Source organism: Stenella coeruleoalba (genome assembly GCF_951394435.1).
Source record: "Stenella coeruleoalba genome assembly, chromosome: 3".
Taxonomy (NCBI): Eukaryota; Metazoa; Chordata; class Mammalia; order Artiodactyla; family Delphinidae; genus Stenella; species Stenella coeruleoalba.
In genome coordinates this window covers 55,381,464-55,669,821 of record NC_137148.1, presented here as the reverse complement: position 1 = coordinate 55,669,821, position 288,358 = coordinate 55,381,464, and the positions used below count along the sequence as shown (strand labels likewise).

General features: G+C 38.5%; 6 protein-coding genes across 26 annotated transcripts; 2 read left to right on the top strand and 4 right to left on the bottom strand.

Moving 5' to 3' along the window:
* Positions 1–1,269: 1,269 nt before the first annotated feature.
* BDP1 (BDP1 general transcription factor IIIB subunit) lies at positions 1,270–89,965 on the bottom strand. 3 transcript variants are annotated; one of them, XM_079917637.1, is made up of 39 exons: positions 89,434–89,965; positions 86,695–86,971; positions 84,926–85,035; positions 83,627–83,686; positions 81,789–81,917; positions 79,935–80,068; positions 78,852–78,946; positions 70,137–70,191; positions 67,334–67,477; positions 64,652–64,933; positions 63,403–63,550; positions 59,605–59,763; positions 56,051–56,210; positions 54,281–54,372; positions 52,069–52,264; positions 51,012–51,145; positions 47,642–48,686; positions 46,752–46,939; positions 46,077–46,299; positions 43,678–43,856; positions 42,754–42,958; positions 41,299–41,435; positions 39,258–39,459; positions 38,785–38,975; positions 37,566–37,953; positions 33,016–33,141; positions 28,373–28,409; positions 27,797–27,889; positions 26,282–26,504; positions 25,778–25,929; positions 20,172–20,322; positions 19,783–19,963; positions 17,575–17,629; positions 17,007–17,184; positions 16,052–16,256; positions 11,306–11,345; positions 9,574–9,838; positions 7,583–7,829; positions 1,270–3,962 (listed from the first exon to the last, which is right to left on the bottom strand). In XM_079917637.1, exons 1-39 carry the CDS (start codon positions 89,643–89,645, stop codon positions 3,831–3,833), a joined length of 7,230 nt encoding a protein of 2,409 aa, XP_079773763.1. In that variant the 5' UTR covers positions 89,646–89,965; the 3' UTR covers positions 1,270–3,830. The 3 variants fall into 3 exon arrangements, with proteins under 3 accessions (XP_079773763.1, XP_079773764.1, XP_079773765.1); XM_079917638.1 differs by lacking the exon at positions 59,605–59,763; XM_079917639.1 differs by lacking the exons at positions 1,270–3,962; positions 7,583–7,829; positions 9,574–9,838; positions 11,306–11,345; positions 16,052–16,256 and having other exon boundaries at positions 17,052–17,184; positions 17,575–17,624.
* Positions 89,966–94,114: 4,149 nt separating this feature from the next.
* SERF1B (small EDRK-rich factor 1B) lies at positions 94,115–97,745 on the top strand. The gene is made up of 3 exons (XM_079918278.1): positions 94,115–94,326; positions 95,124–95,232; positions 97,479–97,745. Exons 1-3 carry the CDS (start codon positions 94,320–94,322, stop codon positions 97,549–97,551), a joined length of 189 nt encoding a protein of 62 aa, XP_079774404.1. The 5' UTR covers positions 94,115–94,319; the 3' UTR covers positions 97,552–97,745.
* Positions 97,746–110,930: 13,185 nt separating this feature from the next.
* On the bottom strand, positions 110,931–111,356 carry LOC307184649 (high mobility group protein B2; the record flags this gene model as incomplete). Its single annotated transcript, XM_079918277.1, has 1 exon — positions 110,931–111,356. The coding sequence occupies one exon, from the start codon at positions 111,354–111,356 to the stop codon at positions 110,931–110,933; it is 426 nt and encodes a 141-aa protein (XP_079774403.1).
* A 6,530-nt stretch (positions 111,357–117,886) lies between these two features.
* LOC307183163 (survival motor neuron protein-like) lies at positions 117,887–163,637 on the top strand. 5 transcript variants are annotated; one of them, XM_079915282.1, is made up of 10 exons: positions 117,887–118,006; positions 132,044–132,115; positions 133,816–133,935; positions 134,790–134,990; positions 135,140–135,295; positions 136,782–136,862; positions 137,947–138,057; positions 149,844–149,894; positions 157,680–157,705; positions 163,303–163,637. In XM_079915282.1, exons 1-8 carry the CDS (start codon positions 117,920–117,922, stop codon positions 149,889–149,891), a joined length of 876 nt encoding a protein of 291 aa, XP_079771408.1. In that variant the 5' UTR covers positions 117,887–117,919; the 3' UTR covers positions 149,892–149,894; positions 157,680–157,705; positions 163,303–163,637. The 5 variants fall into 5 exon arrangements, with proteins under 5 accessions (XP_079771408.1, XP_079771409.1, XP_079771410.1 ...); XM_079915283.1 differs by having other exon boundaries at positions 163,297–163,637; XM_079915284.1 differs by having other exon boundaries at positions 163,281–163,637.
* Positions 163,638–166,851: 3,214 nt separating this feature from the next.
* On the bottom strand, positions 166,852–233,586 carry LOC307185133 (general transcription factor IIH subunit 2). 11 transcript variants are annotated; one of them, XM_079918942.1, is made up of 29 exons: positions 233,079–233,586; positions 230,389–230,476; positions 229,677–229,754; positions 229,317–229,353; positions 229,005–229,091; positions 227,922–227,972; positions 227,550–227,604; positions 223,831–223,936; positions 222,506–222,596; positions 222,253–222,340; positions 221,641–221,748; positions 219,800–219,863; positions 217,997–218,100; positions 217,327–217,429; positions 215,101–215,140; positions 200,176–200,749; positions 198,359–198,458; positions 193,925–194,006; positions 192,772–192,823; positions 190,879–190,998; positions 188,931–189,030; positions 182,720–182,801; positions 181,479–181,533; positions 179,261–181,369; positions 174,874–175,041; positions 173,575–173,727; positions 173,072–173,158; positions 171,424–171,588; positions 166,852–169,445 (listed from the first exon to the last, which is right to left on the bottom strand). In XM_079918942.1, the coding sequence occupies exons 2-29, from the start codon at positions 230,442–230,444 to the stop codon at positions 169,081–169,083; spliced, it is 5,280 nt and encodes a 1,759-aa protein (XP_079775068.1). In that variant the 5' UTR covers positions 230,445–230,476; positions 233,079–233,586; the 3' UTR covers positions 166,852–169,080. The 11 variants fall into 11 exon arrangements, 10 of the variants coding, with proteins under 10 accessions (XP_079775068.1, XP_079775071.1, XP_079775073.1 ...); XM_079918945.1 differs by having other exon boundaries at positions 222,253–222,331; XM_079918947.1 differs by lacking the exons at positions 227,550–227,604; positions 227,922–227,972; positions 229,005–229,091; ... (2 more) ...; positions 230,389–230,476; positions 233,079–233,586 and adding an exon at positions 226,418–226,472.
* A 2,856-nt stretch (positions 233,587–236,442) lies between these two features.
* Positions 236,443–284,881, bottom strand: OCLN (occludin). 5 transcript variants are annotated; one of them, XM_079916911.1, is made up of 9 exons: positions 284,772–284,881; positions 276,815–276,931; positions 271,783–272,461; positions 266,904–267,065; positions 250,103–250,248; positions 244,739–244,954; positions 242,454–242,625; positions 239,825–239,866; positions 236,443–238,206 (listed from the first exon to the last, which is right to left on the bottom strand). In XM_079916911.1, exons 2-9 carry the CDS (start codon positions 276,862–276,864, stop codon positions 238,105–238,107), a joined length of 1,569 nt encoding a protein of 522 aa, XP_079773037.1. In that variant the 5' UTR covers positions 276,865–276,931; positions 284,772–284,881; the 3' UTR covers positions 236,443–238,104. The 5 variants fall into 5 exon arrangements, with proteins under 5 accessions (XP_079773037.1, XP_079773036.1, XP_079773035.1 ...); XM_079916910.1 differs by lacking the exon at positions 284,772–284,881 and adding an exon at positions 284,571–284,624; XM_079916909.1 differs by lacking the exon at positions 284,772–284,881 and adding an exon at positions 284,511–284,606.
* Positions 284,882–288,358: the final 3,477 nt, after the last annotated feature.

Here is a 288,358-nt window from a genome sequence, read left to right as displayed (position 1 = left end):
GTGGGTGCACATTACTGAGCAGAATACCAGGGTCAAAGAATATGTAAATAGGCCACATTCGAAGGATAGAGAATCAGAATGGCAAAAGATTTTTAAACACTGAAAACCAGAATATAACCAGAGCATGACTTTGAAATGAAGTGGAAATTATTTTCAAATTATTCAAGAATTCTATTCAGAGCCCAACTAAGTGAGAGAGTAGAATAAAGAACTCTCAGACATGTAAAGTCTCAAGTTATGTTATCATCCATGCACCTTTTGCAGTAAACAGTGGAAGATGTGCTTCTCCTCAAGAAAGACAATGACACTGGCTCCAGAATAGGGAATCCAAACCAGAAAAGATGGGTAGGGAATTCAGAGAAGTCCCAGCATGGCAGCTGCACTGCACATGGAGACCTGTGAAGCCTCAGTCCAGATTAAAGCAGGAAGGAAGAGCTCCATAAAGTTTTCCAGGAAAAAAGGAGAAGGAAACAGTTTATCTGACAGCTTGACCACGTGAAAAGTATAAACAGAGCATTTATAACTAAGTATAAACAGACTTGCCAGAGGATGTTGAAAGTTAAGCCACAGGTTCAAAAACAAACCCAAAGCAAATGAAAAAGTGAAACACTTCTTAATTCCAAGAAAAACAAAAAGTTGTACCAGAAAGGAAATGCCATCTTAGTTCATTAGGTGGTACAGCAGTGAAAAATTACAATTAAAACAGTACAAATACTGAATATGGATTAACCCCAAATTGTGATTAACATTGGGAGAAAGCAGGAAAAGAGTGAGGAGGAGAATTGTAAGAAAGTAAAATCCTTATATACCATAATAAAAGGTCAACTGACCATATAAAAAGTCCAGGTTTATAGTATATCCATAACTAAAGTTTCCCATTTGTCTTTCTCTACAGAGAAAAAAAAGTGGGAAGAAAAAAAAGAGTAAAAGAGATTGAGTTCTTTTAGCCAAAAATTCATTGCATAAGGAGCAAATAAACAAAAAAGTAAGCGACTCTTCTTATGTCCCAAATGTGGGGGAAAGTCTATTTTTATTCTTGCAAAATCAAAGTAATATCCTTCAGAGCATGCACGTAAGAAAAAAATTAATTCTCCCAAATATACTATACTCTCATGGAAGGAGGGAAGGAAGGAAGGGTAAGCTGTACTTAAAAAACTATTTTTTGCTCACTAACACATTAATATCTTTATTAAGTCAATTTGAAAAAAAAGGACACAACAGAAATAATATAAAATAACTTTTATTTACATAATTTACATCTATAGAATATAACTGCTTTCTTTAGAACAAGAAAATTTACAATGACAGATATTGCTTTTTGTCAAAGACTTCTTCAAGCAAGATAGTATACATGGTCACTTCTATTTCAAAAAACATGGTGGTAAACAGTGGATATTCATATTTTTATGTGCCTCAATCATTTACCAACAATTAGGCTTTGAAGCCATCATGTTGATCACTTGCTAAGACGTAAGTGTTCAGGAGGAAAAGTCAAGAAAAAAATAAAGACCTTTAATCATATCTCTTTTAAGATTTATAAAATACAAATTCTTCATAACATCATCTTTACATGAGTCAGATTAAACACAGGTGTGAACAAGTCTTTCCACCTTGTAAGGTAAATACACTGATTAAGTTTCTTTTTCCAAGAGTAGTTTTAAGGACGTAATAGTAGGATAATTTAGTTGTCTGACTTGATTCTCTAACACAATGAATGCCCAAAGACAAAATTATCCTTCATACAATAAGAAGTTACATCTTCCATAAAATTAGCTCATTGTAGATGAACAAGAGACAGATGTTAACAAAGTTAAAAAGTAATATTAAACAAGGGATAAAATAATAGTTTAGCTATGACAACCAAACACCCAAACTAACATGAACTAAATGAAAGAAGCCTTTTCAGAATATGAGATTTTTAAAATTTATAAAAACAGGGCATTAAAATAGCTATGTGATTTGCTACTATGATTTCTGTGACATATTAACCCCATGAAATAAATAAATGCATATCTATAGAGAATTTCCTTATAGATCCTCCTTTATGACAAAAAAGTTTAAACTGCAAATTTCACTATAAGGCAATGAATAAGAAATGCTCTAATATCAATTGTTTTCATAAATTAGGATTACTGTTATACTCGCCAAGCCAAATCCAATTTTACTAATGAACTTGAAAACTGGCCACCATTTTTTTCAAATTACAAACAGAATTAGACATTAAAATATCTTCCCAACTGAAATACTGATTTCATAATGCAATCAAGGGTTTAAGTGTTAGGCACAACTCACAACTCCAGTGACAAATATCTCATAGGTAATGACATGGGCACCTTAAGGTAAGAAAACTACTGTCTAATGTATGGGTCAAACTAAAAACCCAACCCATCCATGTCCATCATTTAAGTATTGCCTGTAGCTGTTTTCATACTGAAGTGGCAGAGTTAAGTAGTTACCACAGAGGGCATCTGGCCCACAAACTCGAAAATATTTTCCAGAAAATGTTTCTGACTCCTGATCTAACCAACCCAGAAGGCTTTTCAAATAAAAGAGTAAATCTGTTCTTTCAGAAGTTTAATTTGAACCACCAAAGATTTGCTTGGGTGGGTAACAGAATTACCTATGTAAATCACAAAATCTCAAAATTAAAACCAACCCTTAAATTCATATTGATGATAATCACTGACTTAATAAAGTCTTATTATTTTATTTTCTGTTTTTAACATCACAATTATGTTCTGTGCATAAAGGTCTAAGTACTTAGTTCCTCATGGAGAATTTAATGGGGGGGAAAAAAAACTACCAAGAAATTGTTTTTTAAAAAAGGAATGTGTGTATGTGAGCATATGTGTGTGTAATGGAGATGGAGTTTTGTATGGAAATTTGCCTCATAAATAAATTTAAGGATTTTTTTCCCATACAAATCCTGAGATTATCCAAGAAATAAGAAAAACAAAAAATTCACAGTACAAAGTCAATATACTAAACTATGAGAAAAAAATGTATTCAAAAAGTATATACTATCCAAACAATTTAGTTTTATCACTTTAAATACCTTTAAAATTAAAGAGGGGAAGGAGGCAAACATAAATTTGTTAATGCTTTCTTTACCCATAATCTCAGGGGTAGAAATAATTAAAACTGAATATTCTTTTAAATAAAAAATTTAAAAATAAATAAGCTTTTTGATGTTTTATCTTTATAAATAGTAAGTTTAAATACTAGTTCTTCAATTAGGACTAATGTTACATCAACATGAATTAGAAAAATACACATTTTTCAGTCAAATAGCTGATAATAGAAAAGTTTTTAACATTTACCATACTAAAGTGGAGTTTCACAATTTCCTTTCACACACTTAGAGGCAACTGAAAAGGCCTTCACCATCCAAAAAAACAAAAAACAAAACCAAAAAACACTAAACAAACAGAAAAAAACCTTCACAAAAGGTTTGCTAAATGTTAACTACAATCCATCTCCAAATACGTCGGCACTGTGATTTATACAGAGACATTTATCCACAACATTCCAAGATGTCCATGTGTATTCAACACAGGAAGAGTCAAAATGTAAACAAGAGCTGTTACTTCTGTCTGAGAAAGCAGTCTTAATTGCTTGGTATTTCCAAAATGCTGAATCAATCAGAAGGAAAGGAACCTCAGCAATGTTTTTCACTGATTACAAAAGCTTCAAATCAAGCCTATTAAATATTCAAAATCAACCTAAAGAAAAATTGCCAGTGAGGCTTTTTGCCAGATACTGCTTTGTTGATATAACTGACTGTGGAAATCCTAGCCTTAGAAAAAATAAAAGAAAAAAAGAGAAGACTTTTATTCTGTTTCATCCACTTCAATAAAGATATCACTAAAGAAATATTCAGAGACTGTCATTGGCTCCTCTTCCGGTAGCCGGTTTTGGACATCTTTACATTCTCCTTTCGGTAAGGGATGATTACAAGAAACCTAAAAAGATAATAAAAATAAGTATGCAGTATAACATTTATATATTGATAGTGGTATTCTAAATCGATATCTGTTTGAAAAGCAATATAGCAATAAATATTAAGAGTTTTAAATGTTTATACTCACTGACCCAATAATTTCATTTCTATGCTGTTATATTAAGGAAATAATCCTAAACATAGTAAGAGATAAAATTGTAGCATTCGTTATAATAAAATTAAAATCAACAAATATACAACACAAAACATGATTAGGTTGACTGTAGTGTACACATGATTACTTCACCCTAATTTCTGTGAAAAAAAATAAATACTGAAAAACATAACATTATTAAATCGATAATGAAAACATTTTAATGACCAGAATAGAAGGACCCATGAAACAGAACAGTACGTAAGGAAATAACAGAAATTAAAGCAATCCTATCAAAAATTAGCATACTGGGCTTCCTTGGTGGCGCAGTGGTTGAGAGTCCGCCTGCCGATGCACGGGACGCGGGTTCATGCCCCGGTCCGGGAAGATCCCACATGCCGCGGTGCGGCTGGGCCCGTGAGCCATGGCCGCTGAGCCTGCGCGTCTGGAGCCTGTGCTCCGCAACGGGAGAGGCCACAACAGTGAGAGGCCCACGTACCGCAAAAAAAAAAAAAAATTAGCATACTTATAAATCTAGAAAAAATGAAGACAGCATGGTATTGGCAAAGGAACAGACATACATATCAATGAAATAGAAGACTAGAAATATCCCTAACACATATGGATGGAAATTTAGTATCTGATAAAAGTGATATTTCCAAAAAAATTTGAGAAAAGTTGGATGATCCAATAAATTATGTTGGACAACTGTATAACTATCTCACATAAAGGAAAAGTCAGACCTATACTTCACCAATATATAATAAATTCTAGATGAATCAATAAACTTAAATGTAAAAACATTTTTTAAAAATCTACTATAAAATACCATGGGAAAATGTTTTTATAATCCTAGAGTTGGGGAGAGAGAGTGTGAAGCAATGACATGAAAGCCAGAAGCCATAAAAGATTGATAAATTCACATACGTAAAAATAAAAAATGTCTGCATGGCACAAACCACCATACACAAAATCAAAAGATAAATGCCATAGAGGGAAAAAAATTTACAACCTGTATCACAGACATTATGTGTTCATTAAGTCTATGAAGAATGTCAAAAATGAACACTGATAATACGCTAATGTAAGGAAAAAGGCCCTCTCATATACTGCTGATAAGAATAGAAACTTATATAATCCCTACGCAGGACAATCAGGCAGTGTCTGGCAAAAGAATAATCATTCCTTTAGAACAGCAATTCTATTTCCAGGAATTTAACCTATAAATGTGAAAAATCGTCCATTTATAAGTTAGCTGTTACCACATTATTTGTAGTAAGTAGGAATAACCTAAATGCCTACCAGTGGGAGGCCAGTATCACTCTATGGTACATCCAAACAATGGAATATTATGTAGTCATTAAAAATAATGAGGGCACTTAGTCCTGAAAATAGGAAAATTTATGTCCACGCAAAATGCTGTATACAAAAGTTCACAGCTTTATTCATAAAAGCAAGCACTAGATGTCCTTTGGTGGGTAAATGAATAAACAAAACTGGTACATCCATACTATGGAATACTATTCAGAAATAAAAAGAAACAAACTATTTGATACATAAAATCATCTGGATGACTGTCTAGGGAACTACCGTTGAGTGAAAAGACGCCAATCCCAAATATATGATTCCATTCATATAACATTCTTGCAATGACGAATTTAATGGCAACCAGCTTGCCAGAAGATAGAGAGAGAGTGGGGAGCGGGAGGGAAGTAGGTGTGTCTATAAAAGGGCAACACAAAGGATCTCTGTGGTGATGGAACTGTTCTGTATGTTGACTGCAGCAATGCAATATAGTGGTTGTGATATTATAGGAGAGTTTTGTAAGATGTTACCACTGGGGAAAACTGGGTAAAGGGTAGATGGGATCTCTCTGTATAGTTGTTTACAACTGCATGTGAATCTACAGTTATCTCAAAATAAGAAGTTAATAATTTAAATTTTTTAAAGAGAGCAAGAGAGAGGAGGAAGCCCTTTATCTACTGTTTTGCAAGGTCTCCAAGACATACTATTAGGTGAAAAAAGCAAAGCAGAGACTGATACACTATTATTTATGTAAAAAAGAAGAAAAATGTTTATATTTGTGTATATTAAAATGTCTCTGGAAAAGTAAACCAAAATCTGATAATACCATATACCTGTGGAAAGGAGGAACTAGGAAGCTAAGGGACAGATGTGGGAAACTTTTTCCTATAAACTCTCTTTTGTAGGTTATGAATTTTAAGACATGTGGAATATATTGCTTACTCAAAAAACTGAAGAAGCAATTTGAGGGTAACATTTAGTTTAAATTCTTCCCTCACACTACATACCAAAGTCAATAACCATGAACAGAGTTAAAGTTTTAAAATTTTATACCTCTGGAGAAAAACTTTTCATCATAAAAGCAATTTAACAAATTGCAAAGAAACAAGTAATGGATTTGACTAAACATTTAAAAGTTATGTATAACAAAAATTCCCCCAAATTTAAAAAAGTAAATAAACTTGGAAAAAATACTTGCAGTAAAGAGCTAAAAGGTACGTGGCTTATTTACATACATAAGGATCTCATACAAATTGGTAAGAAAACTACTAAGATCCCCAAACCTATAAATCAGCAGAAGATGGGAACAAAAAAGAAAAAAAATCAGAAAATCTAGTAAATATATGGGAAAGAACACAACTCACCAATAACTGAAGAAATGCAAATTTTAAAAATGAAATGACATTTCCAACACCCCACCACCATTATATTAAATAAGAAAAACAAATGTATTTTAAAGAGTAATATCTCAGACTGGCAAGAATGTGATTAAACCGCACTGTTACACTGCTGGTAATTACAACTATTCTCCAAAGTAATTTGGCAAATAATAATAAAGACTCATAAAATCCTGGTCTCAGAATATAGTTGTAGGAAATAATTTAAAATATTTTTAAAACGTTAAAAATGTTCTTTACAAAAGGACTCCTTCCTTTGAGGCTCATGCTATCCAATAGATGGTCACCAGCCTTTTCCTTGTTGAGATCTGAAGTCACCCCAATGTTCTTCCAAAGTCTTTGATACAAGTTCACAAAATTTTCTGCCCCAGTACCTGCTATTACAGCTTCAGAGTGCACAGAAATGAAACATGCAAACGAATTCTAATTTTACTGTTCCTTGAATTTTTGTAGGTGTCATGACATTTGTCCCAAAGGAAATAAAATGCAAGCACTGCTTTGTTTTGCTTCCACAGGTCAGAAGGGTCTCTGCAGTAAAGGAATGGCAATTAAGTGTCCATTTATGGTTAGTTCAATGGCTCTATATTAAACTAGCTGTAACTTTCTAATTCAACACCTTATCTTCTTCCAGTACAGTGGGGTAGGATAGGGAGGAGATGGAGTGGAGTTGCTCTGCAATAATTTCTGATATTCAGATGAAAATACAATTGCCATGTTTTTCCAAGTTGAGTCTGATATCCAACCCATTCTACACAAATAAACAAACAAAGAGTAGTTATCACATACCTGAGTTGCTGAACTATCAATATTTTTAGGTTGAGTATTAACAACAACACTTGGAGATGGAAGATCAGAGGACTCTTGAGTTTTTTTCTGGCTTGTATTGAGCGGATTAGATCTTTTCAGATTCTGTCTTGATACAGGTATAAGAGGTTTCAGGCGTTTCTTGCTACGAACCTGAGTAGGTTCATCAGACTCCAAACTATTCTTTGAACATATTAAAGACAAAAATCCCAGGGGTCTTCTGCCAGGTCTAGAAATGCAAATGTAAAGATATTCAACAATATCCAGAAAGACACATTCTTTTTTTTTTTAATATTTATTCACTAAATTTTTCATAGGCAGGATATTGCAGCAAAGAAGCTGAAAGCAGGAATGTGCCAAGTTCTATAGGACATCTATATCTGTATAAACTTTTTTTTTTTTTTTTTTTGGCCACGCCGCCCAGCATGTGGGATCTTAGTTCCCCGACCAGGGATCAAACCCATGCCCCGTGCATTGGAAGCACACAGTCTTAACCACTGGGCCACCAGGGAAGTCCCAGGAAGACACATTCTTAATGCCAACTTCTTTCCATGAATGCTAAAATGGCAGGTATGATACCACAGGAGTGGCACACCTACTAAATACTGATACACTAAGTACTGATATCACTCTGCCATGATGTATATTTGTGACAAAGGTCAAAGCTTACTCTAGAGCAGTACTTCTCAAGCCTGAAAGGCATACAAATCACGTGGGGATCTTATCAAAATGAAGATTCTGACTGAGTTGGTGGGGAAGTGGGGCCTAAGTCCTGTATTTCTATTGAGTTCTCAAATGATGTCCCTGCTGCTGGTGCCAGGACCACACTTTGAGTAGAAGGGCTCTAGAGCAGGGGTCAGCAAGCTATGATCCACAGGCCAAGTGAAGTCCACCACCTGATTCTATAAATAAGTTTACTGGAACACAGCATGCTCATCTGTTTACATATATGGTTACATATTACATATGTGGTATATTATATATATACACACCACATATGTAATATGTAACCATATATGTAAAAAGATGTGACTACATATCTGTTGAGTAGCTGAGTAGTTGCAACAGAGATATATGGCCCACAAAGCCTAAAATATATACTACATGATCTTTTGCCCCCAAAATTTGCTGACCCTTGTTCTAGAATACTGCTTCTCAACTGTTTTAACCCAAACCCCCATGATGCTACCCTCATTCTATTTTCAGCACATCTCTACGCCAGAAAAGATGTAGTTTATATAACAAAAACACAGGTTCGTTAAATATGCCTTTTCAAGTTATACATGTCATTTCCCCCACTTTCCTTTAGTGGAGACTAGTACATGTCCTCCCTCTCCAACTCACCAACTCCACGTTAATGATTTGAATGCTGCCAACAAGCCAATAGTTATCCATAACCCAGAAGACTCACTTCTAGAGTATGAGGAAATAATGTGGGAGAGGCTGGCTTTGGGCTTAAATTCCACACTTAGTGTTATAGGGAGAAAGCCAGGGTTTACCTCTCTGGTATGCCACAAGAGAGAAAAACGCACACAGTATTTGGGACTTCAATAAAACAACCTCCAGAGCTACTTCTGATGTTAGCCCTATGTCTCAGACCATCTACGTCTGCACTGGCAGCTACTGTATGGTAGAATAAATAATTATTAAAATAATAACCACGAACAATCTGGAAAAGAAAGGGTGCAATACTAAATTCTAAAGATTTTCTATCTAAAATCAAAGTTTCAGCACTTAAAGTTAAGCTCTAGTCATACGCAATGTCCTCCAAAAGTGTCTGACCTTACTGTATTTCCTTTGGTGACACCCCTTCCCTTTACATTTCTGACAGAGGGGTATGATTACAAAACACCATCCTTAGTACTGGACTTAGTCGTTATACATGTTACACCTATTCCATATAGGTTATATTTATATACTGAGAGAGAAAAATGGAGAGAGAGAAACATTTATTAAAGATTTTCTCATGATACCTGGATAGTGGGGTTTTTGAAGACGATGTGATGCTATCCATTTGTTCAGACTTAGAAGCAGCACAAGTTCTTTTTTCCTTATCAGACACCCCTATCTCATCCTGAGGTAACTGAGATGTATTCTTTTCTTGTGTATCTGTTATTTTATCAAGAGGTTTAGATCTGATACTCTGAAAAGTTGGTTCAAGTTGCTCTTTCTGAGGTTCTGGAATTGTATGTGTGTTTCCTGAGGTAGGGAAGATACCTTGTCCCTTGTAAGACTCTCCTTCAAAAAAGAAAATAAATGGTAAGCACACATATGGAAATTAATACATCCAATTAAATTGCAATATTTGAAGAAGAAAACCCATGATATTCTATCATGAACCTACCCTAATAAGAGTAAGCTAAATTAAAAATTAGTGGACTATTAGGAATATTATAATGGATAAAAGCTATGGTAACAGCTTCTACCTTCAGATGTAAAATAGCTGTATCAATATATTTTGACTTAGAAAAGCTTTCTCCATAAATATTTCTTGAACTAGCAAAATGAAAAAGTGATCACTTTCTAATTAAGGGTAAAGCTAAGGTCAGAATGGCCATCATCACAAAATCTACAGTCAATAAAAGCTGGAGAGGGTGTGGAGAAAAGGGAACCCTCCTGCACTGTTGGTGGGAATATAAATTGGCACAGCCACTATGGAGAACGGTATGGAGGTTCCTTAAAAAAACTAAAAACAGAGCTACCATATGATCCAGCAATACCACTCCTGGGCACATAACTGGAGAAAACAATAATTCGAAAAGATACATGTACCCGAATGTTCATTGCAGCACTATTTACAGTAGCCGTGACACGGAAGCAACCTCAATATCCATCAACGGAGGAATGGATAAAGAAGATGTGGTACATATATACAATGAAATATTACTCAGCCATAAGAAAGAACGAAAAACGCCATTTGCAGCAACATGGATGGACCTAGAGATTGTCATACTGAGTGAAGTTAAGTCAGACAAAGAAAGACAAATATCACATGATATCGTTTATATGTGGAATCTAAAAAAATGGTGCAAATGAACCTATTTACAAAACAGAAATAGAGTCACAGATATAGAAAACAAACTTATGGTTACCAAGGGGGAAAGGGCAGGGGGTAGGGAGAGGGATAAATTGGGAGATTGGGATTGACATATACACACTACTATATATAAAATAGATAACTAATAAGAACCTACTGCACAGCACAGGGAGCTCTACTCAATACTCTGTAATGACCTATATGGGAATAAAATCTTAAAAAGAGTGGAGTTATACATATACATATGTATCAGTTATACATATATATAACTGATTCACTTTGCCGTACAGCAGAAACTAACACAACATTGTAAATCAACTATACTCCAATAAAAATTAATTAAAAACAAAAAAGGATAACACTAAGGACCTATAAAAACTCCTTAATACCCAGCTTTCTAATTCCTTAAATGTAGTTGTTGAGCTTTTACAGGAAATCCTGGAGCTATATGATTTTCTATTAAATACAGGATGAAAGTAGCTTTCCATGGCCACCAAAGTGCCAAATCTAAGATCTCAGAAGGGAAGAAAAACCTCTAATAATAAAGGCGTGATTCTTAGAGAAAAATGAGCAAGACTCTGCTTCAATCCCAAATTTAAACAAGATATATCAAAAATAATCAGGGGTACTTAGCAAAATGCAACCACATTAAAATTTATTTTACTCACCTGTTTTCTCCAAAACATTTAGTAATTCCTTTGAACACACCTGTTTTAAGAAAATTTACAAAAAAAAATTAGAAATCTATTTGTCAAATAAAATTAATTTTATTTCCTTCTTTCTTTCTTAATTTTATTTCCTTCTTTCTTTTTTAAGTAAAGAAAACCTGTATTTCCCAGAAAGCTAGGGTCAGACATGTTTTATGGGAATTCTACCAAACATTTATGAAAAAGACACTGCAACTATTATTTAAATTATTCCACAGCATAGCAGAAGAGGGAAAGCTTCCAAATGCCTTTTATAAATCAAGCATCATATTGACACCAACTAACCAGTCTCAAATCAGTGCAAAAATATCAAATGAAATATGACAAGCATAATTTAGCAGCACATCGAAAGACTAAAACATCACAATCAAATAGAGTTTGTCTGGGAATTCCCTGGCGGTCCAGTGGTTAGGACTCCACGCTTTCACTGTTGAGGGCACGGGTTCAATCCCTGGTCAGGGAACTAAGACCCACAAGCTTGGAGGCACAGCCAAAAAAAAAAAAAAAAGTTTGTTTCAGGAATACAAAGATGATTTAATATTAGAAAACATATTAATAAAAATCAACAGATTTGAGGAGAAAAATAATACCATCTCTCTATTTGCAGGAAAAGTGTCCAATAATATCATTCTTAAAAAAAACCCGTAAAATTGGACAGGCATTTTCTTAACACCGTAAAATACAACTATTGCAATCCGAAAGGCAGCATCCCACTTCATAAACACTGGAAGTATTCCCATTAAAGTCAGGAATAAGAAAAAGTTGTCCACTATCAGGACTATTTTCTGATTTTTTAAAGTTATATTACCCAATATAATTAGAAAAGAAAGAAATTAAAGGTGTAAAAAGTAGAAGAGAATAATTAAAATTATATTTGCAGATGATATGACTGTTTACTAAGAAAACTCAAGAGAACCAACTGAAAAATTACTACACATAATGAGGGTAATTCAGTAAAGCTCTCTAGATTAAAAAGAACTCAATGATAATAGCAACAAAAAAGATAAAATTCTTAGATATAATCCAATAAGAAATGTACCAGATTTATATGAAGAAGAACTTAAAATACCCCTGAGAGACAGACACAAAAGAAGTCTTAAACAATTGGAAAGACACACTGTGTTTCTGGACAGGAAGATTCAACATCACATTTATGATGTCAATTTTCTCTATGTTCATCTGTCAACTTAGTATGATCCTAACACAAGTACCAATAGGGTTTTTTTTTTTAAGCTCTGAATAAGCTAATTCTGAAATTAATATAAACTTTAAAACATATAAGCAGACTTCCCTGGTGGCACAGTGGTTAAGAATCCACCTGCCAATGCAGGGGACACAGGTTCTAGCCCTGGTCCAGGAAGATCCCACATGCTGCTGAGCAACTAAGCCCATGTGCCACAACTACTGAGCCTGCGCTCTAGAGTCTGCGAGCCACAGTTACTGAAGCCTGCACGCCTAGAGCCCGTGCTCCGCAACAAGAGAAGCCACTGTAATGAGAAGCCCGTGCATCACAATGAAGAGTAGCCCCCGCTCGATGCAACTAGAGAAAGTCTGCGCGCAGCAACGAAGACCCAACACAGCCAAGAAAAAAGAAAAAACGTAAGCGACTAGGAAAAACTTGGAAAAAGAAGAAAATTGTATTGGGGGTTGGGGAGAGGGACAGACTATCCCTTTTTTTTTTTTAATTAATTTACTTTTGGAAGCATTGGGTCTTCATTGCTGCGCGCGGGCTTTCTCTATTTGTGGAGAGTGGGGGCTACTCTTCTTGCGGAGCATGGGCTCTAGGCATGAGGGCTTCAGTAGTTGTGGCTCGCGGGCTCTAGAACGCAGGCTCAGTAGTTGTGGTGCACAGGCTCAGTTGCTCCGCGGCATGTGGGATCTTCCTGGACCAGGGCTCGAACCCGTGTCCCCTGCATTGGCAGGCAGATTCTTAACCACTTCGCCACCAGGGAAACCCCCAGACTATCCCTTTTTAAGATAGTAAAGCACTTAAAAGCTACAATAATTAAAACAGTGTGATACTGGCCCCAGAACAAATAGGTAAATCAATGAAGAAGAAAGGAAAGTTCAGGAATATGCCCAAATATGTATGGGAATTTAATATCTGACAAAAGTGGAATTTCATTTTTTTTTTTTAAAAATACACCTTTATTTTATTTTTTGGCCACACCATGCAGCATGCAGGATCTTAGTTCCCTGACCAGGGACTGAACCCTTGCCCCCTGTGGTGGAAGCTCTGAGCCTTAACCACTGGACCACCAGGGAAGTCCCCAAAAGTAGAATTTTAAATCAGCGGACAAAAGATGAATTATTCAATAAATGGTGCTGGGACAAACGAATAGGCATCTGGTGAAAATTAAGTTGGTTCCACTGTTCTTAAAACCAAAATAAATTCTATACAAATCAATAATATTAATTAAAAGAATTTATATTAAATTCAAGGTAGACCTTCAATGTATAACACACTCCATAAGCTATACATAAAAAGACTAATAGGGACTTCTCTGGTGGCGCAGTGGTTAAGAATCCGCCTGCCAATGCAGGGGACACGGGTTCGAGCCCTGGTCCAGGAAGATCCCACATGCCGCGGAGCAACTAAGCCCGTGTGCCACAACTACTGAGCCCACGTGCCACAACTGCTGAAGCCCGTGTGCCTAGAGCCCGTGCTCCGCAGCAGGAGAGGCCACCGCAATGAGAGGCCCGTGCACCACAAGGAGGAGTAGCCCCCGCTCACTGCAACTAGAAAAAGCCCACGCGCAGCAATGAAGACCCAACGCAGCCAAAAATAAATTAATTTTTAAAAAAAGGCTAATAAAAAAAAATTTTCTTTTTTGGCCATGCTGCACGGCTTGCGAGATCTTAGTTCCCCTACCAGGGATCGAACCCAGGTCCCAGCAGTGAGAGCACCCGAGTCCTAACCACTGGAATGCCAGGGAATTCCCCAAAAGACTGATATATCTGATTACAGAAAAAAAGTATTTGCATGTCTGAGTACAGTGTATATACATTCTAGAATTTAAAATTATAACTTCGGCTATTTATAAGCAATTTTTTATCGTTAAAATGCTGAAAACAGTTTAGAAAATAAAAGCCACAAACAGGCCCAAGAGACACTATACATACTTTTCTTATATATTCAGTCACACCAATGTATATCTATCATTTTTTAAATGGCCTATTTTAAACTGGTGACCTAGTTTTGCATATAATGATGTACTCTGATCTTTTTTCCATGTCATTAAATATACTTTTAAAATAAAATGAAACAGTGTCTGCATGGAATGCTGACAAAATGTTGAAACAGGATGACTGATACATAGGGATACATTATACGTGCCAGTCTACCTTTTTAAATGTTTGAAAACTTTCACATTAAAAAGTTTAGCAAAAAAAGTCTGTATGAGAAAATCACAAAAAGTAGAATTAAAAGACAACAATCTGAGAAAAAAAAATTTGCAACTCATATCACAGACATACAAAACAGAGAGTTCCTCCAAATCTACAAGACAAAGATCAACAAACCCAATTGAAAAATGGGTAAAGAGTATAGAGTCACGTCAAAGGAAATACAACTGGTTCTTAAGCGTATGAAAAGATGTTCAACCTTACTCATAATAAGAGAAATTAAAAACTATTCCAGGATACCACTTTTTAACCTATCAGATATGGCAGAATACACCGCCTCTGTTGTCTACTATCATCTAAGGACTATTGGTCTTCAACTGTCCCTTTGAGAATATAGATTCTAATTTTTCCATAGTGTTGTTCTATAGTGTAGTAACTTATGATTACCAGAAACAAAAACAAGAGGGTGCTTAAGAAACTTACAACACAGTGGCTGGTAACTGAATCTGCACTGTATTGTCAGGCGTCCCTGAGGTAGTGATGAATGAGCTAAAGAAGTATGTGTTTTGCAAGGGAATGTTTCATAAATGAAGAGACAGCAAAAGAAAAGCCTGGGACATGAGAAGTACGGTGCATTTGAGAAACTGAAAGATGGTCAATATGGCTAGCGGGGCAGAGACCAGCACAAGATGAGATTAGACACAGAAAACAGCCAAACAAAAACAGTGCCTTAGAGGTTCTGGTTTTATTCCTAAGAGCAATGGGAAACTTTAAGCATTATGATAATGGTAGTGATGATATCACTATTACCATTTTACACAGCAGGGAACTCATTCAGAGAAGTGAAGAATCTTGCCTAAGATCCCACAGCTGTTAAGTGGTACAGCCAAGATCCACATCTGTATGATGCTTTCAGCTTAATTTTTAGCCAATGACACCGAGCTGGGAATGGATTTTCTGATTAATATCCATCAATTTTCACCTAGAACTGGTTGAAAGTAAAAATCCAAAACTGGTTTTATCTGGATTATTTATGGTAAAACGTATTAGAGCCATCTTTTTTTTTTTTTTTTTTTTGCGGTTCGCGGGCCTCTCACTGTTGTGGCCTCTCCCGTTGTGGAGCACAGGCTCTGGACGCGCAGGCTCAGCGGCCATGGCTCACGGGCCCAGCTGCTCCGCGGCATGTGGGATCTTCCCGGATCGGGGCACGAACCCGTGTCCCCTGCATCGGCAGATGGACTCTCAACCACTACGCCACCAGGGAAGCCCCTAGAGCTATCTTTATATAAAGAGTCTAAAGGAAAAAGAAAAATAGATCCGTTGCAATATGGCCGTCTTACTTGCTTAATGATTCCATCTTACCTCAGAGGTATATTTTTGACAATCATCTCTTAAAGTGAGTGAACTTTTTTTGGCAGGAGGAACATGGTCACTTTCGTCAAGCCTACAATGAAATCTCTTCCTAGATACAAGATCCAAATTAGCAGGAGGCTTTTCAGAATCATCTCTTCCAGAATTAGATAAACACATGTCATCCTGACCAGCTGAAGTTACTGGAAAACTGATACTGCATAGAAAATACACACACATTAAATTAGTTATTTTATGAGGTTAAAGCCTGAGCTATTCCAATGAAAACTGCCAAAAAACTTCAAAGTAACTAATATATACGTGGCCATGGCCACAAAAATGTTAGTTTTGAGCTCCATTCATACTTACAAACTCACAACCTAAGTTCCATAATATTGAATTAAATCTGAGGCATAAAAATAATGTTTTCTTTGTCAGTAAAGCTAAATTTTAGTCTAAAATGTCTCTTCCTAATATAAAAGGCTTCAATTTCTAATGTTACTTCATAGACAATAAAGCATCTTAACCAATGACTATTAAAATACAACTTAAGAATTCTACAGCAAAGAATTAAAATAAATATCAAAAATATTTTAAAATGTATCCTTTGTACTATTTTTGCAACTTTCTGTGAATGTATATTTATTTCAGAATTTTAAAAATATATAAATGTATACAAAGTAACCTTTAACAGATGCTATTTTATGATTCAGACTGCTAAATTTTTTTAGCTTTCAAAATACTTAAAATACCAAAAGTTTCATACAAAAGTATTATATTATACATTTAAATGGCATCTTTATCAGATATAAAATCAGTAATTTCTTCTCTAATTTACCACATAATTACTAAATAAGATCTCCATGACAATTACAAATAATGTTGGTGAATGGCTTGTTCAATCAATACTATTCAATTCATAAAGCACCCCTTCCCCGTAGCAAAAACAGTTTAGTTGATTCATTACCTCATGTCCCCCCTTTCCTCTGTATTCACTGATTTGACCAATATGGGGGCTGGCAGTAAAGGGTTTGGCATTAACTGCATAGTGGTATCAGCAAATTCTTCTACTGCATTGGTTGGGATTTCCACCAGAGTTAAAATGAATGCTTGTTCATCCTCACCTTCTTGATGTACATTAGCAACTAGATTCATTATCAAAGTTTAAAAGTTAGTAATGAAAAGCTGAACCATGAAATGACAGAAAATCATTAATTTATTTCACTTCTAAAAAGTCTCATGACAACTTATCCCGAAGAATAAAAAACTAAATTATACCCCTCAAGAAACAAATAAATAAAAATTTTGTAAAGGATAAAGATGATTCACTATGGAGAAAATTTATAATTCCTTTTTTTTTAAGATTTATAATTCTGAATAACAAAACTTATATACAAAATACTTCAAGTTTTTTTGTTTTTTTAAATTTAAGGCCATCATAGACCAACAAAAACTGCTTTGTTTTTCCATAGTCAAATGGGCAATAAAAAACATAATATTAGGTTCTAAGACTCTACTGAAGCAGATTATCATACCTGTTAGGTCTTGAGGATTGTTTATATTCTCTTGTTGGACTTCTGGAATACTACACTGCCATAAAAAATTAAAATGAAAGAGTGAGGTTGACCAAATCTCAGTTTTAAAAAGTTTTCCTGACAATGTGATACTATGAACAGTTATTGTTTCAAAAATCAACAACTTATCTAACCTATATACAGAATTTTTCAAGTGTTTTGAAACTTTTAGCTGTACCAATAGAATTTTGATTCCTTTAAATAAACACATATATATACACAAGGGAATTATGACTAAATTGTTAAATACGTGTAGGCTATGAAATGATTTTTGAAGTAACAGAAAAGGGAGATCCAAACACTTCAACCTTCTCTCTATCGCCATCACAGCAGCCACTGTACCATTAGTAGGTGACATGTATATGGAAGCGAACTGGTCTCCTTGCCCCCAGCATGGCTCCCTCCAATCTGTTTTCCACAAAACTGTAAACATTGTTTTCTGTAAAATGCAATTCCAATTGTAATTCTCTACTACTTAAGATCTTAAAACTTTCACTTTGCAACCAATAATGTCAGTAATTGACTCAGGCAAGAATCATCAATGCGTACTAAATTACTTACTAAGTGGAAAAGATGCAATTATAATGGAGAAAACTGGTAGGTACCATTCTACCCAAGTGATCAGTCAGCAATACCAATAATGGGACAAACCAACATTATGTGTCCCCTGATATGATGCAAAAGAAGAGCAAAACATCACCTATGTAGTACTCTTGCAAAAAAACGTTTAACCTGAATCTAATAAGGAGGAAGCAGTAAAAGAAATCCAGATTATAGACTAACTTGGACTCTTCTAAAATGTCAAGTACAGAAAAGAGGAAAAAGGGCAAGAGGACTACTCAAGATTAAAAAAGTAAGAAGAAATGACAGCTAAATGCACTGTAAGAGGTTTGATTGCAGCTGTATATTACACATTATTATCAAATCAATGCTAGGTAGTATGGTAATACTGAGTGTGGTAATAGTATTGTCATTTTTCTGTAAGAGAACGTCCTTGGTCTTAGATACAAGCTGGAGTATTTGTGGGTGAAGACTCATGTCTACAACTTACTTTCAGATGGTTTAGTTGTTTTAAAGTACCTACCAAGATGGAGAGCAACACAGAGAGAAAATAATGTTTAGAGCTAGGTATGCACGCAAATGAGGCAAAATGTTAACAGATTTCTATGTAAGATTCTTGCAACTTTTCTCTAAATTTGAAATTATTTCAAAATAAAAAGTAAAAATTAAAAAGTTGGGTGGTAGGGGAAAATCCTATAACTTTGGATGTAACCCAAACTCCTTAGCAAGCCATAAAAATTCATTTTATGATCTGTCCCCAGGCTACCTAACTTCATCTCTAAGCACTTTCTTCATTTATATTCCACTCATAGCTACTTATACATAGCTACTGAGCATGTCATACTGTTTCACACTTGTTCTTTGTACATGTTCCTCTCCCTGTAACTGGCTAATTCATACTTGTTCTTCCAGATCAAGGATTTGCTCAGTGCTGGATGCACATTAGAATAAGCTGAGGAACTTTAAAAAAAAAAAAAAAAAAAAAGCTAATGCCTAGGCTCCGCCCACTGCCCCCACCAGATTAGTTTCGCTGGAGTGGGTTGAGGGCCACTCCAACTGAGTCTCACACAACTCTCTTTCATAACACCTATCAGACTGAGTTTAACCATTCATTTACTCACCTGTTCCTCACAAGGTTGTGTTCCAAGTATCTCACATAGTATTGCACACACAACATCTCAATAAACACTTGCTCTGAGAATGAACTTCTCAGATCCAGGGGCTAAGAAGCAAGAGTTCTCTCTGTACAAAACACTTCCTTTTTCAAAGCTTTTACAGCAAAGCTAGGTATTGGTTATTTTATCTCTATGTTCCAGAGAATAAAAACATATTCAATACATTCTTGCAAAGGCAAAATTATAGGGAAAGAAAAAAGATCAACGGTTGTCAGGGGTGGGGGGTGGAGAGAAGGAGTAACTAAAAAGGACCCTGGAAAAGTTGGGGAGTGATGGAATTGTTCATGTATTGGTTATATGATTATAAATGTTTATGAAAATCTGTAGAACTGAACACTAAAAAGGATAAAGTTTATTGTGTGTAAATTAGAACTTAATGTTTTAAATAAGGAATAAACAGCTGGCCACCCCGTTATATTTTACATTCTTTTACCTCCGGCACATGAAGTATAAGCACACTGTCTCCGTTAGAGTCCTTTCCCAGGGGCTCTTCGACAGAACTCTCACCAAGACCCACACCCAAATCAAGTGTGTGGGGCCTTGACTCAGAGGAAACAACAGGAGCAACTGAAGACAGCTGAACCTCTGCAGACCTCCCTTCTTCATCTTCATCTCTGAAAGACAGATTAGTATGTATCTGAAATCACGGAGACAACCACAGAACTATGTTTAGAGCTAGGTATGTCAAAGTTCATCTAATTTAATGGTTTTCAAACTTTTAAGATAGATTTAATGCAACCGAACAAATTCTTACAGCTACTGCTTATGCCTATAGTTGACAAAGAATATAAATCAAATCCCAGAATATCTTTGCTCTTTTACCTTCCAGTTAGGCGTGCTTCTTGTGAAATACTGGTTTCTTCAATACCGTGTACAGATGCCAATTTGCTCTGCTCCTTACTCTCTGCTGTTGTAACTGATTCAAGGTTTTTATCTTCTAATTCTCTCCCTTTAGAAGCATTTTTCTCAGTTTCTTAAATAAAAAATACATTTAAAATATAGCCCAAAATAGTAAAGTCAAAATCTCCATATTAGAAACATATGCTGTTTTCAAAGATCACTACATAGTGGCTCTTCCAAACTTCCCTTAATCCAAAAAGCAAGCTTATTCACATGGCAAAAAGGTGGTCTGGGTCAATTACACTTTTTAACATAAATGAGATAATTAACGAGTCTGCACTGCACATATTTCACTCCTGGCAGCCACAGCTATTGTATCTCTACTTCACTGTAATAGCAGTATAATCAGAAACCCATATACAGAAGAGGTTTAGAGGTGGGTACACATGAGGCCTGGCTGGTTCCACCTTGGGGGAAGTGTTGGGGAGGGAGCTGTTCTGTAATGAATAATGTCAAAAAGCGGAAGAAAATGACGTCTGTATAAAAGAGGTAACTGGGGTCTGCACACTGAGAGACCTTCCGGGTACCGATCAAGCCAAAGTAATGAATTAACTAATTGAACCACAGGAATTGTTGGCTAAAAGAAAATCCCAGAGATCAAGAACCCCAAAACAGGGAAAAGACGATGCTAACCATCCAGATCTTCTACATATGGGGTTGAATATAATCTAGGCAGCCTACCACTTACACTGCTTTTCCTGCTCCCACTAGTACCCTTGGGACCTTGGCAGGGAGGGGACATGGAAAATATAGTGAGGCTATTGAAAAAATGAAGAGCACTATGCAATCATATGGAAAGATTTTTTTTCAATATAGTAATCTTTAAAAACAGCACTAACATATAAAGAACTCAATAATAAAAAGACAAATAACTCAATTCTAAAATGAGCATAGGGACTTCCCTTGCGGTTCAGTGGTTAAGACTCTGCCTTCTAACACAGGGAGTGGGGGTTTGATCCCTGGTCGGGGAGCTAAGATCCCACATGCCTCACAGCCAAAAAAAAAAAACCAAAACAGAAGCAATACTGTAACAAATTCAATAAAGACTTTTTTTTTTTTTTTTTTTTTTTTTTGCGGTACGCAGGCCTCTCACTGTTGTGGCCTCTCCCGTTGCGGAGCACAGGCTCTGTACACGCAGGCTCAGCGGCCATGGCTCACGGGCCCAGCCGCTCTGTGGCATGCGGGATCCTCCCGGACCGGGGCGAACCCGCGTCCCCTGCATCGGCAGGCGGACTCTCAACCACTGCGCCACCAGGAAAGCCCTCAATAAAGACTTTAAAAATGATTCACATCAAAAAAAAAAAATCTTAAAAAATAAAATAAAATGAGCATAGATCTTGAGAGTCATTTCTCTAAAGAAGATATGCAAATAAGCACATAAAAAGATACTCAACATCATTAGTGAACAGGGAAATGCAAATCAAAACCACAATGAGACACGGCAGAAATACAAAGGATCATAAGAGACTACTACAAACAACTATATGCCAATAAAATGGACAACTTGGAAGAAATGGACAAATTCTTAGAAAGGTACAACCTTCCAAGACTGAACCAGGAAGAAACAGAAAATATAAATAGACCAATCACAAGTAATGAAATTGAAACTTCAATTAAAAATCTTCCAACAAACAAAAGTCCAGGACCACATGGCTTCACAGGCAAATTCTATCAAACATTTGGAGAAGAGCTAACACCCATCCTTCTCAAACTCTTCCAAAAAATTGCAGAGGAAGGAACACTCCCAAGCTCATTCTACAAAGCCACCATCACCCTGATACCAAAACCAGACAAAGATATCACAAAAAAAGAAAATTACAGGCCAGTATCACTGATGAACATAGACGCAAAAATCCTCAACAAAATACTAGCAGACAGAATCCAACAACACATTAAAAGGATCATCCACCATGATCAGGTGGGATTTATCCCAGGGATGCAAGGATTCTTCAATATATACAAATAAATCAATGTGATACACCGTATTAACAAACTGAAGAATAAAAACCATATGATCATCTCATGAGATACAGAAAAAGCTTTTGACAAAATTCAACACCCATTTATGATAAAAACTCTCCAGAAAGTGGGCATAGAGGGAACCTACCTCAACATAATAAAGGCCATATATGACAAACCCACAGCAAACATCATTCTCAATGAAAAACTGAAAGCATTTCCTCTAAGATCAGGACCAAGACAAGGATGTCCACTCTCACCACTACTATTCAACATAGTTTTGGAAGTCCTAGCCATGGCAATCAGAGAAGAAAAAGAAAGAGAAGGAATTCAAATTGGAAAAGAAGAAGTAAAACTGTCACTGTTTGCAGATGACATGATACTATACATAGAGCATCCTAAAGATGCCACCAGAAAACTACTAGAGCTAATCAATGAATGTGGTAAAGCTGCAGGATACAAAATTAATGCACAGAAATCTCTTGCATTCCTATACACTAACAACAAAAGATCAGAAAGAGAACTTAAGGAAACAATCCCATTTACCACTGCAACGAAAAGAATAAAATACCTAGGAATAAGCCTACCTAAGGAGGTAAAGACCTGTACTCAGAAAACTATTAAGACACTGATGAAAGAAATCAAAAATGACACAAACAGAGAGATATACCATGTTCTTGGATTGGAAGAATAAATATTGTCAAAATAACTATACTACCCAAAGCAATCTACAGATTCAATGCAATCCCTAGCAAATTACCAATGGCATTTTTCAGAGAATTAGAACAAAACATTTTACAATTTATATGGTAACACAAAAGACCCTGAATAGTCAAAGCAATCTTCAAAAAGAAAAACGGAGCTGGAAGAAACAGGCTCCCTGACTTCCGACTATACTACAAAGCTACAATAATCAAGACAGTATGGTACTGGCACAAAAACAGAAATATAGATCAATGGTACAGGATAGAAAGCCCAGAGATGAACCAACACACCTATGGTTACCTAATCTATGACAAAGTAGGCGAGACTATACAATGGAGAAAAGACAGTCTCCTCAATAAGTGGTGCTGGGAAAACTGGACAGATACATGTAAAAGAATGAAATTAGAATACTCCCTAACACCATATACAAAAATAAACTCAAAATGGATTAAAGTCCTAAATGTAAAACCAGACACTATAAAACTCTTAGAGGAAAACACAGGAAGAACACTCTTTGACATAAATCACAGCAAGATCTTTTTTGACCCACCTCCTAGAGTAATGACTATAAAAACAAAAATGAACAAATGGGACCTAATTAAACTTAAAGGCTTTTGCACAGCAAAGGAAACCATAAACGAGACAGAAAGACAACCCTCTGAAAGGAAGAAAATATTTGCAAACGAAGCAACTGACAAGGGATTAATCTCCAAAATATACTAACAGCTCATAAAGCTCAGTATCAAAAAAAAACAAACAACCCGATCAAAAAATGGGCGGAAGACCTAAATAGGCATTTCTCCAAAGAAGACATACAATGGCCAAGAGGCACATAAAAAGATGCTCAACATCACTAATTATTAGAGAAATGCAGATCAAAACTACAATGGGGTATCACCTCACACCGGTCAGAATGGCCATTATCAAAAAATCTACAAACAGTAAATGCTGGAGAGGGTGTGGAGAAAAGGGAACTCTCTTGCTCTGTTGGTGGGAATGTAAATTGATACAGCCACTATGAAGAACAGTATGGAGGTTCCCTAAAAAACTAAAAATAGAACTACAGTACAACCCAACAATCCCACTACTGGACATATACCCTGAGAAAACCATAATCCAAAAAGACACATGCACCCCAATGTTCATTGCAGCACTATTTACAATAGACAGGGCATGGAAGTAACATAAATGCCCATGAACAGATGCATGGATAAAGAAGATGTGGTACATATATACAGTGGTATATTACTCAGCCATAAAAAGGAACGAAATTGGGTCATTTGTAGAGATGTGGGTGGACCCAGAATCTGTCATACAGAGTGAAGTAAGTCAGAAAGGGAAAAATATTGTATAATTTAATACATATACATGGAATCTAGAAAAATGGTACTGATGAACCTATTTGCAGGGCAGGAATGGAGACACAGATGTAGAGAATGGACGGACGTGTGGACATGGACGGGGGGGCAAGGGGGAGTAGGATGAATTGGGAGATTGGGACTGACATATATACACTACCATGCGTAAAACAGATAGCTAGTGGGAACCTGCTATATAGTGCAGGGAGCTCAGCTCGGTGCTCTGTGGTGACCTAGATGGGTGGGATGGGGGTGGGTGGGTGGGAGGGAGGTCCAAGAGGAAGGGGATATATGTATACATATAGCTGATTCACTTCGTTGTACAACAAAAACTAACACAACATTATAAAGCAATTATACCCCAATTAAAACACACACACACACACACACACACACACACACACACACACACACACACACAATGAGATAGCACTTCACACCCACTAGGATAGCTATACTCAAAGAGACAAATAATAACAAGTGTCTGGGAGGATGCAGAGAAACTGAAACCCTCACCGATTGTTGGTGAAAATATAAAATGGTGCAGCCACTTTTGTAACAGTTTGGCAGTTCCTCAAAAGGTTAAACACAGAATTACCACATGACCCAACAATTCTACTTGTAGGTATAAACTCAAGAGAAATAAAAATATATGTCCAAACAAAAACTTATAATGACTGTTCTTAGCAGCATTATTTATAATACTCAAAAGTTGAATATACTAACCATTGAATTGTACACTTTTTTTTTCCTTTTTTTTTGGCCACTCAGTACAGTTTATGGGATCTTAGTTCCCTGACCAGGGATCGCACCCGTTTCCCTGCAGTGGAAGCGCAGAGTCCTAACCACCAGACCACCAGGGAAATCCTGATTTGTACACTTTAAATGGGTGAATTCTATGGTATGTGAATTATCTCAATAAAAATTGATATTTTTAAGAAGTGCTGAATAGTATATATGATATAGTATACATATATTTTTGTTCTTGCTGAAAGGAATATACATGTGTATACATATATATGTATGTGTGTATGTATATATATGGGTGCTTGTGTGTATATACACACACCCTTATTTAGATGCATATGTGTATAAAACATTTTTAGAAGTCTACAATAAAAACTGATACTGGAAATGGGATTAGGGGCTGGGAACCAAGGAAGAGGGAGGTTTTAAAATTTTTGACTTTTGGGTACTGTCTTATTTTTTGCCACATGCAATGTATGCCTAAGAGATGTTTGCTTGAGTATTCATGTATAAACACATACAGAAAAAAATATATATGAAGAGAAAGTTTGATCAAGTAAATATAGTGAAAGGGTAATAATTAGTGAAACTAGTTGGCGGGTTTATGGGTATTTATTTTATAGCTCATTCTACTTTCTGTATGTTTTAACTTTTTAATAGTTAAAATAATTGTAACAACTGAATATTCCATTTGAAATGCTAATGAAATTTCTTGGGTCAAAGGAATTTTGTAACTTTCAGGGGAACAATAAAGTTTACCTCTTTGAATTTCCACTTCTTTAGTTACAAACAAACTGGGAACTTCCCGATGAGCACCAAACCTGCTGGTCCCTAAAATTTTCTTAAGATTTGGCTTAGGCTTGGCAAATCTACTTCTCATTCTCAAATTATTGGTCACTTCTGAAGTTGTCCTAGAAAGAGATGGGAAGAAAGAGAAATTAATCAACTGTGTAAGAATTCTCTCAGGATTCTGTGTAAGAATCTGGACCATGTCTGTAAAACTGGGACTATATTTACATAAAACTGTTTCAATAATGCTTAAAACACCCATTGTGGTAATTTTAATATGCAAACCATTAAACTAAAATCAAAATCTGCTAAACCTTACTTTAAAGGGTGAAAAATCAGCACTGCCCACCTTACATTTATTTGTTACTCAAAGCTATTGGTCAAATTGATGGTTGGTTTATATATTTATTAATTGAACACTAATTTATTTTGTAAAACTCAAAAAAAATAATAGTTTAATAAAGCAAAATAAACCTGGATGATATAGAGTTTTCCTTTACTTCTTCCATTAAACCAATTTCTTCTTTAGTACTTTGTTCATCCAATATAATCTTGTTTTCTTCTACTGATGGAGATGCACTACGGATAGGTGAAGAAGGTTCCTGACATTCATGAACAATTTTGAGATTTGTATTATCTGGGCAAAAAGGAATATGGCTTTTATCGCTTGAATGAACATCAGGAAGTACACATACTCCTATTGCAGAAAAAAACAGAAAATTAAAATTGACCAAATACAAACAGATGTCCAAATAAATCCTTCAACATGCAGCAACGGTAAAATTCTATGTTATTTTTATTTCTGGCCGCACCACGTGGCATGCAGGATTTTAGTTCCCCAACCAGGGATTGAACCCGTGCCCTCTTCAGTGGAAGCAGGGAGTCTTAACCACTGGACCGCCAGGGAATTCCCTAATTTTTTTTTTTTTTTTGAGTAAACAATGTGTTAAAGATTTATTCAATTCATTAGGAGAGGACTAGCAGAATGATAAAATGGGTAAAACACATTTGAGAAACTATGTTATTTTTAAAGTCTGCTCTTTTTGGCTCCAAGTTTAAATTTATGACCTCATATTTCATGCCAGAGATTTGACATGTGCTAAGTTTAATAATTCTTATAGACTGAAACTTTTCTGTTATTATAATTAAAAATAAATCTTTTTGTTACTTTCAGTAACTATATAACCTCAGATGAATTTCCAGATAGGATTATCTTCATTTATAATTTTTTAAAACCTGTATTTTACATTCTAGATATTTGTGACAGGCTACAATGCGATACTCTGCCATTGAAAAAGGAGCCCTATAGGGAACGCAAATCAGAGACTTTCCTGATAAATATATAGTTATGGGCCAAGAAATCTGACACTTAAAACAAATGGCAGGTCACTCATCAGCAGTTAAAATGATTAACAGGATTATAAGTAACATGATTATCCATTTAATGTAAAGTAGAAGGTACTTTGATAGTAAAGGCCATAGCCGAAAATAAAATACTAAGAGTGTGGGTTGACATATTTTTTGGCTCAGTCCAAACTAACAGAATAGTCTAAACTAAATTATCTCAATAACTAATCTTGCCCCTTCATACTGTATTTGACTGTCATGTAATTGTGAAGACTATCTAAAGCAGTGGCTCCTTCACTAAAGAAACATGTGTGAAGAGATCAGTGGTCAAGGAGTTCAGTTAGCCAATGATGTTTACGATGATAAAGGTAGCGGATTCACTAGATTAACTATTCTACAAATACAAATTATCCTTAATAAACCCAGTGCACTATATGGAAATGGAGGCCATTAGAGGGCTAAGTAAGTAGTAAGTAGGATGGATCAATGCATACATATTACCTTTTCCGGAAAAATAACACAGTGATGCCAACTTCAAATGTAAAAGGCAGATATTCACTTAATATTCAAATATGGGTATATTTCTTAAAAGTTGGATTTTAAAGGTTTCTTTTTTTGGTAGGACTTATCTTTTATTCTTACCATCACTCTGTTCTGTACTGATCTCTGACTGCAACACCAGACCTCCCATTGTAAGTAAAGTTATGGCAGCTTCAGTGCTTCCATCGCTGGTACCTTGTGAAAAACCAGATCAACATTAAAATAGAAAAATGAATTGGGAAATTTATGTTTGGTTGCTTAGAAAAGAATTTTAATTTAGGTGTTTATCCTCTAGTAACAAGTTTCAAAACCCTCCATACCACTAATCCCTTACTAGGGTAGTGTTTCATTCAGCTTACATACTATAAATAGAGCATCAACTGCTGACTTTTACTCACTGAAAATGCCTCCTTCTCGTTAAATAACTTAATACCTTCAAAGGAAAGACATCTGTGCAAATCAGAGAAAATAAATACTTCTTTATTAAACATTTAATCACTCTCTAAAGTAGCATTCCAAGAACCCAAATTTCTCCTAGAGATAATATATTCAAACTGCTGGATCTTTTCATTCAATTCTCCAGCAAACTGACTCATTTACTAATTACCACCACTATTAAATCACTCTGTTCGTTGGTGTTAACCAAGTATTTTTAGCTATTTCCTTATTAACAGTTACCTGTTTCAGCTTGGGAATGTTCACCTGTGGTCATTTCCTAAAAGAGGAAAAGAAAAGTAATAGCTTAGGTATTTTCCCAAACACATGTTCCATATCTCAAAGCACTACATTTTACAGGTCGTTCTATGCTTTTGGTTACAGTGGAGTGGAAATTTATAATTATTCATAAAATTTCATAAACAAGAACAGAAATCATTTAAAAGCCAAATATTTTCATCTCTTGCTCCTTCTTTTACCTTTTGCTTGTATTATATGCAAATTTTAATTCTAATCATATGCAACAAGCATCTGCCTTTCTTACCTCTTCAATTTCATAATCCTTCAACTTTAGTCACATCTGCTGCTAGTTTTGACTCAATGGAAACCAAGGTCTGAACAATATCACAAATTTTTTACACTACTAGGTGGCTTAAAAATTAAATGAATTTTAATAAATTAAGAAGTTATAGGATCTATGTCCAGCATGACAGCATGAGGAGCTCTGCTGACCCTCTCCCCAATGAAACTGGTAAAATTTATTAAAGAACCACCATTTAAAGCCTCTGGAAATGGTCCTAAGGGCGTAAGATGCACATATATTCGATAAAATTGTTGAAAATTCAGTAACAAAGGTGAAAGTCTGTGGTATTTGAGCTAAGACTGCTCTCTCCCTCCTTCCAGCTCAGTGAGGTAGACTCCACCTCAGACTGCTGCGGCCAGGAAAACAGGGTCCCTTCTCCCTGAAGGCCCCATTTGGAGGGCTTTCAGCTCCTAATACCACAAGAACCTGGTGTCAGATTCATCAAAGATAATAGGCCTGTATCTATTATGAATATGGACAAAAGAATCCTCAATAAAATACTAGCAGACTGAATCCAACAACATATAAAAATTATATGCCATGGGGACTTCCCTGGTGGTCCAGTGGTAAAGAATCCACCTTCCAATGCAGGGGACGGGGGTTCGATCCCTGGCCGGGGAACTAAGATCCCACATTTCGCGGGGCAACTAAGACCGCATGCCACAACTACTGGGCTCACGTGCCTCAACAAGAGAGTCCCCGTGCCACAAACTATGGAGCCCACGCACCTTGGAGCCCATGTGCCACAACGAAGACCTGACACAGCCAAAAAAATAAAGAAAATAAATAAATACCCAAAAAAAAAATTATATGACATGACTAAGTAGAATTTATCCCAGGAATGCAACTTTTGGTTTAACATCCAAAATTCAATCAATGTAATACATCATATCAATACAATAAAAGACAATTACATGATCATCTCAAGAGATGCAGAAAAAGCATATGACAAATTCCAACACTCTTTCATGATTAAACCCTCACACAAACTAGGAACAGAATGGAACTTTTTCAATTTGAAAAAGGGCATCTATGAAAAAAACCACATCTAACATCAAACTTAATGATGAAAGACTGGATGCTTTCCCCTACTTTTATTCAACATTGTACTGGAGTTCTAGACAGGGTAATTAGGCAAGAAAAGAAATAAAAGACATCCAGACTGGAATGTGTTATAAACTGAATTATGTCTTTCAGAAAGATATGTTGAAGTCTTAACCCCCAGTACTGTGAAGGTGACCTTATTTGGAAATAGGGTCTTCCTAGGTGTCATCAAGTGAAGATGAGGTTATAGTGGATTAGAGTTAGCCTTACTCCAATAAGACTGGTGTCCTTATAAGAAAAGAAACACAGACACACATACAGGGACAACACCATGTGGCAATGGAGGCAAAGGTTGACCTTGTGTTGCCACAAGCCAACGAATGACAAGGAATGCCAGCAAGTGCCAGAAGGTAAGAGAAAGGCCCAAGATGATTTCTACCTCAGAGCCACCAGAAGCACCCATCACCAGGGGCATCTTGATTTTGGAATTCTAGCCTCTAGAACTATGACAGAATAAATTTCTGTGGTTTTAAGCCACCCAGTTCGTGGTACTTTGTTACAGCAGCCCTACAAAAGTAATACAGAAAGGCAGAAGTAAAACTATCTCTATTCACATAGGCCATGAGCTTATATGTAGAAAATCCTAAGGAATCCACTAAACTATTAGAACTAATAAATGAGTCCAGCAAAGTTGCAGGACACAAGACCAATATACAAAAATCAAACGTATTCCTATAAACTTGCAATAAACAAACCAAAAATGAAATTAAGGAAACAATTCCATTCACAATAGCATCAAAAACAACAATATACTTGAAAATGAAGTTAAGGAAATGCAAAGCTCATACTGTGAAAACTACAAAACACTGTTGAAAGAAATCAAAGAAAAGCTAAGTAAATGGGAAAATATCCCATGTTCATTGACTGAAAGACTCAAACATTGTTAAGAGGGCAACACCTGCTCCCCCAACTGATCTACAGATTCAATGCAATCCCAACCAGAATCTCAGCTGATGTCTTTGTAGAAACTGACAAGTTGATTTCAAAATTCATATGGAATTGCAAGGGACCTATGATAGCCAAAACAATCCTAAAAACAGAATAAAATAGGATGACTTACACTTATTAATTCCAAAACTTATTACAAAGCAACAAATCAATAGAGCCTCACCAGCATAAAGACAGACAAATAAATCAATGGAATAGAATTGAGAGTCCACATATCTGCAGCCAACGAAGTTTTGACAAAAATAAAAGACAATTCAATAGGGAAAGAACAGTTTTTTCAAAGAAATGGTGCAACAACTAGATAGTCATATGCAAAAGAATGAAGTGGGACTCTAATCTCACACCATATAAATAATTAACTCAAAATGGGGAGAATTCCCTGGCAGTCCAATAGTTGGCGCTTGGTGCTTCCACTGCTGGGGGCCCGGGTTCAGTCCCTGGTCGGAGAACTAAGATCCCGCAAGCTGTGTGGCGTGGCCAAAAAAAAAAAAAAAAATTAACTCAAAATGGATTAAAGACTTAAATGTAAAACAGGAGTAAATCTTCAGGACCTTGGCTTTGGGAAAGGATTCTTAGATATGACAACAAAAGCATGAGCAACAAAAGAAAAAAATAGATAAATGAAGTCCAAGTACTCTAAAGCAGTGGTCCGCAACCTTCATGGCATCAGGGACCGGTTTCGTGGAAGACAATTTTTCCATGGATGGGGGAGGAGGGCGGATGGTTCAGGTGGTAATGAAAGTGATGGGGAGCGATGGGGAGCGGCAGGTGAAGCTTCACTCGCTCACCTCCTGCTGTGCGGCCCGGTTCCTAACAGGCCGCGGACCTGTACCAGTCCGCGGACCTGTACCAGTCCGCGGACCTGTACCAGTCCACGGCCCAGGGGTTGGGGACCCCTGCTCTAAAGGAAACCATCAAGAAAATGAAAAGACAACCCACAGAATGTGAGAATATCTGAAAATCACATATACGATTAGGAGCTTGTATCCAGAATATAAAAAAATTCTTACAACTCAATAAAAAAAAGACAAATAGACCAAAAAAATTTTTAAATGGGCAAAGACTCAAAATAGACGTTTCTCCAAAGAAGACATAAAAATGGCCAATAAAAGCACGTGAAAAGATGTTCAACATCATTAATCAATAGGGAATGCAAATCAAAACCATAATGAGGTACCATTTCACACCTACTAGGATGGTTAGATCCAAAAAATCAAATAAATATTGTCAGGATGTGAAGAAATTGGAACCCTCATACGCTGCTGGTGGAAATATAAAACGGTGCAGCAGCTTTGGAAAGCAGTTTGCTAGTTCCTCAAAGGATTAAACAAAGTTACCATATGACACAGCAATTACACTCCTAGAAATGTACCCAAGAGAAATGAAAACACATGTCCATACAGAAACTTGTACACAAATGTTTATAGCAGCATTACTTATAATGGCCAAAAGATGGAAACAACCTATATGTCCATGAACAGATGAATGAATAAAGGAAATGTAGTATATTCATATGGAATATGATTTGACCACAAAGAGGAATGAAGTACTGATACATGCTACAACATGAATGAACCTTGAAAACACTAGACTAAGGGAAAGAAACCAGGCACAAAGGACCATACTGTGTGTATATCTCCAGAATAGAGAAATCTATAGAGACAAAAAGTAGATCATTGGTTGCCTAGGCCTGGGGAAGGCTGGAAGCAAAAAGGGGAACAACTGCCACTGGGCATAAGACTTCTTTCTGAGGTGATGGAAATGTTCTAAAATTGTGCATATAGCTGTAAATACACTAAAAGCCATTGAATCATATACTTTAAATGAATTAACTGTATAGTGTATGAACTGTATCTTAATAAAACTGTTTTTGAAAAAGTTGTAACTCTTCATTTACAAAAACAAGATAAATACCAACTAAATAAGGAAGAGTGCCAAGCAAAAGGCAACTAAATATGTTTTAAATAATTTACATTTAGTATATATTTAATGCATCAGAATTTTAACATAAGTCTATGAAGATATTGAGCTACGCCCACACACAGGAATCTATGCTTTTCAAGTCAAATATAAAAATCTATGAATTATTCACTAGTTTCTACCATTCATACTTACAGCTCCTAGAAATAATAGAATAATTTCTATCATACTAGTTAAGAACCATCTGTAAACCTAAAGCTTTCAAAATAAACTTAGTCTTTTAAAAGTAAACAAAGAATTAAAGACAAAACATATTAAAATGGATGCTTACAACTGATAATGCATTCAGATTTTCTTCTTGTTTCATTTCCTCAGTAGTCAAATCTATGTTTGATGAGAGCTGATGTTCAACAACAGCTATGCATCCTACATCTGGGATATTCATGGGTATTTCAAGCTGTCAAAATGAAAAGTTTCATTATTTCATTTTGGCATACCATCACAGAAAAACAAAATGAATCATAAAATAAAATATTAAACTGAAGACAGAATTCACATTTATACATGATTTAAAAAACCGAAATATAGTAATTCTTAAACTGATTGACATCAACTTGGCAAAAGTGAAACATTTAATGTTTTTGAGGCGTCTGTGATTCTTACAAACAATAAGCAAAACTTCCAGAGCTAATCTACTTAGTACCTAGCATTGCATTTTCCATTATCCCCAGTTTGTCCCAAATTTCCCACAGTTTCTCTCATCAGTCTGTCAACATTTATGAAACGCTTCCTAAAAACTAAAGGGCTACAGGTACAAGAATACAAAGCTCAATAAGACAAGTCAGTCCCTGCCTGCAAGGAACTCACGATCTAAGAAACACAGACATGTAACCAACCATACACTGCTCCAAGTGCTATCATAGAGATGAGTTGAAAGCACTTAAAAAGATTTATCGTACACATGACCCACCAAGGCAATTACTCTCTCCCACAACCCCAAAACCTGTATGATTCTTCATAGCAATGAATGGCCATGTAAAATAACGAGTCCACTCACATTTACTCTTCATTTAGCAGGCTTATTTCAAAGATCCCTACAGTCTGGGGGTTAAAAACACTAACATTTATCTCCTAGACTATAAACAAGGGAGTCTGGCTTCTATTCCCTTATTAACAGAGAGATGAGTATAAAAGACTGTGATTCAGTAGGAACTGAGCAGTCAAGTTTGAAAATCTTCCTTTGAGACGTTTATTATAGTAACACCTATGTGTTCTGTGTCTGTCTGCTCAGATGCAATCAGAGAAAAATCTTTGCTAACATCCTATAGGCCTGGGATGAATTTTAAAAGTTCGAGTGATTTGAAAAGACAAAATATTTTCTGAAAAGCTGGGATTGGGGGGATAATGGGAATATTCTAGGTAACTGAAAGTTGGTTCTGTAAGCACTACACAGTTTCAAAGCTTTATGTTTTTAACAGCTTTATCTAGATATAATTTACATTCCATACAATTCACCCATTTAAATTGTATAATTCAATGTTTTTTGGTGATGGAAGCACAGATACGTGCAACCATCAACATAGTTACTTTTAGAACATTTTCATCACTTCAAAAAAGAAACCCTATACCTACTCCTTTAACTCCTCATCTCCAAATCCCTAAGCAACCATTGATCTACTTTCTGTCTCTACAGATTTTCCTATTTTGGACATTTCATATTAATGGAATCATATAATATGCGATTTTTTTGTTAACTGGTTTCTTTCACTTAGCATAATGTTTTCAAGGTTCATGTTGAAGTATATATCAATATTTTAGATCCCTTTATGATTTAATAATATGCCATTGCATTTCAACGCTTTTTAAAGGGGACATATTCTAACATATAAACAAATTTCCCTGCCTTAGTAAACTGGCCATTAAGAATACAATTTAAGCTTTCCTTGCTCAATTATTATAATCAATGCTATTTAAGAAGGCATTCTGTGGGGCTTCCCTGGTGGCGTAGTAGCTAAGAATCCGCTTGCCAATGCAGGGGACACGGGTTCAAGCCCTGGTCCGGGAAGATCCCATATGCCGCAGAGCCACTAAGCCCATGTGCCACAACTACTGAGCCTGTGCTCTAGGGTCCATGTGCCACAACTACTGAGGCCACGTGCCACAGCTACTGAAGCCCGTGTGCCTAGAGCCCGTGCTCCACAGCAAGAGAAGCCACTGCAATGAGAAGCCCACACACCGCAACAAAGAGTAGCTCCCGCTCTCCGCCAACTAGAGAAATCCTGCGCACAGCAACGAAGACCCAACACAGCCTAAATAAATAAAATAAATTTTTAAAAAAAGGAAGGCATTCTGTATTAATTCAGGGATATATCCTAGAACCTGATTTTCAGAAGTTAATTTCTAGTATTAGTTTTCACGAGGAATTTGCCTTTCACCCAAAGAAACTGTAAAATACAAAACATATAGCTAAATGAATTTTCATGCAGTGGTAACCAGCCGTGCTTGCACAAAATTAACTTTCCTTTTACCTTTTCTTGGTTTCAACCAAAATTTAAATTCATTATCTTTACTTTGAACTTTAATTACAAGAAACCACTTCACACCATTTTTATTTAGCTTCAACCATTCCAACTAACTTTATAACATTTAGCATGGTATTATTAACAATGAATAAAAAAAGGTGAGTTTGGAATTCTATTTGTAATTCAAATGGCTTTTGAATCTACCATGAATACAAAACCGATTCAGATATGATGCTCTATAACCAAAATAAGTTACTGAAAATTGAGGCAGAACAGAAAACTTTGAAGTTACAAAGTTAGACCAAGAGGCAAAAGAGTAAGGAGCTTTCATAATAAAGTAAGTTGACAGGCTTCCCTGGTGGCGCAGTGGTTGAGAGTCCGCCTGCCGATGCAGGGCACACGGGTTCGTGCCCCGGTCCGGGAAGATCCCACATGCCGCAGAGAGGCTGGGCCCGTGAGCCATGGCCGCTGAGCCCGTGCGTCCGGAGCCTGTGCTCCGCAACGGGAGAGGCCACAACAGTGAGAGGCCCACGTACCGCAAAAAAAAAGTAAGTTGAAGTAATATGTTCCTCTACCTCAAACCCATTAGGATGACTACTATCAAAAAAAAAAAAAAAAACAGAAAAAACAAGTGTTGGTAAGGATGTGGAGACATTAGAACCCTCGTACACTATTGATAAGATGGTAGAATAAGGCAGCTGCTATGGAAAACAGTATGGGGGTTGCTCAAAAAATTAAACATTGATTTACAATTTACTGTATTATCCAGCATTTCCACTTGCAGAATTGACAGCAGGGATTAGAAGAGATATTTGTATACCCATGTACATAGCAGTGTTCTTCATAATAGCCAAAAGTTGGAAGCAACCCAACTGTCCACTGACAGAAGAATAAACAAAATGTGGTACTGTATATACTGAATGGAATATTATTTAGCCCTTAAAAAGGACATCCTGGACTTCCCTGGTGGCACAGTGGTTAAGAATCTGCCTGCTAATGCAGGGGACACAGGTTCAATCCCTGGTCTGGGAAGATTCCACATGCCTCAGAGCAACTAAGCCTGTGCACCACAATTACTGAGCCTGCGCTCTACAGCCCACGAGCCACAACTACTGAGCCCGTGCACTACAACTACTGAAGCCCACGCACCCTAGAGCCCACGCACCACAACTGAGCACACGTGCTGCAACTATTGAAGCCTGCGTGCCTAGAGCCCATGCTCCACAAGAGAAGTCACCGCAATGAGAAGCCCGCACACTGCCACAAGAGTAGCCCCTGCTCACCGCAACTAGAGAAAGCCCGTGTGCAGCCAAAAGAAGACTCAATGCAGCCAGGAAAAAAAAAAAAAAAGAGACATCCTGACATATGCTACAGTGTAGATGAACCTTGAAAGCATTATGCTAAGTGAAATAAGCCAGTCACAAAAAGGACAAACGCTGTATGATTCCACTTACATGAGGGACCTAGAGTAAGTGGTTGCCACAGGCTAGAGAGGAGGGAATAATCAGAATTATTGTTTAATAGGTACAGAGTTGTAGTTTTTCAAGATGAAAAAAAGTTCTGTGGATGGACGCACTTAATGCCACTGAACTGTAGGCTCTAAAACGGCTAAGAGGTAAATTTTATGTTACCTGTAATTTACCACAATTAAAAAAAGAGAGAGGAAAAAAAAAAAAAAAAGAGAGAGGGCTTCCCCGGTGGCTCAGTGGTTAAGAATCCACCTGCCAATGCAGGGGACGCAGGTTCAAGACCTGATCTGGGAAGATCCCACATGCCAAGGAGCAACTGGGCCTGTGCGCAACAACTACTGAGCCTGCGCTCTAGAGCCCGCGCACCTAGAGCCCGTGCTCCACAAGAGAAGCCACCGCAATGAGAAGCTCATGCACTGCAATGAAGACCCAACGCAGCCAAAAATAAAGTAAACAAAATAAATAAATTTATTTTAAAAAAAAGAGACAGAGAGAAAGAGAAAGAAATATGTCCCTTCTACCTTCTCTACCAACCAGAGCTTAACTTGAGCTTACCACAAAGAGTTAATAGAAAACATCTGCCAAGTTTTTTGTTTTTTTAAAAAATTAACCAGAAAGGAAATTAAGTAGCCCCCAGATACAAGTGAAATTAGATTTCTCTCAGTATTGTTATACTGATTACCTTGTGCTGGGCCTGGGTTGCAGGGGCTGAGTAAACAGAGGAGATCACACAAGCCTATTTCTACTGATTTCCTAGGCTATGCAGCAGGCCCCAAACAAATTACTCTAATAATCTTCAAATCCTAATAATCACTAAGAGAAGAGATAATGATCCATTGAAAGCAAAAAACAAGTAAGATAAAGTTCCAAGGATTCAAAATTCAAACTACCTCTTCCATGGTTTCTTCAATCTGAGCAGAAACCGGTTCAGGAGATCTGAGACCAACAGGTACAAACACTGGAGCTTTGTTTACTTCTTCTGGAGCAAGATGATAGCTTTCTTCTTCATAGTCAGACTCAAAGTCTTCCGCATCATCTTCGTCTTCTTCCTGGGAAGCTCGAAGAGTCACCAGCACAGGCTTAGAAGCTCTAGGTTCCTTTTTAGAGGTCTTACTCCGAATTCGTTTTGATCCACGCCCTTTGGGGACGTTTGGTTTAATCTTTCGACGCATTCTCCTTTCACTACGATCTATCTTACATTCAGAGGCAGAAGAGAGAGCTGTTCTTCGATCCACAGCAATTTTAGAATAATTTGATTCTTTTAGCAGTTGTGGAGAGCTGGAGGTTTAATCAAAATAGCAACATAGTCATTACATGCATAAGGATAATTTTAATGAAAACCCAACTTATAAAGTGAAATCTCAATTCAAGCCATTAATATAAAATGCCTACCACCCATTCTATCAAACACTAATGCTACGACAAGAATGAACGGAATTTACTGTTAGGATTTAGTTTCTCACTCGAAGTTAAATATTAGTTATCTACCTACAAATTTTTCACAGTACGTTTTAAATTCTGAGCCATTTTGCCCCCTTGCTATTTAAGTGGTGATGAAATACAACACTGGAAATTGTTAGAAGAAAATGGGATCAAGAACACTGGACCAATAAATACAGAATATGAGACCAAAAAGTGATACGGTTTATCCTATTGGGTAAACAGATTAGGTCAAAAGAAAAAAGGAGAATGAGGAAATCCAACAGAACAACATTTTTTAGAACTTAGGGTCCCTTCCACTTTCCTTGAAAACTGTGGAAGAAAGGTACCCTTCACTTGTGTTTGTGACTCCAATTTGAATCAGCACCCTAGTTATTTAGGTCATATGTACTACTCTTTCGTCAGGCTTCTGCTCATGTCTAATATACTCAACACCCAGAAATTTTAAATGTAAGAAAGAAAAATCTTTCTGAGAAGATCATAAAAAAAGGAAATTTTAGTAAATAAAAATCAAAAGTGGGAAAGAAACAGACCTGCCAATAAAAAACAACCAATACTTCCGTTAACAAACCATCTTTTTACTCTATCAATAAGTTAGAGTAGGACATCCATTAAGAATAAGTTACTTGTATTTACTATTCTGAAAGTACTTGTTAAATAAAACTTTACCTTGCTGGTTTACTAACATACTGCTCTTCGACAACTGAACACACAGAATTATTGCCTACAGTTTTCTCTCCAACACTTCCTGATGGTCCAACTTCTGACTGAGCATCTTTTTTTGCCAAACCAATCTCCTTGGAACCTACAGAACCTTTTCTTGCTGAAATCTCCAGAGATGTAAGAAACTCAGCTTTTCCCTTAAATTTGAGAAGAAACAATTAATATGACCATGGAAACAATCTGTATGGTAATTTGGTTTGGTAGTTTGGCCTAAAACGCTAAGCTTACACACATATACACGAGTGACTGGTTTCTAAACTTTCACAATATTGGAAAGTCAATCAATTTTCATGAAAATAGTTACAGTACAAAAGGCAAAACTATTTTTTTTTTTTTTTTGCAAAACTATTTTTTTAATGTTCTCCTTCATGATATTGATAAAATTGAGCCCACTACTAAATTATTTTTTTCAAACTTACTTTTGGAAGAAGCTGGGTGTCAGAATCTCCATGCTGCAGCAAATTATCTTCTGGCTTCCTTGCCTTACTCTGATCTGCTCTGTCTGTTCCTATGCCTGATTCCTCTTTCTTACCTTGTGCTCTTCCCAAATTTGGCTTAGCCTTTTGGAATTGGCTTCTTATCATTTGTGGTGGACTAGAAACATACGTTTTATGTTCATGTCTAGAATGAAATACAAATCATGTTGAAGAACGAAAATCATAATTCCTGTTGATGTATCTGCTGTTAAACAATTTTTGGGCACAAACCAATTCTATGTGCGAAGGACTATATATAAATAGGTTAAAAAACTAAACATATAAAATGAAACCACACATGCTGATATGAAAGAAAGAACACAGAAGCTTTTGTAACTTCCATTTTCTATATAGCCTGGGGAATACTTTCACAATAATATGTAATCTTTTTTTTACTTTCATTCATTGATTCTGGTGTGTCGTTGTATGCTACTTTAAGTAATTTTCAGAGAAATAACTAGATACAAAACAAAAACGTCAGTAGTTGAAGATGGACTTCATAATGACACTTTAAACAAATGCTTCAACTGGGCTCTGAAGCATGAATAAATATACAATGGTCACAACAACCCTGGACCTTCTTGTTCAAGAGCAGGCTTGAAAGCTAGAGTCTGTTCTCCTACCACATGCCTGTCACTTCATAGAAAAGTGTTTATTGACAACAGTGTCATAAGGATCTCAATATATCTGCCAAATCAGAGAAAGACAAGGTTTGTATCTGCCAAATCAGAGAAAGACAAGGTTTTAACATTCAATACAGTAGCCATAGCTCCCAAGGCAACACAAACAGCTGCCTTAAGGTTTCCTGGAAAATATTTAATAACTGGCAAGGATCTGAATTAGCAAGTTTAAAACTAATATAAATCTGGATACTTATAAAGAAAAATTGGGTAAATATCGATCATGAGTTCTCTGAAAGATCTGTATTAAAGACTAATCTTAAGTAATATTTGTAATAAATTACCTACAAGAGAAAGTAGTTAGTTACATTTCCAAATGTTCCAATCCTGCTAAGTTCTTCCAGCAGTGAAATACCAAGGAAGTTCACAGGAAGTTCTAACAAAGTAATGATGCTGGTTAATACATTCCAGTGTAGGCTAATGTATTTGGGAAAACATGTTATATTTAACTTAAGTATAAGCTACTTACAATCAAGTGTGATTCTACAATGGTACTTAAGAATAATATATATATATATATATATTATATATATATTATATATATATATATACACACACATATATATAAGCTCAATGTGCTACTGGGGTTAAAAGGGGGTAAGAAACTGCTGGACATAAGAATAAGCTAACTTAAAAGTATGCAGAATATATACTCTGAAGGAAGTATCAGTCATGATAAAGCTAAAAGCTTGAATAAACTTCATAAACAGAAAAGATTTTAAAAAGAGGGGTGGGTGAGTAATGGGTTTCTATACAGGAAATTTGAAAGTTAGATCTTGCTCATTAAAAATGCAAAGGCTGAGCATAAAATCTCTTGAAACATGTAAAGTTTCTTTCAGGAAGCTCTGCCTATAAACTATAGGAATTTGCTAGTCTTAAAGTCATAAATCCTGAAAACTTAAGTTTAAAAACTAAACTGCCAATGTTACTTTGAGCAAGCCATTTAAATCCTCCAGATTCATAAAGTCAATTATAAATGAAGGCATTAGGAAAAGCTGACCTCAAAGGTCACTGGTCTTTAAAGGCTCAATTAGAGTAAAACTCAAAATCCTTAGAATGATCCTACATAATCTGCGCTACCCCCACTCAGGCTTTACCTGTCATATATCTACGACTCTTCCTCTCTTCCCCTGTTTCACACTGGCCCCCTTTGCTGTTCAGCAGATTTAAACTATTCTAGTTTCATAATTACTTTTTTCTTTCATAAAACTTACTAAATGTGAAATTACATAAAATCGATTATTCAAATATCCAACCTTTATCTTTGAAAAGTTTTATGCTTTTCTGATTAAAAGCAAACTCACCTCGTCTTTTCATCTGAAACATTTATTTTGTTAACATGAAGGTTTTCTAAAAGAACGTGACTCTGGTTTTCATACATTCTGCCTTCTGAAACTTTGGAGGATACAACTTCAATTTCCATTGCAATTTGAGAATTTGGCTGAAATGCAAAACTATATTAGTTTTTTTTTTTTAACAACAGAACATACCTCCTAAAATATTTTAATCATTAAGAAAGGTATTTAGGGACTTCCCTGGTGGCACAGTAGTTAAGAATCCACCTGCCAATGCAGGAGACACGGGTTCAATCCCTGGTCCAGGAAGATCCCACATGCCGCGGAGCAACTAAGCCCATGTGCCACAACTACTGAGCCTGCACTCTACAGCCTGTGAGCCACAACTACTGAGCCCGCGAGCCACAACTACTGAGCCCGCGAGCCACAACTACTGAGCCCGTGTGCCACAACTACTGAAGCCCATGCGCCTAGAGCCCATGCTCCACAACAAGAGAAGCCACCGCAATGAGAAACCCGTGCACAACAACAAAGAGTAGCCCCTGCTCGCTGCAACTAAAGAAAGTCCATGCGCAACAACGAAGACCCAACACAGCGATAAATAAATTAATTAATAATAAAAAAGAAAGGTATTTAGTTTTTTAAAATGAAGTCTCAAACTTGAGTATGCAATGTTCATGTTTTGCTGCCCAAAACAAAATTTCCTATTCACAGAGAAAGTTTCAAAGATTACTGCAGTAATATGTTCACCTAATGCTTTAAAAACTACAATAACCATCTGTTGTGAACCTCCCTCCCAAAAAGTTCAATGTGTTTTTTTTAATTTGGGGGGGGGGGTTCAAATAAGGATTACAATCACTTTATTTTAAATGTAGATTTTCCCTTGGTAGAGAAAAGGACAGAAAAACAAGATCTGTTGAAATGGGCATTAAACTACTTAGATTTGTTTCTAATATCAAAAGATCCATCAATAAGAGATTAAACCGTCATTCCAAATAGCAGTATGTTACACAGCAGTTAAAAAGGATGTATCTCCATATTTCATGACATGGAAAGCCACTTAATATAATAAGTGAAAAACAGTAAGTCACAAAATAACATGACTACAATGATTTTATTATTTAAATTTACATGAGTATGCACACATGCATGCATGAAGATATATCCGGTAAGATATGTCAAAAGGTTTTCAGTGGTTACTTCAGAGTGGTGAGACTAAGGGTAATTATTATATTATTTTGTATTGATTGAACATTTTCACAATGAATAGGTTCATTAGTTAGGAAAAAAAAATCTATTTTCATTAAAAAAAATCTACAATGGTAAATCTGAAACAAAACTAGCCACGTTATGTATGAAGTAGAGTAAGTATCAGATGCCTATATTCTAAGCCAAGTCTGAGCTACCATTTGATATTTTAATATGCATTAAAAGGCTTGATTTAATTACATAGCAATAACTCACCACAGTCAGGAATTTTTTAGTTTCATCTTTTTGTAGTGTCCTTTCTTCCTTAATTGTTTCTTTGGCTTCATTTTTTTCTATTACTTGCCTCTGTCCAACCTTTCTTAAGTTTGGACTGGGTCTCTGAAGTCGGCCCCTTACTGGTGGAGCAGTTTGGATAGCGCTTTCCTTCATTTCTTGTTCGCAAGTGTTTGTATGATAAGTCCTAGAAAAGGGGACAGGAGAAAAGAGAGAAAGCTTGATTGTAAAAAGATGAAAACTACTATAAAAATATAAAACTTGAATCAAATAAACTCTGTAAAAATATTTTGTACATTAAAGGAAAATTAAATTACTTTCTGATTATACCTCATTTTATAAAAAAATAGTTATTTCAGTTCTCAAAAGGTACTGAACTTATATGAGGTACCTACAATATTCAAATTCATAGTAATAGAAAGCACAATGGTGGCTGCCAGGGACTGGAGGTAGGGGGAATGGGAAGTTATTGTTTAATGGGTACAGAGTTTCAGTTTGGGAAGAAAAATGTTCTGGAGATGAATGGTAGTAATGGTGTACAACGATGTGAATGTACTTAATGCCATTGGACTGTACACTTAAAAATGGTTAAAATAGTAAATTTTATGTTATATGTATCTTACTACAATTTTTAAAAAGGTAATGAATACATACCTTATATACATATATTTTTAAATGCATTGCTTTGTATAAGATCTTAAGCAGCTAACAGTGAATATAAGCAGGCAAGTGTTAAAAGCTGTTGAACTCAACCTGATTTTGTATTTTAGGCCATATGAATAAAAATAAACCAAGTATTCTTGATACTCACTTTCAAAATACATTAACACATTTCTTAAAAAAAAATGAAGAACTATTTGAAATAATTCTCCTATTTTAGATTTTAATAAAACTATCACTGTTTACCCCATAGAGACAACTAACTCCTTTTCCTGGGCTTGTGTAGACTGAGTCTCCTCTATAGGTTCACAAGAACTCGAAGGGGAAAGGTCCTTTTCAGTCTGTACATATGGTAATATCACAGCCTCCTCTTGACTGTGATCTGATTTGTCTTTTTCTGTTGATGCCATTAGGGAAGCCACATCCTAGAAGGTAGATTAGAAAAAAAAAATTTCATCGAGGGTTGGTAAAAGTATAGGGAAATAGAAACTTTAATAAACTGTTAGAAAAATAAACTGATATGGTCTTTGTAGACAACAGGGCAATATCTATCAAGAATTTTAATTTCCAGCAATTCTACTTCTAGAAATATATCTTATAAAAACACTCAAATAACTATCTAGAAAATTATACACAAGGATATTTATTACAGCAATATAATAGCCCCCCAAAAAAGGAAAGAAAAAGAAAAGGAAAAACAAAAAATTGGAAACAAGACAAATCAGTAGGGAACTGAATGAATTATAATTTCTTTACAATGAAACAGTACAGAGTCATTTAAAAGAAGTTTAATTTCTATATACTGATCCAAAAAGATGTTCATGGACTTCCCTGGTAGCGCAGTGGTTAAGAATCTGCCTGCCAATGCAGGGGACACGGGTTCGAGCCCTAGTCCGGGAAGATCCCACATGCTGCGGAGCAACTAAGCCCGTGTGCCACAATTACTGAGCCCACACCTACTGAAGCCCATGCGCCTAGAGCCCATGCTCTGCAACAAGAGAAGCAACCGCAATAAGCCCCTGCACCGCAACGAAGAGTAGCCCCCACTCGCCACAACTAGAGAAAGCCCGTGTGCATCAACGAACACCCAGCACAGCCATAAATAAATTATTAAAAAAAAAAAAAAGATGTTCACAATACTGTGTTTAGTAAAAAAAAAATCAGAAGGCAGGATATGATGCCATTTTTGTAAAACAATGAAAATAAATACCCGCACATTTTATTATTTATATAAATAAGTATCCATACAGAAAAGTTTAGGTGGACATATTTAAAATTGCTAACTTGGGAGGGAGAGATGGACTAACTTGGGAGGGAAAGATGGAATATTATAAAGGACTCTAACTTTTTAGATGATATATTTTTCCCAATTTGCAATTTTTATAATCATTTAAAATAATCAATAAAACGTGATTTTGGGTACTTCCCTGGCAGTCCAGTGGTTAAGACTCTGCGCTTAGGCCTTCCCTGTGGGCACAGTAGTTAAGAATCCGCCTGCCAATGCAGGGGACACGGGTTCAATCCCTGGTCCAGGAAAATCCCACATGCCACAGAGCAACTAAGCCCGTGCGCCACAACTACTGAGCCCGCGTGCCACAACTACTGAAGCCTGTGCACCTAGAGCCCGTGATCCGCAACAAGAGAAGCCACCGCAATGAGAAGCCCACGCACCACAACGAAGAGTAGCCCCTGCTCACCGCAACTAGAGAAAGCCCACACGCAGCAACGAAGACCCAATGCAACCAAAAAAATAAATTAAAAAAAAAAAAAAAAAAGACTGTGCTTCCACCACAGGGGGCACAGGTTCAATCCCTGGTCAGGGAACTAAGACCCCACATGCCACATGGAATGGCCAAAAAATAAATAAATTAAATTAAATTAAGTTAAATTAAATTAAATAAATAAATGAAAGTGGTGGGTTTTTTGTTTTTTTTGGCCATGCCTCGCAGCTTGTGGGATTTTAGTTCCCCAACCAAGGACTGAACCCAGGCCCTCGGCAGTGAAAGTGCAGAGTCCTAACAACTGGACCACCAGGGAATTCCCATGATTTATCCTTTTTAAACATAAGATTAGGAGGAAAAAGTACAAATGTTCAAGCACAGTAAGAACTGAGCTAAGATGTAAAAGAAGAACTTTAATTCAAAAAGTACTTCGTATGTTTAAACGCTCAACTTATGAGTGTTAACGTTTCATTTCAAGGTTTTTGATGCTGTATCACACATCTTAATCTCTTATAGACCAAGTTAATCAAGTAAATAAAATAATCTCCTTTTAACTCATATAAAGCTTTTAACTTTTTATTTCACCTTCACAACAGAGTGAAATAAAGATAGACTCTCATTCTCATTTTTCCTGTGAAGAAACTAGTTGCATCATTTAGCTATGGTCACATAATGAATAAAGGTCAGGACTTGAACTAGAGCCTGGGCCTCTTAAAATCCTTTCCATGACACATTTGCCCACCATCAGAGATTCAAGATTCTTACACAAACCACATGGAACAATGAGATACATTAAGTACAGCACCAATATCACACACAGCAAAAGTTACATAAGGAAATATTTATGAATTTTTAATTCCAAGTGTTTTACCTTAGTAATTATAATAACTAAAACAGAAAACCTCCATCTTAAATAACACTCACACGTTGAGAAGGGAGAGTTCTCATTTGTTCCCCATTCTGCTGTATCACAACAGTCCCTTTTTTATCAGCTTCCACTTTCTTCCCAGGTGCATGTTTTTCTGCTTCTATAGTCTCTCTTTTTGAAGCTGCTCTTGCTAAGTTTGGTTTTGGTCTTTTGAATCTACTTCTCACAAAAGGTGCTGGTTTCACTTCAAATGGCTTCTGTTCTTGAGGAAGAGATTTGCTTTTGGAACAAGGATTATCAAGCTTTAGGATGAAATGAAGGGGCAGTGGGAGCGGAGTCTTAGCACAACCTTAGAGACTGGCAGTAAATATTTAATTCTAATTCTTAACAGGAAAACAGATCAGACTATTTGGTAGATCCTGAAAAACATGAGTGGTACAATCCAGGTATAAGCCTAGGAATTATATCATCTTCGCACAAAGAAAATACAGGTTTGTCACACCTGTACTGACTTAAAAGTATGTGTTGTACACAATTTTGTATGTTAGTAATTCTCACAATCTACTGTCAGAAGGACCTCAAATCTCTCCCAGTCTTCCCCAAACCAGCTTAAAATTTTCAACACTATGCTATAGATGATATGTCTTAAAACCTTATTTAGTTTAACATAATCTGCAAATATAACTTTATATGCTTCCTCTTTACAAGCACACAGACCTATATACTTGTACCTTAAATTAATATCTGAAAACTGCTCTGGAACATCTGGAGATCGCATCCTCTGGTCTTCTATTTTATCAAGTTCAGAAGTCTGCGAAGAAATGTTCAAATGACTCAACTGACTTGATATTTCCTTTTCAGAATTTCTTTTTTCTTCTACAGATACATCCACCACAGATTGTACTTCACTGCTAATGTCCTGGAAATAAATCAGCACATATAAAATATTCCTTAAGCATGTCATACATTTCAAACAAAAGCCTATATTCTTCACACTGTTTTTAAAAATCCAGAAGTTTGGGGGGTTTTAATTTTTAAGTAAAATAAAATTTAATTTACAAATGCTAAAACACAGAATTTGGAAAACTCTTCTTTCTATATTGCATATTATTATATGTTTTTTCCAAACTACAAATGCCATTACCTATCCAAAAAAAAGTTAGAAAACTGGAAAATGTTAGAATTGCTTCAACTTCAATTAACTGGAAACTTTTAATAAGATGAACTTTTAAAAGTGGAGTGAAGTGGGGTGGAACAGGAAATAAAGAGAAAAACTGATACAGATATGGTCAAAAGAAATAATTCCAGGGTATGTTCATACTAGAATTAGCACAAATTGAGTCCAATCTCTTGTATTTCTTTTATCTAAGAGTAACTTTAAACTGACATTAAGAACAGTAACTTTTCTACAATTATAAAATGTTTTCAATTATTAAAAAAAAAAGAATATATAATTTCTTTAAGGTCCTGAAACACAGAATTTAGGGCTGGGAAAGACATTATGCTTTTAGAGACTTTAAATGTTGTTGGACTTAAGGGCAATAATCCTGGAATTATTTTGATATTTTTCTCTCTGAAAAAGTATTCAAAAAATATTTTTAAAGGACAGAAAAATACATACTTTAATATTTAGTGAAGGCACAGCACTGCAGTCACTACTACCCCTCTGCAATGAATCTGTCTCAGTTTGTCTTGAGGTCCCCGTCTCCTCTGGTTCATTTTCCCTTAGAGAAATGTCTATTTTTCCAGTTTTTTCCAAATCTGCCACCTTTTCCTCAGAAGCACTGATCTCTTCTGATCGGCTTTTCCTAAAGGAAATTTCTCTTCCAGTTTCTTTCAAATCTGCCTCTGTTTCCTCAATGGCAGTCATCTTTCCTGATACCTTTTCCATCAGGGAAATGTCTCTTTTTCCAGTTTCTTCCAAATCAATCTCCCTTTCCCCTGTGGCACTGATCCCCACTAGTACCTTTTCCCTTGGGGAAATTTCTATTCCAATTTTGTTCAAATCTGTCTCCATTTCATCATCTATAGTTTTGAGCTCTGAGGCCTTTTCTTGTGTAGGTATTTCTCTTCTTTCAGTTTCTTCTAAATCTGTCTCTACTTCTTCAGTGGCATCAATCATCTCCGGTATCTTCTCCCTCGGGGAAATCTCTCTTCCAGTTTCTTTCAAACCTGTCTTCACTTCACCAATAGTATCGACCTCCTCTGGGGCATTTTCCTGTAGGGATATTTCTCTTCGTTCAGTCTCTTCCAAATCTGTCTCTCTTTCCTCAGTGGCATCAGTCACCTTTGTTATCTTCTCCCTTGGGAAAATCTCTCTTCCAGTCTCTCTCAAATCTGTCTCCATTTCCACAGTGACATCAATCATTTCTGGTATTTTCTCCCTGGGAGAGATATCTTTCCTTTCAGTTTCTTTTAAATCTGACTCCATTTCCTTAGCAGTATTAGTCTCCACAGGTACCTTTTCCCTTGGTGAGGTTTCCAATCTTGCAGTTTCTCTCAAAGCTGTTGTCATCTCCTCAGAGGCAAGAACCTCCTTTGGTACCTCTTCTTCCTTTGAGAAAATTTCTCTTCTTCCAGTTCTTCTTCTTATATTTGGCTTTGGTTTCTGAAATCGAGTCTTCAGAATTTGAACTTGTTTATTTGCTTTATTATCCTCTTGAATACTATTTAAAAAAAAAAAAGATACACAATCAAATTGTAAACTAGACTGCCAACTGAAGAGATATGGTTGAGAAGTCACTACTGAAAAACCAGGAATTCTCAAATAAAAAAAAAAAATTAATGAAGCACCAGGAACCTCTGGGCAAAATTTAAAAATTAAAGTAGAGAAAAAATTCTATCCTTGGAAATTACAGTAAATTTTTTAAAAAATTAAGTATATTTATTACATAGAGACATATATACAGAGAAATCTATCAATAAGGTCAGTTAGAGTAGCAGCTAATCAGGCCTAAATAGTCTCTTTCTAATTGTCATCCATATCAACCTTGGCAAATACTGGCTGAGAAAGACTCTCCAAGTCCTCTACATCGGAGCTAGACCAATCTGTGGCTGCTATTCCTACCTTTTTGCTCCTACTCTCCTTTATCCAGACATATGTCTTGCTGTAAGAGTTAAAGAACTCATTTATATGGCCAGAACTAACCAGGATCTCAAATAGCTGGGTGGAGGTATAATTTGAATAAGGTACAGTCTTATGACTAAAAACTAGGTCTGCCCCTCCTCACTTTTTAAAAACAATTAAAAATGAGATTTCCTGTACAGTCACTTCTCTAAAAGCTTGTGATTTCATAATACATTGTGGGAATGAAAGAAAAGAGTAAATAAACAACAACATTTTGCAGTCTGTTGAATGTTACTGGGCACACAACAATCACTATCTAGTATAAGCACCTTGTTCTTCAAAACAGCAGCAGCATGCTCTCCTTTGTGCTTTATCATAATAATAGAAAGTACAACCAATAAAAATATACAAATGAATGAAAGAGCACTTAGTGACTGGTTAAGATTTTGACCTCTGAGGCCCTTTTCTTGTGTAGATATTTCTCTTCTTTCAGTTTCTTACATAGCATCTTGAACAGTTCAAAGTGTTTGAGACGGGGGAGGAGGGAAACTGCCTACTGGATATAAACAGGAATATGATTTGATAAAACACAGAATCTTAGAATTGTTTCTGTGAATACTGGAGATTCAAAGGCCAGAAAGGTCACTGCCTTTGGAGAGGAAAGTTGTTGATATCAGACTGGATATTAGTTATGAACAATCCAGCAGGGTTCTAAAACCCAAAGGCCACTCAGGGAAAACTTGGTTTTCTACTAAGCCACATGAAAATGGAGTCTGGTTTAAACTAAAAAAATACAAACAAAATATCCAAATTGTCAGGTATCTGTAATTAATATTTGTATCAGAGATATGCAACAATGCAGTAATGCAGTTGTACAGGCTTCTACCCAGAGTTTGTGTGGCAGAGAAGTAAAATAGGTTGGGGGTGTAGGGAGGGGGTACAAAGGAATAGAGAAAGAAGAGAGGAATAAAGGAATTCTTCTGTCTTCTAATAAAGATCTTTTGAGTAGTTCAGGAAACCTAGCTTTCACTCTCAGGTTGGGTAGTATTTAAACAGGCTCATACAGCTGTAATAAAGTATACAATAGGCCAGACTTTAAATGTAAAGATTGGTTGAGAGTCCGCCTGCCGATGCAGGGGACACGGGTTCGTGCCCCGGTCCGGGAAGATCCCACATGCCGCGGAGCGGCTGGGCCCGTGAGCCATGGCTGCTGAGCCTGCGCGTCCAGAGCCTGTGCTCCGCAACGGGAGGGGCCACAACAGTGAGAGGCCCACATGCCACAAAAAAAAAAAAGAAAATTAAATGTAAAGATTGGTAAAGTATAAATAATTGTTGAAACTAGATAGTAGGTACATGGGAGTCTGTTATTCTGTTCTCAGTACTTTTGTGCATTGAATATTCCCAAAAGGAAAAAAGTTTTAAAAGCACACTAATAATTCCGTTGATCTGGTTTAATATCCTGCAGAGGGGAAACAACAAATTCAGAGAGCTTTGGCTATGGGAAGTATGAGTTTTACTTAAAATTTACATAAACCTTAAATAAAGGTAATATGTGATCAATCTAATCCCAAAGAAACAATCTAATCAATCTAATCCCAAAGAAACAAATATTAAACAAACATTTTCACATCTGGATATGAACATGTAATTTACTATGCATGTGAAGTGATAATACTACCCATGTTAACTCAAGGTCTAATTTGCGATGGGTAAATCAATTCATCAAAACACCAAGAAGTGAGAAATCAACACGAAGGCAATGACATAAACTGCCTTGAAAGGTGAATTTACACTTGTAAATATTATGTAACTTGATATACAGATAACAAAATCAGTCTGATTTGCTATTTTTAAAAAATGATTAAGAATTTCTAAAACTTTACACATAATTCAACTATTATATCATTAATAAGATGATGCTTACCTCAGACATTCATTAAGCACCTTGGGCTCATCTGGCTGCACATTTTGAAAAGAAGTATCTTTTTTTTCAGATTGTGATGTGATGTCTTCACAATCAAAATTTTTAAATGCCTGATCTTCTATTTGTTCAGGAGTCTTAATAACAAACACATTTTTAAAAAAGTTTTAGGTCTCACAATGTAACACACATTTATAAAAGACTTCATTGAAAATTATGTATGACTTGAGTACAAGGAAAATGGTAAACATTTCAAAATTATAAAATGATACTCAAGAGACATTTTTTTTTTGACAGGGGTGTGGGGTGGTGCCACGACATGCAGCCTGCGGAATCTTACCCGGGCCCCCTGCAGTGGAAGCACGGAGTCCTAACCACTGGACCACCAGGGAATTCCCTAAGGGGCACTTTTTAATGTTTGTTCTTTAGATATAGGAAATTTCACAAGCCACACCTTTTACCTCATCTCAAAGCCCCCATTCTTTTCCTCCTAATCAGAAAGCAAGTAACTGCTTCAGTCTGATCTGTTAAAATTATCCCTTGGGGTCTAACTTTCTAAATCTTTTTGATTATTACAATCACATTATAGACCCTGGGAATCATAATAGAAGAAATTCAAATCTCAAATCATGCCAACTCTTACTCTTATCAGAAAGACCAGTTACTATGTAAATAATCTAAAATTTATCATCTTTGTTGTTGGAATACTTTAGTAGGGAGCTTTTAACATTTTATTTTGTTTAAGTCAGTATTAAAATTCATATACATAGCTATATTTTCAGAAAGGAAGTAGAATTCGAACACCTGCTGAGTGATGGGGGAAGGCAAGTCCAAACATGAGTAAGGTGAAAGCAGATGATTCATCATATAAATGCTTAAAATCCACAGAGCAGAGAGCTAAGTGCCTTCACAATTAGCAAAGCTGCTGGCTATGAGATTTGGGCATTAAATTTAAAGAACAATATACATAATTGTATACAGTATTGCTGTTTAAAACGGGGGATGAAAGGAGGCTTATGTATTTGTTTAACAAAAAACTGGAGGGCATCAGAGTACTTACATCTCTATCGATACAGGACTCATTTTCATTCTTTTCTACACTGGCCCCAATTTTTTCCTGTGATGTAACAGTTTCTTTTCTTTCAGCAGCTTTACCTACATTTGGCTTTGGTCTTTGCAATAAGCCCCTCATTAGGCGTGCAGGTCTGAAAGCCTTTAGTTGATCATCTTCCTGCAGACAAATTTTTTCACTCAAACTAGAGTAATTACAAAGGAATAAAATCAATGGTTATTCTGAAGTCAGATTACTTGTATATCACATACATGCTTGTCTTCAGTATTCTCTTCTCCCAGGTATAAATAAGTAAACCATTTGGAATACAAAATAATTCACAAGACCAAAAGACAACCCTCAGAATGGGAGAAAATATTTGCAAATGAAGCAACTGGCAAAGGATTAATCTCCAAAATTTACAAGCAGCTCATGCAGCTCAATAACAAAAAAACAAACAACCCAATCCAAAAATGGGCAGAAGACCTAAATAGACATTTCTCCAAAGAAGATATACAGACTGCCAACAAACACATGAAAGGATGCTCAACATCACTAATCATTAGAGAAATGCAAATCAAAACTACAATGAAATATCATCTCACACCAGTCAGAATGGCCATCATCAAAAAATCTAGAAACAATAAATGCTGGAGAGGGTGTGGAGAAAAGGGAACACTCTTGCACTCTTGGTGGGAATGTAAATTGGTACAGCCACTATGGAGAACAGTATGGAGGTTCCTTAAAAAACTACAAATAGAACAACCATATGACCCAGCAATCCCACTACTGGGCATATACCCTGAGAAAACCATAATTCAAAAAGAGTCATGTACCAAAATGTTCATTGCAGCTCTATTTACAATAGCCAGGAGATGGAAACTACCTAAGTGTCCATCAACAGATGAATGGATAAAGAAGATGTGGCACATGTATACAATGGAATATTAGCCATAAAAAGAAACGAAATTGAGCTATTTGTAATGAGGTGGATAGACCTAGAGTCTGTCATACAGAGTGAAGTAAGTCAGAAAGAGAGAGGCAAATACCATATGCTAACACATATATATGGAATTTAAGAAAAAAAATGTCATGAAGAACCTAGGGGTAAGACAGGAATAAAGACACAGACCTACTAGAGAATGGACTTGAGGATATGGGGAGGGGGAAGGGTAAGCTGTGACAAAGCGAGAGAGAGTCATGGACATATATACACTACCAAACGTAAGGTAGATAGCTAGTGGGAAGCAGCCGCATAGCACAGGGAGATCAGCTCGGTGCTTTGTGACCGCCTGGAGGGGTGGGATAGGGAGGGTGGGAGGGAGGGAGACGCAAGAGGGAAGAGATATGGGAACATATGTATATATATAACTGATTCATTTTGTTGTAAAGCAGAAACTAACACACAATTGTAAAGCAATTATGCTCCAATAAATATGTTTAAAATAATAATAATAATTCACAAGTGTCTTTAAGAACACCCTCAAAGAAACACACACCTCTATACCTTAACCCTCTAGAACAGACATAGTCCTAAAAGCATGACTATAAAAAAAGCATTTTAAAATCAAATTGTCACCACAAAATGGGAAAAATCTATACCTGACAAGCATGGAATACTATTCCCCACTCAGGACACCATTGTGTACATACACCTCCAGGGCACTGGACACAGATTATGGAATAAACATACAGTCCAGAATCCACTGGTTCAGATTTATATTGGAGCAGGCCTATTCTAGATCTCTACTCCAAGTTAAAGATTCCCCACCGCCCTTTTTTCCTGGTCGCACTGCACAGCATGTGAGATCGTAGTTCCCCAACCAGGGATCAAACCTGTGCCCCCAGCAGTAGCAGCATGGAGCACTAACCACTGGACCACTAGGGAATTCCCCTAAATATTCCCTTTGGAAACCCCTTGCTATAAATAAAATTATCCAGAAACATATATCTTAACCAATAATTCATCTAACAAGACTTCGTTAAAATCTTGTTAGTAAGTTGAGGGAGAAATGTAATTGCTCACCAGTGGATCCATACTATAATTTATTTCTACAATACCAAGCATAAAGATCATTATTAAAATGTTTCAACAATCCCTATAGTTAAAAATGGACTTAAATACACTAGCTGAAAATAAAATGCAGACATTAGGTAGAAGATAAGTCATTACAATCATTCCAAAGAGTTACTATTTTTATTCTATTTCCTAAATACTTACTTAGATGCAGTGTCAGCTTCTGGATTCTCTTTCTCTTTATTCTCCATTGCAGAAATACCAAGTGTATTCATTTTATCCTTTTCCATATGATTCTACGAATTTAATTTTTTATATTTAATCTACTTAACATAAAGTTCAAACTTTGTAATAAATAAATAAATGGAAATTAAAACAATAAAATTTCACTTTTTTGTACTTCTAATTATTAAAAGAGAGTTGTTAAAATCATAAAGGCAGATGAGAACCTTTTAAACATATAATCTCATACGTCACTGATAGAAGCACAAATTGGTATATCCTTTCTGGAAAGCCTTTTGCCAACATGAATCAAGAACTTTAATAATGTTCATATTCTTTGACCCAGTAATATCATTTCTAAGACTCTATTCTAAAAAAATATCTAGACAAAGATTTAAGTACAAGGTTGTTCCCTGGAACATTATGCAAAACAGCAAACACTGCAAACTGACAAAATATCCAATAATGAATAAACGGTTAAATAAATTCAGTTATACCCATTGATAGAATATTATGAAGTCACTAAAAACCATGTTTTCAAAAGATATTTAATGATGTGGAAATATATTTATGAAATGTTAAAATACCAGAGAAGGATACAAAAGTGAATTAATACTACTACTCAAGAATGTAAAAGAAAAGCTGGAAGGATATAGTCTAAAAGGTTGGTTGCATATAGATAATAAAATTAACTTTTGTTTTAACTTTTACATGAATCTGTATTTTCCCAATTTTCTACAATTTAAAAACATCTCATAAGATTATAATAATATAGTTATATTATTAAGATTAAAAAGATTTCACATAAGAGGAAAAAAGACTAAAATTTAAAAAATTATTTTAGCAAAAATAAAACATTTTTAACAATATAATGCTGGCAAGGATATAAGGAAACAGGAACATTCATTTAATGCTTAAAGCAATGTAAACAGATTCTGGTTTTTTTTTTTTTTTTTTGGTTACGGGGCTTGTGGGATCTTAGTTCCCCGACCAGGGATCGAATCCGGGCCCAGGCAGTAAAAGCGTCCTAACAACTGGACCTCCAGGGAATTCCCAAGATTCCTTTTTTTGACAGTTTGACAATGCCTAACAAGAGCCAAAAAATATTTAAAATACTTTGGCACATTAATCCCACCACCTCTGGAAATTTATTCTTTGCCTATTTACAAAATTGTTTGCTTTTATTTACAAGGGTTAAAAAAATGGAAAAAACCTAAACATTAGAGAAATGGTTAGGTAAATTAATAATAATGTTAACCTGATGCAGCCATTAAAAAGATCAATTAACCCCAAGAAAGGGAAATGGATAGTTTCAGAGAAAAATGTTTTAAATGTTATATATGGCTAAAAACTACAAAAATGTTTACTTCCATAAAAAGAGAAATAAAGTTTATGAAGGACAAACAAAGGAATATTCTGTATATAGATAAGAGGGTTGTGGTTATAATTTTATTATTGCACAGGCTTTATTTATTTAATATAAAATATTTTGAATAAATATTTTATATAAGTAAACAAAAGACATATTTGTTACTGCTAAGGATGTTCGAAATGATATATCCTATATTCTAAAGAAAATGTATACAACATGAAACTAGTAAGACAAATTTAATATTAATGTTTGAAGTTCTCATATCTTGGCTTTACTGTTGGTAACATTACTTTGTAATTATAAGTTAAACATTTTTATTCCCAACTATTTAGAAAAAATACTTTATAATTTTAATCTCCATTAAGTCTCTTACTCCATACCTTTTCAACTGAAGTTTCTGTATGTAAACTCTTGTTCTCTGCATCTGTTTTCCCTTGTGAAAGAACTGATTTCTTCCCAACTGCCCTTGATAAATTGGGTTTAGGTCTCTGGAGTCGTCCTCTTGTCTTCGGTTTAATACTTTCTGTTTGATCAGTTTCCCTAGAAAATTAACATTATTTAAATTGTACCAACATGCAGGCATATTCAAAAGAAATTCTGGAAAATTCTTTAAAAATCCATTCACAGCTAGAAAAGAACTCCTTTAAGCTTACTTACAATAAACGTAGCAAAGAAGACTGAACAAGAAGAGCAATGAAGGGTAACTAATTTATCAGATGTTAAAAATATACTACTTAGCAGCAATAATTAAAATATTGTGGTACTAACACATGAATAACAGATAAATGAAACACAAAAGAAAACTGAGATGATGACTCCAAAATACATGATTTTAGTATACAATAAAGTTGTCATTTCAAAATAGAATAAGATGACCACAAAAATAATATATTTTTTAAAATAAATGTTAAATTAAATTAACGGTGATGGGAAAACTAGTAATACTGGGGAATAAAATAAAATTAGCTCCATTCCTTGCACTGTACTCACAATATATTCTAAATGAATCAAAGATTTAAGTGAAACCATAGAGAAAACATGAATGAATTCTTTTGTAACTTTGAGGTAGAGTAAGCCTTTCTAAAACTTGATTAAAAGATCAGGAGCCATAAAAGAAAAAAAAAAAGGAGCGAGATCTGACAACATAAAAATCAAAAACTTTTACATGGCCAAAACATATGTCATAAGTCAAACTACAAACCAAGAAAACATGTTTTACAACTCATATCACAGGGCTAATAACCTCTCTAAAATGTAAAGACCTCCTACAGAACAATACCAGTAACTCATTAGAAAACTGGACAAAGGATACGAACTCACAAAAAAACAAAAAAAAAATAGGTTTTAAATGTGAAGAGATGCTCAGCTTCACTCCCAATAAGAAATGTACAAATTAAAAGTAGAGCGTGGGCTTCCCTGGTGGCGCAGTGGTTGAGAGTCTGCCTGCCGATGCAGGGGACGCGGGTTCGTGCCCCGGTCCGGGAAGATCCCACATGCCGCGGAGCGGCTGGGCCCGTGAGCCATGGCCGATGAGCCTGCGCGTCCGGAGCCTGCGCTCCGCAACGGGAGAGGCCACGACAGTGAGAGGCCCGCATACCGCAAAAAAAAAAAAAAAAAAAAAGTAGAGCGAGCTGGACTTCCCTGGCAGTCCAGTGGTTAAGACACTGTGTTTCCAACGCAGTGGGTGCAGGTTCGATCCCTGGTCGGGGAACTAAGATCCCACATGCCGCACAGCACAGCCAAAAAAGAAAAAAAGAAAAAAAAGATTGAAAAAAAAAAAGTAGAGCGAGCAAGCACAAATGTGAAAAGATATTAAGAATCAGAGAATCTAAGGGGAATTATATACAGATGTTCATTGTTCTTTTGACTTTTCCTTAGGTTAGAAAATTTTTAAGTAAGCAACTGAAGGGGAAAAAAATAGAATTATCTACCCCTGTCAGAAAAGGAGGACTGGGGTATATATACTATACTGTGATATTATTTTATTTTATAATCTATCAAGACTAGCAAAAATCCAAGTTTGATAACACTGTTGGTAGGGAGCCATTTCTTACATTGTTAGTGGGAATATAAACTAGAGTAACTCCTATGGAGAGCATTTTGGAAGTATCTATCAAAATCATAAATGTAGGGGCTTCCCTGGTGGCGCAGTGGTTGAGAATCTGCCTGCTAATGCTGGGGACATGGGTTCGAGCCCTGGTCTGGGAAGATCCCACATGCCACGGAGCAGCTAGGCCCGTGAGCCACAACTACTGAGCCTGCGCGTCTGGAGCTTGTGCTCTGTAACAAGAGAGGCCGCGATAGTCAGAGGCCCGCGCACCGCGATGAAGACTGGCCCCCACTTGCCACAACTAGAGAAAGCCCTTGCACAGAAACGAAGACCCAACACAGCCAAAAATAAATAAATAAATAAATTTAAAAAAAAATCATAAATGTATAAATGTACACACACTCACATACAAATGTGTCCTTTGGGCTAGCAATTTCATTTTAGGAACTTTCCCTACAAATAGACTGGCACAAAGGTGATAGATAGAGGTATAAGTTTCTAAGCATTGTTTGTAAAAACAACATATATAGCCATCAACAGGGCACCGATAATATAAAGTGTGATTCATCCATACAACAGAACACTATGCAACTAAAAAAGAATAAAGGTCTTTAAGTAAAGATATGACGATATAAGATAAAAAAATTACAAAATGGTATTATACTATGCTACCATTAGAGTTTTAAAAAGAGTAAGATATATATAAACTTTATGTATTTGTATTAGCTTTAATGTCTTTTTTTTTTTTTTAATCTCTGAAAGACTAAGAAATAAATAACACTGGTAACTTGTTAGAGTAAATGGGGACATGACAGGAGGGATACTTCACTCTATACCTTCTTACAATTTTGGATGTTTGAACCACAGGAATATATTGCCTATTCCAAAGACTAGTTTAAATTTTTATTAAAAAAAATAAGTTTGATTCTCTGGGACCTCCCTGGTGGCGCAGTGGTTAAGAATCCACCTGCCAATGCAGGGGACACAGGGTCCAAGCCCTGGTCTGGGAAGATCCCACATGCCGCAGAACAACTAAGCCCGTGCTCCACAACTACTGAGCCTGCGCTCTAGAGTCCGCAAGAAACAGCTACTGAGCCCGCGTGCCACAACTACTGAAGCCCACATGCCACAACTACTGAAGCCCATATGCCTAGAGCCTGTGCTCCGCAACAAGAGAAGCCACCACAATGAGAAGCCCGTGCGCCCGTAAGGAAGAGTAGTCCCCACTCACTGCAACTAGAGAAAGCCCATGTGCATCAACGAAAACCCAACGCAGCCAAAAATAAATAAATAAATTTAAAAATCATCTTTAAAAAAAAAGTTTGATTCTCAATGTGACTATGCTTTACTGAAAATAAGAATTCATAAACTAAACTTTTAAGCCCACATGAGGAGTTATGAAGGAGATAAAAAGAAAGTCTGAACTTCTGAGATATCTTTTCAAAGGGAGATTCTTGTGGTGCTTCTACTGTTTTTAGTGAAGGTATTAATTTAATCAGTATTTTCATACTAGAAAACATAATACATAATCTCTTTAAAGTCATCAATATCAAAATCTACTACTTTGACAACAGGTATGAAAAATAACTCAAACCAAGTAAAAGTTAAATCTCATAGCAAATATTTAGGCTTCCAAATTATTTTAGAATTTTATCGTAAGTTACCAGTTTGCTATAACTCGTATCACTAAGATAATCTTTCCATAATGAAATATAAAGTGAAAAACCTTAATGTCACTAAGACCACAGTACAATTACATATTAAATGGTCTACAGTCCTCTCCTAATTCCTAAAGGAAGCAACATTATTATCATTTTTTAAATGATAATAAATTATCAAAATTTTGAAAACAAATTTTAAAATCCTACCATGTAAAATACTTACAGTGCTTTATCTTTTAGGTCAACATTTCCTTCTTCTGTACAACTACTCTCAGCATTATTCACCTCACACAATGCTCTAATTCCACCTTCTGATGAAGGCAAATATGAAGTGCTTGATTCTGAAGTCTCAGTTGCTACTGATACGGCATCTTGTTGACTACTACGGAAATGAAAATATATCAGGGGAAAAGAACTCTTAGTAATGCACATTTTATACTAATTATTTAAAAGATTTTTTAAAAATATACAAAGACAAAACTCTGGAAGATGATCCTTCATATCACGGAATAATCAAAATGGATATTTTGGTTTCTCTATGATCCTCCTTGCACCATGTTATTAAAACACTGTATCTTAGGAGATAATAACAGTCACAAATGAACAGGGAAAGTGCTCAAGAAGTCACAAAATGAAAAACTCATAACTACATGGGGTTCACAAATCAAATGTATGTGTAAAATCATAGTAATGTTTAGGAATTATCTTTCATTAAAATTTTGTATTGGCAGTCTTTGCTTTGCATGGTACCGTGTTACTCAAGAGGCATGGAAATCGAAGACACAGCTGCAACATGCACAAGTTGCAGTTAATGCTGTAGCGTGCAAAGAGAGGACTGCTGCATTAGGAAATACTTCAACTAACAATAATATAAATGATGGCCATGTACTAACGAGCACTCAGTTTCAACGCAAATTCACATTCAGCCATGCTTTGTTTTTTTGTTCTTTTTTTTCTACTGGGTGTTTGTCTTTTCCCAGCGCTCTTTCTATATTCTTTTTTGGCTAGATGTTACATATAAAACCTCCCAATCAATAGCTTGCCTTTTACTTTCTTCATGGAGCCTTTTGTCAACAGAAGTATTTAATTTTACTGCAGTTGAATTTATCAATTTCATCCTTTAAAGTTTGTGCTTTTTATGTCTTAAGAAATCCTTGACATCACAAAACTATTTTTCTACATTTTCTCCTAAAAGTTTTAAAGATTTGCTTTATATATGTAGCCTTTAATCTATGAGGAGGTTAGTGCATAGGGTAAAATAGGGATCTACTATTATCTTTTTCATATCTAAGCACCATTTAATGAATGGTTAATTCAGTCTTTCCCACTAATTTCTAATGCTACCTCTGCCATCTAAATGATGCCTAAATTTCTCTTCCTAGATTCTACATCCGATTTTCCTCTCAGTCAATTTGTCTGGCCTTTTCCAGTACCACACTCTTTTAATTACTCTAGCTTTAGAATAAGAATCAGCTCACTGTTTTACAAAACCAACTGGTATTTTAACAGTCATTACAGGGTAGCTTTCGCCCCTAAAAAAGTCATCAGTATTGTTTTGTGCATAGTCTATGAAATTAGTTGTGTCTCTGAGGTCAGAATTTAGAGGTCTGTCACCCAGCAAGTTAAGGGCCTGAGGTCTATGGCTTGGCTTCAAAGAAATTATTAATCTTCTGTATTGTATGAATAAATTGGCACAGGTGCATATAGGTATTTTTCTACATGAGAATAAATGGTTTTCATCAAAATTTTCAGAAGAGGGTACATGCCAACCAATGGAACAGAACAGACCCATGCACCCAGTCAAATGATCTTTGACAGGGTGCCAAAACTACACAATATGAAAAGGATAATCTCTTCAGCAAATGATGCTGGGAAAGCTAGATATCCATAAGCAAAAAAAGAGAAACTGTACCTTTACCTTATACCATACACAAAAATCAACTCAAAATGGAATAAAGATTTAAAGGTAACACCTTTTATTTTTTTCTTTTTCAGCTATGCCACGTGGCTTGTGGGATCTTAGTTCCCCAACCAGGGATTGAACCCAGGCCCACCGCATTAAAGGTAATGCCTTAAAGTATAAAATTCCTAAAGGAAAACATGAGGGAAAGCTTCATAAGATTGGTATTGGTAATAATTTCTTGGACATGACACAAAAGGCACAGGCAGGAAAAGTAAAAATAGACAAGTGGGACTATATCAAACCAAAAACCTTCTGTACAGCAAAGGAAACAATCAAGAGTCAAAAGGCAACCTATGAAATGGGAGAAAAGATTTGTAAACCATATAATGGATAAGGGCTTAATATCCAAAATATAAAAGGAACTCCTAGAACTCAGTAACAGAAAAACAAATAACTCAATTAAAAAACTGGAAAAGGAATTGAATAGACATTTCTCCACAAGAAGACATACAAATGGCCAACAAGTAATATTTAAAGATGCTCAAGGGACTTCCCTGGTGGCGCAATGGTTAAGAATCTGCCTGCCAATGCAGGGGACACGAGTTTGAGCCCTGGTCCAGGAAGATCCCACGTGCCGTGGAGCAACTAAGCCCGTGTGCCACAACTACTGAGCCTGTGCTCTAGAGCCTGCAAGCCATAACTGCTGAGCCTACATGCCGCAGCTACTGAAGCCCAGACACCTAGGGTCCATGCTCTGCAACAAGAGAAGCCACTGCAATGAGAAGCCCGCACACCACAACGAAGAGTAGCTCCCACTCGCCGCAACTAAAAAAAGCCCGCGTGCAGCAATGAAGACCCAACGCAGCCAAAAGTAAATAAATAAATAAATAATAAAATAAAATAAAGACGCTCAACATCACAATCATCAGGGAAATGCAAATCAAAACCACAGTGAGGTATCACCTCACACCTGTTAGGAACTGTTATATTATACTAACATTACTTTTTAAAAATATATATGTAATTAAAAATATGTATTAATTAAAATATATATATTAATTTTTTAGAAAAACAGAAAATAATAAATGTTGGCAAGAGTATGGAAAAACTGGAATTCTTATGAACTGTGGGTAGGAATGTAAAATGCAGCCACAACGAAAAACAGTATGGAGGCTCTTCAAAAAATTTAAAACAGAATTATCATATGATCCAGCAATTTCCCTTCTGGGTATCTACCCATAAGAACTGAAAACAGGGTCTCAAAGAAATATCTTCAGTTCCATGTTTACTGCAGCATTATTCATAATAGCCAAGAGATGGAAACCACCTAAATGTCCATTGACAGATAAATGAATAAATAAAATGTGCTATATAATTACAATGGAATATTATTCGACCATAAAAACAGAAATCCTTCATATGCTACAACATGGATGAACTTTGAAAACATCATACTAGATGAAATAAGCCACTCATAGAAGGATAAATATTTATGATTCCACTTACATGAAGTATCTAAAGTAACCAAGCTCACAGAAAGTAGAATGGTGGTTACCAGGGGCTGGGGTAAGGAGGAAATAAAGAGTTACTGTTCAAAAGATATAGAGTTTCAGTCATGCAAGATGAAAATGTTCTAGAGATTTGCTGTACAACACTGTGCTCATAGTTAACAACACTGTACATTTTAAAAACTCGTAAGAAGAGCAGATCTCATGTTATGTGTTTTTTACCACAAGTAAAAACAAACAAACAAAAAAACCTCAGCAGGATACATCACATTCAAATTGCTGAAAACCAAAAATCAAGAGAAAATCTTTATAGAAAATGATAAACCCATGCAAACATTAACCACAAGAAAACTGTAGTGGCAAAGCAATCATCAGAACAAAGAGCAATACCAGAATGATATCACACAAATGGTAAAAGGGTGATTTCACCAAGAAGATACAACAATCCTAGATATGTATACACCTAACAAAAGAGCTTCAAAAGACATGAAGAAAAACAAATAGAACTGAAAAGAGAAATAAGCAAATTCACAATTACAGGTGGAGATTTCCCACTCCTTTGGTAACTGATAGAAGATGTAGACAAAGTGAGTAAAGATACATAAAATACCTTGGTGAAAGAGCAGGGTCAGTTCTTTTCTCAGCCTTTTCATTAGAGGATAGATCCACAATGTCATCTGTGTTCTGTACACAGGGAAGCTTTTGTACCTTATGGCTTTCATCTTCATTTATCTCAGGACTTAAAGACAGGCATTTATCTATTAATACAAAATGCATATTATTATAAAAATGATAGCAAAAACATATATATTTAAAGCACAAAGGAATTTACATATAACACTGTCATGTAATGATTAAGAAATTATCCCAAAGTCCAATTTCTTACAAGTTGAGCTATTCTGCTTTATATGTAATGTCTTTACTAGTAAGCCACAAAGAGCATATTATGATGCTTATAAATCACACTATGCTATCTATCAGGATTCACTTATTAAAATCTTATTGGTGAAGTTGAACCACATAAAACTTAAATTCTACAGAAAGGTTGTTCTGATCTGTTACTATTTTTTCTCCTCTCTTTACTTGGTTATCTGCTTTAAGTAATCTATATGTGAATTCTTCAAGAAAGAGACCGCGACTTCCCTAAACTCTTAGCTCTCATTCCCTAGTGACTCACAAGTGTCAAAATGTCTGTATTCTAGGGAGCTTTAAAAAAGAAAAATGAGGGCTTCCCTGGTGGCGCAGCGGTTGGGGGTCCGCCTGCCGATGCAGGGGACATGGGTTCATGCCCCGGTCCGGGAGGATCCCACATGCCGCAGAGCGGCTGGGCCCGTGAGCCATGGCCGCTGAGCCTGCATGTCCGGAGCCTGTGCTCCGCAATGGGAGAGGCCACAGCAGTGAGAGGCCCGTGTACCGCAAAAAAAAAAAAAAAAAAAGAAAGAAAAATGAGAGGAATACTTATTCTAGTACCTTTTATACAAATTAAACAACTTATTTTGGGTTCATAGAGGTGCTCTGTAGAGGCAGAACATGAAAACCTGTGATTTATTAACAAACACAATACATGTTTAATTATATGCACGTGACTTAGAATAATTGTTAATGTGAACACATAGGAGGTAACACATCTCAGAGACAAACTTGAGAGAAATATCTCCCCATTTCACTCTTTTTTTAATAAACGTTTTTTCTTTAAATTAAAAGTAAAAGGGTTTAACCCAGTACCAGGAATACAGAACCAATTAATAAGCATTATTAGTTGCTACTATCCAGAAGAAAAGTAGTTAAGTTATACATCATATTAGTGTACATGTCTTCACAAGTAATATAGGGGCTATTAACATATGTAATACACTTACTTTTGTGGTTTTCTCCTTTAGAAGAGCCTGGCTGAACAGTGGCATTTCCTGAAAGATTTACCTCTTGTTCACTACTTTCATCCTGATTCTTTCTTCTCCTTTTCTTTTGATTTATATCTTGTTCTAATGCATTCTGTTCTGAATCCTGTCCTGATAAAGTCAGAGACTGTTCTTCTTCTTCAACTGTCTGAGCATCCTTTTGAGATCCTTCTGTGTCTGAAATTCTAGTGCTCACAGACTCATCTGGATTATCATTCACTCTTTCACTGGAGACTTTTTTCACTTAAAGTAAGAGAAATTGTTATAAATATAAAAACAGCCTACAGAAAAATTCTTAAAGGTGGAGAAGATAAACACGTAAGGATGTCTGAGCGAAAATTTAAAGACAACCTAAACTGTTCAATAGAGAATGACTAAATAAGTTATAATACATTTATGCTATAGAAATCCATGCAGCAAATAACAATGAGGTAGGTTTGTACGTAGTCATGTACAAGATTTCAAAAAATATTGTTGCCTTAAAAAAAAAATCAAGTTGCAGAACAATATATACAGTATTACCACACTTTTATTTTAAGAAAAACAATTACATATACTCTAAGACACATACACATTTATAGGCATAGAAAAGAGTTTACTAACAATCATCCCTAAGAAAGCTAAGACTTTGAGGGCAGGGTACAAGAGAGAGTTCAAGTATTTTATTTTCTGTATCCTTTGTTTTTCAATGAACAACCTTATTAACAAATATTTTTAAACAATTTCTAGTGCCTTTTTTTGAAGGCATATTAATAGTTAACTGTATCAAAAGATGAAAATAATGAATTACATTTTAAAAAACAAAAATAATAAAATGTTACTTGTTTTTATTCAAAAAAAGTCAAAACAAGATTTTAAAACTAAGAAAATATGCTGGATTTATTCTTTATCAGAATAATAATCAGCAATTTTTAAATTCTGAGACTTGTAACAAAGTACCTGAAAAGTTCTCACATTAAATAAGATACAGTGAGTTACTTATGCTATCACTGTAACATAGTAACCACAAGATTAGTGATAGATTAATATATCTATTTTAATTTCCCAGGGCTATGTAAGTTAAAAAAATGACTAAAGAATGAAATAACTTTGCAGTTATCAATACTACTTTTAAAAAGATAGGGGCACTACGCTCTAGAAAAAGAAGTTCTATATTGGCTCTGTGCAGAAGGAGTTAACAAAGCAGACCTCACTGCTCTCCTTTGAAAGACCTGCTTAAAAGGTTGGCCCTCAGCTTCCCTGGTGGCGCAGTGGTTGGGAGTCCGCCTGCCGATGCAGGGGACATGGGTTCGTGCCCCGGTCCGGGAGGATCCCACTTGTCGCGGAGCGGCTGGGCCCGTGAGCCATGGCCGCTGAGCCTGCGCATCTGGAGCCTCTGCTCCGCAATGGGAGAGGCCACAGCAGTGAGAGGCCCACGTACCGCAAAAAAAAAAAAAATTGTTTAAAAAGGTTGGCCCTTGGGCTGCATCTGGAAACTTGGGTTTGGGGAGAGTTCCCACCAGCCTAACTGACAAAAGTGGCTCGCTGTACCTAAATTGTTTAAATAAACAATGTGGTTTATGCTGAACAAATGCTTTCCTTTTGGGAGTTTTGAATTCTGGTACATTCCAGGAAGAAGGTGTCTACATGACCAACCTCTAATAAAAATCTTGGGCGCTGAGTTTCTAACAAGCTTCCCTGGTAGACAGCTTTTTACATACCTCATTCCTACTTGTTGTTGGAGAATTAAGCACATCCTGTGTGCCTCTACTGGGAGAGGACTCTTGGAAGCTTTACTTCTTTTCCCTAGACATTGACCTATGTGCCTTTCCCTTTGCCAATTTTGCTCTGTATACTTTCATTGTAATAAATCTCGGTGTCTGTACAACTATATGCTGAATCCCGTGAGTCCTAGCAAATAATTGAACCTGGGGGTGCTCTTGGGGTCCCCCTACACAGGCTCTCACAGTCCTAGCTTGAGTCCTGCCTCTACCACTACTAACACTGTGAGACCTTAGGAAAAAATGACTTAGGATCTCTGAGGTTATTTCTGGGTTATTAAAACAAAAGGAAAGGGGCTGGAATGTATAACTAATATATAAGGTTCCCTGTAGTTCAAAGATTCTTTAAATTATGTGATTATAGCTAAACATTGTCCTCAGATCAGAATTCAAATAGTTAAGAAAATATAAGCCTAAAAATAGAAATACTCACATATGAACAATTTCCTACCTGGTACAAGTCAACATTAACCCTCAGAAATAAGGTGTGCTCAAACAATACAGTTGAGTCACAAGCCCAAAGTATTAGAGTTCCATTTTTTTTTTTTTTAGACTTTTGTGCCAGATTTGTTTTACAGAGAAAAATGATAATAAGTAACCAAACATGACACCCCAATATTCTGATGCTCCTTTATTAGCTATAACTATGCCCTCAATGCAAGAAAGATGTTAAATAGCCTAGCCATCCAATTATAAAATGTAAAAGGGAGCTGCTGTTTGGGGCCAGATAACTAGAATATTGAAGAAAAATCAGTTCCCTCCAATCGGATGTCCTGATGATCTCAACTACCTGAACTACATATGAACACCCTAAGACTTGAGGGACAATATTGCAAGCCTATTATTATTAAGTAAAATAACACACTTTCTTTTAAATAAATACCTTTTACATTTTTCCGTGATTTAGAGGACTTCTTCTCCTTTAAAGTCTGATTTTTAACAGATTTTTGTTTTCTTTTCTCTTCTTCAGCAAGAACTTTCTGAAGCAAATGAGCAAAAAAATCGAAGTCAAAAGGGCGCTTTTCCTCTGTTTAAAAAAAAAAAAGAAACTTCAAGTTTTTATTTTAAAAAAAGGAAAAGAACTTTCAAGTTTTAATTTTTCTTAAGTGTAATACCAAAAGCGAATGGGCTTAGCAGCAGAATGGACAAAGAACTCTAATCACTATAGTACAGTCACACAACAGAAGATCACTGAGCAATAAAAAGGAACAAACTATATTAGTTTAAAAAATAAAGAAAAGGAACTACTGATACAAGCAATAATATTGGTGAATCTCAAAAACATGCTGAGTGAAAGAAGCCAAACATAAATGAGTATATACTGTATGATTCTATGAATAAGACGTTCTAGAACAAGATAAACTAACCTATGATGATTCAAATGAAAATAGTAGTTGCCTGGGTCAGGATTAGGAGTGGAGATTGACTAGAAAGGGAAAGAAGTGGCCTCGCTGGAGTGATGAAAATGTTCCATGGCTTGTTTTGTGTGGTGGTTACACAGGTGTACTCTTTGTCAAAACTCAAACTATAAATTGCACTGTCCATAATTATAAATACACTTTTTTAAAAGGCTAGGATGATTAAGAAGTCTGCAAAAGCCTATCCACCACTTTACGTCCTCACTTTATTACAACTCTTTCACTATTAACTCTTACTCTTCCAAATATCAGCGAAGAGGATAGTAAATGAGTATTGATCAGGACCACTCTCACTAAATACCTATTAACAGTATTATATCAGAAAGAGTAATCTATGAACAAACCAAAATGAATCCACTCCAGGAGTCAATCCTTGCCTCAGCTGTGTCTACAAATACAGTGAATACAGAGAAGTGAATACAGGGAAAATGGTGCTCCAAGACTGTTTTGATTACAAGATGGCCTCAGAAAAAGAGGTATATACCAAAACAAAAGTAAATTAGCCTCAGGAAACTAAGCCCAAACCTGAGATTCTTGAAAGCCCTATTTTATTGTGGATCCAGCTTTTCATCTGTTCTGACCTTCCACACAAATGATTCTGAAAACCACAGCACTAAAATAATCCATAAAGTTCTCAGAGGAATTAAAATATAAGTTCTAAAAAATACCATTTGGGTTTTTTTGTGTTTGTGTTTTAACAATTTCCACTACAAAGCATCAAACAGTGAATTTTAAAGGTTCTATTATAATGGTTTTAACAATGGCTCCACACCCCATAAACTGTTTATAGATTTATGGACTCTTTTCTGATTATAATGCATTAAACATAACGAAAAGTTTCAAGACCACTTCTCTAAAATGGAGAGGGTTGAGGACTAAAATATTCCAGATGTTCCAGAAGCCATTCCTAGAAGTGGTTTTCCTGAGGACTCAATACCACATTTGTAAGGTATAGGGTCCACTCATCCACCTTTGTGTCTACTCATAAAATAAATGTACATGCTATACAATCTAAGTACTTCTCTTTAGAATTTTTTTCTAAGATTAGCACTATGGCAAATGAACACTGAATACACCTATTAATCATGAAACGTCGGTAATTATATTCCAAACAAAGAATACAGGAACTACGCTAAATAGTACATTTAACTCTGGTTTTCTTTACAGATCCCTTGATGTAGTTCTCTGGACTTAAAAAGAAACAACGTTCATTTTAATAAGGCTATTAGTTAAAAGCTGAAAGTTATACATCATTTCTTCAAATCAGGTCTAAATTCAAACGTCACCTCTTCAGGCACTTCCTGGTGGCACAGTGGTTAAGAATCTGCCTGCCAATGCAGGGGACACAGGTTCGAGCCCTGGTCCGGGAAGATCCCACATGCTGCGGAGCAGCTAAGCCCGTGCGCCACAACTACTGAGCCTGTGCTCTAGAACCCACGAGCCACAACTACTGAGCCTGCGAGCCACAACTACTGAAGCCCACGCGCCTAGAGCCCATGCTCCGCAACAAGAGAAGCGACGGCAGTGAGACGCCAGCACACTGCAACAAAGAGTAGCCCCCACTCGCCGCAACTAGAGAAAAGCCCGTGAGCAGCATCGAAGACCCAATGCAGCCAAAAATAAATAAATAAAACAAATAGATTTATTTCAAAAAAAAATCACGTCTTCAGACAGAACTTCCCTTAATACCCAATCTAAACACCCACCCCCTAACTCCCTCTTTTTTCTTCTTAGAAATTAATCACTATCTGAAATTATCCTGCTTACCAATTATATTCCTCCTCCACCCAATTAGACTTAAGGCTCTAAAAGCAGGATTCTCCATCTGCCCTGTTCACCATGATATCCTCAATGCCAACAACAGTGACTAGCACACAGCAGGTGGTCTGTATTACTGACTGAATGACAGACTTACCACAGTAGGTAAGGAATCATCTATAGTGTAATATCTTCCAGAAACAATTAACCTCTTCTTCAGTACAATTCCCCCAGAATAAAGAGCACTTAGAAATAGTATCTTCAGTCTCCCTAATTTCTTGGACTCAGAACTCTGCTTACTTGCTTCTTGATGTTTTAGCTATTCCCTTGCCTATAGATCTATATGAACTGCCAGACCTGAACTGCTAAAGAGAAAAATTTCCAGTCTTACTCTTCCTATGACAATATAGGGATGAAACAAATCTAAAACACACTGGAACCAAAGACAAAACATTGGTCATTTTTTAGAATCTCCAAATGATTCCTTGTGAAAGAGGTCTTAATACTTACGGAATGCTTTGTCTATTCTCCATCCATTTGTTTTCTCTTCACGTTTAAATTTATTCTGTTAACAAAACAAAACAAAAACTCTTTGGTAATTTTCTCCCATTAAACAAGTGCAGATTATGTCTTAAAAAAAGCATCAAAATAAAATTCTTATAATAACATATGATTCTCTAATAAATAATACGTCTTTGCTAATAGGCGAGTTACTTAAACCCTTAGCTTTTAAAAAATAGAAATGAAAGATTTATACTGAGCTCTGTGCTCCTCCTTATGATCAATAACATGAATTAGCAATGAAAACTGGATTTACAGAGGATAGAAAAAAAAATAAAGTCAACTAGCGTGGAAACAGATCAAACAGTAATCAATTAAGCTAACCAGTATTAACTCTTTAAAAACTAGTATATTCATATCAGGTTAAACCTCTTACATTATTATTCTGTTTTTAATGGCATGGAGGGGAAACTGTAAAGAAACAACTAACCAAAATTTTGAAGCAGGCCAAGTTTATGTTTAGAAACTTCTTTATATTAAGAACATTTCCTCATGCTTTTCTGAGCACCAAAGAGCCCCATTCCCAATTCCACTCCAGATTACCTCCTTTAAGATGGAGATGGTTAAGGTTTAGGGTTCAATGCATCCTAAGGTCATTAGAAAGTCTGAGGGCATACACATACACAAACACACCCTGCAGGAGGGAACGATCAGCCAATCTCTCCCTTCTACAGATCAGTGGTCTGAAAGCTTTTATTAAAAATACAAAAATTGTTTTATTGAAAAAAAAGAAAAATCACACAAAATAAAGAACCTCTTCATGGCCCCGTTCTTCCCTCCAAAAGAAACTACCCACTAACCTGACTTTATATTTTTTTATTAATTAATTAATTAATTAATTAATTTATTGGCTGTGTTGGGTCTTTGTTGCTGCGCGCAGGCTTTTTCTAGTTGCGGCGAGTGGGGGCTACTCTTCGCTGCAGTGCACAGGCTTCTCCTTGCGGTGGCTTCTTTTGTCGCGGAGCACAGGCTCTAGGCGCTCCAGCTTCAGTAGTTGCAGCACGTGGGCTCAGTAGTTGTGGCTCACAGGCTCTAGAGCACAGCCTCAGTAGTTGTGGCACACAGGCTTACTTGCTCCATAGCATGTGGGATCTTCCCAGACCAGGGATCAAACCAGGGACACAGTCCCCTGCATTGGCAGGTGGATTCTTAACCACTGCGCCACCAGGGAAGTCCTAATCTGACTTTAAAGCAATCACTTTCTTACATTTCCTCACTGTTTATCATCCAAGCGTACATCCTTAAGCTCTATAATTTAGCCTTTCCTATTTTTTTAAAACTTCATGTGACTAACATCTTTCAACCTACAGATTATCCCTCTATTCCATTCTTTATTTTTCCTCATAAAACTTATTACCAAGTAGTATAGAAGTTTTCAAGGAAGATCATCTTTCTCCCTTAAAAGATCATATTATTCTTTAAACATTTCCTCAAAAGTTAACAAAAGTCAGGTCCACATGTAACAAAAGTCACATAAAAAGTGACAGACTACAATTACTAAATTAAACATCCTGAGAGAAATAACAGTAGGCTTTAGGCATTATTCAATTCTAAAACATTGCTACATCATATTTTACTTCATTGAGAATATAATCCAGAACAAGTTAAAATATTTTTGAAGAATGTATTGATGTTCATCATTTTTTTTTTCTGGCCACCCCACACAGCTTGTGAGATCTTAGTTCCTGGACCAGGGATCAAATCCAGGCCCTAGCAGTGAAAGTGCAGAATTCTAACCAGTGGACCACCAGGGAATTCCCGGATATTAATCATTGAATTCATAGGCAGGAACCACTGTAGGCAAAATTCCACAATTATAAAATAAATCCCATAATTTCCATCTCTGGCCCTGACAAAAACTGGTAACGAGCTTTTCCCACATATCCAACCCAACGTAAATAATTTTAACACCAAACAAAATAAATGCATCAACTATTTTCAAGCACTAGACAATAGGCAGAGCAAGACTACAATCCCACAATCCCAGAGAGAAGGGAAACACAAAAGATGTACCAATGTTCACACTGGCTGTCTGCCTGGGCTAAATTTCCTAACCAATGAAAGAGAGAAAAAGGCCAAATAGCGAACAGAGATCCTACTGAGCTGAGGAAGTAGATAATCTTTAGGGGCAGGGTTCTACAGAGAAGAGAGCTATTTAAAGAGGAGTCTCACAAGCCTGGTAGCAGTATCCCATAGGCTGTTGGTCTGGGTTCCATATGCCCAGAGCATAAGCTCTAGTGGAGAACAGCTACTTCAGGGACAGGAGCAAAAAGACAATACTAGAGGTCACGTAACATAGTGAGATGACAGGGTTCTTCCCACATGAATGGAAAGATTTTGTTAACATCCAAACATTCACCTCAGACACCAGAACAACCACCACTTAGAGACAGGGATCACACCCTAGAGTAGCCTTTCTCAATTGAGGTTCTAGCATGAGAATTAAGCCCTAATGCCCTAAGGGATATACTACATGTAATGAATCACCTTCTTTCCTGTACACCTAGAATGGTGTAATATGACCACCCTTAGAAAAAATTAGAAAACAGTAACACAAATTAATTTCTGTAGTTCAGATGAGAAACCTAGAGTAAGGACCAGTCTTAATAAAGCCTAAAATCAAGCCTTGGGAAGAAGAAGGAGAGTTGGCAATATATTAACTGCCTTCTAGAACTAAACACTCTTTAAAGGAAAAAAATACAAAATAAAAACAAACGTAATCCAGACACTGTGCAACATATCCACAATGTCCAACATGCAACTGAAAAAAAAAATTCACAGACATGAGAAAAGACAGGAAAATGTGATGCAGTCAAGGAAATGAAGAGTCAACAGAAACAGATCCCAATATGACCCTGATGTTGAAATTAGCAGACGAGAAAGTTAAAGCACCTGTTATATGTTCAAGGATTTGAAGGAAAATATGGAATGAGCAGATACAGAAATCTTAGCAGAGGAATGGAAACTAAGAAAAATAACCAAGGTGAAATCACAGAAATGAAAGGTATAATATCAGAAATGAAACATTCACTGAATGGGCTTAACAGCAGACTGAAGATAGCAGAAGACAGGATCAGTGAACTTATAAACATGATACCAGAAACTAACCAAACTGAAATAAAGAAAAAAGACTGGGAAAAAAAATGGACAGAGCTTTGGTAATCTGTAGTACAATGTCATGCAAACTAACACAGGTAAGCGGAGTACTAGAAGCAGGGAACAAAGCAGAAAAAACATTTTAAAAAACAACTCTTGGGCAAATCATAAACAAACTGCTGAACACCAAAGTTAAAGAAAAAATCTTGAAAGCAGTCATAGAAAAGCAATTCATATATATGTATAACTGAATCACTCTGCTGTACAGCAGAAATTAACACAACACTGCAAATCACCTATACTTGAATAAAATAAATTGAAAAAAAAAAGAAAACCGGGCTTCCCTGGTGGCGCAGTGGTTGAGAGTCCGCCTGCTGATGCAGGGGACACAGGTTCGTGCCCCAGTCCGGGAGGATCCCACATGCGTCAGAGCGGCTGGGCCCGTGAGCCATGGCCGCTGAGCCTGCGCATCCAGAGCCTGTGCTCCACAACGGGAGAGGCCGCGGCAGTGAGAGGCCCGCGTACCGCAAAAAAAAAAAAAAAAGAAAAAAAAAGAAAACCTTAAAAACAAAAAAGAAAAGCAATTCATGACATGAATGACATGAGTGATGGCTGACTTTTCATCAGAAACACTGGAGGCCAGTGGACAATGGAATGACATTTTAAAAGCACTGAAAGGAAAAACTATCCAACCAGACTTGTATACCTAGCAAAAATGAGACTCAAAAAAGTCTTTCAGAAAAATGAAAGCGGAAAGAATTTTTCAACAACAGGTAGGGTATTCAGAACTACAAGGAGTGAAAAGCATCAGAAATGGTAAACATGTGGCTAAATATTAAAGACTACAGTTGACTCTTGAACAACCAACCTAACTTTGAACTGTGTGGATCCACTTAAATATGTGAATTTTTTTCAATAGTAAATACTACAGTACTACACAATCCGAGTTTGGCTGAATCCATGGATACGTAACTGCAGATACAGAGGAATCGCAGATATGAAAGGCCAACTATAAGTTATACTCAGATTTTTCACTGCAAGGAGGATCGACACTCCTAACCCCTGCATTATTCAAGGGTTAACTGTAGTTTCTTTAATCTACTAAATTTCCGTTAAAAACAAAAGACTCTCTAAGCTAAAATAAGTTCATGGGTAGTGGGGTTTATAAGCAGAAGTAAAACATGTAATAGAATGAAGGATGGAAGGTAAATAGAATTCTTCTTCTAAGAGGATATTATGTAAAGAGTAAAAAGGTACAACAAATAAAATACTAAAAAAATTTGATTAACCCCATTTAAAGCAGGAAAAGATGAGTAAAAAACAGATGGAATGAATGGGAAATAGTGAGATGGTAGACTTAAACAGAGCCATATCAATTATCACATTAAACATAAATGAACTAAGTTGTTAACAGAAATGTAAAACAGACATTTTGTTTTATTTTTATCGGGGGCAACATAAGAATACAATGAACATTTCCTGTAGATACAATGAACCTATCTACAAAACAGAAACAGACTCATAGACATAGAGAACAGACTTGTGGTTGCCTGGGGGGTTGGAGGGTGGGGAGAGGGATGGACTAGGAGTCTGCGGTTGGTAGATGCAAACTATTACATTTAGAATGGATAAACAACAAGGTCCTACTGTGTAGCACAGGGATCTATATTCAATATCCTGTGATAATAAACCATAATGGAAAAGAATGTAAAAAAAGAATGTCTCTATGTGTATAACTGAGTCACTGCTGTACACCAAAGATTAGCACAGCATTGTAAATCAACTATACTTTAATTTAAAAAATAAAAATAAATGATCTGTGCCAAAAAAGAAAAGAAAAGGAAAGGAAAAAAATGGATCAATCTAAAGAGAGAAACACAAATCTGTAATTGTGGTTAGATGTGTCAACTCTTCTCTCAGTAACTGACAGAACTAGATGACCCCACACCCAACAACTGCAGAACATACATTCATTTCAAGTGCACACTGACCAAGGTGAGAGTATGATAGGCTTTACTTATTTATTTTTGGGGGCCATGCGGTGTGTCATGTGGGATCTTATAACCCGACCAGGGATCGAACCCACACCCCCTGCAGTGGAAGTGCAGAATCTTAACCACTGGACCACCAAAGAAGTGCTGCAAGTATGATAGGTTTTAAAATAAATCTCAACAAATTTCAAAAAGCTTGAAATCTTACAGATTATGTCCTTTGACATTCAGAATGTCAAAGAAACAATAACAGTAAGATATTTAGAAATGTCCCAATGTTGGATATTAAACACACTTCTAAACAATTGACATGTCAAGGAAGAAATCACAAGGGAAGGACTTCCCTGGTGGCTCAGTGGTTAAGAATCCACCTGCCAATGCAGGGGACACAGGTTCAAGCCCTGGCCTGGGAAGATCCCACATGCCGTGGAGCAACTAAGCCCATGCGCCACAACTGCTGAGCCCATGTGCCTGGACCCCATGCCCTGCAACAAGAGAAGCCACCGCAATGAGAAGCAGGTGCACTGCAACGAAGAGTAGCTCCCACTCAACACAACTCAAGAAAGCCCACACGCAGCAACGAAGACCCAATGCAGCCAAAAATAAAATAGTTAATTAATTAAAATTTTTAAAAAAAGAAATCATAAGGGCAACTAGAAAATATTTTTAACAGAATGATAATGAAAACAGTGTATCAATATTATGGGATACATTTACAGCTTAGATGAAAATGTATAGCTTTAAATGTCTACATTAAAAAAGAAGGGTTTAAAATCTATGTTCTAAGTTTTCATCTAAGGAAGCTAGAAAAAACCAGAGAAAATTAAACCCAAAGTAAATACAGGCATACCTTGAGGATATTGCAGGTTCAGTTCCAGACCACTGCAATAAAGTGAATATCGCAATAAAGTAAGTCACACAGGTTTTTTTTTTCTTTTTTTTTGGCTTCCCAGTGCACACAAGAGTTACATTTACATTACAGTGAAGTAGTCTATTAAGTGTACAATAGCATTATGTCTAAAAAAAGCAATGTACATACTTAATTAAAAAATATTTTATTGTTAAAAAATGCTAACCATCATCTGACAATGCAGATGGTTTGCCACAAACCTTCAATTTGTAAAAAAAAACGCAGTATCTGTGACGTGCAATAAAACGAGGTATGCCTGAAGAAGGAAAGAAATGCTAAAGAGTTTTTTAAAAACCAATGAAAACACACAAACAATTGAAAACTTAACATAGCTAAATGCTGGCTCATTAAAAGACTTTTGGAAGTCAAAAACCTTTAGCAAGACAAGAAAAAAGAAAAGAGAAAGAAAAATCATTAATCAATGAGATATATCACTATAAATCCTACAAACATTAAAATAGTAAGTGAATAGTATGAAATTTTTATGCCTATAAATTCAACAACTTAGCATCTAAACTGACACAAGAAGAAACTGAAACTATAAATACCCCTGTATGTATTAAAGAAATTGCATTTATAATCAAAACCCTTCCTCCAAAGGAAACCATAGGCCCAGTTGGTTTCACTGGTAAATTCTATCAAACATTAAAAGCAGGAATAATACTAATCTTAAACAAATTTTCTCAGATAACAAGAGGGAACACTTTCTAACTCATTTTCTATGACCACCATAACCTTGGTACCAAAAACACAAAGACACTAAAAGAAAATTATGAACCAATACTCTCATGAACAAAGATGCAAAAAATCCTCAAGAAAATATAACAAAAATCAGCAACATATAAAAAGAAGAATACAGTATGACTAATTGGGATTTATCACAAGAATACAAGGTTGGTTCAAAATTTGAAAATCAAGGACTTCCCTGGTGGCGCAGTGGTTAAGGATCCGCCTGCCAATGCAGGGGGACATGGGTTCGAGCCCTGGTCCGGGAAGATCCCACATGCCACGGAGCAACTAAGCCCGTGAGCCACAACTACTGAGCCCATGTGCCACAACTACTGAAGCCCGCGCGCCTAGAGCCCGTGCTCCGCAACAAAAGAAGCCACCACAATGAGAAGCCTGTGCACCGCAACGAAGAGTAGCCCCCACTCACCGTAACTAGAGAAAGCCCATGCATAGCAACAAAGACCCAACACAGCCAAAAATAAAATGAATAAATAAATTTTTTTAAAAAAATTGAAAGTCGATGTAATTCACTAGTCCATTTTTACTTTTCTATACTTTGCCCAAAGACCTGCTGGGACTACACTAAACTTTTAATGGAAGAGTCTAAACTGCTTCTAAAAGAAATAGTCTACTGACAAACTTATCATTAGTCACATATGAGGGCTCCCCTATACGATCAACTTCTAGCCTTCACAGAACTTTAACATTCTGTTCTCCTTATATCAGAGATCAACATTTGAAAAGGAACATAAAGAATATAAAAAATCCCTCATCTTTTGCAGAAATAGAATGACTATTACACTGTACACTGGTTCCCAGTAAATCAGTCCATGCCTAGTCTAGTTCAAGAAAAAAAAAATCTTTCTTAATGGTCCCTTTAATTAATGAAAGAAAAAGCCCATGGTTAGATAAAAATCTCACTATGAATTAGAAATGCACTAGAGCAACATGGTGTGCACTCAAATGCACTCCAACCCAGGAAACTTGTAATGAAGTTTCTCAACAAAAGGAACTATAAGATAGAGAAAGATCATTCTTTTAGGCATATTAAAGCACTAATTGATTAACATCATTGCTGTTGTTAATAGTATCACTGGAAAAAAGAAAAATAGTATCACTGGTTGCCCCCAAAGTTAAGGTGGCCTAGGAAAGCAACGGTTAGACCAGATATTGAGAACTATATAACTCAGCATGTTCTCTTCCTAGCAAATTCAGAGATATATTTTGTGTTCAAAATATACCCTTAACCCAAAAGTTCTGGTACATTTATCTACCTTTTTCATTACCTAACTCTTCTTTTATCTTAGTTTCACTGGCTTTATTGGTACTCCCTTAAATCCATTTTAGAAATAGGAAAATATAAATAAGAAAATATAATACTGAGGTTAAAGAGATTGTACTCATTTTATTTTATTATTTTTTAAAATTTATCTATTTATTTGTTTCTTTTATTTTTGGTTGTGTTGGTGCGCGCCGGCTTTCTCTAGTTGTGGTGAGCAGGGGCTACTCTTTGTTGCGGTGCACGGGCTTCTCATTGCAGTGGCTTCTCTTGTTGCGGAGCACAGGCTCTAGGCATGCAGGATTCAGTAGTTGTGGCACGTAGGCTCAGTAGTTGTGGCTTGCGGGCTCTAGAGCGCAGGCTCAATAGTTGTGGCACACGGGCTTACTTGCTCCGCGGCATGTGGGATCTTCCCAGGCCAGGGCTCGAACCTGTGTCCCTTGCATTGGCAGGCGGATTCTTAACCACTGCGCCACCGGGGAAGCCCTGTACTCATTTTAGAATTGAGAAATACTACATTACTTTTTGAGCTATAAAGAAAGACAGATGTACCAAAAACACAGTAGTGAAAAAGGATGGACTGACATTTCAACCAAAGGTTAAAAAAATAGTAATTTTTAGTCTCTTTTCGATCAACAAACATAATGGGTTTACTTTACCTTAATTTCTATCCTTGCTCTGTGAGGAAAAAGCTGTCCAATCATAGAAAAGTCAGTTCCTACCATGCTGATGGCTAAGAAAAACATATCTGTTTCTGTAAAAGTAAAAGATTTAGAAAGACTGAGAATAATCTTCTAAATATTTCAGAGGCAAAAAATCTTACCGAAGTATATATTTTGAGTTAAAAATAAATTTGACAGTACTTAAGTTTTTTATTAAAGTCCAGTAAATCTTTTATCATAGAAATATATATCTACATACACGTACATAGACATATCTCAATTTTACTGCAAGGAACCTCATGGATCTATAAACACCTTCTTTAAACTTTTATATAGAAACATGGTTTAAGAAATTTGCATGTTCAAACCAAAGCAGCTGGAATTTTTAGAAAGACATTCTGCCTATCTGGTCTCAAGTGCCTTGAAGAAAACTGTCAGTCATAACCAGTATAATACTGCTGTTATGTAGGCAACTAAGACGTTCTAAGTAGTATGTGAAAGAAAGTAGCTAGAAAAATACACAAGAAACTGCTAATAGAAGTAACCTCAAGAGAACAGGATTGGGGAAGTCAAAGAAGTGAATCTTTCTTTTCATTCTGTATTATTCTGTTGCGTCTGAATTTTTTCCCAAAATAAACTGTATTATTTTTATAATAAAAGTAAGTACTAAGCAACAGCTTGCAATAGGTAATATATACTTTTCTAACTGTGTACTTTTTATCATTAAGACTGTGTTACACAATACTGAGGTAGAACATTATTAGGAGCATTAAAAATATTGTTCATTTTTCATTAAAATGGTATTTGTTGTACAGGGATTTGACAAAGAATATTCCAGCCAAAATGACCATAATGCTAACTCCTCAAAAGATTTCTAAGATAAAGTCAGAGGTATAGTCCCATCGTGGGGGGCAGGGGAAAGGTGCCAATAAAACTAGCTAGAGAAAAAAATTTGCTAGTTTGTTTTTTTTTGTTTTTTTTTTTTACTTAGGGGAGACCTGGTTTAATTCAGAAACCGAGAAAATAATTCACCTTATTTCCAATAAATAATCTACACAATTTAAAATGAAAATCAGTTACCTTTATTTGACCATGGTTTAGAGTAATAGTTTTTCCTAAAGCTGGAGTATGTAGTTGTAGAACCACGCTCAAATATGGGGTCATTTTCCTCAACAACACAGGGGCCTTTGGTCCTTAAAACTTCTACAGTTAAACTGAAAAACAAGTAAGGAAACAAACAGTGAGATTCTAATAGCTATATTTTGAAATTTACCATGGTAAAATCATATCAAAAGTATAATATACATTTGAAGTACGCATATTTTCCAAGAATCTGCAGATTTTCACTCTAGGAAGCAAAAAGAAATGTCAACTTTCTTTCAAAATCCTTAACAGCAATATAAAATTTAAAAAATATCTTTAGGCCACCTAAATAATTGTTTTTTACTGACTTCTGCATGCCCCCTATATTTAATATATATTATCTTATCATGCAATACCCAACAGGGGATACTGCGAAATATAAGCATTTTATATTTACATTTTATATTCCTGCACACAAAGCAGTTAAATATGCTTTTAAGAATTTAATTACCAATAAAATCATCATCACCAAATAGTGGAAACAATATGCAAAAACAATTATCATTAATAGCATTACATTTACGTTTATCATAGAATTTACATAGTATAAAACAATTTATTACTAATAAAACTGTCAGAAGACTTTCCATCCCTCTTTTTTATTTCCTTACTAATTTAACTTTTTTTATTTTTAAAAATATTTATTTGGGGCTTCCCTTGTGGCGCAGTGGTTGAGAGTCCTCCTGCCAATGCAGGGGACACGGGTTCGATCCCTGGTCCGGGAGGATCCTGCATGCTGCGGAACAACTAGGCCTGTGCACCACAACTACTGAGCCTGTGCTCTAGAACCCATAAGCCACAACTACTGAGCCCACGGGCCGCGATCACTGAAGCCTGCACGCCTAGAGCCCACACACCTAGAGCCCGTGCTCTGCAACGAGAGAAGCCACCATGGTGAGAGGCCCACGCACCGCAGCAGGGAGCGGCCCCCGCTCGCCACAACTAGAGAAAGCCTGTGTGCAGCAACAAAGGCCCAATACAGCCAAAAACAAATAAATAAATTTATAAATTAAAATATTTATTTATTTGGCTGCACCAGGTCTTAGTTGCAGCACACAGATCTTCGTACCCTCGAACGGGATCTTTAGTTGTGGCACGCAAGAATCTTTTAGTTGCGGCACGCAGGATCTAGTTCCCCGACCAGGGATCGAACCTGGGCCCCCTGCATTGGGAGCACGGAGTCTTAACTGCTGGTCCACTAGGGAAGTCCCTTATCTTCTTTTTTTAAAAACACACATAAGAAAAAAAAAAAAAAAAACCACATTGGAAAGACAACTAAATTCCACAATGCCAAATTTGAGAAATTTAATGTTATAACTAAGAAATTAAGCCAGAAAGTCAATTAAAAATCATAAAATATGTTAAACCTATGATTCATTGTATTTTCAATAGTTAACACCACACACCAGAATATGGTATTAGTTAATAATACATAGCTTGAATATTGACATCAAGGCTGAGTCAATCTTCGAAATATATTCTCAGTGGAGGACATCATGTGATTAGTTCAATAGCTCATCTCAATTACCAGTAAAATTAGTAAAACAATGGTAGTAGGTTAGTGGGTGGCAGGTCAGTAGTACCATCTTCTCATATAAAGGACAGCATTATAAAAATTTCTGAAAATTATAAATGAATGTAACCCATCTTTCTATTTATAACATCCATTATGCAAATATAAACATTAGAGTCTAAGTGACAGTGACAAATACAGAAACTCAATGTCTCATTAGACAAAGCTCATTTGTTCTCATAAAACCACAATCTATCTCTCTCTCTTTTTTAACTTACCTTTCTTCATCCAAAATAATAGAACCATCTTCTGCCACTTTTACTCGAGGAACCAGCAATGGCCCATCATCCATCTCCTCTTCTATTTCTTCATTATCTTCACCATCAGGAGTACTCTTACCTTCTTGCCTACCAAATGTAAAGGTAGGTTAATTCATACAGCTATGAGAAATATTCCCTGAACATTATGAACTTCTAAAACAAATTACTGCACTTTCAACCTTCTAGCTATTTCCCACTTTCCCTATAACCTAATTGAAAATACTATGTGTTGTTAAGGCCATGGTTATAAGATTTTCTCAAATTTTATCTAGTAGCATTTAATAGGAGTCTTTACTCTATTGAAGAGAAATAAATGCTCATCTTTTCTATCTCAACAGAGTATAAGAGTAAACCGTCCAATAGTATGGAATTAACAAAAATAACCCTTACAGCATTAGTTTCCAGATCATGTTATTACCTCTTCAGAACAACCCTTGGGGGTTAGTTTTTCATGCCCATTTGAAACTTGGAGAAGATAAATTACTTTTGCTCTAGATTACACAACAGTAAGAACAGACCAAGAAGCCAAACAGTTTTCCAAATAATGACTCCAAATTCCATATACTTTCCATCCAATTACATTATCTCCTTAAGGTCTTATTGAAAGAAACATAACCTATAAATCTGTAAAAACATAACCTATTTCTGAAGCTTGTGAGTTCTGCTTTAAAACAATGTGGATTCTAAGAAAGGGTAATCATTACGGGGAATTTCCTGGCAGTCCAGTGGTTAGGACTTGGCGCTTTCACTGTCGTGGCCCGGGTTCAATCCCTGATTGGGGAACTAAGATCCGGCAAGCCACACGGTGTGGAAAAAAGAAAAAAAGAGTAATCATTACTTAATGATTGTTACTTGAAGCAACAACCAGAAAGTCCCAATGTTTCTGCTAATTTTCCACAATTCCCTACCTTGAATTACAAGTCTACAATAACTTCCTAGGAGGTCTCTTGGAGGGATTTCTTAGGAATAAACTAATATATGACAGTGAAGGCTTGAACACAAAAAGAGACTCTCTAACTGGCATCAAAACTATACCTACTGAAAAAACAAAAAACAAAAAACAAAACTATACCTACTGAAGGCAAGTGTATACAAAATGCTTAAAAAAAAAGAAAAGGAAGGGGAAAGAAGAAAGGAAAGAAAAAGGAGGAAATAGAAAAAAACTATATGTTTGCTTGGATAGACATAGACTAGAATTAGAAAGATAAGTTAAAAATGTGGTAACATTTGTGGCCTCCAGGAAGACGGACTAGACGGCAGAAAAACAAAGTTGGAAAACTTTTCTCAGTACACTTTTGTTCCTTTTGAATTTTGTACCATGTGAATATTATTATTCTGAAACAAAACCCTTTTTAATTCTAAACGCTTTAATTTAAAATCATAACTCTATTTATACATGTAATATACAAGGAGTGTGAGGCTTTTATGTTGACTTAAATCAAGCAGTAACTTTTATTCTTGTGATTCCATTTAAAAATTCCTATCACATGTAATTTAACTAAAACAGGAAGCATCATTTGTTTTTTTGGGGTTTTTTTTTGTGGTACACGGGCCCCTCACTGCTGTGGCCTCTCCCGTTGCAGAGCACAGGCTCCGGACGCACAGGCTCAGCGGCCATGGCTCACGGGCCCAGCCACTCCGTGGCATGTGGGATCCTCCCGGACCGGGGCACGAACCCGCGTCCCCTTCATCGGCAGGCAGACCCTCAACCACTGCGCCACCAGGGAAGCCCTGATTTCATTTTTTTTTTTAATTTACCCATAACAGAATATATTCAAAACAGATGAGATGCTTACTCTCTTGTCTGGACTGGTGTCAATGATTTTTCAGTTTTCTTTTCTTGCTCCAGTGAAGAACTATTAAACACAAGTCAAAACATACCTTTTAATAAATAAGTAATTTACATTTTGTCAATTCTATCTGAGGAAGAAGCAAATAATTTTAACTTGCAATTTTTTTATGATATACCATAACACTACCATTAATGATGGTGTGGTCCAACACTCCATTTTTCAGTCAAAAACTTTTGTCATCAATATAAATAATTTGTTAGGCCCTAAGTAGGGAATACTTTTCCCTCTAATTCCTCAGTGAAGGCATGAAACAACCTAAGTGGCTTGTTTCCAACTCCTAGATGTCAAACAACTCAAAACCTAGGTTTCTGGCTCTTCTCTTAACTAAGCCAAAGATGTACTGAGCCTGAAAAAGACTACACTGAAAATATGCCATTACTCCTACATCCACCTGCTACACCGTCAACAACACAGTGAGGAGATTTATTATAAACTCTCTGCCTCCCCAGGCTAACTTTGACTAAAGAAGCTTTGTTCTTGGAGGATTTGTTAATCAAATGTCACTGTACTTAACGAGGAGGTAGGATATAAAAATAAGATCACCCCTTTAGATTACCTTATAGTATGTAAGAAATGTAAATGGCAAACTTGATTAGAGAAAAGTTGTTTAGTTGGTTTTACTGCATCTCGGTAATAAAACAAAAGAAATTTTTTTTTAATCTCAGAGGTAAAGGGCATCTTTACCATCCCAAGAAAACAGTTACTTGAAATAGCACTAATTTTTTTTGTTGTTTTTTTGGTTTTTTTGCCTGTATTGGGTCTTCATTGCTGTGTGCGGGCTTTTTCTAGTTGCGGCGAGTGGGGGCTACTCTTCATTGTGGTGCGCGGGCTTCTCACTGCAGTGGCTTCTCTTGTTGCGGAGCACGGGCTCTAGGCACATGGGCTTCTCTTGTTGTGGCTCACGGGCTCTGAGGCGCAGGCTCACGGGCTCTGGGGCGCAGGCTCATTTGTGGCACACGGGCTTAGCTGCTCCGCGGCATGTGGGATCTTCCTGGACCAGGGATCGAACCTGTGTCCCCTGCATTGGCAGGCGGATTCTTAACCACTGAGCCGCAGGGAAGTCCGAAATAGCACTAATTTTTGTTATAAAATTCTTATCCAAAGGACATCATATGTGCTATAAATTTTGTGCTATAAATTCCAAACATGTTGTTGGAAAACATGAAACCATACTTTAAAAGTGATACTTACTTAAATCACTATATACTCAAAGAAAGTAAAATAGAAATAAAGTTTACTTACGTCATTGGATTGTTATTTGGCAGGTAATATATGAAGTCTCTCATAGTCATTTTGGACCGATCTGGTGGCCTCTGACTTTCATTTACAGCATATTTGTTTTTCCATTGCTTCTAGATACACAAACACACAGAGATACGCTTCTATAAATATAGAAGAATTTTAGGGGAATTCCCTGGCAGTCCAAAATAATAAAAATATTATTTTAAAAAATAAAAATATTTTTAAAAATATTTTATTTTAAAAAATAAAAATAAAAAAAATAAAAATAATAAAAATAAATTTTAAAAAATTTTAAAAAAGAAGAATTTTACATGTATATATTTAAGTATACAGCCTACTGCTGTATTCATTGCAAATGCTTGAAGATTATTCCTATCACAATTATGCCTAATTTGAGGAAAAAATTTATAAACTTATATTAAAAAGTTGTAGCACATAAAGGAGTTTTAAAACACTAAAGTGACTGGGACTTGGGACTTCCCTGGTGGTCCAGTCGTTAGGACTCCAGGCTTCCACTGCAGGGGGCCGGGGTTCGATCCCTGGTCAGGTAACTAAGATGCCGTGTGCCACGTGGCACAGCTAAAAAAATAATAAATAAATAAATAAAGTGACTGGGACTGCGTAAAAGCTCAATGTATAAAATCATGCTTACTGATGCTGACTAACTACAATAGTGTACTGAAAATTTATATATAGCTTTTATTTGCCCTGTAGTGAGTTGGAATTCTGTATATTTTATAAAAATCTTGAAGCAAATGTTTAATTTTTAATTCCCCCAAATAAATCTAACTAAGCAGATTCTAAAAAACAGAGAACATTTTTAGAGGCTTAGATTTTAGAAGATATGAATTCAAATCCCATATCCTCCACTGATGTTTGACACAAAGCAAACAACCTCTCTGAGCTTATTTCCTCCTCTTCCTGTGTAAATAGTGATAGCCACTTCGCACAGCTGAGATATTTAAACGAGATAACGAATATAAAGCACCAAGGGGGAATTCCCTGGCAGTCCAGTGCTTAGGACCCCATGCTTTACTGCCAAGAAACTAAGATCCTGCAAGCTGTGCGGCACGGCCAAAAAAAAAAGCACCAAGATAAGTGCCTTCCTCTTAGTTAAAAAAAGGAGGGCATTCTATAAATTAATAATAAGAGCTGACATTTGTCGGGCTCTTACTATTTGCTAGACACTAGTCTAAATTTGTCAATTTAGAAAACATCACCAATTCATTTTGCTCAACTACACTTGTCTTAATTCAAATGAATATAACTTGCGTCAATTGGACATCTTCAGGAAAAATCTCACTGAAGGTTTAGTTTATAAATACATCTGTAGGCGTATCTGTATATGTGTGTGCACACATGTAAAACTTCTATTTGTGGCCTCCGCCAAAAACAATGAAAGATATAGATGAAAAAAATACACAAAAATTAATATCGTGGAAAAAATAGCTTATTAACTCTATAGTGCTTCTCAATCGTTCTGTTAACAAAAGGGGATATTCTGGGACTTCCCTGGCAGTCCAGTGGTTAAGACTCTGCGCTTCCATTGCAGGGGGCACGGGTCCAATCCCTGGCTGGGAAAGATCCAGCAGCCAAAAAACAAACAAACAAACAAACAAAAGGGGATATTCTATTACCATGAGGGATGTTACTTGGTTTTGTTTCCCTCATCAAAATGCTACAGATGCTTGTTCTTCCTCCAAATGATGCCTAACATAAAAACAGAAATCTAGCAGGCAACAGTCAAAATTCTGATTTTTCTACCATACCTTCTCTTTCCTCAATTCTTCTTTTAACATTTCTCTCAGTTTCTGGGCTTTATATATTCGGTATCTGTCTGAGCATGGCTGTTTCTCTTTTGTTGGAACAGGGTTTGGCTGTGGAGCTTCTTGATTAACTGTAGATAAAGGATGAGGTTCTGAAGGAACACTGACACTAGGTTTAACCAGACTAAAAGTACTTGATACTCGCTTTCTTCTCTGTGAAACAGTAGAGGAAGATTTACTGGATTCTTCAACATCCTTCCCACCATCAGTCTTTTCATCACTGTTGAAATTTTAAAAGAAAAAAATAAGGGCACCATGGATCTTCTTTTAAATATTTGAGCCTTAACAACTAGTCTGACAAAAACCCAAAAGAGCAAAATCTCATTATTAATAATCAATGACTTCAACAGAGGTTGCAATAAAATTTTTGTTCAGTACATCTTTTTAACAGATATGGAATTCTAATGAAGACTGATGATCCTTTTCAAACTTCAAATCCCTAAGAACATTATAGCACATAATTTTATGCTCATGCTAGGTACCTCAAAAAACAAACAAAAAAAACCTAAGTTACAAAACAAAGCTTAATTTGCCTAATTTGAATTATTCGATAACTGAGAGGTTTTTTCTTTTGATAGTTCTAAAAAAATTTTTTTTAATTGAAGTATATAGTTGATTTACAATATTATATTAGTTTCTGGTGCACAGCATAGTGATTCAGTATTTTTACAGACTGTACACCATTAAATGAGAGTTGTTTTTTAAAATTAAGTTTATAATCCACATTGACACTTTCTAAAGTGATCTAAATTTTTGGCATTTTACTTTAATTATCAACTTGAGATCAGTTAAACCAAACAAAATATCAAACCTCTGAAATATTTGTATTGCAGTATTTGAAGACATTCATTTAGCTACATTAATCAAACCAAATTCTGTTTGAGGCAAAAATCATTTATCTTTTGTCAGGTATAACTCTACTTATTCAGCTATCAAAATAAACTCTTCACTCAAAAAAAGTACTCAGTAGGGACTTCCCTGGTGGCGCAGTGGTTGGGAGTCCGCCTGCCGATGCAGGGGACACGGGTTCGTGCCCCGGTCCGGGAGGATCCCACGTGCCGCGGAGCGGCTGGGCCTGTGGGCCGTGGCTGCTGAGCCTGCGCGTCCGGAGCCTGTGCTCCGCGGCGGGAGAGGCCACAGCAGTGAGAGGCCCGCGTACCGCAAAAAAAAAAAAAAAGTACTCAGTCACTTCAAATTACATATCCAAATTCAGATTGGATATAAATATTTCAGGAATGGCCTGAAAGCAAATTAAGAGGGTGTAAGTCAAGAATTAAAAGCAGTCTACTTTTTTCATATGTTATGATTAGTTTTATATAAAAGTGAAAAAATGCCTAAACTATAGAATAACTTTTCCAAAAAGTATCCAATTTAAATTCTTATCTCAGCCCTTATAATGTGATACATGTGCCATTTGCATTTCACCCAATCAACATGAATGCATAAGGACAGAACATATACCCTATGGATTTTTACAATTAGCAAAGACCCACCAAAAAAAAAGGAAACACATGATAAAAAACCAAGTATAGTCCCTAAATGTCAAGTCTAAGAAAGCAATATCCTTGAGCTTAAATGTCTCAAGACTACAGAATAAGTAATTTACTAAATTATCAATAATCATACATTCACATGAAGTTAACAGGATCTCTGTGAACTTTATTAATTTAACAGTAACTGGTATTTCTATTCCACTGTTGGGAGAAATTCTGAAACAAATTCATGTAAGAAACTTGGAAATTACTAAGCATAATTAAGCTATCAAAATAATACTCTATACTAAGCACCAGCTGAGGTCAACAGAAGCCAAGCCAAAAGAGAAAAGAATAAAATTGTCACCTTCCTGTCACAGTATAAATTTATACCATCTCACTGTTATTTAATAGGGTTGATTTTCATTGGTTTCCTCACATTTATAGTATAAAAACAGAGGTCATTATTAGCTCAACATGTCTTAACTTTAACTACTTTGCTCCATCACCTTTAAACACCTAAAGGTAGGCAACTATTCTGTCATGTCCCGTGCAAGACAGTTTATATCAGTTATTTCTAATCTCCACAATAAAGAGTTACATTATCCCCATTTTGCAGATGAGTACATTCTGCCTGGGCAAAGTCCATAAACTGTTAACTTAAGTAGAAGAATCCTGAATCTAAATGTGGTACATGACACATGCTTTTCTGTTCAGAAAACATGGTCACCATAGTTAAAGGGGCACACCCTCAAATCAAAACAAGTAACCAGTTCCTTTCCATTGACATAAATCAGCAGAATCAAAGTAACACTGCTCTTCTTTTAAAAAAAAAATGTTTTCAAGATTTAAAAAAAACAACTTACTCCCGTAAAGTACTCCAAAAGAATGAAAACTGCGGTAATCTAAATGCTCTAATGAATAGTACCACGTGTGGATTTTCTTGAAGATTGCTAGACCTGGATTCCTCCCACCACCACTTGAAGACATGGTCGCCTCCCCGAGAAGCTACACGCTGTAACAAAATCCACACTTGCCTCACCGTGGTTAGAGGGACCAACTACAGTTGGCAGTGTGTTCCTCGGCCTCAACTGTCAGGCTTAGTACAAGCGAGGGGGTACTTCTACGGTAAAGTTTCTTTGCTCAGCTTCCAGGTGACACGCCCGGAGAGGCGGGGCAGATGAAAATGCTCCCCTCTGCAAGTACTTACCTGCTCTTGGGAGTCTTTTCTCGGAGCTCCTTTTCCCCACAATCCACCGGGGGCACATCTGTGGATTCCGCTGGCTTTGGGACAGAGGCCGCTGCAGGCTCCGGCGGCCTGGGAGCCTCTCGTTCACGCTGTGGATTGGGGGCGGTGGAGCCCCTGGCGCCTGCTCCAGGCCTGACATTGGGCTTCACGCTAAGGCGTGCCCTGCGGAACATGGCGGAGCCAGGGGGCCCGGGGAGGCGACCCCACGGCCGCTCTCAACCCCGAGCCCCGACCGCTGCCTGGAGAGGGCTTTAGGAACTACGCCCTTTCCACAAAGCCACACCAACAGCCCAGCGGGCAGCTACCGCAGTTTTACTCCCCCGCCGCCGCCTCCGATCTCCCGCCGCCGCCTCTTCTTCATGACCCTGCTACACTAATAGCTAAGTTTCCCCCGGTATCTCGTTCCCCCGCCCTCAGAGGGCGCCGGAACTGATTACGTCATCATCCAGCGCCGCGGAATGACGCACAGCACCGGAGCCATGGTAACCGTCAAGTTATGGAGCCTGGGTTACCGGTGAACCGGAAATTGATACGCCAGACGGTGTACTCTTCCTTCTCCAGGGCTCCTTAGGATTTGTTCAAAAGAGCAGAAGGAGGTAGGCAGTCCTTCAGTCCAAACTTTTACAGGAACTATTAAAATCCCTTGCCGTAGGACTTCCCTGGCTGTCCAGTGGTTAAGACTCCGCGCGTCCACTGGGAGTGGTGCGAATTCCATCCCTGGTTGGGAACTAAGATCCCTCAAGCTGCGCGGCGAGGGGGGGCTGAGGGTGGGGGGGATGAGAATGCAGGCAAAAACAAAAACAAATTGCTGGCTTTTTTTTTTTTTTAAGAGGGTCCGGTAGAACGCTGCCTGTTCATCAGCGCATCCCTAAGGCTTAAAAATTCTAAAACGAGGGGCTTCCCTGGTGGCGCAGTGGTTAAGAATCTGCCTTCCAATGCAAGGGACACGGGTTCGAGCCCTGAGCCCTGGCGGGGGAAGATCCCTGTGCGCCACAACTACTGAGCCTGAGCTCTAGAGCTCGCGAGCCACAACTACTGAGCCCCTGTGCCACAACTACTGAAGCCCGCGCACCTAGAGCCCGTGCTCCGCAACAAGAGAAGCCCTCACACCACAACGAAGAGTAGACCCCGCTCACCGCCAACTAGAGAAAGCCCAAGCACAGCAACGAAGACCCAACACAGCCATGAATAAATAAATATATATTTTTAAAAATTCTAAAATGAGTAGAACATAGATTAGAAATTAAAGTGTGAAGAAAGTGATAATAGATAACTCCTAGGAAGGGAACTGAGTTCCTGGGAAACACATCGTGGGAAAAAAGAACATTCACTGTATATCCTTGTTTACTTTTTAATGTGAATGTAATACCTGTTCAAAAATTATTATAGTTAATGGGAATTCCCTGGCGGTCCAGTGGCTAGGACTCTGCGCTTTCAGTGCTGAGGGTATGGGTTCCATCCCTGATCAGGAAACAGGTCCCGCAAGCCCTGTGGCACAGCCAAAAGTTTAAAAAGAAGAAAAAAAGGAAAAAAATATGGCTAAAACTTTGTAAATTTTTTAAAAAATATGTTATTAGGCTCATTTTGGGAGAAACATGGAACTTTTTAAATATATATATATTTCTAATTTATTTTGCTGCACTGGGTCTTAGTTGCTGCACTCGGGATCGTCATTGTGGTATGCGGGATCTTAACTGGTGGAATGCATGCAGCATCTAGTTCCCTGACCAGGGATCGAACCCCGGGCCCCCTGCAGTGGGAGCTCAGAGTCTTACCCACTGGACCACCAGGCTAGTCCCAAAATTTTGTAAATTAACGTAAGCATTCTTAATCTGCTTCAGGAGAGAGCAACTGAGCAATAAGCAAGACATTCTGTGTGGGAAAGGAAAATTCAACAAATGAACAAGATAATTTAAGAATTATTAAATGCCATGAAAGAAATTTATAGGGTGATATGACAGAGGTTAATGGGAGGCTGGTTTACTTTATGTAGGGTGGTTAGGGAAGTCCTCTATGATGAGAGGAAAAATGTCCAGAGATGAGGCTGACTCTAGAGATTATGGGTCAGTGTTTGAACCAGTAGTACAATTCCCCTGATGCATAGAAAACAAAGGCCTGACTTCCTTCTTGGAAGGAGAAGAAAATTCTACAAGAACATCCTGCTACATTAATGACAAAATGTCAAAGGAATAAAATCCCGAACTGATTGAAGAGATTGCTAGGTCCAGAAGGAGAAAGAAGAGAGACAAGTGTTTTTAAGAGTAGGAAAGCAAGGCTGAAAGTACAGAGAGAAAAGATTCTTTCAAGACTGGGAAGGAAATGGAGGTCTGTGGGCTCCCTCCAGTACTCTGGAGAGAGAATAGGACCTCAAACACACCTAAGGAAGCTCAAGGACCTGAGAAAAATAACCCCTGCTGCAGATATCTCAGGAATCTTGGCGCTACTGCCAGAACCGTACAGCTTTGAACAACATATTCCAGTATAGACTGAAGACATAAGGCCTTTCCCCAAACGCTCTGTTTCACCTAAGAGTCTATGGTATTCCCACATTTCTGCAGGTAAAGAAGTAAATAATGACTAGGATTTAATTTCCTATTTGTAAAGGGATGGGAACAGAGTCAGATTCAATTTTACTATTTAACATAAAATCATAAGCTATTTGTTACGCATCCCAAGTTTGTACAGTGTTTTTTTTCGAATTTTTGAATTTTATTTTATTTACTTTTTTATAGCAGGTTCTTATTAGTCATCAATTTTATACACATCAGTGTATACATGTCAATCCCAATCGCCCAATTCATCATTTTAAAGTAATTCTGAGACTCGCGTTTTGATCGTGGCTCAGCTCACGGCTAGCTGTGTGACCTTGGGCGGTCACATAATTCCTCCTAGTTTGTACAGTCTTAACGGCATCATAGTAATTTTAAAAGTCTCTAGTTTTCTCTGGCAGACACACCCAACATTTCTTGTATACATGGGATACATCATGTGTATCCCTACAACTCAAAAACTGTATTTTCGGTTGCAAAGAAAAAGCTCAGTTAGACTCTTAAGACCACATACAGAAACAACTCTACTTAAGTTCAATCCCAAACTCCTTCCCTCCCTTCCTCTTTAGATGGTCTCTTTATCTCTATAAAGAGCCTGGCCAGAAAGTCAATCTTTCCCCTGCTCAAGTTACTGCAGAAGAGGTCCCTAAGTGGAGACACCTGGCCTGTAAGCAGTATTGAGGAGGAGGGGTGGGACATAGGGAGAGTGATAAGCATGAAAGGCTCTCTGAGGTTGAAAGAATGATGACAAGTATAGCTAGTATGTTGAGTGCTATCCTGTGCTGGGCACTTACTACTTCACGTATATTAATTTGATTAATGAAGGAGGTACAGTTACCTCCCCATTTTACTAGTAAGGAAACTTTAATGCAATGAAATGACATTCCCAAGTTCACACAACTACTCATTGGGAGAGCTGGGCTTTCAACCCAGACATTCCATCTCCAACACCCTCAGGTAATTTTTATGAGATGAAATAAAAATTGTTGAAGCTTGGTCTTATATACTTGGAGGTCCATTATAGTATTTTCTATACTTTTGTATATGTTTGAAATCTTCCAAGTTAAAAACTTAAAAAAAAAAAAAAGGGTGATTTCAGGGTGTCCAGACTAACTCTACACATTTCTCAGTTTGTAATAATTAACGGAATAGATGAAGAAAATAAGTATCAAGCATCTTTACACGTCTGTTTCTAGCAATGGCAGATGCTCCATAGCTTTTACATAGGTTTAAGGTTATTCTGGGCTATTCTGAATTCGTGGTAAGACTGCATTCCCTAGCATTCTCTCCCCATCACACAACCCAGGCACAGAGCCACAGAACTCCTAAAGTACTGTCGACCGTGACAAGCGCACTGGGATCAAACGGGAAATGAACAGACTTTAGAGTCCGTTTTAAATTTGAATCTTATTTCTACCCGTCCCTACCTATTAGGTCAGCGCTTCTGGTCTCAGAGTCTCAGTCGCCTATTTCGTAAAATGAGAACAATGAAGTCTACCTTGCAGGCTTGGTGCGTGAATAAAGAAGGAAAATATGGGGCTCCCCTGGTGGCGCAGTGGTTGAGAGTCCGCCTGCCGATGCAGGGGACACGGGTTCGTGCCCTGGTCGGGGAAGATCCCACATGCCGCGGAGCGGCTGGGCCCGTGAGCCATGGCCAATGAGCCTGCGCGTCCGGAGCCTGTGCTCCGCAACGGGAGAGGCCACAACAGTGAAAGGCCCACGTATCGCAAAAAAAAAAAAAAAAAAAAAGGAAACTATGAAGGGCCAACACTGGCTTTCAAAGAGTTAACCCTCAATCTGTTCTGCCCCCGCCTCTGCAACGGGATGTAAAAAAGCTAACTTTCCTTTTCGAAAAGTTAGATATTGTAGCGTTTAACATCGTTATCAAAAAAATAGGGGCTGGCTAAGTCCCAGTGACCGGTATACACAGGGAAAATCCACACACGTCCATGCCTCGCTCAGACACAGGGCTCGCTTTCTCGACTCTAGCAAACTTAAACGGCCGAAACGCCCCGGGGACGGATGACTAACCCCGGAGCTGCGGCTCCTGGGCCCTAGTCGGGCACCGCCCCGCCCCCGCCCCCCACCGGCCACGCACGCGCAGTCACTCGCCGGCCACGGCGACTGCTGTTGTCTGGCTTCGTTGGGCTGGGCCGTCCACCGAGCACAGGCGTGTCCCTGCTGAGGGCCCGCGCGGGCTTAGGCTTCCAGATCGACGGGTGGGGACGGCTGCTGAGCGTGCGAACAAGTCTTTGCTTTTCCGAGTCGCTCTTTTCCAGGCTCGGTCCGGTGGTCAACATGGCCCGTGAGTATGCGGACGGGTAGGGGAAGCGGCGGGGAGCGTCCGGCGAGGAAGTCGAGCTCCAAGGCGCGGCGGGCGGGCAGACTGGGGCCAGCTGGTGAAACCCCTTCCGTCCGGCGCGGTGGTGACCTGGTTTTTAGTCAGCGGAGGGAGAGGGACGGTTGGCTCCGGTCCGGCCTGAAAGGTCGGGCAGGTGCCTGCCCCTCGGGTGCGAGTTTACACGGTAAGGAACACCTCCCCGGTGGTGAGGTGTGTGAAGCCCCGGGAGGGATCCTGGTCTGGAGGTGGTGTATAGCTGGTACTTAATACTTAATTAAGGTCATGAGGCCTAACGAGGACAGGGAACTCTAAGTCTCCTCTCTAGTTCTTTTGTTTGGCCCTCGAAGGTAATGTTTTACAAGCATCTGTAATGCTCGCTTAACAGTTGAATTATGATGGGCCAACGTGTGTGTGCGAGGTGTAATCTGTGGTGTATCTTTCTCTCTTCACCCACACCTCTCAAAAGCCAGAACTTATTTTGGAATACTGGCCCATAGAGACAGACGATTGGAACGCCTCCTTTAAGAGATCTGGTGTTTATAGCCAGTGAACACCTTAACTGGTATCATAATACTGTTAGGAACTTTAGTGTTTACGTTTAAGCTTCCTCCTTGTCGTCAGATCCCTGGAACACCATTCAGTGCAGTACTCTGCTGGCTTATCTTTTAAAAAGCAAACTTCAGATGCATTTAAATAAGACCCTTAGAATGGAATTATTAATTTTGGAGATGGAAAAATAACATCACTATTTCTCTTTGTAGGTGGAAATCAACGAGAACTTGCCCGCCAGAAAAACATGAAGAAATCCCAGGAAATTAGTAAGGGAAAAAGAAAAGAGGATAGCTTGACTGCCTCTCAGAGGAAACAGAGGTGAGTTATGCTAAAGGAATTCTCAAGTCACAGAAGTTTTCATTTTAGAGAATGGAAAGCAGTTTTAAAATCCTTAGTAGAGCTAGGCCTGCAAGGAAGGGGTAACAGCTGCATATCTGTTGTGTGCCAGGCATACTAAAATTATAAGCGATAGTCATTATCCCAACCCATGGATGAAGAATTTAAAGCTCTCAAGCTATAATTTGTCTTGCAGAGAATCTCATGCAACTCCACCACAACCATAGAATTTCATTTAGCTTCCATGTGCAAGGCATTGTTAGGTGCTGAGGGTAAACATTTTGCAAGCAGACATCCTACTCATACTACTCTGGGTGACAGGTCACCAATGATATTGATAACTTCTGAAAGAGACACAAAGTATATGTAGTTATACTGACTTCTGAAGATCCATTGGATTGGAGAGAATGCAGGTGCACTGCCTTGACATACAAGTGACAATACAAAACTGCTACAGAAATATCAATACTTTGAGACTACAGCTTAAGTTTTTTTAAAAAAAGCATTCATGTTTCTAAAAAAAGTTAGCCAAATTTCATTTTATTCTAAAATCAAATTTTGTTGTTCATGTGAAACTCGGAGGCCAGGTGAAGAATTGACTACACAGGCTCCATCGTGGCTTCTCTGTGGTCCTCAAGGCTGGCTGCACATTAGAACCACCTGGGAAAACTTGATGTCTGCTCAAGCCTGTGCCTTACACCCAGCCCTGAATTAATTGGTGTGGGGCTGGACATTAAAAGGTGCTCTAGGTAAATTTTATTATACTTAAGTTAAACCTGACTTTAAAAGCTCCCCAGGTGATTCTGATATGCAGTCAGAATTTAATGAAGTTGAAGCCCTTAATTACCACTTCACACTGTCTTTCTATTGACATTTATTGTTAAAGTGATAAGCTTTGCTTTAAATTTGTTTACTTACATTGGAGTAGAAGTGAACCAATCAGTGGAATGGTACAGATCAGTAACCCTGAAATAATATTTTTATTGAGAAACTTAGTGTAGTTTGGCTCAGTGATAGTCACTGCTTAATGACTACCCACTGCTTACAAAGCTCTGTGCTAGATGCTCTATATTTATTACCTCTATTCATCATAATTGTGAAAAGTGCTATTAGCCCCAATACATGCAATGAGAGACTGGGGCTCTGAACTTCAGTAACATTAATAAGATCACACAGCAAGCACAGCAGAGTTTGGTTACAAACAGAAAAATAACTATTACTGTTTTTATTCAGGACACCTCATTTTTTTTGTAGCTGTCTTGTTTTTCCTTCCTTCTCATTCCTTGTTTTTGCTATTGGCCTCTCAGAAATGTCTTACTAACATGGACAGAGCTACTCATCCTGAATTAAAATCTAACACTAAATATATGCAATAATAACATAGGAAAGAGCCTGGTCTTTGAAATTGGACAGACCTTAGTTTTTTGTGTGATTTGGGGCATATTATTTAGCTCTAAGCCTTTAACTTTTTTTTTAAATCTGAAACATAGGGACAATAACTCAAAGTTGTCGTGGGACTTAATCCAGAGCCGGCAAAGTGCCTGGCACATAGTAGGTGTTGAATACATAGCCATTTAATATATTTTTTAATATGGGCTCATGGATCATCCAGCCCAGGTAATCTGGTTTTAGTTCACAGTATGTGAAGGTTCAGCCAGAGACACAAAGGGTTAAGAAAATGCCCTGAATATCCTGCTTTTTGGCTTGTAAGAAACTGAATAGATTCATAACATCTATGTTCTAACCCTAGGTACCACTTAGGATATCTAGAAGATTTCTGAAATGCCCCTTCATTCACGAAAAAATTTATAGTGAATTAACTTTGTTGACAACCAAGATTAATTGCCATTATTTCTACATATAGCTGCCTCATGTCAGATGGTGTGCTTGTGTGTGTGTGTGTGTGTGTGTGTGTGTGTGTGTGTGTGTGTGTTCCTCAGAACAACCTGATAAGTATTACTCTAATTTTGAAAAGACTTGGGGTCATTTATCCAAGGTCATGACAACAGTACAGATTGTATTCAAAATAAGATCTGACTTCAAAGCCTTTCCATTCTTCACCTTCTATCTTCACCATTCTATCTCCATCCATGAAAATGGAAAGACATGAAAGTTTATATCTTCTTTTAAATTGTTTTCTAATATACTGAATGGATTATTGTAGAAAACAAATGAGAACATAAAATCAGTTTTCCTGTAACAACTTACAGCCTTTTCCCCCCATATAGGGACTCTGAGATCATGCAACAAAAGCAGAAGGCAGCCAATGAGAAGAAGTCTATGCAGACAAGAGAAAAATGATGACTATTTGGAAAACCTGGGTGCTGCTGCTAACTAAGTGTATCATAAGCTCTATGATCAAGATTTTGTAGAGTGAACAGCCAGTACATATGTTATATCCTTGTAAAACTATTTTAAACTTTACCTTTCAGCCTGACTTATTGTGATGTTTCAGAACCATTCTTCAAAGAATAAAACACTAACCGTGCATGTGACATATTGGTGAACATTGTTTTTTATCACCAGTGAGCATTTATACAATTTATTAGAGAGGTAATATCAGGTAACAGGATATTGTATATAAATCTAGAATCTTTGTCATAAACTTTGTTAAAGTATATCTTTAAAGTCAACTTTATTGTATAATAGAATTTAAGATACATTTATCTAATTTTGCTTTGTAATCAACTAGTTTGCTTGAAAAATTTACAAAAAATAGTAAAACCCACCTGGAATAGCAACTAAATGAACATAAACTAAATGAGGTCTCAGTAAGAGTTCTACTTACAGCTTTAAAATTTTCTGGAATAAGTGCCTTTTTTTAAAAAAGAATTTCTTTTTTATTTTTAAAGAAATTTATTTTATTTTTGGCTGTGTTGGTTCTTCATTGCTGCATGTGGGCTTTCTCTAGTTGCGGCGAATGGGGGCTCCTCTTCGTTGTGGTGCGCCGGCTTTTCATTGCAGTGGCTTCTCTTGTTGCAGAGCATGGGCTCTATGCATGCGGGTTCAGTAGTTGTGGCATGTGGGCTCAGTAGTTATGGCTCGCGGGCCCTAGAGCACAGGCTCAGTAGTTGTGGCACATGGGCTTAGTTGCTCCGCAGCATGTGGGATCTTCCCAGAACAGGGCTCGAATCCATGTCCCCTGAGTTGGCAGGTGGATTCTTAACCACTGCACCACTAGGGGAGCCCCTGCCTTTTTTTTTCTTAATAGAGTTTATTTTATAGAGCAAAATTAGGGTCACAAAAAAATTTAGATTTCTCATCTACCCCCTGGCCCTACTCATACATAGCCTCCCCATTATGAACATCCCCTACCAGAGTAGTACCCTTGCTGTAACTGATGAACCTACATTGACACATCATTATCACCCAAAGTACATAGTTTACATTAGGATTCACTCTTTGCCTTCTAAGAGTGCCTTTTTTGTGTGTGTGTGGATATGTTAATGTTTTTTGTTTTTAGTTGAAGTATAATTGACTTAGAATATTAGTTTCGGGCTTCCCTGGTGGCGCAGTGGTTGAGAGTCCCCCTGCTGGTGCGGGGGACACGGGTTCATGCCCTGGTCCGGGAGGATCCCACATGCCGCGGAGCGGCTAGGCCCGTGGGCCATGGCCGCTGAGCCTGCGCGTCCAGAGCCTGTGCTCAGCGACGGGAGAGGCCATGGCAGTGAGAGGCCCGTGTACCACAAAAAAAAAAAAAAAAAGAATATTAGTTTCAGGTGTGCAACATAGTGATTCAATGTTTTTATACATTACAAGAGTGATCACCACACTGTCTAGTCACCATCACCACAAAAAGTTACTATAGTATTATTGACTATATTCCCTATGCTGTACATTATATCCCCGTGACTTTTTTATTTTATAGCTAAGTTTGTATCTCTTAATCTTTTTTCCTTATTTTGTCCATTTTCCCACCTTCCTCCACTCTGGTGACACCAGTTTGTTCTCTGTACCTGTGAGTGAATTTCTGTTTGTTCATTTGTTTTGTTTTTTAGATTCCACATGTAAGTGAAACCATATGGTATTTGTCTTTCTCCGTCTGGCTTATTTCACTTAGCATAATACTCTCTGTGTCCATTCATGTTGTCACAAATGGTAAGATTTCATTCTTTTTTATTGCTGAGTAATATTCCATTGTATATGTGTACATATACACCACAGCTCCTTTATCCATTCATCTCTCAAGGGACAGTTAGGTTGCTTCCATATCTTGGTCGTTGTAAGTGCTGCAATGAACATAGGGATAGATAAATCTTTTCAAATTAGTGTGTTTGTTTTCTTCAGATATGTTTAATTTTTTGAGGAACCTCCATACTGTTTTGCATTGTGACTATACCAATTTACATTCCCACCAACAGTACACAAGAGTTCCCTTTTCTCCACATCCTCACCAACGCTCATTATTTCTTTTTGATAAAAGTCATTCTGACAAGTGTGAGATGATATCTCATTGTGGTTTTGATTTTCATTTTCCTGATGATTAGTGGTGGTAGGCTTCTTTTCATGGACTGGTTGGCCATCTGTATGTCTTTGGAAAAATATCTATTCAGATCCTCTGACCATTTTTTAATCAGATTGTTTCTTTTTTTTTATATTGAGTTGTGTAAGTTCTCTCTGTATTTTTTATATTAACCCCTTATTGGACATATCATTTGCAAATATCTTCTCCCATTCAGCCTTTCAGGATGTTGCCTTTTGATTTTGTTGATGGTTTCCTTTGCCATGCAAAAGCTTTTTAGTTTGGTGTAGTCCCATTTGTTTATTTTTGTTTTTTGGGGGTTTTTTTTGGCTGTGCTATGTGGCTTGTGGGATCTTAGTTCCCCAACCAGGGATTGAACCTACACAGAAAGCACAGAGTCCTAATCACTGGACCGCCAGGGAATTCCCTGTTTATTTTTGCTTTTGTTGCCCTTGTCTGAGGAGACGGATCCAAAAAAGTACTGCTAATTCTGATGTGAAATATCATACATAGTGCCTATATTTTCTTCTAAGAGATTTGTGGTTTCATGTCTTACATTTAAGTCTTTAATCTGTTTTGAGTTTATTTTCATACATGGTGTAAAAAAGTTGTCTAGTTTCATTCTTTTACATATAACTCTACAGTTTTGCCACCACGACTTATTGAAGAGTCTGTCTTTCCCCTATTTTGTATTCTTGCCACCTTTGTTGTACATTAATTGTGCATTTAAGTGTGGGTTCATTTCTGGGCTGTGTATTCTGTTCAGTTGATCTATATGTCTGTTTTTGTGCCAGTACCATACTGTTTTGATGACTGGAACTTAGTAGTATAGTTTGAAATCAGGGACCATGATACCTTCAACCTTTCTTTCTCAAGATTGCTTTGGCTATTTGAGGTTAAGATTTGTTCTTTTTCTGTGAAAAATGCAATGGGTGTTTTGATAAGGATTGCACTGAATCTGTAGATTGCTTTCGGTGTTATGGACATTTTGACAATAATAATTCTTCCAATCCATGAACACAGAATAGCTTTCTATTTATTTGAGTTGCCTGCAATTTTATTCATCAGTGTTTTACAGTTTTCAGAGCACAGGTCTTTCACCTCCTTGAGCAAATTAATTCCTAGGTATTTTATTCTTTGTGATGCAATTCCAAATGAATTATTTTCTTAATTTCTCTGTCTGCTAATTCATTATTAAGGTATAAAAATGCAACAGGTTTCTGTATATTCATTCTGTATCCTGAAACTATACTAAATTTTTTTTAGTTCTAATAGTCTTTTTGCTGGTATCTTTAAGGTTTTCTATATATAGTATAATGCCGTCTGCAAATAGCGACAGTTTTATTTCTTCCTGTCCAGTTTGGTTGACTTTTTGTTTGTTTTTTGTCTGTGCTGCACAGCATGTGGGATCCTAGTTCCCCAACCAGGGATCAAACCCACACACCCTGCAGTGGAAGCACAGAGTGTTAACCACTGGACCACCAGGGAGGTCCTTGGATGACTTTTATTTATTTTCTTGTCTGATTGCTCTGACTGGGATGTCTAACTATGTTGAATAACAGTGGCAAGAGTGTCCTTGTCTTGTTCTCAATTTTAGAGGAAAAGCTTTCAGCTTTCCAGTATTGTGTATGAAGTTAGCTATGAGTTTGTCATATATGGCTTTAATTATGTTGAGGTATGTTCCCTCTGTAACCACTTTGTTGCGAGCTTTTATCATAAATGGATGTTGAATTTTTCTTAACAGCTTTTTCTGCAGCTACTTATATGATTTTTATTCTTCAATTTGTTAATATGATATATAACATTGATGGATTTGTAGATATTGAACCACCCTTGCATCCCTGGGGTAAATACCACTTGGTTATAGTGTATAATCCTTTTAATGTATTGTTGAATTCAGTTTGCTAATATTCTGTTGAGGATTTTTGCATCTTTGTTCATCAGTGATATTGGCCTATAATTTTCTTTTTTTATACTCTCTTTGTCTGGCTTGGATCGGTTAATGCTGGACTCGTAGAATGAATTTGGAAGCATTCCTTATTCTTCTGTTTTTCGGAACAGTTTGAGAAGGGTAGGTATTAATTAACTGTTCCTTATATGTTTGGTAGAATTTACCTGTGAAGCTGTCTGATCCTGGACTTCTATTTGTTGGCAGTTTTTGGTTACTGATTCAATTTCATTACTAGTAAACAGGCTGTTCAGATTTTCTGTTCTTCCTGATTCATTCTTGGAAAATTGTACATTTCTAGGAATATATCCATTTCTTCTGTGCTGTCCAGTTTGTTGGTGTAATTGTGGTAGTCTCATGATTCTTTGTATTTCTGTGGTATTAATTGTAACTTCTGCCCTTTCATTTCTGATTTTATTTGGGGCCCGTCTTTCTCTTGATGAGTCTTGCTAAAGGTTTATAAATTTTGTTTATCTTTTCAAAGAACCAGCTTAGTTTCACGGATCTTTTTAATTGATTTTTTTAGCCTCTATTTCATTTATTTCTGCTCTAATCTATTATTTCCTGACTTCTACTAACTTTGGGCTTTGTTCTTCTTTTCCTAATTCCTTTAGATGGAAAGTTAAATTGTTTATTTGAGATTTTTCTTGTTCTTGAGGCAGGCCTGTATTGCTATGAACTACCCAATTAGAATTGCTATTGCTGTGTCCCATAGATTTTGGAAAATTGTGTTTCCATTTTCATTTGTCTAAAGGTATTTTTTTATTTCCTTTTTCATTTCTTCATTAAACCATTGGTGGTTTACTGAAAAGTTGTTTAGTCGCCACATGTTGTGTGTTTTCCAGTTTTCTACTTACAACTGATTACTGGTTTCATACTGTTGTGGTTGGAAAAGATGCGTGATATGATTTCAGTCTCCTTATATTTATTGAGACTTGTTTTGTGGCCTAACGTGATCTCTCCTAGACAGTGTTTCATGTGCACTTGAAAAGAATGCATGCCCTGCAGTTTTGGGGGGTTTTTTTTGTTTGTTTTTTTCCTTAACATTGTTATTGGAGTGTAATTGCTTTACAGTGTTGTTGTTAGTTTCTGCTGTATAACAAAATGAATCAACTATATGTATACGTATATCCCCATATCCCCTCCCTCTTGCATCTCCCTCCGACCCTCCTTATCCCACCCCTCTAGGTGGTCTCAGAGCACCAAGCTTATCTCCCTGTGCCATGCAGCTGCTTCCTACTAGCTATCTATTTTACATTCGGTAGTGTATATATGTCAATGCTACTCTCACTTCGTCCTAGCTTACCCTTCCCCCTCCCCGTGTCTTCAAGTCCATTCTCTATGTCTGTGTCTTTATTCCTGTCCTGCCCCTAGGTTCATCAGAACCATTTTTTTTTATATTCCATCTATATGTGTTAGCATACAGTATTTGTTTCTCTCTTTCTGACTTACTTCACTCTGTATGACAGACTCTAGGTCCATCCACCTCACTACAAATAACTGAATTTCATTTCTTTTTATGGCTGAGTAATATTCCATTGTATATATGTGCCACATCTTCTTTATCCATTCATCTGTTGATGGACACTTAGGTTGCTTCCATGTCCTGGCTATTGTAAATAGTGCTGCAATGAACATAGTGGTACATGACTCCTTTTGAATTATGGTTTTCTCAGGGTATATGCCCAATAGTGGGATTTTTAGGTCATATGGTAGTTCTATTTTTAGTTTTTTAAGGAACCTCCATACTGTTCTCCATAGTGGCTGTATCAATTTACATTCCCAGCAACAGTGCAACAGGGTTCCCTTTTCTCCACACCCTCTCCAGCATTTATTGTTTGTAGATTTTTTGTCAGTGGCCACTCTGTCTGGTAGTTTCGATTTGCATTTCTCTAATGATTAGTGATGTTGAGCATTCTTTCATGTGTTTGTTGGCAATCTGTATATCTTTTTTGGAGAAATGTCTAGGCCTTTTGCCCGTTTTTGGATTGGGTTGTTTGTTTTTTTGATATTGAGCTGCATGAGCTTCTTGTATATTTTGGAGATTAATCCTTTGTCAGTTGCTTCATTTGCAAATATTTTCTCGCATTCTGATGGTTGTCTTTTTGTCTTGTTTATGGTTTCCTTTGCTGTGCAAAAGATTTTAAGTTTCATTAGGTCCCATTTGTTTATTTTTCTTTTTATTTCCATTTCTCTAGGAGGTGAGTCAAAAAGGATCTTGCTGTGATTTATGTCATAGAGTGTCTGCCTGTGTTTTCCTCTAAGAGTTTTATAGTGTCTGGCCATACATTTAGGTCTGTAATCCATTTTGAGTTTATTTTTGGGTTTGGTGTTAGGGAGTGTTCTAATTTCATTCTTTTACATGCAGCTGTCCAGTTTTCCCAGCACCACTTATTGAAGAGGCTGTCTTTTCTCCATTGTATATTCTTGCCTCCTTTATCAAAGATAAGATGACCTTAGGTGCGTGGGTTTATCTCTGGGCTTTCTATCCTGTTCCATTGATCTATCTTTCTGTTTTTGTGCCAGTACCATATTGTCTTCATTACTGTAGCCTTGTAGTATATTCTGAAGTCCAGGAGCCTGATTCCTCCCACTCCCATTTTTCTTTCTCAAGATTGTTTTGGCTGTTCGGGGTCTTTTGTGTTTCCATGCAAATTGTGAATATTTTGTTCTGGTTCTGTGAAAAATGCCATTGGTGGTCTGATAGGGATTACATTGAATCTGTAGATTGCTTTGGGTAGTAGTCATTTTCACAATGTTGATTCTTCCTCTCCAAGAACATAGTATATCTCTTCGTCTGTTTGTATCATCTTTAATTTCTTTCATCAGTATCTTATAGTTTTCTTCATACAGGTCTTTTGTCTCCTTAGGTAGGTTTATTCCTAGGTATTTTATTCTTTTTGTTGTAGTAGTAAATGGGAGTTTTTTCTTAATTTCTTTTTCAGATTTTTCATCATTAGTGTATATGAATGCAAGAGATTTCTGTGCATTACTTTTGTATCCTGCTACTCTACCAAATTCATTGATTAGCTCTAGTAGTTTTGAGGTAGCATATTTAGGGTTCTCTATGTATAGAATCATGTCATCTGCAAACAGTGACAGTTTTACTTCTTCTTTTCTGATTTGGATTCCTTTTATTTCTTTTTCTTCTCTGATTGCTGTTTCTAAAACTTCCAAAACTATGTTGAATAATAGTGGTGAGAGTGGGCAACCTTGTCTTGTTCCTGATCTTAGAGGAAATGGTTTCAGTTTTTCACCATTGAGAATGATGTTGGCTGTGGGTTTGTCATATATGGCCTTTATTATGTTGAGGTAGGTTCCCTCTATGCCTACTTTCTGGAGAGTTTTTATCATAAATGGGTATTGAATTTTGTCAAAAGCTTTTTCTGCATCTACTGAGATTATCATATGGTTTTTATCCTTCAATTTGTTAATATGGTGTATCATATTGATTGATTTGCATATATTGAAGAATCTTTACATTCCTGGGATAAACCCCACTTGATCATGGTGTGTGATCCTTTTAATGTGCCATTGGATTCTGTTTGCTAGTATTTTGTTGAGGATTTTTGCATCTATGTTCATCAGAGATATTGGCCTGTAGTTTTCTTTCTTTGTTACATCTTTGTCTGGTTTTGGTATCAGGGTGATGGTGGCCTCATAGAATGAGTTTGGGAGTGTTCTTCGCGCTGAAATATATTGGAAGAATTTGAGAAGGATTGGTGTTGGCCCTTCTCTCAATGTCTGATAGAATTTGCCTGTGAAGCCATCTGGTCCTGGGCTTTTGTTTGTTGAAAGATTTTTAATCACAGTCTCAATTTCACTGCTTATGATTGGTCTATTTATATTTTCTGTTTCTTCCTGGTTCAGTCTCAGAAGGTTGTGCTTTTCTAAGAATGTGTCCATTTCTTCCAGGTTGTCCATTTTATTGGCATATAGTTGCTTATAGTAATCTCTCATGATCCTTTGTATTTCTGCAGTGTCAGTTGTTACTTCTCCTTTTTCATTTCTAATTCTGTTGATTTGAGTCTCTTCCCTTTTTTCTTGATGAGTCTGGCTAATGGTTTATGGATTTTGTTTATCTTCTCAAAGAACCAGCTTTTAGTTTTATTGACCTTTGCTATTGTTTCTCGTTTCTATTTCATTTATTTCTGCTCTGATCTTTATGATTTCTTTCCTTCAACTGACTTTGGGTTTTCTTTGTTATTCTTTCTCTAGTTGTTTTAAGTATAGGGTTAGATTTTTTGTTTGATATTTTTCTTGTTTCTTGAGTTGAGATTGAACTGCTATAAACTTCCCTCTTAGAACTGCTTTTGCTGCATCCCATAGGTTTTAGGTTGCTGTGTTTTCATTGTCATTTGTTTCTATGTATTTTTAAATTTCTTCTTTGATTTCTTCAGTGATCTCTTGGTTATTTAGTAGTGTATTGTTTAGCCTCCATGTGTTTGTATTTTTTACAGATTTTTTCCTCTAATTGATATCTAGTCTCATAGCATTGTGGTCTGAAAAGATACTTGATACGATTTCAATTTTCTTAAATTTACCAAGGCTCGATTCGTGACCCAAGATATGGTCTATTCTGGAGAATGTTCTATGAGCACTTGAGAAGAAAGTGTATTCTGTTCTTTTTGGATGGAATGTCCTATAAATATCAATTAAGTCCATCTTGTTTAATGTATCCTTTAAAGCTTGTGTTTCCTATTTATTTTCATTTTGGATGATCTGTCGATTGGTGAAAGTGGGGTGTTAAAGTCCCCTACTCTGATGTATTACTGTCTATTTCCCCTTTTATGGCTGTTAGTATTTGCCTTATGTATGGGCTTATGTATTGAGGTGTATTGTATTGAGGTGCTCCTGTGTTGGGTGCATAAGTATTTACAATTGTTATATCTTCTTGTTGGATTGATCCCTTTATCATTATGTAGTGTCCTTCTTTGTCTATTGTAATAGTCTTAATTTTAAAGTCTATTTTGTCTGATATAAGAATTGCTACTCCAGCTTTCTTTTGATTTCCATTTGCATGGAATATCTTTTTCCATTCCCTCACTTTCAGTCTGTATGTGTCCCTAGGTCTGAAGTGGGTCTCTTGTGGACAGCATATGTACGGGTCTTGTTTTTGTATCTGTTCAGCCAGTCTGTGTCTTTTGGTTGGAGCATTTAATCCATTTACATTTAAGGTAAATATTGATATGTATGTTCCTATTACCATTTTCTTAATTGTTTTGGGTTTGTTTTTGTAAGTCATTTCCTTCTCTTGTGTTTCCTACCTAGAGAAGTTCCATTAGCGTTTGTTGTAAAGCTGGTTTGGTGGTGCTGAATTCTATTAACTTTTGCTTATCTGTAAAGGTTTTAATTTCTCCATTGAATCTGAATGAGATCCTTGCTGGGTAGAGTGATCTTGGTTGTAGGTTTTTTCCTTTCATCAGTTTAAATATGTCTTGCCACTCCCTTCTGGCTTGCAGAGTCTCTGCTGAAAGATCAGCTGTTAACCTTATGGGGATTCTCTTGTATGTTATTTGTTGCTTTTCCCTTGCTGCTTTTTTTTTCTTTGTATTTAATTTTTGATAGTTTGATTAATAAGTGTCTCAGTGTGTTTCTCTTTGGGTTTATTCTGTATTGTACTCTCTGTGCTTCCTGGACTTGATTGACTATTTCCCTTCCCATGTTAGGGAAGTTTTCGACTATAATCTCTTCAAATATTTTCTCAGACCCTTTCTTTTTCTCTTCTTCTTCTGGGACCCCTATAATTCAAATGTTAGTGTGTTTCATATTGTCCCAGGGGTCTCTGTGACTGTCTTTAACACTTTTCATTCTTTTCTCTTTATTCTTCTCCCTGGCAGTTATTTCCACCATTTTATCTTCCAGCTCACTTATCCGTTCTTCTGCCTCAGTTATTCTGTTATTGATTCCTTCTAAAGTATTTTTAATTTCAGTAATTGTGTTGTTCATCAGTTTGTTTGCTCTTTAGTTCTTCTAGATCCTTGTTAAATGTTTCTTGTATTTTCTCCAATCTTTTTCCGAGATTTTGGATCATCTTTACTATGATTACCCTGAATTCTTTTTCAGGTAGGTTGTCTATTTCATCTTCATTTATTCAGTCTTGTAGGTTTTTACCTTGCTTCTTCATCTGTAACATATTTTTTTGTCATTTCTTTTTTTTTTTTTTTTTTTGATGGGTGGTGCTGTATTGCTGTCTTACTGGTTGTTTGGCCTGAGATGTCCAGCACTGGAGTTTGCAGGCAGTTGGATAGAGCTGGATCTTGGTGCTGAGATGAGGACCTCTGGGAGGCCTCACTCTGATTGATATTCCCTGGGGTCTGAGGTTCTTCGTTAGTCCAGCAGTTTGGACTTGGAGCTCCCACCAAAGGAGCCTGGGCCCGACCTCTGGCCTGGGAACCAAGATCACGCAAGCTTTGTGGTGGGGTTAAAAAAAAAAAAAAAAAAAGTACAATATCAAAGAATAAAAAATAAAATAAAATTATAAAGATAAAAAATATATTAGGAAAAATTACAATTGAAACAACTGCAACAAGGTAAAATAAAACCACAACAGAGAAAAGAAAAAAAAAAAGGGGGTGGGAACAAGCCAAAAGGAGAGATCACTAAAAAAGTATAAGGAATAAAATAAAATTAGAAAAATAAAAGATTTACTAGGAAAATTAAAAGTATGAAAGAATCAACAGCAGTGAATCAACAAGGCAAAACAGAACCCCAATCTAAGAAAGGAAGAAAGAAAAAGCCTTGGCTCTGCTGGTGAAGTTTAGACGAGGGGTGGAACTTAGGCAGGGGTGGGGTTTAGGGTGGGGCAGACCTAGGCGGGAGGGGTGTGACGTTTGAGCATGCGGCAGGGCCTAGGCGGGGTGCCTCTGCTTAGGACCTGCACAGAAGGGGAGAGGCAGCATGTCTAAAGGAGGGTCTCTAGAGTGTTGAGTTCTGGAGTTTGGGGCCTTGAGTGAGGGTGTGTGGGTGGGGTTTAGGCCCAGCTCGTTGAAGGGGGTCTCCAAGTGTAAAAGTAGGGCCCTGGGTGGGCGTGTAGGGGCGAGGCTTGGGTTCTGCATGGCAGGAGGGAAACTCCGAGGACAGAGGATTAGGCCCAGGGGCCCAACAGGCTCCCCAGTGCCTAAGTGGACAGGGAAAGCACTGGCCGCGTTCCCTTCCTTTCCTTTGTGCCCCTCCCCCACCTTCTCCCCCAGCGTCTACCCCGTTGCTGCTGGACCCCTGACCATGGGTGGGTCCTGCTGGTTGTAGGACCTCCTTCCCTCCCCAGCCACCCCTCAGGGGTGCCAGTCCTGGAGGTCCAGCCTTTACTTTTGCTCCCCCTTCCCTCCCTCCCACTCCCTCAGGGCCCGCATGGCTGGACGGGACCTAGGTGGGCAGAGGATCAGGCCCAAGATCTGAACAGGTTCCTGGGGGTCCAAGTGGGCAGGGGAAACCTGACCACGCTCCCTTTTGATCCTCTGCCCTCCCAATGGTTCCCCAATTTCCCCCTTCAGGCGTGGGATACCTTCCCCTCCCCCAGCCACCCCTCAGGGGCACCAGTCCTGTCCCACCTCCACTTCTCCCCTTTCACTCCCCCCACGCCCAACGTGGGGGTTCCTCCCATCCCCTTTGGTGTCCGTGGTCCCCCACTGGTGCCTGCTAGGTGCCCTAGTTGTGCAGAGACGCAGATTCCGCGTCCTCCTAGTACGCCATCTTGACTCCACCCCTTCTGCAGTTTTGGAATGTTCGGTATATATGTATTAAGTACATCTGGTTTAATGTGTTGTTTAAAGCCAGTGTTTCCTTATTGATTTGTCCAGATAATCTATCCATTTGATACACGTGGGATATGAAAGTCCCCTGCTATTATTGTATTACTATCAATTTCTCCCTTTATGTCAATATTTGCTTTATGTATTTAGGTGCTCCTATGTTGAGTGCATAGGTATTTATGAATGTTATATCCTCTTCTTGGATTGACCCCTTTATCATTATGAAAGGCTCTTCTTAGTCTCTTATTATAAACTTTATTTACAGTCTGTTTTGTTTTATATGTGTATTGCTACCACAGATTTCTTTTTGTTTCTATTTGCATGGCATATCCTTTCCCATTCCTTCATTTTCAGTCAGTGTGTCTTTAAATCTGAAGTGAATCTCCTGTTGGCAGCATATAGATTGGTCTTTTTTTTTAAAATCAATTCAGCCACCCTGTGTCTTTAGTCCATTTACATTTAAAGTGATAAATGATAGTTACATGCTTATTGCCATTTTGTTAATTGTTCTGGTTGTTTTTGTAGTTCTTCTCTGTTCCCTATTTTTCTCTTTGTTCCCTTGTGGTTTGATGATTTTGTATAGAGTTATATATATTCTATATAACGATATATAAACTATATTTCTTTAGTATTATAGCTTGTGTATCTATTTTAAGTTTTTGGTTTGTGGTTAAGTTTGAACACATTCTAAAAACACTACATTTTTTCTCCCCCTCCCACATTTTGTGTTTTTATTTTTTAATTGCGATATAGTTTATTTACAATATTATATAAATTTGAGGTGTACAACATAGTGATTCACAATTTTTAAAGATTATATTCCATTAATAGTTATTATAGAACTTCCCTGGTGGTCCAGTGGTTAAGACTGTGCTTCCAATGCAGGGGGCAAGTGTTCGATCCCTGGTCAGGGAAGCTCTGCATGCTGCGCAGTGCAGCCAAAAAAAAACTGGTTACTATAAATTATTGGCTATATCCCCTGTGATATATACTTATAGCTTATTCCTTTTATACATAGTAGTTTGTACCTCTTAATCCCCTACCTCCATCTTGCCCCTCCCTCCTTCCCACTCCCTACTGGTAACCACTAGTTTGTTCTCTATATTTGTGAGTCTGTTTCTCCTTTGTTATATTCACTAATTTACTTTATTTTTTAGATTCCACATATAAGTGATAACATAAGTATTTGTCTTTCTCTGTCTGAGTTATTTCACTCAGCATAATACCCTCTAAGTCCATACTTGTTGCAAATGGCAACATTTCATTCTTTTTTATGGCTGAGTATTTAATTGTGTGTGTGTATACACACAGACCACATCTTCTTTACCCATTTATCTGTTGATGGACACTTAGATTGTGTCCATATCTTGGCTATTGTAAATAGTGGTGCTATGAACATTGGACTGGTTCATTCTTCTTGGAGCCTGTTCTTTCCCACTTCACTCTTGCCCTTGGCACAGTATGTGGCAATGTCCTTTTCATATTTCTCCTTCAGCTTAGCTGCTTTCTGTTCATAGGGTTATTTACCTTTGGCTGACTGCTCAGACCACATTTCACCCACTTTTTTTGCAGTATCTCCAATGGATAAGACAGGGTGTTCACTTTTGATCTTTGGGTGATGTTCAGAGCAAAACCGGAAGAAGGCAGATGGAGGCCTTTTAGGCACATTGGGATCTTTTTTCTTTCCCTTCTTGTCACCTTTGGGAGGAACATAATTTTTCATCTCCCTGTCATAGCGAGCTTTGTCACTTTTTGCCATATCTTCAAACTTGGATTTTTCCTTGGCAGACATGATCTTCCATCTCTCAGGACATTTCTTGGAGAACTCGGTGAAGTTGGCCGAGGAGTCAGGGTGTTTCTTCTTGTGCTTCTCCCGGCAAGTCTGCACAAAGAAGGCGTATGAGGACATCTTGCCCTGCGGCTTGTTGGGGTCGCCCTTCCCCATGATGGTGCTGCTGCTGCGGCGGCGGCGCGTCCACCTGGCGGTAGCTTTTCCTCAGAGTACCACACAGTGGCCAGGTCAGACCTCGACACTGCTGCCCGTGGCTCCGGCGCGAACTGTTCCGTCGCTAACCCAATCTTCCACCTCTTGTTTTGCAGACTTCTCCGCGCCTGGTATCTTAGTTTTTAATTTGCAATTCTCTGACCAGAGAGGTTGAGCATTTTTTCATATATTTATTGGACATTTGGATTTTCTTTCTTTTTAAATTTTTATTTATTTTTATTATCAGATTGATTGATTGGCCATGTGGCTAGCAGAATCTTAGTTCCCCGACCAGGGATTGAACCTGGGCCCTGGCAGTGAAAGCACTGAGTCCTAACCACTGGACTGCCAAGGAATTAATTCCCTGGATTTTCCTTTTTTTGGGGGGGGTATATATGTATATTTTAACATTTATTTATTTGGTTGCACAGGGTCTTAGTTGTGGCACTTGGGCTCCTTAGTTGTGGCATGCAAACTCTTAATTGTGGTATGCATGTGGGATCTAGTTCCCTGCCCAGGGATCCAACCCAGGCCCCCCGCATTGGGGGCAGACTCTTAACCACTGCACCACCAGGGGAGTCCCATGGATTTTCCTTTTTGTGAAATACCTATGTTTTTTCTCTCTACTTTATGCTTTTTGTTTTACTTAGTCTTCACATGTAGGTACTACAGTTATGTCCATTTTTATAGATTTTATACAAATTGAGATTTTGGTTAAGGAATTTACCCAAGGTCACCCAGCTAGTAAATGGCAGGTTAAGGATATAAATCCAAGCAGACAGAATACAGAGCTTCCAGAGTATGGGCATATCTTCATATTTATTGGCCCTTTTGGTTTTTTCTTCTATGAATAGCTTGCTTTGCTGTTATTTTTATTTGACAGAGTTTTTCTTTAATATAAAAGAATATTCGTTTCTCTTATGTTACAAATATTTTCTAAACTATTGTTTGTCCTTTCATTTTGTTTATGTTGCTTTTGCCAGAATTTTTATTCACATGATCAAATGCCTAGTTTCTTTTTTTTTTCTTTTTTTAATTGAAGTATAGTTGATTTACAGTATTGTGTTAGGTGTACAGCAAAGTGATTCAGTTAAACATATATATACCTATTCTTTTTCAGATTCTTTTCCCTTATAGGTTATTACCAAATATTGAGTATAGTTCCCTGTGCTATACAATAGGTCCTTGTTGGTTATCTGTTTTATACATAATAGTTTGTATATGGTAATCCCAAACTCCTAATTTATCCCCTCCCTTTCCCCTTTGGTAACCATAAGTTTGTTTTCTATGTCTGTGGGTCTGTTTCTGTTTTGTATATAAGTTCATTTGTTTGGTTTTTTTTTTTAGATTCCACATATAAGCAATATCGTGTGATATTTGTCTTTCTCTGGCTTCACTTAGTATGTTAATCTCTGGGTCCATCCATGTTGCTGCAAATGACATTATTTCATTTTTTTATGTCTGAGTAGTATTCCATTGTGTATATGTGCCACATCTATTTTTTTTTAATTTTATTTATTTTATTTTTGGCTGTGTTAGGTCTTCATTGCTGCACATGGGCTTTTCTCTGGTTGTGGTCCGGGGGGGCGCTGCTCTTCGTTGCCATGCGCAGGCTTCTCACTGCGGTGGCCTCTCTTGTTGCGGAGCACGGGCTCCAGTAGTTGTGGCACACGGGCTCAGTAGTTGTGGCTCGCAGGCTCTAGAGTGCAGGCTCAATAGTTGTGGCACACGGGCTTAGTTGCTCTGCGGCATGTGGGATCTTCCCGGACCAGTGCTGGAACCCGTGTCCCCTGCATTGGCAGGCGGATTCCCAACCACTGTGCCACCAGGGAAGCCCTATACCACATCTTCTTTATCCATTCATCTGTCCATGGACATTTAGGTTGCTTCCATGTTTTGGTTATTGTAAATAGTGCTGCAATGAACTTTGGGGTGCATGTATCTTTTCAAATTATGGTTTTCTCCAAATATATGCCCAGGAGGAGTGGGATTGCTGGGTCGTATGGTAGCTCTATTTTTAGTTTTTTAAGAAACCTCCATACTGTTCTCCATAATGACTGTACCAATTTACATTCCCACCATCAGTGTAGGAGGTTTCCCTTTTTCCACACCCTCTCCAGCATTTATTATTTGTAGACTTTTTGATAATTGCCATTCTGACCAGTGTGAGGTGATACCTCATCATAATTTTTAATTAAATGCCTAGTTTCTTTATTAACTGAAGATGCAGACTGACAGCCCACAGACTTGTCCTGACATGTTAAAAAAATTTTTTCCACTTTTTCTTAAATTGAAGTATACTTGATTTACAATGTTGTGTTTATTTCTACTGTACAGCAAAGTGATTCAGTTATACATATATACATATTCTTTTCAATTATGGTCTATCACAATATATTGAATATAGTTTCCTGTGCTATACAGTAGGACCTTGTTGTTTATCCATTCTATATATAATAGCTTGCTTCTGCTAAACCCAAACTCCCACTCCATCCCTCCCCCCTCCCCCCTCCCCCCAGAATTTTTAATATGAACTTGAATGCCTTTGGGCAGGGAGTGGGTGGAATGAGTTGGGGGGTGTGTGGAGGGATAGTCTCAAGGTAACTGATTACAGTACCCACCACCCCTTATTGCTTACTCCTCTTTAACTCATCTCCTTTACCTGCCTGACCCCCAAAATGTATTCGAGTTTTCAATCCTTGCATAGTTTCTTATTTCTATCTTAAAATCTCCTCCATCCCAAGTTTATAAAAGTCACCCAGAATGTATTTTGGTATATGATGTGAGGGTAATGAATCCAAGCCTTACATATTGGATGACTAATTAGATCTATGTCATTTATGAATTATACTACCATTTGTCCATAATATCATTCAAATATTCTTCCAAAACATCATTTGGAATTTTCAGCTTTCTGCTGCAGTAATAGTTCAGTGAGCAGTCTTTTTTTTTTTTTGGAGTATAGTTGCTTTACAGTGTTGTGTTGTATTCACTCTGCTGTACAGCAAAGTGAATCAGCTATACGTTTACGTATATCCCCTCTTTTTTGGATTTCCTTCCCATTTAGGTCACCACAGAGCATTGAGTAGAGTTCCCTGTGCTATACAGTAGGTTCTCATTAGTTATCTGTTTTATACACAGTAGTGTATGTATGTCAGTCCCAATCAGTGAGCATTCTTGTACACAAATCACTGACACATCTCTAATCTCCTGACCCTAGACTCTGAAGGTAAGGTAAGGGTAAGGAACTAATTAGTTTTGGCCTTCTCTTTTGTTTATTCGCTATTCTACATGACAGTACCAATATATATTATCCTAACTGGAAACTTGATCACTAGTCATTTGAATCCTTTATCATCAGCAAGTTCCAAGAGTCGCCGAATATAGGTTTTTGGTATGAGAATTCCATATGCGCAAAGATTGGTTCCAGTTCATGAAGTTATTTTTTTTTCTTCTAAGATTTATTTTATAACCGTGTTAAGAAAAGTTCTACATCAGGGACTTCACAGGGTGGCACAGTGGTTAAGAATCTGCCTGCCAACACAGGGAACACGGGTTCGAGCCCTGGTCCGCGAAGATCCCACAGTCCACAGAGCAACTAAACTCGTGTGCCACAACTACTGAAGCCCGTGCTCTAGAGCCCATGCTTAACAAGAGAAGCCACCACACTGAGAAGCTTCCACATCGCAATGAAGACCCAGCACATCCAGAAATAAAATAAATAAAATTTTAAAACGTTCTACATCATTGTTGGTTAGATTACACAACAACAGTCTGCCTTGAAACCAGTATGCTGTTCTCAAGGTCATCAAAGACATTCTGTCCTTTTAGTCTTCGGAGAAAAAAATGGTTTGACTTCTAATTTACTTCTTGCCATGTAAGATTTAAAAGCAAATACTTATACATCAATTTATTTGTGCAGCAATTAATCTGTGAAGCCATGATTTGCTGTTAACTTTAATCCAAACTGCCTGTTAGCATTTCACCATAACTTTAAAACTGCACCATGTGACAGTGGGAAGGCTACTTTAGGCAAAAGAGCTATTGCCAGCAGAGAGTTCTGTTTCTTTCTTTTTTTTTTTTTTTTTGCGGTACGCGGGCCTCTCACTGTTGTGGCCTCTCCCGTTGCGGAGCACAGGCTCCGGACGCGCAGGCTCAGCGGCCATGGCTCACGGGCCCAGCCGCTCCGCGGCACGTGGGATTTTCTGGGACCGGGGCACGAACCCACGTCCCTTGCATCGGCAGGCGGACTCCCAACCACTGCTCCACCAGGGAAACCCAGAACTTCTGTTTCTTTGAGTCTTCTTTGGACTGCTGTCACTTTCCTCACCAATTGGATCAGATGCTAAGAAATGGCCCAACAGACCCTCTTTGGGGCCTCTCTTGTACCTCCCAGCTTCCTTTCCTGCTCACCTGGGGGCAGATAAGTGCTTTCTAAAAAATATTCTGGACTATCTACGTGACTTTCCAGCAAATTCATTATAAAGCTGGGTAAGCTTCACCTCGGATATGCCCAGATCATCAAAATTTGAACTTTATGGAGGTCTACTTAATGAGATTCTTTCTTATGCAAGTGCAATTTATGCACTTGTGAATAACCTTCCTCTTTTTGAATCTGGTAGACTAGCCTGCAGACAAAAGTGCTAGAGCTGGGTTGGGTTCCCACAATTCATTGATTTACCAAACTTTTCTGGCACCACTTACTCTGGTCTGGCCTTGTAGGAGGTACAGAGATAACAACATGAAGACGCCTGGTCACAGGGGCTGCTAGCAGGGAAAACAGAATACGAAAATAAAGTGTTGTGTGTACAAGGCAGAACCATAAGGACTAGCCTGTAAGAGAATCCTGCGGTGGGGGGAGCCCTCAGAAAATGGAGCTGTTCCTGCAGCTGGGGGACTTACGCATTCAGCCATGTGTATGGGGGACCTGCCAGGTGCCAGGCATGGTACTCAGATTGGCAACCCCCCATGATCATACAGTTAAATTTAATGTTTACGTAAGTGCCTTCAAATCTGATGAAACGGCTTCCTTTGGAAATCCTCTACATTATGCTTTGAGTGCTTTGTCTATCATATGGAATAACTGTAAAATACGTATGGTGATTCAAATCTGGATGTCACCGTCAAGAAAAAAAGAACATGTTTTCTTTGAGGACAAAAATGCCATAGGTTCATTTTTGTTGAGGAACAAGGTAGGTGGAAATCTACTTATCTACTTCCTGATAAGTAGAAATACTTTTCCAACAAAGAACTTGCCATTTAAAACAGCTGACAATTCATTAAAGCTAATTCCTCCTTGAAAACATTATACTAAGTGAAAAAAGACACAAAAGGTCACGTTATATGACTCCATTTCTATGAAATATCCAGAGCAACTAAATCTATAGAGACAGTGGTTGTGAGAGGCTGGAAGGAGGAGAGACTGTGGAGTTACTTCTAATGGATACAAGGTTTCTTTTGGGGGTGATGAAAATGTTTTGGAGTTAGATAGTGGTGGTAGCTGCACAATCTTGTGACCATACCAAAACCCACTAAATTGCATGCTTTAAAATGATGAATTTATGGTATGTAAATTCCATCTAAAAAATAAATAAATAAAAAGAAACCTGGTTCCAAATTGTTTAAATTTCTGCATCATATGCCATTGTGAGAATTATGATTGAAGAAATCTAAGTGAGCTTTTAAAAAATACATCTATTTCTGGTATCTACAGAAGCCAAAGGAAGCCATCAAAGTTCCCTGGGTGACCTTTAAAAAAAAAGAACAAATGACAATAGGTACTTGGAAGCCATTTAGCAATCCCAAATGTTTAATAAAGAATACTGGAAAAATAGAGGGTAAGCTCCTACTAAGAACTAAAAGCCCCCTTGACCCATGTAAAGACAAACATGAAAAAACGAGCAAACAAAAAGAATACAACAATTCATCTCATGTTTTTAAATTCAAAAAGTTACTAGAGAATATTTGGGAGAAGAGATATTAAACTAAATGCTAAGGCTGGGTAATGTTACAGACATGCTGGATTCCAGGCATTTGTGTAAACGCTCTGTGCCTCAGTTTCCCATTTTAAATGAGAAAATAGCCCCTAATTCATAGAGTTGTGAAAATAAAATTAAAATAAGTATATAAAACTCTTAAAAGCACTTTTTAAAAATGGTACCTATATTTTTATTGGTTACCAAGGGACTGCTTTTTATTTTACTGCTTGCTTATTTTCTAAGTGACCTGCAACGAACGCTATTTTCCTAAGAGGATTTATTGTTTAAAACAAACAAAAACTCTGGTCGAATCACTCTCGGAACAGACGAAAAAGTGAAATCAAAGAATTGAGAGGATACGGAGAAGAAACACCTATGCGGCCGACAGGGGTAGGCGGCGCCGGAGGGCAGAAAGCGCGGGGACTCCTCCCCGCCGGCCGGCGGCCCTGAGGCCGCCATGCTCTTCCGCTCCCGGAGGCCGGGCGGCGGAAGTCGTCACTCGCCGAGGGACCTAGCCCACGCCGCGTACCCGGCAGCAGGTTAGCCATGGCGATGGGCGGCGGCGGTGGCGGCAGTAGCAGCGGCGTCCCAGAGCCGGAAGACACGGTGCTGTTCCGGCGCGGCACAGGCCAGGTGAGGTCGCAGCCGGCGCTGTCCCCGACCCTGCGCTCTTTCCCCGGCCAGTCGGCTCAGTGCGAGGTCCGCATGTTTGTACATCCCCACTTGGGAGCCTCAGCCGCAAGCTCGTTCCTCGCCCAGTTTGGGCTCCCGATGACTTTGAGCCTAGGCCCTACTGCTACTCGATTGTGCCTTGGTCGTCCACCTCTCTCTCCGACTGTGAGGTGTGCGGGGTCAGGCCAGGGCGAAGCAGGGAAACCAGTTAGGAGTCTATTGGAATAATCCCGCTGTTAGCAGTGGACAGCCGGTTACTTGGCTTCTGGATATAGTTTGAAATCAGAGGCAACAGGTTGTGCACGGGTATACGATAATAGAGGCTTGAGAGAGGAAAGTCAAGGATAATTCCAAGATTGCTCTGAACAGCTGAAAAGATGAAGTTGCCTTTTCCTGAGATGGGGAAGACTGCAAGTAAGGCAGGTTTATAAGGGGGTAAGATTAGAACTCATTCTTGGGTGAAATGTGATTGGAGCGAGTTCGAGAGTCGGAGAGGAGAAATTCAAGGCAACATATGTGAGCAAATATTTCAAGTTTTATTGTGGGTACTGGAAGAGAGAGAAATTGACCAATGGATGGAGAAGGAAGTGAGATGAAGAGGATTCTTAATTGTGTTTTTGTTTTTAAGATGGGAGAAATGTTTCAGGGCTGATAGGAAAGATCCAGTAAGGACGGTATAATTGACATTGCAGGAGAGAAGAGAATTGCGCAAGCAACATTCTAGCGTAGTAAGAGGGAATGGATTTGGTCTTTGTTAGAAATATTGACAGTTCATGTGGTGACAGTTATATGGGTACAGATTTGTGTGGATGGGCAGATATAGTGGCAGGAGATTATGAAAATTCTGTTTTGATTGTTGCTGTTCTCTCAGTAAAAGAAGCAAGGTCATCAGCCTACTGGTGAGGAGGGGCAGGGGGCAGGTGTTGGAGGTTAGAGAAGAGAGAAGGTAGGAAGTAAACGTCTAGGAGAGTGGATGAGTGTTGCATTAGGGAAATCTAGGCAACATTAAAGGCCTACTTCAGATTTGTGGTTATGAGTTTAAAGAAGACTAGTTAGGACTTCCCTGGTGGCGCAGTGGTTAAGAACCCGCTGCCAATGCAGGGGACACGGGTTCGAGCCCTGGTCCAGGAAGATTCCCACACGCCGTGGAGCAACTAAGCCTGTGCTCCACAACTGCTGAGGCTGCATGCCTAGAGCCTGTGCTCTGCAACAAGAGAAGCCACCACCATGAGAAGCCCTCGCACCACAACGAAGAGTAGCCCCTGCTCGCCACAGCTAGAGAAGACCCGTGCACAGCAACGAAGACCCAACGCAGACAGAAATAAATAAATAAATAAATTTATTTTAAAAAGAAAAGGAGACTAGGCAGCATGATTGTATTTTTTGCTAGCTAAATTCAAATTCAGGTGTGTGAGGGCAGACACAAAGTAAATGAATAGTTGAAATTAATAGGGTTGTAGTTTTACCTAGTATGAAGTGAGAAGGGGGCAGTACAGGGAGTTGTCTTAATGATCGATGGTGCAATTAAAGCTGGCTAAGAAAGGAAGTGAGGACATTACCATGGTGAGAAGCAGTTTAAAAAGTGTGAGGATCATTGTTTTACCAGTCCCAGGGAAGTGGAATGACTGTCATCATCAACCTACTAGAAGGAATAAGTTGCAGAGCCTAGAAGGTGGTAGTTGGAGAGTAGGATTCTTGCAGTTGAGTTTTTGGAGAGGTTATATATAATGGTTATAATAAAGACCATAGAAGTGAGTAGCTGAGCTTGGGTACTATAAAAGGTCATTGGTAGCGAAGCATTTAAAGATGTAGCAGGGCTTCCCTGGTGGCGTAGTGGTTAAGAGTCCGCCTGCCAATGCGGGGGACACGGGTTCGTGCCCCGGTCTGGGAAGATCCCACATGCCGCGGAGCGGCTGGGCCCGTGAGCCATGGCCGCTGAACCTGCGTGTCCGGAGCCTGTGCTCCGCAACGGGAGAGGCCACAACAGTGAGAGGCCCGCATACCACAAAAAAAGAAAAAGATGTAGCAAGGGTAGGGTATTGGAAGGATCGCGGACGTGGGTTTTTTTTTTAATTATTTCTTACTTTATTTGGTTTATTTTTGAGTAATACTTTTTTATCGTTATTTATTTAATTATTTTTTTGCCTGCATTGGGTCTTTGTTGCTATGCACGGGCTTTCTCTAGTTGCAACGAGTGGGGGCTACTCTTCGTTGTGGTGTGAGGGCTTCTCATTGCGGTGGCTTGTCTTGTTGCAGAGCACGGGCTGTAGGTGCACGGGCTTCAGTAGTTGTGGCGCACAGCCTCAGTAGTTGTGGCTCACAGGCTCTAGAACTCAGGCTCAGTAGTGGTGCATGGGCTTAGTTGCTCCACGGCATGTAGGATCTTCTCACACCAGGGCTCGAACCCATGTATCCTGCATTAGCAGGCGGATTCTTCACCACTGCGCCGCCAGGGAAGTCCCTGTACATGGGTTTTTAAATAACCAAAAATTATGACAGGATTAGTGTTGGAGGGAGTACTGGGATATAAACCTCAAGGAATGAGGAAGAGTGACCCAGGAAGATATAGATGATTGCAATGAGGAGGGATAGTGGACAGGGGAGTTTGGTGACGGGATTTTCAAACCTGGGAGTTTTTAGGGAGGAAGAATAATCTGGAAGTGGAAGTGAGGAACAAGGAAGATTACTTCCCCACCTCTGGTACAGTAATTTGAGGGATATGGGGAAGAAAACATTTCATTTTTAAATGCCTGCAAGGAAAGAGGTGGGCTTCTCTTGGTGACTGAGAAACAGATATAAAGGCAGTCCTGATGGTCTGTTCTCTTTGCTATTGCTGTGTAACAAATCACCCAAAACTTAGTGGCTTGAAACAATAATCATGTTTTATTCTCTCTCATAGTTTCTGTGGGTCAGGAATTTGTGAAGGCCTTGGTGGGCAGTTCTCCTTCAGACATTTCGTGTAGTTGCATCCACGTAGTAATCGGAGCTACAATAGCTGGGGACTGAGCCACTAGGGATTGACGGGCCATCTCTTTTCTTCATGTTGTCTCGGCTTCTCCATGTGGTCCCGGTGTGTGGGATGGTTTGATTTCCTTATACCCCTTTGTAATCCTTCCCTTTCATCCCTCCTCATCTCCTGTCCCCAGACAACTGCTGATCCATTTTCTGTCACCATCGATTAGTCTGCATTTTCTAGAATTTTACAAATACGGAGTCTTTTTTTATCTGGCTTCTTTTACTCAGCATAGTTATTTTGAGTTTCATCCATTTTCTTGTGTATATCAGTCATTCATTCCTTTTCATTGCTGTAGGATCCAGTTGCACGAATATACTACAGTTTGTTTATCCATTCACTTGTTCATGAACATTTGGGTTGCTTTCAGTTTGGGGCTGTTACAAATAGAACCACCATGAGTATTAGTGCAGAAGACTTTGTATGGGCATATGCTTTCATTCCTCTTTGGCAAACACCTAGGTCATGGAGTAGATATATTTTAATTTTTTTTCTTTTCTCTTTTTTTCCCATGCCTTGTGGGATCTTAGTTCCCTGACCAGAGAGTGAACCCAGGCCCACAGCAGTGAGAGCACAGAGTCCTAACCACTGGACCACCAGGGAACTCCCTAAAGTTGAATTTTATTTATTTTATTTATTTATTTATTTATTTTTGGCTGTGTTGGGTCTTTGTTGCTGCACACGGGCTTTTTCTAGTTGTGGTGAGTGGGGGCTACTCTTCGTTGCAGTGCGCGGGTTTCTCATTGCGGTAGCTTCCTTTGTTGCGGAGCACAGGCTCTAGGTGCGTGGGCTTCAGCAGTTGCAGCATGCAGGCTCAGTAGTTGTGGCACACGGGCCCTAGAGTGTGCGGGCTTCAGTAGTTGCGGTGGCCTGTGGGGTCAGTAGTTGTGGCTCGCGGGCTCTAGAGGGCAGGCTCAGTAGTTGTAGCGCAGGCTCACGGGCTTAGTTACTCCGAGGCATGTGGGATCTTACTGGACCAGGGATCGAACCCCTGTCCCCTGCATTGGCAGGCACATTCTTAGCCACTGCACCACCAGGGAAGTCCACTATTTTGATTCTTTAAGAAGCTGCCAAACTTTTCTTCAAAGTGATTGCACCATTTTACGTTTCAACCAGCAATGTATGAAAAGTTCCGTTTGTTCCACATCCTTGCTAACACTTGATATGGTCAGTCTTGTTAATTTTAGACATTCTAATGTGTAGTGGTGTCTTGTTGTTGTGGTGGTTTTAATTAGCATTTCCCTAATGACTGATGATGTTGATTGTCATTTCATGTGCTTATTTGCCATCCATGTATCTTCTTTGGCAAAGTGTCTGTTCAAATCTTTTGCCTATTTTTAAATTGACTTATTTTTTGTTGAGATTTGAGAGTTTTTTGTGTATGCTAGATACAAAACCTTTATCAGATAGGTAATTTGCAAATATTTTCTCCCAGTTTGTGAGTTCATTCATTTTTTCATTCTCTTAACAGTATCTTTTTGAGAATTCCCTGGCAGTCCAGTGGGTAAGACTCCACGCTCTCACTGCCAAGGGCCCGGGTTCAATCCCTGGTCAGGCAACTGAGATCCCATAAGCCGTGCAGTGCAGCCAAAAAAAAGAAACACAACAACTAAGTCCTGCTGCTCCTAGAAGGACAGCTAGGGTGTATATAAAATCCTTGGCTCATACTTTTTTCCCATAAATTTCTATGAGGAAGTCTAATACTAACTAGTTTTCTGTATTTTGTAAATGACTTGATCTTTTTGCTTAGAGGCTCTGAGAATTCCTTTTAGAGACTTTTGTTTATTTGTTTAGCTTTTATTCTTCAGGGACCCCATTTATACATATGTTAAATATTCTTTGCCAGTCCCCACTTCACTTATTTTCTTTTTCTTTTTTCATGACTTTTCCTTGGTACCCATTAGATTTTCAGTCAACTGTATTCTTCTTTGCATACCTTGCAGTCAGTACTACTTTTTCTTCCATTTCCTTCTTGATTTTGTTTAACTCCTCATTTGACTGTTACCCTTTTGCCTTCTTTTCTCATCTGAATTTTTAGAAATTTTGATTCAAGGTGTTTTTTTCCATATTGCGAATGCTAGTTTAAGACAATTTAATTTCTGATGGTTATTGTATTTTCTTCTGTTTGTGATTGTCAATTGAGAAATTTTATCACCTAAAATGTTTCTTCTCATAATAGCTTTGTATGGATGTCTTTGTTTGCTGTTCATGTTGAAATGTCTTATAACAGTTGTAATGTGATGAGTTTGGGTTCCTATGTATTTGTATCTTACTTTTAAGAGTGCCCATCAGTGATTCTGTTGATACAGTGGAGTACACTTTCCTTTATTAGTAGTACCTTTTCCATTTGCAGAATTGATATATCTTCTGCTTTTAGAAACATCTCCTATTCCAAGGGGCAGCATAACCTTGAACAAGTCAATTACCTGTTTGTGATTACTTTCCTTATCTGCAAAATGACTTAATGATTTTTAAGTACTTTTTATCATATAGCAAGATTAATAGTTTTATATCAGAACATATTTCTCTATGTATAATAGATATTAACAAGAAAATGACAAAAATTCACTTTACAACTAAATGAGTTTTATAGCAAACTTCTTCGGAGCTCATTGATTGACTAATATTGTACAAACTCCAACATACTAACTGATGGTGTCTTATAACCTGTCTTCCCATCACCAACATTATGTATCCAAACTTACCTTCAACTACTCTATAGAGTGAGAATGAGTCTAGTTGGACTTGTTGCTTCACTGATCTGTCAAATACAAAAAAAAAACCCATGAAATTTATCATCTTAACCACTTTTAAGTGTACACTTCAGTAGTGTTAAGTATATTCACACTGTTGTACAATAGATATCCAGGACTTTTTAACCTTGCAAAACCAAAACTCTACCCATTGAGCAGTTCCCTATTTCCTGCTCTCCCACAGCCCCTGCTAACTGCTGTTCTACTTTGTTGCTGTGAATTTGACTACTTAGGAGCCTCATATGAGTGGAATCATACAGTCAGTGTGTTTATTTTTGCTTACATGCTCTTTTTGGCTCATGGTTGTCCTTGGAGTGCTTTCAATTTTCTTTTCTATCTATCCAGATCCTTTCAGTTTTTATTTCCTAGCCTGTTTCCTCCATGATCATCCACCATACATTCCTTTCCCTTTTTTTTTCCTTTTTTTTATTGAGGTATAATTGACATATAACATTACATTAATTTTCGTTGTACGACATAATGATTTGCTATTTATACATATTGCAAAATGATCACAGTAAGTCTAGTTAATATCTGCCACCATACATAGTTATAATATTTTTTTCCTTGTGTTGAGAATTTTATGTCTTTGCAACTTTCAGATATGCAATACAGTGTTACTAACTATAGGCACTGTGTTGCACATTACATTCCCGTGACTTATTTACCTGATAACTGGAAGTTGGTACTTTTTGACCCCCTTTGCCTGTTTCAGTCCCCTCCCCCATCCCCTCTACCCCCACCTCTGGAAACCACCAATCTGTTCTTTGTATTTATGAGGTTGGGCTTTTTTTGTTTGTTTGTTCTGTTTTTTGTTCTTAAATTCCACAGATAAGTAAGATCACATGGTATTCGTCTCTCTGTCTTACTTCACTTAGTGTAATGACCTCAAGATCCATTCATGTTGTCTCAAATGACAAGATTTCTTTTTTATGGCTGAATAATATTCTATTGTATATGAACAGTTATCCCCTGCTTTTTAAAAGTTTGCTTTATACCACTTCACTTTTATAAAACACCTACATTAGTAACTATTTTCACTAACTGAAGGAAATCCAAAGAGGATTTTTGCTTTTATGAAAAAAAAAAAAAGGTGAAAAGCAAAAATAACATTCAGTGTTTTGTTTTGCAGCAAGCCATTATAGAGGCAGGAGGCAACCCAAGCAGTGAGAGTGGCACCACCAAGCTCCTTCCCCAGGAGCTACACTCAACATCTCAGCATCAAGCCACCATAGCTTTGAACTGTGCCTGTGAGCATCTGTGCTTTATCCTGATTTATTCTGTTTATCCATTAGCAAGTTGTGTTCTCACATAATTGATTCTTTGCTTTACTCCATTTCCATTTACAAAAGCTTTCATAGGAACACTCTACTTTCATATAGTGGGGAAAACCTGTATACATTTTCTTTTTTAAAGATTTATTTATTATTTATTTATTTAATTAATTTATTTTCAGCTGTGTAGGGTCTTAGTTGTGGCACGCAGGATCTTCGTTGAGGCATTGCTGCACACAGGCTTCTCTCTGGTTGTGACGTGCGGGTTTCTCTTCTCTAGTTGGTGCACATGGGCCTAGTTGCCTGGACATGTGGGATCTTAGTTCCCTGACCAGGGATTGAACCCGCGTCCCCTGCATTGTAAGGCGGATTCTTTACCACTGGATGGCCAGGGAAGTCCCTGTATACATTTTCTTTATCCATTCACCCATTGTTGGACACTTAGGTTGTTTCCATATCTTATCTGTTGTAAAATTTTTAATTTTTTGAGGAAGCTTCATACTATTTTCCATAGTGGCTGCACCAGTTTACATTCCTACCAATAGCGTACTAGTGTCCCTTTTCTCTACATCCTCATCGACACTTGTTATTGTCTTTTTGATAATAGCCATTCTAACAGGTGTGAGGTGATACATCACTGTGGTTTTAATTTGCATTTCCCTAATGATTGGTGACGTTGAGCATCTTTTCACGTACCTGTTAGCCATCTGTATGTCTTCTTTGGAAAAATGTCTATTCAGATCTTCTGTCCTTTTTCTAAAATAAATTTATTTTATTTTATTTATTTTTGGCTGTGTTGGGTCTTCTTTGCTGCACGTGGGCTTTCTCTAGTTGTGGCGAGTGGGGGCTACTCTTCATTGTGGTGCACGTGCTTCTCATACTGATGGCTTCTCTTGTAGCAGAGCACGGGCTCTAGGTGCACGGTCTTCAGTATTTGTGGCACGTGGGCTTCAGTAGTTGTGGTGCACAGTCTTAGTTGCTCCACAGCATGTGGGATCTTCTGGACCAGGGATTGAACCGTGTCGGCACATTCTTAACCACTGCGCCACCAGGGAAGTCCCTTTTGCCTATTTTTAGCTGAATTGTTTGGGGTTTTGCTCGAGTTGCATGAGTTCTTTACATATCTTAGATATTAACCCCTTATCAGATAAATGATTTGCAAATATTTTCTCCCATTGAGTTTTTTGCCTTTTCATTTTGTTTATTTATTTATTTATTTATTTATTGCTATGCAGAAGCTTTTAAGTTTGGTGTATTCCCACTTGTTAGTTTTTGCTTCTGTTGCTTTTGCTTTGGTGTCAAATCCAAAAAAATCATTGCCGAGACTGATATCGAGGAGCTTACTGCCTATGTTTTCTTCTAGGAGTTTTATGATTTTAGGCCTTACGTTTAAGTTTTTAATCCATTTTTAGTTAATTCTTTTCTTTATTTATTTTATTGAAATATAATTAGTTTACAATGTTGTATTGATTTATACTGTACAACAAAGTGATTCAGTTATACATATATATATACATTCTTTTTCATATTCTTTTCCATTGTGTTTTATCACAGCATATTGAATAGTTTCCTGTCCTTTACAGTAGCGTTTTGAGTTAATTCTTATATGTGGTATAAGACAATGGCCCAGTTTCATTCTTTTGCATGTGGCTCCAGGTTTTTTTTTTTTTTTTTGCATCATTTATTGAAGAGACTATCTTTTCCCCATTATATATTGGTTCTTTTGTCATATATTAATTGACCATATATGCGTGGCTTTATTTCTGGGCGCTCTATTCTGTACCACTGATTTGTCTGTCTTTATACCAGTACCATACTATTTTGATTACTGTGGCTTTGTAATATAGTTTGAAATCAGGGAGCATGGTGCCTCCAGCTTTGTTGTTCTTTCTCAAGATTGCTTTGGCTATTTGGGGTCTTTTGTGGTTCCATACAAATTTTGGGATTTTGCTAGGGGTTGCATTGAATCTGTAGGTTGCTTTAGGTAATATAGACATTTTAACAATATTAATATTTCCAGTCCATGAGTACAGAAAATCCTTCCATTTATTTCTGTTTTCTTCAGTTACTTTAATAATATCTTATAGTTATCAGTGTACAAGTCTTTGTTTTCCTTGATTAGGTTTATTCCTAGGTATTTTATTCTTTTTGATGCAGTTGTAAATGAGATTGTATTAATTTCTCTTTCTGATAGTTTGTTTTTATGGTATAGAAATTCAACACTTTTTATATATTGATTTTGTGTCCTGCAACTTTACTAAATTTGTTTATTCTAACAGTGTTTTGGTGGGGTCTTTAAGGCTTTCTATGTATAGTGTTGAGTTATCTGCAAATAGTGACATTTTTATTTCTTCCTTTACAAATTGGATGCCTTTTATTTATTTCTCTTGCCTAATTGTTCTGGCTAGGATTTCTAATGCTTTGTTGAATAAAAGTGGTAAGAGTGGACATCTTGTGCCTGATGTTAGAGGAAAAGCTTTCAGCTTTTCATCATTTAGGATGATGTTAGCTGTTTGTCATGTATAGCCTTTATGATGTTGAGGTATGTTCCCTCTATACCCACTTTGTTGAGAGTTTTTATCATAAATGGATATTGAATTTTGTCAAATGCTTTTTCTGCATCTATTGAGATGATCATATGATTTTCTTCCTTCTTTTTGTTAACGTGATGTATCACGTAGATTAATTTGTGAATGTTGAACCGTCCTTGCATCCCTGTGATAAATCCCACTTGATCACGGTATAAGATTCTTTTAAATGTGTTGTTGAATTCGGATTGCTAATATTTTGTTGAGGATTTTTACATCTGTGTTAATCAGGGATGTTGGCCTGTAGTTTTCTTTTTTTGTGTTGTCCTTGTTTGGTTTTGATATTAGGGCAATGTTGACCTCATGAAATGAGTTTGGAAGTGTTCCTTCCTCTTCTATTTTTTTTGGGAAAGTTTGAGAAGGATTAGTATTAATTCTTATTTGAATGTTTGAAAGAATTGACCTGTGAAGCTCTCTGGTCTTGAGCTTTTGTTTGAATTAATAGTCAAAAGCCTCTAACAATCTTACTAGTAATTGGTCTATTGAGATTTTCTGTTTCTTCATGATTCACTCTTGGTAAGGTGTATGTTTCTTTGAATTTTGTCCATTTCTTCTAGGCTGTCAGATTTGTTGGCATATAATTGTTCATAGTACAGTCAGCCTTTCATATCCTAAGGTTCCACATTTGCACATTCAACCAACTTCAGATCAATCATATTTGAGTAAAAAAAAATATTTCCAAAAGGTTCCAAAAAACAAAACTTGAATTTGCTGCATGCCAGCAACTATTTACATAGCATTTACATTATATTAGGTGTTACTAACAATAAAGTATGCAGGATTGTATGCAAATACTATGCCATTTTATATAAAGGACTTGAGCAAGCGTCAATTTTGGTATCCGTGGTGGGTCCTGGAACCAGGGCCCTGCAGATATTGAGGGATGACTGTAGTTACTTAAGATCCTTTGTATTTTCTGTGGTATCAGTTGTAATGTCTCCACTTCCATTTCCGATTATATTTATTTGAGTCCTATGTTTTTTTCTTTGTGAGTCCATCTAGAGGTTTGTCAATTTTATCTTTTTAAAGAAACTACTGTTAGTTTCATTGATCTTTTTTTACTGTCTTTTAGTTTCTGTTTCATTTCTTTTTACTCTGATCTTTGTTAATTCATTCCTTTTACCAACTTTGAGTTTCATTGGGTTCCTCTTTTCCTAATACTTAGGTGAAACTTAGGTTGTTTGAGATTTTTTTCTTCTTTCTTTTTGGCTGTGTTGGGTCGTCATTGTTGCACGCAGGCTTTCTCTAGTTGCAACGAGCAGGGGCTACTCTTTGTTGCGCACAGCCTTCTCATTGCGGTGCCTTCTCTTTGTTGTGCACAGCCTTCTCATTGCAGTGCCTTCTCTTGTTGTGGAGCACAGGCTCTAGGCACACGGACTTCCCTAGTTGTGGCACATGGGCTCAGTATTTGGTGGCTCAAGGGCTCCAGAACACAGGCTCAGTAGTTGTGGCGCACGGGCTTAGTTGCTCTGAGGCACGTGGGATCTTCCCGGACCAGAGCTCGAACCTGTTGGCAGGCGGATTCTTAACCACTGTGCCGCCAGGGAAGTCCTCTTGTTTCTTGATATTGGCATTTATCTATGAACTTGCTGCTTAGAACTGCTTTTGCTAAGTTTGGTACGTTATATTTCTATTTTCATTTGTATCAGGTATTTTTTACTTCTCTTTTGATTCCTTCTTTAACCCGTTGGTTGTTCAGTAGCATGTTGTTTAATCTCCATGTATTTGTGAATTTTCCAGTTTTTTTCTTATAATTGGTTTCTGCTTTCATACATTGTGGTCAGACAAGATGCTTGATATGATTTCCATTTTCTTAAATTTATTAAGACTTCTGTCCTGACATGTGATCTATCCTGGAGAATGTTCTTTCACACCTGAGAAGAATGTGTATTTCTGTTGCTCTGTATTTTTCCATTAAGTTAATCTGATTTGACATATCTTTCAAGGCAGATGGTTCCTTATTGATTTTTTAATTTTTTTTGGCGGTATGTGGGCCTCTCACTGTTGTGGCCTCTCCCATTGCGGAGCACAGGCTCTGGACGCGCAGGCTCAGTGGCCATGGCTCACAGGCCCAGCTGCTCTGCGGCATGTGGGATCTTCCCAGACTGGGGCACGAGCCCGCATCCCCTGCGTTGGCAGGTGGACCCTCAACCACTGCGCCACCAGGGAAGCCCGTTCCTTATTGATTTTTTTATCTGAATGATATATCTGTTGCTGGGGTGTTAAAGTTCCCTACCATTATTGTATTGTCTGTCTCTCCCTTTAGGTCTGTTAATATTTGCTTTATATATTTAGGGGCACCTGTGTTGGGTGCATTAGTATGTTTGAATGTTGTATCCTTTTCATGGATTGACACCTTTATTACTATGTAGTGCTCTTCTTTACCTTTTATTACAGTCTTTGTTTTAAAGTCTACTTGTCTTACGAGTATTGCTACCCCAGCCTTCTTTTCATTTCCGTTTGCATGGAACATCTTTTTCCACCTCTTCACTTTGAGTCTATGTGTGTTCTTACATCTGAAGTGAGTCTCCGGTAGGCAGCATATAGGTGAGTTTTAGTTTGTTGTCCATTCAACCACTCTGTGTCTTTTGATTGGAGAATTTAAATTTAGTCCATTTATATTTTAAGTAATTATTGATAGGTATGTACTTATTGCCATTTTGTTAAATTTCTTCTGGAGGTTTTGTAGTTCTTCTGTTTCCTTCTTTCCTCTCTCTTCGTTTGTGGTTTGATCATTTTCTCTAATGGTATGCTTAGATATTTTTCTCTTTATCTTTTGTGTATTTCCAATAGATTTTTGCCTTGTGGTTACCATGAGTCTTTTACATATAAAAACTTACATTTATTGCCATCTATTTTAAGTTGATAATAAGTTAAATTTGAACTCATTCTAAAACTCTACATTTTTACTCCCCTCCACATTTTGTCTTTGATGTCACATTTTACATTAAGCGCCTTTCTGGGAGATACAGTGAGCTTGAGCCAGGCAGAGAGAGAGTGCAGATGTTGCATCCAGTAGCCTCTGAGCATCTTTGTAGATCCCTAGCTATGCACCAAACTAGAAGCCTCCTCCTCAAGACTAATTTCCTTTATAAGCAAATAGGCCTTTTTGGCAGAAAGAATGGTGTGTGTTTCAGTCTGCTGTCTGTGCAGTTTCCTGGGGGTGGTAGCCTGCCAAGGACTGTCTCTTTGGTTGTTACAGCCCCATGGGACCCAAGAACACAGTAAGCCCCACCCTGGGCTGCAGCTGTAAAAACCAAGCCACCAGACATAAAAACTGGGACTGTGTCTTTGATTGTTAACAGTCCCAGGGGACCCAAGAACACAGTAAGCCCCACCCTGGGCTGCAGCTGCAAAAACCAGGACACCAGACATAAAAACTGGGACATCAGATGTGCATAAAAGCTCCCCTCTGGGAGTTACTGCTGCTGTGGAGAGCAGCAGAGGGCAAAGATGGCCCTTGCTGGCTGGAGTGAGGCAGATGGCATAAAGATGGTGCTGCTAGCCTCCGTCCTTAGTGTCCCAGCAGGTCCCTAGATGTATGTTAAATTAAATGCCTACTCTGCAGGTCAGCACTTTACGATAAGTGAGCCTCTTTGACAGAAAGTCTGGGTGCCTCTCAATCAGCTGCTTCTGCGCTGGGTCGTTGGAGGGGAGGAGTGGTTCCAAGCATGGGAACCCTTTCAGTTCCTGTTCCCTCGTGGGTTTCGCGGACGTGAATCCCCTTGGTTTTTAAAGTTAGATGTTTTGGGGACTCATCTCTCAGGTGCTGCTCTTAAAACCTAGGGTGCCCAATTTGGAGTTCAGACCCGTTGCTCCTCAGGGAAAAGCTCCAGGTTGTGAGTTCACTCCTGACTGTGGGTCTCCACACCGGGAGAGGGTTTATGGCAAGAGTGTTTCTCAGCCTCTCCTTCCCACTTCTGAATTTGTACTTTTTGTTTGTACTTCATGTTTTAATATTTTATCATATTCATTTTATATTATTCTTTTGTGTGACAGTATGTCTTAAATCCCTGGTGGCTGGTTGTTTTCCCGCTCTGCCAAACTAAACCCTTTATCTGCTCTTAGAAAAGACTGAAACATGGATCACCCTTGAGCAGGTCCACTTATGGTTGGTGGATGGGGATTAAACTGTGGAGTGTTTACTTCATGGCACTCTTAGAGCATTTACGTATGTCTGGTTTTGGGGGTAAAATGTCCCATAATCTCTAAGCAGGTAGGCTTCTTGTGGTTTATTTAGGATTTAAAATACCCATTTTTAATGTAATTTCATTATGTCTGAATTAAGATAGCTCTTATTACTTGTTACTAACACATTTTTGATGAAATCCAACCAAACATGAACTGTTTTTATTCTTTACCCTTCCCAGAGTGATGATTCTGACATTTGGGATGATACAGCATTGATAAAAGCTTATGATAAAGCTGTGGCTTCATTTAAGGTATGAAATGCTTATTTATTCTTTTCCTTATTTCCTCATGTGTAATACTCATTCAGGGAAAAAGATGATAGAATACTTACAGTAAAGTGTTGAAGTACATATTATTCAGTCTAATTTTGAAGATTAAAAGATAACAGGTTAGGGCTTCCCTGGTGGCGCAGTGGTTGAGAGTCCGCCTGCCGATTCAGGGGACACGGGTTCGTGCCCCGGTCCGGGAGGATCCCACATACTGCGGAGCAGCTGGGCCCGTGAGCCATGGCCGCTGGGCCTGCACATCCGGAGCCTGTGCTCCGCAACGGGAGAGGCCACAACAGTGAGAGGCCCGCGTACCGCAGGAAAAAAAAAAAAAAAGATAACAGGTTAGATAAATTAGTTATCTTCCTTTAGAAGTTAGTAACCAGTCTATATGTCATCCCTTTAACAGAGGCAATTTAAGCAGAGTTTTAAACATTTATAATTTTTAATGTGTTTAGACTGTATCAAACTATCAAAGTCTTCTAATTCAGATTAGTGGAAGGACAATCTGAATTATACTTTTGAAACATTTAACAAGCCTTTATTGAAATAATATTGAGGATAAATAGCCTAGTGCAGTAATGAATACTTACAGAGTGTTTACAGTGTTCTAGGCACTGTTCCATGTGCTTTACATACATTAAATTAATGTAATCCTCCCCAGATCCTATGAGGTATCAAGTCAAGTGTTCCTGATGGTGATGAATGTCAGGGAATATACATTTCTTTTGCAGGGCGAAGTCTATTTTTTTGTGGCTCAAACAAGACATTTACACAGTTGTCCAATATCATCATTTTCCCCACTGTCTAAGGTGCTTAGTCTTATTGAGCATCATACGTGGGCCATTAGTAGTCCAGGCACAGAGCATACACTCATACAGAGCACCAAGCATGGAGTCCACTTCCATCCCTAGTCCCTCCTGTAGCATGAGGTAAAGGTCAGATCTGTATGTCATCCTTGAAGCTGAACTCTGAATTTGTCAATAACATGCTTTCCAACATACATTTAGACTAGAAATAACACTAATGCAGAGTTACCAAGAGAGTTCTATAAAACGCAGATGGGGCTCAATGTGGGACGGGGTTGGTGATATTGCGCGGGGAGGTAGACTGAGCAGAGAAAAAGAACTGATTTGGGCAAGAGATAGTTTACTTTTAATTGTGTTGCATTTGAGGTAAATGTGAAGATATGAAATTGGTAATTGGAAATGTTGAACTAAGGAGAAAAGTCAGAGCTGGATAATAGCTTTGGAAGTTTGTTTGCATAGAAAGTATAATTGAAGTAATAGGAATAGGTGATCATAAGCTGGTAAAGAAGGATGGCCAGTTCTTGTTGGGAATGCCCAAGTTTTAGACTTGATCAGAGAAATAATAAAAGAATTAGGGCCCAACATTGCTATGTCATCAAAAATGTTGTGACTATCAAAAAGAAAAATGATTGACAGAGTCTAATGTTATGGAAAGGTTGAGAGTGAGGAGACTTGCTTATAAGGGTCCTTAGAGCTGATTATCAGATATATGATACCTTCAAGAGCAGTTTCTTAGCATGTGGGATGGTGAAGAGAAGAAATAGAAGCTATCTGAGACGGTGGGGCCTGGAGACCAGTTTATAGTGACTGAGTTATATTGTGACTTTCTTAATATATCACCCTGTAACATGTACGTTTCTATTCATGTTTTCATAGCACGCTCTAAAGAACGGTGACATTCCCGAAGTTTCAGAAAAACCAAAAGGCGCACCTAAAAGAAAACCTGCTAAGAAGAATAAAAGCCAAAGAAAGAATACCACAACTCCCTTGAAGCAGGTTATTTTAAAACCTTGAGATTTAACTTCAAAGAATTTCTTGTTACTGTCCTTATTAAATAGTATAAAGTACCTTTAAATTATTAGGACAGTGTTTTCTATTGACATAAAATTTCTAAAGCACCTATTAAACTTTCTGTTGTTTAGGAACATGCATGTTAATATAAAGAATTAGGAGGAAATGATAAATACTAAATTCAGGACAGTGTTTATGTTGGAGGTAGAGGGGAGGAAGGCAGTGCAACTTGGAAGAAGTACCTGAAGGCTTAAACTGAATTGACAGTGTTTGACTTTTCTAAATCTGAGAGAGGTATCCTTTTTTTTTCCTTCAAAAATCCTAAAACTGTTAATACCCGGGGACCAGATACTCTGGGTAGAGTCATTTCTGCTATTTAAAACAGTCCACATAGAAGCTAATTATTTTGGTGTCTCATTAGTTGCTTTAGTTTCATCATCACCAAGGGGGAAGAGAGCTGATGTTTGATAAGCACGTGCTGTGTGTTGGGCTAGCGTACTGGACACTTTACATGCTTCCCCTCTTTTCTGTTCTTCACAACAAATATGTGAGGCAGATTATACTACACCCACTTAATAGATGAGGAAAATAAGACTCAAGGAGATTAAGAAACTGGTCCATGATTATATAAATGGCAGGACTATGTCATGTTATATTTATATTAGAATTCAGATTTCTGTGGTTTTGGCCCCAAGTTTTTTCACTATAACATTCTGCCTCCCAGAACAGTTAACCAGAGACTGTCCCCTCCACCCCCAACCCCGCTCCACCCAAACAAGATTATAGTTTACCCTCTTTTAAAGAAATGTGCGTGTGTCTATCTTTGGTTTCTCTTATAGTGGAAAGTTGGTGACAAATGTGCTGCCATCTGGTCAGAAGATGGCTGTGTTTACCCAGCTACCATTGCTTCGATTGACTTTAAGAGAGAAACCTGTGTTGTCATTTACACTGGATATGGAAATAGAGAGGAGCAAAATCTGTCTGATCTACTTTCCACAACCTCTGAAGTAGCTAATAATATAGAACAGAATGCTCAGGAGGTAAGGATAAAAAAATGGAATTCTTGGAAGCAGAAACTAGATGACAAATTAAGCAGTATAACTGGTTGTCAGTTTGATCCCCTGAAGCATTATATTTTTCTTAATGATGCCTTTATAACAAAAGTACATGTATTTCTTTCTCTTAAAAGAATGAAAATGAAAGTCAAATTTCAACAGATGAAAGCGAGAACTCCTCCAGGTCTCCTGTAAATAAACCAAATAACATCAAGTCAAAAGCTGCTCCATGGAACTCTTTTCTCCCTCCACCACCCCATATGCCAGGACCAAGTCTGGGACCAGGAAAGGTAAACTACCCAGAAAAGGTTTTCCAGGAAATAGTTCATATAGTATTGGAACATTCAGCCCCTCCATGAAGTGACTCGTAGCTTTTCTCACGAAACTTTTTTTTTTTGGCTGCGCCCTGCAGCTTGCAGGATCTTAGTTCCCGGACCAGGGGTTGAACCCGGGCCACCTGGACTGCTAGGGATTTCCCTCATGAAACTTTAGTAGCTTTCCATAGATGTTGTAAATACATACCTGAGAATTCTTTGTAAAGGAAATAAGATAGTAAAGCAGAATAGTTTATAATGAAAGCCTTTCCTAACAATTTTAATAGAGTATTAGGTATATTAGAGTAATAGCAAACTTTTGGAGATTGATATATATATACTCTACTATGTGTAAAAGAGATAACTAATAAGAACCTACTGTATAGCACAGGGAACCCTACTCAATGCTCTGTGGTGACCTAAATGGGAAGGAAATCGAAAAAAGAGGGGATATATGTATATATGCATAACTGATTCACTTTGCTGTACAGCAGAAACTAACACAACATTGTAAAGCAACTATTCTCCAATAAAAATGAATAAAAAAAAATAGTTTAGCAAACTTAAGTTTGAAAGTATAATATTTTATCATCAGCTGGATGTCGTGCTGTAGTTCTCTGTGTCACTTGTATAAGGTATATAAAAATTGGAAGAGAACACAGTATTTACATCTGATACAGGTGAAATCCAAAGAAGCTCCCAGACTGTTTTGTAGAGCAACATGTAAATGCTGTTTTTATTCATGGTTCTTTTGGTTATCAGTAGCAAATCAACTTAAACAAAAAGTATTTTTACTTTAGGTTATATCATGGAATCAAAGTCCCCGTCCAGTAGTTTTGTATAAAGCATTGATTTCTTCAGGCAGTGATAATAATAAAGATTTTTAAAATCAAGCATGACATTAAAACTTTTCCTTAGGATTCCCTGTTGAGAGCTTCCTTATTGAGGTTTGTATTCTATTACATTTTTCAGAAGGGTCAGACCTCTTAATTTATATACATAATAAACATGCTTCATTGGTCTCAGGGGGCTGATTTTTCTTGTTAAGTGAGAGACACTAATTTTTATAATATATGCTCTAAATTAGCATATGTAATTGAAAGGACATCCAATAGATTATGCAATTTAATTAATGAAATTGTGGGAGATATGGTCTTTTGGTCTTTTATGATGGAAATGTCTTGCTGAGTATACGGTCTCTGATTTATTAGGTAATTTTAAATTTTTCTTACTTTGGCTTTATTGCCTGAATGTCTACATAGAAAGGAAATGAGAAAAACCTAAATTTATGAGTATATATGACTTCAGCATTTGGTACGTGAAATTCTATTTAACCATTTTGATATGAATAATATAGATATTATTCTGGACAATTATTTCGATTCTTTTGACATTGAATTCTTTTTTGCTCTTCACATATTGAAACTGTTAAATTGGTCTTTCTTTGAAATGTTCTTTACAGCCAGGTCTAAAATTCGGTGGCCTGCCGCCGCCGCCACCCTTCCCATCATCCTGGCTGCCTCCATTTCCTTCTGGACCACCAGTAAGTGCAAAAGAATTCAGATTAAACTTTGCTTTCATACACAGTTTGGGATTTAGCAGAACATAGGTAGTTCAGAAATGTCACAGCCAGGTTCTGATGGGTAAAAATTCGGACTAAACTTCAGGGTCTTTTTGTTTTTGTTTTTTATTTTTGGCTGCGTTGGGTCTTCGTTGCTGTGCGCGGCTTTCTCTAGTTGTGGTGAGCGGGGGCTACTCTTCATTGCGGTGCCCAGGTTTCTCACTGCGGTGGCTTCTCTTGTTGCGGAGCACGGGCTCTAGGCACGCGGGCTCAGTAGTTGTGGCTCGCGGGCTCTAGAGCGCAGGAGCAGTTGTGGCACACGGGCTTAGTTGCTCTGCGGCTTGTGGGATCTTCCCCAACCAGGGCTTCAACCCATGTCCCCTGCATTGGCAGGCGGATTCTTAACTACTGCGCCACCAGGGAAGTCCCAGGGTTTTTGTTTTTAATGACCTTCTGCTACCCAGACTCAGTTCTCTTATAGCCCATATTATTCATGCTTCCTTCCCAGCAGCAGTATCTCATTCTAAGGGAGATAGCGCCTATCCAAAAGGATTTATTTACACCATACCTTAGGATTAATGTTTTACCCTTCCAGGCATGGTCTGATCACGTAGACTGTCCAGATATCAACAATAGGCAAAATACAAAGACACTTTTTGGCAGACTGCATTGGGGTGGGGGCCGTGCAGATGTTCTAGCCAGAAATTTTACTTGAAAACACTGTGTGGGTGTTTTTTGAGGAAAACCATAGAAGTATTTATCCTTTGTCTTTCACCTATAGCTTCATAATGGAACAGAAAAATAGGTCTAATGAAAGCAAAATGTTTAAATATTTTATGTGACCTGTTGCCTTTTGATTCTTATTCAATTTAATTTTATTGGTCTCTTGTTGTTGTTACTGGTTGGCTTTCTCCAAATCCCAGATTTTTAAAAAAATTTTAACTAGGAGATGACATGGAATGTAGGGAAAGATACAACTAACATCCAGCATTCTGTACGTAAAATAGGTTTCCAGACCTTATGTTTTTGTCTACTGATTTTAAAGTGTATCTTTCTCCGTTTCCAGATAATTCCCCCACCACCTCCTATGTGTCCAGATTCTCTGGATGATGCTGATGCTTTGGGAAGTATGTTAATCTCTTGGTACATGAGTGGTTATCATACTGGTTACTATATGGTAAGTGATCACTCAGCATCTTTCCTGACAGTCACTTTGTGGTTTTGTGACTTTGTTTCGTTTGTGACTAAAAAGTGGTTTCTTATGTTAGGTAGATCCTAAGAGTTGAAAACTATAGGCAGGTTCAGTTCCAGACCACTGCAATGAAGTGAGCATCACAATTAAGCGAGTCATGAATTTTTTGGTTTCCTAGTACGTATAAATGTTATGTTTACACTATACTGTATTCTAGTACGTATGTAATAGCATTATGTCTTAAAAGCAGTGTACATACCTTAATTTTAAAATATTTTATTGCCGAGAAAAGCTAGCTACTGTCTGACAACACAGGGTTGCCCCAGCCTTCAATTTGTGCAGAATACAGTATCTGCAAAGTACAATAAAGCAAGGTATGTCTGTACCTTACAGTTTTAAACAATACAGCTATCTAAGGCTAAAATTACTGTTGTATTGTCCCCACTAAGTATAGTTGTAGTGCATTTAAAAATCTTTCATATTATTAGGTTATTTTTATTACAGTTGGCCCTCTGTATCCACGGGTTCCGCATCCATGCATTCAACCAACTGTGAATGGTCGAAGAAAAAAAATTCCAGAAAGTTCCAAAAAAGCAAAACTTGAATTTACTGCATGCTGACAACTATTTACATAGCATTAGATATTATAAGTAACCTAGAGATAATTTAAAGTATATGAGAGGATGTGCATAGGTTACATGCAAGTACTATGCCATTTTATATAAGGGACTGGAGCATCCGCAGATTTTGGTGTTCAGTGGCAGGGCAGGATGGGGGTGTATCCTGGAACTCATTCCCCCCCCCATGGCTATCAAGGGATGAATGTGTACATTTTCTAATTTAGTGAAACTTTTTCTAAATTATTTTCTAATCTCATTAGTCTTTCTATTTTGATTTGAAATAAAATGGGTTGTAGGAGAGGGAAAAAGGAAGGATAATACCCCTAACTCCCCCACCCCACCTCCAAGTAAAAGGAAAAGAAAGACAAAAAAATAAGTTATTTTTGTGCACAGTGAAAGTCTGGTGTGATAAATGCCAAACTGGACCTTAGGGACTGAGGCTCCAAACTTCTCGTTTTATGCATCTATCTGTTGCAGACATGTTCTATTGTAGTTTAGCAGGAAATTTTAAAGTTTTTAAAAAATGAAACTAATATGGCATGCTAAGATTATGACGTGATACTTGAATTTTTAGTTAACTAATATATAAAAGAAACTAAACAACTGACTTGAAGATGTAATTTTATAAGTATATCATCTGTACATTCCTCCACCAATATTCTTACTTTAAAGCTACTCTTCAGCTGTTATATAACCCTGATATATTTGTACGGTATGATGAAGTTGCACTTTTAATGACCGAAATGATAATGGAAACTAAATTAATAGTTCGTACTGTGTTTTGAGACCAGTCATCTGATAACTTTCGAAGCTTCCCCCTTCTGCACTTCAAATTTCTCTGCATGTTTTCTGTAAATTATGAAATATAGTTGTTTCTCGGTATCTGCAGGCGATTGGCTCCAGGATCCCTGCAGGTACCAAAATTCAGGGATGCTCACGTCCCTTATAGAAAATGGCATACTACTTGCATATAACCTACACACATCCTCCTGTGTACTTTGAATCATCTTTAGATTACTTATAATACCTAATACAATGTAAATGATATGTAGGTAGTTGCTGGTATGTAGCAAATTAAAGTTTTGCTTTTTGGAACTTTCTGGAATTCCTTTTTTCTAATATTTTTGATCTGCAGTTGGTTGAATCCACAGATGTGGAATCTGTGGATACAGAAGGCCAACTGTATTTTGAAAAATAATTATATATAAAGTATTGGCATAAGTTATGTTTATTTATTTATTTTTGTGGTACGCGGGCCTCTCACTGCTGTGGCCTCTCCCGTTGCGGAGCACAGGCTCCGGACGCGCAGGCCCAGCGGCCATGGCTCACGGGCGTAGCCGCTCCACGGCATGTGGGATCTTCCCGGACCAGGGCACGAACCCGTGTCCCCTGCATCGGCAGGCGGAGTCTCAACCACTGCGCCACCAGGGAAGCCCAAGTTATGTTTACTTTAAAATTTTTTAGACAGGAAAGGTAGAGGGGGCAAAATTCATCCATAGTTCTAGTACCCAGATGTACCATATTTTGCCTTGTTTTCAGGTTCATATCATGCAAAGGTTCATGGCTTTGTTTGGTTGTTGTTGTTAGTGTAAACTTTTTATTGAAATATGCAGGCAGAAGAGTACACATATCAGAAGTCCACAGATTGATGAATTTTCACAAAGTGATCACATTTGTTTAATCAGCGCTAATATCAAGAAAAAAACCACAATCCTAAAGTTTCCTTTTATCCCCTTCTAGTCATTACCAATCCCTTTCCTAAGGGTAACCCTTTTCCTGACTTATAATGTCATCAAATTTTTTAATTTTCTGAATAGAATCACACATATACTCCTTTATGGCTGGCTTATTTTGCTCAACACTTTGTGAGATTAATCTACATTGTTGTGTGTGGTTGTAGCTGTATTTCATTCCATTGTATACATATACCATAATCTATTTATTCATTTTAACTGTTGACGGACATTTGGTTTGTTTCCAATTTGGGGCTATTAAATATTTTTAATAATTAAGCTTTATTAAGATACAATTTACATGGTATACAGGTCACCCATTTAAAGTGCACAGGTCAGTGGTTTTAGTTTTTATTATATTCACAATTATGTAGCCATCACTATAATCAATTTTATTTCATTTCATTTTGTTTCATTTCATTTTATTTGTTTTTGGTCACACTGCACAGCATGTGGGATCTTAGTTCCCTGACCAGGGATTGAACCTGCGCCCCCTGCATTGGAAGTACAGAGTCTTAACCACTGGACCGCCAGGGAAGTCCCTACAATCAATTTTAGAATAATTTCATTATCTACCCCCCAACCCCAAGAAAATCACATACCCTCATTTTCCCCAACCTCCCAGCAGTAGGCAATGACTAAACTACTTTCTATCTTCTTTTGGATTTGCCTATTCTGGGCATTTTGAATAAATAGAATCATACCGTATGTGATCTTTTGTGTGTATCCTTTTTCACTCAGCCTAATGTTTTCTAGATCCATCTGTGTTGTAGCATGTATCAGTACTTCATTTTTTATTGCCGAATAATACTCTGTTGTGTATATCACATTTTATCCATTTGGGTTGTTTCCACTTTTTGGCTGTAATGAATAATGCTGCTATGTACATTCGTGTACAAGTTTTTGTGAGGATGTATGTTTTCATTTCTCTTGGGTATATACCTAGGAGTGGAATTGCTGGATCACATGGTATGTGAAGGTTCAGCTTTGGTAGGTAACCAAACCAGAATACAAGTGTGGTGTTGTTGTTTTAATAATTTCAGACTTACAGAAAAGTTGCAAAAGTAGTACAAGAATTTCCATGTGTAGGTTCCCCAAATGTCAACTTTTTACCCCTTTAGGTTTCTCAGTCATTTCATTTTTCCTTCTCTCTCCTCTCTCTTTCTCTGTATCTATCTATATTTTGCCCCCCGAAGCTATTCGGAATCAGTTGCAGATACAGTGCCCCTAGCATTTAAATACACTATGTATTTCCTGAAAGGAAGAACATTCTTTTGTATAATCACCATATAGTTATCAAATCAGGAACTTAAATCAATTAATACTGATACTATGATCTTATCTACTGGCCTTATTCAAATTTTGCCAGTTGTCTTATGAGTGTCCTTTACAACAAAAGAAAGTTGTTTTTTAATCTAGAATTCAGTCCAGGGCCACGTGTTACCTTTTGTTGTCATATCTCTTTAGTCTTATGTGACTGACTTTTTAAATATAGTTTTGTGTCCTCATACCATTTACATTGTTTTGTATCCTTTAAAAATATATATTTGTTAATTACACGTGATAAATGTAAAACCTTGTAAAATTTTCAAAAATTAAAGATGAGACAAAAATTCTGTTGGTGATCAAAGCCATGCCCGTAAATTGGGAGACTGAGATTGACATATGCACACTACTATATATAAAATAGATAACTAATAAGAACCTACTATACAGCACAGGGAACTCTTATTCAATACTCTGTAATGACCTATATAGGAATAGAATCTAAAAAAGAGTGGATATATGTATAACTGATTCACTTTGCTCTAGAGCAGAAACTAACACAACATTGTAAATCAACTGTACTCCAATAAAAATTAATTAAAAAAAAAAAAAGCCAGGCCCAGTTTCTACCCTTCTCCAGAGGTCACCACTGATATTAGTTTGCCGTATAGCCTATCAAAATCTCTTTCTCTGTGTTCAGGTATATATGAGTGCTCATAAGAAATGTATTGTTTTTACGTTCATCTTTCTATATATAAAGACATTCTGTAAGAGTTTAGTTCAGGATTTCCCTGGCAGTCCAGTGGTTAGGACTCCGTGCTTCCATTGCAGGGAGCACAGGTTCGATCCCTGGTTGGGGAACTAAGATCCCGCATGCCACGTTGTGCAGCCAAAAAAAAAAAAAAAAAAGAAGTTGGCTTTTCTTACTCGTCATTCTGTTGGTGACCAATTTCACTAAATTTACTGACCATTTACTTCAAATATATTCTTTCTAACTTCCCTGGTGATCACATCATTTCTCTCCTCCGCTTCATAGATGAACTTCTTCAAAAAATTATCTCTAGGGGCTTCCCTGATAGCACAGTGGTTGGGAGTCTGCCTGCCGATGCAGGGGACAAGGGTTCGTGCCTCAGTCCGGGAAGATCCCACATGCCGCAGAGCGGCTAGGCCTGTGAGCCACGGCTGTTGAGCCTGTGCGTCCGGAGCCTGTGCTCCACAACGGGAGAGGCCACAACAGTGAGAGGCCCGCGTACCACCAAAAAAAAAAAAATTATCTCTAGTTGTCCTCTTTACTTCCTTATCTCACATTCTCTTCAGGCCTGTCAGGTAGACTTCTGTCTTTCCTACTGTATTGAGATTTTTTTGTTTTTAAAGATTGTTTTTAATTAATTAATGAATTTATTTTGGGCTATGTTGGGTCTTCGTTGCTACGTCTGGGCTTTCTCTAGTTGCAGTGAGCGGGGTCTACTCTTCGTTGTGGTGCATGGCTTCCCATTGCGGTGGCTTCTCTTGTTGCGGAGCCCAGGCTCTAGGCACGCGGGCTTCAGTAGTTGTGGTGGGCGGGCTTAGTTGCTCCACAGCATGTGGGATCTTCCCAGACCAGGGCTCGAACCCATGTCCCCTGCACTGGCAAGTGGATTCCTAACCACTGTGCCACCAGGGAAGCCCTGTATTGAGATTTTACCTCCAGATTGCTGACTCAGTCAGTTCTCTGCTTTATGTCTCTTACCTCTCAGCAACATTTTAATATATTTGACTACACTTTTGAAAGACTTTTTTCTCCTGCCTTTGGTAACACGTTTTAATCTACTAATCATTACCTTCTTCCTTGGCTGCTCCTTTTAGACTTCTTTAACAGCTTTTCCTCCTCTACCCAATATCTTTGTGGATTTCTTATGCGCAACCCATAGCCCTCTCTTCTCTAACTATAAACTCTCACTAGGTGACCTCATCTGCTCTAGGACTTAAAATGGCATGTCTGTACTGGAAGTTCTCAGATGTCTAGCTCTGAATTTGAGACTTGTTTATCCAACTGCCTATTTTCCCTCACCACATGGATGTCTGTTAGGTACATCTCAAACCAAATATAGCCAAAACTGAACTGTTAGTGTTATTTCATACACCTCTATTCCCACAGCCTTTCCATCTCAGTAAGCAGTAACATTGATGCACTAGCAATACCAGTTTCTCAAGCCACAAATGTGGAGTTAGCGTTGATTGATTCCTCACTTTCCTTCTCTTTTTTTTTTTTAAACATCTTTATTGGGGTATAATTGCTTTACAATGGTGTGTTAGTTTCTGTTTTATAACAAAGTGAATCAGTTATACATATACATATGTTCCCATATCTCTTCCCTCTTGCGTCTCCCTCCCTCCCACCCTCCCTATCCCACCCCTCCAGGCGGTCACAAAGCACCGAGCCGATATCCCTGTGCCATGCGGCTGCTTCCCACTAGCTATCTACCTTACGTTTGTTAGTGTGTATATGTCCATGACTCTCTCTCGCCCTGTCACAGCTCACCCTTCCCCCTCCCCATATCCTCAAGTCCTTCTCCAGTAGGTCTGTGTCTTTATTCCTGTCTTACCCCTAGGTTCTTCATAACATTTTTTTTTCTTAAATTCCATATATATGTGTTAGCATACGGTATTTGTCTTTTTCTTTCTGACTTACTTCACTCTGTATGACAGACTCTAGGTCTATCCACCTCATTACAAATAGGTCAATTTCGTTTCTTTTTATGGCTGAGTACTATTCCATTGTATATATGTGCCACATCTTCTTTATCCATTCATCTGATGATGGGCACTTAGGTTGTTTCCATCTCCGGGCTATTGTGAATAGAGCTGCAATGAACATTTTGGTACATGACTCTTTTTGAATTTTGGTTTTCTCGGGGTATATGCCCAGTAGTGGGATTGCTGGGTCATATGGTAGTTCTATCTGTAGTTTTTTAAGGAACCTCCATACTGTTCTCCATAGTGGCTGAACCAATTCACATTCCCACCAGCAGTGCAAGAGTGTTCCCTTTTCTCCACACCCTCTCCAGCATTTATTATTTCTAGATTTTTTGATGATGGCCATTCTGACTGGTGTGAGATGATATCTCATTGTAGTTTTGATTTGCATTTCTCTAATGATTAGTGATGTTGAGCATCCTTTCATGTGTTTGTTGGCAGTCTGTATATCTTCTTTGGAGAAATGTCTATTTAGGTCTTCTGCCCATTTTTGGATTGGGTTGTTTGTTTTTTTGTTATTGAGCTGCATGAGCTGCTTGTAAATTTTGGAGATTAATCCTTTTTCAGTTGCTTCATTTGCAAATATTTTCTCCCATTCTGAGGGTTGTCTTTTGGTCTTGTTTATGGTTTCCTTTGCTGTGCAAAAGCTTTGAAGTTTCATTAGGTCCCATTTGTTTATTTTTGTTTTTATTTCCATTTCTCTAGGAGTTGGGTCAGAAAGGATCTTGCTGTGATTTATGTCATAGAGTGTTCTGCCTATGTTTTCCTCTAAGAGTTTGATAGTTTCTGACCTTACATTTAGGTCTTTAATCCATTTTGAGCTTATTTTTGTGTATGGTGTTAGGGAGTGATCTAATCTCATACTTTTACATGTATCTGTCCAGTTTTCCCAGCACCACTTATTGAAGAGGCTGTCCTTTCTCCACTGTACATTCCTGCCACCTTTATCAAAGATAAGGTGTCCATATGTACGTGGGTTTATCTCTGGGCTTTCTATCCTGTTCCATTGATCTATCTTTCTGTTTTTGTGCCAGTACCATACTGTCTTGATTACTGTAGCTTTGTAGTATAGTCTGAAGTCAGGGAGCCTGATTCCTCCCGCTCCATTTTTCGTTCTCAAGATTGCTTTGGCTACTCAGGGTCTTTTGTGTTTCCATACAAATTGGGAAATTTTTTGTTCTAGTTCTGTGAAAAATGCCAGTGGTAGTTTGATAGGGATTGCATTGAATCTATTCCTTCACTTTTTATAACCAATTTGTAAGAAAGTTCTGTTGACTATTTCCATACAGATCCTGAATCAATGCACTTTGATTTCTCTCCACTAATACCCATTCAAGATACTATCATCTCTTTTTTTAACCGAGATATATTGGCTAAAAGTTCGTTCAGGTCCCCATTTCTTTTAATTGCATGGATATACCACATTGTGCTTATCCATTCATCAGTTGATGGACATTTGGGTTGTCTCATCTTTTTGGCTACAATGAATAATTCTGTTACCACCATTTGTGTATAAAATTTTGTATGGATGTATATTTTCAGTTTTCTTGGATATATATTTAGGTGTAGAATTGCTGGTTCAAAAGATCGCTGTAGCGGAACCATGGTCAGGGAGCTAAGATCCCACATGCCTCTCAGCTAAAAAAACAAAACATAAAACAGAAGCGATATTATAACAAATTCAATAAAGACTTTTAAAAAATGGTACACATTAAAAAAAAGTCTTTAAAGAATAAATAAGTAAATAAATAAAGTGACTGCACCATTTTATTATAACCACCAGCGATGTGTGAGGGTTCCTATTTCTCCACATCGTCACCAACACTTACTATTGTCTCCTTGTTTGATTATAGCCATCCTAGTGGGTATGAAGTGATAACTTTATAATGGTTTTGATTTGCATTTCCCTAATGACTAAACGATGTTGAGCATCTTTTCATGTGCTTGTTGGCCATTTATGTATCTTTTTTGGAGAACTGTCTATTCACATCCTTTGCCTATTTTTAAATAGGTTGTTTGTCTTTTTGTTGATGAGTCGTAATAGCTCTTTATATATTCTGGATAAGACATCATTATCTCTTACCTTACTGCAGCAGATCCCAAGTATTCTTTTTGCTTATGAAATTTCATGTCCCATCCTGCCAAATCCATTCTGAATACAGCAGCTAGAGTGATATTTTATTTTTTCAAAGATTTATTTATTTATTTGCATGGGGTCTTAGTTGCACCATGCGAGATCTTTAGTTGCACCATGCAGACTTCTTAGTTGTGGCATGTGGACTCTTAATTGCAGCATGCATGCAGGATCTAGTTCCCCGACCAGGGATCGAACCCGGGCATTGGGTGCGTAGAGTCTTACACACTGGACCACCAGGGAAGTTCCTCCACACTCTTCTTACTCAGTACACTCCTGCAACACTGGCCTCTTTTCTTGCTCATGTCTGGATTTATACCTTCTTCTGGGCCTTTGCACTCATTATTCTTTAGTCTGGAAAGCTGTTACCCTGTATTTCACTTGTCTGGCTTGTTGCTCAGATCTCAACTGAAGTTTCATCTTCCTGATTAAACTAGAAGTGATCCGCCCTCATTCTCTATTATATCACCCCACTTAGATTCTCTGTGTGGCATTTATCGTTCTTGGTATGATTTTCTTTACCTGTTTATCTGTCTCCTTCCAGTAGAATGTTGAGCTCCACGGGAGCAGGGACCTTGTCTGTCTTATAACCTTGGATCTTTAGCATCTGGAATAGTGCCTGGTTCGTAGTAAGTCTGGTTCAGAATAAGTTCATCATTTGCTAAATGTTGAACATTAGCAAGTTTTTCCTCTGGTAATTAGATAACCATTCTTATATATAAAGCTTCTTGCAGATTATTTCCTTATGACATCTGGAAGTATCATTATTGGGTCAAAAAGTATAAACATTTTATTTTAGTATAGTTTTTAAACATTTTAGTAGCTTTTGATACTGTTGACTGCCTTTCCACAATTCTTTCCATGTGTATTGCCACTGGCGCAACTTGAAAATGTTTGTTTTACCACAGCCTTAAATAGTTATACACCTTATTGCTTTCTTCTTTGATAACTCTAGCAGCAGTTAAAAAATATGAATGTTCTAACGTGTCAGAATATATTTGATTTGAAGGATGACCTGGATGAAAATTAAAGTTGGTTAATTGTACTCATAAACATTCATATTTCACATACTTGATTGTACTGTTATTAAAACCTAGCAGATTTTCAACAGACTTTGAACTCTGGTCCTAACCAACAAAATGCAGATGTTTCTGTTTCTTTTGTGAGTTCAAGCACCAGTTCCTAGGAAAGCAGCCTTGTCCAGTATATATGCCACAAATTCAGGGCTAAGCTATGATTAACTTGTTCCAGAGAAATGATCTTTACTTTTTGCAGTATTATTTGTATATCTGCATAAATTAAAATATAAACCTATGTTCATATTCAGAAGTGTAAACAAATTGCCATTTCCTAGATCTTGCATTTTTGTCTCTTGGAAATTTTTACCATTAAAAAGAAGCAGCTACTGTTCATTGTCATGTTTTCCAATAGCTTATGTGTGTTTTAGAGAGTGTTGCCTTCAGGTAGCGATTCTTAGCCATTGCTCCACAGAAGCATACACGATTGACAACTTTTCCATTACTAACCTGTTCCCATAAGAGCAGCCAGACAGGATTTGGGTCTAGCTCTTAACCTATACACTTTTCTTTTTCTAGAAATCCTAACAGAATGCAGATGAATGAGAGTAATGTTATTGAAATAACATAGCACAGGCTCTAACTTTGGTACTTATTAGTAACAAATCCCCTTTAATATATCTTGTGGCCTCAAAGATATAGATTAATGGTGAAGTCGAAAGCTAGTATATATGTAGGGAAAGATAGAAGGTATTGAGGCCAGAAGGGAGAAGAGAGGAGTAGGACATTTGTGCTAAGTATGACCAGGAAAAACAGTAAATATTTGAGTCTTGATTTTTTTTTTTGAACTTCTAAAATATTTTTGTCTAGTGAGTACTGGTTTTTAATGGTTTTATTTTAATAAATGAGTGTGACACATTATATATTATATTTGACAGAAAATAAGATATAAGTTGGCTCAGGAACATCTTCAGACTTAGTGAAAGAAGAAAACTTTCTTAATTGCAGCCTAATAATTGTTTACTTTGGAGTCACTTTTAAAGTACATTTGAAGGCTGTAAATTTATTTTCTGATGATATTTTGTTAAAGAGAATTAATGAAATGTCTTATGTGAAACAAAATGTTCACTTCTGTATAAAATGTGTGTTCTTTTTTTTTTTAAACATCTTTATTGGAATATAATTGCTTTACAATGTTGTGTTAGTTTCTGCTGTATAACAAAGTGAATCAGCTATATGTATAATGTATCCCCATATCCCCTCCCTCTTGCGTCTCCCTCCCACCCTCCCTATCCCTTAGGTTGTCACAAAGCACCAAGCTGATCTCCCTGTGCGATGCACTAGCTAGTGCTTCCCACTAGCTAGCTGTTTTACACTTGGTAGTGTATATATGTCAATGCTACTCTCTCACTTTGTCCCAGCTTACCCTTCCCCCTCCCCGTGTCTTCAAGTCCATTCTCTGTGTCTGCGTCTTTATTCCTGTCCTGCCCTTAAGTTCATCAGAACCACTTTTTCTTTCTTTTTTTTTTTTTTAGATTCCTCATATATGTGTTAGCATACGGTATTTGTTTTTCTCTTTCTGACTTACTTCACTCTGTATGACAGACTCTGTGTCCATCCACCTCACTACAAATAACTCAATTTCTTTTTATGGCTGAGTAATATTACACTGTATATATGTGCCACATCTTCTTTATCCATTCATCTGTCGATGGACACTTAGGTTGCTTCCATGTCCTGGCTATTGTAAATAGTGCTGCAATGAACATTGTGGTACATGACTCTTTTTGAATTATGGTTTTCTCAGGGTGGGATTGCTGGGTCATATGGTAATTCTATTTTTAGTTTTTTAAGGAACCTCCATACTGTTCTCCATAGTGGCTGTATCAATTTACATTCCCACCAACACTGCAAGAGGGTTCCCTTTTCTCCACACCCTCTCCAGCATTTACTGTTTGTAGATTTTTTGATGATGGACATTCTGACCTATGTGAGGTGATACCTCATTGCAGTTTTGATTTGCATTTCTCTAATGATTAGTGATGTTGAACATCCTTTCATGTGTTTATTGGCAATCTATATATCTTCTTTGGAGAAATGTCTATTTAGATCTTCTGCCCATTTTTGGATTGGGTTGTTTGTTTTTTTGATATTGAGCTGCATGAGCTGCTTGTATATTTTGGAGATTAATCCTTTGTCAGTTGCTTCATTTGCAAATATTTTCTCCCGTGTTCTATGCTTCTAAATGCCTTTATTTTCCTTACAGGGTTTCAAACAAAGTCATAAAGAAAGAAGGCACTCACATTTCAATTAAGGAGTAAGTCTACCATCATTATAAAAGAGAATGTTACTTTTTTATAAATTTTGTAGTTTGTAGAAAATATATGTTTAAAAATTAAAATATTGAAAAGTAGAAAAGTTAATGTAAAACAATATTAAAGACATTTTGATGCAAAAACTATTTGATAAAAGATTGATCTAAATCCCCTCTAGAATTCTTATGATGTCAAAGTATCATCTCAGCAAATACTTGTTGGTTGGTTGTATTGAAAGGAAAACATACCTTTATAATAAAGAGATCCTTAGAATCAGAGATGAAATTTTGCGTCACTGTAATCAGACAGTCAGACTTGCTTTTTCATTTGAGATGCAGTATGAAATACACTGTATTACCTATGAAGTGTTATGGTCAAAAAAGTTTAAGTGGAATTTAAACAAACCTTTAGGATCTACTTTCCCATTTATCGGAAATACTGGGGATAGAGCAACAAGTTAAATGACACCACAAAAGAAATGATCAGACAGGTCCAGAACGTGGCATGTTGTAGAAGATAACTGGCCTCCTTTCTTCAAAAATTCAGTGTCATGAAAGAAAAAATGACATGGAGTAGGTAACTATTCCAGATTAAAAGTGACTTGAGATATAACAGCCAAATACAATGTGGCATCCTTCATTATTCATTAGACCCTGGTTTTGAAAAGCTATTTGTAAGAGACTTGGGGGTTGAGGAAATTTGAATATAGACTGGATTTTAAATGATATTAGATAACTATTGCTAGTTTTATGAGCTGTGATAAGGGTGTTGTAGTTTCTGGAAGAAGGTCTTTAAATTTGCATACTGAAGTATTTAGAAGTGAAGTGTTACAGTGTTTGTAATACATTTCTAAATGATTTAGCAAAATGTATATATGTGTGTGCACGAAGCATATATGGCTGTTATTGAATCTCAGTGGTGTTCATATGGATGTTCATTGTACTATTTTTTTCTATTTTCTGTGTGTTTGAAAAGTACATAAGAAAAGTGTTCAGTATTTTTAACTAAATTAGTAAAATCTGTGTGTCTATTGTATTCCTTTTTACATATTATTTTACACTTTTGGTCCATATTCATCCATATTTTGATGTTTGTCATCAGTATTTTGTGCATGTGTGTGTGTATATATATCCCCACTTAATATCACATTTTTAATGTTTTTACGTATTCTTTCTATCAGCTTGTTTGCCTGTATGTTATGCCACTCTTCCTTTAGTTCAGTAGCTTTTGGCATTCTCAATAACATTAGTAGCTACCTTCTTATATGTAGTACTCGGTTCTATTCTGTCACAGCGTTAGGGTAACTTTCTGTGTTGCGACTATTTAATAAAAGGTTGTGGACATTATGATTCTTAGTGGATGTTTCCATGTTGCCTTGAAAAGCAAATTTCGAAAAACATCTTTTCAAAATCTATGCATTCCTGGGAGGGACATTTTTTAAATTATATAAATCCTCACATTTAAAAGTATAGTTACCTGTATTTCATTCTTCGATTAAAGTCAGTTTTATTCAATTGAAGTTCTTCAGCTAGGTTATTCAGCTAAGTCTAAAGAGATGAATAGAAAAACTAGGCAGGGGATGAAGTGGGCTGAAGTACTCCAGGCAGAGAATGCACAAGCTAGAAGCATTAGGGCAGTGTGTTTCAAGGCCTAAGGCTGGCCCAAATGTCATACCACTGTTATCCGTTCTCCATCCATGTAAGTTCCCCTCTTTGCATCTGTTCTCTGCTTATTTCTATTACATAGCTTTTCACAGTATAATATCTTTATTGTTTATATATCTGTCTTTCCTCTGTCATTAGAGGCAAGGCACTACATCTCATTCTTCATCATGTCTACAGTATCTGGCATGGTTTTTTGAAGTCTAGAATGGGCTTAGAGCACAGATTGGAGGGAATGTCAAAGAAGAGAGAAAATGAAGTCAAAACAGCTTGTTTTCTGGCTTTCACTATAGTAATTGTCCTTGTGGTTATGAAGAATCCTAGATGAAAAATTCCATGGTCTGTACCTATATTCAGAAGATAGGCAAATAGAAGGTGAGATGCCATAATTGAAGAGTACCTTCATTAAGGGATCAGCCAGAGATTACTTTGTCTGAGTCATGTTGTAAGTTTAGCTTTTCTGTATGGTTGCCATTAACAGAAATAAACTACAGGGTTAATGGTTATGAACGTAAGTTATGTGTTGTTTGAAGCTCTTGGTGAATGGAAAACTATGAATTCAATTCAGAAATAAAATTCTGAAAGTTTAACCAGAGCAACTCCTGCTTCTGCAGAAATCCATGTTTATATACAGCAATCAGTAGAAGACATTCAGTATTCAGGTATTTCACAAAATACTTGGTGTTTTATCATTTTTGTGTATGAATTGTGGCCTTGCAAGAGGATTCAAGAACATTTTTACATCGCTCTCATTTTTTTTTCCAAATACTTTTTTTGAGGTTAATTTATATACAGTAAAATGCACAGATTGGGACTTCCCTGGTGGCGCAGTGGTTAAGAATCTGCCAGCCAATGCAGGGGACACAGGTTCAAGCCCTGGTTGGGGAAGATACCACATACTGCGGAGCAGCTAAGCCTGTGTGCCACAACTACTGAGCCTGCGCTCTAGAGCCCTCATGCCACAACTACTGAAGCCCGCGCTCCTAGAGCCCGTGCTCCACAAGAGAAGACACCGCAATGAGAAGCCCGCGCACCGCAACGAAGAGTAGCCCCAGCTCACCTCAACTAGAGAAAAGCCTGCACGCAGCAATGAAGACCCAATGCAGCCAAAAATTAAATAAATAAATAAACCTTTCTTAAAAATGCACAGATTTAAAGTGAAGAGTTTGATCAGTTTTGAGAAGGTATACCATTGTTACTACATCAAGATAAAAGAACATTTCCCTCAGTCCAGAAGTTCCTTTGTACCCCTTTCTAGTCATTCACCACACTTACCTATCCTGGCAATCACCATTCTGACCTCTGTGAACAAAGATTAGTTTTACTTAGTTTAGAACTGCAATCATACAGTATGTTCTCTTTTGCACAGGATTGTTTTAAATTATTATTACTTGTGGGTTCAGCTATTGTCCTGAGATTATATATGTAACATATTTTGAAGACACCAAGTAATATAGTTGGAGAAGCTTTTGGAGAAACTAATTTCTTTTCTTTCTTTTTTTTTTTTTATTTTTTTTAATGGAAGTATAGTTGGATTTACAGTGTTTTAGGTGTACAGCAAAGTGATTTCAGTTATACATATACATGTATGTATACCCATTCTTTTTCAGATTCTTTTCCATTATATATTATTATAAGATATTGAATATAGTTCCCAGTGCTATACAGTAGGCCCTTGTTGTTTATCTATTTTATACGTAATAGTGTGTATCTGTTAATCCCAAATTCCAAACTTATCCCTGTTTCCCCTTTCCTTTTTGGTAACTATGTTTGTTTTCTATGTGAGTCTATTTCTATTTTGTAAATAAGTTCATTTTTTTAGATTCCACATCTAAGTGATATCATATGATGTTTGTCTTTCTCTGTCTGACTTACTTCACTCAGTATGATAATCTCTAGGTCCACCCATGTTGCTGCAAATGGCATTACTTCATTCTTTTTAATGCCTGAGTAATATTCCATTGTATATGTATATACCACATCTTCTCTATCCATTCATCTTTCAATAGACATTTAGGTTGCTTCCATGTTATGGCTATTGTAAATAGTGCTGCTATGAACATTGGGGTGCATGTATCTTTTCAAATTAGAGTTTTCTATAGATATATGCCCAGGAGTGGGATTACTGGATCATATGGTAGCTCTATTTTTAGTTTTTTAAGGAACCTCCATACTGTAGGAGAAAGTAATTTTCTGAGCTTCGAAGTTCTGATCCTTTCATTACTAGTTATTGTGACACATAAATTGACCTTTTATATTTTAAAATGGCATATAATTTAGGGTTGAGCTGCATTCTACTTTAAATAAAACTTGGTTTCTAGGCAGAAGAAGAAAGATGTGAAGCAGTATACCTGAATATTAATGAGTCTTTGTGTTTAGATAAATACTTCTGGTTAATCTTATTTTATATATATATATATATATATATATATATATATATATATATAAAAGATAGCATAGCTACCTTGTTTGATACCAGTCAGTTGTTAGTTAGGGGAGCAGGGATTTGATTTGAAATTTTTTGCTTACAAACTTCATGTTTTTTCCAGTTAAGCTGCTGATCTGGAAAGTTGTACATTGTTTGGTAAAATTTGGACTCTGTAGTTTCCCTACTCTTGCCATTACCTGTAGGTAGAATTTTGACTTCTAGGATATGGTTCATTTTACTTTTACTGTAAAATTTATAATAAACATTTAAATTAAATTTGTAAAAAAAAAATCTTACTTTATAGAACTTGGTTTCAGTAGACTCTTAGCTCTGTGTTAGTTGGGTTTTTATTGTAAAGGAAACTAGAAACTGTCACATCATACTTTTCTTCCCTTACAAGTAATAATAGCTATATTTTCTGAATGATTACTATGTGTTGCTAGGCACTGTTATTTCATTGAATCTTTTTTTTAAAAATAAATCTATTTATTTATTTATGGCTGTGTTGGGTCTTTGTTGCTGCTCACGGACTTTCTCTAGTTGCAGAGAGCAGGGGCCACTCTTCATTGCAGTGCGTGGGCTTCTCATTTCAGTGGCTTCTCTTGTTGCAGAGCACGGACTCTAGGTGTGCAGGCTTCAGTAGTTGTGGCACGTGGACTCAGTCACCCCGCGGCATGTGGAATCTTCCCGGGTCAGGGATCAAGCCCATGTCCCCTGAATTGACAGGCGGATTCTTAACCACTGCACCACCAGGGCAGTCCCTCATTGAATCTTAATAGCACCCTCAAGTTAGTTATTATTATTATTCCCAAATGACTTGCTTTGGACCACGTAGTAAGTGGTAGAACTCTGTGTGACTTCAGAACTCTCTCCAGCTCTCAGCCCCCCAGCAACTGCTTCTGCCCGGCTCTGTGGAGTCTTGTCCTACACGTGCATAATTTAGGATTTGGGCAAGGACCTAAGTGGGAATCCTACACAGATTTTTGGGGCTCCTTCTCTTTAAGACCCTCCTCTCTAGACCTTACCTCCACAAATCCCATCTGCCTTATTCCAGAGCCTAGACTCCAATCCCTGTTTCTTCCCCCCACCCAGGAAGAACAGTACTCTCTACTCAGGCTCCACCTTTCATGCTGCAGTTTGGAAATTGTGTCCAGCCAAAGAGGGTGAATGCAAAGCTCACCTGTTTCCCTTTCTCAAGAATCTCACCCTGTGCTCTCTGTTGCCCAATGCCTGGAAACAGTTGCATCATAAATTGTGCCCAGTTTTATAACCTATCACAGGAAAACAAGTACACTACCAACTATTCCTCCTATTTTTAAAGAGACATTTTATCATTTTTTTGAATACTTGGATGGATGGCACAATTCATTGCATCACCTTTTCATTTTGGAACAATTAATTTTCAGTTGTGGGATGATTTCTGAAAGATTAATCTGTTGTGATGGTTAAAACAAAATGTGCTAAACAATGATATTACACCCTATCTCTCAAGTACATAAGGTTCATATGTCAGATTTGGGGTTATTGGTGTGTGTGTGTGTGTGTGTGTGTATACACTTCTCTATGACAGTAGTAGGTCTATTTGGGGCTTTTTTTGTTAAACTGTAGTTCCATAGAATTATTTTTGTGAAATTGTTGATTAGTTTCATGTATTGGGCCTCAGAATCTAATTACTGCTGTAGATTATCATGTGTTGTCATATTGCTTCCCCAAAAGAATAAATAGTTACTAAAGCCCTCATCCTTTACACTTACCGTAATTAGAGTATCTACTTGTTATAGTTTATTTAAATTATTTCTTTCTCCATTGTTATTCATGTTATAAAATAAAAGTTCTAAAATAGTTTGAATCGGTTTTTGAACATTATTCAGTTTATTCTTTTAATTCTTTTTTTGTGTGTGTTTTTCTTAAACTACATTGTTGTTTGTTATGTATAGCAATCTGATAGGAAAATATATTTAAATGAAAAAGTAAGATGCAGAACTGTGTGTATTTTGCTTCCTGCCATTTGTGTAAATATACATTTACATATATGCATGTGTGTGCATTGATTATCATCTCATGGCAATAGTCTAGTTACTACTGAAGAGGGACTAGAAGACACAGGGATGTGAGGGAAACTTCACAGTATACCTTTTTGTATTTTTTCTACTTTTGTGCTGTGTACATTTACTGACAGTAAAAAAATAAATATGTAATTAAGTTAAACTTGGTAAGATATTGATATATCATCTTACTCCTTAAAATTTTTTTCTTAATATTTTTTTATTGAAGTATAGTTGATTTGCAGTGTTGTGTTAATTTCTGCTATACAGCAAAGTTATACATACAGTCTTTTTCTTTTATTTTCCATTATGGTCTATCATAGGATACTGAATATAGTTCCCTGTGCTATACAGTAGGACCTTGTTGTGTATCCATTCTATATATAAAAGCTTACATCTGTTAACCCCAACCTCCCACTCCATCCCTCCCCCAGCCCCTTCCCCCTTGGCAACCACCAGTCTGTTTCTATATCCGTGATTCTGTTTCTGTTTCATAGATAGGTTCATTTGTGTCATACAGGAAGTCCCCTACATATGAACCTTCAGGTTGCAAACTTTCAAAGATGTGAATGTGCCCCTCTATGCCAGCTGCTGTACTGTACTACTGTGCTTTTCAAGGTACTATACTGTAAGATTAAAAATGTTTTATTTGGGGGGACTTCCCTGGTGGCGCAGTGGTTAAGCATCTGCCTGCCAATGCAGGGGACATAGGTTCTAGCCCTGGTCCAGGAAGATCCCACATGCCGCGGAGCAACTAAGCCCATGCGCCACAACTACTGAGCCTGTGCTCTAGAGCCTGCGAGCCACAACTACTAAGCCTGCGCACCACAACTGTTGAGCCCACGTGCCACAACTATTGAAGCCTGTGTGCCTAGAGCCTGTGGTCCACAACAAGAGAAGCCACCGCAATGAGAAGCCCGCACACCACAATGAAGAGTAGCCCCCGCTTGCTGCAACTAGAGAAAGCCCGCGTGCAGCAACGAAGACCCAACACAGCCATACATACATACATACATACATACATAAAAATATTTTTTAAGTTTTATTTTTTGTTCTTGTTTGTTTTTTATGTATAATTTGTGTGAAAAGTATTATAAACCTATTACAGTACAGTACTATGTAGCCAATTGTGTTAGTTGGGTACCTAGGCTAACTTTGTTGGACTTACAAATTGGACTTACGAACGCGCTCTTGGAACAGAGCTCATTTGTTATGCAGGGAGGGGGCTTACTGTATTTTAGATTCCACATATAAGTGATATCATATGGTATTTGTCTTTCTCTGTCTGACTTACTTCACTCAGTATGGTACTCTGTAGCTCCTTACATGTTGCTGCAAATGGCATGATTTCATTCTTTTTAATGGCTGAGTAATACTCCATTGTATATGTGTACCACATCATCTTTATCCATTCATCTGTCGATGGACATTTAGGTTGTTTCCATGTCTTGGCTATTGTGAATAGTGCTGCTGTGAGCATAGGGGTACACGTATCTTTTTGAATTATGAACTTCACGGTATACCCTTTTGTATTCTATTTTTGTGCTGTGTACATTTACTGACGATAAAAAATAAATAATATGTAGTGAAGGTACACTTGGTAAGCTATATCATCTAACTCCTTTAAACTTTTTTATTTTTCCATTTTTATAGGTAATTCGTATAGTGTTTTATAATAGGTAAGTACTCTTTCCTCAGTATTTCTTGGAGAACGCTTCATATCAGTATGTAAAACTGTCTTGTTTTAAACATATGCAAGATATTCTTATATACAGATGTGTACCATACTTATTTGATTGAACTCTTACGGATGGAAGTTTAGGTTGCTTCCAGTTGTTTGCTATTTAATACTATAGTCAGTGTTCTTTTACATAATTCTTTTTGTAGATGTCTGAATACATCCTTAAGATTATCTAAATAGATTGCATTAGAATCAAGAATTATAGAATTAGAACTCCTGGATTGAAGAAGATACACATTTATAATTTTAAAAGATTTTTGCCAAATTGCTCTCAGTAGAGATTGTATTAATTTCCATTTCCACCAACATTGTATGAGAGTCTCTGTTTCCCACAGTCTGGCCAATAATTTTTTTTTTTTTTTTTTTTTTTTGCGGTACGCGGGCCTCTCACTGTTGTGGCCTCTCCCGTTGCGGAGCACAGGCTCCGGACGCGCAGGCTCAGCGGCCATGGCTCACGGGCCTAGCCGCTCTGCGGCATGTGGGATCTTCCCGGACCGGGGCACGAACCCGTGTCCCCTGCATCGGCAGGCGGACTCTCAACCACTGCACCACCAGGGAAGCCCTAGCCAATAATTTATCAGACCTTTGGATATTTCTCAGTCTAGTAGTTGGAAATGATTGTCTCATTGTATTTATAATTTATTTATCTTATTATTGTGAAGTTCAGCACCTTTTCTTGTGTTTAAGAGAACTGTGTATCTTTTCTTATCTGAAAACTTTAGAAACATCACCGTTGCCTACTTTTCAGCTGGGATGTGTGCTTTTCCTTTTTGATTTGCAAGAATTCTTTGTGCTATGAGTTACAAATACTTTTTTCCTAGCTTGTCATTTCTTTTGACCTTGCTTATGGTTGTAGTGGTTGTTGTCATTTTGACAGAAATATTTGCTTTTTATGTAGTCATAGTGTTTAATTTTCATATAGTCAGAATCATCCTGCCTTTTCAGGCTTTTCTTCTAATGCTTCTACTGTTTAATTTTTTTCCTGTATCTATATGGTAATTTTTCCATTATCATTTTAGATATTTGTGCTTACTTTCTCTTTTCAACTTTTGCTTATAAAATTTTATATACAGATGTCCTCATTATTCATAGATTCTATATTTGCAAATTTGCTAGCTTGCTAAAATTTATCTGTAATCCCGAAGTCATTATTTGTGGAGCCTTCACCATCATTCATGGACACATGCAGAGGGTGAAAAATTTGAGTCACCTGACAGACATTTTCAGCTGAGATAAAGCTGAAAATGTAGTGCTCTGTTTTCTTTTTTCAGCTTTCGTACTATAAACAAAGGTCATTTTCACAATCTATTTAGTTCTACATTTTTCTGTCTTTTGCGCCTTTTGACTTCACTCTTTAAAATAGCCCCCAAGTATTGTGCTGTAGTGATATCTAATGTTCCCAAGTGCAAGAAGGCTGTGATGTGCCTTACAAGGAGAATACATGTGTTAGATGTGTTCAGGCATGAGTTGTAGTGCTGTTGGCCATGAGTTAAGTGTTGTTGAATCAACAATATATATGAAATAGTGTGTCTTGCAACAGTAACACGCATAAGGTTATGTACTGATCAGCTGGTAATGTGACCAGAGGTTTGCAGGAACCTAGCCCTGTGTTTCTTCTAGGAGTAATGGCTCAGTATTCACAAATTCATTGTTTGTAGTGACTTTTAAAAACATAACTGCCATGAATAATGAGAATTGACTCTATGTAATTTCAAGTCATTTTACAGTTTACAGAGTAAAGAGATAGTGAAAATAACTTTGTTAGCAATTTCAATGAGAATTTAAATACAGCAAACCCCAATTTTTTTTTAACATCTTTATTGGAGAATAATTGCTTTACAGTGGTGTGTTAGTTTCTGCTTTATAACAAAGGGAATCAGTTGTACGTACACATATGTTCCCATATCTCTTCCCGCTTGCGTCTCCCTCCCTCCCACCCTCCCTATCCCACCCCTCCAGGTGGTCACAAAGCACCGAGCTGATCTCCCTGTGCTATGCGGCTGCTTCCCACTAGCTACCTATTTTACATTTGGTAGTGTATGTATGTCCATGCCACTCTCTCACTTTGTCACAGCTTACCCTTCCCCCTCCCCATATCCTCAAGTCCATTCTCTAGTAGGTCTCTAAGGAAAAAAAAAATGTCATGAAGAACCTAGGGGTAAGATGGGAATAAAGAAACCCCAATTTTTATTATGTATTTTCCTAGTATTGAATGTTTATATATATCTCCAAATCAGATAATATTCTTTGAATGCAACTAACTGTTCATTGGCTGTTATGCATGAACCTGAAATATATTTATCTTATAAATACTGACTCTAATAAATTTCTTTTTTTTTGAAATTTTGAATTTTATTTTATTTATTTTTTATACAGCAGGTTCTTATTAGTCATCCATTTTATACACATCAGTGTATACATGTCCCAATCGCCCAATTCATCACACCACCACCACCACCCCCCCCGTGGCTTTTCCCCCATGGTGTCCATACGTTTGTTCTCTACATCTGTGTCTCTATTTCTGCCCTGCAAACTGGTTCATCTGTACCATTTTTCTAGGTTCCATATATATGCGTTAATATACGATATTTGTTTTTCTCTTTCTGACTTACTTCATTCTATATGACAGTCTCTACATCCATCCACGACTGACTCTAAATTTTAAATGCACCTCTGCTATGTTCTAGCTTATTACCTTGATTCTTCATGCACTTGGTTCGTCAAAACAGTACTTCTGAAAGCTTCTATTTGTTGGATAGACAGATGATAGCTATCCTCTGTGTTGCCTAATAGCAAAACATTTCTTTCTTTTTATAGATACTAGTTAGAATGATCTTATTGTTTTTCATTTCTACATATTTATTACCTTCCAATTACTTTGTATACACATCTGTCTTCCATATCTGTCCACAAACTGTAAGTAAATTTTAGTGTACAAGCATTATAAAAGTTGAAAGAATATTGTCACATGTCCTTTTAGCAAAATGGGATGGTTCAGGTTTTTAATCATAAAATATTATATAATGAAGTCCTTCCTGTTGAAGGACTAACTAAATGATACTACCATATTTTCTTTTTTGTCCTGAGAAATATATCAGTTCCTTTATTTACAAAACAGAAACAGACTCACAGACTTAGAGAATGAACTTATGGTTACCACGTGGGGAGGGTGGGGGAAACAGATAGTTAGGGAGCTTGGGATTGACATGTACACACTGCTGTATTTAAAATAGATAACCAACAAGGACTTACTGTGTAGCATAGGGAACTCTGCTCAGTATTATGTAACAACCTAGATGGGAAAAGAATTTGAAAAAGAGTAGATACATGTATATGTATAACTGAGTCACTTTGCTGTACACCTGAAACTATCACAACATTATTAATCAACTATACTCCAATATAAAATTAAAAGTTTAAAAAAAAAGAAGTATATCATTTCTTGAGTTTGGGAAAATTCACCTACGTAGAATATGTCATCTGAAGACTCATCATCTGAGACTTTACTTATATGAACAATTTCACCATTATTAGTCCAGAATAAAGATCAAAATTTTTTTCTTAAAGGGTTAGATAGTAAATATGTTAGGCCATAGTTTTCCAGCCGCTGGCCTAGATGTTACTCTCTATCCCTTTACATTCATCTTCTAATTGCTTTAATAATTTTGAAATGACTTTCTCTGTCAATTTTGTTCTCTTTGCTATTATGGACAGAAAGTGAAAAAGTCTGAATTCTCAACTGTGTTCAGGGAAAGCTTTAAAAAAAAAAAAAGACTACAAGGATTGTATCTCCATACTTCCATTAAAACTTCTTGAAAGATAATCCAGTACTTTGGACAACAGAATAAGAAAACTGAAGGATGGTGTAATAGTGATGCTTTATTTCACTACTAATGATTTATTTCATCATCATTTTAGGTGATTCCATCCTTTCACGTCCTTATTTTAGTCTTTTTTTTTTTCTTATGCATAGCTAGAGGTCGCTGGTGAATGTATTATCTACTGCTACGTAACAAATTACCCTAAAATTTAGCACCTTAAAACAGCAAATATTTATTTATCTTTAGTTTCTGTGGGTCAGGAATGCGGGGCAGCTGAGGTGGGTGGTTCTCCTAAGGCTGCAAATCAGGTCGTCAGCCTCAAGGCAATAGTCATCTCACAGTTCTACTGGGGCTGGAGGATCTGCTTCAGGCTCACCCAGATGGTTGTTAAGAGGCTCTCTTGCTACCTGGCGTTCTCCATAGGCAGCCTGAGAGTCCTCACAAACTGATAGCTGGCTTCTCCAAAGTGGGCGATCCAGTACAGAATGAGCAACACCACACGTACTTTTATAACTTAGTCTCTGAATCACACACCATCACTTCCACCTTTTTCTATCCTTTTGACGTAAGTGCAACCCACGGCCAACTGGAGGGGATTAGACAAGGGCAGGAATCACTGGGGACCATCTTGAAGACTGGCTACCACAATGAGTTAAAATAAAATATATCCTGGGATGAAGAGTAACAAAATGTTTCAAGATAAGTAAAAGTAAAGTGATAGTAAAAAAGTAAGTGATAGTAAAATCACTAAGATTCTGTATTGTAGATTTATAAAAGAGTCCAGTAGAGTTACAGCATAATTGCAAGATAGGAGTTTTGTTTATTTTTTTTAATAAATAAATTTTCTTTTTGTTCTTTGGCAGACCTCTAAGAGTGAGTTGTGAATGTAAGGACAAATAGTTAGAACTGATCGAATAAGAAACTCAAAAATTGGGAATTCCCTGGTGGTCCAGTGGTTAGGACTCGGTGCTTTCACTTCCATGGCCCAGGTTCAATCCCTGGTTGGGGAACTAAGATCCAAAAAAAACTCAAAAATTAAAATTGGGTTCATTGGGCCCAGATGATATACTTGGGATTAATTTCCACTTTCTGCTTTCCTTAGAAGTTTTAAAAAATTTTCTTCCTATCTGTTGTTTATTAAAATGGATATTTCAGGACCATAAATTTTTCTCTGACAATTTAGTTGTATTCTGTAGAATTCTTATTTTCTAGATATTCCAAATTTCAAAATTTTGTTTTTAACTCTAGAAATGTTTTAATTTCAGGTTAATTTCAATTAATTTCAGTTAATTAATTTTTAGGTTAATTTTACTTTCAGTTAGGTTTAATTTCTAGTTTTATTGTATTGTAGTTATAGAATGTTGTTTTGTATTGTTCTAATTACTATTTTTTAAACACATAATTTTGATCATTGTTTTTAATATGTTTTAAATTCTGTTAGGACAGATCAAATACCAGTGCTCCTTAAGAATTTTTTTAAAAAATACTCTTGCCCATTTATTCCTTCAAATGAATTTCACAATTAATTTGTCTAAATATCTAACTATCCCATAAAGATTAAAATTAGTATTGTTTTTTACACTAGCATATTTTTATTCTAATTTTATTTACCATGATGCATGTGTTGCTTTATGTTTTCTTCTTTATGATTTTATAAGAAAATAGATTTTTAAATTTCATAATTGTATGTAGACTTTTTATCTTTCGGATTCAGGTGCAGCTCTCTCCCAAGGAGGATGGTATATTGATGTGCCCTGGTCGATGTGAACAGAAGTTTCATCATTTTCTTCATGAACACTTGGATGGGTGCATGTCATCATTTCCCCTTGTTGCATGTGACTCATGCTTAAATAACCAGTTAGCTATTTTGAGGCAATAATCAGTTTGAATAACTGAACAATGGAAATATGAGTGATTAAAAGAAATTCAAGGTCACAGTGCAGAAAGTCAATCTGTCAAAATCACAACTGAACCCATTTGTATATTGTAACTTTCTTAGTAAGTATGTTAAGATTTTTATCAATGCCTTTAAAAATAAATAACTTTTTTTTTTTTAAACCTTGACTATCTGAATATTTTTCTTTGGAATATATACGGTAGGTTGGAGTCTGTCTAAAGATGTAGAGAAAACTACTCAGGCTTATTCGGGTAAAGGGTAATATTGTAAAGATACAACCAATTGTAAAACAATGTTGCTGGTGATCCAAGGTTAGGGAACAAAGCCTAGCTGAAGCTGAATGTCAGAGGACTGGACCTGGCCAGTCAGGAACCAAGGCTGTGTTCTGTTGCTTGGATGTCATATTGTCATTCTCCTCCTGCACCTTTTCTTATCTGTCTGCCTCTCTTCTAGCCTCCTCCTCACCCTCCTCATGCACACTGCCTAACAGGATTGCCCAGGCCATTCTCTCTTCATCATTACCTTGCAGTTCCATCTACCATCCATTTGACTATATCTGTGTCTCTCGGTTCAGATTCTCTGGAGAGGTAGAACATAGTACTGTTTTAGTTTAGTCTAAAGGATTGGTGTTCACATGCCTGAGATTCTCCCTAGTCCATTTAGCTGTGGGAGAAGATGCTAATATGTAAGTGTTATTTCTTTCAGAGGTTTTGCTTGGGTAAACTGCATGTGCCTAGCATATTAGTAGCTGCCCAGTATTTTTTGAGTAAATAAGTGAATATTCAAGTGCCTGGTAAGTAAGCTTCGCAGAATGGAATGTTCTATGGATTAAGCTTTTTTGTACAGGTAAGTAGAGTTTTATCATTTTTCATGACAATTAGCTAATATTTTATATTAATTGCCTAAAATATGCCAGGTTAAATTTAGTTATGAAGGTAGCTTATTTGCTTTGTAAGGTTTTTGGATGTTACCTCCCTTAATATTTTACCTAATACAGTTGGAGAGTAGTTGTAGGTTCAGGAAAGTCATTCATTTCAGCAAATATTTATTCACCTTTGTGTTAGGCACTGTTCTAGGTGCTTGGGAACAAAACAGATGAAAGTTCCTGCCTAGAGTGGTGGGAACTAGCTAGTAAACAAGTGAAATTTATAAGGTGGCATGTAGTGATTCATGTCGCAGAGAAAAGGGAAACAGGAAAGGGAGCTGGCAGAGTGGGATTGGAAGCAGGGATGCTTTTTAAAAAAAGAACAGGGAACTCCTAATTGAGGTGACATTTGAGCAGAGATCTGCAGAAAATGAGAGCCATTCACATAAGTGAAGAACCTCCCAAGCAAAGAAAATGACAGGTGCAAAGGTCCTAAGACAAGAGTGTGTTTAGCATGTTCAGGGAACAGCAAAGAAACCAGCTTGGCTGGAGTGGAAATGAGCAAGGAGGAGAGATTAAGGTCATATGTAGGCCATTGCAAGGTCTTCAGCGTTTCTTGGGAATCCATTGGAACGTTTTGAACCAAAGGTGTTGCATGATCGGATGCATAAAAAGAGGCTTCTGGGGGGAACTCCCTGGGGGTCCAGTGGTTAGGACTCTGGGCTTCCACTGCAGGGAGCACGGGTTTGATCCCTAGTCGGGGAACTAAGATCCCACATGCTGAGCAGCATGGCCCCCCAAAATAATAATTTAAACAAAAAAGAGGCTTCTGACTGCTTTGTTGACAATAAACCATAAGTTTCAAGGGAGAGAGAGCAGGCCGAGTAGGGCTTGGATCTGAGTGTGTTTTCCAAGTGGAGCTCAGGATTTGCCAGTAGGTTCCATGTGGAGTATGAAAGAAAGGAGTCAAGAATGACCCCCAAGGTTTTTGGCCTGAGCAAGTGGGAGAATAAAGTAATGAGATGGGGACTTCCCTGGTGGCGCAGTAGTTAAGAATCCACCTGCCAATGCAGGGGACACAGGTTCGAGCCCTGGTCCGGGAAGATCCCACATGCCATGGAGCCACTAAGCCCGTGAGCCACAACTACTAAGCCTGCATGCCTAGAGCCTGTGCTCCGCAACAAGAGAGGCCACCACAATGAGAAGCCCACACACTGCAATGAAGACCCAACACAGCCAAAAATAAATATGCTTATATAAAGTAATGAGATGGAGAAGTCTGCATAAAGAGTACTTGTGTAGAAAGGAAGGAGGAGTTGGGTTTGGACCTGTGTAGTCTGAGGAGTTGGATATGAGTAAAGTGTTCAAAGGAGAGACCTGGGATAAAGATGAAATTTTAGAAGTTAGCATAGACCTAGAATTTAAAGCCGTTCATCAGGATGAGATAGCCGAGGAAGTGCATATAAATAGAGATGTCAGAGGAGAACTCTGGGGTACTCCCAATGTTTAGAGATCTGATGCGAGAAGCAGTAAAAGAGACTGAGATGGAGCTCTCAATTAGGAGGAAACCCAGAGTGATGCCCTGGAAGCCAAATGGAGAAAGTGTTTCGAGGAGTGATGGGCCATATCAGAGCTACCAATAGGTCAGATGCTGCTAGCAAGTCACATAGGATGAGGACAAAGAAGTATTTGTTGAATTTAGCAGTGACCCTCATAAGGGCTGTTTTGGTGCAATGGAGGAGGTGGTAGAGAATGGAAAAGAACAGATGAAGACAGCACATGTAAACAACTCTTTCAAGAATCTTTGTATTTCTGAATTTTTGTTATATTTGGGTATTAGTGAAATTATATTTGACATAACTTTAGAATTTTTTGTGAATCTTGGTTGTATATATGTGTATGTGTAAATTTTTTAATGTAAGATTTCTTACTGTGGGTCATGGTGAAAAAAGGGTTTAAAAAATATGGGATTAGAACAAGAAGGTGAAGAGAATGTTTAGAAAAGAGGTAAAGGATATGGGAGATGTTACTCATGTGAGCACAGGGGAAGGATTTAGGGAGTTGGAGAAGGTTGGGATATGTGATCAGAAAGGGAGAAGTTTTGAAACATAAGGATGAGTGTCAGGGCAATGAGGGATGACCTAGGAGTCCTGTGGAAATTGATGTATACTGGAATAAAGGGCATAGTGACCTTATGATCCAGAAATAATCCATTCTCTGTAAAGGGCCAGGGTAAATTAGTTCAGCTTTGTGGGCCTCTAAAAATGTAAAAAAAAACATGCTTAGCTTATAGGCTGTGGTCATACTTTGCTGCCCCCTGCTTTTTTTGGGGGGAGGGGCATGCCACATGGCTTATGGGATCTTAGTTCCCAGACCAGGGATTGAACCCAGGCCCTCAGCAGTGAAAGTGCAGAGACCTAAACTCTGGACCACCAGGGAATTCCCACTGCCCCCTGCTTTATACTAGAAGCCCTTGGCAGAAGCTCTGGACAAATAATTTGCATGGAGTTCTGTTATTTTTTTAAGTATTTTTAATAGTACATGTATACGGTACAGAATTCAGATGATTATATGCAGGATAAAGTAAACCTCCCTACCATGTCCACTAGCTATCCTGCTCCCCTCCCTGGAATCTATCATCATTTACAGTTTCTTAGTTAAGAAGTTTTCTATGTATGAACATGCATGTACATATATGCTCTCAATCTTAAATTTAAGATTTAAGTCAATCTTAAATTTAACTAGATTCATTTTCCTTGAGGTTTGAACTATGAAATGTAATACTTGTACCACTTATGACGTTATTGCCTTCATATCCAAATCCAGCCTTCACTGCCTACTCTGCAGTAATGAATCTGGACCCTGTAACTACCCCTCCCTTGTCAGCAGGTACAGTGTAAAGCTTCGTCAGTAGAGGGCGCTGGTGAGACACAGGAGGGGCAAGGGACTACTTTTCTTGTGTCCAGTGTGCCTCTGTAGCAGACACCTGCAGCACATGGTTTCTGCAGCCTTGTGCAGTGCCTGCCTTCAGCAGTGGCCAGCAGCACTCAGCAGCCCCACGTGGATGGCTTTCCCTGGCACCCCCAAAACACTTTCTAAGCAAAGTGCTCCAAGCTTATACCTTCTTGGGCTGCACCTCTTTAATTAAGCCAACCTCTCTGTTGTCCATGGCTGTGCCTTCTCTGTCAAAGTCTAGATCTCAGCCCTGGGGTACTTTCTTTGGGTGCTGTCTCTCAGCCTAGCATGAAGAGCCATAAGCTCTTTCCTGTACCTGCTTAGAGTTCTCAGTTTCATAATCAATCCTCATTACTCCAGTTTCCTGTTACAGTGACTAACTCTTTATAGTAAACTTTCCCCAAATTACTGTGTGGTTTCTATCTCCTGATTGGACTCTGATACAAAACGTAAAACCTTTCTGATTAGAAAAGCATTAGATACAAAATCAGACAAGAAGATAATCCATCTCCTAGATTACCTTCTAGTAATCTCACCCTCCAGAGCAACTATTAATGTTGTAATGCTAAACCAGTTTTATGCTTTATTTTAAATATAAAAATAAAAACAGCTACTTGTAAAACAGAAAGCAGTACAAAAAGGACGAAAGTAAAAAATAATACCTTCCTGTCCCCTTTCTACCCACTTAAAATAGTTACCACTGTTAACATTTCCTTGTGTATTCTTCCAGAAATTCTTAATGCATCTAGAAACATGAGAGTATAGTTTTTAAACAAATGGAATCATACCATATATACCGTCCCTGTGTTTCATGGTAAAAATGAAAATTAAGGTAAAAGAATGGTTGTTTTCCAACTTATACTAGCATTATGAATTTGGATTGGCCTTCTAACCATTCAGGAAACTCCGTTGATTAACTGGTAGGAATGAAATTTTGGACACAGGCACAGATGTAGACAGTCACATCAAATGTAATACCTTGAACATTATGAAGTCACTGACAAATTATGTTCTCCCTGAGCAAAGTGGATTCATAAGAAAATTTTAAGGCCATTATAAATGCATATGTTGGACTCTTAAACATGTGGTTATCTAAAAAAACACTGATACTCAAGATTCTTGAAAACACAGATTTAGCTAATTTCCAATAATGCTAAATTCTATTCTACACTTTTTTGCTGTTACAATAAGCATTGAATCAAAAGCCTCTAGAATACAAGCATTTTCCCTAAATCCTATTTCTTCATATCCAACACAGTTGGTAAAGGGAAGGTATAAGTAAACCTTACTATACCAAAGTTAATTAAATGTACAAAACAGACCCTACAAGGATTAAGGAATATCTCTTGTTTCACCTATGTGTGAAAGTGATTCAGTCCTTAAGTTAGCCATTTTCTAATAACTTGAATACTCCTTTCATATTGTGGCTTTAAGATAGATTGGTACACCTCTCCCTACCCCCTTCTCTGTGGCTTTGTTACTGTTTACCATAGTTAGCCTGAAAGCCTGATGCTGACCCTGGGTAATGAAGAGTTAGATGCGTAAACTTGATTAAAGGTCTGATCTTCGGTTGGGGAGGATCATTAGGGACATCAAAGTTACTGGTCATAAACTGTTTCTTAAGCTCAGTAATGGGTAAGCAGGTGTTTGGTTTTTTTATTACATGCCATGCATTTTATTCTTTTGTATGCAGTATTTAATAAGTTTTTGGATAATTAGGTTTTTTAAATTGTTGACAAAAATTTTCTTGATTTAGCAGTTTTTAGCTAAATCTTCTATTTCTGAATGATTGGAGAGAATGGCAGTACCCATTTCCAGTGAAGAGTGAAGTGTTTAGATAGAGGATGCCTTTCTATCACGGCATTAAGCAGTGTGATGTCTTCTGCATCCAGGAGCCAACTTAACATGTTAAGTCTAGTGAGTCTTGGCAGTCGTAACACACATTGACTCAAAGACTTGACTGTTATGGCCTGAGCTTTGATACATTCTTTGAAATGCCTGGAAATTGTTAACTCTTGCAAGTTGGGCATGTTGTCCAGTGTTTGAAAGAAGTTTCTGTATCCTTCCTCTGTAATCTTGTGGTTGATTGAAAGATTAAGATTCTTGAGTTTCTGGAAACCTCCATTGATTGCTACCTTGGCTATAAATATAAAAGCAAAATATTTATGAAAACAGAATAATAAGGACTTCTATTTCAATACTGGTAGACTAGGTTATTTGAACCAACCTCTTCTACCACCATCACTTAAAGTAGAAAATGCCCAATTTTAATAAAGATAAATTTAACAATAAGTATATTAGATAGATTTACTTCTAATTGGAGTATTAAAGATTAATAAATTACATTTAAAAAAACCAAACTGGGGCTTCCCTGGTGGCGCAGTGATTGAGAGTCCGCCTGCCAATGCAGGGGACACGGGTTCGTGCCCTGGTCCAGGAAGATTCCCACATGCCGTGGAGTGCCTGGGCCCGTGAGCCGTGGCCGCTGGGCCTGCGCGTCCGGAGCCTGTGCTCCGCAGCAGGAGAAGCCACAACAGTGAGAGGCCCGCATACCACAAAAAAAACAAAAAACAAAAAACTATATTTTTACAACAGACACACTTTAAATATAAGGACATAGAAAGATTAAAAGTAAAAGGGGGAAAAAAAGGAAAAAGTAAAAGGGATACATCTCTAAATAACTGGTGTGGCAAAAAAATGACAACTGAAGTTAGAAAATATTTTGAACTGAATGAGAATAAAAATATGACACTAAAACTTGTGAGAGGGAGCTAAAGCCAAAGTTAGTGCTCTAACTATCCATCTCAGAAAATTAGGATATCAAAAAAAAAAAAAGAAAGAAAGAAAGTAGGACAAGAAAAGCAAATTATATCCAAAGAAAGTAGCAGGGGATAATAGAGGTAAAAGCAGAATAAATGAAAAACGTGTAGAGAAAAAAAAATTTAATACAATTGAAAAACCAACCAGGTAAAAAAAAAAAAAGTATTGAATATATCAGGAATGAAAAGGGGACTATCAATCACCATAGGTCATACAGATATTTTTAAAATTATAAATATTATGAGCAATTTTAGAAAAGTTTTTAAATCCTTAGAAAAATGTAACTTGCCCAAACTGCACCAATGATAACACAAACGTATACCAATAGAAAACCCACAATGAGGTATCGCAACAGATTCATCAGAATGGCTAAAGTTTAAAGGTCTGACAATACCAAGCAGTAGCCAGAATGTGAAACAACTGCTGGTAGGAATGTAAGTTGGTACAACTATGGAAAACAGAATATTTACCAAATGACGCAAAGTCCGCCCTAGAAATACCTCCATATATGCATCAACAGTCACGTACAAAATGTTCATAGCAGCATTATTCATAGTAGCCAACTCATATCCAGTTGAATGGATAAATAAATTGGCGTATGTATAGTCATACATGGGACAATATACAGCAATGAAAATCAGTGAACTCTATAGTCACACGTATCAGTATGAATCAGTATCACAAGTATGTTGAGCCCGAAGAGGCAGGCACAATAGTACATACTGTGGAGGATCCCATGACATATATTTTTAAAACAGGTAAAACTATGGTGAAAGAAAGCAGTATGGTGGTCACCTTTGGGAAGGAGGGGAATGCAGTGTCAGAAGGGACACAAAGGCGGCTTCTGGGATGTAATATTCTATATTGTAACCTAATGAGTAATTGTTACACAAGTATGAGTAACAAGATTTAAGTATGTTCACTTGAAAACTCATTGAGCTGTACACTTAACGATTTTGTACTTCTCTTTACGTGTATTAATTTTCTATTTTAAAAAAAGTACTATAAAAAGGAGTACATGGTGGGTATGTGGCCAGGTGTCTGAGACACTAGGTGTTAAGAATGGACTTGAGGGCTTGTGTAGTCTCAAGTGGGAGGCTATCTTTTACTTCTAAATCTGACCAGAATGAACCAAAATCCATAGAACATTAGAGGGAACAATATGATAGCAAAAATGAGGAAGTGGGTTGAACATTTTTAGGGGGACGAATGTTTTTGTAGACATTTTGCAGCAGAAAGCTTGAGTAATACCACTGGCTTTCATGTGAGCTGAAAGAGTTTATCTGAGGGTATCTCACCAATTTCCACCACGCTGTCATCATCCAAAGTCTGGAAAAATGAGAGAATGCGGAGACATTGAAGATGCTGACATTGCTGGATGATCAGTTTGGCCACTTGATGAATCCCATCCCCAGTAGGAAGGATCAATTCTTCCAGGTTATTTAGAGAACCTAAAGTGTAGGCTATCAGAAGATATTAAAAAGCTATTCTCTGTACTGTGTTCCCAAACAATTGTAATTGAAAGTCTCAAAATCATGCACATTCTACGAGTCCCCATGTAGCATAGAGGCTATTCCTCTTTCTCTCCAAGAAAGGGGTCAGCCTACACCTTGACCTTCATTGCTACCTCTAGACAACCATTCCTCCACCCTTCCCCAACCAGTCTCTCCTGTACTGAAGTCCAAAAGGCCTATCACATCTCCATTTCCTTTTTTGTTGGCTGCACCACACAGCTTGCAGTTCCCCAACCTGGGATTGAACCTGGGCCTGCGGCTGTGAAAGAGTGGAGTCCTAACCACTGGACCACCAGGGAATTCCCATCCATTTCCTCTTTTATTTAGACTGAAGCTTCTACTGGCTCCAGGAAACTCTTCCTAGCTCCTCAATGCCTTCAGCCCCCTTCCTTTCTGTCCTGGTATCATCCTTAGTGAGTTCTGCCTCTTCCTCCTAGAACTAAATCCTCACAATCCACCACTCTCATAACTTAACTTTTCACTTTGATCCCTCCTTAGCATGGCTTCGCTTGTTGCAGAGCATGGGCTCTTGTAGCACGGGCTTCAGTAGTTGTGGCTCGCGGGCTCTAGAGCACAGGCTCAGTAGTTGTGGTGCACGGGCTTAGTTGCTCCGCGGCATGTGGGATCTTCCCGGACCAGGGCTCGAACCTGTGTCCCCTGAATTGGCAGGCAGATTCTTAAGCACTGCGCCACCAGCGAAGTCCCAATTTTTGTTGAAATAAATTCTTAATTTTTAATATGCTTCAGTTTATCTTTTAAGACCTGTTAGAATTTTTTTCCAGAGCATACATTGCTTTTGTAATCATAAAAAAATAAGTTGAAAAAGTAATCTCTATAGTTATCATTTTGTTAAATCTAGGTTTTCATATACTGAGTTTTCATAACCTTAAAAGGTAGTTTCACCTATATTCTAGAAACCTTTGAAACAACAGGTATTTAACTTGTCTGGAATGGATACCTGGCAATGAAATTGCATGGTGCTGGGACTTCTCTGGTGACCCAGTGGCTAAGACTCTGTGCTCCCAATGCAGGGCACCCAGGTTCGATCCCTGGTCAGGGAACTGGATCCCACTGCCGCAACTAAAGATCCCGCATGCTGCAACTAAAAGATCCAATCCCGCACGTGGCAACGAAGATCCCGCATGCCATAACTAAGACCCAGTGCAGACAAATAAATAAATAAATAAGAAATTGCATAGTGCTGTAACAAACAAATCTGTATTCAAAGAAATGAGTCACTCTGAGAACATTTCTTTGAAAGACATCAAGTGAGATCAAGGCATTTGGAGGGTAAAAGCTGAGCAGCACTGTCCCTCCTAATGAGCAAGGGCAGCTAATACATGTTGTAATTTGTTATAGCTAATGCAAAATAGGAGGATTTTATGGGGGAAAGAATAAAGAGCAAGCTTTAGGCACTGTTTTATAAACATACCAAATTTTTCAGCTGTTTCCTTATCAGGAATATATTGGTGCTCAAGATTTAATATCTTCAGAGAAGTAAAATTTGGTAAAACAATGACTATAAAAGGGAAAAGAAAAATTTAGTTATGTCAGCTACATTTCTTACACCAAAAAATAATGTGTTTAAAGAGTATTTTAAAAGTGATAGAAATTAATATAATAATTCAGAATATAATAATTCAGATTGTTTAAAGAGTATTTTAAAAGTGATAGAAATTAATATAATAATTCAGATTGAATTAATTAGTATGACAAGTAGATAACACAAATCTTTGCTCAGGAAACAATTCTCATAACTAGAAATGTTTAAACATCTAGAAACAAATATACCTTACTTGAAAATTCATTTAAGATCAGATATTTATTGCAATAGTTTTGTTCTTTGACATCAATTGCATTTTTAAAATCTGGCTGTTAAAAAATGACTGTCCACAGAAGCATCTTAAACCAAAATTTTACAATTTTAGCTCTTACCAAATGGGGCGGCTTTAAAAAATGGTCCAGTAAGCTTAATTTCTTCAAGTTTCTTGCAGGAAGCAAGTACAGTCATGAGAGACTCAAGATCCGAAAAGAAATTACATTGCAGATGGAAAACACGAAGGTTTGGAGAATTCTGAATTAATTTGACTGTAAAATATCAAATTTAAGGCATCAGAGATTGGAAATTTCTATCAGAATTAGTCATTTAATTTATTAACTTGTTTCAACAATAGTGAATTAAAATAAAGCATCATGATGTAATGAATTGGGCTTAGGTTCAGGGTCTGTGACTAACTGATGAGCTACGTGAACCGTCGTTACTGACCCTCTCTGGGGAATCAGTTTTCTCCTCTATATAGTAATGGCATTGACTCAGCTAAAACCTTCAGCTTTAACATCCTAATGTCTCTAAGTTTGCACATGATGTTTACACTATAGAAACACTATGCAAAGAAACATAAAGGCAGTGACAACTCTGAAGCAAAACTTAAATTTGAAAAAATTGCTGAACAATATAAGAAAACTACTACTTCCAGCTTCAGCTACAATTTTTTTTGCACGCAGCTCTGCATGTCAGTTAAGTAGAGATTTACCTTTTTTTAGTCTTTAGTCTTTACTAAACTAAGGAATTGATGATACCTAAGTCATTTTGCTAAATGATATATTTAAGAAAGATAGCTGTACAGGTTGTTCATCAACCATGAGAATGGTTGATGAAATATATTTATAAAGGCTGATGAGAAACAGGGAAAGGCTTCTGATTACTACCAATCATCAGATTTCCTTCCTTCTTATCTGGCAAATTTCTAAGTTGCAATGTAAGAGCAACTTAAACAAAAACAAAATAAAAGAACTCTACAAACTATTTTTGGAGAGGCAGTACATTCCACTGGTTAAGAGCTCAGACTTAAAAGTCAGAATTCCTGTGTTTAATTGCAAATTTACTATTTCCTTATCTGGGTGACCTTGAGCAAATTATCAATACTTAACCTCTATAACTCCATTTCCCCAACTGTAAAAATTAGAATAGAATAGTATTTACCTTGTAGAATGGGTATGAAGGTTAAATGAGTTAAGATTTATAAAGTGCTTAGAACAATTCCTACCATGTAGTAACAGCTCAATAATTACAAATAGCTGTCATTTTTTAATGACAACAAGTGCTAGTCCAACAATTTACCTTGGATACAGGCTACACCCTCAGATCCACAGAAGCTTTAACTTAAATAAATTATTGGCCAAGTAGGTTTTCCAAGTGATACAAAAACAAGTAAATCAAAGTGCCACACTTACCTAGTTTGGAAGGACCGTATTCAGCTAAAATTTGGATCAATAATTTTTCCATATGGTGGAGATTTAGGAATTCTTCAGGAATGACTGAAAAAACATCTCGTTTATCATCCAGATTCACAGACAGTTCTTTCAAGCACAAGAACTTGTCCAAACTAAGAAAGAGTTGATCTAGAAAGTAGCACACAGTTTCCCATTATTAATCTAAAGAGTTCCAAATGCAAAATTTCAAACTGTCATTTGATTCATCGAACTATTTTCATATTTCAAATGAAAACCTTTCACATACCATAAGACTTCCTTTTTTAGAAAGCACATATATGAAGATAATGCTTTCTGCAGCATTTACTGATTATGTCAACTAAAAAAAATATATGTACAACCTAAAAGTTTTGAGTTATGTTTTATTCAGTGGACATTCTTAGGACTTCAAGTCCGGGAGGCAGCATCTCAAGTAATCCTGAGAAAACTGCTCCAAGGAGGTGAGGCGGGGAGCTAGGATATATAGGAGTTTTGCAACAAAGGCAGGTAGTCAGAACAAAAGATTACTGTTAATAAAAGAAAACTAGATATCTCAGGTTAAGGAATTTAGCACTTTTCTATGTATGGGAAGATGCAAGAGTCTGGGGTCACTAAAATCATTCTTTTGATATGCACCTCAGCTATCTGGGGCCAGTATCCTGTGTTTTCACATCCTGAGTTTCTTCAAGCTGCACCCTTTGGGGTGGCTGCAGTCTGATGACTGCTAGATGACAGGTATTCTTTGTTTCCTTCCTGAGTTTCCTCCGGGCTCACTATCAGGGGTGGCTGCAATTGCTGATAGCTACAACATCCTTTGTTTACTGATATGGCAGGCAATATTTTACTTCTCATCTACTATATGAGAAGCTCTGTACTACACTCTGGATTCACAAAGACATCTCAGCAAATGGGGCTGGGACAACTGAATTTCTCCATGCAAAGAAGTTGGACCCTTACCTCCCACCACCATATACAGAATTGGCTCAAAATGAATCAACAACCTAAATATAAGAGCTAAAACCATACAACTCTCAGAAGAAAACAGAAATAAATCTTCATAACCTTGGATTTGAGAATAGATTCTTAGATATGCTACCAAGAGCACTAGCACAAAAGAAAAACAGACAAATTGGACTTCACTGAAATTTGAAACTTTACAGATTGAAGTACATTATTGAGACAGTGAAAAGGGCAATCTATCGGAGAAAATATTTTAAAACCAAGTGTCCAATAAAGATTTAATTACACAAAGAACTCCTATAACTCAAAACAAAAAGACAACACAATTTTAAAAATGGACAAAGGAACAAACAACCCAATCACAAAATGGGCAGGAGACCTAAAGGGACATTTCTCCAAAGAAGACATACAGATGGCTAACAAGCACATAAGATGCTCAACATTGCTAATTATTAGAGAAATGCAAATCAAAACTACGAGGTATCACCTGACAATGGTCAAAATGGCTATCATCAAAAAGTCTACAAATAGGGACTTCCCTGGTGGCGCAATGGTTAAGACTCCGCCTGCCAATGCAGGGGACACGGGTTCGAGCCTTGGTCCAGGAAGATCCCACATGCCACAGAGCAACTAAGCCCGTGCACCACAACTACTGAGCCTGTGCTCTAGAGCCCACGAGCCACAACTACTGAACCTGCGAGCCAGAACTACTGAAGCCCACACACCTAGAGCCTGTGCCCTGCAACAAGAGAAGCCACTGCAACGAGAAGACCACGCACCGCAATGAAGAGCAGCCTGTGCGCAGCAATGAAGACCCAACGCAGCCAAAAATAAATAAATAAATAAAATTTTTTACAAGTCTCCAAAAATAAATGGTGGAGAGTATGTGGAAAAGGGAAACCCTACTACACTGTTGGTGGGAATGTAAACTGGTGCAGCCACTATGGAAAACGGTAAAGAGGTTCTTTAAAAAAACTAAAAAATAGGGACTTCCCTGGTGGCGCAGTGGTTAAGAATCCGCCTGTCAATGCAGGGGGCACGGGTTCAATCCCTGGTCCAGGAAGATCCCACATGCCGTGGAGCAACTAAGCCCATGCACCACAACTACTGAGCCTGCACTCTAGAGCCCGTGAGCCACAACTACTGAGCCCACATGCCACAACTACTGAAGCCTGCGCTCCTAGATTCCATGCTCCACAAGAGAAGCCACCACAATGAGAGGCCTGCATACTGCAACTAGAGAAAGGCTGCACACAGCAATGAAGACCCAACGCAGCCAAAAAAAAAAAAAACTAAACTAAAAATAGAGTTACCATATAATCCAGCGATCCCACTCCTGGGCATGTATCAGGAGAAAACCATGGTTTGAAAGGGTATATGCACCACAGTGTTCACAGCAGTACTATTTACAATAGCCAAGACATGGAAGCAACCTAAATGTCCATCAACAGATGACTAGATAAAGAGGATGTGATGCACACACACAATGGAATATTAGCCATAAAAAAGAATGAAATAATGCCATTTGCAGCTACATGGATGGACCTAGAGATTATCATACTAAATGAAGTAAGTCAGACAGAAAGACAAATATCATATGATATCACTTCTATGTGGAATCTAAAAAAGTGATACAGATGAACTTATTTACAAAACAGAAATAGACTCACAGACATAGAAAAAAAACTTATGGTTACCAAAGGGGAAAGGGGAGGGAGGGAGGGATAAATTAGAAGTTTGAGATTAACAGATACAGACTACTATGTATAAAATAAACAAGGACCTACAGTATAGCACAGGGAACTATATTCAATATCTCGTAATGATCTATAGTGGAAAAGAATCTGAAAAAGTTTATATACACACACACACACACACACAATCTGAATCACTTTGCTGTATACCAGAAACTAACACAAAATTGTAAATAAACTACACTTCAATTTTTTTAAATGGGCAAAAGGATTTAATAGACTGTCTCCAAAAAACACACACTAACAGCCAATAAGCACATGAAAAGATGCTCAACAGCATTAGTCATTATGAAAATGCAAATCAAAACCAACGTGAGATACAATTTCACACCTATTAGGATGTCTCTGATTTAAAAAAAACAAAAAAGCATTGAGGATGTGAAGAAACTGGAGCCCTTGTACATTGCTGGTAGGAATGTAAAATGCTGCAGCCAGCGTGGAAAACAGTTTGGAGTTTCCTTGAAAATTAAAATAGAATTACTATCATTAATAGCCAATAATTCCACTTCCGGGTATATATCCAAAAGAATTGAAAATAGGGTCTCCAAGTAATATTTGTGCACCCATGTTCATGGCAACTTTAGCCAGAATAAACAGTGCAAGTGTCCATCAACAGATGAATTGATTAATAAAATGTGATATATACATACAATGGAATATTATTCAGCTATAAAAGTAGTGAAGTTCTAACGCATACCACAACACGGATGAACCTTAAAAACGTGAAAGAAGCCAGACACAAAGGACAAGATATTGTATGGATTCACTTATGTGAAACAGAATAGACAAATTCATAGAGACATCAGCATCTGGGGAGAAGAAGGAGGTATTGTTTAATAGGTACAGAGTTTGGGATGATGGAAAGGTTCTGGAAGTGGATAGTGGTGATGGTTGCACAACACTGTAATTGTACTTAATGCCACTGAATTGTATACTGAAAAATGATTTTAAGGTTTCATGTATGTTTTACCATGATAAATATTTGAAAAAACAAAATTTTTCTAAATTTGATGATAAATATCAACCCACAGATCCAAAAAAAATGTTCAGTGACCCTCAAGTAAGATAGATACAAAGCAAAGCACACCTAGGCATTTAACAAACTGCTGAAAATCAAACCCATACTAGCAACAATCCGAAAATGAAAAAATTTAAATACCATTTACAGGAGTATCAAAAATACAAGTACCTAGGAATAAATTTAATGAAAGATGATAAAGTCTATACTGAAAACTCTCAAACACTGCTTAGACAAGTGAAAAGAGACACAAATAACTGGGAGACACTACTTCCCACTTGTTTATTTCCCAGAGTACAAGCCCTTTCTTCCATGAAGCAGGTGGGGTGAGGGTAATTCTCAAGCATCATTTACATATAGATCATTCTTTGACTAATAACAAGTCATTTGTTTATTAAGAGACCTCATTAGTCATTGTATTATTTTTATCAGAGTTTGAAAGCCATTCTGTTATTTGGAAGCCTTTCACTAATTCATATTACTGACAGAAATAAGTTAGTAAAGATTTATTTTATATCTGTTCAATCAGCAAGGATTTATGGTCTCACACTTTCAAAAGTTTTCATCCACCTAAAACTAAGAGTGAGAAGATAAGAGTACACATCCTAACAGTCATCTAAAACAGATGCAGGTTTACCTTGTAGATGGGTTGTCTTTGAGACTTCAAGAGATTCTAGGGAAGGCAGAGTGAGAAGCAATTCCTGTTCTACTGCACTCAGCTCAGATTGGCTTACGGAGCACTTGGTGAACGAGGCCTTAAACTGCTCAAGAGCTGGGCTGATGCTTTCAATAAAACCCGTGCTGCTGGTCAAGTGGAGTTCAATGTGCTGTGAAGCTGAGAAAACTTCCGTTAGAAACCTTAGCATCTCCTGATCCACAGCATCAGTTCCAGTCACATGAACTTCCAGAAGGGGAATCTTGTACTGCTTTGGAGAAAGGTTCCAATAGCCAGTGCTGATATCTGCTGGTGCCTTGAGTTGCATGTTCAGAAAACTGTTCACGGTTTCCTCTTTTTCAACTAAATTCTGCTTCCATTCACTCTCAAGTTCAAAGGCAGAAGCATAGTCCTGATCTATGGTTGGTGCCTGGGATTTGTCGAAAATTTTTTCCAGTAATGAAAAATCTGTTGTGCGTAAGCTATTTCCTCTTATGGAGACCTGGACTCTCCCCAACAATAACAGGCTTTCTGGGTGGTCAAAAAAATACTGTAACTTAAGTACACTCAAAGACAGGGTTCTCCCTTGAAGGAACTGCAAAATGAATGGAGAACAGGCAGCAACACTGTTGCTTCGATAAGCAGTTTTTACAGCCAGAGCCAGTAAATGTTTTGAAACCAGTGAAAGGTAATTTTCTGGAGAGTATTGCCACAACAACCGGAGACACTGCATTTGCTCTGAAATCTCTGGATGATGCTTCAGGTAGTCATCATTTTCAGATATATTCTCCAGTGTCTCTTGATTATCCACCAAAAGAAGCAATTGGGATACAATTGTTGGCCCTGCCTTTGTTGAAGAGTGGCAAGAGACATAGTTCAAAAAATTTGCATAGGGACCTATAGCCATCATGGCTGAGTTAATTTGTTTCAAATAATGAAGTCCCGAATCTTGATCCTCTTGCCTATCTGAATCCAGGAGTTCAGTCAGCCTCATCCCAGCAAGAAATTCTTGGAATGAAGCATTCAAAAACTGATAGACTGGCCTCAGTCTCTGGGCTGTGAATTTGCTCATCAGGTACATGGCTAGATCTTCATCTTCACCAATCCCTACTTCTAGGAGATCATCATCACTAAACTCAAAGCAAGATGAAAAAAAACCTTTCAAGGCCAGCTCACCACAGGAGGACACAGTTGCTTTGAGAAGGTCAGCTGCAGTTTTGTGCCTTAAGAAAAGGCATTCTATATAGGACTTGAAAACAGCCACATCATCAAAGGACTGACAAAAAGGATACCGAAGCCAATTAGCACAGACTGCTGCTACGAAGAAGGGAGTTTTCTGAATTCCCAGCCATGTTTCATTAATTCTAAAGTCAACCATAAACTTTCGCAGACGGGTCAAATCATCTGGAAAGAGCTTCCGTAATATATAGAGGGTATTACAGAAGGGAAACGCTTTGATCTCTAGAATTGTATCTAGGTGTCGGCGGATGTCCTTAGCCCTGTTTGTATGGACAGCAATCAATAAGCAGGTCCTTGACAAATGGTTTCTTTGAATCATCCTCTCTATGCTTTGAGGGACTGAGCACATCTCTTTGTAGTCATCCAAAAGGAATAACACCTGGTTCTTTAACTGCTGGATGATGTTCCACAGGCCCGTTTCAGTAACAGATCCTTCTGTCTCTAGGAGTTGGTCACAAATGACATTGGCCAGCCCCTGGTCCAGTCTGGCAGAGCCAAGAGAGACGTAGAAAACCAACTGGAACCTGTGTAACAAGGGACAGCATCCTGAGGCCCATAGAAGAGCTACTGTCTTCAGGAGGACCGTCTTTCCACTACCAGCTTCACCCTCCACACACATGACGGAGTTCAAGTTAGCAAAGACCTCAGGCAACACCACAGGCTCCTGCACAGTATTGGTGATGTGTTTTGAAGCAAGGGACAGATCACAATTCAGCAGCTGATCGGTGGCTAGACAGGAAGAGACCTCAAGCAAAGACATGTGGCAGAAAGGGGCACTGGTGTAGGCTTTTCTCAGGCGCTCACTCAGACTTTTTGCCTCCTGAAGCCACTGGGCTTCACCATGGGCCACCTCTGTGGAGAAAAGCAAGGAGGCACAGTTATAAATACTTTTTTAAAATCCCCTATGTAGAAATATATGTACACATTCATCTAATCCCATGTGCTACTTCCAGATCCTTACCTGGCACTGCAGAACTCACTGCTGACTCTTCAAGATTGCTTTCACTTGTAGTTTCCTTTGAAAAGAAAATCCTCTATTAAATCAGCATTTGTATAAGAGGGTGGGGCTTTGAATTACAATTAGGGACCAGACATTTTCTAAACCCAACCCATCCTCAAGTATTTACGCCAGTTGCAGGGAGGAGTGCTACAAATATGAAACAATAAGTGATCTGCAAACACACGCAAGCGTGTGCTCCTGGGTGATATCCAAACAGTGCATTCCATGGGTGACTTGAGCTGTGATTACTGTCCAGATGATTAGAATCACAGTGTCTAGAGCAAGATGGACCCTCCAGAAATCATTAGGTGCAACTTCTGATCTTAGTTATCAACAGTTTTTTAAATATTACATACCTGGGATATAGGAAGGTTATGTTTCTTCCTTTAAAAATAAGCTATTTAAGGGGTTCCCCTTGTGGTCCAGTGGGTAAGACTCCAGCCCGGGTTCCATCCCTGGTCAGGGAACTAGATCCTGTATGCATGCTGCAACTAAGAGTCCACATGCCACAACTATGAGCCTCCATGCCACAACTAAAAGATCCCACAGGCCACAACTAAGATCCGGCACAGACATAATAAATAAAAAATAAATAAATATTTTTTAAAAATAAGCTAGTTCAGGGAGGTGGGGGGATGAGCAAAGATGAATCAAGTGAACGACTAATTACCTTGTTTTCTTTTTGGGGGATGACGAACATAATACACCTAACATACAGCCTCAAATAAGGGGTGTGTGTGTATTAAACTGGCAGTGGCTAATCTCCTAGAGAACTATGTAGAATTTCTCAGTTTAAAAAGGGGTCAACCTATTAATCTGTATTTTTGATTTGGTTGGTTGGTTGCTGTTGTAAAAGAAACATATCTTCCCAGCTTTGAGAAAAGCCAACTACCAAGTCAGACCTTACTGTCCTCCAAATGATGATCACAGATGGAATCCAGGTAGCCTGGATGCTAATCAACTTTTAGGTCCAAACGAGTCTGGGCCTCACAGTAGAAGGGATTGACTCTACATTTCATGAAACTAGGTATTACGTTTTGTTTATTGTAGCATCCCCATCTGCAACTGGCGCATGATTGGTGCTTAACAGATATTTGTAGAATTCATTTATTTATTTTTTTAATGATGAGCAGTTCCTGTTCAAAAACAGTTTTTAATCACATGATCACACACTCTGAAAATAAACAAGGTGGCGTTCATACCGTTAAGTCAGAAAGTTCACCATGGCTCTGAAGGTCTGGAATCACTTCTGCAGAGCACTTCATATTGTGGAGAAACTGACAACTAAGCACAAAAGTTAAGAGTTATAAAAATAATTGTATGGGACTTCCCTGGTGGCGCAGTGTTTAAGAATCTGCCTGCCGATGCAGGGGACACGGGTTTGAGCCCTGGTCCGGGAAGATCCCACATGCTGAGGAGCAACTAAGCCCATGCCCCACAACTACTGAGCCTGTGAGCCCTAAAGCCCATGAGCCACAACTACTGAGCCCACATGCCACAACTACTGAAACCCGTGCACCTAAAGCCCGTGCTCCGCAACAAGAGAAGCCACCGCAATGAGAAGCCTGCACGCAGCAACGAAGATCCAACGCAGCCAAAAATAAATAAAGTAATTAATTAATTTTTAAAAATAGTTGTATGCAATTAAGCATTTGCATTAGGTTTTCAAAAACACTGTGAGAGTTTTACTGGCAAAAATTAAGTATAAAATTAACATTTCCAGTGATTCTGTCAGTGTCTTTATCAAACAAGACATGTAGACTATAAATCTCAGCAGTAGAGATATAAACGGTTCATAAAGTAGTGGTGGGGATAACCAGCCAATTTGGTGGAATGGGAGCATATTTAACACTCATCCATGAGACCAACTAAAATGAACCTAAAGGAAAAAAAAAATAGAGAAGACAACTCTATCTATGGATTCTGGAATAATGACAACAAAAAGGACATTAGTAGAAAAAATGGTGAAATATGTATAACATCTGGAGTTGATAGCAATGTACCAGTGTTGGTTTTTTAATATTAATAAATGTACCAGGATAATATAAGGTGTTAGTATTAGGGGAAACTGGGTGTGGGAATATAGGAACTCTCTGTATTATCTTTTCACCTTTTCTCTAAGTCGAAAAGTTTTTCCAAATAAAAAGTTTATTTTAGAAAAAAACTCCATCAATATGAAGACTGAAGAATGGCCACAAACATACTCTCTAAAGACAATTTGCTAGACATCATGAAACTGGAACATAAAATACCATCTAAATTCAGGTTATGATGTCTGCCTGAAGAACCAAGGAAGAAAATTCTAAAGAGCTCTACCCACAATCATTAACTTGGATAGATGAGAACTATAAATGTCAGTAGGTAAATGATAAAACTAGAAACAATTATCTTGGTTTATTTTTATGCTGCTGAATTACAGGAAAGCAGGCGATAAAGCAAGAGGACACATCATTTTTATTTTCCTACTTGAAGATGAGCCCAGGAATAGAAGGGTAGCTACAGGAAGATAGCTAGTAGGACTTCAAATGCTTCTGTCCAAGGTCACTATGCAGATAGACCCATCAAGGAAAAGGACTCTGAAGGAAGGTAACATACAAGCATTTTCATACAAGTAAAGCCAAGCAGACCAGCACTACAAGAAAAGTTAAAGGAAGTTCTTCAGTTAAAAGGAAAATGATAACAGATGCAAACTTGGTTCTACCCAAAGGAATGAAGTGTGCCAGGGATGGTAACTCAACAGGTAAACAAGAAATACATTTTTTCTCTTTTTAAAATGTATTTAAAAGATAATTTTTAGAGCAAAGATATAATACTATATTGTGAGATTTAGAATATATGTGATGTAAAAATGTATGAAAACAAAATCGCAAACAATAGGAGGGGGAAAATAGAAGTATACTGTTATATGGTTTATACATTATATGTCAACTGTGATAATATTATTTGAACATGACTGTGATATGTTAAACATGCATTATGATTCTAGAGCAGGTACTAAAAAGATAAAGATGTACATCTAAAAAGCCAACAATAGAGATAAAATGGAACACTAAAAAATACTCAAATGCAAGTCAGGAAAAGAAGAAGAAACAAAGAGCAGATGGGATAAATAGAAACAAATAGCAAAATAGTAGATTTAAATCCAACCATATTAATAATTATATTAAATGTAAATGTTCTAAACACTCCCATTAGAAAGCAGATATTGGGGAATTTGTTGGGGGTCCAGTGGTTAAGACTCTGAGCTCTCACGGCCAGGGGCCCAGGTTAGATCCCTGGTCAGGGAACTAAGATCCCACGAGCTGACAATATGGCCAAAAAAACTCAAACAAACAAACAACAACAACAAAAGAGAAAGAAGATATTGTCAGACTGTTAAAAAAAAGCAAGACCCAACTATGTTGCCTACAAGAAACTCACTTTAAATATAAAGTCATAGATTAAAAGTAAAATGATTTCGGGAATTCCATGGTAGTCCAGTGGTTAGGACTTGATGCTCTCTGGGTTCAATCCCTGGTCGGGGAACTAAGATCCCTCAAGCCACGCAGCGTGGCCAAAAAAAAAAAGTAGAATGATTTCAAAAAAGGTAGTGTCATGTAAAAACTATACAAAAGCTGGAGTGGCTACATATATTAATATCAGATAAAGACTTAAGAATAAGGAGTACTATGAGAGATAAAGAGAGACATTTCATGTACTCTCTGAATATGAAAGAGGAAAGGGCAAAGAATAGCCAAGATATGGTCCTGAAGAAAAAGAGCAAGGAAACTGTATGGGAAAATATGAAAATATGCTCAACATTATTAGTAATTAGATTGACAAAAATTAAAATTTGGGCAATACTAAATTAGTGAGGAAGCAGACAGAATGGAAACATCTATGCTAGTGAGAATATAAATCAGTACAACCACTTCAAAAAAAGTTTTGCATAATCTAATAAAGTTGAGTATGTGCAAACCCTATTACTCTGCAATTCCATGGTTGGTTATGCATCCTGGAGAAACACATGTGAGCACTGGGAATTATGTACAGGAGGGTTCATAGTGGCATTATTTGAATTGCAACACTCTGTAAAACAACCCAGATGTTGAATCTAGAATAGAATGGATAAATTACATATTCATAAAACAATATACTATATAGCAATGAGAACAAGTGAACTGCAACTCTATACATAATTATGAATGAGTCTCAAAAACTTTGTGTAAAGTTTGAGTAAAATAAGTCAGTCATCACAGAAGAACCATGCAGTATGCTTCCATTTATTTGAACTTCAAGAATAAGCAAAGTTAAATGTGTTTAATAATACACATGTAGTTGGTGAAACCATTAGGAGAAGAAGGAACAATTAACCCAAATTTCAGGATCATGTTTACCTCTGAATTGGAGGGACAAGGATATAATCAGAATCGGGAAGGAGGGCACACAGTAGCATTCTAAGGACTTGATAATATTCAATTTCTTAACTTTAGTGCTGGGTTCATTTGTTTCTTTGTTAATTGTCCTTTAAATCATACATAAACATTTTAGGTACTCCTTTAAATGCATCCTAGTTTGTGATTTTAAAAAAGAGGCAGGGGCTTCCCTGGTGGCGCAGTGGTTGAGAGTCCGCCTGCTGATGCAGGGGACGCGGGTTCGTGCCCCGGTCCGGGAAGATCCCACATGGCGCGGAGGGGCTGGGCCCGTGAGCCATGGCTACTGAGCCTGTGTGTCCGGAGCCTGTGCTCCGCAACGGGAGAGGCCACAACAGTGAGAGGCCTGCATACCGCAAAAAAAAAAAAAAAAAAAAAGAGGCAGAAGGGGCTTCCCTGGTGGCACAGTGGTTGGGAGTCCGCCTGCCGATGCAGGGGACACAGGTTCGTGCCCCAGTCCGGGAGGATCCCACATGCCGCGGAGCGGCTGGGACCGTGAGCCATGGCCGCTGAGCCTGTGTATCCGGAGCCTGTGGTCCGCAACGGGAGAGACCACAACAGTGAGAGGCCCGCGTACAGCAAAAAAAAAAGAAAAAAAAGAGGCAGAAGATTTGAGCCTCACATGGAGCACCAAAAAACAAAAACAACAACAACAAAAACCACAAAACAAACAAACAAAAAAGGCAGAGGAGAAATAAAAATGCCACACAAAAAGGGAGTTGATAGAGTCCAGGAGAGGTTCTAAATAAAATTAGACTGCATCCTAGCTTATTTTTCCAAGAATTAAGAAGAATATCCCCACTGTTTAAAAATTTACAAAATATTAAATCCAAATAAGAAAGAAAAAAACACAACTACTTCTGTCAAAACACCTTCAAAACTGTATCCTCTTTAGAATCTTAGAATTAGGTGGAAGTATTTAAGACCTGTTTATATTAATATTTATTTCTGGAAGAGCACTTACTAATTACAAAGTGAAAACAAAAAAATGTTCTCTTACAGTTGAACATTTTTGAAGAGTTTGGTGAGTGAAAAATAAGCCAAAAAAAAAAAAAAAAAGGTTAAAGAGCTACAGAAAATAAATATTAAAAAGTAGCCATTTATTCATGAAATTTTAGAACACTGGAAACAAACAGAAAATCCTAAATGCATCCAGGATGGAAAAAGTAGTTTGCAATGAAAGGATTAAGAATCAGAAAGACATGGAATTTCAACAGCAGTATTGGAAGCTATTAGAAAATATAGCAATGCCTGTTCAACTTAGAATGACTTCCAACCTGGAACTCTACACCTAGCTAAACTACCAAATGAGTGTGAGAAAATATATACAAATATTCAGATATATGCATTAAATGGAAGCTAAAAACATGTATTGCTTCTGCAATCTTTCCCAGGGAACTGTGGAGGAGTGTTCCAAAGTGAATGAATAGAGTGAAGTAAGTCAGAAAGAGAAAAACAAGTATCATGTATTAACACATATATGTGGAATCCAGAAAAATGGTATAGATGATTTTATTTGCAAAGCAGAAAAAGACATAGAGAACAACTGTATGGATACCAAGGGCGAATGGGGGTGGTGGGAGGAATTGGGAGATTGGAATTGACACACATACACTATTGACACTATGTATAAAATAGGTAACTAATGAGAACATACTGTGTAGCACAAGGAACTCTAATGCACTGTGGTGACCTAAATGGGAAGGAAATCCAAAAAAGGGGAGATATATATATATATATATATATATATATATATATATATATATATATATATCTGATTCATTTTGCTGTACAGCAGAAACTAACACAATATTGTAAAGCAACTATACTCTAATAAAAATTAATTAAAAAAATAAAAAGACATAATCCAATTCCACAATTAAACAAAACAAAACAACAACACAGTGAGTGAATAAACCAAGAAGAGGGTGACAGTAGATCCAGGAAACAGGAGCTACAACACAGGAGAAAGGCAATAGGAATCCCTAGGATGACCGTGAAGAACGATCTCAGGATCCTAGGGTGACTACAGGACAAATAGTTCATATTGAAGCAGGTCAGAGACTTCACAATAGACTCCTTTAAGAAAATGAAAATGGTGCGCTATCTTACAAGTTTGAATGACCGGACAGCAAGTTTTAAACATTTGGGAGAATTTGAAGATGAACTGGTACTAAATACATTTTAAAACTAAGAAAATGGGTATATTTTTTAAAAAGGAAAATAACAAGTGTTGGCGAGGAGATGGAGAAACTGAAATACATACATATATATCCATATACACATATATCTCAGCCATAAAAAAGAATGAAGTACCGATACATTCTACAAGATGGATGAACCTCAAAACATGGTGCTAAGTGAAGTCAAATACAAAAGATCATATTACATGCTTCCATTTACATGAAATATCCAGAACAGTAAGTCTATAGAGACAGAAAGCTGACTGGTAGCTCTAAGGAGCTAGGGTGCACTGGGGAGATAGGGAATGACTGCTTAATGGGTACAGAGTTCTCTTTTGGGGATAATGAAAATGTTTTGGAATTAGACAGCAGGGGGTGGTTGCATAACATTGTGCATGTACTAAATGCCACTGGACTGTACACTTTAAAATAGTTTATGTGTGAATTTCACCTCAAAAACCAAAAAACTAAGCAAACATACTAATAAGACAATTGTTACTTACTACAAAAATTGGAAGTGGTACAGGGAGGGAAGGTAAATTATTTATTACTAGGCTCTGCCTTTATGAAGTCATGCTAATGTAAACATGTAATGTGAAAATAATGATTGAACCAAAACTGTGCTGTGACTATAGTGAGAGGAAGGCTAGATGGGAAAGGGGTCATGAAAGCAAGGGCATGAAAGAGAGAAAGACTCATCCTTCATCGTAAGAATCAGAGAGGTGGGCAAAGACTTAATCAGAATATAAAATGAGGGGAAAATTGCTAAAGTATCAATACATCCAGATTCATAGACACTAAACATTCATTCTACTCACTTGGGAAAATATTTGGTGTGTTCTTCTAATGGGTCATCACCTTCCTCAAACTTATACAAATATCCTCCACAGGAAAAACACTGGACGAAGTCGCTTTTACCTAGAAGTAAGGAAATTTGATCAGTGCCACTGGCCAGTGTATTTGTCGAGTGACACACATAATAACTACCAGGCCTTTATTAGCAAAACCCTACTTGCACTTTCATTCAGATTTTGTGACAAAGTCACAAATCGGGTCACCAGTGAGGAAATATTCTATTTAGGGCTCTTCTCTCACCAATGGGGTCATGAACAAGTAACATTCAATGTTCCTATGTACCACGCACTGATTAACACCCTCTCCCTGTCCCCTCCTCATTCTATGGAGCAAGAGATTTGCAAATCAGAATGTGGAATTGAAGTTCCATGAAGGAAGAGATTTTTTCCTGTTTTGCTCCCTAATGAATCTCATGGACCTAGAAGAGTGCCTAGGACTTACTAGGCACTCAGTAAGTTATTTATTTAATGAATAAATCAGAAAGAAAATATTTGGAGCTCAGGAAAATATATATGATCAAATATAGTAACTCTCATGTAAGTAAGTTCGTGAAGAAGCAAATGCCTCTTACTACATTATTGCTAGGTTTATTCCACTAGAAGTAGGATCAAGTCTTCATGTGAGACTCTATTTCTTTGGAAGGAAATTAGCATTTGGATCTACCAAAAGATTGAACTAGAAATGGAGCATCCATCATCTTCCTTCTCTTCTTGGACTCCTGTAGGCATCGTAAAGCCAGAGCAGAGGAAAACCTCCCTTTGTGTCTGGATAAAAATAGGAGGTCCTAGAGCTTGCAAGACCCCAAAAGGGTGAGATGCCTAGGATTTGTGGGGAGAGGAGGAGGTTCAAAAGGAAGAGGGTGAGGACACTGGACAGAGGGTCCTAGAGGAAGGCTGGCAAGAGGAAGACAGAATGGAGAGAGCAGGAAGAAAGGGTGGAACACCGCCTTTCCAAATGCTTAAGCCTGTGAGGCATTAAGATTTTTTGTACCAGTGGAACATGTCAGTTCGAGTGAACACTACATTCCCCTACTCTGTACTGCTCTGTGGTATTCTTGACTTGACCCCTCTGTAAAAGGTCCACATGGACCTCCACTGTAACTTAGCATGTGTGTTTGGTCTGAAGAAGGCCAGCAAGGTTCCCAGGAAGGACACAATATCCTTTCACCTTATTGTACCTCAGGCAGAGGTTTAGCTGAGGGGAACCTGCCCGCTCTCTGTGCATTACAGAGTGGAACTCCCTGATGACCAGCAGCTCAAGAGAGAATACTATGAACCGATGGAAGATTCTACATGCTTAGGAATCATTAAAAGCAATTTCCTTACTTTCTCTTCCAAGGAGTGTGTGGCAAAAACTGCTATCCACACTCCTAGTTATCTCTCATTCTTCCATAGTAACAGAAACCCCAATTTTCAGCTGGGCACATTGCTACCCAGAAAAAAATTAAACGTCCCAGCTCCTCTTATAGGTAGGTATGGCCATCTGACACAGAAAGGAAAAGGAATATATAAGGAATAATGAGGGAATTCCCTGGTGGTCCAGTGGGTAAGACTCGGCGCTCCCAATGCAGGGGCCCGGGTTCAATCCCTGGTACGGGAACTAGATCCCACACGCATGCCACAACTAAGAGTTCACATGCCACAACTAAGAAGTCCACATGCCGCAACTAGGAGCCCACCTGCTGTAACTAAAAAGAAAGATCCCGCACACCACAATGAAGCTCCCATGCGCTGCAACTAAGACCCAGCACAGCCTACATAAATAAATAAATATTTTTTTTTAAAAGAAAAAGGAATAATGAAAAGAAGTAGGGATTGTTGAGCTTAGTTAAATACGAGCCCAGGATCATGAAGTGTATGTGGGGTTTAAATGGGCAGCAAGGCAAGAGCCTGGGGCAAACTGCTGACTCACCCATGTAGAAAAAACCTGCTTTGGCCAGAGCTGCAGCTCCCACAGGGGATGCCTGGGGCCAGTTCTTGAAAGAGTCCAGTCGGAGTTCTTCATTAGCAAAGATGCTGCCATTGCAACACACTTGAATAAAAAGCGTATGGTGAGACCAGCAAGCTTTGATATTGCAAGTATCAGTGTTTGAATTATCCTTTCATATTTACAGACAGAATAATATGTTTGGCATTTGCTTCAATATAATTGAAGGAGGGGATTAAAAAAGAAGAAACAGGCAAGGCCAGACTGACCACATGTTGAAGCAGAGTGGTAGATGCATGGTGGGGATTTACTATTGTCTTATTTCTATATAGATTTAAATTTTTTTATAATAAAATATTTTCTAATTATCTTTTCACCACATAGCATCAGGATAAAGCAAGAAAAAGCTAGAGGAGCTTCCCTTCCACCCCAAGTTCGTATCAGATTTGAGAAAGGCAAGCTTTCCTTGCAGCTCCCTTAAGAGCGGGCACATTTGTTTCTTGCCCTTTGGGTATCCACTCTATGCAGTGGTTTCTATTAGACTTTCCACACTGGGCTGGCCCTGGGGTTTGGTTCCTGTCTTCTGCACCCTTTGAAGATCTGAAAACCAACTTATGTTTATTAAATATGTTAATAAAATTAGATACTGCAAAATCCCTTAAGATGAAAGCTTGCTTCATTATTCCACTTAGCCGCAGGATGCCTGCTGTCACTTGAGTTTTAACTGGAATATGACTTAATGTACTGGAAAAACCTCAGTCCTTTCCTCCTGTGTGTCTCCTTTACTCTCACACTACCATCACATTCACGATACTTTTGATACAAGGTGTATGGGGGTTTTCTTCCAGTAAACAATTCTCTGCAACACCAGCCGGGTGTCCTACAATTTAACTCTGTTCCAACACTGTCTACTTAGTAGTGTCAGATCCTACAGGTTAAAGGCTCAATCCCATAACACTGCTCCTACCCCATTTCATTTGTTAGAGTGGATCACAGAACTCAGAGAAACACTTATGTTTGTTTAGTAAAGGATATAATCAAGGGTACAGATGAACAGCCACATGAACTGGCTAGTAGAGTGAGATCTGGGAGCTTCTATCCTCATGGAGTTGGAATGTGTCACATTCCCAGTGTGGATGTGTTCACATACCTGAAGGCTCCTGGAAACCTGTACTACTGGGATTTTTATGGAGGCTTCCTCACACAGGCATGATCGATCATTAACTCCATTTATACCCCTCTTCCTGCTCTGAAGAATAGGGGGTGGGGCTGAAAATTCAAACTTCTAATCATGGCTTGCTCTTTCCAGTGACCAGCTCCCATCCAGAAGCCATCCAGGAGCTCACCCAGAATCACCTCATTGGAAACCGAAGACGCTCCCAGTGTTCTTATCACGTAGGAGTTTACAAGGTTTTAGGAGCCCTGTGTCAGGGACAGCGTCAAAGATCCAATATTAGAACAAGAGATGCACCTCGTGATGTTATCACTTAGGAAATTACATGGATTTTAGGAGCTCTCTGCCAGGAACTAGGGGTAGAGACCAATATTTATTTTCTATTATTTCACATTTAATTTCTTAACAGACACTGATCCATTTAAGAATGTTTTCAAAACCATTTTATCCAGAAACCTTAATTGTTTTAAAGGAAATTCAGTCAAGGACCCAACCCTGACATATTTCCCTATGCTCATTTATGTTAAAAAACTAAGTCAATCCAGGAGACCAGAAACTCTAATGAAATGTTTTAAAAAATTACTATGGCACCATAAAATGAGGAGGAAAATGGAGGGGTTAAAAAAAAAAAATTAGGCTGAAAAAGAAAAAGCAAAAGAAGAAATAAACAAGCAAAGCTTTTTGAAATACGTCTGAATCTTTACCTGAAGCCATAGGTAAATCTCTCCTGACCCACGAATTCACAAAATGTTCTCCCTGGAGAAAATTAAAACTCAAGTTATCCTACAAACGACTATGTATAAAACAAATAAGCTACAAGTATCTAATGTACAGCACAGGGAACATATTCAATATTTTATAGTAATTATAAATGGAGTATAACCTTTAAAAATTGTGAATCATTGTGTTGTACACCTGAAACAAATATCGTGCATCAATACCTCAATTTTAAAAAATTCAAGTTATCGACTTGGAGCATACAACTATCTATGAATAAAAATTAAAAGAACTCCCTCCTCCAACCCTGCCCCCAAATGAAGTTTCATTGGATTGAGTGTCAGTGTTGTTAGAGAATTATTCCTTTAATTAGTATTTCTATTAATGTTGTAATTTTTTATGCAGCGTAAAGGGAAGAAAAAAATACTGTGAATGTTTATTTATACTCAACAGGAAGCCGTCTCCGGGTCGGTTTTTCCAGAGATCCAACTCAAAAGCTAAGTTACAACAAGATATCACAGAGGTCCTTTGACTAATGAGAAGTATGAGATATAGGAAGGAAACTGGATTCAGAAGGGTGGTTAGGTATTGAGTAACTGATTCTTCTCTGAAAACTGCACCCAGATTGCTAACTGAAGAAACACTCCTCCCCCACTTTCAGGCCATGTTTTCTGCAGGGTTCTCATCTGAGTCGTGTTAGCCAATAAATTCGCTCTTTTTGCATAAGCAATTTAAGCTGGGTTTTCCCATCACCTGTCACTAGGGAAGCCTTCACGATAGAGCATAAAGTAACGAGCTCTGAGGCCCACTGTGGGTAGTGTGCAGTGGTCTGAATGTCTTATGCGGGCACTCAGATGGGGGTGGCCAAGGGAAGCTAGGGGAAGTGACCTCAGTCAAAGAGGGTAAGACTACCAGGAAGGCAGACAGACCAATCAAAAGGCAGCCTTGAAAAAAAATTCTAAGGGCTCTAGTTGACCAAGTGAACATGCTTTTCTTCAATCTGCCCAATGGGAGGTAGGAGAATGAAATAAGGGAAGAAAGAAGGAGAGCCCATGACAAAAGAGTGATGCCGCCCCCTTCTCATTCAGATAATAGGTACTCAAAAGCCAACTAGAGAAAAAATGTGCTGTTGTAAATTACCGTGACGCCAACAAATCCCTTGTAGCTTTGAATGTACCGGGTAATTTCCTCTGAGGATTTCTTACTTTGAAGAAATTCACATCTATAATTAATAAACAGAATTAAAATTTACCCTGATACTGTAATAGAGATGTCCTGTATCTTTATATAACTGCAGTGACACAATGGACATTTGTTAAAACTTACTGCGTTGTGTGCTTTAAATTGCTCAATTTTATTTTACTTTGATAAAACTGTCAAAAAATTTACCCCAAAACTTATGACAATTATCATTATTCTCATATAATTATTATTTCCATTAACAACATGTGTAATAATTTAAAACTAAATCTTCAGATTATCTTCTCTCTTGAAACAAAATATAATTCAATCAAAGAGACAGATTTACAGTAATATATAGACTGGAGGGGGTTTTCTTTGTTAAATTAAACTATGGTGACTATATCTAGTTCCTGTGGTTAAATAAAAGTTACTGGCAGCAAGGATAACAAACAATAATAAATTTCATCCACTGAAAAACATATATCACTACTCTGTAAAAAAAATACAATGGAAATTAATAAATTGAATTTTTTAAAAAGAGTATATGGAATACATTTTGAAAACACATTCCTGGGCTTCCCTGGTGGTGCAGTGGTTGAGAATCTGCCTGCTAATGCAGGGGAGCAGGGGACACAGGTTCGAGCCCTGGTCTGGGAGGATCCCACATGCCACGGAGCAACTAGGCCCGTGAGCCACAACTACTGAGCCTGCGTGTCTGGAGCATGTGCTCCGCAACAAGAGAGGCTGCGATAGTGAGAGGCCTGCGCGCCGCGATGAAGAGTGGCCCCGGCTTGCCACAACTAGAGAAAGCCCTCGCACAGAAACGAAGACCCAACACGGCAAAAATAAATAAATAAATTTAAAAAAACAAAATAAAACATTCCTTTCCACAAAACAGAAGCAATTTTTTTTTTTTTTTTTTTTTTTTTTTTTTGCGGTACGCGGGCCTCTCACTCTTGTGGCCTCTCCCGTTGCCGAGCACAGGCTCCGGAGGCGCAGGCTCAGTGGCCATGGCTCATAGGCCCAGCCGCTCCGCAGCATGTGGGATCTTCCTGGACCAGGACACGAACCCGTGTCCCCTGCATCGGCAGGCAGACTCTCCACCACTGCACCACCAGGGAAGCCCCAGAAGCAATTTTTAAGTTAACTTTAAAAAAATCTCTCTCATTCAAATTTAAGGTTGCTTTCTAGTGATTTTATAGTAACATGAGGGCTGAGAGTCAGGAGGCCAGAATGTTAGTCCCAGTTCTGCCACTAACGGGAAGTGATCAATCTTGCCACTGTTCTCTTATACAGACATGAGAAAGTGAACTCCACTAGGTGAGTCATATATTGTTCTAGGGCCACCACTCTGGGTAGCTAAGGTCCCCAAGTTTTAGATGTACAGATCCTTCCGAGGAGTGCCCCACACCTGTACGCAACCCAAATTCGTACACAATCCGCATAGCACATGACGGACAGGGCCCTCCCCACATGCTTAGTGTGGATTGAGAAGGTGCTCGATAGACACTACTTCTTTAAAAAAAGACAACAAAGGGCTTCCCTGGTGGCGCAGTGGTTAAGAATCCGCCTACCAATGCAGGGGACACGGGTTCGAGCCCTGATCCGCGAAGATCCCACATGCCGTGGAGCAACTAAGCCCGGAAGCCACGACTACTGAGCCCACGTGCCACAACTACTAAAGCCTGTGCTCTAGAGCCCGCGAGCTACAACTAATGAGTCTGTGCTCTAGAGCCCGTGCTCCGCAGCAAGAGAAGTCACTGCAATGAGAAGCCCGTGCACTGCAACAAAGACCCAACACAGCCAAAAATAAAATAAATAACAAATAAATTACAAATATATATATAATGTTTAAAAAAATACAATAAAGATCAGCTTATTTTATTGATTTACAATTATTTAGTACACTGAGTACTACGTTTTAATGAGTAGGAGTAGACTCAGACATTGTGTCCATAGTTTATAAAAGCAGCAAACAAAGCCAAAATTGATGCCCAAACTGCTAAGGTTAGAGCACAACCAACAAGAAACCGGGGAATTCTTAGTTCTAATTCCAGCTCTGAAATGTAGTGGTTAAGCATATGCTCATGACGACAAATAGGCGGAAGGTCAAATGGTCATGGAATACACAGGAGTTTTTACAAGGCATTTGCGCCATATACTTTACTCATCACCCTTATAACAACCCTACAAGCTGTGGATTATCATTTTCATTTTTACACACGAGACTCAGAGGGTCAGTAATGGGGGTCACAAGTGGCCGGCTCTGTGTATCTGCGAGCCTCTGCACTCTGCCCTGCCCTTTGTATTGATAGCAGCAGACCTTAGCTCCTTCCACCTCTGGAGCTGAGTGCTGGACTCACATCTTCTCCCTATGCTTCTCACCTTTCCCTCAGTCCTACGTCAGAGAAGGTGGACCAGGGCCACCCAAGACAGGATGTGCAACTCTTGTTGGTGTTAGACCATCACATGATGGTTGATGTGAATGGTGCTGCTGGGAGTTGTCCAGTGTATAACCCAGTGACACTAAGCATTGTGGCCATGAGACTAAGTGAAGCTGTCGAGGCTACAGCTACGACAGGTGCCCAAGAGCCAGGGCTGATATTCACTCGGTACACACCCATGTGGTTCACTGCCAACACTCAGTATGATTGGCTGGGTGTCTATTCTTGACTGGTCAAGGAACCAGAATGACATTCAAAGTATTTAACCATCTGGCTTCCTGTATCCCTATAACTGTCTCATCTGCTTGTCAGGAAGAGCTCCCCTCCCTTTCCAATCTCCCTCTCCATCTCTCTCTCTTCCCCTCTTCCTTCTCTCCTTTGTTCCCTTCCTCCCTCCCACCCCCTCACTTTCTTTTCAACCATAAAAGAAATACACATTTGTTTCCCAGAATTTAAACAAGATAGAAGTGAACAAAGTAAAATATGAAAATCCCTCTCCACCTCATCTCCTGACAAACCCAAACCTCAAGAGTTCGATTGTTTGGTCTGTATATTTTCTTAACTTTTTCTATATATATTTCAAACAAGTCCATATGTAGGCTGAATGGTTTTAAAGGCTTATACTACACATTATTTTGCATACTGCTTTTTTCACTTAACATATCAGACATACTTCCATTTTTGTGAGCATGGCTGTCCATGTGAAAGATGACTTATTGTAGGTCTGGTTGGACCTACGATCCAACCAGAAACTTCTTTGCATGTATGTGGTAGGTGTATGACAAATATGTTAAAGAAATAAACTATGAGCCGAAGCACACTGCTAGATCCAATTATTAGATTATAGGAAATACAGGAAGTAGAGAAACATGTTAAATGACACCACAGAAACATTCAGCCAAACACAGAGTGTAGGCAATTTTACAGGACAGACTACGGGGCTCCTTTCATGAGTAAGTGACAAGAAAAAGTCAGGGAGGAGGAAATCTGTAAATTAAAAATCTTGAGATATATCAACTAAATGTCATGTATGGACCTTGTTTGGATCCTGATTCAAATCAACCAATGGCAAAGAGAAAGTGAGGTGGGGGGATGTGGACATTTGAACACTGTCTCAGGTATTTGATGTTATTGAGGAATTACTGTTAATCCTCTTTAGAAGACAGAATGATACTGTGGTTATGTTTCTTTAAAATATTTTTATATTTTACAGTTATATACTAAAATACCAACAAGTGACATTATATGATGTCTGGGATTTGCTTTAAAATAATTTGGTTATTTTTATTTCTGGGGAAGGAGTGGGTGAGAGATGGATAACATATGATTTGGCCATGTGTCGGTAAGTGTTCTCTCTACTTGTATATGAAATTTTCCAAAATGAAAGTTTTAAAAATAGTTAAGGGAATGAATCTGTATTTGGTAGATACAGAGCCATGTAGAAAATACTAGTAAACATAACATTAGAAATAATTTTTAAAAGCACTTCATTTTCTAAGCAGAGAACTCAAGACCATTGTAATAATCAAAACTCTTACTGAGTTTTTGAAGTACAATGTTTTCATTTGGTATATATTCGGCAGTGCATGAAACCATTTGTAATAATGTTTTAAACATTGTCTTACTTTCCAACTTCCTTTCTGTACCATTTTACATCATCCCTATGCAAATTATTCCTGTTTATTAAGGCAGATCCTGAAACTTATACTTGGCAAAACATATCTTAGTATTTTGGATAATAAAACAGTAAGAAACTATTTTGAAATTATATAATTAAAAATTTTCACGATATCATCAGGGCTTTCTTGCTTGAATAAATCCTGGAGTGTTCCAATTTAGGAGAGAGAAAGATCAAAACTGAAGGTTCTACTCTGGGAAGGTGACTCTTGCCTTTAGTTTTGTTTTGTCTTAAAAAAAAATTACAAGCAAAAAATATTTATCTACTTACTTGGGGAACCACTTGGCATGTTCCTTCCAGGGGTCATCATCATCTTCCCAATTTCCTAAACAGCCACCACAGGAAAAGCACTGTACAGTGTCACGTTTACCTGCATATGAAGGAAGACACTTAGATTGCCCGGCAACAGCACCATGAAATGGTCCAGAAGGGGTGTCTCCAGAAGTTGACTGCTCTGTGCATGAATGAGACACGCTCCATCCCATCTGCCCACTCACACTCTCATCTGGCTGAATCCTCATCCACAGCCCCACTGCCCTAAGTGACCATTTCCGAAGCCTGGGACTCCACCTCTCAGATGAGGCACACACAGAACTCTAAGCTGTTGGACTCAGTATGCTCACTGAAGTAGTGGGGAAGCAGAGGAATCCCCCGCACTCATGAAGTAAAGCGTGGTTAGAAGACCTAAGCTGTAGCTTTGCTATGAAATTCCAGTGGAAACTTAGGCACATTTCTTTTTTTTTCTTCACATTTGACAAGTATATTTTTCTTTTCTGACAACTGTTTTTAGGGGAACTACAAAGGGATCAACACACTAGCTTTCAAAACTAAGAAGAAAACTTACTTGAGGTTTAAGGCATTTTGAGATGTAAATGGTACACAAACTGGTAGGCAAATTACAATCAAACTACAGACTCCAACTTTTTTGAACACGACAGAAAGATCCGTTTTTTCTGCTTTTTACTCTGCTTCAGTCTCTATGTCAATTAGGACATTAACTGTAACATCTTGAAGAAATAAGTGATAAGCACACTGTGACATCTGGGGAATTCTATACCAGAAATCTCTTAAATTTTCTTCTTGGGTCCAACTTGGGTAACACCATCAAGGTGAATTTCTTCCGCTTCTGCTATTAATTAATTAACAATAGTAACAATTAACATTTGATATATCCAACATACATTGTGTGCCAAGCACTATGCAGTGTACCTGAGATGAATTGAAATATTTTGTCTCTTTTTTTTTTAACTTTTTATTTTATATTGGAGTACAGCCGATTAACAATGTTTGATAGTTTCAGGTGCACAGTAAAGCTACTCAGCCATACATATGCATGTATCCTTTGTCCCCCAAACTCCCCTCTCATCCAGCCTGCCACATAACATTGAGCAGAGTTCCCTGTGCTATACAGTAGGTCCATGTTGGTTATCCTTAGGCACATTTCTTAAACTCTTTGAGCCTCAATGAAGTCAACTGTGAAATGGGGGGAAAGGGCAAGTTTGTCAGATTAGTATTAGTGCTTAATCCATGCCTAGCACCAAGTAGGTACTCAGTAAATGATAGCTGTTTTTGTTATCACAATTCTCACTCAGATCTGTCATAACATTTATGGCGTGGCTAGGATAATTCAAACAAAGTATCATTTTCTGAAATGCAACTTGCCCTATATGTTAGAGTTAGCTTTAAGGTTGAAACAAAAACAAAAACCCTACAATACTGCTGCAATTAAAAGAATCAAAGAAAGATCATTTCAGAGCAGCAAAAGGAGGATGGGTGAGAAGGAGACTGGGGTCAGGCTGACCTCACAGCTTATTTTCAGGGCCTTAGAAATCCAGTCAAGTATTGTCTAAGGCCCAAAGTTTTAGTAAAAGTCACTATCTTATTTTTTATATATTTTTGGTAAATTGACATGTACTACACATAAAATAAAGCTAAAGTGAAATTACTGAAGTTGAATTTTAATAAAAGAGACCTTATACCTAATATAACACATTGACCAAGTGAGGAAAGATTTACAATATTGCAACTGAAACATGGAACCTAAACTTAATTCCAGCAAAACATTTCAGAAAATGACTTCAAACTACCTGTAAAGACAAAGCCAGCAGCTGAGAGCTCCCTTGGGGCTGTCCCTTGGGCATAAAATGGCCATTTCTGGTAGGACTTGAGTCTGGCCTTCTCTTCTTGGTATCTTGCTTTGTCGTCCCTCCTCAACTTGTTCTCTGGATTCTTTACTCTTATATCATATTTGGCAATGTTACCAACGTCTTTGCCCAAAAGGAACTCACAATCTGGATGGAACTTCTTATGGTCTTCCATGGGGTGTCTCTGGAGGCTGGTACCAAAGAGGATTAAGCTACAGCAGAAGCACTGAACCCCAGATTTTATGTCAGTGAAATAAAACCCAGCCGCTGCCATCTCCTGGGGTGTCCATGCACTGTAGTCGTCATAGGTCACAAAAGTCTTTAACCTTTTTGCTTCACTACGCATTTGAGAATTAAAGCCTTTTTGCATTTTTTCTCGTTCTTTCTGCTCCTCTTTTTCTATTTCCTTTACATATTGAAGCATATCTATGCCTAGAAGACCAGACAGCTCCGGGAGCAAAGCATAATCAAACTGGGAAATCCTCTCGTCAGGGGCTTTCTCCTGGGCGGCCATTTTCTGAAAAGGGGAAGAAAATGTTCGTGAACATCGCCACCTGGTTTACTAGTCCTGAGGTTTGTTTCAACCCTTTATTCTTTCTGTTTTTTCTTCTGAATAACACTGATCTTCTGCTCATCATTTAGCCCAATTCAGAGCAAATATGCAAGTAGGTCTGTGACAGCAGACCTTTATCCTGCCCTCAACAGTAAGGTCACCTATGGAGTCCAAACAGTTGGAGGCCCCCTTATCAGAGCCTCAATTGTCACTTAAGTTAAAGGCATAAAATAGGGGATACCCATATCATCATATAACAACTTCAAAGATGTGTGCTTGCATTCTCAACATTTCAAGAATCAACAAGGTATTCCACTTAATACCTATAGGTGGAGTTGAATATTTCCACTCTACCAGCTTTGCTCTATGTGCCCCGCCTTAATCCAGCTCAGCTGATTTAGAATTTGCCCATCTACCCACATTTCTGCAACAGTTGCAGCTAATTGAAGATCTTGATTAAGCCCAAGCATGCCCTTCATTTGGCAGTACCTAATGCAAGGAAAAGAGCTCCTTTGTCACTAATATGTTCAGTACATTTCAGCAATGGTTCCTCAGGAAGCTCTATCGGTCCACAAGGTTACCTGGCTTTTTGACTGAAGAGCTCCTTCATTTCAGTTGTCTCTTCATGCCCTCTCCCATAGAGTCCCTTTAGTGGATATCAGATGAGGGTCACATTCCAAACAAAAGAAATATCTGCCCAATTCTCCCTCTGGTATCATGTTCCTTCCCTTTACAGAAGGAACCGGCCAAAGCTTGGTGGACTTGGCAGCCTAGGGCTCTTTCTTAGTACTTTCATTTTTGCCAAAACAGCCCAAACCATGAAAAGTGGGAAAGAGATTTAGAACCAGGGATGCCAGGCTGGCTGCTGAGGACTTCCTTATTTGCCTCACTATTCTTGGCTGACTTTCCCTCTGTCCTTATTTCTGTTTCAACCTATTTAGCTGGTTCTTCTGGCTCTGGGTCTATCACCTTTAAATTCCATTGCTGGGGGCAGGGGAGGGATAAATTGGGAATTTGGGATTAACAGATACCCATTACTACATATAAAATAGATAAACAACAAGGATCTACTATATAGCACAGGAAACTATATTCAACATCTTGTAATAACCTATAATGGGAAAGGATCTTAAAAAAAGATATATATATATAAGTGAATCACTGTGCTGTACACCTGAAACATTGTGAATCAACTATACTTCAATAAATTTTTAAAAAATAGCAAAAAAAAATATTCCATTGCTGTGCTTTTCTTCCCATGAATAATTATAGTACTAGGGCAAATTCAAACCAGGATGGCCTCAGCAGCCAACCTGGCATCAGTGGTTCTACGTCTTTCTCCCACTTTTCATCTTTTTTTCTCCTAAACAAAGCCGGAGCCAGCATTTAAATTAAGTCAAAAACTGTTCCCAGGACTTCCCTGGTAGTCCAGTGGGTGAGACTCCACGCTCCCAATGCAGGGGGCCCAGGTTCCATCCCTGTTCAGGGAACTAGATCCCTCATGCATGCTCCAACTAAGTCCGCATGCCACAACTAAAAAAAAAAAAAAAAAAAAAAAGGATCCCGCATGCTGCAACTAAGACCCGGTACAGCCAAAATAAGTAAATAAATAATAAATAAATTAAAAAAAAATTGTTCCCATTATCCCATTCACACTGCCAACTTCAGCAAGTACACAGGGTCAGATAACTGAAAAAACTCACAAGCCCCTACACAGTATACTTACTTCAGAATTTAATAAAGGTAGAGGATAAGGTACAAAAATACAGGCAAACATCAGAGAGGTCTCAGACTCCAGCCCCAGTTTCTAGGACCCTTTCTCCGTTGTTCAGGACATGCTTCATTTTAGGTAATGAACCACCTAGATATGTGCAAGGTACCTTGGTCTCAGGGAAACCACACTGTCACCTGAGGAGGGGTCTTTTATGCCACTCCAGTCACGTGGCCCAAAGTAGGCTGCCTGACCAGTCTCAAACAAGCTGGTACGGGCTGCCCCCTGGTCTCTCAGATCCTAGCACAGGGCTACATTCATCACTAGTTAGTATGTTTCATTTAGGTTTGGCCAACAGACAACACCATGGCTCCAGGCCTCCCTGGAGGTAAATAAGCACAGGGTGGCAACAAACCAGCTGGAATCAATCCTGCACTTCTACAGCAAAGTTCAGTGGTCAGTTTTGCTGGTATCCAGGCCATTTCCAGGAGGAGAGAAGATCTCCAATGCCCTCTCCAGGTTTCATGCTCATTAATTACAAGTGCTATGAGTGCCAGTGATGCTGCTGTGTCGTGCAAAGGATTTAAATCCACACCTGTATGACTCCAGTGCCTGTCCTCTTGCCTCCAAAGAGAGAAACAAGAGTAAGAGAAATAAGAGGGTCATAAGTTTAGGTGTGGAAGAAAAGCACTTTTGCCAGAGATGGTAATTTACTTACCTAGAGGTTTATCCAGAGCCCCGGTCAAATGGAAGGAGAATGCATAGTGTAAATACGAAGGCTCTCTTTGTCTTTTAGTGGGAAGCAGTGAGAACATATTTGAGGAACTGAAACTCAAAACAAGTTGCAGTTTTCTGAGAAATCACCAGTAAATGGTCTAGGGTGGTGAGTCAGCAGGGCTTAGTCAGGAACCAAAAGGTCTCACAAAACCTACCAAGTCCCACAGCGGAAGTGTTTTATTCTAAATAATTTAAGATTGGTTAACGTTTCTGGTGCTAGTATAAGTCTTATTTCTTTGACGGCAGTTTCCATCTTTCTGGTATCTTTTAGGGTTTTCTCTTTTATCTGTGGGTTATAAAATTTCAAAGTTATTGTGCCTCAGTGTGGGTCTTTCTACATTCATTGGACCCAGTGGACTTGTTTCAAGCTGAACGTGTGGGCATCCCATCAGCCCTGGGAAATTATCTTCTATAATTTCTTTGGTAATTCCCTACTGCCTACTATCCTCTTTTCCCTCTTTCTGGTATTCCCATTATTCAGATGGGAATTTATCACTGAAGTTCGTATCTTTTTTTTTTTGCTCACATATTCTTTCGTGCTTTGGCTTTACTTTCTGGGAGGTTTCCTCTTCATTATCTTCCAACTTTACAATAAAAATTCTTTTTTTAATATTTATTTATTTGGCTGCACCGGGTCTTAGTTGCGGCACGCGGGATCTTTCAGTTGGGGCACGTGGGATCTTAGTTGCGGCATGCAGGATCTAGTTTCCTGACCATGGATGGAACCTGGACACCCTGCATTGGGAGCGCGGAGTCTTAACTACCGGACCACCAGGGAAGTCCCACCAACAGTAATTATTAAGTTCAGCAATTATATTTTCAATTTCCCCCAGCTCTTTCTTCTTATTTTCACACAATCTGATTTTTTTAGCCAATGCAATCTTTTATGAACCTCTCCTATGCTGTCAAATGACAAAATTAAAACAACTTAATAATGAGTTTGTTGTCCTCCAGTCAAGGGAAAGCAATCCATAGACTGGGGGGAGCACAGTGTCTCACAGCGCTGCTCCAGAGGGATGGGGGGAAAGAGTGGGTTTTATAGAGAAGAGGCATGATTGGCTAAGAGGTCAGGGATTCATTATACGTCTAGCAGGTCAGGCAAACTAGGTAAAGCTGAGTTGGGGGATTGAGATTGGTTTATATTAGGTTTCCTTGACAGGTGTTTCCTCTAAGTGCAGGCTGACTTGGGTTTAGATTTGTGACTTGGGTTGGGCCACTGAGGCAGCCCCCATTTTGTGGGTCCGGATATACAAATTATCTTTATCAGTACTAATACAAATAAAGTTCACCTGCCTCCTGAATGATCTGTTTCCTCCAAGGCTAATTACCATTTACCTTTTTGTTCATTTTTCACATTACCAGCTTTCCTCAAATGTATACTGATCCTTGGTTTTCAATTCATGTTTGAAAATTAGGCGATTTCAAGGCTGACTGATCAAAATTATGGCCAAAAATTCTGATGAAAAGCCACATGAGTGTGACCTGAACCTAAGCCCTTTACTTTATGGAGAACAGATTGGGGAGCCAAGATTTACCCTGGAGAAGCCCTCAATGTCAGAGAAACACCTCAGAAAATGATTTCAAGTTAGCTGTAAAGTCAGAGCTAGTAGCTGAAAGCTCACTTGGTGTGTTCCTTGAGCACAGAATGGCCAGTTCTTGAAGTATTCTTCATTTTGGGATGCCCAGGGCCCACCCTAGCTCCTCTAAGTCAGCTGAAACAGTTTATTCCATTTTTTTAGAAGAGAAGAGTCCACTAATTTTTTGCCTCAGTGTTAATAACACCTGCATATTAAATAGTCTGATGGTGGGGTGGATGGAGTCAACTGTCTCATGCAGAGACTTTAATTTAGTCTCTTGATTTTCAGCCCTTCCCATCATTCCTGTCCGCCTTCAACCTGGCATTCTGGGCCCCCAGCTGCTCCAGGGTTCTGTACAAGGTACAGAGTCTCCCAGGGGTTACATGTGTATTCAGGCTGTGGGCTCCTTTGGTCTGTTTCACTGGTTACTACCATTCCATTTGAGTTTCCACCTTCCAAAAATTTGTTAAAATATTCTGTATGCTGATGGTCCCCTCCTGCTTTCTTAATTTTTCTGGGTTTATAGTTCTAAAAATCATTTCAATAATATTGTGTAATTATTACCAATAATAACTAAAATTTGCTTAGAGCCTACTACTTGCCAGGCACAGTTCTAAAAACCTTAGATATGTCCATTTAACCCCTTTAACAGTCCAAATGAAGTAGCTATTTTTATTACCTACAATTTACAGATGAGAAAACCCAGGCACAAAGGGGTTCAGATTAACCAGACAGTCTGGCAACAGAGTCTGCACTTTTAACCACTGTGTTTGGCTGCTATAAAGGCTAGATATTAAGGAAAGGCAAACCCAGGTGTCCCAGAAAGCTCATGCTCTCTCCATTTTGGTAGTTTAGCCAATTGCTGAGTTACCTAGTCTTCAAGCTGTTACCAGCCTCATCGGCATGTGAACTCCTCTAGCCAAGCTCTGGTCCAACAGGGCCTTTTACCCAGCAAAGAAGCAACCATTGTTAAATAGCTGACCCTTCCTAACTTTTGTATTAACACATATAACAAGGACAGTGTTTTTTTGAAACACTTTCCCCGGTACATCCAGCTGCTCCTAGACCAGCAATTCTTTTTACAGGAAGTTAAGAGGTCAAGGGAACCTCTCTGCACTGCTGATTGTTCTGCCTGTAAAATTTTGCCCAATCAGCCTTACTTTTCATCTATAATGTTATGTACATCTGTGACCAATGCACATTACAGTTACTGTAGCACCCTGTAGATTTTGTTGCCGTTGTGAAATTTTTTTTTTTTTACTATTCTATTTTCTAAATGTTTATTGATGATGTATAGGACTCTTTCTGATCTACTTTTTAAAATATAAATGTATTTTATTTCTTTATTTTTGGCTGCATTGTGTCTTCGTTGCTGCATACGGGCTTTCTCTAGTTGTGACGAGCAGCTCCTACTCTGCGTTGTGGTGCACGTGCTTCTCATTGCGGTGGCTTCTGTTGTTGCGGAGCACAGGCTCTAGGCACGCGGGCTCAGTAGTTGTGGTGCGTGGGCTCAGTTGCTGTGCGGCACGTGGGATCCTCCTGGCAGGGCTCGAACCCGTGTCCCCTACATTGGCAGGGGATTCTCAATCACTGCACCACCAGGGAAGTCCCTGGTCTACTTTTAATATATGATTGTAAATCCTCTTGAATTTTCTAAGTAGATATTTGTATTATCTGAATATTTTGAGGGGTTTCCCTGGTGGCGCAGTGGTTGCGAGTCCGCCTGCCGATGCAGGGGACACGGGTTCGTGCCCCGGTCTGGGAGGATCCCACATGCCGCGGAGCGGCTGGGCCCGTGAGCCATGGCCGCTGAGCCTGCGCGTCCGGAGCCTGTGCTCCGCAACGGGAGAGGCCACAACAGTGAGAGGCCCGCGTACTGAAAAAATAAAAATAAAAAAAAAATTCTAATACAAATAACTTCTTAAGGAGAATCTAAAGAAATGAAAAATCAATTCCAGGTTTGGGATTTGGTTTCTGTAAAGCTACCTGAGTTAATTTTTTTTTTAAGTTCAGAAGAATTCTATGACCAGGAACCTGTTTTTTAAGTTATCTATGTATCTCTGTAATATGATTAGAGGCAGTGCTTCTCCTACTTTAGCATTTATTACAGTCACCTGGAGGACTTGTTAAAACACAGATTGCTAAGCCTACTCCCAGAGTCTCTGATTCAATAGGCCTGTGATGGGGCCCAAGAATATGCATTTCTAAGAGGTTCCCGATGCTGCTGCTGCTGCTACTGATCCAGACACCACCCTTAGAATCTCCGATTCCAGAGATCCTTAAAAGTTCCCTCTTCCTCTAAAGAATCGATTCTAAATACCTAAAATCCAAATTGAATTATCCCCTAAAACGGGTATATCCCAGAAAAGCCTGACACCTAAAAGTTAAAAGAGTCTGCCCTAATAAGGGACAGAGAAGAGACTGGCCAGGCCAAAGTGCGTTAACTGGTGGCCTGCAAGCAAGTTTTATTTAGCCCGTGTGGTTTTAAAAAATTAGACGTCAACATTTAAAACTTAGGAGAATTCACTTAAAAATCCAGTTTTTCAGTTTCTGTTTAAATATCAAAATATACTGCCCGAGGGAAACTACATTCCCAGAAAGAAAAAATAGGCTGTGGCTGAGTAATAGTTACCTCCTTTGAAAAAACATTTTTCTTTTGGACTAGGTAACAAATGCACATGTGCACATGTACACAAATGCACATGTATAAAATTCAAAAGGTACAAAGAAAGGTGTACGGTGAAATCGACATCTCTCTTCTACCCGAGCCCAGCATCTAGAGGCTGCCTCCTTTACATGGAACCAGTGCTTTCCAGATGCTACCACTTTGCATTTACCTGGCCCCTTTTCAAATATTTGCATTATGTGCCTGGTCCCCTCAGGCACCTGAATTTGCTTCTGAGCCCATTTTACAGCCCCTCTTCTGCATTCCCAGGCACTTGGTTTAGCATTAGCACTTTCACACTTGTTTTTAATTAATTAATTTTTTATTTTTATTTTTTAGCCATGCCACGCGGCATGTGGGATCTTAGTGCCCCAACCAGGAATCGAACCCATGGCCCCTGCAGTGGAAGTGCAGAGTCTTAACCACTGGACTGCCAGGGAAGTCCCCACGCTGATGTCTTTAAAGGTCTGCCTCTTAGACTGGGAGGGTCACAGAGCCACAGGTTAGGGTTTGTGTCTTCTTCCTGGTGTCTATATCCTGACGGCTAGGGTCTCATCAGACAGACAGCAGGTGTACAAGGCTTGTTGAGTGAATTAATGAATAAATGAACAAACTGTGCATTACTTCCAGGGCTCTGGCCTGAGGTGTGACTCAAATAACAATTTAGTCACATGAAATCAAGAATTTAAATCCCATAAGAACCCCATCAGTCTCCCAAGAAGAGAATTACAAAATGTGGAAAGAGGGCTTCCCTGGTAGCGCAGTGGTTGAGAGTCCGCCTGCCGATGCAGGGGACACGGGTTCATGCCCTGGTCCGGGAAGATCCCACATGCCGCGGAGCGGCTGGGCCCGTGAGCCATGGCCGCTGAGCCTGCGCGTCCGGAGCCTGTGCTCCGCAGAACTGGACCCAAAAGGGGTATTAGGACACTCCCGAGGCTACTTCCCAGAAACATGACAATCTCCTGTGCCCTTTTCTTCCTTACTATAGGCCTCAGGGACTCAAACTTCTTGCCCTTTCACCTAAATTCTATCACCTACTAAAGATCATGGGATTCCACCACCCCACTTCCCAAGGGCTGGTTGTACCCTTTCTTTCTCACCACTCAAGAAATTATTTCATGTTATAAATTTGCCGATCACTACAGAGATACAGACAGCTGAACACAGGACCACAAACATGAGGAATTTCACAAAGTATTGAGAAATCTTACAAACTGTTTACAGTTCTTCCCTACTGCCATTCCGAGCAGCAGAAGCCCTGTTCCCGCACTGTTTCACCATACGTTAGTGTTTGATTATGGCATGTACTCAGATATACAGTGGGTTACCGGTGCTTCTTAAATACAGGACTTACATGCTGTTAATCTACTTATCTCTCTTCTTCAGCCTCCAAATACTACTGCAATCTTCACCTTGCAATTATTCTCAAGGGCAAACAAGGTCACAACAAACAGAAACAGTGCACATATTGCCACATACAGGTGGAAATGTATTGTTTGCACTATGACCCAAATAAATGAAAAATAAATTTTATTACAGTTCCCCTCCAACCTCCAGTTCCATACCTATTACCTTATTTGATGAACATGATTGCTTTCAGGCCCTCAACTAACAGCTAACATTTAGTTACCTTACTTTCATCTCCCTCACCACAACTTCCCAGGATTCCATAAGTTTTATTATTTTTGAATACTTAATTCATTTACAGGGCTTAAAATTGTTAACTATATAAAAATATTTAAAAATAATTCTTACTCTCCGCTGTGCTACACCACCACCCCAGGCAACCATTTTTATTAGTTCCCTATGTATTCTTCCAGTGTTTCTTTTTACTTAAAAAAAAAATTTTTTTTTTCAGCCACGTGGTGCGGCTTGTGGGATCTTAGTTCCCCGACCAGGGATCGAACCCGTACCCCCTGCAATGGAAGCGCAGAGTTTTAACCACTGGACTGCTAGAGAATTCCCTCATTTTTTTAAAAGACAGCTTTCTTGAGATATACTTCACGTACATGTAATGTAACTTATTCAAAGTTCATAATTCAGTGGTTTTTAGTATGTTCACAGAGTTGAACAGCCATCACCACAATCAATCTTAGAACATTTTCATCACTCGAAGAAGAAACTCTATACCCATTAAAATTCACTCTTTTCCCCAGCTGTTTGTAGTATTCCCCTACAATCTTTATTTTTGTAAGGTCCATAGTGATGTCTCCTCTTTCACTCGATCTTAGTAATTTGAGTCTTCTTTTTTTTCCCTTGGCCAACTTAGCAAAATATTTGTCAATTGGTTGAACCAACTTCTGGTTTCACAGACTTTCTCTATTGTTTTCCACTGTTTCTTTTTGCTAAGACAAATATATATTTTTCCTTCTTCCTTACATAACAGGTAGCATACTATATATTCTGAACACTAGTATGTTCTGAAGAATGTACTTCAGGTTGAAGAAAAATGATCCTCAACAGATCTGAGATGTAAGAATAAATCAAGAGCCATGAAAGTGGTAAATATGTGATTAAATCTTAATAAATACTAACTGATTAAAACAAATATAAATGTCTAGTGAAACACCAAAAGAATTAAATGTACAACAATAATAATAAATAAGTGAGGAAGGAGGAAAGTGAGGTTAAATGTGTTATCCGTGGGGAGGGTAAAGGTACAAGTTAACTTTAGGTTTTGATGTTATGAAGGAGTACTGGAAGCAGCGCTTCCTCAGATTCTCTTGGCCACGCCCTTCTTTCCAAGATGCTGCCCGCCTCTTCCTCTGCACTGCTGCTGCCTTTGCCCAGCTTCCTGAGCGGGCTGGAGTCCAAACTGAACTACACCAAGCCTATCTGACCTTCCAGAGTTGGCTGCAACGCCACACCACTGAGCCTGACAGCTGGCTCCCTTAGCAGTTACCAAAGGACCAGATGACACAGCCCTGTGTGGCAAGCCTTGGCTAGTGGGAAATGGAAGAAGTTAGGAAATTGCATTACCCTCCCCTCCTCCCTTCGACAGACTGTGCAGAGGGGCAGCTTCTCTTTGTAAACCTTCTGGAGAAGTCCCAAACTCTAAGTGAACACACTTGCTGGGAGACTCCTATGACTCTTCACAGTTTGTTATCAAGCCTGGCCACTGTGATAACATATTGTTTCTCCTTGTCTCACTTTCCCTTTTTTTCCTTAACCATACTTCCCTAGATCTGCATCTCCCAAATAAAGCAACAATACTTTCACCTTTGCCTGAGGTTCTACTTTCTAGAGGACCCAAGTTAAGGAATTACGTGTACTGTAATTTCTAGAATAACCTCTAAAAGAATAAAAATAGAGTATACAATTTCCAAACTAGTTTAGGAAAACAAAGAATGGTGGGAAACAAGCAATCCAAAAAAGGGCAAGAGGGACTTCCCTGGTGGCACAGTGGTTAAGAATCCTCCTGCCAATGCAGGGGACACAGGTTTGATCCCTGGTCCAGGAAGATTCCACATGCCACAGAGCAACTAAGCCCGTGTGCCACAACTACTAAGCCTGCACTCTAGAGCCCGTGTGCCACAACTACTGAAGTCTATGTGCCTAGAGCCCATGCTCCACAACGAGAAGCAACCGCAATGAGAAGCCTGCGCACCGCAATAAAGACTAGCCCCCACTTACCGCAACTAGAGAAAGCCCACACGCAGCAACCAAGACCCAACACAGCCCAAAATAAATAAAATAAATTAAAAAAAAAAAAAACAAAATAAGGCAAGAAAGAAGAGAAAAACGAAGATGGAGTAGTTGAAACAAATAGCACAAAGTAAGATGGTAGATTTAAACCAAAATGTATCAGTAGGCACATTAAATATAAATGGACTAAATGCTTCAGTTAAAACAAAACGACTTTCAGGAAAATAAAAAAGAATATGAAGTGAAATGTATACATTCAAAAGTATTTAAAATGAATCTAATTTTCATAATGAATTTTAAGCTTTAAGGAGTTTTCTAATCAAACAGAACTCAGAAAGACATACTATTCAGAAAGGTTCCTAATGTTAAAAAGTTTCCTTCATTATTGTAGTACACTGTGGAGTTCCATGAGGGAAACTAAGGCCAGAACTTACAGTATTATTAGATCACCATTTTTATTTCTATAATCTAAAACAAACCAGGATTTTCTCTATAATTTTTTTTAATTAATTAATTTATTTTTGGCTTCATTGGGTCTTCGTTGCTGCACGCGGGCTTTCTCTAGTTGTGGTGGTGGTGGGGGGCTACTCTTTGTTGCAGTGTGCCGGCTTCTCATTGTGGTGGCTTCTCTTGTTGCGGAGCACAGGCCCTAGGCATATGGGCTTCAGTAGTTGCGGCACATGGACTCAGCAGTTGTGGCTCGTGGGTTCTAGAGCGCAGGCTCAGTAGCTGTGGTTCACAGGCTTAGTTGCTCCGCGGCATGTGGGATCTTCCCGGACCAGGGCTCAAACCTGTGTCCCCTGCATTGGCAGGCAGATTCTTAACTACTGTGCCACCAGAGAAGCCCTCTCTATAATTTTGAGACTAGAAATTCCTCCTTATGTCTAACTAAAATATTCACCTTAACCTTATCAAGTATACAAATAAACCCCAAAATTGTAGAAAGAGATAAAGCAGCCCCCAAAAAGGCACTCAATGTCCCTTTTATATACAGTACTGTGAGTGTGTGTCTAATATATTTCTAAGTAACTCTTCAAGAGGTGCCTACTCATGGCCTTTCTTTTACTTCAAGTAGGGGGAGATAAAATATTCTGATTATGTTAAAGGCATCTCCTTCAAGCCACTGATACCTCTTGTGGACAGAGCAAAAGGAAAGAAGACAGCAGTTAATTTGGTTACCTAGAGCCGAAGTCTGTTTACTTGTAAAGAACCATTTGGGTCTAGGCGCAAAGAGTATGACTCTTGGGAGAAAGATGTGTACTTTGGTCAAATTATGTCTTAGTGTGTGTGTGCACACATGTGTTGCTAAAAATACATAATTCTTTCTAATAACCTATAAGGGAAAATAATCTGAAAAAGAATATGTATATATATATATATATATATATTAAAAAAAACTGAAAATAATGCATATTCCTGGGCTTCCTCCAAGATTTATTGAATAGACTCTCCAGGGTGGGATTACATTTTCTTTACTGATAACATTCTTCACTAAGAATTGTTATTTATAAAATCATGAATATCATAGTTAAACTCAATCTAGAGTGACTAAAGTTCATAGATTTAAAATAAACATACCTTTGCTATGGAAACCTGATTCACTCTCAGAAGGGTATATCCTAGAGAGAGTCCTGCCTATAACAGTATATCTTCATTGAACCTGAAACATGGACCTCATCATACATTCTCACCTACATTTTTCTGATGACCCAGGGTGGGAAAGTTGAGGGGGATTAAGTTAAACAGTCCCTGGGTATGAACCCGAGTGAGGCTAACAAGGATACTTCATTAACCTGAACTATAAAAGGTAAGCCAGTCTCAGATAACAAACCACCAAAATGGTGGTATTAGATATACACCATTAAGTAAATACTTTACCAATCATTACAGAGGAAGCTTTAAAGTAATAGGTTTCTTAGACTTTCCTTTCGAACTGTTCTTCACTGGAGTTTCTTCTAAAGAATCATTTTATTTACAGTCGCAAATGTCTTTTTAACACATTCAATGTGTATTATATGCTGGAATCAAATAGCTGAAGGAGCTGGAATCTTATGAATACAGCCAGGACAACAATGGAGAGAGTCATGAACAAAAATATCACAGTCCACACAAAAAACATTTTGGCACACAGTGCAAACATAGACCTGCAGTGAAAAGAAGAAAACTAAATTTAAAAAGTAGTTTCCAAAAGTTAGGTACAGCATAGTTAGAAGACATTCAAGTTGCTTTGCTCTTTTATATCTCTATCACTTTTTCCCTACTCACCTACCAACTTTATTAGTTCCAATGTACTATATATTCTCAAATAGAAGGCAATTAATTTCTTCCAAAAAAGTATTCCTTAGAAATGAGGGAAGGGGCTTCTCTGGTGGCTCAGTGGTTAAGAATCCGCCTGCCAATGCAGGGGGCATGGGTTCAATCCCTGGTCCATGGAAGATCCCACATGCTGCGAGCAACTAAGCCCGTGTGCCACAGTTACTGAGCCTGCACTCTGGAGCCCACGAGACACAACTACTGAAGCCCATGCGCCTAGAACCCGTGCTCTGCAACAAGAGAAGACACCGCAATGAGAAGCCCGTGCACCGCAACGAAGAGTAGCCCCTGCTCATTGCAACTAGAGAAAGCCTGCGCACAGCAACAAAGACCCAATGCAGCCAAAAATAAATAAATGAGATAAATAAATTTATAAAAGAAAAAAAAAGAAATGAGGGAATAACTTCGTTTTTGAGTCCTTAAAGTCCCCTGGGGACTTCCCTGGTGGCGCAGTGGTTAAGAATCTGCCTGCCAGTGCAGGGGACACTGGTTCAAGCCCTGGTCTGGGAAGATCCCACATGCCGCAGAGCAACTAAGCCCGTGTGCCACAACCACTGAGCCTGCGCTCTAGAGCCCGCGAACCACAACTACTGAGCCCGTGCACCACAACGACTGAAGCCCGCACGCCTAGAGCCCGTGCTCTACAACAAGAGAAGACACCGCAATGAGAAGCCCTCGCACTGCAACAAAGAACAGCCCCCACTCATCACAACTAGAGAAAGCCCACGCACAGCAGCAAAGACCCAATGCAGCCAAAAATAAATAAAAATAAGATAAATTTATTTAAAATAGATGGTGTCTTCTTAAAAACTTTCAAATGAGTCAAATAGTGGTTCTAGTGAGGATGCAGCTACTGATGTCAAAGAGGCATGTAAAACTTAATAAAATTGTTTTTTTGATTGTTTTTTTATATATATATTTGGGTTTTTTGGGGGGTTTTTTTGGCATGCCTCAAGGCTTGTGGGATCTCAGTTCCCCAACCAGGGATTGAACCTGGGCCACGGCAGTGAAAGCACCGAATCCTAATCACTAGACCACCAGGAAACTCCGATACAACTGTTTTATGAAATGTGAGAGTAGAATAAAACAAGCCATCCTTTCAACTAATATTTGATATAGTTTATAAAGTATAGTTTTAAATATGGACATGTAACTAAATTAACAAAAAATTAAAACTAGACAGTGATCTATCTTATTTGCAACTTTATATAAGTTTATATGTTCAAATTGGCCCCATCGAAATTTTAAAAAATATTTTCTCAGTGGCACAATGGGGGAATAACCTTTGGTCTGCAGTCACCTTAAATGGTAACTTCAAAATAAGTTATGAGTGCCTAAAGTACAACATGGAGAAAAAAACTTTTAGTATTTCCAAACTAGTATTTCAGTATTTCAGTTTAGCTTACAAACTGAAAAAAAGTACTAAAATATCTTTATAGCAAAATTAGAATGCAGAATTACAAAACAACTGTTTGTAATAGCTCCCATTTTATCTCTACCTACTGTTATACTTCTAAGGAATAACCTGATATGAGCCTGGTCTTTAACAATCTATTGAAAACTTATAACACTATTTCCTCAATATTTATTGTACAATACTTAATATTTACAAAGCACATGAACTTACATGTTGGTCTTTCAATTCCCCCTGACAGGCATAACAAAATCTGAAAAAGAAAGTTTAAGAATCATTTTGTTAAGGACTCACTCATTAAAATAGCTCAGGAAAATTTCAACAAGAATTCTCTTATTAATAAGTACAGTTGACCCTTGAACAACACGCAGGCTAGGGGTACCAATCCCCGAGGTCAAAAATCCGAGTATAACTTTACAGTTGGCCCTCTGGCTCTCTGACCCTCCATATCAGCAGTTCCACATCCAAGGATTCAACCAACTGTGGATCATGTACTGTAGTATGTATTTATGGAAAAAATCTACAAGTATGTGGACCCTTGCAGTTCAAATCCGTGTTGTTCAAGGGTCAACTGTAATTATCTTTACATATGATTTTTAGGAGAAAGAATTAAGAATACCAGTAATTTAAGAAAATTCCACAGTAAATCCCAAGGTCATCTGACAGCTTAAAATCTTCCTTAAACAAATTTTATTTTATTTTCATCAAGGTTAAGTATGAGTATGATTTCTCAGCTTGTATTCTGCAAGGGAATTAAGACCTACAGAAAATGATTTGCATGATTATTTTTCAACTTTCCCAAAGACAGCAGACAGCTGGTACAAGTCTAGATGGATAGAAGTTAATTTATCATAAAAATGGATGCCTAAGGGCTTAATTTTCAAGGAATGGTTTAAAGAATTAAAAGTTCTCAAAATTTATGACAAAAGAGAGCAGTTCTGTCCCTAACCACCCCCACTTCATTTCCAGAGCAAATGCTCATAGTGCTACCTCTTGGTTTTTTTTCATAGGCCATTGGCTATGATCCTGCCACTACAGAAGATGAGATTTTAATTCTCTTTCAACTATCTTGAACCAACAGCAATGGGTACACATAACTACATAGAAAGAATTGAGAATGACATTTGTTAAGTCATTTTGGATAGAACAATATTAAATGTTTAGTTTATTATGACTACATAGACATATTCATCTGAGCCATGCCATACAAATTTTCCTCTCTGTAAAACACTTTCTCCTGGAGTTAATAACTGTATTGTTATTCATAAGCTTAACTTTTCTAATTACCACTAACTCAGCCCCAACCGATCCCTGAGAAGTCTAAATAATCCTCTTGTTATGTTCAGCTACATCAGGAATTCTATAGTTTCCATCCTCTGGTGACATCTCTCCTGGAGCATTCTGACCTTCTCCAAACTAGACTGACTGTTCTCCATATCTGACATACAAGTGTCATTCTAGGACGTCATCCTACAGCTTTCTTTAGCTACTTTTGAATTAGGTAAATATTCCTATTCTCTTTCATTCATTCTCTTTCTCAATTCTTTTGAATCATCTCTTCCACAGCTTCCCAAGAAAGTCTCTTGAGACCTTACAAGTCTGAAAATATCTTTATTGTACCTGCATATTTTTTTTTGGCTGCACTGCGCGTCATGTAGGAACTTAGTTCCCTGACCAGAGATCAAACCCACACCCCCTGCATTGGAAGCACGGAGTCTTAACCACTGGACTGCCAGGGAAGTTCCTATTCTACCTACATTTAAATACCTTGGCTAGGTATATAATTCAGGTTGGTAATAATTCTCATTCCAAATTTTGAAGGAAATTGCTCCCTGTCAGCATCCAGTGTTGCTCACAAGAAGCCAAACAATTTTAATTCCAGGTCATGTGACCCAATTCTCCCTCTCCAGAAATGTTTAGGGTTAGTATTTTGCTGTGTATTCTGAAATTTCACAATGATACACTTTAGTGCAGGTCTGCCTTCAATATGTCAGGCACTTGACAGTCCCTTTCTATCTAGAAATTTTTTTCCTTCGACAGCAGAAAATATCCTTGCATATTTCTTTCATACTCTTCATTTGATCTTTTCTTTATTTTTTATATTATTTTGATATTAGGCCTTCTGGATAAATCTTCCAGTTTTACACCATGGAAATCAGCAAATGCTACAAATCGGGGCTTTTTTTTTTTCTTTTTGGAGAGCTGATTTACCAACATACCACCACTCTTACTACACATAAATGGGTTTAGGGAAATTAACAGATCTCCGGAGATCCAGATCTGTTTAAAGAATCATTTCAGTCATAAACAAGGCATTCTACATCTCATTTTCTATATTAGCAGTAATCGTGACCAAGTGAATATGACTCTTTAATGTAGTAACAATATATTCAAACATTACCACTTGTAACAGATACAAATTACTCAAAACTCATATACCTTTCTCCATTATGTTCTTCCAGGGGAATATCTTGAAAAGCATCCAAAGGAAATAAGTGATGGTAAGACCGTGCCAAGTGGGGAGCAGACACCAAAGTAAGACCTAACACATAAAGCAGAAAGACATATTTAATAAACCAAACCTCATAAAGATGATGGCTGACATGTCAAATGATATAACTTAGACTAAATATTTTCAAGTTCTTTTTTTTTAGGATTGCAGGCATTCATTTCTTTAGTTTACCTGTGGCCATAAAATGAGACTCCAGGATGGAGTCTTAGTTCAGTCACTAAGTATGTGACCTCTCTTGGCATATTTCCTTACTTATAAATTAAATAAAATTCTACAATTCTGTTACTTTAACTTCTCATTCTCCTTATATATATTTATTTTATGAAGAGCTGCAAAAACATCTACTAGATCTACTGCACTGCCTTTAAAGAACATAATTTTTTTCAGAAAGAGAATTAGGAAACTCTTTTAGAATGCCATGTTTATTTTTAAAATGGAGTACTAAGCACACAATGAAAAAAAGTAATCTATGTCTTTTTTCACAGATTAAATCCAGAAACATAGGCAGAGCTTAATAGTTATCTTTATTTTAATAGCAATATAGGTAAGAAATTATTCAAGATTAATTTACTGGATCATGAACAGTTGGTTTCTTACCACAGATTTTACATTCAACAGGAAGCTCACAGTATTTTGCCCGACACTGTGGGCAGAAATAGCCTCCTAATGTAAGTCCTGGCTCAGTGTTGCTATCCAGATGCCTGTGGGGGGAAACATTACTTTTTAAAAAGTGATATATAAAGATGTGAGCAGTTAGAGCAAAAGCCACTCTGATTTTAAAACCTTCAAGTTGTTTCACTGCTCACTTACACTCTGTTCATTTTTGTCTTTTTTTTCCTCTCTGCATTTTGTTTTGAATAGTTTCCATTAATGTCTTTGAATTCACTCACCTTCTCTTCTTCAGTGACTAATCTGCTGTTAATCCTAATCCATCTTATTTTTCATCTAAAACACTGTATTCTTCATCTCTAGAAATTTGATTGGGGTCCTTTTTCTATCTTCTGTATCTCCTATCATACTCATGTACTCCTCAACTTTCCTGAGCATATGAAGTATATTTACAATAATCATTTTAACACCAAACCTATTACTTCTATCAACTGTGTTATTTCTGGATATGTTTCCATTCTACGATTTTTCTCCTTGTTATGGGTCATACTTTCCTACTTCTTTGCATGACTGGCAATTTTTGATTGGTTGCCAGATATTGTGAATTTTGCTCTGTTTTGGGTGCTGGATTTTTTTTTGCATTGCCTTAAATACACTGTGGCTTTTTCTGGAATATACTTAAGTAACTGTGAAATAGTATGATGCCAAGACTTGCTTTTAAGTTTGTTAGGCTGTCCAGAACAGCTGCTAGTCTAGAGTTAACTTGGTTTCATTACTGTGGACTCTATTCAATGCCTGCGGTGTTAAGAGGCCTTTCCACACTGACTAGTGGTAACATGAACTACTCCCTGCCCCATGTGAGCTCTAGGGATTGTTCTGCTGCTCCTCTCCAGTTCTTTCCCTGGCCTCCAGGAGATTCCCGGCAGGAATGTACAGATCAACACTCATTTAATGACTCACGGGGAGCTTCAGAGGAAGCTCTCCAGAGCTCTCTGTGCAGCTCTTTACTCTCGAGTACTTTGCCCTGCAAAATGGTAGCTGCTTCCACCCCCCGCCCCCCAAACTCTGAACTTTGTTTCTGAACGGAGCAAAACCTCCTGATTCTGTGTGGGTCTTCCCTCCCTGCACAGCAGCCTGGAAATCCTCTCTAGGCAGTAAGCTGCAATTATAGGGCCCACCTCATTTGTTTCTCGTCTTGCAGGGATCATTATCTGCACTGCCTGTTGTCCAATGTACGAAAAACACAGTTTTGTATATTTTGTTTGGTTTTCTGCAAGGAGACAGAAGTGTAAATCTAGTCCCTATTACACTTTTATATCTAAAGACAGTAGTCTTATTTATGAGTTTTAAGAATTACTTTCTTAAATTTACTTTTATTTTATAATTATGTAAAATGTAAAGCTCCAAAGTTAAAACAAGTTATATGCAGAAAAGTCTAGGATCTATCTCTTTGCCTTTCTCCACACATTGCATTAGTAAACATTTTTTTAGCTTTTACTTTTTGGTTTCATTACTATTTTTATTATTAATATAAACAAGTATGTGTATCTACTCAAACCTCCACCCTCTTCTTAGATGATCGGTAGCACACTATACACTTTTCTCTACCTTACTGTTTTACTTAGTAATATTACAGGAGTATATAGTTTTCACTCCTTTTTACAGCTACATAGAAAGTAATCTTCTACAAAAGCCATTACATTTCAAGTCCATCTTTTAAATTTATAACTTACAGGAAGGACTTAACAATGTAAAAACATTATCACGGACAATTTCAAGGTTTTTACTTACGCCATACTGAAAGAGGGTTTTGCATCCTGATCAGACAGAGAAGCAATGGTATGCTGAGGAAATCCTTCACAGAAGAAAATGTATTACTTTTTTTTCCTCAAGGAAACAGAAAAATTCTAGTAATAGAAACCTAAAAATGTTCCTACCAGAAAGCCCACTAAGTTGTGCAAAAGTTCTCTTTCCTGCCTTTTAGATATGTTTATTATAGCACGGTCAAACTGACAGTAATTCCCAGTTTAAAAAAGAATTAATAGTAGAGGAAATGGGGGAAAGATCTGTCCATACATATGGCCTCAGATTCTAAAGTTCATATCCATATTTTCTAATTTAACAACGCTTAACACACACTGCTTTTTAAAAAGAAAATGTGTGTAATTTTTAAATACTTTCTGATATAACAGAGGAGTCTATAATATAGTCTACTTTCATTTTATATAAGAACATACTTCTAGTTTAAAATTTTGGAATGTCCAAATCCATGCAGTCTATTTTCCATATATATTTTTAAATTCTGAAAAGAAGTCTAAGAAAAGCAGAAACCATAAAAAAAGAGACATTTCATTCTATATAAAAATTTTAAACCTATCTACATTTCAAAACAAATAAAAGTAAAGGAAAATGACCAGCTGAAAAAACATTTGCATCAGGTGACTGAAAATGGGTTGATATTCCTAAATGGTTCTAATAAATCAATTTGGAGAATTATTATAAATTTAAAAATAACTTTAAGATAGGCTAAGGAAATGTATCAGTAAATCGAAAAGATTAGCCAACATAATATCTAAAATGTACTGAGTGTTTATATCAAGCATTACTCTAAATACTTGGTCTGTATTAACTCAATCCTTGCAACACACAATGAAACAGATACTAATATCACGTGAGATGAGGAAACAGGAAAGAGAGGTTGAACAGTACTATAAATAGCCAAAAACAAGGCAGAAAAGCATTCCATCTCACTGACAGTTTAAAAATGCATATTAAACAAGGAGTCTCTTTTTTTTTTTTTTTTTTTTTTTCTGGTACGCGGGCCTCTCACTGCTGTGGCCTCTCCCGCTGCGGAGCACAGGCTCGGGACGCGCAGGCCCAGCAGCCATGGCTCACGGGCCCAGCTGCTCCACGGCATGTGGGATCTTCCCGGACCGGGGCACGAACCCGTGTCCCGTGCATCGGCAGGCGGACTCTCAACCACTGCACCACCAAGGAAGCCCCAGGAGTCTCTTTTTGTATTGAAAAAGCTGGGCTTTTTCAATTACAAATTACAAAATAGTTGGGCTTTTTCAATTTCAATTTACAAATAAATGTTTACTATAAAATAATAATTGTATAACACAGCTTTGATAAAACAGTACAGCAGATTTTATAGCTTTTTTGATTTCTTAATACAAGAATTTCTCTATAAACACAGTGTCTTTATACCTTTCTAACCTTAACAATTAAAAAAAAAAACAGTAGTGTTCCTTGAGTGACAGGACTACAAGTGAGTTTAATTTTCTTTTTACTTCTCTGTATTTCCCAAAATTGCTTCAACAGCATAATTTTCTCTAATTATAAAACATTTAAGTTAAATACAAGAAATTCTTAAACGTTAAAATAACTTGTACAAATGAGATAGAAAGTCTAGCTTGAGTCAAAATATATTTTTTTTAAATGTCTATTTTAAAATAACACAAAACAGGGAATTCCCTGGCGGTCCAGTGGTTAGGACGTGGCACTTTCACTGCAGTGGCCCGGGTTCAACCCCAGGTTGGGGAACTATTTAAGATCCTGCAAGTGGTGCGGCCAAAAAGAAAATTAAAAATAAAAATTAATTAATTAAATAACACAAAATAAATACTTACCCATACGAATAAGTGAGCATTCAGAGCTTGAGCTAGCAGGAGGAGGACTAACATGATGTGTCAGCAATTCTTTGTAATGGCTTTCATCTAAAATAACATGGTATGTGCCTAACAAGACGAGAAGTAAAAGAGAAGAAACAACAGCTTTCCAGACATAAGAATGAACTGTAATTTCTATATAATTCTGTAAAAGTTTTACCATCTGAAAATGTTCATTTTCAAAGTAAGTTCTTAAGTTAAATTATCATTTTTCAAAAACTTTATTTAAATAACATCTCTAAATTGACTTCTCTAGGAATAACTGTAATTACAATTTAATTAAAGCCAAGTTACAAGTTCTTCACTAAGTATTAATATAGTAAAATTTCTAGCTTTTCAAGAGTTATAATGCTTCCTCTGAACACTGACATAACTACTGAAAATTCCTCGCATTCTGAGATGATATCTTATAGAATTGGTAATATATTTAATGTAACTACCCATATTTTGGACTTCAGCACATGAACTGATTTAAGTTTAGCAGCTTAAAAAAACATATAAAAACATCCTAATTAATAGATTGTTACTTTACATAGTAATTATGAGTAAATACTGAAGATTCTAGATATATACCACCAGTTTCACGAGCAAGCACAGTGCAAACCCGAACCTCTGCAGACAATCCAATAACAGACACTCTAATTTTAGCTGCCTTTAGGGTCTTCGTAAAATCCAAGTAAATGGTGAGTTTTGAGGGAAGAAAAAAAATTGAATAATTAATGTGTTTGAAAAATAGAATGTTCTGAAAACTAGTAATAAATTCACTATAGAATTCTCTTTAGAGTTGTAACTTTGATTTTGATTATGAAGAAATTATTGGTTCTACCTTGATTAGGTCATAGATATTAGATGGATCACAGGTTGTGAGACTGCTAAAGATGATTAGGACTTCTCTACTTGTATGTCCGGGCATGTGTCTAAAGAAAGATAAAAACCACTCCAATTAGGTATAACAAATTACACTAATAAAAAACTTAACTCAGAAACAATAGTACCCATGGTTTACACACTTAGACTGCAGAATAACCCCATTTATTTCAGTATTACAAAGGAATGAATTGTGAGTATACTCTAAAAACCTTAATGCCAATTTTTCTAAAATTAGCTACACACTTAAAAAAAATTCATTGATTCACTTATTCATTCAATAAACATTTCTTGAATACTCTTTTAAGTTCTGGGGATAAAGTGATAAAGAAGACCAACAAGGTTCCTGACATCATGAAGCTTACATTCTAATAGATTTGTTTCATACAAAGTCTAAAGTGTACTTTGGAAAGTGTGACAATACCATAGGAATCAACTTTAAGGTGCATATGTGTGGCTTGAAAATAGTAACATACTTCTTTTTTAAAGACAATTTAATCTCATGTTGATTCAGTCATAATATTCATAAACAGTAATGTTTGTGTACCATTTAATTCAATGATGGTTTACGGGATTTTAAGATGTGATGAACTGTTCTCCTCTATACCAAATAGATATTTCTATGCTTTTTGGAGCAACTTTATCGATTATTTATAGCTTTCCTGCTTATATTTTCATTGTTAGGCTCAGCTTTCACTTGTGGATGCTGCTGTTGTGCCTACCTTCACTATGTGTGTTACCTCCTTCTCATCTACTTCAAAACTAAAAAAGTATCATATAAAGGTATAAAAATCTGAGTCAGGACAGACTATCCAGGGATAAAATATATAAGCTTTAAATATATTGAATACTTTCTTTGGGGCTTTAACTATATTCCACATAGTTAAACTTGCTAGAAAAGTGCTATTAATTTATAGATGTATTACAAAATAAGTTAATAAAAACCAATGTATAACAAACTCAGTTATTATACCACATTAAATTCCACATACAATCAATTTTCAATAAAATATTTTTTATATTTCTTTTGTACTACTAATATTACTACAGCTTTAATTATATTTTTCTAAAACCTTTAAGGATATACCTCAGCAACTAAAATGTAAAATAAAAATTACTTACCAACACCATACTAAATATTATAAATGACATTACATATTTCTTTCAATAATGATTTCATTACAGCTGGGTTTATGGAGACGCATATTAACATATTATCATTTCAACTTAACTCATTCAAAAAACTTTGAAATAAATTATAAACAATAAGTGTAAAATACTAACTTTAGAGTCTGCATAGCCATGCTTAAGGAGTTATAAAGAGATGGCTCTCCATGGCAAGTCATATCTACAGCTTTCTTCAAAGATATTATGTGTTTCCTTGAGTTTCCTAAAATAGAAATGGAATAATCTACTTTTAATAAAAATAATCTATATACACATTATATAAATTTACCTTTCTCCCAAATTTACATATCTATGATGTTAAACAACAGAATCCCTTTGATTTACATTTTTAGCAAGTTGCAATTTTTTTCGAATTTTTGAATTTTATTTTATTTATTTTTTATATAGCAGGTTCTTATCAGCAAGTTGCACTTTCATCAGAAATGTTTTGTTACATAGTCTCACTCGTACTGAAAAAACAGAATACAAATAATCTGTCTATTAGCACACATTTTAATAATATTAACCTAGAGTGCATATATTTTTACTCTTAATATTTCCTATTTCATCATTTTTAATACTAATATATGTTCACATTTTAACATCTCTGAAATCACGATGTGTCTTACAATCATTGGCAGCCAGGCAGCGTTTGTGACACAGCTGTCACTGCCTGCTCATGTGCGAACCTATGAATGCTGTTGATGTGTTGCTGCTTCAACTGTATCATGTGCATTGTTTGTGTTGTTCACGTTGAGTTTAACTGCGATTTAAAGTGTTTTTAGAAAGGCTAATACAGACGGTTATATTTTTATGTAGAAAGGCATGGAACAGAACAGTGAGGTGTAAATTTGTTATTGGTGAAGCAAAAACTCAGATAGAAGAATGCCTGCAATTCCATTTTTTTCTTCAGGGGTAAAAAACAAGCACTTTATAAGACCCAAGAAAGAGGATTTCCACAAAGAGACAAAACTGTGTTACGTTGTTATTGAAATAACATCTGAAAAGACTGTCTGTCTCATGCTAAGCAATACAAATGAAGGGAAGAAAAACTGCCAAATTCTTTAGAATACTTGACAGGCATGTCAAACCACCAAGAAGCTGGTATGAACAATTCACATATCATTTGACATTGTATCAAAGGTTAATTGCTAGAGTGTTTCCTTCTTGATGGCTCATAAAATAAAGGTATCTTACAAATGACAGAATCTGAGATTCAATAAAATATGGTATTCTTCAGACATTTCCTCCTATTTCAACATTGTCTTCATATTAATTAACAACAATGAAACATCGAGTTTATCATATAGCAAACTACCTTCATACCACTGAACATTTAATTTCCAATCTGTCACTATTACAGTGAGTTGGCCAGAGTTCGTTCAGGTTTTTCTGTAACATCATCGGAAAACCCCGAACGAACTTTCTGGCCAACCCAATACATACCACTGCAGACAGTATATTTGTAGAGTGAGGCTTTTTCTTCTTTCATAACATTTCCTAAGTATACTCCAAGGAATATTTTTTTTAATACCTTTTTTTTTCCCTCTTGGCCGTGCCACACGGCTTGCGGGATCTTAGTTCCCCGACCAGGGATTGAACCCGTGCCCTCAGCAATGAAAGTGCGGAGTCCTAACCACAGACCACCAGGGAAGTCCTCCAAGGAACATTTTTATGGCTCTTTTCCAGAAAATGTTAAACAAATTAACCAGACTATCAGCATTATAAGTACCAGTTTCTCCATGGTTCAGCAAGCCATATATTGCTTTTGAAACTTCATTTTGGTCATTTAAAATATGTAAAATGTTGTTGAGTGGGCTTTTTTTTTTTTAACACTAGTTTGGCTAAACTTTCTTTTTTAATAGTTATTTAATTCCTCTTTTTTTCTGGCATGCACTGTTTATCTTCTTTGCCCATACATCTACTTGGAGCTTCTTGGTGTTCTTATTTATTTGAATAAGCTTTAAAATATTAACCATTTGCCATAGTTAATATACAGTGGACCCTTGAACAGTAAGTGTTTGAATTATGTGGGTCTACTTATATGCAGATTTTTTTTCACTAAGTATGTGCTACAGTACTACATGATCTGCAGTTGGTTGAACTCACGGAGGTGGAACCACTGAAACAGAGCACCAACTGTAAAGTTATATGCAGATTTTCAACTGTGCAGAGGGTCAGCATTCCTAATTCTCAAGTTGTTCAAGGGTCAGCTATATACTGCAAGTATTTATTCTTGGAATCATAAAATTTTAGAAATGAAAAGTACCTAAGTCTAATTCCTTCATTTCATAACTGAGAAACAAATCTAATAAGTTAAGTGATTTGCCCAAAGACATATGCCTACCCAGTGGCAGGACCAACACTCAAAATCTTCTGGCTCTCTATCCACTTTTCTTTCTACCATAACATACAAAAAAATTTTTATCTCCTACTGTGTTATGAGTATAGAAAAAAGCATACTTACGTTACTGTCAGTGTGGTTTATAGCAGTGATTCTGTTCAGAGGAAGAGAGGGTACTTTCAAGAGGCCTATAAGAATCACCAGAGGATTTTTCATCTCTGTGCACCCATAGAATATTACTATTAACTTGGGGTAGGGGGCATGCAAGAGGGTCGGCCCTACATCCTTTTCTTAGGGGAACCATCCTTCCTTCACTGTATAAGAATCCAGTTTAGACTACGTGGTTCAAATGGAACTTACCCTGCTTCTAACCTACTCCAGACACAGACATGTAATCCAGGCCTACCAACAAAATACTTCATTGCCTTGGCTACTTTGACGGCTCATGGATGCGCAGATCATAATCAGAGTCAATAAGAGTCCTCTTTGGAACCTGTGCTGAGGCTACGGACTAGGAGGGTCATGTAGACTTGGGCTATTAATAGCCATCTTTTCACCTCTCAGAAAACCTATCAGAGAATGAAGCCAGACAGAAACAACTATATGTGAAGTCAGCCCACCTTTCAACATGAGCCAGTAATTTCCCCTCTGCCCTTAAGCTAGTTTGTGATTTTCTGGATTACTTCCAACTGAGTTTCCTGGATGACCCCAGGCTAACATACACTTCACTACTTACTGCCATAATGAAAAATTACTAATGATGGAAGTGTGTCAATTTTATGTGTATTGGTGAGGATGAAAGGTTGAGAACCACGTTTAAGAGACAGTGTATTTTACAGAAAATAAAATAGAATTAGTGATGTAAGTTTGCAATGGCACATATACCAAAGCAAATAAAATCTGCCATTATTATCTCTTAAGAGAATAAAATTCAGTTAGGCATGTCATGCAAGCAGAAAATCTAATCACTAACGACTACAATTCAATTTTTATACTCTTTGTTCTTTAGAGGTTTACCTTTAAAAAATTAATTTTAAGATTAATTCTGAATGGTTAAAATAATTTTATCTTAATGCTTTCAGGATAAGAATAAACACATTTACATTCATGATAATACTATTCACGACTGTGCAGAACTCAATTTAAAAAAAAAACAAATGAAAAAACAGAATTGAATTTAAAACAGGTCATTTTAGGGACTTCCCTGGCAGTCCAGTGGTTAAGACTCTGCGCTTCCATTGCAGGGGACACGGGTTTGATCCCTGGTTGGGGAACTAAGATCCCTCATGCCGCGTGGGCAACAAAACAAAACAAAACAAAAAAACAGGTCATTTTAGAGACCAAGAGTTTAATAGAGGGTTTTTTAAGTGTTTTACCTAAAGAGCCTCCAGAAAGGTTTCATTTTACTTATTAGGCAACCTTACAAACAGTGTTACAAGGTTGGGTAAATAAAGCCAAGTCTTGAGTGCTATAAAGGTAATTTTATGCATACCTGAGAGTTCAGTCAGTTTTTCAGCTCTTTTACTCTTTGTTACAATTATTCCAATCTCAAAATAAAAACAAAAATGGTTATTAATTTAACAAATTATTTCTTCTTGATAAGAATGTACGTAACTAAAATAAATGACTAATTACAAAAGGAATAAGTAACATGAGAAACTTCTGATATAAACTGAGCTATGTGTTCACTGTACATTAACTTCTAGAGTTATCTTGCTTTTCATTGCTAAGTGTCCCAGAAACTTATACACGATCTGAATCACTTAATCACCAATAGAATATATGTACAATGTTTTAAAAAATAAATTATATTTGGCAATAATATCAGGATGCTAATTCTGAATTATATCACTTATCTACATACCTGACTAATAGGATTTTGATCAAAATATTCCTCTACGAAGTATTCCAACAACTGTTCAAAGAAAACAAAAAGGAAATACTAGATAAGGGCAAAACAACAACCACAGAAAACAGGTTTTGTGCAATCTTTTTTCTTTTAAATTAATTTATTTGTTTTTGGCTGCGTTGGGTCTTCATTGCTGCACGTGGGGGTTCTCTAGTTGCAGCGAGCAGGGGCTACTCTTTGTTGCGGTGCACAGGCTTCTCATTGTGGTGGCTTCTCTTGTTGTGGAGCACAGGCTCTAGGCACGTGGGCTTCAGTAGTTGTGGCACGCGGGCTTCAGTAGTTGTGGCTCACAGGCTCTAGAGTGCAGGCTTCAGTAGTTGTGGTGCACAAATTTTGTTGCTCCACAGCATGTGGGATCTTCCTGGACCAGGGACTGAACCTGTGTCCCCTGCATTGGCAGGTGGATTCTTAACCACTGCACCACCAGGGAAGTCCCTGTGAAATCTATTTATGAAGCATTGTTTCTAATGATTTTTAAGTTTATAGATTTTCAAAAAATGTTCAGAAGTAAAAATATTAAATAAATAAAAAATAATAAATTTTGAAATATTAAATAAATAAAAATTAAAATATTAAATAAACCTGAATTTGAAATGGTAAGTGATGAGATAGGTTTGAGCTAGGCCTTAAAAGATGGAACCATTTGGACATATAAGACAGAAACAATCTAAACAAGGAAAAGATCCAATAAAGACAAACAGGAGAATAAGCAAAATTGAGCATGGGTTTTAATAAATTAGGAATAATCTGAATGTGTTTATAAGCTGAGGAGATTGATTCAAGTAAGTCAAAGGAGAATGAAGATTCAATAAAGAAAGGGATAACTGACAAAGCAAGATCCTAACACGGAGTGGAATTAAGGGCATAAATAATTAGCTATTTTGGTATACCATTTCTGTAAATGATCGGGTAGCACTTCTACTTAGCTATAGTTTGTATTAGCTCAAAAAAAAAAATTGCTTTCTTTAAAACCATTTCTTTTACAGAATTCAGCATCCTTCCTCACATGTAGTATAAATCAGAATAATTTTAGTATACCTTTAAAGTACATGTCAGTCTATTTGGCTTTAAATCCTGGTCTTCCATTGTTCTTGATCCATCTACTACCACATAAAGATGACGCATCTACCAAAAAAAATCCCCCAAAACAAAATACACAAATAAGAACAATTTTCAAATACATTTTTAATCAAGAACTAAAAATGTCATTTAGTATTCACATATCCTACACATATATTTTTAATATATTCCCTTAAAAAGTTTGTTTTACTGTTGTTTATTCTATTAAGCCAGAATGTTTCTCTAACTCAAACTAGTCCTGTATCAGAAAAGGAAAAAAGAATAACATACCATTCCAAGTCGAACTTGTCCATGGTGCTCAAATACCCTGTTAAAATTATGCAAACATTTTAATGGAATACCATCTACTACCTGAAAAATCATTACAACTTTTCAACTAACCTGCATTTTTTTAGTGAAATAAATTATTAACTTATGGATGCATATAATTATGGGCATTTTGAACAGTCCCTGAAGATCAATTTCCCTGATGAGACTCTAGGTTGCTGGCTCCTTCCCCCTATTTAGAAGGCTACAAGTCAGTTTCCCTGAAACACAGCTCAAATGAAGTACCAAGGAGTGGCCATAAGTGGACAGAAACACCTAAAGGAATATATTTTACCTTTTGTAACACACACAAAGTTTACCTACCTTTTTCTCTTTGCTTTGAAGAGAATGTCTTCTATTGTAGCTTTAAGTGATCCTGATTCATCTTCTTTAAGAATCTCCCTGTAAGCAATAATTACTTGTTTGAAAAGATAAGCTAAAATTTTATCAATCCAAGAGAAATGAAAACATATGTCCACACGAAGATTTGCACCTGAATGTTCACAGCTGCATTATTCATAACAGCCAAAAATTATAAACCATCTAAATGTCCATCAAATGGTGAAAGGATGAATAAAAACATGGCATAAACATATTAACAGAATACTATTCAGCAATAAAAAGGAATGAATTACTGATTCATGCAACAACATGGATGAACTTGAAAACAGTATGTTCAGTTAAAGAAGTTAGACAAAACTGACCACATATTATATGATTATATTTACATGAAATGTCCAGAAAGGGCAAATCTAGAGAAACAGAAAGCACACAGTAGTTGCCTAGGACTGGAGGTGGACATGGAATTAATTGTAAATGGACATGAGGGATATTACTGGGGTGGTAAAAATGTTCTAAAACTGATTTATGTTGATGATTGCACAATCCAGTAAATTTTCTAAAAATCATTGAATTATACATAAGAAACAGGTGAATGTTAACATGTGTAAAATATACTTCAAAAAAGTTGTAAAAACAAAAACAAAACCCAAAACAACATCTAAAAGGGAAGGGAAAGTAATAATGCCCTACTTACCATGTTCTTTCATAGCCTCCTTCCCATCGCTTAGTTCTTTCAGGCTCTTCATCCATTTTTTTCTTACTGTATTGTATTATTCAATATTCTGTAAAAAAAAAAATCATTAGATTGTGAATTGATTAAAGATGTTTGTCACCAAATGCATACAATTAAATCTGAAAAGTAAAGAGCGGGAAGTAAACATACAAAGTAAAAAAAAAAACTCAGAATGCAAAATCATCTTATTTTTTGCAATTTATTCAATAATTGTAGCTGACTGAAAAATACTTTGAAATCTTCATGGAACTCTTTTCCCATCTCCAAGAAAGAATATGAATAATTATGCACAAATTTGGCACCACCACAAATAAGCATCTCTTTACAATTAAAAAAAAACCAAAAATGTATTAAAGATGTGTCATAGGACAGAACCATAGAATTACGAGAAGTGGGTACAGGTGTAGATGAAACATGAGCCACAACTGCTGCTTATTATAGCTGAGTGCTGAATACATGGCGATTCACTGTACTATCCTTCTACCTTTGGGTTTGTGTGAATTTTCTCATAATCAAGTTTTTAAATGAAATTTATTATTATTCATAAATGATAAATGCTTATGGCTCATAATTTTTTTAAAAAATACAATATTAAACCTACACTATAACCCCAACTATTAAAAGAAAAAGGAAATATTTAGTAATTCAATAAATAGGACAAATGGTTTTGATGGATGTTACAATTAAGGATGATTGGTTTTTTGCTTCTTTATTCTTTTCTGTATTTTCATATTTTCAATATGAACATGTATTTCTTTAATAATCAGGGATACCCCACCTTGATTTTGATCTCAACTAATTTATTTTAAATTTTATTTAATTATTTAATAATTTCATTATTATTTAAATAATTTTAGTAAGCATTTGGAAAGGAACTTTATACATTAGCTCAGGCTGTCTCAAGAGGGAAGCTATATGGAAACTCTGTACTTTTCTGTTTTTGCAACTTTTCTGTAAATCTAAAATTATTTCAAAGTTAAAAATTTAAAACATTTGCATTTTGTTTTGTCTGGATTTCACATGTTATTTTAGAAAAAAAGATCATAGGATTTGAAAAAATAATAATCAGGAATAAAATTGGTGTTGGGAGTACTCTATTAACCATAACCAAGTAATAAACACCCCCGTCACATCCACACCTCCACCCTCCCCAATGGAATCTCCCTCCCCATTCTACATTCTCACTTTCAACTTCCTTCTACCATAGACGAAAGATCAAAGGAATCCTAAGTGCCAAGACATTAAGGACAAAACAAATCCCATCATTGGCAGGGGCAAAGATTAATTTTTGTGATGAGGACAATAACCAAGACCTCAACCTCATTTATTTCATTTTTCCTATAGAAAAATATACTTAAAAATCTAAATATATATCGATTTTTATAAATGGACTTCTGGAATTAAAACCTATTGACAAGTTTAAGACTGCTTTTATGGCATCACCGCTTTCTCTGGCACCTGCTACAATCAGATATTATTTGCTAAAGTTCTGTGTGTCTCTCACTGAATTAACAAGCCACTCCCTGGCGCTGGAAGAGATTCATTTGTTTCAGGATATCAGGTGATCCACTTTAGTATCCTGAAATAACAAGAGGTGCATTAATTCTGACATCAGTGCTATTTCAACACACCATGTTGGTGCCTTGTACGTTTAATGATGAGTGTAGTAACACAGCATACAGTGACTAAATTGAACATTTTGATCTTCCATGGAGGTGTTTTTGTATTTATCATGAATGTCAAAAATCAAAAGCTTAAATTCTTAAAGAGGTGGCTACTGCCATCCATCACATCAATATTTAAACTGTATTTTATTTTTATTTTATTACTTTTAATTCTCTGAAAGTTCAGAAACAAAGTGAGAACTATATGAGCAGAAGCTGCAAGCAGGACCACCTCTGACTTCTTAATTCGAACTGTCTGCAATGGGAAATTACAGGGATAGGACAGAGATATTAAGAGCCCCATAACTGCAGATGTTCAAAGGGAAGCTGGATGTTTACAATGCATGCAGTTAATAGAGAAGGGATTTATGCAACCTGGAGGAAAATGTACTTGGTAACCTCTTAGGTCAGCATCTCCAACTGCCTATGACTGCCCAATATTCCATCTTCTTACAAATATCGCTGGGAATCCAACCCCAGGAAAGCCACTTCCCCCTGGGGAAGCCTGGTGGTATGATTCCTTCACATGAGCTCAGAAAGCTACACGTAAACAAATGAGATCTGCACCACACATCGCAATTTATGAAGCTTTCCCTCACACCTAACCCTGCCAAGCGCTGTGCGACAGGCAAGGGTGATAACTGTCCTGCTTTTCAGGTGTGGAACTCAAGGGTCAGAGGCTGGTAACTCTATTGAGGCCACACAGCTGGAGGCTGGTGACGAGCTAGAACCCAGGACCACAAGTCCCCAAACTCGCGCCCTGCCTTAGGGCAGGAGAGCCACTCTCCACACTGCTGCCCCAGATGCTTCTATGCAGCTCCCTAGACGGAATTTGCCCTCCTCCCCCTCCCACACATCCTCATTCCCTGCGAGGCGGTTCTGGGCCATTCAATCCCCGCTTCCAGCCGCGCAGCCCCTCCCGCTGCCACACTTCCCAGGCCTCGGATCCACGCCTCGGCTCCATGCAAACCTTTACCGCGGCCTCACCTGTCCCGCTGAGGGCCGCTCTGCCGGAAGCTCTGCACAATTTGCTCTGAGGGCGCCGCCGAAGTCCTTCCGCCGCGCACGGTGGCGACGTGCAAACGTTCCGGCTGCTGGGAGCGGTGGTGGCCGGAGCGCGGCGCTCGCAGGCCGGAGCAACCTTGTTGACTTCGCGGGGAGGGACGTCCTGCTTCCTTCCAGCTCTTCGCAAGGAGGCGGGAAGAGTGGTGGCCATTCGCTCTTGAAAAGTTGGAGGCCTGGTAGCCGTCCATCCGGCATCTGAGAATTGATTTTATTATTTACAAAAGGTTAGCATGAAGGACTCTGACCACATCAGTAGCCTCAGCTGAGCCGGCTTGCTGTGCAGCGGTTTTCCCGGACTGCTCTGCTGCTCCTGCTAAATGACACAAATATTTATTGAGCACCTATTTGGGGCCTGGTACATTTCTAAGCACTGAGGAAATAGAAATGAAAAACTGACAAAAATCCTTGCCCTCATGACAGTTATGAAGAAAAACATACTGTATCAAATGGTGATTGTGCCATAGAGAAAAATTAAGCATGGAAGGGGGAAAGTGTGTGGTTTAAAATAGGTGGTCAGGGGACTTCCCTGGTGGTCCGGTGGTTAAGACTTTCACTGCAGGGTTCACAGGTTCGACCCCTGGTGGGGGAAATAAGATCCCGCATGCCAAGAAGACAGTCGAACCATGACCAGAATGAGGGAGGGAGTTAACCGTGCTGATACTTAGGGAAAGATTTCTCCAGGGAAAGGGAGCTGCAAGTACAAAGGCCCCTGGGGTGGAAGCACATTGGTGTGTTTGAGCGACGGTATGGGCAAGCAGGGGATGAGTGGTGGCAACTGAAATCAGAAGTGCGGGTCTCGAAGCACTGTCAGAACTTTGAAGGGATGATGATGGCTTGGACTAGCATAGTATGGCAGTGCAGCTAGTGAAAAACGGCTGGATTCTCAATCTTGTCAATAGACTGGATGTTTGTTATGAAAAAAAAATCAGTGACTCCAAAGTTTGTTGCTGAGCAGCTGAGAGGCTGGAGTTGCAATTACTGAGAGGGTGGGGGGTTGGTAAGATCAGTTCAATTTTGAACAAGTTGTTTGAGATATCTGCTAATACACACAGAATTACCAGCATTTCCCATACCTGAGAAATGGAGAGGCAAGGCACCGCAGAGCCTCAGAAAAGGATTATGCCCAGGAAAAGGAAAAAGGAACTGCCGGAACCTCTCTGGTTCCCCATCATCGCACGCTTCCCCTCTGTTGCCTATATTGTTTTGTTGGTACTAAAATCTTTCCATGTATTCTTCCCCCTCAAAAATATAAACAGAAGCCATCCTGCACAGTAGTGGAAAGAACAGACCTGAATTAAAAATCAGGCTCTGCCACACTAGCTGGGTGACCTGAAGCAAGTCACAACCCAAGTCTAATCTATAAGATGGGATTATTTCCACCTACCCTACAGGGCTTGCACATCACATCTTCGCAACTCCATAACCAGGTCCTTTTATTTCTCCCCAGAAGACAAGGTCTCACTGTTTAGTTCTGATGTTGTCTTTGCAAGGTGAGGAGGGCAAATTAGCATTGCTGATTCCCAGTGCCAGTTGGCTTCCATCTTTGCCTCCCCTACATCTTTGACTCCTTTACAGGACTCACACACAAACTCCACCCTTTTTCCTTTTACTTCCTTCCTAGTATCCCCTCTTCCTCCCTCCCTTCCTTCCAGAAACCCACTTTTCTTTCCTTCTGTTCTGATTAGCCATTCTGTTCCAAGACAGGACTCACACCTATAGAACAAACAGCTACAACCCCAAGCCCCAAGTTTCTCATTTATGTTTACTATCTACCTGTCTGGGAAGACTTTGTGGAAAAACAGGAAAAGGACAGAGGACTCCCCAATGAATTTAAATTAAAGCATATCTGTGGACTGGAGGCCGAATCATTCAAGCTTTTCCCAACTCTCCTCTGAATATATGTCTCAGATCTTGAGTCAAGTAGGAATGGTACTAAGGCAAAACAAAACAAAAATGCATAAATCCATGGTGATCTTTCGCCATTATTATGACCGACACAATATTTTAATTGCTTACAAAGTGGTAGAATAAAGAAATGATATAACCTAGTCAAACGTTTCAATTTGTAAAACTAAGCAACAACTATAAAGAATGGAACAATCTGTTCTCTGCCCATGGGTGGCTGGACACAATCCAGAGAGTTAGGAAATTCACAAACAGCTCAGCCAGTGGAATCAAGCCGAAATTCAAAGTGTACAACTTCTCAGACTGGGAGAGATGAGCTTGCCTATTGCAATACCTTTAGATGGAACCTCAATCATTCGAGCCTCATTAAAACCCTCCAGAATTGCTTATAAGAGTATCTGATAATCTTTAACTTGATATGCAAACTCTATACTATCTGTTCAAGCATTTGCTCATTATCTATGAGTTATCACAATGCCAAACATAAGGGAATTATCTGCTTAAAACTAAAAAGAATTTACACCATAAAGCTGTACCCAGCACACACCAAACATATGGGATTGGGATGATACATGTACTTTTAAAACCCAGTTTGCTTTTAAAAACTTGTTTTCACCATTTGGCTTTGGAAAGTAGGTATAACTGGCCATATTTATTTTATTTATTTAATTTATTAATTTATTTGGCTGCATTGCGTCTTCGTTGCTGCATGCAGGCTTTCTCTAGTTGCGGCGAGCAGGGGCTACTCTTCTTTGCAGTGCATGGGTTTCTCATTGCAGTGGCTTCTCTTGTCACAGAGCACAGGCTCTAGGTGCATGGGCTTCAGTAGTTGTGGCACTTGGACTCAGTAGTTGTGGCTCATGGACTCTAGAGCGCAGGCTCAGTAGTGGCGCACGGGCTTAGTTGCTCCGCGGCATGTGGGATCTTCCTGGACCAGGGATCAAATCCGTGTCCCCTGCATTAGCAGGTGGATTCTTAACCACTGCACCACCACGGAAATCCCGAACCACATGCTTTTTCAACAAAATCTTTGGAACAATGGTTAATAGCAGAAAGCAGAATGCAAACACAACCACAGGAGGTCAGAGATGGAAGAGACCTCTTAAATCTAATCTAAATCTCTATTTTCCAGACTAGAAAACTGCCTGAGTGGTTTTTCAAAGTTATGTCCCGATGGTTAATGCCAACCCCCCAGGGGAATTCCCTGGCAGTCCAGTGGCTAGGACTCCACGCTTCCACTGCAGGGGGCACGGGTTTGATCCCTGGTCAGGAAACTAAGACCCCATAAGCCACATGGAACAGACAAAAAAAAAAAAAGCCACCCCCCACCACCAAAAGAACCACCCTGATCCTGGCTCAGAGATCAAATGTATGTAAGTACATTTGAAAAATGATTTTTTTAACTTTCAAAGTTCAATTTTATGGCACAATTTTACAGCACAAACTCATGCTATTTGACTTTCTGCATTTAGCTGAATGGTTTTGTTCAGTCACAACACTGGCAAACTTGCCTTCATAAACTAAGTGTGCTGACTTCAGTTTAAATTTTAAGACATATAAAAATCAATTAAGTTGCTCAAGAGAGTCCTTACCACTTGGTATGAATCCAAAAGACATGAAAAACATAAACTATTTATTACCTTTTGTAGTATGAACAGCACACAGAAAATTAAGAATTTCTTCAACTTGAAGAACTGTATCAGCGTTATAATGGAAACCTTATTTTTATCTTTGGAAAATGATGCAGACTTATATATTAAAAACAATATACTTAAATGAGAGTTCCAAACTGAGGGGATAATCACAATCAACTTGGTTAGCTACATATCCAGTATTATCAGCTAATTTTACTTTACCAGAAAAAAACTGAATTCAAAAAAAAGCTGAGATTTAAGGGCACCATTTGAAATAATTTGGTGTTTTATGATATTGGATTCCATTTCCAGACAAATCAGCCTTCTGTTAGCCAAAGGATTTAGGAAGCTACCAACCAGCACAGCACCCAAAACAGTTTAAAACATAACAGATACAACTTCTGAGTGTAGTTTTCCATAGCTTAGTATTAACAGCACTAATGACATCAAAAAGGTACATTATGGAAAGAAAACACCAGTTTTAATAATTATAAAATATGTACAAAACTTGAATATTCCCATAAGATACAATTCAAGTCACAATTGAATTATAATTGTAATTGGATACTTTGATATAATGGAAAAGGCTAGTTGGTTTAAAAAAAGCATGTAAACCATAAAAGATAAAAAGCATTTTAAAATACGCAACAAAATTCTAACCAGTAGGTTTAAACTTTGATTTTTAAAAGGTAAACATATATTTACAATCTTCAAATTTCACACATTTGTTACTTTTACATGATCTTTATTACCAGGATAACATGAAATAAAAAGCTCTTAAGCATTTATACACAGAAAAAAATCAATAGGGAGGCTGGTAGCACTCAGTATCCGTAGTAGTTAAAATAGGAAAAGGCCAGGGACTTTATCAATGGAGTCATAAAACAGACTTAACCAAAACTGCAAGCTAGGCAACAAGCAGTTTCACTTCAGAGACTTTATTGCAGGGCCCCAGTTTCCTTATCTGAAAATAAATGATTATAAGTAACAGTTATCTGAAAGGAGAATTCTGGGAGAATTAAACTATCCCCTATAAGACCCAATGAGCATACTTAGGTATTAACACCTGATTGCCTAGGGTGTGAAAGTTCACAGCACAGTGTACTCCAGGACCTTCCTTAAAGCTTTAAAAACCTCAAACAAAAGTTCTTAATACAAGAACCAATGTTTAAAGCATAAAGTCCTTACTTGGAGTGTTCAGCCCAGTCGATTATCAAAAGCTTTTTATAAAATGATGATGATATACTGATGATATCATTCAATACTGATGATATTAAAACTACCAAAACTCTGTAATGATCACAAAGATTTGGCCTCCCAGGTTAGAGTCCAAAGTCATTTTGACTCCTGATAACATTGCAGAGATGTCAGTCAGATACTTCTTAACCTAACAATGTGGCATCTGCTGTCTATGTTTTCCGTCGATCATAATCTCCAACCATCTTCTTAATGTGTGACAATTTGCTCTTCAACTGCTTGCAATAATTCCTCTTACTTTTGTAATCTGCAGACTAAAAAAGGAGGAAAGAAAAAAGAATCGCGTAAATTTAACAAACTAAAAACGAGTTATGTTTTAGCTGCTGGGAAGGCAGAGGTGAACAACAACAAAAAGGGAGCATTAGTCATATAGAATTGCAGGGAGTGTTAAATGAAGTAACATGCATAAGGCACCTGGCAGTTATCTCTAACCACATGAGCAGCTGATTTTCTTTTCTCAGTCATATCTTCTAACCTGGGTTTTACAAAGGATACCCTCATTTCTAATGATTTGTAAAGTGACCAAGAAAATTTATCGGCCTTTTTTTGTTAAAACATGATTTAAAAAAAAATAAAAATCAGTAAAACAAGAAACTGGTGATATGGGGTTACTTAGAATAAAGAAACGGGGTAAATAGGGAGTGAGACAGGAAATTGTACTATGTACATTTTTAAACTCTTGAATTTAAATTCATGACGTTCTGGGAATTCCCTGGTGATCCAGTGGTTAAGACTCAGCACTTTCCTTTGTTATAAAGCAGAAACTAACACACCATTGTAAAGCAATTATATCCCAATAAAGATGTTAAAAAAAAAAAAAAAAGACTCGGCACTTTCACTGCCATGGGCCCGGGTTTGATCCCTGGTCTGGGAACTAAGATCCCACAAGCTGCGCAGCACAGCCAAAAAAAAAAATTAATGATTCTGGAATTTTAAAAATTAATATAAAGTCTTTTAAAAACCAAAAATGTTTTAAGGCAATAAAGACTGATGATGCTGGGAAAATTCCCTGGCAGTCCAGTGGGTGGTTGGGACTCTGTGCTTTTATTGCTGAGGGCCCAGGTTCGATCCCTTGCTGGGGAACTAAGATCCCACAAGCCACGCTGTGTGGCCAAAGGAGAAAAAAAAAGAAGACTGATGATGCCAAGTGCTCGCAAGGATATGAAGCAACAGGAATCTACACTGCTTGTTAGGAATGTAAAGTGGCACAAACCAGGGATGCTGTTGACAGTCCCTACCCAAGCCAGGATCCTCACTTGCTCAATGACCTTGCAATTTCATGACTATGTATATACCTAGCAAATGTGTGCCTGTGTGTATACACACTTAAAAATGAACCACTGCTTCATGCCACCATCTGAATGATTCTCACAAACAATACTGAGCAAAAGAAATCACACACAAATTACATACTGTATGATTCCATTTATATAAAGTTCAAAATACGCAATACTAATACATGATGTTAGAACTTAGGATGGTGGTTACCTCTGGGGTGAGTGTAAAAATTGGATGAGCATACAAGGGGTACTACGAAATGTATTTCTTTATCGGGATGCCAGGTACAAAGGTGTGTGGTTGCTCTGTGAAAATTTACCAAGTTGTATACTTATGATCTGTGTATTTTTCTGTATGTATACTTCAAACTAAAAAAACAAATTTTTTTTTTTTTTTGCATCAGTGCTGGTTGTAGTTGCAAACAACTGAAATTAAGCTTCCAACTTCTTACAGTTTTCATCTTGCAATTATAGGGCCTTTTGTCTATAATCGGTGCATGTGTGACAAGGTATTCAGAGTCATTCTAAAGGTTAAATGAAAAGCACATAATAGATAAGTTCTTCCTAAAAGAATCTTACAATCTGGGATACTTACTCCCTTAACTTGTTTCAGTCTATTGTATTCATCAGCAGCAGCCTATTAATGAGAAACAAAGAAATATGTTTAGTGGGGCATTTTCTCTTTCAAAAATAACACTCCTGATGTTATATTTTGAAGCTAAAAATGTCATCTTATGACAAAAATATAGGGAATTAAAATAACGAAGTCTTAAAGTTCTCAAAACTATTATGGTCAGTAGAAGGGCCTGAGGAGTCCAGTGACAGGAAATTTATGACATTAAAATACAGACAGGTAACTATCTGTCCTGCTGCCTCTCATCTCTCCCCATGCCAGTCCACGTGGCACATAGACCACAGAGAACTTTTTCATAAAGCACGGCTCTGAGCAGGTTACATCCCATTATAAAACTGGTCTGAGCACTCCATTAAATTCTCTACTAATCTAGTCTCCTACCTTTCCAGCCTCAGTGTCCACCATTTGCAACTCTTTAAAAAATTAAGCACATTAATGCTTCCAGATTTCCGTCATGTTCCCCTTATAGCTGTACTCATGTACCTCCCCTACTCTCTGGAGAATGTGTACTGGTTATCTCTCAGTGAAGCCTCTCCTAAACTCTCCAGGCCTTCAGCAGACTTTATTCCTTCTCAGAGAAGTTAGTTACAGTACTTTCTATACATAATGTAAATATGGCATTAGTCCCATTGTCAAAGTTGCTTAGGTATCAGTTTCTCTCTTTGAATATGAGCTCTTTGGGGGTGGAAACATGATTTGTCTTTGTAACCTCAGCACTTCCGCATCAAGGACACAGTAAAAATGAATAAGCATTGATTGCATTAAGAAAGGTTTACGATACCATAGAGAAGCCATAAAAGAAAACAATAAATAAATCAAACTATATATGAAGCAAATACTTCGAAACCGGAAAGCAGATCACCCCAATTAAAAATGGCAAAGGGGGGGCTTCCCTGGTGGCACAGTGGTTGAGAGTCCACCTGCCAATGCAGGGGACACGGGTTCGTGCCCCGGTCCGGGAAGATCCCACATGCCGCGGAGCGGCTGGGCCCGTGAGCCGTGGCCGCTGAGCCTGTGCGTCCGGAGCCTGTGCTCCGCAACGGGAGAGGCCACAACAGTGAGAGGCCCGCGTACCGCAAAAAAATAAATAAATAAATAAATGGCAGAGTATTTCATAAAAGGACTATGAAGTTCCAATAAATACGTGATGTGATAAAAAAGTTAAAATACTGGTATCTAAGACACAAGTCAGTAATTTTTCAGACATAAAATGTTAGTGAGATGTGGGTCAGAGGAGCCTCTAGAGCATTACTAGCAGGAATACAGTTGATACAATCTTTCTGGAGGGCACTTTTGCAACAAAAGTTTAAATGTACTAACCTCTGACTCAGCAATTTCACATTCTGGAATTCGTTCTAGCAGATAAGTGGGTAAGTGTGTAAGGATGGAGAGGTTCACCAGTGTATTACTAATAGGGGCAGAGTGTATGTGTGGCAGTGGGGAGACATACCTAGATGTCTATTCATAGAGGGTCACTCAAGTAAATTATGGTACAACCACAAAACGGAAAATTGTGGAGTTATTTTTTTAATACATAAAAATATTTTCTCAGTAAGTAGATCTTTATTATTGACATGAAATGATAACCATAAATTATCATTGAATAAAAAAGCAAGATATAAGCAGTGCCAGTAAGTATTTAAAAAGAAAAACCTTCACAATGATGGGGATATCTCAAAGAAACACAGGAGGCAACCAAGAGCTCCCAATGGTCCTAACTAAAACAATTCAAGCAACAAAACTAAGTAGTGTTGGATTATAACCCAAAAACAAATATCCATGAGTCTATACTGACATAAATGATCAAATAAATGGGAGGAAGTGACAAATTTCCCATGCAGACAAATTCCAAATAATTTGTGTAGGTATACTGCTGGAGCATAATTCCCCAGTCCTTAAGTGTGATCTATGCATAGTGACTTCCTTCTAAAGAGCACAATATGGAGATGGGGGTTAAAAAGTAATGAGTAGTCTTCGCAAAAAACCCCACAAAAACAAAACAAAACAAACAAAAAAAAGTAATGAGTAACTTTACAGGGACAAACACTACTCCAGCCAGGTGATCAAGAAAAAAAAAAAAAGAGCCATAAACTATTATTGAGTAAAAAAGCAGGAAGGATATAAGTAAAACTTATGATTTTTTATCAAAGATTGTGTCTAGGTGCACTTCTGCAGAGGGGACATTTTAACAACTAATATTTTGGTGACAAAATTTAAGGCAATTTATTTTTCTGTATGTAATTCTGTATTATTTGAAATTTTTACCGAAGGAGCGAACTTTGTTTATAAATAGAAAAACTAATGTAGGTATTTTCTTTTAAGCAGGAAGGGATGTATTATGGACGAACCTGAATGAACTTTTTGGCCAAACCAATATGTACACAGACCATTGCTTTGTAATTCTTAACTACGTTAGTACACTTTTCAATTTGGAAAGACTTTAATCTAAGACTTGATTTCAATGACTCTTCAATGAAATTAGTTTGATAACTACTAGCAAAATCTGTATCATATTAGTATAAAGGATAATGTAGCTCCATAGATTAGAATAAAATTCTATGTAATATATAATTAGCAGATTTCAATTTACCATATACTCTTCACTTTCTTCTCTATAGTCATCCAGTTCTTTATCCAGACGAGAGAGTTCTTTATTGATCTCATCAAGTTCTGCTTGTAAGCTCTTGTATTCCTGCAGGCCAGTGTCAAAATTCCTCTTGTAGAGTTGTCTTTGTTGATCTGAAGTGATAGGTGGATATTCCCTAAAAATTCAGTAAGAAAATGATTACTTATGTATCCTTAGCAGACCTAAGATCCAGTGCTTCTTTCTCAAAGATGATAAGCTGGTGGGATGTGGAGAATGACATTCTCTTGGTTTGGGGTTTTTTTGTTTTTTGTGGTACGCGGGCCTCTCACTGTTGTGGCCTCTCCCGAGGCTCCGGACACGCAGGCTCAGCGGCCATGGCTCACGGGCCCAGCCGCTCCATGGCATGTGGGATCTTCCCGGACCGGGGCACAAACCCGTGTCCCCTGCATCGGCAGGCGGACTCTCAACCACTGTGCCATCAGGGAAGCCCTTGGTTTTGTTTTTGTTGTTGTTGCTTATGGGTAGAGAAAGGTGGGATGCAAATGAGTTCTTTTAAGAATGATTATGCTTTTTACGTTGCTGCTCATGTTTTTTTTTAAAAAAAAAAAACTATGCCTACTGATTTTTAGAAATAAGTTGAAAATCATTTATGAAATTTCAGGGTGGTCTTAGGAACTCATTTATTCTGAATACACAACACCACATGAGAATGGATACTTAACATTAAAAGTGTTAAAACTGGAATTGTGGAACACAAAGGATATTTTCATCACTTCAGTGGCAGAGCAGCTAACTGGCAGCTGGCTGTTTTCTGCTACCACCTACAGTTTTCAGACTGTTTCGAGCATTGTTTTTGTTGAGGCGGGGGGTGGGTGTCTTGTTTTTCCTTAATGGAAATCACTTTGATTGTAAAAGTAGACATTAAAAGGTACATGTATGAAAATGCATGCTCATTGTAAAAATAATCTGGCAATGTGGTAAACTATGAAAAAAACCCTGAAATTCTGTACCACTTGTAATCTCTCAATATGCCAGCTATTCTTTACATATGACAGTGATGCTATTAACCACCCATAATCCACTGAGGAAATACTATGAATTGTTTCACGGGACTAAGGAACTTCACAGCAATATGGAATTTTAAATGTCATATCTAAGACAGTCTAAATATCTTCATTTTACAGACAGGAGAAATTAAATGATTTGCTCAAAAGGGAAACAAGAATTCAGAATTTCTAAAAGTTTTCACTTAAATCTTGCATGATACAAGACAGGCAAATATTTTATAGACAGATGACTGAACTAGGCCAAAACTCTTGAGGGGTAAGGGGGAGATGAAATATGAGAGCCACCAGTGAGTATGGGACTTCTAGCTATACTTGCCCCATCCATCCCTCCTAATACCTTGAGAAGCAATGTTTTGATTAACCACAAATCACACAGCAAATGTTTCTGATGTGTGTCCCATTCCTCAGAATACTTGGGCAAAAAAAGGCCATAGGTCATACACGAGTACAGCTGGCAATGATGGACTATAACAAAACCACTGACACACAAAGTAACTTAACCACGACACTAAATTGTTAACTCCACTGTTTACAAAACTGTTTGCCAAAGTCCTCTGGATTAAACTTTTAAAAGACTCTCTGGTCTCATCGTGAAAGCTTAACTTAAAAGTAAATGCCAAAGGAAAGCCATAGCACTGGTCCGGAATTTTATAATTAGTAAAACAAAGTTCCTCTATACTTGTATTTCATTTACTTGAAAAACCTTGCTTGGGTGACTATTGGTAAAAGCATACAGCACTGGCGAAGTTTATCAGTCATTTTGTGGAGGTGCGCTGAAAGTGTTGACATGTTTTTAAACCAAAGTGCTTTTAAGCCAAACACATTCCCTCCAGGTCAATCTTTATTACAGAAGAGTACCAAGGGGGCTTCCCTGGCGGCGCAGTGGTTGAGAGTCCGCCTGCCGATGCAGGGGATATGGGTTCGCGCCCTGGTCCGGGAAGATGCCGCAGAGCGGCTGGGCCCGTAAGCCATGGCCGCTGAGCCTGCGCGTCCGGAGCCTGTGCTCCGCAACGGCAGAGGCCACAACAGTGAGAGGCCCGCGTACCAGGAAAAAAAAAAAAGAGTACTAAGGGAAAAAAAAATATCAAGAAACTGTCTCCAGCCCTGGTTGGCAAAGAATGAAGTTGTACCACCCACCCCAGTTGAGGAGGCAACACCACCAAAACCTGGTTGTACAACCATCAGATGCGCAAGGGGTTCCAGCAAGAGGCGCCCCAGTACCTGATCCAGTCCTCCTCCAGCTCATCACAGGACTCGCCGCCCGTCGTGTAGTCTGTTTCATAGTGGTCTTGCTCTGATCTCCTCGACTTTCCTGCCTTGCCCTTCGAGGGAGCCCTTTTTGAAAGCGTCTCCAAGTTACCACTGTTGCTGTAATGAGGCTGCCGGAAGTCCTCCACAGGTGAAGTCACTGGCAGCTCCTGAGCCACTTCAGGCACCCTAACAAAACAGGAATCATCTGTCCGCGAGCATTACCAGACTTTGTCAGAGCACCGAGACCACAGAGGGCAGCAACACGTGGGCCGCATTCACTCAACCAGCCACCTGCCCAGCACTGGGCAGATCCCCAGCTTCCTGCACTCAACACAGCACCAGCCCAGCTCCCCTAATGCACACGAACAGCTTTAAGGCTCTGATGTAAGGGGAGCTCATTAGTAAGCCCTGTACGAAAAATGGATGTAAGATTTCACTTTAGGAAACACGCTGATCCGGAAGAGAATTATTGACCTGACCCGTGCCAGGGACTTCCTCCACAAAAGGCTGTTAGGAAAATAACAATCACGACTCTCTTCTACAGGTTCTTCTAGTTCCATGGAATGCTGAGTGGGGAGAGGAATGCACATACGTATCTACCTGTAGAGGCTGACTCTCAGAGATAACCTCTTGGTAATATTAATTTTAGCCTCCTCTGTATCAATTCTCTTTTCAAGATACAATGTTGAAAAATGAAAAATACTGAAAATTTAAACTAAAAAAACAAAAACCCTAAAAAGCTTTATATTGTAATGGATGAAAGAGCTTGTTAAGACTTTTTTAAGTTGCACTGTTAATCCTGAAGCCCTGTAGAATGAATGAAATGGAAGAGTTAACATTACACTTATTTTTGTAACGCCAATTATTTAATATTGCATCAGATTTTTAAATTGCATATAATGTTTCTGCCACAAGCAGAAAAACGAAGCCTAACATGGAATAAAAGACCAAGAGCTGTGGCAACTGTAGACTACTTCTGAGTAACAGAAATGCAAAGCTGCACTTTCCCCCCGTAGCAGAGCTGGAGTAGGGCAAGAGGAGAAACCAGGCACCTGAGACTTTCCAACATCAGCCTTGCTATTCAAGTCAACTATTTAAAAGTCTGAAGGATTTCGTTTTTTATTGCTTTCAACTTACAGAACTGTCATCTTGAGCTTTATCCACGAGGTGGACTGTTTGCTAGGTGATCCAAAACTGCTTGGTTCTAACTGTTGCCAAAGTCTTAGATTTCTAATCACACTTATTAATTTCTTATAGACTCCTAAAGCTTTGGGGGGGGGGTGGTAGCTGGGGTGGTGGTGGTATTTATTTCTTCTTTCTAAATTTATCCAGGTTAACATGGCTTTGAGTGCTCTGTTAATGCTACTTCTAAAGGAAGGAAAATGTGACTTTCTCTGTGAGTCAATGATTAACGAGTTCCTAGACACCCTGCCAGGTACTATGCTTCTTAGCTTCGAGGTGGCAAACAAAACCTTTAGAATGCAGTGGGTTTGTTTGAAGTGCTGGGGGCCAGAGGGGGAGGATGCTAAAGGGCAAAAGAAATTAGAAAAAAAAACCCAAAATATTAAGGCGGGCCTCCTCCCGTAATTTTATATTAGGTATTGATATTATAAATCTTCACCTTAGAAGTTTTCCATCTCCCCTCTTCCTACACCCTTTCAAACACTAAACAATAACTTGATACAGCATGAAAGCTAAAAACGAAATGCTTGGCAAGAAAAGTATATATAAATTTGACAGTTAGGGGATATGTGAACTCTTAGTCACCTTCAAACCTACTTTTAGAGACAAGTCTGATTAGTTCGAAAATCTGCACAAGCCAGAGGTAACCACCTGTATACTTTCCTCAGTATCTGACTCAGTCCCCTAGGTGCGGAAATCTGCCCTTGTGTAGTTTTTGACTTCCTTCTTTTTTAAACTTGCTTTATTTTCTCTCTCTCTCTCTCTCTCTCACACACACACACACACACACACACACACACCCTCACATGCCTTTGCTGCTCTCTCTCACCCCAACAGTGTAGTTATTGTGCACTTCCTTCCGCCCCTGTTGTATTGCAACCTCCATGGGAACACGAACTCCGTATTCCCAGGAGCACCTGGCCCGGTACATGGCAGGGGTTCAAGGTAATTACTGAATTGAAAAGACATTCACAAGAATTCTCTTCATTGAGGACACCCAGTATCAGGGAGGAGGGAGAAACAAAATGCATGATCACATCAGTGTCATGACTGTTGGAACGACATCCATGATATACATGGTATTTTAAAACAGCCATCATCACTGAGGGGAATATCCAAGCCTTGCCAATCAGAGAACTCATCTTCCTGGACCCAAAAAGGACCAATCAGAATCTTTCCAATAGATTTGATATGTAAGTTTTGGGAAAGTAAATTCCATTCTCTGAATCTGGCGCTAGAAGATCAGGACAGCCTGAGGAATGTGCATGGCTAGCCTGCTACAAAAGAAGCTGTACTGAGAATAAAACCAGCATAGCAACAAGAACCCTGATATCTTCTGAGTCCCTGGATCATGCTGTGCCCGAAGCTATCACCATCTCTGGGCCTTAGGCGAACCAGTGAATTCCTACAACCCCCCCGTGTAAAAGCCCTAACAGATTATCCTACCAGCCTAAATACTACTACCAGACAATGGTCTCACTGGGCACTCTAAGGTGTCAGCCTGCCCTGAAAGCTCTGAATCGCATCAGCACTCCACTTCTTTGATTTACAAAGGTTAATTCACCCTGGGTGTGGAAAAGAGAGTAGGGAGTGTACCTACTATCTCCCAAATTCACTTAAGAGAGGGTGGAGAAGAAACTATCTTCAGCTACATTCTGCTGTCTCCTAATCCGGGATTAATTCTAACTGCCTTAAAATTCTAAGGTTAGGACATTATGGTGAGAGCAAAAGGAGCCAGACACCAGAATAATTTCCATATGATTCCATTTTATAAGAGCTCTGATATGGTGACAGGCGTCAGAACAGTGGTGGTGGGGAAAGGGGGGTACCCGTGGAGAAGACAACGTTTTGGGGCGCTTGAAATGCCTCTCTCTCGGTCTGAGGGTAGTTACTTCAGTGACCACATGCGTGAACTCTCATCAGCCTGTATATCAAGATTAGTGCTCTCTACTGAATGTACGTTATGCCTCGGGGGGAAACATCTTAGTACTGAGGCACCTCATTCTTCACCTGGACCTCAGACAACGTTCCGATTCTAATTCCTTCTCCATCCACTACAATAATAAGGAGGAGAGGCACTGGTGAGTTACTAAACACCTTCAAGAAACACCTGAAGAAAGACAGGCTACGACTTAACGTGCATCCCTTCGTCATCCAGAAGGACGTACACTGAATCCTCCGTAGCGCTCAATGCTCTGCCACAGACAACAATCAACAATGTCTACTACCCGCCAGAGGCTGCAAGCTCCTCCCGTCATTACTACACACTGTTGCATTACTACACACTGTTGCATTCGTTATCCCTTACCTTGGCACCATCCCCATCCTCCCCTTCTGCTGGGTTCTAAAACTAAACATCATATTTGCATTTTCCAGGCCTTCAAAAAACTTCTAGGGTGTACTCCTGGAGTACAAACTGGTACAACCCTTATGGACTACAATTTGACGACATCTATCAAAATAAAATATGCAATTTCCTTTAACCTGGCAATTGTGCTTTTAATATGTTTCCTCCAGATACACTGACATATTTGCAAAGTGATAAATGTGCAATGTGCAAGTTCATTCTCTGCAGAGGTTTGTAATAATAAGACATTGGGGAAAAGTGTGCATCAATGTGGGATTAATAAAACAAATTTTAGTATACCCATTTAATGGAATATTATGTAGCTATAAAACAGATCAGTAAACGCTGTATACTGACATGGACAATCACGAAGATATATTGCTAACAATGCATTTAACATGCTATTGTCTTTTAAAAGGAAAAAATAACCAACATCATATTTGGCATCAACATCATAAAAATAACCCCTGGAAGGACGTAAAAGAAATTGGTAACACTAGCTGCCCCTGGGGAGAGAAACTAGACAGTTGGGGACAAAAGGGATTCCCTTTGCTCCTTTTAAATTTTATATCATGAATGTACTGGCTTATTGAAGAATAAGTAAGATATTTAAACTGTTCCAAATGAATCTGTGAAAATATCTTAGTTCTCATAACAAGGGACAGCATGTGGGAACGCTGTGAAGCCCTGCAGGCCTTACAATTAATTTGGAGGCACAGCTGGTCACAAGATGCATTGTAGGTATTTATTTTGTATGCATGGAAGTCATGCAAATCATAGCTTGACCCTTTTAGAAGGATTGCACCTCTGCTGTGTACCTCTGCCTCTCATAGCCTCACATGATTTGGTTTTTGTCAAAATCCAAAGAGAAGGAGAAGAGAGAAAATGCTCTTCCTCCAAATCATTTACAACTGAAATCAAAAGTGAGCTTGATACTGAAGACCAAAATAAAACATACAGAGTGTAAGGCAGAATGCCAGTCGACTTCCAAATTCCATTCCAGGGTAATAATAAGATCTATTCTCTTCAAACTGATTCCATACTTAACTCACCTGCTGGTGTCATCTTAGGGGCTCCAGGCACCCAAACTACTATGCACTCAGAGTGGATCTCTACAAACTCGGCCCCCTAAGTGGCAGTGGAGGTTGGAGATAAAACTTTGAACAAAAATTTCCCAGCAGATAAACCTTTAACTTAGAACGATCAAATTAGCTAAAGGGAAGGTTTATTTTTTTGGTCTACGAAGGAACTTGGAGTTCTAGAATTATATACAGGAACATTAATTTATCATCCTCAGGCAAACTGCATCCAAGTCCTTAACAATATCCCCAACATCTCTCTCTTGTCATTAAGGTGAATTAGACTTAGGCTTCAGGGTAACCTAAAACCGCAACGGGGATACTATTTCCATAACCTGAATGGTACCTACTCTAGGCCAGAAACTCACTGGGAGGTTTTTCACACCACAGGTAAAACAAAATCTAGAGGTTTTATCAGTTTCACATCCCCTAGCAAAAGAGATCTAATAATTATAGGAAGGAGGAGAGACTGAGAACCACACTTAGCTCTGCTATCAATCGGTAATACCCTTCCACCCTCATCTAAACTTCAAAACCAGAAATAGGAAAGAACCACATTCCGCCTCCACCTATAAGGCAGAGATCAGTCTCCAGCCTTTGTGAAAACTGTTGGGGTTTTTTTTTTTTTTTTTGGCAAATGGCACAAAACAGCAACTGATTTATAAACACATGCAAATACTCACTTTTTCGGACTCATTCTAGCAAAAGAAGGAAGACGCTACTTACGGTGTTGTTTTATAGGAAGACTCTGGATACAGTCGCTTCTCGTTCACTTTACCATTGGAGGAGTAGGCCACGGGGCTGTCCACTCTCTCCCCGTAGTCAGAAAGGGGAGGAGGCATGTCTTGTGTGCCTGCAGAAACGTTTTTAACCTAAGGAAACAGTCCCAAGAGACTCAGTTAGTATTTAGCCTGTAACATAAAAGGGGGAAGAAATGAAAGAAAAATATCATATATAAAATTATCTAATATTTATCGGGCTCATTAAATATTATTAACCTATCTGACTACCTTGTTATTATCCAGTGTTAACAGTCAAATCAGCACAGAAATGGTGCTATTGTTAGTTTAACAAATCCAGAATCAATTACAAACAAGAAAAAAATCCAAATTCCCTGATCCTCATCCTGATGTGATTAGGTTTAATAATTATCCACCCCATCTTAGGAAGACTAATCTCATTTTATCCGGCCTAGGTCCGAGTTAGAACGAGAATTTTCATTTCTAACAAGTTCTAAGGTAATGCTTATGCTGCTGTCTGGGCACCACTCTTGGAAAACCACTAACCTAGCACAAAGAACATTGATTCTTCTCAATCCATTCACCCTATACATGGAATGTTAAAACTACATTAAGAAGCTCAAACTGATTTCTGCTATGGTTCTTTAATAACAGATTTGTTTGTTCTCCCTTTACTTTCTCAATGGCTCTATCACCAATAGCCTACAGTCACAGCATCACTGCCTTCCCCTCTCTACCTTTCTTATTCCATTCTGATGTGTGAGTGAACGTGTTCTAAGAAGTAATACACATTGGAGATGATGCCTTGTTAACCTGAAAGGTTTCCCAGAGAACCTCTGGGAGAAGGTTTTGTATCTAATAAGCATAGCCAATTCGAGTCTCAACATTACCTGTTAGACGTAGTAGGTCCAACACTCCTTAAATTTCACCTAAAAATCTTCACATTATTGCATATTACTCTGCCAGAAAAACAATAACTGCTAAGCCCAGACAAGTCATTGAGTTGGTTTGAAGTCAAGGAATAAAACTAAGGTGTGGGGGGAAAAGAAAAAAAACACTAAAAATTATGTCTGTGAAAAAGAGCAACTTTTCAAACTTAGGGATGATGGGATTGCTTTAGCTTGGTGACGAGCACAATGGCATCCAATTACCTGGGCTCACTCCAGATCTGCCAACTACCCAACTACAAGTTCTAGAAAACCTCAATATCTACCTGCTTCATAAAGTTGTTTTGGCAATTAAATGAGATGACGAGGTATCACATTTAGCACAGGGCCTTTATGAACACAGTAAAGACTCAGAAGATGCTGGTTTCTGGAATTAAAGCCACTGGATCTAAACAAAGAATTTTTACAAGTATTTGAAGGGGATGGCAGACTTTTAATTGGATTATTTTGCTGTTATAAATCTTCACAATAAGATTCAACATAGCGTATGTCCCTGCCACACACACACACACACTTTACATTCTGTTGTCCGTCTAGCATAGCATTAAAACGTGACCTGCTCCTTTCCTGTCACTGCACTACCACATGTCAAAAGATATTTACTTACCCACCCCTTGAAGTACACAAAGGTATTTAATCTTGATTGTTTAATATTCCCATGAGCCAGAAAGGAATGGAATCACTTCCTTCTGAAAGTGGAGTTTGGCAGCAACTGGGAAACCAGGGGGTGGGTTGCCAGGGAGTGTGCTCAGATCCCACCACGGGGGGGCCGGGTGGGAACCATTCTTGGCACCTACTGAATTCCTGAGGACTTGACACCATCACTAAGCTTCACAAATACCGGCCAAGCCAGAGGCGTATTCTCATTCTGGAGACTTCAGATTTAAAAGACCTCCCTTTCTTAAAAACCCATTTAACTCTTCTCTTTGCAAATTTAGCAGAGGGTGCGGAGCTCATGGATTTCCTACTGACCCTGGCAAACCGGAAACCAAAACCTTACAAAAGAGGTGTCTGGGTGTCTTTGCAGAGACTTCCTACTGCCCAGAATGGAATGTTCTTCCCCCTTTCTTTGCCAGCTAATCCTTAAGTGGACTTCAAGTCCTGGCTCACTACCAAGTAGGGATGGTGCCACTACCTCCCGGGGGCCTTCCACAAATGTCCCTGCTGGATGAGGCGCCTCCCTGTCCTCCTGTCTCGCCAGCACCTGGGCATACAAACCTCCCAGCAGAGCGCGTGTGTACAGACTGTTTACGCACAGGGTGACGCTGCTCCCACACCTCTAACTTCAACGGGCGGTGGGCTGCTCTTAAAGCCACCGCTGTCTGCCTGCTACAGCATGCCACATACTGAACTGAGGGATCGTTTAGTAGGTACAAGCTTACAGGGAAATACTATAAGCAGATGAGTTAGGGGGTCCCTGGAGAAACAGAACCAGGAATGGCTTTCTTTTTTGTTGTTGTTGTTTTGTTTTTGTTTTTGTTTTGCGGTACGCGAGCCTCTCACTGCTGTGGCCTCTCCCGTGGCGGAGCACAGGCTTCGGACGCGCAGACTCAGCGGCCGTGGCTCACGGGCCCAGCCGCTCCGCGGCATGTGGGATCTTCCCAGACCGGGGCACGAACCCGCGTCCCCTGCATCAGCAGGCGGACTCTCAACCACTGCGCCACCAGGGAAGCCCCAGGAATGGCTTTCTTGACATAAGAGAAGCCATTTTGTGATCTAAGCCTGGCCACAGGGCTCACCCTTGAACAGGTCTCAGTAATTTATGATCTTGAGGGAACAAAGGAATGCAGGAACGGGGAAAAGGCACTCAAACGACAGTGCAGTGATAAGGCAGAGTCCTAGTTCCTCCTCAAGGGATACACATCATAATATATCTTTGAGTTCTGCAGGTACTAAGGACCCCCACCCAGGTGGAGGATGGAATGATGATGGTGCCACTCTTGACTTCAATCAACTAAAGCTTGGACTCTGTGGACCTTTGCCCCAATTCTATGCTGAATTCTCCGCTCAAGCCCCTTCACGAATACGCAAGTACCCTTAGCTTAAAACTTCCCTAATTTCACTGTTCAGACAGACACTGCTTTGGAGAAGATCCCCGGTGTTCTCCTCACTTGCTGCAAGTAATAATAAGTTCTTTCTTCTCCCGATCTTTGGCTTGGTTGTGTCTATCAGCTCAACAGCCACCAAGAGGTGAACCCAGTTTTCAGGGTTTTTTTCAGAAAAAAACCCTTTTCAGAAAAGGGGAAGCAAGGGCTCAGGGTGCTAGACAACTTTCCCAAGGACCCACACCTAATAAGTGGTAAGGTGCGGTTTATAATACTTCAAAGCCTCAGCTCCAATACACTGCCCCTCCCTGGGCAGCCTCCTACCTTCCTTCCTCTATGGGTCTTCAAAGTCCAGCCCAGTACCTGGCACAAAGCAGGAGCCCAGAGTCTGCCGCATAAAGGTTACTTCATTTATTACTGTTCTACTTCTACACTGTATATACCCAACCGCCTTATCAGATGAGCTGCTCTGAGCTGATGCTTATCTCTTAGAGTCAGCAGAACTAGACTAGCCCGAACACTGACTTCACCCTCCAGCACAGGTCTTTCATGACTTCAACCTTCTTCATACACGTGCACAAAAAATTCCAAGGCCATGCTCGCTTGGGTAGAACATACACTAAAATTAGAACAATACGGAGAAGATTAATTATTAGCATGGCCCCTGTGCAAGGATGACATGCAAATCTGTGACGTGATACATAGTTTTGAAAAAAAAAAAAACACCCAGCCAGACTCAAAGGTGAGTAAGAAGCAGCCTTTGTCCTCGAAAGGAGCTTAAGTGTCTAGAGGCAGAAACAAAATATATTTGTAAAACAAGGAGTAAGTTCATTTTTTTCCTTTTATGCTTCGCGTTTCCCAAAAGAAAATATTGCTTTTTCTCACAGTACCAATGCAAAGTGAGTACAAACCTGCCGCTTTCAAAGGACAGTGGGAGGAAGCTGGGAAGCCCCAGTGAGGAGGGACCAGTATTAGAAATTTATGAGTCCTCAGCCTGTGCTTCCTATGATGAGAAAAGGGATTTGAGACTCACTGTTATTACTGAGAGGATCCCAAGCCAGTCCATAATACCTGATGATGTAGCCAAAGTTCTTTAAAACAACAACAACGAAACAACCCTACCATTTTAATAACTATAGCAAAATTTTAAAGACTTAGAACCTGAGAAATACTCGGCTTCATTCTGAACAGCAAATGGTGAACAGGTTTCCTCAAGTAACTTGAAACTAGCTCTAAGAAATTAGGGGCAGAAGAAAGCAGAGTGAAAAAACACAAATGCAGGAAGATTTGCCGCCTTCTACTAAGCACTGAGGGGAAAGGAAAGTTTGAGAGTCAAGCGAACGCTGGAACTGCTGCTGCGAAGCCACGAGAAGCCTCGGGGCCTGGGGGGCTGATCCGGGGCTCCCACCCGCAGGCCCTCCGGCGGGGGAGCTGGGGTTCGGGGGCAGCCGTGGGGCGGAAGGGCACTACACGCACAGAAATCCACACGGCAGCGCCCACCTGGCCGCTCTTCCCTGGGATCTGCCTGAAGAGTTCCTGGCCCTAGTGGCACCCTTGCCGCACAGACTTTATAAAAGGGAAAGACGAGACAGTAGAAGACAGACGGGCTGAGGCCGAGGAGAGAAAAGACCCTGAACCAATCAAAGAAGGACACAGGCAGACTCTAGAGACTAAATTCAAAAAGGACAAGCACTCTCACAGACCATGTTTAAGGAGTAGGATTTTTTTTTTTTTTTTTTTTTTTGCGGTACGCGGGCCTCTCACTGTTGTGGCCTCTCCTGTTGCGGAGCACAGGCTCCGGACGCGCAGGCTCAGCGGCCACGGCTCACGGGCCCAGCCGCTCCGCAGCATGTGGGATCTTCCCAGACTGGGGCACGAACCCATGTCCCCTGCATCGGCAGGCGGACTCTCAACCACTGCGCCACCAGGGAAGCCCAGGAATGATTAATTTAAGGGGACAGGAAACGTTTTACCAAGATTCACATTCCAATCAACAAAGAACTAAAGTGTCTCTGAAATGTCAAAATGAAATAAATTCAAGTGAAATAATTTCAAAAGATCTTCACAAGAGGTAGTTATAATGAGGACAAATTTTTATTCAGAATTTAATTACACTCATTAGAAGTGTTCTATGTCACTTGTGAAAAAAATCTTTGTTAACTAACCGTCTTTGGAGAATTAATGAAAACATCGTATATCCCTGTGGGGTGCCAAGGGGAAAACAAAGAGGGCGACTCAGGGCAGCTCTCATCTCAACACCTGTCAGCACGGAGCCGTCCGACCCTGGGACCAGGATGGAGCTGCACGATTACGCTTATCAACACTACTGACTCACAAGCAGCCTCTCCGCCCCGACTCCATGAAGTCAGGGATGGAATAAAAAAAGGTCAAGAATGTTTTAGGTCAATTCACCCCTGTAAAACAAAGTTTGGGAAAAACCTTTCTCTCCACACAAATGAACTGCATACTTCATCTGGAATGAGTACAAGCAAAAAGGAGGGAGGACAGCCACGCCCCATTTTGCTCTTCGTTCCTAGCTCACACAACACGGGGAGTCAGACTAGACCTGCATCATGAGAGGGAAGTTCATGTGTCAGGCAAAACCTGACCCCATTTGGTCCTCACCATTGCCCGGTGAGATAGGGCTATCTCCATACTCAGATGAGGAAACTGAGCCTCTAAGGTCCAATTAATTTGCTCAAGGTCACACAGAAGGTGACAGGGTACAGGGGGGACGTAAACCCCGTCCACCTGACTCCCAAGCTCAGCTGTTTCTGGCAATAACAAACTGATACCTCAGTAATTTAAATATGGCTTGAGGTACCCATCTCATCTGGGCACTGACTATTCCCAGTAAGAAAAGGAACTATTCTCATTGCCTTCACTCCTCACCACATCCGAGTAAGATACGATGTGAATCCATTTTGAAGAGTTTTATTTGCCTACTGGACTATCATTCTAAAAGCAGCTTTTGACACAAAATTACTGATATGTGCTTAGTCATCGGGTTCCTTTTGTTTATGTCAGAGTGTAGGAACACCACCCTCAAAAGGCAAACAGAAGGGGTTTTCCTGCTTGGTAATTAAAGTGGAGAAATATACCAGACATCAGAAGGAGGAGGACCTTCATCTCAAAGTACCATGTCCAGTTTTACAACCGGAGGTCCACCTTCCCGGCCATGTGCCCTTGCACTACAAGTTTTCAAAACACTAAGTGGTCCAACTCGTTTTTCCCGTTTTGATATTTTACACTCACAGATGCTCCCCCAACAAGAGCCTGAAAACTGCCTCTGGAAAGTTCCCTCAGACTTTTCTCCACCCTTGGTGGCTTGAAGGCAAATGCTCCCAAACAGACTAATCCCACAAAGGAAGAGATCATGGACCAGGCTTGGGCAAGTCTGATCAATTTACGTTGATCAGATGGCTCTGGGGATTTAGCAAACACCATGTTCCCTATCCAAACGCAGGCTGCCCACACGGAAGTACTAACATACACCAGGCAAAGCTGAATTCTGGGGCTTCCCTGGTGGTGCAGTGGTTGAGAGTCCGCCTGCCGATGCAGGGGACACGGGTTCGTGCCCCGGTCCGGGAAGATCCCATATGCTGCGGAGCGGCTGGGCCCGTGAGCCATGGCCGCTGAGCCTGCGCGTCCGGAGCCTGTGCTCCGCAACGGGAGAGGCCACAACAGTGAGAGGCCCTCGTACTGCAAAAAAAAAAAAAAAAAAAAAAAAAAAAGGTGAGACGTGCAGGCTCAGCAGCCATAGCTCATGGGCCCAGCCGCTCCGCGGCATGTGAGATCTTCCCGGACCGGGGCACGAACCCGTGTCCCCTGCATCGGCAGGCGGACTCTCAACCACTGCGCCACCAGGGAAGCCCCAGCCTGCATTTTAACACTCGTGTATCTCATGCCAGCCTCCCCAGCAGGTGTGCCGCAGGCACAGCACACCTTAGTCCTCAGAGCCCATGCCAGCCACCACCTAGGGTTCCAAATCCCCTTCAGTTTACTGTAGTACTCCACACAACCTCAGCATTTTCTAAGCATGCCATGCCTGGAAGAGCCCTTATGCATACCTTAACTCAAATCCCACTGGGCTTGCAGTATTATAGCTGCAGCCTGGCTCTATGGAACAGTGGTTCTCAAAGTGTGTTCCCCAGACCAGTAGCATCAACATCACCTGGGAACTCTGGGAACTCAGAAATGCCAGTTCTCAGGTCCCATTCCAGATCCACTGCACGAGAAACACTGCGGGTGGGCCCAGCAAGCTGTTTTAACCAGCTCTCCCTGTGATTCTGACGCTTGCTAAGGTTTGAGAACCACTGATGGAGGACAGTTTTCCTCGATGTCACAGACAACTGCCCTGTTTAGACCATTATACCTATAGTTAGAATTAACTCTATTTAGTGCTGGAAATCTAGGAATCCTGCATCCAGAAAGCCACAAAGACACTCACCAGCTCTAGCACACATCCTACCTCACCTTCCATTACAACTCTCTACACCAGCCCCCCAGGATGCCCTCGACAGATAGGGCCTTCCGTCCTCCACGCTGCTGGGTTCTGAAGGTCAGTCCATGGATAGGACACTTCCATTCTTGTTCCATTTCATGCCACCTGAGACCACAGGTAATAGTGAAATCTTTCCCAGGGTGAGAGCCCGGTATACCAATTGTCGGCAGCCCCCAGGAACTGCTCTTATGTTAAAGAACACCTGGACTTACTGGTTGAAAATAAGAAAGCTATTTGCGTTTCTTCAGCTGTCTAACACTGATTACCACCACCGCCTGGTCCCAGTCACCTGCCCCACCTGGACCTGTTCCCCGTTCCTGTGTGCAAGGAGATGATACGCAGAGTCTGCCTACACCCTTCAAAAAAACATTTGTTCTTATCTCGCAGCAAGCTTACAAGTAAGAGGAAAATTAATAGTTTAACAACTGCAACCAACATTAAATGTATTTATATTTTGGGTACTCTTACCCAAGCTCCCTTATTTGATGCCATCATTGCAAATACTAACAATTATTCCTCTGGCTAAAATTTATTGGGCATTAATAAATTATGTGCTGGCCCTGAGCTAAGCCCTTTAATTGTTACAGGATCAGCATAAACATGCTGTAGGTGAAACTTTTATTTTCCCCATTGACACATGAGAAACCTATTAAATGAACAGACAAAGTGATTTCCTTCATCAGAGTCCAAGGATACCAAAAGCTACCCAAGGCTGACCACAAAGGACAGGGGTCCAGGACCCTGACCCCTCTCTACACCCAGGCCTGATCATCCTTACTAGCTCCTACCTTGACAGGTAAATGTTGGGAACAATGCTATAACAATGCTGCATCACAATGTCAAAGCTTAGAAACTTCTAGAAATAGGCTACCTAAATAATACACTTTGTATGTATGTATGTATGTATGTATTTATTTATGGCTGCATTGGGTCTTCATTGCTGCACGTGGGCTTTCTCCAGTTGCAGCAAGCAGGGGCTACTCTTCGTGGTGGTGTGCAGGCTTCTCACTGCAGAGCACGGGCTCTAGGCATGAGGGCTTCAGTAGTTGTGGCACGCAGGCTCAGGAGTTGTGGCTCTCAGGCTTTAGAGCACTGGCGCAGTAGTTGTGACAACATGGGCTTAGTTGCTCTGTGGCATGTGGGCTCGTCCCCTGCACTGGCAGGCGGATTCTTAACCACCGCACCACCAGGGAAGTCCCTACACTCAGCTTTTAGATCTAAACATTTCGTACTTAAAAACAGGATCTTGTTTAACAACCTTTATTTACTACTTGGTAATAATGAAGAAATAGTTTATGGCATGTTCTCTCCAAACTTAGTTTATTCTTGCTTCTGACATTAATTATGTGGCATAACAAGAAAAGGTGCAACTTAAGAGACAGACAGAAAATACTCCCCGAGAACTGGCATGCTGATTTGTGGTAGAGATAAGCACTTTACACATACATTATCTCATTTTAATGATAGTTTTATTAACTATGAACTATTTCCCCAATTCTACTGGCAAAGAAAACTGAGGCTCAGAGATCTCAGAGGAAAAAAAAAAAACCACACCAAAAAATTACAAGTTATAACGGCAAATGTAACACTTGTCCTGCTGGTTAGTACATCTGGCTTGAGACAAATTACTGAAGCCCTCTGCAAACCTCAGTGTCCCCTTGTATAAGAATATTCACACTGTAAAGACGTATAGAGTGGCTACGCCTACTTAGGAAATGGTGGTTCCTACCTTTCTTTTACTGTGACTTTTTAAAAAACTTTACTGCCAAAATTAAGACGTGAAGCTCAATCCCAAGTCAGCCTGATGTACTATACTGAAAAGAGCACTGAGAAACCAGAGTCCAAACTTCTAGCCCTGACACATCAAATCACCACCAACAAACCTCCTTCTTACTACTGTGTCTACCTCGCAGGTCTTCAGCTTCCTTTGTGTAAGTTCACGGAGACAGACTGGATGACCTTACCCTAAGGTCCCAGACTGCTCTCAGATTCTGTTTTCTTTCACTTTACCAAAGCCAAACCAAAACTTATTCACAGGAGCACCTGAAACTGAAGTGCATAACCTTCAGTTACTATTTCACCAGAATACTGCAGGTATCAACAAAGACTAATCTTAAGTACACACATTTTACAATCAACTCTTTAATATTTACCGTAGGTGTGTGCTTTTCCAAAGCCAGACCCCAGTTCTAAGTACTCACTCTAGAGAAAACGAAGATGTATGTCTTGATATTTATACTTATGACCTTCTGGAAATGCAGGTGGGGGAAGAGAGATTTGAACACAGAGATTAACATGAAATACTCATCTTCATGGGCATAAGGGTATCAGCCCCTCCCAACTCAGCTGCAGCACTCCTGGCTGAAGAGTCCCCCTACCAGCATTCTCAGTGTGTTGGCAGGACGCAGCTCCTTAAACCACGGTCCCCTGCTGTTCTGTGAGGCCAAGCTCAAAGGGGCAGAAAGGGATCTGAGTGGCGTGACACCCTCCCGGGAAGAGCCAGCAGACTACTGAGGAGCACTGGGGTGAAGTGGGCTCAGAAAGCTACTCAGAAACACGTCCTAAGCTATTCAAATCGCACTCTGCATTTAAACCTGGTCAGATGACACACACATAATAAATAAAAGGGCAATTACAATTAACCCATGTAGCTCATATTAAGGTAGTAAGTATTATCCACAGAGTAGTTTCTCTAGAAACCATCTCCCCATCCCACACAGTAACTGTGGGAACTGCCACATGCTGGATTATGTGAGAAGGGCCCTGCCCTTGGGCACAGTGGGTTAGTGTGAGGATGGCCGCCTGACCCAAGGCTACTCATGCATCAGGGCCCCTTCCCCAGGCAAGTCTCAGACGAAGCACTAATATGAACAACAAGAGCTCTAAGTAGCTGCTTTCTGCTCCCCTTCTCCATGCGAAAATGAAGCCTACCAGGCAGGAGGGAGTCAAGATGAGAAAGCAGATCCCAATGGACTTGAAGTCCTGACTTTAGCTGTTCATGAAACACAGCCACATCCCTACCTCTGTGGCTAAGTTGTTTTGACTCTTTCTAGGATTTCATAAATCACCCCCCAAAATCTTGCAGATATATTCCTCTTCTTACCTATGCTAACTTAAGTTCTGTTTTTGTCAACTGTAACTAGGACTCGTGCAACACCAAAATTCTTTTCTGCACAGCCAGCTGTCTTCCTTTCAACATCCTTGTAAGGCAGACAGCCATATATTACTGGTCTTCTTCATTTTCTCACATGCATCTCACATTAGTCTTGAAAGGCAGACCAAATAATATAGCCAATTTTATAGATAAGAAAACTGAGGATCAGAAGGGGTAATCTGTTTACCAAAGAATGCTGGAGTCAGGACTCAAACCCAGAGCTTTAGGGTCCAGTGCTGTTGTCCCTCCACCAGGAATTCTCCCCAAACTAGACTTCCTTGACATACATGTGGGCTAAAAATAACTGAACTGATCTACCTAGAGTCACAGCAAAAGCAATGAAGCTAGAATTCAAACCCTGGTATTCCACCTCCCTGATATACTGCTTCTATTAGACAGAAGTAGAAAAGACAGCATTACACAGCAAGAGTAGAAGAAAGGGGAAGACTACCAGTCCCACAGGGCTGTTCATCTGAGACTAAACGAAGGGTCTCCTCTAAAGCAACGCAAAAACCCTGCAGAGCCTAGTTTTCTGGCCAGTACATAGTAACACTACTCAGGGCAACGGAGAGGAAGTCCACTAAGAGTGAGCACAGCTGAGGGTACCTTCTCTGATTACAATGGAACCATTAGTTCCATTCCCAGAACTGAGAAGCACTTCAGTCATGCAATCAAGGCAACAGAAAAGGGAAGGAACACATCATGGTCTCTTCTAATTAAAGTAGGGAAGTCACTCTGGAGACAGGTCACCTCTGGGAGCAGGCAGAAGCAGGTGGATGGGAGAGTAAAAAACACATGGGGTAATGTAACTTAGACCTCGTATTGTAATTCTTGGGTAGGATGATGGGTGTTCATTATGAAAAAAATCAATAAATACAAAAAAGGCTATGAATGGACCAAAGACAACAAGGTCATGAACTAAGAATTGGGAATAATTTATTTCTGTGTACCTGAAACCAATCTGAAAAAAAAACAAAGAGACAGAGAAAATGTAATCACTAAGGCTTTCCCTAAGAGCACACTGGCATGGAAATGCTAGACTAGGGCTCTACTCCTGGCTTTGTCACATTACGTGAGCCCAGGCATGTAAATTAATAATGATTTCCATTTACATAACAGCTAAGTTACCTTCAACATCAATTTTCTCCATTTTCAAAAAAAGTACCACATACTTACTGTAAGAAAATTACTTTTTACATAATTATTCTGGTCAAAAATTGGAAAAAAACTAATATGAAACAACAGGGATTGGTCAAATAGATCTCTACAATGGAATGTTATTAGAAAAGGTGTGTGGAACCAGAATTTCACACACCACTGATGGCTGTATAAATTGGTACATCTCCTTTGAAGGGCAATTTCTTACTATCTACCAAAGTTACAGACGTATGTACATACATACCCCTTGACTCAGTAATACTCGCGAAATTTAGCCTATAGGAGTATATATATAGACAGACATATATACAAGTTATACAAAGTCTTCTTTTTTAAAATCCTATCATTGTTTATAATATTACATAATAAATATATCCAACAATGAAAGACTGATTACATAAACCACGGTACCACATCCATACCACAAAGAGGCTATGAAGTGGTAAGGAAAGACACTGCAAAGTAAAAAGGGGATGTGCAGACAGAATGGTATGATCAGTACACTAACTTCTGCATAAAAAAGCAGGAAGTGTATTTTTCTTTGGTTTTATTTTCACAAAATAAAACACTGAAAGGAATCATAAGAAACTAAGAAGAGTACGTACAAGTGTGGAGAGAGGGTGAGGAAAGATACCCAGAAATGGGCAAATGGAAACACAAGGATGGCAGGGAGACTGCCTGAAAACCTGTTTTTTTTAAAAATTGTAATTCTGGCCATAGGTTTTTTACTTATTTATTTATTTATTTTTTGTTAAATTTTCTTTATTTATTTTTGGCTGAGTTGGGTCTTTGTTGCTGCACGTGGGCTTTCTCTAGTTGCGGTGAGCGGGGGTTACTCTTCGTTGCAGTGCACAGACTTCTCACTGCAGTGGCTCCTCTTGTTGGAGAGCACAGGCTCTAGGTGCACGAGCTTCAGTAGGTGTGGCACATGGGCTCAGTAGTTGTGGCTCACGGGCTCTAGAGCATAGGCTCAGTAATTGTGGTACACGGGCTTAGCTGCTCCACGACATGTGGGATCTTCCCGGGCCAGGGCTTGAACCCATGTCTCCTGCATTGGCAGGCGGATTCTTAACCACTGCGCCATCAGGGAAGCCCTGGCCACAGGCTTTTTAAAAAGGGGTAATTAGAAAGCTTTTATCTTGCCAGAAAATACAAAAATTAAAACAGTACCACACCAACCAATGCAACAATATAAATGAATCTTATAGCATTATGTTGAGTGGACATAAAAGCATACAGGACGTAATTCCATTTATGTGAAGTTTAAGAATAGACAAAACTAATTGATGTGATAGGAATAAGAGGAGTTACCAACCCCTAGGGGATACTGACTAAGAGGCATAAGGAAACCTTAGACACTGGAATGTATGATATCTTGATTTAGAGGCTGGTTACAAATGGGCTTATACGTGTAAAATTTCACCAAGCCATACAATTAAATTAGTGCATTTAATGTACTTTACTGTGTGTGTATAGATATACATTACACTTCAGTAAAAATTTTTAACAATATCAAAATTGTTTTTGAGAAATATTTAATGTGATAAAAAGCCTATATCATGTTAAATCAAAAAAGGTAGAATTTTACACTGATAAGGACTACAATCATACTTCTGAATTAGAATAAGAAGTAGGAAGAGGAGGAAAGGATTAAAGAAAATACACGAAAAAGGTAACTCAGAATGGCAGAATTTTCTTTATACTTCACAGTATTTTCAAAATTATTTAATTAAAATAATCATATTCTTTGAATTCAGAAAAAGTACCAATTAACCTGGGGTTTGAGGACATAATAGAAAAAATAAAGATCTACAACTTTAATTAAAAGAGCCTTTAAACATTTAAAATACAACAACGTTGGTACAAACTTAAGTGAGTGACTGACTACAAAGGACCAGGTTAACATCCAAACAGTGTGTAAACATGGCCTGTTTATTTTACAAAGTACAAGATATCCAGAAAGGGGAGGGAAAAAAAACAACCCTAAAAATCCCTAAGAAGGCAGAGAAACCATTGTGCCGGAGATTCAGAGACAGGAAATTAGAAAATTACACATTTTCTCACAGATAATACAAAAGGACTGAAATCTGCTTAAAACTCTTAAGGCTCAACTGTTGAGGTGCCTTTGCCCTGGGGGTTCTTATCTTAAAGATTTTAAAATTCAAGAAAGGCAGTACAATTTAATTATGAATGTCAGGATGTACCTACCCCAATGTGTAGGGAAGAAGTAAATTTAGTAGGTAATTGCTCCTTTAGTAAGTTTAGTAAGATACCACCCCCCGCACCCCCAAACAATCCACTATTAGCTGTATGGAGAGTATCTTGTCTTAGTTCTCCACAATTAGAATTCAAATTTTAATTCTCATTTAGCACAAGTAATTAATTCTAGATTCTCTTCCATTATTTCAAGTGGAGATAATTTTTACGATATTACTTTCTAATGACCAAAAGGAAGAAAAAACACTAATCCACTCCACTGCCAGGCACTTTATTTTATCTTGCTTTATTTTCTAATTTTTAAGTTTATTATTATTTTTTTTGCCGTGCCACGCAGCTTGCAGGATCTTAGTTCCCCGACCAGGGATTGAACCCAGGCCCCGGCAGCGAAAGTGCCAAGTTCTAACCACTGGACTGCCAGGGAATTCCCCCACTTTATTTATTTATCTTATTGGAGTATAGTTGATTTACAATGTTGTGTTACTTTCTGCTATACAGCAAAGTGATTCAGTTATACATATACATATAGCCACTCTTTTTTAGATTCTTTTCCCATACTCTACTCAATACCCTGTAATGCCAGGCACTTCGGATGCAGCATCAAACATTTCCACTTGCGCACCTGTGTTACCGGAGTGAAATCCATTCGAGCAGAATACTGCGTAAGAGCAGAGAAACCTGAGGAACAGTCTGCATCTGGTTGTGGAAGTAAGTTGAGGCAAGAATGAAAATGTGGGATTGAGTTCAGCAAAGCAAACCTGGGCAGGTGAAGGCGGGAATGGAAGGCAAAGCACAATACCTGTGACTAAAACTGCCTCCCAATAGCTTATTTCCAATAGCCTTCCTTAGGCATTTGAGTTGGGGGAACAAGGGAAAAGGAAATGAGGAATTTTCAAGTAATTAAGTACCGCATAAAACATCAGTGTGCTCAACATCCTATGTCTGCTATTCAACAGATGATTATTTAGTTTCATACGACAAAACATTTATTACTACAGAGAAACTATGATGTGTGAAACAACCTACAGGCTGGCTATCAAATTTCCAGGGATTCAGTGAGGAAGCATTATAAAAATAATGCCTCTTTAAAAGTTAAGCCTTTCTGGCTTTGTTGTCATCATCACCTCCATAAGTTATTATGGCTATCTTTTGTCAAATTATCCAAAGTACCCAGAACTTATTAAACCTTCATGACAGTAAAATCAGATGAGAAGCCGAAGTTCACTGGGACTCTAATATTACTGGCACTGGTCTCTCTTGAGTCAGTTTCTTAGGCTCTCAAAACCTTAAGTAAACAAATCCAACAGCCAGTGAAAACTGACACACCCAGAAACTCTCAGTGAAACCTTGACTTCACAGTTCACAATAGACTGTCCTATTCCCTCTACAGGTGGCCTTGCCTGGAGCTAAAGGTCAAAAGAAAACAATCCCCAACACCTTCACATTTTACTGGGTTGGGGGAGGGGGATGAGGAAGAAAAAAACAACAAGCAGGCTTCAAGGAGAGGTCGGGAACAGGGGCACACACATACCATACCTTCTGTTTCTCCTGACTGCTTCGTCTTAGTACCTTAACTAGAAAAATTTCATCTACATTCAAATTTCTTCAAACACCAGATGGAGGATGCTAGAGCTAGGAGCCTTCAAGATGATCAGTATCTTCACCCCCAACCTGACCAGCAGGACCCACCCTCAGCCCACTCCGCTCTGCTCCCACGGGCCAAAACCAACCTACCCCGGAACCAGGGTCCAGGATTCTCAACTAACCTTCATGGCAAGAAACCAATCTGCTCAAAGAAACCTATGAAGGCAGATTCTGAGGCTGCTCTCAACAACATCCTAACAGAGTATTTCTAACAAAGTTTGGAACACCCCTAAAAACAGGTTAGCTATCAGGAACATGCATTTGGGAGGTATTTTTGGTAAGAGGGACTTTCTGCACTTCAGCAAGTCGCATCATTTAGGAAGCCACCTACTGGTAGGATTAACAGTATATGAAAAAAAAAAAATTGCCCTAATCTCTCTCTGCCTTCACTTAAGTATTTCAATATGTCAATATCAGTACAGAATTAGTCCCTGTGATTCTCCAGGCTGTTCCACATGTAAAAAGTTTAAAGACCTGCCACCTGCTACCACCCCAAAAACACCGTTGCCAATCTTTTTTTTTTTTTTTTTTGCGGTATGCGGGCCCCTCACTGCTGTGGCCTCTCCTGTTGCGGAGTACAGGCTCCAGATGCGCAGGCTCAGCGGCCATGGCTCACGGGCCCAGCCGCTCCGCGGCATGTGGGATCTTCCTGGACCGGGGCACGAACCCGTGTCCCCTGCATCGGCAGGCGGACTCTCAACCACTGCACCACCAGGGAAGCCCCCCTTGCCAATCTTGACCAAAGACCGTAAACATCCTGAGCACTGGTATTTACTTCCAAAACAATCAGCAGGATAATAAAAAGGAAGGGGAGAGGAGATGTTTTTGTTTTCCAAAGCCACGTTATTTCCTTCGTGGTTTCTTTAAAAGCCATTTCTTCTCAGTGCCTAGATCCACTTCTTAGAAATAGAAATCTGGCTTTTACTCGTAGTAAAACCATGTCCACTCATCCCACTTTCTTAACATTCGAAGTAAAATGTGAGGCCACAACTTTTGCAATATACAAAGACAATAATTCTACAAATTAAGTTTCACAAAGCAGAATAGGTTAAATTTAGAGACAAATCTGGGGGTCTAATAAAAAACTGGACATTTACTGACTTTCTTAAAACACTTACCCACTCTTCGACATTGGGGGGCTGCTCATCATAAATACGTTCCTTGTCCCACAAAATATTTGACTTGTCATACCGGTCCATCTTTCTTCGAGTTTTCACAGCAAAGAAAATTATTAAAGCAAAAGCCACAACAACCATAAACGCCAGCACAATGGCAATGGCCTAAAAAGAGATTAAAGATATTGACATATTTAGCTTTTAATTGCTTACTTTATCCCAACCCACACTCTACAAATACCTAAGGCCCTACTAAATATCTGTTGTTTAACTGCTATAAAACTGATACAAACGGTTACATTTTAGAAATATAAAACCTAGCCCAAGCTAGTTCAGCTAAGGCTAGCAACACACACACACCAACCTTGATTCACATACACACACACACAACTTTGATTCAATCCTTGGAATGAACATGAATCCCTGTTTTAGAATTATAGAAAACTAGTTCCAAAGCCTGAGCACCAAGGGGCCATATTTCCATAAACAGATGAGAATACCCAATAAATTAACTCATCACTGGTATACTTCTAAAGGGCTGGAAAATGTTATTCTCAGAAGTAGTTTTATTATTTTTTTTAACATCTTTATTCGAGTATAATTGCTCTACAATGGTGTGTTAGCTTCTGCTTTATAACAAAGTGAATCAGTTACACATATACATATATCCCCATATCTATTCCCTCTTGCATCTCCCTCCCTCCCACCCTCCCTATCCCACCCCTCTAGGTGGTCACAAAGCACCGAGCTGTCAAAAGTAGTTTTAAATACCCAATCATGCTTATAGCCTTGTTCGTAACCCATGTCTGGCACAACTTTTTACACTGAATGTAAATTTCAGTCTTACCATAAATTATGCAGATACACTCTAACCAAGCTATAAATTAGAGAGAATGGGCTAATGATCCTTTTAGTCTGTTAGGTTCCTGTTTTAGGTGTCTTTTGTGTGCTTACTAGAAGAGCCTGTGACAAGGAAACCCTACCCCTGACAGTTCTCCTAGTGTCTGACAGGTATGTTAAGTGGTACACTGGCATGGAGGCACTTGGGAGTTCAGACAGGTACCAGGGCTCTGGCCTGGATGTCTGCTAACGGGTAAGAGGAAGCTCTCTTTGCAGCTGTCTATGTAACAGTGGTATCCTTTTTCAAAGAATACAGGTTTCGGGTAGTCAGAGGACTAAGAGGGATGTCAGTGTGATAAGAAAGGAATACCAGCCCTCAGCCCTATTTACCACAGACACTCTGAATGTCGACAACAAAACTCTGAAACCTACATTTCAGTCTTCAAAATAAAGGTAGTTATTGGAGAAGGTCTAACCCCCAAAAGGTGACTCATTCTGGTAAAAGAATGAAAATTCCTGGGTCAGTGTAAGGAGAAAAAAAAAAGGAGAAAAGAATACTAGGTTAGAAACATTTTCTTAATTAGGATGACTCCTGGTTACTGAAAGCAAGGTTCTCCACCCCACCTGCACGTTTGAATCACCTGACAGCTTTTTGAAATACTGACTTACACAGTGAAAATTTGAAAACATTTTTATAAGAAATTAAAGAAGACCTAAGTAAATGAAAAGACACCCTATGTTCATGCATCAGAAGACTTATTGTAAAGATGACAATTCTTCTCCCAGCTAGGATTTTGAAGGATTGCATTGATCTACAAATTCAACGCAACCCTTCAAAATTCTAGCTGGCTTTTTTGCAGAAATTGACAAGCTGATCCTAACATTCATATGAAAATGCAAGAGACCTAGAATCTAGCCAAAAGAATCTTGAAAAAGAAGAGCAAAGTTGGAGGACCCCCCACTTCCCAATTTCAAAATTGATAACAAAGCTACAGCAATCAAGAAGTGTGGTACTAAATAGAACTACCATATGACCCAGCAATCCCACTACTGGGCATATACCCTGAGAAAACCATAATTCAAAAAGAGTCATGCACCAAAATGTTCATTGCAGCTCTATTTACAATAGCCCGGAGATGGAAACAACCTAAGTGCCCATCATCGGATGAATGGATAAAGAAGATGTGGCACATATATACAATGGAATATTACTCAGCCATAAAAAGAAACGAAATTGAGCTATTTGTAATGAGGTGGATAGACCTAGAGTCTGTCATACACAGTGAAGTAAGTCAGAAAGAAAAAGACAAATACCGTATGCTAACACATATATATGGAATTTAAGAAAAAAAAAAAATGTCATGAAGAACCTAGGGGTAAGGCAGGAATAAAGACGCAGACCTCCTAGAGAACGGACTTGAGGTTATGGGGAGGGAGAAGGGTGAGCTGTGACGGGGCGAGAGAGAGTCATGGACATATACACACTAACAAACGTAGTAGGGTAGATAGCTAGTGGGAAGCAGCCACATGGCACGGGGATATTGGCTCGGTGCTTTGTGACAGCCTGGAGGGGTGGGATAGGGAGGGTGGGAGGGAGGGAGATGCAAGAGGGAAGAGATATGGGAACATATGTATATGTATAACTGATTCACTTTGTTATAAAGCAGAAACTAACACACCATTGTAAAGCAATTATACCCCAATAAAGATGTTAAAAAAAAATAAAAAAAAAAAAGAAAATGCAAGAGACCTAGAATCTAGCCAAAAGAATCTTGAAAAAGAAGAGCAAAGTTGGAGGACCCCCCACTTCCCAATTTCAAAATTGATGACAAAGCTACAGCAATCAAGAAGTGTGGTACTAAATAGAACTACCATATGACCCAGCAATCCCACTACTGGGCATATACCCTGAGAAAACCATAATTCAAAAAGAGTCATGCACCAAAATGTTCATTGCAGCTCTATTTACAATAGCGCGGAGATGGAAACAACCTAAGTGCCCATCATCGGATGAATGGATAAAGAAGATGTGGCACATAGATACAATGGAATATTACTCAGCCATAAAAAGAAAAGAAATTGAGCTATTTGTAATGAGGTGGATAGACCTAGAGTCTGTCATACAGAGTGAAGTCAGAAAGAGAAAAACAAATACCATATGCTAACATATATATATTGAATTTAAGAAGAAAAAAATGTCATGAAGAATCTAGGGGTAAGACAGGAATAAAGACACAAACCTACTAGAGAACGGACTTGAGGATATGGGGAGGGGGAAAGGTAAGCTGTGACAAAGCAAGAGAGAGGCATGGACATATATACACTACCAAACGTAAGGTAGATAGCTAGTGGGAAGCAGCCGCATAGCACAGGGAGATCAGCTCGGTGCTTTGTGACCACCTAGACGGGTGGGATAGGGAGGGTGGGAGGGAGGGAGACGCAAGAGGGAAGAGATATGGGAACATGTGTATAACTGATTCACTTTGTTATAAAGCAGAAACTAACACACCATTGTAAAGCAATTATACCCCAATAAAGATGTTTAAAAAAAAAAAGAAGTGTGGTACTGACCTAAGGACAGAAACACAAGTAATGGAAACAAATTGAGAGTCTAGAAATAAATCGTCACATTTATGGTCAATTCATTTTTGACCAGGTCATGAAAATAACTCAATGGAGAAATAGTCCTTTCAACAAATAATACTAAGACAACTGGATATCCACATGCAAGAAATGTTGGACCCCTTCCTTATAACATGCCCCAAATTAGCTCAAAATGGATCATGGACCTAACTGTTAAAAGCTAAAATTATAAAACTCTTAGAAGAAAACATATAGGAGTAAATCTTTGTGACCTCGAATTAGGCAAAGTGTTTTTAGATACAACACCCTTTTAGGGTGCAAAAGCAATGAAGCAAAATTAAATGAGACCTCACCAAAATTAAAAAACTTTTGTGCAAAGAACATCATCCAGAAAGTGAAAAGAGAATGACAAAATGGAGAGAAAATACTTGCAAATCATATTATAAGGGACTTGTATCCAAATATATAAAATTTCTTACAACTGAATAAAAATCCAAATAGCCCAACTAAATAATGGGCAAAGATCCTGAATAACCATTTCTCCAAAGAAGATATACTAATAGCCAATAAGCAGAAGAAAATATCATTAGCTATCAAGGAAATGCAAATCAAAACCAAAATGAGGTACCACTTCACACCCATTAGCATGGTTAGACTCAAACAGACAAAAACAATGCTGGGGGATGTGGAGAAACTGGAATCCTCATACATTTCTGGTAAACGTACAATAATGCAACCTCTTTGTAGAACAATGTGACAGTTCCTCAAAAGGTTAAACGCAGAATCTCCCTAAGACCCATCAATTCTACCCCTAGGTATATACTGAACTCAAGAGACATTAAAACATAAGTTTCACAGAAAAATTCGTAACGGCCAAGGTGGAAATAGCCCAAATGTCTGTTAACTGGCCAATAAATAAAATGTGGTATAGCCCCACAATGGAACGGTATTCAGCAATAAAAAGGAATGAAGTACTGGTACATGTTCTAACACGGATGAACCTTAAAACATTAATGCTAAGTGAAAGAAGCCAATCATACAAAAACACATATTGTATGAGTCTGCTTATATGAGATATCCAGAATAGGCAAAACCACAGAACAGGATTAGTGGTTTCTCGATCTGGGGACGGTTAGTGAAATGAGGAGTGACCGCTAATGAGGACGGGGGTTTTCCTGGGGTAGTGAAAATGTTCTAAGATCAACTGTGGTGATGGTTGCACAACTCTGTGAATATACTAAAAATACTGAATTGTATTTTAAATGGATGAATTGGATGGTATGTTAATCATATCTTAATAATGACACCCAGCCCTTCTCCCAGTTTCTGGTTTAAATAGAAGTGAGGCGTAGCATCAATATTTTTTTAAACATTCCCAAAGTGAATCTATTAAGCATCCCAAGAGGAGAGCCTCTGACCCAAGGCAAGAGGGGAGAAAAAAGAACAAAACTATCCCTACCTCCTGGGGATCCACCACACAGTAGTGATACAAATATTGATCCACATAGACTCCAGCAGCTGCAGGTGTATAAAACTGGTTGCAGAGGGCATATATTTGTGAACTGTAGAGAGACCCAGATGCCTGGGCAGTTGGGTTGACTCCCAATATATAGACAATTGTGGCAATAAACACCATAACGGCCAGGACAGCACTCACTATTATCACAGTCAAATAATATCTTCTTGTTCTAGATACTTCAGCTCTTATAACGCTGGTAACAAATATCACCAATGCAGCCATGAAACAAAAGGCAGCCATGGCCAGCAGGAATCCCTTTGCCGCTCTTGGATCTGTATAGCCTCCTCCATAGCCATAACCGTAGCCATAACCATAGCCATATCCACTTCCGTAGCTACCAAAGCCACTTCCTCCATAAGGGTAGCCAATGCCACCTCCCACTAAGGTTCCATAGCCTCTGTCCCAGGCAAGAGTGGAGGCAACACAGGCAAAAATGGCAATGCACATCACGATAATAAGCATAGACAGAATCCGAATCACTCCTGGAGGAGAGGTCCATTTGTAGAAGTGGAGAATTTCATCTTCCGGGTAGAAAGAATACGCTGGCTGAGAGAGCATTGGTCGAATGTGCATCTCTCCACCATATACGTCATTGCTTGGTGCATAATGATTGGGTTTGCTGAAAAGCACATGAAAATTTTAAGTTAGCCATTTTTAGTGGTGAGCAGAAAGAACAAATAAAGTACCTGGAATAATTTGAACAAACCACTGGCAAATAAAACTATGATTTGTACTGTTTCACTGTAATGGGGCAATCTGTATCCCCCCACACCCCTACCAAATTCAAATATCAAAATCCTGACCCCCAGACTTACCCGGTGGCACAGTGGTTAAGAATCCACCTGCCAATGCAGGGGACACAGGTTCGAGCCCTGGTACAGGAAGATCCCACATGCCGCGGAGCAACTAAGCCCGTGCGCCACAACTACTGAGCCTGCGCTCCAGAGTCCGCGTGCCCAGAGCCCACACACCACAACGAAGAGTAGCCCCCGCTTGCCGCGACTAGAGAAAGCCCACAAGCAGCAACGAAGACCCAACGCAGCCAAAAATAAATAAATAAATAGATTTATTTTTTTAAAAAATCCTAACCCCCAATGCGATGGTATTAGGAGGTGGGGTCTCTGGGAAATGATTAGGTCATGAGGGTGGAGCCCTCATGAATGGGATCAGTGCCCTTATGAAAGAGGCCCCAGAGAGCTCTCTCACCCCTTCTACAATGTGAGGATACAAGAAGTCTGCAATCTGGAAGATGGCCTCCACTAGAACCGGGCCGTGTTGGCACCGTATCTTGGGCTTCCAGCCTCCAGATTGTGAGAAAGAAGTTTCTGTTGTTTATAAGCTACCCAGTCTATGTACTCTATTACAGTAGCCCCAACTGACTCAGACACCCATTGAACAGTAAACATATCTGTGCACGATGCGTCAAAATCACCTGGAGGGTTTGTTGGCCCTCATCCCCAGAGTTGCTGAGTCTGCAGGTCTGGGGTAGAACAAGTTTCTAGATGCTGCTGATGCTGCCGCAGTCTGGAAACCATACATTGAGAATGACTACTTCGTTTCTACGGAACAGAGGTTCTCAAATTTTGCGGCACATTAGAATCACCTGGGGATGTATAACATCCCCAGACGGAGCACTCCAGACCAGTTAAATCATAATCCCTGGGGACGGGACCCAGGGAGTTTAGAACAGTGGTATCAGCCCTTTTGCCTTTGTGACTGAAGACCGATTCCTTCAGACTTGACACTTACAGTGGCCTCCACTGGGTCACGTGTAAATCCTGGCAGCCTCGCTCTCTTACCTAAGAATGCACATTCATTCACTTATCATTTGGTGGCTATTTACTGGAGTTGCCAGGCTGACGCCTGCTGGGCTCTGTGCTAGGCACTGGGGATACAACAGTGAACAGGACAGCCTCAGTCCAGGCCCATCACAGAGTACAGTCTGTCAGGGCAGTAAGACATTAAACGAAGCACTACATGAACTACAGCCAGTTACAGCAAGAGCTACAAAGTAGATCAATTACCAATGAGTGCTCATCAGAATGGTGGCTAATCAGATCTGATGGCTAAGCAGATCAGAATCTCCTTTATAAAAATACCTTGCAAACTCCAGTAATTTAATGATAAACACACAGCTTGTAACAGACACACTGATGCGTGGACACACTGAATCTAAAACCTGTGGGCCCTGGCGAGGCAAAATTCAATTCCTAAACCAACTAAAGCCCTTTTGTTTTTGTCATTATTTCTATAGACCGCCTTCCTCACTCCAAAGGAGACGTCTTACTACTGGGTGCCACTAACCATAGGAATTAGAATTACCTGAGTACCGTAAATGAGAATGAAAAGGAAATGGAGAAACTGGAGAGAACAATGAAAATGTCAAGAAAGAAAACTCGGTAAAACATTCTACTTAGATACTTGGGCTGTTTCCATTTGGGGCTGTCATGAACAGCGTAGCTCTGACACAGTCTCCAACATACATCCTGGTACACACAGGCAGTTTTTTTTAGGGTATATATCCAGGAGTAGAATTTCTGGGTCAAATTTTTTTTTAAATTTTCAGCTCTACTAGACAATGTCAAACTGTTTTCCAAAGTGACGGATTCACTTATACTCCCATGAACAGTGCAATGTTCGCAGAAACATGGCTTATGATAACCCCAAGCTGCAGTGCCTACAGTGCCATGGGTAACTGTGATAGAGCCTCACAATGGAATGCTACGGAGCTGTGCTATTATGACAGCCGCTAGCCGCACACATGGACGGAGCACTTGAAATGCGGCCAGTCCCAACTGAGATGTGCTGTGAAGCGTAAAACACAAAGTGCTCATAGTATGAGGGAAGAATGTAACATCAGCAGGAGAGAACCCTAGTATTGACTACGACTTTGAGTGATAATGATGTGTCAATGTAGGTTCCTCAATTGTAACAAATGCACCACTCTGGTGGGGATGTTGATAATGGGGAAGCTATGCATGTGTGGGCAGGGGACCTACAGGAAATCTCTGTATGTGCCTCTCAATTGTGCTGTGAACCTAGAACTGCTCTAAAAAATAAAGACTGCTAAAAAAAGAATATAAACTATCTTGTAAACCAATGTTTATGTCAATCACATGTTGAAATGATAACATTTTGGATATATTGAGCTAAGTGAAATATATTATTAAAATTAATTTCTTTTATTTTTAATATGGTTACAAGAAAACATGAAACTACATATATGGCTCGCACTATATTTCTTTAGCACTGCTCTGAAGCAAAAAAAATGAACTACAAATTCATGTAGATAAATCTTACAAGTTGAAAGAAACAAAGCAGAAAAGAATACATACAGCATATTATGTTCATACAAAGTTTAAGAACAAGTAAAACTAAACCATATTGTTCAGGATGTACAAAGTGGGAAAATAATAGAGAAAAGCAAGTGATGTCCACACGTCAGAACAGTGGCAAGTGATGTCCACATGTCAGAACAGTGGTTTCTACAGGAAGGAGAGGACACAGGCAAAGATTGGGGTGCTCTATTTCTTGACTGAGATGATTATTTTGCTTAGTACTTATTCATCATTTTATATGCATGTTCTGTGCCCTTTTCTATATGTGTATTTCACCACTGTTTACAAAAATAAGTATGAGGTTAATGGAGCACTACTCAGTTACTATATTCTCCAGCATATCTCATTGCCATAAACAGCTGCGTCCCTACCACATTCAGGTATCGGTCAGGAGGCTATGTAATAGAAGCATATGCTCTTACTACTGTTATCAGAGTTAACGCTACAAACTACTTAAAGGAGGAAACCCCTATCAATGTTTGACAGAAAATTTAAAACTTAAGAATTCATTGTTAAATCTCCAAATGGCTAAAGACACCAAGAACCCTCAACTTTGTTTCTTGTTTTAATATAATTAAGGAATCACTTAAAATTAACCATGTGGAAAACATTATTGTTAAGTGAAAGAAGTCAGTCACAAAAGACCAAACATTGTATGATTCCATTTCTATGAAATATCCAGAATGGACAAATCTAGAAACAAAGTGGACTGGTGGTTGCCTAGTACTGGGGGGAAATGGGGAATGACCACTAATGGATAGAGGGGTTTTTTTGGGAAGGGGATGATGAAAATATTCTAAAACTGATCGTGGTAATGGTTGCACAACTCTGTGAATACACCCAAATCAATGAACTGCCCATTCTAAATGGGTGAATTGTAAGGTATGTGAATTATATCTCAATAAAGGTGTTATTTGAAAAACTGACAATCTATTGCCAACAGTCACCTAAATAAGGTATTAATATGGAAGCTTCATACCACTGGTGAAAAACAAAAAGGGGGCTTCCCTGGTGGCGCAGTGGTTGAGAGTCCACCTGCCGATGCAGGGGACACGGGTTCGTGCCCCACTCTGGGAAGATCCCACATGCCGCAGAGTGGCCGGGCCCGTGAGCCATGGCCGCTGAGCCTTTGCGTCTGGAGCCTGTGCTCCGCAACGGGAGAGGCCACAGCAGTGAGAGGCCCGTGTACCACACACACACACACACACACACACACACACACACACACACACACACAAATCAAGTGATAATAGCTCCCACTGCAGAAAAAAACTGTCATCCTGGAAGTTATAGGTAAGAGGGAAACTCACTCTTCACCACATACCCTTTGGTTCAATTTGATTTTACAAATCAACCAAACACATAACAGTTTTGTTTTATTTTATTCTATTCTATTCTATTCTACTGTTTTATTTTATAGCAAACACATAACAGATGAAAGTTTCAACTACACCTTTTTTTTTTAAACATGTAATAGACTTTAAAAAAAAAGAAAAGGGGAATTCCCTGGTGGTCCAGTGGTTAGGACTCCATGCTCTCACTGCAGAAGGCCTGGGTTCAATCCCTGGTCAGGGAACTCAAATCCTACAAGCTGCGAGTCTCGGTCAAAGAAAAAGACTTACGTATTTACTTACAATTCATCAGGTCTGTAAGGAGGTGGACTTTCAAAAGGTCTGGATGACATGGCTGATGTCAGTGGTCACCTGATCTTCAGGATGAGCAATGCCCCGTAGCTCCCAAGATAAGCCAATCTAAGCAACATAAGTAGGGTAATGACATTACTGCTGAGCTCATAGTTTCCTTGCATCACTAAGAAAACTAATGATATCGATCTCAAGTAACCTCTCACTCCTTAGTTATTTCTCTTGTCCTTTCCACTGTCATTTTTACACATTGGACCATTAATTCTTTGAGCACAAGAAATCATTGAGCGTAGGACTCATTTGGCCTGGTAGTCCTCAGGGCACCTAGCATCATGCTCTGCACATCACTGCCATATGAATATTGTTGAAACTTGAAATTTAAAGTTGTGATAATGAAAATTTCACAAAGGTTTTTACAGCATAGGCAAAAGTGGTATTTTTTAAAATAGTCACTTCAAAGAACACAATTATAGATGTATAAAAGATAAAATTTCTTAAATATATTTCTTCTGTCTCATATTACTTTTCAAAGTTCATATAAAATGAGAATGCATATGGAAGGGCACACATAGCTGTGTCCAGCATATACCAGCCCTTCAATGTTAACTAAAGCATAATCTGGTTTAAAAGTATGCTTTTATCATTAAAAAGGGTTACAAAAAGCATCTGTAAATAGTACGATTATGGACATTTTCCCCTTATCTCCTTTTCCAAGTCTTCAAAATGGAATGTAATTTTCAAAAAAGGAAAAACATCAAACACACACTGTAGTAAAGAGTCCTCTTCACTAAGAGAAAAGCAGAATAATTTTCTTCTAAGATTCCTCAGAACAAAAATCCCTGAACATCTGAGAGGCAATTTCACTCAATCAACAAGTATTTATTAAATGCCTACGCTGTACCATAGGAGCCTGTGGAAGTTAAGTATGAGACCAAGTTCTCCCGAAGGTCACGCACAAAGAAAACAACATCTACGACAGGCATTATTTAAGGGCTGAACTACACGATTAAGTGCAGTTTGGAGATAATAGGGAAGACTTAGCAAGAAAGAGCCAGAAGCTTGGGGGTGGATGGTGGGAAGGACATGAGAAAGATCTATAACCTGAGTATATTAAAGTGTCTAATATTTTTTCCTTTTCAAATAAGGGTTGTGTAATCATACATTACTAGGTTTGCAACAGTAAATCAATTCAAACCCTTTAAACTTTGTTCTTTCAAATCAACAGCAACTACCCTCCACATCCTTAAGAATAGTCAATTACAAATTTCTCAAAGAAAATTTGTGCCAAAGAGGGGGATAATCCTGACCTCTGGACTGGGATAAATAGGTAAGATAATGTATTAAAGAAGATAAACAAAAAGCATTTACAGCAAGGTGATTACTCTGAAGGTGAGAAATTTCAGTGTTTAGGCACTTAGGTATATTGTATCCATTTTCAAATACTGGTGGCAGGATAAATCATTTTAAATACGTAAAACTCAATTTTTAAAAACGAATAGTATAATTTCTCAGAATAAAATATTGTATCTAGGTGAAACCTCAAAGATGGAAATATATTAAATGTTAGTAATGCCAACACAACTAGAATAATTTTCCAAACACAGTGAGGAAAGACAACTTCTCTTCATTCTTTTATTTCTAAAAACTGCTTTATTGAAGTATAACATACAGAAAAGTGCACAAATCTAAGTGTATACAGCCCTGTAACTAGCACCCAAACACACATACAGACGAGCGATTTAGGCCAAAATATTACAGTGCTATGAAAGAGTAAAGTCCAGATTAAGTGTCTTCTTAACTGATGTTCAGAAAAAGAGCATTAAGGAAAACTGAATCTAAACACTATTCAATATGGAACCCTATTTCTGAAGCTGAATGTCAAATACCGACACACTGACCTCAGAGGAATCTTACCTCTTCTATAACTAGGTCTCACTCATTCAAGACTATGCCAAAAATTCCAGGCTCAACGGTAGTTCCTAAAAATCCTAAATTAATCCAGACTCAGGCTGAGGTTTTGTTTTGTCGAAAATCCAGCCAACAAAATCCCTTTCCAAACGTCTATTTCCTGGAGTTTGTCATGTCTCCCCTAAGAGCAGAGATTTTAAATTGTGAAGCAAATAATTTCAGAAAATTAATTAAGAACAAGCCAGGACTTCCCTGGTGGTCCAGAGGGTAAGACTCCGCACTCCCAAAGCAGGGGGCCTGGGTTCAAACCCTGGTCGGGAAACTAGATCCCACACGCATGCCACAACTAAAAAAAAAAAAAAAAAAAAAGATCCCATATGCGGCAACTAAGACCTGGAGCAGCCTAAATAAATAAATAAAAATAAATCTTAAAAAAAAAAAAGAACAAGTCATGCCAAATCAACTTCATTTTCTTTTTTGAGAAGGTTACCAGACTGGTAGATGAGGGGAATACAGAGAGAATCCTGAGAATTCTGGACACGTCCTTGTGTAACAGAGTGTGGGTAGGCAGATTCCTACGGGGCTGAATAATGGAAGTTAATTAGGATGAATGAATGAACCATTTATGTCCACCTGGAGGGAGGTATCAAGTCGTGACCACAGACAAAATGGACAAGTGTATCCAGATTTGCAGCTGACAAGACACTGGAAAGGACAGGTAACCTACTGGCTACAAGTACATCGACACTGATCAAGGTCTCTGTAAGGCTAAAATGATGGGCTAAAACAAACCTAGTTAAAAACTCACAATCTGAGGGGACAAATTCTTCTCTTCTGTGAGCATCGCTACCCTCCTGTGCCAAAGAGGGGGATAATCCTGACCTCTGGACTGGGATAAATAGGTAAGATAATGTATTAAAGAAGATGAGCAAAAAGCATTTACAGCAAGGTGATTATTCTGAAGGTGAGAAATTTCAGTGTTTAGGCACTTAGGTATATTGTATCCATTTTCAAATACTGGTGGCAGGATAAATGATTTTAAATATGTAAAATTCAATTTTTAAAAACTAATAGTATAAGTACTAGATAACGGAAATCTGGCTTAATAACTGTTCATTTTTATAAGTGTATTTCCTTGATCAGAATTTCAACAAAAGTTAACAAGCTATCCCAAACTTATCCAGTATTTACAGAGTTAGTGCTTAGATCTAGGAATGATACAGTTATTAAAAAGAAACAAATCTATAAAAAATAATAAAATAAAAAAAAAAAAAGAAACAAACCCCTGCAGAACCGTGAAATCTGAACATCATGTTCCAACTAGATGCCTCTCCAGGAGGTAGACTTAGATTGTTAAAGATCTAGAAAAACCATGTTCTAGGACAAATGACTGGAAAAACAGGAAATGTTTGGCCTGGATAACTCAACATTAGAAGGACCACTATGGGGCTTCTCTGGTGGCGCAGTGGTTGAGAGTCCGCCTGCTGATGCAGGGGACACGGGTTCGTGTCCCGGTCCAGGAGGATCCCACATGCCACGGAGTGGCTAGGCCTGTGAGCCATGGCCGCTGAGCCTGCGTGCCCGGAGCCTGTGCTCCACAACGGGAGAGGCCACAACAGTGACAGGCCTGCGTACCGAAAAAAAAAAAAAAAAAAAAAGGACCACTATGGCAGTCTTCAAATAGCTATAGAGCTGTCTTTGTAGTCCTAGAAATGGTTCCTTTAAAAAAATAAAAACACTGCAGAGGGTCAGATCTCATCTCAGTGTTAGGAAGTCTCTCCACACACCCTCCTAAAATAACAAATAACAATCTGACCTCATGCCATTTATGCCAAGCTTGTTTGGTATTTGCAGGGGGTGGGGAGAAGTGGACTGAAGGACTTCTAAGGTATCTTTCAAGGCAGCCTGTGACTGGGTTTTAAGGTAAGGCAATAGGAAAGAGAGGACCAAGAACGCTGCCCAATGCCCAGCACGGCAACATTAACAATATCTGGTCAATAAGTATATGCTGAATGAAGGAAAAAATTAGAAGTGAAAGGCCACAGGATCTGGCTGAAGGGGCTCACTGGTCACCTTCACAGAACCTTCGCAGAAACTGTGTCGTAAGAATGATAGGGACATAAGTCAAACAGCTGACTCAGAGTCAGGGCCAAAAGGGAAGCAGTTGACCCTTACTGAATATGTTAAGTTGATGTTAAAGTATAAAAAGTTCTCTCTTTGAAAATATTTACTGGCCAAAAAAATCTTAGAAAACTAAGTTAAGATAAAAAAGGAAAGCCTGGGACTTCGTGGTGGCACAGTGTATGAGACTTCACACTCCCAATGCAGGGGGCCCGGGTTCGATCCCTGGTCAGGGAACTAGATCCCACATGTGTGCAGCAACTAAGAATTTGCATGCCGCAACTAAGGAGTCCGTGTGACGCAGCTGAGAAGCCTGCTGTCTGCAACTAAGACCCGACGCAACCAAATAAAAATAAATAAATAAATATTTTTTAAAAAGGAAAGTCTGAAAATGCTATGCTTCAAAAGTATTCTTTAAAGCAAACTGTCGGGCTTCCCTGGTGAAGCAGTGGCTGAGAATCTACCTGCCAATGCAGGGGACACGGGTTCGAGCCCTGGTCTGGGAAATCCCACATGCCGCAGAGCAACTGGGCACGTGAGCCACAATTACTGAGCCTGTGCATCTGGAGCCTGTGCTCCGCAATAAGAGAGGCGGTGATAGTGAGAGGCCCGCGCACCGCGATGAAGAGTGGCCCCCCCTTGCCACAACTAGAGAAAGCCCTCACACAGAAACAAAGACCCAACACAGCCATAAATAAATAAATAAAGCAAACTGTCAACAAGTAAAAATAAACACTATTATATTTAAGGGCCGTCTGTTCCTTTTTGATCACATGCCTTTCATTAATTTGCTTTTAAGAAGTTGTTTATGTTTATATTAAATGATTCTATTTAGATTTTGAAATTAGGCAGATTTTGAAATGGACTAGCTCTGAGTCAGAAACCACATTTTAAATTAGCTCTCCAGATGATTTTTAACCACGCCATATATTTTGAGAATCATTGCCTAGAATAAAGGCATCAATCCAAGGAGGGCCTTGATCTTGAGGGTTTCCTGTTTAGAACGCCCAGATCTTTACATGGCAGGAACCTCCCGATCAGGTCGCAGCTCAAATGTCACCTCCTCAGAGATGTCCTCCCGGTTACTCATTCCATCCACCAAACCAATTTATTTTCAGAGCAAATTTCCCTTCTAATTCTTTCTTTCTTTCTTTCTTTTAAACTGCTACCATCTCCACCCCAAAAGGAATACCAGCTTCCCAAGCACTTAAATGTCTGTCTTGATCATCACTCTTATTCCTGATCCCTAGATCCAGTCCCTGATACAAAGGGATGCTCAATCAATATTTGATTTATAAAATCAACAGCCCAAATTAGAGTTGGGATTTCAATCCAGCAGTGAATACCTTGAAGCTCTTCACGTAACTAACACCCAGGAAATACAATCCTTCAAGTTAAGTTCAACAAAAGTAGTTAAGTGCTTACAGTGTGAGGGAAAGGGAGAAAAAAGTGTCAGACTCACAACTGTACAGGCATCACCTGGGAACTTATTAGAAAGGCAGAATTCCAGGCTCCACCTTTGACCTATGAATCAGAATCTGTATTTTAATAAGATCCCCAGATGATTCATACCACATTCAAGACTGGAAAGCCTGAAGGTACAGAACAGCTGCAACCCTGGAGGCAGATTTTGTGGAAAGGTGTAACAATGGTCTTTTTACTCCAATAGTTCCATAAGTAGTAATGTGGATGAAAAAAGCCCACTAAAATTCTAATCAAGTAAGCCTTGAAATGCAACTAAAGAAAACTTCCCTCTGGGAGGTTCCTGGGAAGGTGAAAGACATACCAGTTACTTTATGTGGTTGAAAGCAATCTTCTATCATTTTGAAAGGGCAATAACTACAGCATTATCTTTAGAAGAAAACAGTAAGAGTTTTACCTTTACATCAAGCAAGATGGGGAACACTTATATGAGGCCATAAGGACTAGTCAAAGGTAGAGAATTCCAGAAAAACTCCCCAAATCTGGTTCTCACGCTGGACTGTGGCTTTAATGATATACCTTTCCTGATTAGCTGAAGTAGTTTTCAAGCCAGCCCATTTGTAACATGTTTCCCCTACCCGGTGTTTACTCGCTTTTAAAATGGAGTTTTAATAAGATCTAGCTTTTAGAAATGCTGGGGTGATTACATGATATAAAGCACAACAGGCTTTAGCACAGTGCCTTACACATAGGAGGCAATGCTCATCGTTTCCCTGAATTGCCTGGAAGTTGTGGAAATCTCGCTCTCCTCCCCGCCATACTCTAACAAAGAAGGTGCCTAATAATCAAATAAATGCAGAACTACCAAAAAAAAAAAAAGGCTGCTGCTCTGTCCGAGGAGTTATCAATTACTGTGGCGCCACCTTTTAAAATGTCTATTTTAAAACACCAGGAAGAGAAAATAAAGATTCAATACGTACAGTGCAAAAGGAAACACTGCTACACTAGGGAATACACAGTTTGAGAAATCCACCTCTGTCTGGAAAGAACCAGTTTTCAATCACAAAAAACACAAGTGCCTTAATGGGAAGGGATTCTCTTTTCCTGGGATCCCAATAATACACCTGTTGTGCGTGAGGGCCACACACTAACCTGGAACGCTGCCTCCTCCCCGCCCTGAGTCATTTCCCAGGTGGGTAGGTTGCCCGGCCAGCCCCAGGGCCGGCCCGAGGATGCCGTGCCTCTCCTCCGGCTCAGCTGCTTCACCTGGGACACGAGGGGCTTGGGCTTGCTCTCCCAGCCGTAAGGTGCAGAGGCCATTTTGGCCCCTCATCCCACCTGCCCCGCACACTTCCTCCAACGCAGGCAACATGTCGGCTACGCGCGGGGCCTGCCCTTCCCGGGGTCTCAAGACCCGGCGGCCTGGCCGAGAGCAGGTCCCGGCGGCCGTTCGCCCCCGCAGCGCCCAGGAGCACCCCGGACGGTGCGCGCCCGCGCTGGCCGAGCAGGGACTGCCCCGAGGCAGGTCCGCCTGTCTGGCGGCGGCCTTTAGGTCACGGGTGAGAATCCCATGCGTGAGCGGCTTCCCTCGAAGTACAGCTTCATTCGAAATTAAATCCCCGCCCCCCAGCATAAATCGACGCGGGCTCACACAGCTCCCACCAAGGGGGTTGAAAACAGCCGATCGGCCCACCCCAGGTCTCCAGGAATACTGCATTGATTAAACCCGGCCACCCCCTCTCCTCCAGGGAAACCCAAAGCGAGTGGGATGGGGGCGGAGAACAGCAGGCTCCCCTCGGAGTCCGAGCCGCCCCGCCCCGGCCAGCGAGCTGCCCCCTTGCTCCAGCTTTCAAGCTCAGGGCCCTCTCCCCGAGGACCTCCCAGAACCGCAGCCCGGAGAGCTGGGCGCAGGATTCTAGTTGTTCACCAACCTCCCGCCGGCCCCCAGGAAAGCGAGAAGTTGCCCACGCCGCCTAGACACTGGTGGCTTTAAGCGTTTCCGCCGAAGGAGCTGACGGGCGGCTCCAAGCGGCCCCTCGCCCCTGGGAGGCAGCCTCCAAGTTCGCCCGGCGCGGCTCTCTCCGCCGCCCCGTGCCTCTCCGGTTCCTGCGAGTCCCAGCCCAGGAGCGAAACCGCCACCGAAACCAGCGCTGGGCATCCTCCCCCTGCGCCTTCCCTACAAGACCGGGGGGCCTTGGTCCCCCCGTGCGACCCAGGCGCCGTGCCCAGCTCTCACCTCCTCACTGCAGCCGGGCCCAACCCACCAAGGACGGCGGGAGCCCAGGAGCGCGCTCACCTGGAGGGCGCACCTGACGACGTGCAGACCGCCAGCTCTCAGCCGGGACTCCGCAGGGGACCCAGCCCTCCTCCTCTCCCTCCCCCTCCTCCCCACCCCCACCCACCCCGCCGTCCTGCCCCCGGGCATGCGCACCAACCCCAGGCCCGGGGGCGGGAGGTTCGTGGCCACGCGCCGGCGAGCCGCGCCGGCGAGCCCCACCTGCTGCACCCGGCTCGGGCTCCTCGGCGATCTGGCTAGTTCTCCCCGGAGTCCCGCCGCCTCCGCCAGAGGACGGAGAAGCGGAGAGGTGGACGCTAGCGAGAAGGCGTGGTGTGGCGGCCTCCTCCGTCAGTGACCCATTCACCTGAAACTCCGATGGGAGAGGGAAGGGAGCGGTGTAGAAGGAGGCGGGAGGAACCGGCCTTTCCCCGCACACCCTTGCTGCTCCCGGCCTTAAAGGAACAGCGCGGCGTTTCTGCCCGGGTGGGCAGGGACGGAGACCAGAGGGGTGGCGTGGGGTAGAGGCTTGGGCTCCCCGAGGGTGGAGGGTGGTCCTGGACCACTCTAGGGAGCGCTCGGAGATCCGCGGGCTTCGGGTAGAACTGCGGAGTGTTTGGCGTGTGAGGTCTGGAGGGGACCGTTCCTCCTGACGAGTGTTCAAGGGTGCTCAAAACTTTGGCAGGAAAAGCACGACCTGACACAAAACTTTCCTGCTCCAAAAATTTGGTTAAAGTTTTGTTGGAAAGAAGCATCTAGATGTGGGAGATTTTCAAAACTCATGCGTAAATTTAGGAACTGTTTCTGAATCTCTGGATCCAGAAAAAGACCATTACTCGGTGGTTCAGTGAAGGTGACGTATTGCAGATACTGGTGTCGGTAAATTTGCCATCAAAATTCATTGTATACTAAGATATACGTTATTACCATTTCAGGGTCCTCTGCCCTTCCTCCCCAAATTTAACTATGGCATGACTGAGAGTCTGCCCTTGAGGGGATTTAAACTATTTGAATATTCTCTGAGGCTTAAGGAAAAAGAAAAAAAAAGCCCTAGTTCTGTGTGCTATGCTCTACTTCTTGATCTGGAGGCTGTTTCCAAAGGAGTGTTCAATTTAGGGAAACTCATAGTCTACACTTAACGATGTGTACACTTATCTATATGTTGTATTTCAATATTAAAAAAATTGCACTGCTGAATGGGACAGTTTTAGTTCTTGCTATTTAAGTGTCTGCATACTGAAGGCTAGAATTTAGGTTTCTTAAATCCTGCTTCGCTTTGTGTTCCAATCTGGAATGTCAGCATTGCTACATTCAGTCCAATCCCACCCACTTCTCAACCTCTAATTAAGTGGTTAGAGATGTGACTTTGCCATACATTAGATCTCAAGGCACAATTCAACACTTAAGGAAGTAAAACCATTATATAAATATATTTACAATGATGACAGCCTTAATGAGTAATTAATCTAATTGGTTTTCTTTGTGGAAGTCATTGCTGCAATTACTTTAATATGACTATGTAGGTTTTGAATGATGCAGTTTAAATTGGTATTGTTAACACTGGGGAAGTCAGGTTAATCCTCTTAAGTTCCCTGTCAGATTACTGAAATCTCCAAACATTCCACTTGGTTTATAATTAAACAAGGGAACATTTCCTAATACTCTTAGATTTATAAACACATGTCTATTATTTTATAGTGTACTTTTGACTTGTTCTGAAGAGGAGAACTTAAGTTTTTTTCCCCACTTTTCAGAAATTGAAAAACATTTCATATACTGTAAAATTTGCCCTTAATTTTAAAGTGTGTATATAATTCAGTGGGTTTTAGTATATTCACAAGGCTGTACAATTATCACCACTAATTCCAGAACATTTGCATCACTGAAAAAGTCTATTAGGAGTCTCTCTTCATTTCCTCTTGCCTCTAAACCCTGGCATCCACTGATCTACTTTCTGTCTCTCTTGATTTGCCCATTCTGGACATTTTATACTAACTGTTAATATAATATGTGACCTTTTGTGTCTGGATTCTTTCACTTAGCATAATGTTTTCAAGTTTCATTCATGTTATAGTTCCTACCGGTAAATCATTCCTTTTTATGACTCAATAATATTCCATTGCATGGATATACCACATTTTATTTAAACCTTCATCAGTTGATGGACATTTGGGTTATTTCCACTTTTTGGTTATTATGAATAATGCTGCTATAAACCTTCATGTACAAGTTTTTGTGTGAAATTATGTTTTCGATTCTCTCAGGTAAATTAAGTATTTAAACTAAACTTTTTATCATTTGAAGAGACTGACATTCATATCATGTTATTTTTCTTATTCCCATTTTAAACCTAAACCCAAAGAGATGTTAGGATGGAAGGTTAGTTACTATGTTTTATTTGCTTTCCTAATTCATTCATTCAACAACCATTTTCTAAGTGCCTACCATGAGCACAATATAGTGCACAAAACCCCAAAATCCCTTTCCTGGCAAAGATTACACTCTAGTTACTGCTGCATTCAGGCGTATGGAATAGTAGGATTTTTTGAACTTGAACTATATGAAATTGGTAATAGTTGATCATTTTAAACTACAAAATGGCAATTTAATATGTTTAACTTAAAACTAAACTAAATTTCTATTGGAATGTTGTATACCATTTTTGTTCCATTCAGATTAATTTTCCAAACAATACTCATAACATTAAAAAATCTAAAAACTGTATTCTTTTAACTATTACCTAACAGTGTGCCTATTAGGTAATAGTTGAAAATGTTCAGAAAGAAAATTCAGCCTTAAAACCTAAACACATCAGTAGCAAAATGAAATTTGTTAGGTGGTAAATGATGCAATGCTGAATGTAATCACGTTACATAATCATAAATTGTAACAAAATTTTAATTAGTCAAATATTCCTTCTTGGCAACTCATTGTAGTATTAACCACTATTATCCACTAATGAACATTATTTGGTGAAAATCCTCATGACTCAGAAACAAAGTAAATATTATTCTCAGAGGACCCATGATTAGAAATTTGTTGACTGTACTTGCAGTAAAATGAATAAGATTAAAAAAACAATTCTTTTATTCCTTTTCATATGTAAAGGAGAAAGTTAAGAGCTCAGATTATCGTGTCAGAAATTTGGGTTCAAAATCTCAGTGTTAAGAGTTTAACAAAAACCAACAACTCAGTGTTGCCACTTATTAGCTGGAAGGGAAGCTAAGTGCATAAGCTTCATTTTTCTCCGCTGTAAATTTGGGATGATAATAAGTAATTCACTTTATAAGATTGCTGGGAGGCATGTGGACCATTCACCAAGATAAACCAAATGCTGGGTAAGAAAACAAGTCTTGATACTTTTACCTGAGATTTTTTTTTTTTTGCGGTACGCGGGCCTCTCACTGCTGTGGCCTCTCCCGTTGCGGAGCACAGGCTCCGGACGCGCAGGCTCAGTGGCCATGGCCCACGGGCCCAGCCGCTCGGCGGCATGTGGGATCTTCCCGGATCGGGGCACGAACCCGCATCCCCTGCATCGGCAGGCGGACTCTCAACCACTGCGCCACCAGGGAAGCCCAAGTCTTGATACTTTTAATAAATCACTGCTGTATCCTAGCTACCTGAAACAGTCCCTGTCATGTCACACAGTTATTCTATAAATATTTGTTGAATGAGTGAATGAATATAACCCTGACTCCTGAATCCGACATGCCTGTGGAATTGTGTGCATCTCTCAGGTAACATGCTGCCACTGTGAAAGCAGTACATTCTTAATAGCATGTCAAGGGTTACATCTCTAGTATGCGGTC

What these genes read in the sequence shown, in the direction of transcription:
- BDP1 (XM_079917637.1), bottom strand. Translation starts at nt 89,645, where the DNA reads ATGTTCCGCAGGGCACGCCTTAGCGTGAAGCCCAATGTCAGGCCTGGA. An exon ending in ACACCAGTCCAGACAAGAGA is followed by an intron (nt 81,918 to 83,626) that starts GTAAGCATCTCA and finishes TACATTTGGTAG; the next exon opens with GCAAGAAGGTAAGAGTACTC. An exon ending in TGCCTTCACTAAATATTAAA is followed by an intron (nt 46,940 to 47,641) that starts GTATGTATTTTT and finishes ATTTATTTCCAG; the next exon opens with GACATTAGCAGTGAAGTACA.
- SERF1B (XM_079918278.1), top strand. An exon ending in GCCTCTCAGAGGAAACAGAG is followed by an intron (nt 95,233 to 97,478) that starts GTGAGTTATGCT and finishes CCCCCCATATAG; the next exon opens with GGACTCTGAGATCATGCAAC.
- LOC307183163 (XM_079915285.1), top strand. Translation starts at nt 117,920, where the DNA reads ATGGCGATGGGCGGCGGCGGTGGCGGCAGTAGCAGCGGCGTCCCAGAG. An exon ending in CCACAACTCCCTTGAAGCAG is followed by an intron (nt 133,936 to 134,789) that starts GTTATTTTAAAA and finishes TTTCTCTTATAG; the next exon opens with TGGAAAGTTGGTGACAAATG. An exon ending in ATCATACTGGTTACTATATG is followed by an intron (nt 138,058 to 149,843) that starts GTAAGTGATCAC and finishes TTTTCCTTACAG; the next exon opens with GGTTTCAAACAAAGTCATAA.
- LOC307185133 (XM_079918942.1), bottom strand. Translation starts at nt 230,444, where the DNA reads ATGGATGAAGAGCCTGAAAGAACTAAGCGATGGGAAGGAGGCTATGAA. An exon ending in GACTGACATGTACTTTAAAG is followed by an intron (nt 227,973 to 229,004) that starts GTATACTAAAAT and finishes TTCTTTGAACAG; the next exon opens with TTGTTGGAATACTTCGTAGA. An exon ending in AGATTTACCTATGGCTTCAG is followed by an intron (nt 190,999 to 192,771) that starts GTAAAGATTCAG and finishes TTTTTATTCAAG; the next exon opens with TGTGTTGCAATGGCAGCATC.
- OCLN (XM_079916911.1), bottom strand. Translation starts at nt 276,864, where the DNA reads ATGTCATCCAGACCTTTTGAAAGTCCACCTCCTTACAGACCTGATGAA. An exon ending in TCTTCCTATAAAACAACACC is followed by an intron (nt 244,955 to 250,102) that starts GTAAGTAGCGTC and finishes CTGTTTTGTTAG; the next exon opens with GGTGCCTGAAGTGGCTCAGG. An exon ending in GACTGAAACAAGTTAAGGGA is followed by an intron (nt 238,207 to 239,824) that starts GTAAGTATCCCA and finishes CTCCTTTTTTAG; the next exon opens with TCTGCAGATTACAAAAGTAA.